Source organism: Oryctolagus cuniculus, chromosome 7, assembly GCF_051225735.1.
Source record: "Oryctolagus cuniculus isolate XC-2025 breed Fujian yellow rabbit chromosome 7, ASM5122573v1, whole genome shotgun sequence".
Classification (NCBI taxonomy): domain Eukaryota; kingdom Metazoa; phylum Chordata; class Mammalia; order Lagomorpha; family Leporidae; genus Oryctolagus; species Oryctolagus cuniculus.
The window spans coordinates 118674427-118958947 of NC_142873.1; the positions used below are offsets into that span (position 1 = coordinate 118674427).

Below are 284521 nucleotides of genomic sequence, written 5' to 3' on the forward strand. Positions count from 1 at the left end.
AATTGGGTCTGCCGCAGAGGGCCTGGGGTGTGGTGGACGAGCTCTCTGCTGACCCTCAGAGCTCCAGGAAGCCGCTCAATGATTCAAGCCAAAGGGCGATATGGCTGTGCTGTGTTTTGAAATCATCACTGTGGTTCCAGTGGAGAACTGGGGACAAGACAGGCATGGACATGTGCAAAGCAATTAGGAGAGTTTAAGAAAGAGATGATGGGGGGCTGGCATTGTGATGCAGTGGGATAAGCTGCCACCTGTGACATCAGCATCCCGTGTGGGCACTGGTTCAAGACCTAGCTGCTCCACTTCTGATTCAGCTCCCTGCTAACATGCAGCAGAAGATGGCCCAAGTGTTTGGACCCCTGTACTCATAGGGGAGACCTGGAAGAATCTGCAGACTCCTGGCCCAGGCCTGGCATTGCAGCCATTTGGGGAGTGAATCAGAGGGTGAAAGACCTCTCTCTTTCTTTCTCTCAACTCCACCTTTCAAAAAATAAAATTAAATTCTGAGAAAACAGAGAGAGACTTAGCAGATAGCAGTGGAAAAAGAGAGATGTGCTCAGATTAAAGAGAAACTTGGATGAAATAAAAGGACTTGGAGTTAGGGGAGACTAGGGAGAAGGTGTGAAAATGAAGCTTAGACTTCTGGGTAGATGATGGAGTTTTGCACTGTAGAAAGGACAGTATTGACATGGGACATCATGAGTTTGGTTTTAAATAAGTAGAGTTTGAGATGTCTTTTAGACATTCCAATGTTTATGTTTGTATACAGGAATCTGCGTCTCAGAAGAGAAGGTTGGGCTAAAGAAATCCATTTGCTTTTGTTGTATAGATGATCACTGAAGCCATGGTGGGAATGAGGTCCCTTGGAGAGAGAGGATGCAGGAAGAGAAGGAAGATAAAGGCTTTAGGAACCACATTTAAGGATCATATCAAGGAGTTGCCGTAGTTAGGGTTCTACAGACTCAGAATCAATAGGATACAATGTAGATATATGAAAGGAGATTTAGTAGGACAATTGTTTCCTATGATTGTGGCAGGTGAGAAGTTGTACAACAGGTCATCTGCAGGCTAGGGTGCCTATACTGTGGCTCAGTTTAAGTCTGAAGGCCTCCAAACCAAGAAGGTCAAAGACAAAACCCTCAAGCTGAGGCCAAAAACCTGAGCAGCCAGTGAGGGAGCTACTGCTGTAGGTCCTGGAGCCCAAAGGACAGCAAGCCTGGAGTCCTGGCATCCAAGGCAGGAGTCTGGCATGTCCCAGCTTGCAGTGAGAAAAATTACCCATCTGTACTTACTCTCCCTGGCCCCCCAGCCGATTGATGATGCCTGCCCATGCTGAAGGTGGGTCTTCCCACCAGGCTCTCTCAGATTCGAATGCTAATCTCGTTTGCAAATACTGCCATGGACACACCCAAAATAATGCTTTTCCAGGCTTCTAGGTATCCCTTAATGCAGTCAAGTTGACACCTAAAATTAACCATCATAGGAGGGTGCAGCAAGCAGTCATGAGTAGCCAAGGGAGGAGAAAAACCAGGAGAATGTGTGGCACTAATGCCAAAGGCAGCAAATGTTTTGAGAAGGAGCATGTGTCTATTGTATCAAATATTGGGAAGAACTGAGTGTCGCAAGCACCTGCTGTAAGGCAGCTTGATGGGGCTTAAGGGCAACCAGTCAGAGTACGGGGAAGACAGGAACACAAGGACACAAGACTGTCTTTTACAATGAAAGACTTCACTGCTCACATACCAGGGGTTTTATCACATTGTTATCAATAGGCTCATTAAGGTCAGTACACTTATCAGTATCAATGTACTTATCACTGTCAGTATACCTAACTATTATAACAATACTTAACTACTAGCACTTGACTCAACTACTAGCACTTAACACTATTCCATTAACAGCAATACTAAAGAATACTGGAACTAAATCTTAACACTAATACCATTAATATCAATATCAATACTACTACTTGAGCTTATCATTATTCCACAGATCACAGTATACAGTGTTAAAGTAACTTTGAGGGCTATCCATTTATAATAATATATGTACAACAAGGTAACTAACATTTTTAGTCATACGGTCAAAGCATATTCATATAACACATGGCTAATGTTACTTATAAAGGCTGCGTTCTCAAGGTTCATACCGCAGTCACGAAAAAAAAAAAAGTGTTTAAGGTCCGGAGCTCAATGTCTCAGCAGAGACAGATCTCGGATCCCTTACAGGCAGGGAGTTATGGGATGGCTGTCACTCTGGACAGTGGGTTTGGAGTTCCCAGGCGGAAGGCAAGGCGAGGAGTTGGAGAGGTCCCCTGTTGAGAGGCCTGGTCCGGCTCTGTGATCTGTCGGGTCTGGCAGCAGGCTGATAAAATGTCCAGGCGAAGCAGTGAGGTGGCAGCTCCACTGGCGTTTGATCCCGTAGTCGCCTTGTGCTGCTTAGCAAGGAGGCAAGCGAGCTGGCTCTTCAGCTCCAAGTGCAAGGAGATCCAGAGGTTCACATGCACTGGGTCCTTGATCTGTTGTCTGCTTGTGCCGTTACCTGTTCCTCACAAAGCAACAGGCTGCCTCTTCGGCTCCGAATGTGTAGAGATCCAGAGGTTCACACGCACCGGGCCATGATCCTCGAGAGGATGGAGAGCAGTGGAAAAGGCTCTCCTTTCATCCTTGTCACTCTGAAGGGGGAGTCTCCAGGAGTGATCTGGGTGTCACCAATCAGTTGTGCTCCTTCTCAGAGTTTCCCAAGGTGCCACCAACCCAATGTCTGGGACAGGGTATCTGCAGCTCATTCTCAGGGTGCGTCCAATCACCGTGCAAGTAGGAAGGTAACTCGAGGTTGTCGTCCAAGCACACACGTTATCAGACTGCCCAGGGATGTCTGTTCAGTCTGATGAGGAGCATCTTTTTGGCAAGTGCTGAGCTTGACATAAGTGATGTCATCAGTCTCTGGCCTGACATGAATGACTCCATTTTTCTTTAGTTTCACTTTGTGGATAGCAGTAGTTTTTGCTCTAGGCTTCTCTGTGGAGTTCCACAGTTCACCTCCTTCTGCTGGTCAGGAAAGTGGTGATCTGTGACTCTATTTTTTGAACTCCTGTGGGATTCCCCACACTGAGCAAGCTGAGGGTTGAAAAGCTGCCAGTTGCAGCTGGTGCTGCAGCTCACTAGGCTAATCCTCCATCTGCAGCACCTGCACCCCAGGTTCTAGTCCCGGTTGGGGCGCCGGTTCTGTCCCGGTTGCTCCTGTTCCAGTCCAGCTCTCTGCTGTGGCCCGGGAAGGCAGTGGAGGATGGCCCAAGTGCTTGGGCCCTGTACCCGCATGGGAGACCAGGAGAAGCACCTGGCTCCTGGCTTCAGATCAGCGCAGCACCAGCTGTAGCGGCCATTTGAGGGGCGAACCAACAGAAGGAAGACCTTTCTCTCTGTCTCTCTCTCACTATCTAACTCTGCCTGTCAAAAAAAGAAAAGAAAAGCTGCTAGTTGCTCTAACAACATGGAATACATTGTGAACCTCAGTGAGAATCATTGCATTCACATAATGGAAGTGTAAACCAGGATGCATGAAGTGAGCCAGGAGATGAAGAATAGTCAACTAGGGGGTGAGGAAATCTTAGATAATTTTTCTGAGAAGTTTTACTATGCAGGAAAAGAGGGAAGATATGAGTATTGGGGGTTCCAGGGAGAATTCTTTAGGATCCACAAGACTGAACATCCTTTAAAAAAGGTTGGCTATTTTCTATAAAATTGATCTGAAAATTATTAACAGGCAAATTTAACACCATCATTCTGAAAGGACATAATTTTTTATATAAGTATTTGATTATTTAATCCAAGTAATAAGGGCAAGCATTGTGACACAGCAGGCTAAAACCACCACTTGAGATGCCTGCATCCCATAGCAGAATGTCAGGTCAAGTCCAGCTACTCAGCTTCCAATTCAGCTCCCTGCTAATGTGCCTAGGAAGGCAGCAGAAGATGCCCAAGTACTTGGGTTCCTGCCACCCACATGGGAGACCAGGATGAAGTTTTGGTCTCCTGACTTCAGTCTGGCCCATCCCCATCTGTTGCAGCCATTTGGCAAGTAAACCGGTTACACGGAAGATCTCTCTCTCTCTCTCTCTCTCTCTCTCTCTCTCATTCACCTTAAAGTCTTGGGTTGGCTCCTTCTGACCTCTTTTGTTTCCTAATTTTAAAACACAATCGAAAGGCCTCCATTTTTCTTCAGTTAATAATGTAAGGAAGATTGCATTGACAGGGTTAAATTCCCAGGACCCTCAGTTCCTCAAGGATCGACTAAAGGGTTGCTATCATCTCTGATGAAAGTGTCTTCGACTTGATGGCATTTGTGGTGAGACACAGAGTTTTTACGCCTTTTTAAAAAATACTTATTTGAAGGGCAGAGTAACAGAAAGGGACAGACAGTGAGAAAGTGATCTTCCATCTGCTGGTTCAGTTGTCAAGTGGCCACAATGGCAGGGACTGGGACAGGCTGAAGCCAGAACCTTGGAACTCCATCCGGGTCTCCAACATGAGTGGCAGGAGTCCAAGTACTTGCGCCATCTTCCGCTGTCTTCCCAGTAGCATTAACAGGGAGCTGGATTGGAAGTGGAGCAGCCAAGACTTGAACCAGCCGTCCACTACGGGATGCCGACGTTGCAGATGGTGGCTTAACAGAGGCACAATGCTGGCCCCAGTTTTTATATTTTATAATTATTTTTTTAATTCCATTAACCTGTTGAAGTCCCCTATATGTATATGTATACATATTTGTACCTCCAGGTGTATATATACATAGAGAAATATTAGAAAGACCATCAAGAGAATGCTACATTTATGTGTACAACAATATTGGGGCAGTGTGGTAATTTGGTATAATTGGAGCAGGTGGTGGTTTAGAGTAGAAGCAGTCTTTTATACTCATATTTTCTTTTTTAAAGATTTTATTTATTTATTTGAAAGACAAAGTTACAGAGACAGAAGGAGAGACAGAGAGAGAGAGAGAGAGGGAAAGAGGGAGAGATCTTCCTCTTGCTGGTTTACTCCCCCAAATGGCCACAACAACTGGGGTTGGGTCAGGCTGAAGCCAGGAGCCAAGGCCTTCATCTGGGTCTCCCAAGTAGGTGCAGGGACTCAATTACTTGGGTCATCCTCTGCTGCTTTCCCAGGGACATTAGCAGGGAGCTGGATCAGAAGGACTCAAACCAGGGCCAGCGCCAAGGCTCACTTACTTAATCCTCCGCCTGAGGTGCCGGCATCGCATGTGGACGCCGGGTTCTAGTCCCAGTTGCTCCTCTTCCAGTCCAGCTCTTTGTTGTGGCCCGGGCCTGTTTCAAGGTTGCTGGGGTTAGGGATGTGGCTTATTCCTCACACTTTCTGCCCAGTCCATGTTCTCGTGCTTTCCTCTGATTCTGCTGACAATTACCACTTTTTGTCTGCTTCAGACAATCTGGCTCTTGGAAACTCATTTTCCATAAAGAAAATGCTGCGGTCTGGACTTCAAGGGCTACCTTTTTTTTTTTTTTTCAGTCCCACTTCTAATTAATATGGCACTGCACAGCAGCTGACCAGTAGACCTGTTAGGTGTGCTTTATTATTTTGAGACAAGAGGGTCTATTAAGGCTGATGGATTGTGCAACACTACACCTGCCTAGATTACTGAAGTGAGCTGCCTCATAGAAAAAGCAACCACTCACATCTCCCCAAATAATGAAAATAGCACCTGGGTGCATGCACGGGTGGATGGATAAAAAGATGTCTATCCTGGACTTCACCTTGAACAGCAACTCAATGTGTTGTTTGGTGCTTGGAATTCTCTGCAGGCTGCCTTCCACCTGTATCACTACCCTCCCTCACCCTGTTCCCGGTGTGAGCCCTGTTTCTTTAAATCAGCAAGCCTGCTTCTGTGCCTTACTCTGGAACCTAACATGGTGCCAACTCAGGAATTCATCGAAGTCTTCATTCCTTCCCTCTTTCATCACAGAATCATTAGCATGCTTCTGTGTTCCTAGCACTGGAGAAGGAGGGGTTACTCAAGCCAGAGCTGCCCGGGGCAAGGCTGCCTAATCCATCAGTGGACAGTCTAAATTACACTTCCACATCAGCCTCTATCAGAAAAAAAAGGTGATTTAAAAATACCTTTTTGTAGGGGCTGGTGCTGTGGCACAGCGGGTTAAAGCCCTGGTCTGAAGTGCCGGCATCCCATATGGGTAATAGTCCCGGTTGCTCCTCTTCCAGTGCAGCTCTCTGCTGTGGCCCGGGAAGGCAGTGGAGGATGGCCCAAGTGCTTGGGCCCTGCACCCACATGGGAGACCAGGAGGAAGCACCTGGCTCCTGGCTTCGGATGGGCGGAGCTCCAGCTGTAGCGGCCATTTGGGGGGTGAACCAATGGAAGGAAGACCTTTCTCTGTCTCTCTCTCTCACTGTCTAACTCTGCCTGTCAAAAAAATTTTTTAAAAGATTTATTTATTCATTTGAAAGGCAGAGGGTCAGAGAGAGAGATATCTTCCATCCACTGGTTCACTCCTCAAGTGACTGTAACATTGCAAGCTGGGCCAGGCTGAAGCCAGGAGCCAGGAGCTTCATTCTCGTCTCCCACATGGGGGACAGGGGCCCAAGCCCTTGGACCATCGTCTGCTACTTTCCCTGGAGCAGCGGCACAGAGTCAGATGGGAAACAGAGCCACCAGGACTCAAACCAGCACTCTGAGAGAGCAGTGTGTTCAGTAGCTAACCCTCTGCGCCAAAATGCTGGCCCTTCACTTTTGTTTTTGATTTGCATTTCCCTGATGCTCAAGGGTGCTGAGCATGTTTTCTTGGGCTTATTTTCCATCTGCATATCCTTTTCGGTGAAATGTCTGTACATGTCTTTGGCTCATTTCCTGCCTGGAATGCCTGTTTGTACTATTGAATTTTGAGGGATCTTTCTGTATTCTAGCTATGAGCCCTTTTGCAGGATATGAAACTCACAAACATTTTCTCTCAATGTTTAGTTTATCTTTTCATCTCTTTTAAAATATTATTTATTTATTTATTTATTTGAGAAGTAGAGTTATAGACAGTGACAGGGAGAGACAGAGAGAACGGTTTACTTCCCAAATGGCCGCAACGGCCAAAGCTGCACCAATCTGAAGCCAGGAGCCAGGAGCCTCCTTCCGGTCTCCCATGTGGGTGCAGGGACCCAAAGACTTGGGCCATCTTGTGCTGCTTTCCAAGGCCACAGCAGAGAGCTGGATTGGAAAGGAACAGCCAGGATTAGAACCAGTGCCCATTTGGGATGCCGGTGCCACAGGCAGAGGATTAACCTACTGTGCCACAGTGCCAGCCCCTATCTTTTCATCTTAAGAGTCTTTCATGGAGCAAAAGTTTTTAATTTTGATTAGGTTCTTTTATCATTTGTTTTTCTCTTTCTTTTTTTTTTTTTTTTTTGAGAGAGCTTTCAATGTCAAGTCGAAGAACCTGTCAATTTATTCTAGGCTTCTAAGATCTGCTTTTTTCTAAGACTTTGTTGTTTTATGTTTACTTTTTTTATTTTTTATTTTTTGGACAGGCAGAGTGGACAGTGAGAGAGAGAGACAGAGAGAAAGTTCTTCCTTTTCCGTTGGTTCAAACTCCAGTGGCCGCTGCGGCCAGCGCACCGCGCTGATCCGAAGCCAGGAGCCAGGTGCTTCTTCCTGGTCTCCCATGCAGGTGCAGGGCCCAAGGACCTAGGCCATCCTCCACTGCACTCCTGGGCCACAGCAGAGAGCTGGACTGGAAGAGGAGCAACCGGGACAGAATCCGGTGCCCCGACCGGGACTAGAACCTGGTGTGCTGGCGCTGCAGGCGGAGGATTAGCCTATTGAGCCACGGCTCCGGCCTTATGTTTACTTTTTAAAAAGATTTATGTATTTACCTATTTGAAAGTCAAAATTATAGAGAGGGAGAGAGACAGAGAGAGGTTGTTTGGGCCATGTGGGGAGTGAATCAGTGGATGGAAACTCTCCCTCCTCTTTCTGTTTCTCTGCATCTCAAATAAATAAATAAATAATTTTTGAAAAATCAGTTGGGCCTATTCATGTGAGTCTATTTCTGAGTTCTTTATTCTGTTCTATTGATGTGTAAGTCTATGTGTCTGCCAGTACCACGCTGTCTTGGTTATTGTAGCTACACGGTAGAATGATTCCTCCCATGTTATTCCTTCCAAATTAGTTTTCACTATTCCAAGTCCTTTGCTCTCCCTTATAATTTTTAAAATAAGCTTTTCTAATCTACCAAATAACTCTTCACTGGAGGTTAACAGCCTGGCTAGGGAATTAATATTCCACTTGGGATGTCCACATCCTATATCAGAGTTCTTGGATTCAAGCCCCAGCTCTGCTCCCTGACCTGGGAGGCAGCAGGGAATGGCTGAAGTACTTGAGTCTCTGCCTCCCACGTGGGAGACCCGGATTGAGCTCCAGGCTCCTGGCTTCAGCCTGGCCCAGCCCTAGCTGTGGTGAGCATTTGGGAGTAAACCAGTGGTGGAAAATCAATCTCTCTCTCTCTCCCTCTCTCTCTCTCTCTTTCCCATCTCTTTTCAAATAAATAAAGAACAAGGAAAATCATTCTTAAATATTGCTGATTTTGACAAGAATTTAATTAAACCTGTAGATCAATTTGGAGAGAATTAGTATATTTACTGCATCAAGTCTTCAATCCATGAACACTGCACTTGAGATTATGGAGAAACAGAATTAAAAGATAAAAATAACAAATGTAAACTTTATCCCTCAACTTGAGCTCCATCAAGTTCAAGACACTTTTGTAAGTGATGACAGCAGCCACTTAGTCCATCTCTAAAGAATGCAGCATCCTGGGAGTTTAGTCATGTCAATGCAGTCTATTTCATATTCATTGAAGAAAAATTAGGACCCTTAAAAGATTTTTTTAAGGTCAGGAAACGAAAAGAAATCCTAAGGAGCCAAATCCAGGCTGTAAGGCAGGTGCCGAATCGTTTCCACTGAAACTCTTGCCAAGGTGCCCCCGTCTGATGAGCGGGGTGAGCAGGAGACGTGATGGTGGGTGACTCCGCGGAAGCTTTCTGTGTGTTCTTCTGCTGATGCTTGCGTCACTTTCTCAAAGCCCTCTTCTAGCAAGCAGACACTGTCATGCTTTGACCCTCCAGAGTCCACCAACAAAACGCCCTGAGCATCCCAGAAAGCCGCTGCCATGACAGTGCTCCTGAACAGTCGCCTTTTGCTATGCCTGGACCCCTCCAACTCTCGCCAGCCGTTGCTTGGACTTCAGGATCACACCGGATCCTCTCCTGTCCCAATTCTCCAAAGAAACACTTCAGGATCCTGATCCCACTTGTTCAAAATCTCCATGGAAAGCCCTGCTCTGGTCCGCAGCTGACCTGGGTGCAAGTGCCTCTGGCAGCCATCAAGTAGAAAGTCGCTCCACTTTAATTTTTCAGCCAGAATTTCGTAAGCTGAGCTTGACTGAGATATCTATGGGGTTGGTCTGATTTGCTAATCATTAGTCTCCTTTAATTAGGACAGCAGCTAAAGGAATTCGTTTCCCTGCAAGTTCATATGAATGATCTGCTGCTGTAGGCTCCATCTTCAAATGAGTGATTGTACACTGCTGATTTCTTTGGGACGCTGTCCCCATAACCATTTTGTAAAGCAGTAAGATGTCAGCGTTACGCCACTCCAGCTTTGCCGTGAATGGCTTGTTTCTCTTGCTTCCATTTTAGAACTGGTGTTGCTCTGGTAAGGGCTGTTTTCACACTGATGTCTTTCTGATCATTTTTCGGGCCTCAAGCTAGAACCTGTTCAGATGTGCTATAACAAGTTAATATGATTTGTTTTGTTACAAAAAAAATGAAATCCATGCATAGTTTTATCATAATGAATTTTTACATGATAATTCTATGTGAGTATATGTATTCATATAAATACAGATCATGTAAATGCATATATATTTATATAAATATACATTATATATTCATATAAAAATTCAGATGTGTATAGAGATTATGGATTGTCCAGAATAGACTGCTCTCATTTATTTTCTATGAGTATGCCAGTTTCATCTTCAGCTCCTTATATAGAGAGCCTGTTTCACGTCTCTTGGTGAAAGTCAGCCTGGAACCCCTGGTGGCTGTGCGGTGGGTGTTTATTAATGACGGAAGTGGTGATGAAGGAGGAAGGTGCTGCTCCAGGAGCACTCTGAAGGGGTAGGAGCTGAGTCAATTACACATCTCCCTGCATTGCCTCGGATAGAAAGCAATCCAGAGAACACATTTTTACTGTGTCGGTTTGAAATGAGAGGAATCTTTTTTTTTCTTTTTATTTTTTTTGACAGGCAGAGTGGACAGTGAGAGAGAGAGAGAGAAAGGTCTTCCTTTTGCCGTTGGTTCACCCTCCAATGGCCGCTGCAGCCGGCATGCTGCAGCTGGCGCACCGCGCTGATCCGAAGCCAGGAGCCAGGCGTTTCCTCCTGGTCTCCCATGCGGGTGCAGGGCCCAAGCACCTGGGCCATCCTCCACTGCACTCCCTGGCCACAGCAGAAAGCTGGCCTGGAAGAGGGGCAACCGGGACAGAATCCGGCGCCCCGACTGGGACTAGAACCTGGTGTGCCAGCGCCGCAAAGCGGAGGATTAGCCTATTGAGCCACGGCGCCGGCCAAGAACTATTTTTTTTTCTTTTGATCTCTGACAGAGACCGGAACGTCGCTATGAAATGCCTACCTTCTTGCCCTGAATGCATGTGCATTTGCACCCTGTCCCCGAAATACTGTTTTCCCGGACTCCACACAGTCATGGGCTGATGAAAGTTTATCGACTGCTTCTCTCGCACAGGCAGAATCGGAGCATTTGCTGATTTCTCTGATGTAAATGCTTCCAAGGCTGCTCTGAAACTCAATTGCTGTGACTCAACGCAGAGATGGGGAGAAATGCACAGCAACCCATATTTTTTTTAATTTTAGTTATTTGATAGGCAGAGTTACAGAGAGAAGTAGAGACACAGAGAGAAGTCTTCTATCCGCTGGTTCACTCCCCAAATGGCCATGATGGCTGGAGCTGGGCTGATCCGAAGCCAGGAGCCAGGAGCTTCCTCTGGGTCTCCCAAGTGGGTGCAGGGACCCAAGGACTTGGGCCATCCTCTGCTGCTTTCCCAGTTGCATTAACAGAGAGCTGGATTGGAAGTGGAGCAGCCGGGGCTCAAACTGGAGCCCATATGGGATGCCAGTGCTGTAGGCTGGGGCTTTAACCAACTGTGCCACATCACTGGCTCCATAGCAATCCAATTTTAATAGCTTTACAGATAAAATGGACATGAACAACCTCATGAGCAGCTATAGTTAGTAGTAAAATATTAGGAAGTCACAAAGTTGGGGTATTGTCTTTTCAGATGCACTTTATTTAATTCATAATATTCAATTTCAATGATGTTTAGCTGCTGGCTTACAAAATCCCTGGAAGTGTAATAGTCGGCCCCCATAAGATGCTATGAGCCAGGTCCAGCAGCCCACTTCAGAGCCGAATAATTGATGCCCAAGCATCCCATATGGGAACTGACTCTGAACTGGGCTTTGGTCAGATGAAGGGAAGGAAGGAAGTTGAATTTGCTAAATAGCTCCAATTACCTCCCTCAGCTCTGCAGAATCACTGGCAGTCACACAAAGTTTCAGTGAAGCAATACTGCAAGTTAGCAGGCTCAGGACCCCTTCCTGACTTTTGTCTTCCTTTATTATAAAGGCTGAAAAAGCCAAGCACTCATTTTCTCAACTTCCCGTGAAGCTGAGTTACCAATGAGATATAAGAAGTGCTGAGGATAGATAGTTGTCTGGAAATACTTTTTACTTTCCTAATAAAAAGACGAGATAGATCTCTTGCCCTTCCTTTCTGTCTCAGATATGAATGAATATGATGTCTGGAGTTGTGGCAGCTATTTTGAAACTATGAGTCAGTATGTATGAGGGAAAGGTCAAGAGAACTGAAAAGCTATTGGCCATGGGTTTAATGTACTCGCACACTAGAATGAAACCAGAAGATTTCAACATCAGACTTCTTACTGGTATTTGAGGAAAAGGGCTCTTATGTATTCACGCTCTTTGCTGAGTTTTCTGTTATTTACAGCTCAAACCATTCCTACCCAACACATACAGGAATTCCACCTGTTCCGGATTCTATTACCCTAAAAGCCGGAAAGAGAAGAAAGGGAAGGCAGCTGAGCAATGTTATATGGTTTGCACACTTTATCTGCTCTAGGGTTCACAACACTACAAGAGATGACATCTATCAAACTGTACAAATTACCATGGTTTAGGGTTGGCACTGTGGCATAGCAGGTAAAACCACGGCCTGCAGTGCCGGCATCCCATATGGATGCTGGTTCGAGTCCCGGCTGCGACACCTCCCATCCAGCTCTCTGCTATAGCCTGGGAAAGCAGTGGAAGATTGCCCAAGTGATTGGGCCCCTGTACCCATGTGACAGACCCAGAATAAGCGACAGGCTCCTGGCTTTGGATTGGCACAGCTCTGGCTACTGAGGCAATGTGGGGAGTGAACCAGTGGATGGAAGACTTTTCTCTCTCTCTGCCTCTGCCTCTCTGTATCTCTGCCTTTCCAATAAATAAGTAAGTCTTTAAAAAAGTGTCATGGTTGGCCGGCGCCGCGGCTCACTAGGCTAATCCTCCGCCTAGCGGCGCCAGCACACCGGGTTCTAGTCCCGGTTGGGGCGCCAGATTCTGTCCCGGTTGCCCCTCTTCCAGGCCAGCTCTCTGCTGTGGCCAGGGAGTGCAGTGGAGGATGGCCCAGGTGCTTGGGCCCTGCACCCCATGGGAGACCAGGAAAAGCACCTGGCTCCTGGCTCCTGCCATCGGATCAGCACGGTGCGCCCGCCGCAGCGTGCTGGCCGCGGCGGCCATTGGAGGGTGAACCAACGGCAAAGGAAGACCTTTCTCTCTGTCTCTCTCTCTCACTGTCCACTCTGCCTGTCAAAAAATTAAAAAAAAAAAAAAGGAAAAAAAGTGTCATGGTTCATCAGACCTTATATTTTTAAGGGAGATGCAACAGCATCACAGCTATATGACCTTGCAGCATTGATTTCAGTGTAAATTTGCAAAGGTCTGAATATCTTTCCTTCCTCAGTAAATCTAAAGTACTTCACAAAGGCATTTCCTCTGGATAAATGAGCCCCAAACTTCATGCTGACACACATAACACCATAGCATCCACCAAGCGATTGAAGACATTTGCCTTGGGAACAATTTTCCTTTTGTCCAAGTTGGGCAGAGTTTCAAGGAGAATAAGGGGTGGGGTGGTGGCAGGCAAAAATCAGAGCGGGGTGGGGGAAGCGGGGAGGTCAGCGGTGCTTCTGCGGTGTGGCTGCTCCTCTCTTAAGCAGTCCAGGCACCGGGATCTCCCAGGGTCTTGGGACTCTCCTAGTCAGAGTCAGGAGGGAAACAGAAGCCAGGGAAATGCACTTCCAGGGCTCGATCAGCATCACCTAGGAGGTTAGAAGTCACTGGCCCTTCATTACCTATGGCAGGTGGTAAGGGGCAGGAGGAGCAGAGTAACAGAAGCCACAGCACAGAAACTGCAATCTTTGAACTAACTCAGCTTCCTGAAACGCATATTCCCAATGGCACTAACTCCTATGAATTTGCACACTTCAGTGTTACTGGTCACGGAGGGGAGGGTGGCTGCTGGAGCGAGTTTCATAAGTTCTTTTCCTTAGCTCAGTATAGAAATAAAAAGCCAGGAAACAATTTACAAGGAAGCAGAAACTTTTACTTGATTGGCAAGCGACAGCAAAGCGTCTGGTCCCAGAGGAGAGCAGGCGGAGTGCCCGAACAGGACACTGACTTTCCGGAAGTGCCCGGGGTTTTTGAGGCATCAGCATCTTTTCATTGTGTCATTCTACGGGGGTGCCCATTGGACGGGGGTTTCACATACTGTATGTTGATTGGCTTGGGGCTCATGGAGATAGCAGAGGGGTCTCTTGGAGACAGCCCCATTCTCCTTAGGGTCCCAGCCCCCTCCTCTGCTAGCTCTAGGTGGAAGAGTGTAACTAACTTGAAGACGTGATTTAAAACCACAAGGTCACACATGCAGCACAAGAAGCCATAGTGGGGGAGATGCCGCAGGTCTGGGGAGAGGCTTTCCAGCCCCAGCTGGCAGCCTGCTTGTGAAGGACATTCTGCCTGTGTCTCAGGGGCCCACAGACCCCCAGCCCCACCGGACGGCCTCATTCAGGTTTGGACAGAATGAAATTAAAACCTCATAAAATAAGAGGTTAATGTGACTGTATGGTTGTTCTACTGATCCTCAGACGTCAGGAAAACCTAATGAAAAGAAGCGGTGGAGAGGTAGGATGATACAGCTCAGGCCTCCGTGCCCACTGTTAGTCCTCACTTCATCAGTCAGTTCTGATTGTACGAAGACAGCTGTGGACAAAGCTCTCTGCTTTAGCGCTATGCTCAACCAACAAACAGGAAATCTTAGAGAGGCTGAGTGGGTGTAAGTGAAACAACCCAGGAGAAAACCCTTCAAAAACTGCAAAGCACTTTGCAAACGTTTTCTTCTTATTATTATTCATGCTGTTGAAAGCGTAATTTTGTCTTTACCACAGACATGACTTCAGGCAAAGTAATTCCTCAGCTCCGCCCTTCCTATAAAGCCAGTGCAGTCGCGGATGGGAGAGATTAACTAGAAAATGATGGTGGGCGCGTTTGGAAATTGAGGGTCACTGCAGTGCTGACTAATAGTAACCGTGCAATTGTGAAGTTATAAATAGCTCTGCATTTGGGCAGAACCCGAGTGCCCTGCTACTCTTCCAATTGCTGCCGTTTTGATGTAATCCATTAGCTCCACTAACCTATAATTAGCACAACACCCTGGGAAATTAATCCAGCCTGGTGACTCAACATGGGGAAACAGAGCAGACTTGTCCATCATGTTAGAAAGAAGCTGTCGCCTGAGGGCTACGTCCTCAGGGTTACAGACCCAACTGAAAACCTCAAACCCTTGTTTTTTAGCTAACTACTCGAGGTCGGTCTTTTTACTTTCAAAGGTTAAGTTTGAATGTTGCTATCAAGGTAAACATAATCCTTATGAGAATTTCCAATTACTTATAGAATAGGAAAGAGAATTGGAAATTGTTGCATTGTGACTGCAATAAGCCATGTAAGAATGTGGCTTTCGAGAAGCTGCTTATCTGATTAAGATAAACTGCCCAAATCTTCTGGTTCAGGCTCTGGGGACAACCTGAGCAGGAGGGCTCTGAGGGGCTGGGCAGGTAGAAGAAGTTTTCTGCTAGAAATTAGAAGAATTCATCTGAGTACATCCTCAGAGTCTGTGGAAAGAGGTATTCAAAAGACAGGAAGCAGAGTCAGAAGTTACCAAAGTCAAGAGCACTTGTAGATTAAAAACGGAGCCAGCTCTCCTGAGAAATGAAAATGAGGGACAGCGGGTTCGAGCCGGCGGTGTGTGCTTGGGGCACTTCTCCCAGGACGAGCTCTGCTTTCTTCAGCTGCCATTTGGTGCCCTGTGAAAGGGAGTCTGCTATGCTGGAGACCAGGAACTGGGTCATCAGAGAAAGAAGCAGGTCCTTCGAACATTCTCCCTTCTGTAAGTTCTTTTCTCTTTCCAAGTCAAATAGCCCTAATATACGTTCCTTGCAAGTGCTTATCAGTTTTAGCTGTTGTTTTTCCCCTCAAGCATATGCACAGAGACAACTGTGGAAGCCTACAGGCCAACTTTCCTAATCAAACCTCAACTCAGCTAAGGCCGGAGGCATCAAGTGGTCCAACTCCGACTTCGGAAACACCTAACACCGCCACTCTCCTCTCAAACATCCACCCTTAACAGCCAGGAGTCCTTCCTTGGCCGTGATCATCAAATCCAATTGCCAAATCCTGAACAATCTTCTTTCTGCAAAGCTCCTTTTCATTCCCACCCCACAGCTATTTATTTGTTCTCATACTCAATGCACTAGGGCCAGTTTAATCTTCTTAAAACACAGCTTCTGTTATGGCTTTCCCTGACTCAGAACATTTAATGGCTGCCTACTGCTTAATGACTCAAGAAAAATCCTTGGTTTGGCTGTCAGATCCTTGGTCTTACCTCCCACATCTCCTCTCCACTTGGCAGTCCAGTATGAATCCTGCGGACTGCAGGATTCATAGCTCATCTACTACAAGGGAAAGGCCCTCCGAAGTGGAGGCAATGGAACAAGCTTGCGTTGCCCAGGAGATAGGCCTGCCTGTTAGCAGTGGGAGTGGGGGTGGGGGGCAGTTCATCACTACCGCTGGAAAATAACTAAAAGCTGATATTGGATTAGGGTCATCACACATCACACATCATCTTCTGAAGTGATGAGCACCACCACATTAGCTGACTTTCCATTGGCAACACACTCTTTACTAAAAATGAGTGGCAGGACTCAACAATCATATTTTTCCCACTCCCTTCACCTTTCTTTCTCCATTATCAATACCAATTATATTTGGAAATACATACTCAAAATTTGCCTCTAAAACTAATTGTTCTCTTTCCCCAACATTATTACTATTTTTAAAGATTTATTTATTTATTTTAAAGGCAGAAATACAGAGAGAAAGAAAGAAAGAGAGAGAGAGAGATCTTCCATCTGCTGGTTCACTCCCCAGATGGCCACAATTGCCTGGGGCCAAAACCAGGAGCCTGGACCTTCCTCCAGGTCTCCAGATGTGGGTACAGGGTCCTAAGCACTTGGGCCATCTTCTGCTGTTTTCCCAGGTGCATTAGCAAGGAGTTGGATGGAAAGTGGAGCAGCCAGGTCTCAACCCAGCACCCACATGAGATGCCTACACTGCAGGCAGAAGCTTAACCTTCTATGCCACAGTACCAGCCCCTATCACTATGTCTTTTTTTTTTTTTTTTTTTTTTGACAGGCAGAGTGGACAGTGAGAGAGAGAGACAGAGAGAAAGGTCTTCCTTTTGCCGTTGGTTCACCCTCCAATGGCCGCCGTGGCCGGCGCGCTGTGGCCGGCGCACCGCGCTGATCCGATGGCAGGAGCCAGGAGCCAGGTGCTTTTCCTGGTCTCCCATGGGGTGCAGGGCCCAAGCACCTGGGCCATCCTCCACTGCACTCCCTGGCCACAGCAGAGGGCTGGCCTGGAAGAGGGGTAACCGGGACAGAATCCGGCGCCCCGACCGGGACTAGAACCTGGTGTGCCGGCGCCGCTAGGCGGAGGATTAGCCTAGTGAGCCGCGGCGCCGGCCTCACTATGTCTTAAAAACAAAATTTTAGTGTGCAGAATTCAGTATCATACATAAAGAATTATACATCATGATGAACTGAAATTTATCTCAGAAATGCAAGGTTGGTTTAATATATGAAAACTAATTAATGTCATACACCACACCAATAGAATTTTTAAAAAATTTTTAAAAATGGGCCAGCGCCGCGGCTCACTAGGCTAATCCTCCGCCTAGCGGCGCCGGCACACCGGGTTCTAGTCCCGGTTGGGGCGCCGGATTCTGTCCCGGTTGCCGCTCTTCCAGGCCAGCTCTCTGCTGTGGCCAGGGAGTGCAGTGGAGGATGGCCCAAGTACTTGGGCCCTGCACCCCATGGGAGACCAGGAGAAGCACCTGGCTCCTGCCATCGGATCAGCGCGGTGCGCCGGCCGCAGCGCGCTGGCCATGGCGGCCATTGGAGGGTGAACCAACGGCAAAGGAAGACCTTTCTCTCTGTCTCTCTCTCTCACTGTCCACTCTGCCTGTCAAAAAATAAAAAAAAATAAAAAAAATTTTTTTAAATGATTTATTTATATTCTTGAAAGGCAGAGTTACAGAGACAGACAGACAGAGGGAGGGAAATCTCCCATCTGCTAGTTCACTCCCCAAATAGCCACAACAGCCAGGGCTTGGCCAGGGGCCGAAATCAGGAGCCTGGAACCCCAACCAGGTCTCCCATGTGGGTGGCAGGAGCCCGAGCATTTGGGCCATCCTCTGCTGCCCTCTCAGGCATATTAGTAGGAAGCTTGACCTGAAGCAGAACAGCTAGGACTTGAACCAGCACTCTGATATGAGATGTACTTTGGAAAACAACTTGATAGTTTCTCAGAAAGTTACTCACTCAACAATTAGATACATACCTAAGTGAAGTGAAAACATATGTCCACACACAAACTTACTTAAATGTTTATGGTGGTGAGATCCCAGTACCCAAAAGGTGGAAACAATTCAAATGTCCTTCAAGAGGGGATAATCCAGCCAATGTAAAATTATTCAGCCATAAGTGCCATGAAGTACTGATATATTCTATAACATGATAAAACTTGGAAAAGTATGCCGAGTGAAAAAGTCGAACTCAAAATATCACATATTGCAAAATTTCATTGATATGAAGCTTCTAGAATAGACAAAGCAGAAAGTAGAGTCATGGTTGTTTAGACCTGGTGGGAAAGGGGAGATAGGAGAGTGAAACCGTACAAGATTTCTTTTTAGGTGATGAAAATACTATAATATGCACAGTGATGATAGCTGCACATATCTGTGCAAATACTAAAATATGTGATATGTGAATTATATCTCAATAAAGCTGTTATCAATATCAATGCCCAATAAGAATATTCAAAGTGTGAACACTTATGTCAATTTTCTGGCTGTTTTTTTTTTTAATATAGACAGTAGGCATGAATTTGCATCCAACAAAATCTGCGGTGTTAAATATCATTTTAGAAACAGGTATCATGATGCAATGTGTTAAACTGTTGCTTATGACACTGGCATCCCAAGTTGGAGTGCTAGTTCAAGTACTGACTTCTTTATCCTTATTTTACATTTTTTTAAAGATTTTATTTATTTATTTGAAAGTTAGAAATACAGAGAGAGAGAGAGAGAGAGATCTTCCATCTGCTGGTTCACTACCTAAATGGCTGGGGCTGGAGCCAGGAGCTTCTTCCGGGTCTCCCACATAGCTACAGGAGCCCAAGAACTTGGGCCATCTTCCACAGCCTTCCTGCGTGCATTTGCAGGGAGCTGGACCAGAAGTAGAGCAGCTGGGACTTGACGCAGTGCCCAAATGAGATGCCAGTGAAGTGAAAACATATGTCCACACACAAACTTACTTAAATGTTTATGGTGGTGAGATCCCAATACCCAAAAGGTGGAAACAATTCAAATGTCCTTCAAGGGGGATAATCCAGCCAATGTAAAATTATTCAGCCATAAGTGCCATGAAGTACTGATATATTCTATAACATGATAAAACTTGGAAAAGTATGTGGAGTAAACGTTTAACATGCTGTGCAACAGCAGTAGCTTCTTCTTTACTTCTGATTCAGCTTCCAGCTAACGCAGTGGGGAGGCAACAGGATGGCCCAAGTGTTTGGGCCTCTGCCACCCATGTGGCAGATAAACATAGAAAAATCACATCTAGACACATCTGAGGAGAAGCACTGCAAACAGAGACCCAAAAGACAAACATTGTATATTGGATAAGAAAACAAAACTCCACTCTTCATCTCAAAGTGGCCGCTAACAGAGAGCAAGAAATGTACCTGTTACATCTTGAAATTCTGTTAAGGCACCTATTAGACTTTATTGCTTATTGGTCCATCTCCCTTGATAGATAATGGGTTCCAAAAGGGCAGAAACTCTGTGTGTCTTGCTCATAAATGCCTCCCTGTTCTTAAGCCTGGCTGAAAATAGACACTCGATAATTAAAAAATTATGAATTAATATCAGAAAACCTTCATATGTGTTGTCTTTATCATAGTCCCTACCTCACTTCTAGACCCCTCTCCTGTTTTTGAAGAAACGTCTAGAAAAGGCTATATGGGAATTTAGTGTAATTTATTTAAGTCCTTTTAACGTTTTCTGGATTTTACTGCAACAAAAATAAACATGTAAAGTATGGAGACTCATACCATCGGCCCCACGCCTGCTTCTAACCCAATTCAACAAGGTTTAAGTGCTCCCTGCTTTCTCACGTGCAGAAAGCAATGTGCTTACACCACGTGCATCCTCAAACGACACTCTGGTTTTCAGTCACTCTAGGACCGGGCTCAGAAATGGCCTTCCTTGTGTTTTGTGGCCTTCTATGGCTCCTCTCTAGTGTTTGTTTTTTTTTTTTTTTTTTTTTTTTTTTTTTAAATCAAACTGTGTGCTCTCTGCTTCCTCTTCACAGCTGGCACAGCTTCCTCTGCGGTGTTCCGTGGCCCTGCCCCTGCTGCTGAGTGTTTTCACGTGTCATCTGGATCCGCTGGCTCACACTCTTCACCTCTTGGGTTTATCTCGAATTTTAGTGACAAACCATTTTTTTCTTTACTTACTTTCTCTCTCTGCAAGTCATTTCTTAACAGGGTCGCTGAGTTAACTCTTGAGACACAGGGCAAGCTGGAATGATCTCACTCTGCCATCCTCAATTTTTGTCTGTTTTGTTCACAGGCCCAGCACTACTGCCAAGGACAGTGCCTGGGCCCTGGTGAACAGTACACATCGGTTGAATAAATCGAACACTTTGGCATGTACTTTATGACGCTTGATCTTCACGTGCTACAGATAAATATTTAAAACTTCATCAGTACCTAAAAGTTGGTAACAGTAAAATTTTATTTCAGTGTGTACATTTAGCTCCAAATTCGACTGTAGACATTCTTCCTTAGCAAAATTTTTTAAAAAATGTTTATTTTCACCAACTTGAAAAGCAGAGAGAGAAATCTTCCATCTGCTGGGGTACATGTCCCTAACTACTTGCAACAGAGAGGGCTAGGCCAAGGCCAGGCCAAAGCAGGGAGCCAAAGAACTGCAGGCTGGTCTTCCATGTGGGTGGCAGGAACTCAAATATGTGAGCCATCCCCTGCTCCTGCTGCCTCCCAGGGTGCATTAGCAGGAAGCTGGATAGGAGGAGGAGCAGCTGGCACTCCACCTGGGCTGTGGGTGTCCTCAGAGCAGCTTAACCACTGTGTCTTGCCTGCTTCCTTAGCAGGGTCTTTTCGTTGTGATTCAGAAATGTAAAGACTCCTTTGTTGTTTTCATTCAGAAATTAAGACTACTTTAGTCCAAGGCCTAGTCTCTCATCTGTAACCTGACCTTTAATAACAAGGAAGACAGTAATTTTCATTTACTTGTAAACAATAGTGATAAAGTCACGCAGGAAATCAAATTGCTGGTGATGACACACATAGGTGGCAACCGCTAGGTAAGGAGTCAGTGTCCCAGGAAACAGATGCTAGCCAAGAAAGTGTCTGGGTACTGTCTATTTTAAGATTTCGGTTATGTAGATCTTAGGGTTGGGATGTTAACAGAAGGTTTTGTTTGTTGTTGTTGCTTTTTTTTTTTAAAGATTTATTTGAGGCCGGCGCCGCAGCTCACTAGGCTAATCCTCCGCCTAGCGGTGCCGGCATACCAGGTTCTAGTCCCAGTCGGGGCGCCGGATTCTGTCCCGGTTGCCCCTCTTCCAGGCCAGCTCTCTGCTGTGGCCAGGGAGTGCAGTGGAGGATGGCCCAGGTGCTTGGGCCCTGCACCCCATGGGAGACCAGGAAAAGCACCTGGCTCCTGGCTCCTGCCATTGGATCAGCGCGGTGCGCCGGCCGCAGCGTGCTGGCCGCGGCGGCCATTGGAGGGTGAACCAACGGCAAAGGAAGACCTTTCTCTCTGTCTCTCTCTCTCACTGTCCACTCTGCCTGTCAAAAATAAATAAATAAATAAATAAAAATAAAAAAAAAGATTTATTTGAAGAGCAAAAACAGAGAGTGATCTTCCATCTGCTGGTTCACTCCCCAAATGGCCACAACAGCCAGGGCTGGGCCAGACCCAAGCCAGGAGCCAAGATCTTCTGTGTCTCCCATACGGTTGGGAGTGGGGGGAGCGGAGGGCATCTTCTGCTACTTTCCCAGGCGCATTAGCAGGGAGCTGGAGTAGTGCAGCCAGGACTTGAACCAGTGCCCATACGGAATGCGGTGCTGCAAACCGCAGCTTAACTCCCCCGCGCCACAGTACAGGCCCCAACAGAAGTAGTTGGTGCGATTAAGGTTCAGGAAGAAACCAAGATGAGGGCATTAGAAACTGAACTCAACTCCTGCCAGGGAAGGAAGGGCAGGCATCTGGATCTTGAGAGGGGGCGGCAGAAGGACCCCAGGACAAGAAGAAGCCGAAGGAAATTGCAGCTGGAACTCGCAAGCGCTTAGAGGGTGGCCTGGAGGGGACTAAGATAAGGCCCCAGAGGGCCAGCGCTAAATGGAAAGCAAAGCAGGCCTTCTAAGGCAGAGCGGGGGTGCTGGATCTCAGGGGGAAGCCCCAGTGCGGGATCCTGAGCTCCGAACGTCCCCGTGAGTGTGGCTGAAGAAGGGCAACGCAGCGTGCGAGTGGGAGGTTTTCCTACACAGCACTGCGATTCAGATTTCAGCTTGGAAAAAATTGTATTTTCGACTCTCAGGGGATTCCAGCCTCAGCGTTTCGCAGAGCCCAGATAGGCTTGGCTGGCGGCAGGTGGTCCGCCAACGTCGCAAGGAAAATGCAGTCAGGACTGGGAATTCGTTTCAAACGCCGTGAGGGTGACTTCAGGGAGGGCCGGAGCGCCTCGTGGGTTACGTGGGAGTGAATGTGCACTCCGGGGGTCGCTGCGCCGGGTTTGGGCGTCGGTGTCTGTGGGCGGCTTCGGGCAGCGCTGCGGGTGGATCCCGCGGGCTGCCGTGCGCTTCAGCCGGGCTGGAGCGGATGACAGTCGCGGCGCAGGGGACTCCCTCTAGGATGGGGGGCGGGGGTGCGTCTCGGGCCGCGCCAGCCAGGCAGGGGGAGTCCCGAGGGGGCTCCGACGCAGTTCGGCTGCGAGCGCTGGGGCCTCAGCGGCGTTCAGCACTGACAGCGGCTCCGCGCCAGCCCCTCCCGTCCCGGGGGAACCTGTTGCCGGAGAAATGGGAGGGCGGAGGCGGCGGCGGCGGCGGCGGCGGCGGCGGCAGCAGCGACGGACCCTCCCTCGCCTCTGCCCCGGCAGCCCTTTCACCCTAACACGCTCGCGGCGCGGCCCCGCCTTCCGCTCCTTTAGTGAAGGGGAAAAAAAAAAAAAAGTCAAAACAACAAAACAGCCGCCGCCTTGCCTAAAGACTGGAGCCCGGTCGCGGCTCGTGCCGCTTCCGGGAGCGGAGGCGCGGCCCCGCGGCCCGGAGAGGAGGAGGAGGAGGCCAACATGGCGGCGCGCAGGGCTGGGCCGCGCCGCCGCCGTGCCTGAGCGCCCCACCGCCCCGGCTCAGCTCGCGGCGCCCACGCCCGCACCCAACCTGGCCCGGCGGCTGCGGAGCTCACGGGGCAGGAGCGCAGGGGCCCGCCCAGGCGCGGAGACCGCGCGGAGGTAGCGCCGCGCCGCCCGCCAGGCCCTAGAGCCGCAGCGTCGCCGCTCGCCGGCCGGCACGGCCCGGAGGCCCGAGCCATGGAATCGGAGGAGGAGCAGCACATGACCACGCTGCTGTGCATGGGCTTCTCGGACCCCGCCACCATCCGCAAGGCCCTGCGCCTGGCCAAGAACGACATCAACGAGGCCGTGGCGCTGCTCACCAACGAGCGGCCGGGCCTCGACTACGGCGGCTACGAGCCGATGGACAGCGGCGGCGGCCCCAGCCCCGGCGGGGGCCCCCGGGGCGACGGCGGCGGGGACGGCGGCGGCGGCGGCCCCTCCCGCGGCGGGAGCACCGGCGGCGGGGGCGGTTTCGACCCCCCGCCCGCCTACCACGAGGTGGTGGACGCGGAGGTGAGGAGGGGCAACCCCTGACCCCCGCGGGCGAGGCTGCCGGGCTGCAGTGGGTGGAGAGGGGACACACCCCACTGAGCTAGCGGGCGCCGGAATGGGGGTGGAGGGCTCTCGTCGGGGACCGAGGTCACTGGCCCGGGGTCACGTGGGGGAGAGGGCCCCGTAGGGCAGAAATCCGAATGGGAGTTAGGGCCGCGGGACGGGGTGGGAAGGGTTTCCTAGGACTCGGGCTGAGCCCGCGGACGGAGCGGGTTGGAGGTCGGGGATGGGGAGGAGGGTCCAGGGCTAGCCTCGGAGGTAGGGGGCGGCAGGCACGGTAGTCTGGAGCCACTAGTGGGGAGCACGCAGATATGTGGGGTCAGAAATGGCGAACTGGTGGACTGGGTTGCAGATTTCATGGCACCGGGTTTCAGTGGAGGCTTGCGGGAGGCACCAGGTTCGGGGTCGGAGAAAAAGTGGGATGGACCAGCTAGAGTCGTGGCTTTGCTAGGGTCGTGGGATTGCTGGTGGTGGTGGGAATCGGGTGTGGGTTCTAGCCGAGGGTCAGAACGAGGGGACACTGGGCAGGGTCTGAATGGAGGAGGGACTGGTAGGGGCCCGGAATGAAGGTGGAGGAGGGGGCTCAGCTGCTGTAGGTGTGGGGAGGACGGGTCTTGAGGAAGGTCAGGTATCCAGGCCGTGGGGATTGGACGTGGGGAGGGTGGGGCTGAGAGATCTGTGCGGTGATGGGGGCTGGAATTGGGGAATGGAGTTGGGAGCCAGCCTGGGTGTTGGGGGGGCATTGGTCAGATAATTAGGTCAGAAATGAGGGAAAACTCGACTGGAGAGTGGTACTGGAGCCACGGGGGAGGGTGACAGGCACGGGGTGGGAGATACGTGGGCGCGAAGGAGAAGGCCCTCCAGGCTGCTGGCTTTGGCCAGACATCTCAAGTCTAAGTGGACAAGACGAGGCCTCTCTGGTTGGGGATGTGTGCAAGGGACATGGTGAGAAGATGACAGAGTTTGACTACAGTGGGGGAAAAAGTTGAACTGGGAGCAACGGTGCTGTAAGCAATTACTTTGCAGGAAAATGGCAGCCGGGAGAGGACTTTTGGTCAGATTCATTGATTAGTGTGTCTCAGGGTTCAGCACTGCACAGGTTTTAAATCAACTGGTCTGTTTTTAGACAGAGACAGGAATTTGGACAATTCTTCATGAAGCTGAGCCTTCTGAGAGAGCTTTTCCCGAGTAAGGTGAAATCCTTTTTGCAGCAGTTACTGGGCTGAAGTAGCTTGGGAAAGAAGGTCGCACTTCCAAAAAGAAAAGCAAAATAGATGTCTTGCACAAGATTTCTCTGGTTTCCAGACTTTCACACGCTTGCTAGCTCGCCCACTGCCTCAGCTGCGCCATTGATGCAGGCATGGGAGTGAAGATTTGTTATTACTCCTTGTTAGGGAATTAAAAAGGATTCCCATATAATCAAGGAACTGTGCTTGAACGCGTGTTGGGGAATGAGCTGCTGCTTGCCCGTCCCTGTCACTTCTCGCCCTGGGCCTTCTAGTTTGAATCAAGGAAGAAAACCACTGCTTGTTCTGAAGGTGTTGGTGTAACTCTTCCAGCTCAGTCTGTCTTCGTTATGTGAGAAATATTTTTTTTTTTTGTCACACCTTTTAATTTCCTGTGATGGAAAAATCCTACTATAACGCTTGGTGGTACATCAACATTCATTTACTGCAGATACATTAAGCACAAATAATTGAGAGTTTTCGTTTCACATGGGTTGCCGGCTGAGGAGTTAAATAGGTTTTCTACAAAACCCTGTCTTGTAAATAGTGCGTTCAGGCTGTGGATTTGGCCCAGGGGAGCTGAGGAGGGCTGCTGGCTGAGGCCGCTTTGCAGATGAACTGTGCTGGTGTTAAGTGCAGGCCCCCGCTTGGCCGCGCACAGGAGCCTGGCGATAACGTCAGCTCGACGTCTGCCTCCGTGCTTTAGGAAGTCTTCATGCGTGCCACCTGTGCGGCTTGCCGGCCCTCCTTGCTGTCCACAGTGGGAAACTGAAGCTTTTGATCGAGGGACATCGTTAAAGGGCCTGATGTTGCGCATGTGCCGGATGTTAGGTCTTGTGTTAGCACTTTGAACATTTCATTTACCCCTCAGTGGGATGGTTAGTCACATCACTATTTTAGGGAGACACTTAGTGGCAGAAGCTGCGTTTGAACACAGTTCTGACTTCAAAGCCAGTGTGCTTTCCACTCTGCTGGACTCCTTTTCAGAGGTGAATTCATTCAGATGCAATAAAGATGGTAAAGAAAATGAAAAGGAGGAAGAGACACATCTTGAGGCCCTTGTCAAGGTCTCAGAATGGTGTGGTGAGCACTGACTCAAGGCGTTGGGAGGAATTAAAAGGAACAAGATTTGCTAAAGCAGAAGAGTTTAGAAATCAACAGCTCAGTGCCCTTGTTTTACAAATGCAGCCTTTCAGGCCCCGAGGGGAAGTGACTTGTCCCCAGAGCCAGTTCAGAGCAGAGGTGGAGCTGGCACTCCACGGTTCTTTCTCCCCACCGAGGAAAACAGATCATAATGGGCTAAAAGGAAGGAAGAGTGACAGATTGGGCGCACAGTGTCAGCGCTTGTGTGATTTACCCTTTTTATTTCTAATAACTGAGTGTTTGAAGTCGTATGAATTTCTGCTTGGTGTATACAAGATTTCAGTTTCAGTGTCCCCCGAAAAGTGTGTGGGAATACACAGAATAAAATCTAATTGATTGAAAAAGAGAAAATGATCACATTTATTTTATTTGTGGTTTGGGGACAGCAGTGATTCTGTCGCTCAGTAAACACCGCATGCTTCCGGGTGCCAGGGACAGGCAGGACAATGGTGCACAGAACATGCCGTTTACATTCTAGTCCATCCTAGCCCAGGGCTCTCATTTTACACGACCTAACTTCCCAAGGTCGTGTAACTGGTTAGAGAAATCAGTTGAGTAATTTGGGGCCCTGCTATAATTAGGATTTGGCTTGAAAATTCAAATTTGCAAACTAAAAGCAGTTAACTTTTGGTTGAGTAGAAACAAGGAGAACACAGATAGAAAAGACCCAGATATCTAGCAAAACACAGCTGCACAGAAGGCCACTTTTTAAGTACTGCTTTGTAGAAAACTTGTGTGGTTTTTGCTAGTCTTGCTGGATATAGCTGTAGGAGGAGTGTGGTGCTTGATCTCTGTCTGGAATGGACTTTGAAAGGCTCTCCAAATGTAATTTTGCATAGTATTACTTCAAAGCCATTCCTCGGCAGAAAAGAGTGTGTTCTATTATGAAAGAGTGTGAGGCCTCACAGCTGCTGTAAATAACCTGTGGTGGTTAATGCCCCAGCCTCCCCAGTGTTCCCACGTGGCTAACCTCCACGTGCTGACCCCTGGTTCTGCACTTCTTAGAGTGTGAGAAGCTTCCGTGATTGTGGTCCTGTGCGGGAGGTCAGTGGAACTTGAACTAGGTATCCTGGGCGTCTCACAAGGCTTAGCAACCATGAAACGCACCTCATCCACTACTGAGTCAACTTTTGTCTTTGGAAAATGCTAAAAGGAGTTTTCTGCAAGGAGAGTCAAATTCACTGAGCAAGTACCTTTCTCAGCTGTCTGGTTGTTAATGTTTCAGGAGTGACATTAGTCCTGTGATCTGACAACAGTGAACATCCTTGTTTTGTTCCTGTTTGATGTGGGCAGCTCTTCCGGAGGCTTTTTGTCAGGAATGTGTGCAAAATTTCGTTGCTTTTTTTGCCTTTTAAGTTATCCTGCTGTATTATATCTAAATCACATAAAAGTAACATTAATTTGTAGTTCTTACCCCATTTCTGCCTTTTCTTCCCTTTAATAGTAAGTACTAGTTAAAAAAGAATGAGAGTTAAAATACCACAGATGTGTATATTAAAGCTTAAAGTTAGTGTTCTTTCCTAATATATTCCTAAACACATAAATATATAAAATTGAACATTTCCAAATATCCTCATAATTTGAAGCTTGTGCAGTTCTGATTTCTGTTTAAACTTTAAAAAGAGAAACCATTAATTGCTAGTAATACGTATATGTGACCTGTAGTTTGTGACTCCTCTGATTTGGCACATCAGACACAAAAAGTTTCATGAGGGTTTTAGTGTAAAAAATGAGATGATTCCCCAAATCAGTTGAAGGAAAATGAAATTAAAATAGGGAATGTGCAAGAAGAAGCAGCATAGCCTTGTTTCAACAATGAGAATTTCCTAATGAGCAGTGTATGTGTCTCCTTGTGGGAATATGTCTGTGAGTTCATCTAACGGTTGGGTCCTCATCTCGTAATTGCCTCGCCATGTGCTTTTAGAATGAATGTAATTTGGCGTGAAGGAAGTACCTTTCATGTGTCTCTGTGTGGGTCTGCTGTAATCACTGTAGATTGTGACAGCTTTGTACAGCATCATAATATTGTTAACTTGAAGTTTGAAACCAGTTTCAATATTGGGAAGTCAATATTGTAATGTTTTAACAATTTGAGGAAGTTTCAACTTTAATAAAAAAGCACATCAGGGTATTTACATATTTTTATTTTTGCCCAAATATCATATAACGTTTATTTGAATCTGATTCTGAAAGTAAGAAATGCTTTTAATAAGGAAACATTAAGAACTATGTAGTAGAATCTTTGAAATCTGGAGTTTAGTTTTCTGGGAAATTTTTCATATGTGGAACACCAGAGAGAAGTAAAAAGTAAACACATAATAGAAGATTGACCCGTTTCAGAACACGCCTGTGAATTTAAAGCTCACGCAGTTCACACAGTTCAAGTACATTTTCATATCTGGTTTCCTATCAGAGTAGAAAGGTTTAGTCCAAACCTGAGGTGATGGAGGCCAAGTCCATTTGACAGTTCTGAAAAGTGACAGGAGCGGCTCCGAGGAAATGGAGGGGGCAGAACACCCCGAGAGCAGCCCCAGGACAGCGGGCCGGCCGGTGTGCGCGGGGTGCCTGCACAGCCCCTACGGAACTGAATTTTGAAGGCTGCCCGGCCAGAAGGGTTCAGTGTGCTCTGCTTAGAAGGCTCAGGAGTGCATGCTACATCTTAGCAAGGTTTCAGTTTTTTTAAAAGAGAGTTCAGACACCTGAGACTTCACCTGGGACGATATTTCGGTCTGAGGGTGCTGGATCACTGAGGTCTAGGGCTTTTGGGTAAGAACCAGCACATGGAAGATTTTTCTCTCTGTCACTCTGCCTTTCAAATAAATAAATAAAACTTTTTTTAAAGTTGTGCTTCACTTTCAAAAGAGCGCATGTAGTTTTCTTCTCGCCTTTCCTCCAGACTTTTAGTTTCTAAGTTTACGCTTCTCGTTAAATTCTCATAGGAATTTTTATTTAGTATTGTCACATTTTCTGGTCACAGTTGATAGATAAACTTTCTGTTAATCTCATACTGGTAGTAGGTGACTTTTTAATTGTTGATCATATCTCTGGGGAGTTTTTGGCAAAATATTTTTATAACCATGGTGTTTATAGGTTTATTTTTCTGTCCACTATTGAGAAACTTGGTTCCTACCATTGGTGAATTACATTTTTATTTTTGTGTGTGTGTGTGGGTGGGGTGTGCACGTGCACGCGCATAAGGGAAGTGAAATCTACTTGTTTTAGAGATGGTTACCTCAAGCTGAGTAATGGAATGTGTAACTATAGATTTGATGTGTTTTTATTTGTTCTGAAGAAAAGAATTAACCCAAGTTGAAATTTTATTCTGGTGATTTCTCTAGAAATTAAAATGCTTCAGCCATGATGCCAGGGTATATGGAATCTTTCTAGGTCTGAGTTGAAGATCTGATTGTCCTCTTACAGATAAGCAGCTCTTAGGTGTTAACTAAGTCTACCCACTTCTAAAGATAAGCTGCTTTGTTGTAGTACACAGTGGCTTTCCTGTAGTATCCAGCCAGCTATTTGTACTGTGACATTTGATTGACATTATTTAATGTGCTTTCACTTAAGTATAAAACAGTGATCTAATAAACAGCATATTTACATGTTTTTAGAGATTTATTTGTTTGAAAGGCAGAGTGATGGAGATCTTCATCTGCTGGTTTAATTCCTAAGTAGCTGCACCAGTGAGGCTAGGCCAGGCTGAAGCCAGAAGCCAAGAGACTATCCAGATCTCCCATCATCTGCCACTTCCTAAGCACACTAACAAAAAGCTGGATTGGAGTTGGAGCAGCCGGGACATGAACCTGTACTTTGATGTGGGATGCAGGCGTCCTGAGCGGCAGCTGAACCTGCTACTGCCACCATACTCACCCCAGCACTTACATGTTTTTTATCAGCAAGTTTTCAGAATGGTTTCTGAAGTTAACGTCTTTCTCAGAAAGACTTGAACAGAATTCTGTTGCCAACATTTTTCCATTTCTGCTTAATATGCTTTTTGATACCAGCTTTTCATAAACACTTCAATATTTCTTTTGCTTTTATTTTCTTCCCATTTCTCACTTCTGCATTGTCAATTTCGGTTTAAAATTGAATTGCTTTCTGAAATGTTTTGTTAGCAGTTTAAAATGTAGTTTAGATCCTAGAAAGTAGGGAGGCATTCCTTACTGAATGACAGCAGCATCTATGGTCTTAGTTTTTATTCTAGACTCCTTGCTCTTTTCTCATGTTGAATATCCTGCCGTTTCTGTCGCTAACTATCTTTCTTGCCTTGCTCCCCATCCCCACTGTGACTGCTCTGGTTCTGTTCTCGGCCCTTTTCTTGCTCCTTCTCTGTGCCACTCACTCTGGCACCAGACTGAGCTCTCTAAAATCTTAATCATGCGATAACCTTGCTCAGAATGTCTGATGGTTTCTCATCTCCTGTAGGCGCAGTGGAAGCTTTTTCTTGGAGGTCTGCACACTTACCCCGCTGGCCTTACCTCTTGCCCCCCCCCCCCCCCCCTCTCCTGTGCTCTCCCTTGCAGCTTAGGTGCCTCTTCTTCTCCACTCTCAGGACTCCCTGCTGGGTCTCCTCTGCCTGCCAAGCACTAATGCATTGTTCAAGGTGAACCCAAATGGCGCTTCTTGTGCTTGTCTCACACCACTGCATCTTCCAGCGGCATTTTATACCTGCACGTGCGCATCTGAAGCAGCAGTGGCGTTTCGGTTAAAAATGATCTGCTAACATATGGGTGTCTGTCTTCCCATTAGATTGATTAGATTCCTTTTGTCTCTGTGTCCTCAGTACTCCAGGACTCACAATAATATTTTGGTCTTGACCTGGCAGCTAAAATGCCACGTTGGGATGCCTTCATTCCATATTAGTTAAAGTGCCTCAGTTAGATTCCTGGCCCTGCTCCTGATTCTGATTATACACACACACACACACACACATTCATACATACATACATACATATATATATATATATAGGTATATGTTTTTTGACTGGGTAGAGAAAGATGACTTAAATGAATGGAAAGAAAATTGAGATGAAATGGAAGGTGGAACGGTATTTAAAGAGTGTTAAACTGGGGATTTTGGAGACTGTGTTTCGTTGCTTGCCAGCCATGTTATTAGACAAGTCAGTTTGCCTTTCGGAGCATCTGTTTTCTCTGATATAAAATAGACATCTTAGACGGGATCTGTGGTTCATTGTTTTCATTCATCGACTTCTTGGAGAAGATAAGATCTGAGGCCTCTCACACATGTAACCATAAACATAATGCTGAAGCTAAGCTGATACTGCATTCTTACTTTTCTGAACTTAACACATACAGACTTGATTCAAATAACTAACACCAAATTGGTGTCTGTCCATTAACAGGATAGTAATTTTGAAAGACTAAAAAGTATTACATGTTCTTAGAAGAATTTTGCATAGTCTCCAAAAGTATTTGAAAACTTTGCCACTGAGGAAAATTGAATTTCAAAAAGGCTGAATTTGCTTTTAATCTAACAAATACAGAAAAGAGCTTCATAGTACAGCACTGGGGGCTAGAACTCAAGTTTTATTAGCTCGTCGCTGCTGACTGTGAGGAAACGTCAGAAGGTGCTGTTCTGCGGGACTTTCACTTTTGAGTCCCAGTAGAATCGGTAGGACAGCTTCTGCCAGGTCGCCCTACCTGCCTTTCACTCCTTTTCTGCACCCGCTCCCACCACTCCTCACCCCCACCATTATTCTCACCATGGGGCCTGTGACCTGTTTTTAGAACATTGGTAAATGTGACCCCAGGGTGTTTTTGATTGGCCTTCAGTTTACCTAACAACTCTTGGAGACTGTATTTTGAAAACAGCTGTCTTTAGAGCTTTCTCTGGACAAGAGGGAGGGAATACAAATGTATACCTGAGTAGCATAGCCTCCCCTCACCGCCTGTTCCCCAGTGGCCTGCGGCAGCACGCAGGCACAACCTTATCTGTCAATGACCACAAGGACATTCCTCGCTTGACTGGTCATTTGTGTACTTACATGAAATCTCTCGTGTCTGCACATTTTTAAGAGGGTGGACTGCTAATTCTGTTATTTTTTTAATGGAAAATAATTAACATTCTCAGAATTAAAACTCTAGATTTATATTAAATAATAGTTTAGATCAAATCCAGCAGTTGGGGCATATCAGGTTAAGCTGCTTTGGGATGCCAGCATCCAATACTGGAGTGCTGGTTTGAGTTCCAGCTGCTCTACTTATGATCCTGCTCCCTGCTAATGTGCCTGGGAAAGCAACAGATGATAGGCATACTTGGGCCCCTACCACCCATGTGGGAGACCCAGATGGAACACTTGGCTTCTGTCTTTGGCCTGTCCTGGCTGTTGTGGCCATTTGAGGAGTGAACCAGCAGATGGAAGATTTCTTTCTGTCTCCCTTTCTCTTTCTGTTTTGCCTTTCAAATAAATGAGTCTTTAAAAAAAAATTCCAAAGTAAATACAGGTACCATCCTGAAAATGTCAGGGGAACAAAATAGTTTATAAATAGCCCATTTAAGAAACAAAAATTGCTTTAATTTGTTTTGTGTTTTGTTTGTTTATTTGAAAGGTAGAGTTACATACAGAGGAGGAGAGACAGAGGTCTTCCTCCCACTGGTTCACTCCCCAAATGGCCACAACAGCTGGGGCTGGGACAGGCCAAAGCCAGGAGCTTCTTCTGAGTCTCCCATGTGGGTGCAAGGGCCCAAGCACTTGGACCATCTGCTGCTGCTTTCCCAGGCTTATTAGCAGGGAGCTGGATTGGAAGTGTAGCCAAGACTCGAACTGGAGCCCATATGGGATGCTGGCACCACAGCCGGTAGCTTGGTCTGCTATGCCACTGCACCAACCCCTTGATAGATTTTTATTTAGAACTTACTGTATGCTAGGCTTTGAGCAAGGTGTTGGAGTAAATATAGTGATGAACAAATTGGACATAATCCATTCTCAGCTTCATAACTGGTGGATTTCTTTTGCCCTGTGTCTAAAAAAATATAATATTCTGTTTCCGAAGCCCAGGGCTTTTAAGAATTGTGGTGGGTTACGTGTGAAAAGGCTTCTATCAGAAGCATGTGGACAGCCCCTCTAGAGTTTTTGGTGATGTATTTTGGTCTGCAGTGATGTCCACTGCCAGGAAATCAAGTGATTCATTTTTTTCCCAATGATATTTCTTTAGTACTATGGATTGTACTTTTTTTTTTTTGGACAGGCAGAGTTAGAGAGAGAAAGGTCCTCCTTCCATTGGTCCACCCCCCAAATGACTGCTATGGCCGGTGCACCACGCTGATTCAAAGCTAGGAGCCAGGTGCTTCCTCCTGGTCTCCCATGCGGGTGTAGGACCCAAGCACTTGGGCCATCCTCCACTGCTATCCCAGGCCACAGCAGAGAGCTGGACTGGAAGAGGGGCAACCGGGACAGAATCCGGCGCCCATATGGGATGCTGGCATCGCAGGTGGAGGATTAGCCAAGTGAGCCACGACGCCAGCCCAGAATTTTTATTTATTTGCTTGCTAGATGTTTAATATTTGTAGGTTGATGATTCTCTCAACCATTATCTCTTTAAAGAATGGTACCAGTATTTTAATGACATGTCATTACATTTTGTCCTAAAAACATGGATGTGTAAGTTTTTCCCAGAAAAAAAGAAATTAACTCAGGAACTGGTTTGATTTTAAGAATAAAAATCTCTTATGATTGTTGATAATACACAAAATTGTTTTAAATCTAGAAGAATGTTGGGAATTTTAGAGAGACCTGATAATGTAAACAGTAGTGACTCTATAAATGAAAACCTGTTTGGAATTAGTAACATTAGGACTTGGTTTGTTATTTGTGTTTTGGTTCTTGTGGTCAGTTTTGTGCTGGAGTTGACTGTTCTAAAATAGTGCTTGGAAAATGTGAGATGTACTTTGATTTGTGAGAGTTACTTCTGAAGGCTGCTTCATTTTGAAACGTTTTGGTGAGTTAAAGAAACAACAGAGCATCCGCATTTCACTAAAGTAACTAACATGTTTCTGCATGGATGGATTTTTCCCAGTAAATGTCGCATTTCTGTAATCTCATTGATGACATTTGCTAGCCAGATACCTATAATTTTCACCATAAAACAGTCGTTTCCTGATAAATGTACACCATTCTGACGTCTGTAAAGAGTAACAAGCAAGTCCTGCTTGCTTTCCATCACTGTTAGATCTGTGTGGTACAGGTGCAGCACACACCAGCGATGCCAAGCATCTGTTAAAGATGGTCAAAGATCGGAAACAATGCGCAGTTACCTTGGATTCACCCAGGTAGTTTATGGTAATTGTAATATCGAGAAAAATATCAAGAGTACTTAGCAAGGTGCACTTTATAAAATAGAAAAATTATCCATAGACCTGAGTATATTTCCTGCTTTCCCTCTGCTTATCTCAGTAAGCAGAACTTAAAGTTGTAACTTTGCAGATTAATCAGAGCCGGAAGGGGTGGATCTTGGGGTGTTGAGTCTCGTTAGCTGGGCCTGAGAACTTCGGCTCTTGGCAGGCTGGCAAAGTCAGGAAGGGAATCCAGCTCTCTGCCTGGCAGGACTTGTTTTTTGTTTCCCGTACTGCCTTTCTGACATGAGGAAGTCTTTGACTGTAGGCCATCTATAGATCCTTCCTCATAAACTTTCTGTGTTTAATCATCACCATTTCCTTTGTTAGATATAGTTTGGGTTAGGAGGACAAAATTACCACTTAATCTTTCCTCCTAAAGGTATTTATTCTGTAATTTATCTCACTTTCACCTTCAGCATTTATTATTTTCATTTTATTTAAAAGGGAGAAAGAGAGATCTTTACTCTGCTTGTTCCCCCCCAAATGTCTACCACAGCCAGAGCTGGGCCAGGCCAGAGCCAGGAGCCTGGAAACAGTCGGGGTCTCCCACCCAAGTACCCAAGCCCCGACCTGCTGCCTCCCAGGAAGCTGGATCAGAAATCCATTAGTTGGACTCCCAGTTTGGGATGTGGGTCCCCTCCGGGAGGACCTCACTGCTGCAGTGGTCAGGATTTCTTGACTTGAGCAGTCACTGGGAAGTTTTATGAAGGTGGTGAGGGTTGAGGAGAAGGCTGGCAGTTGTATCACTTGTGGAGGTGTGGGTCAGTCTGCCAGCTTAGTACCCTTGTTGGCCTGACCCCCGCCTGAGGCAGTCCACAGTTGCACATGGGTATTCAGTACTGAAAAATGAGCCTTAAGAGGCAGAGGCAAATCTCTTGAAACAGTATACCGCCTACTCTGATAATTGTCTGTTTCCGGTATGGATTCTTTAATTCCTTAAATTCTTTAATTCCCTTTTGTTCTCCGTGTATTAAAAACACTGATGATCACAAACGCTAACTGGGATATGTTACATACTTGGATAATTTGAAATTAAGTGTTTTGAAAAATGCTTTGGAAAGATGTTGATCTACTAAAAACACTAGCACTTGCCTTGGAATATATATTTTAATTAATTCGGAAATAAAATGTAGTATATATTGTATTGATCTTAGAGGATGCTTTGAAAACCAGCCTTAAAATATGCTGGGCGTATTTATGACTCCTTGCCAATAGACATGCTTTTTCTTGTACTAGTATGCCCTTCTCTCCCTCCCTCCCTCCCTTTCTCTTTCCATGTTGGACCGTAAAAGTTAATCCATAGGACCAACTGTGTGGCCTCAACTTGCTCCTTGCACTGGGTTTTTTTCTACCAAGTAGATTTAACACAGACTTGGAATCCACAGAGATTAGGGACATCCTCGTTATTTCAGTCCACTATTTCAGTGGCTGCCACACTGCATGTACTGTTAATCATTTTTCCTTGTGGCTTTCTGTCACAGCTTAATAACCTTCCCTCTTTATTTTTTAATTATATGTTTATTTTTATTTTATTTGAAAGAGAAAACTTTCTATCCTCTGATACACTCCCCAGATGCCCATAACAGCTAGGGCTGGAACACAGGCCAAAGGTAGGAGCCCTGCTTCCCAGGGTGCACTTTAAGCAAGAAGCTGGAATTAGGAACAGAGCCAAGACTTGAACCTGCCACTCCACTCTGCCTTTCAAATAAATAAATAAATCTTTTTTTTTTTTTTTTAAAGCTAATCTTGCCTAAAATATCCTAAACTGTAGGTTGAAGGTAACAAAATTTTTGTAGTCTTTTAGCAGATGTTCACCTTGTTTTGCAGTTTGTGGAAAGGGAGTTTTTTTCAAATTGTTACACTGTCGTAGGATACAATTTTGGACGTAACACATTGAATTTGAACTTTGGTATTTGGTGCCACTCCTTTTACTTTATGTTTCTTCTTTAGCTCACTTGAGAGGAAAGATCACAACGGGATACTAAAAGAAACAAGCCCTCTGTTAGCGTTCAGTAGGACTAATGGCCAGTCTGTTTCTTTAGCTTTATGAGGTGGCACAGTTGAACTCTGCTTGAGTAAGGAGAGGATTGCTTGTAGATTGTCATTTCTAGAGAAGAAGGAGAAAGTATACTGCAGGGTCATTAAAACAGGAAACTGATGTCTCCTGTTGTTTGCAGAATGTCGTGTTTGTTTCATTTGCTTTGTAATACTGATGAATGATGTTACTGTTCATCCAAGTGAGTTTATTTTGAAGTGAAGCTATTAAGACAGCATCTCCCCCAAGAAAGGCTAATGGAGAGAAAGACAGGGTAGCGTGGGAACCGGTTCCATTTGTTCAGCACTGATAGACTCTGTTGAATGTCTGACTCTACTGTGGCCTCTGAGCTGAGAAACAGCCTCTGCTCTCACGGAGCTCCTGGCCTGCTGCATTGGTTCCGAGGGGTGGGCCGACACGGCCTGGGCTGGAGCAGGATCACCGGATTGCTTCCTCAGAGTAGCTCGTCTGCATAAGGACTCCCTTCTCCCAGGAGATCCTGACGGTGGGAGTGACAAGCCAGTGTGCTTGATAAAGTGTCAGAAAATGGTCAGTTACAAATCCCAAGTGGGTATAATTTGATCTGTCTACTAGATGTGTTTTTCCCAAGCCGAACAATTCCCGACCTACAGAAAAGTTGAAAGAGTCACGTGATGTGCCCTTGCTGCCCTTCGCCTTGCTTCCACGTCTGCAAACCTTCTGTCACGTTGCTTTTTTCTCCTCTGACTCTTATGACACACACACACTTTTTTTTCCTGAACCTTTTGAAAATAAGATGCAAACATCGTGACTCTTGACTCCTGAATACTTCAGTGTGTGTCTCCTGAGGATAAAGCTGGAATGCCATTACCTCACCCCAGGTACTGACATTTTTGAAAAGTAACTCAATTCTTACTGCATTTTTGAAAGACTTTATAATTGAATCATTTTAAATACACAAGAAATGTTATTACCTTAATAGGTAATAAAAGGAAAACTGAACAAACATGTTAACTTCTTTCCTTACATGCTTTGTTCCCCTTAGTAAGACTGCATTTATGTATGTTTATTTTGAAAATTGTTCTAGAATTTTAGCATTTTTAGATCCAGAAGGGATCATAGATCTTTGAATAAGCACTTTGATTTTGTAGATGAAACTGAGGAGTAGAAAGATCAGGTCTTCTCTGAGAGTGGTGACAAGGGATTCTTTTTCCCTCCAGGGGACATTCAGCAGTGTCTAGAGATCTTTCTGGTTGTTACAACTAGAGCTGCTGGCACCTGGTGAGTGGAGGCCAGAGACATTGCTAACATCCTGCAATGCGCAGGGCAGTGCTCTGTGGAGGGTGCTCTACAGAATGTCGTAGAGTGAGGTTACCTAGCTCTGGTCTACAGTCACACTGCTAATGTGGTAGACTTGACGTGCCTCTTGGCTCTCAGTTCTGTGTTCTTTCCACACACCAAAAATGCAGTGCCTTGCTTGCTTTTTCCTTTATTTCTTCACCTTGGGCCTTTTTGTTAAGCCCAACAAATTATTTCATGGCTGTAAGGGTTAAGGCGAATTAGAACATGTTACTTGAGGCAGGCGCTGTGGCGTAATGTATACAGCTGCTGCCTGTGCTGCTGCCAACCCACATGGGTGCTGGTTCGAGTCCCAGCTACTCCACTTCTGATCTAACTCTCTGCTATGGCCTGGGAAGGCAGTAGAAGATGGCCCAAGTGTTTGTGTACCTGCACCCACGTGGGAGACCTAGAAGAAGCTCCAGGCTCCTGGCTTCAGATCAGCCCACCTGTGGCTGTTGCAGCCGTCTGGGGAGTGGACCAGCAGATGGAGGACCTCAATCTCTGCCTTTGCCTCTCTGTAATTCTGCCTTTCAAATAAATACATAACTTTAAAAAAAAAAGAACATAATACTTTACTCCCATAAGTAAAAAAAAATGTGCAGAATAACTTTTTGAGTGCAGTTTAGGAAACCATAATAGTATGTTGTTTTTGTTGACATGAGGTTTGCATTTACAGAGCATTTTCACACAAAATTCTTCGTAGTTATAAGCAAAGCAAATGGTAGTCTCCTTTCACAAGGGAGGAAATGAAGGTTCACGAAAAATAACATCCCATCTGATTGTGGTTAGGTAGGCATTAGTCAGAATTACTTAGAAGACAGATTTCAGTAGAACTTTTATCTGCAGTCAGGCTCTTCTGTATATAAAGATAATTGAAAATGAATCTTGATGTGAATGGAATGGGAGAGGGAGCGGGAGATGGGAGGGAAATTATGGGGGGGGGAAGCCATTGTAATCCATTAACTGTACTTTGAAAATTTATATTTACTAAATAAAAAATAAATAAAAAAAAGTATTCTGCACATGTGGTAACTTAACATGTTTCAGTGGAGGTGCTGGGATGTTGCTGAGGATATTGGACAAGCAATACCTGTTTAGACGTTGGAAGTACAATGGAGGACGGGGTACAGCTCCTCTCATTGAGTAACGCAATCTAATTGGTGAGCCAGTACTGCAAGTAGATAAAGTTTACTTCAACTGAGTATCATTTGCTATGGAGAGAGCAAAAGGACTTTAAATATACTCTAGTCCTGTATGGCTCCACATAGAATGCTGTGTGCCTTGGGTCCCTTCCCCAGCCGGCTCTTGCATTTAATAAGTACTTATCAGGTGTTTAACTAAATGTGCTTGCTCACTCTGTATCACAGTGTTGTGTTGTGATGATGTACCAAGTGTTGTGATGATGTACCAAGCAAACATTCTGTCCTGATGGAGCTGATGTTCTAGTGAGGAGAGACAGAAGCAAGATAAGTGCAGTGTGGAATGTCAGGCTTAGCATGGGAAAAATGAAGTGGGAAAGGGGAGAAAGCAGCTGCACTAGGGGCAGTGGTGGGTGAGTGTGACAGGGGCTGCTTTCTCAATAGATGATACTGAGCTGGTCCAGTTTGGGCAAAGACCTGGAGAAGATGAGGGAGCAGAGTGCATGGGTAACTGGGAGAACAGTGTTCTAAGTCAGAGGTCCGCAGACTTTCTGCAAAGGACCATACAATGAGTACTTCAGGCTTAGCAGGCTATATGGTTTCAGTTATAGGTACTCAATTCTGTTACAGTGTGAAAGTAGCCATCGACTAAACATAGTTGAGCAGGGCTGAGTGCCAGTTAAACTTTACTTACAGAAACAGGCAGTGCAATGCACGTTACCAACTGCTGCCTTAAATAGAGGGACTGCCTCACGCGAGGACAGGGAGGAGCAGGGTGGCGTGTTTGAGATGCAGTAAGGAGGCCAGTCTGGTTAGAACTTGAGAAGGAGAGGTCAGCTCCTCACCACAGCCTTGGAAGCAACAGTCATGGTCACTCGTTAATAGAATGAAGGAGAAGGCACTGAGTCTTTCAAACAAGGAAATAACTTGATCTGGTGAGAGAGATCACAAGTTGTTTGTGGACATGTTAATTTAAGATGCCTATTAGCTACCCAACATGGGAGACCTGGATTGAGTTCCAGGCTCCCAGCTTTGGTTCAGTCCACCCCTGGTTACTGATGGCATTTGCATAGTGAACTAGAGATGGAAACTCTTTGTTGTTCAAATCAATAAGTTTTTAAAAATTAAAAAAAAGCAAGGAGGTAGAATTAGGCTACATGCTTGGAGTCTAAAGAAGAGATCTATACTGGAGCTAAAATGTAAGAGTCATTAGCTTCAAGATGATGTTTAATACCATTAGACCACTCATTATCAGCAGGGGCAATATTCCAAAGAGGGCAAAAATTAGCTCTTGGAGAGAGTGAAAAAATTTTATATCTGACCTTATGTGATGGGTTTCAGTCAAATAATAGGTTCACTTAAGATATTGTATATAATTACTCTCAGACTGTGTCTGTGAGGCAGCTTCAGAGACAGTGGGAAAAATAGTGTAAGATTTCCATAAGCTTTAAAAATTTTTATTTATTTGTTTTCACTTTGTTTGGAAAGAAGTGAGGCAGACAGAGATCTTCTGTCTGTTGCCTCTGAAGCTAGGAGCCAGGCACTTATTCCAGATCTTCCATTTAGGTGGCAGGGATCCAATTATTGAGCTATCACCTACTGCCTCCCAGGGTATGCATTAGTGGCATCTCAATAACACCAAATACTCACCCATCTTATTTTTTTTTTTTAAGATTTGTTTATTTGAAAGGTGGGGTTACACAGAGAAGCAGAGACAGAGAGATCTTCCATCCACTGGTTCACATCCCAGATGGCTGCAACAGCCGGGCCTGGGCCAAGCTAAAGCCAGGAGCCAGGAGCTTCATCTGCATCTCCCACATGGATGCAGGAACCCGGGCACTTGGTCCGTCTTCCACTGCTTTTCTCAGGCCATTCAGCAGGGACCTGGATTGAAAGTGGAGCAACTTGGGGCCAGCACTGTGGCGTAGTAGGTTAAGCCTCTACCTACGGTGCTGGCATCCCATATCAGAGCTGGTCCTTTTCTGATCCAGCTTTCTGCTTATGGCCTAGCAAAGCAGTGGATGATGGTCCAAGTGCTTGGGCCCCTCCACCTGCATAGGAGACCTGGAAGAAGCTCCTGACTCCTGATCGGCCCAGCTGTGTCCATTGTGGCCATTTGGGAAGTGAACCAGAGGATAGAAGATCTTTCTCCTGGTCGCTCCCTCTCTCTGTCTGTCATTCTGTTTCTCAAATAAATAAATATATTTTTAAAAATGGAGCAGCTGGGACATGAAATGGCTCCATATAGGATGCCAGTGTTGTGGCCGGTGTCTACCTGCTAGGCCATAATGCTGGGCTCCATCTACAAACTTTCTGAAGCCCCCTGTGTCAGGTGTACATGAAACAAAAATGAGTTTCATGTTTAGACTTGGGTTTCCTCACCAAGATATTTCATATGCAGACGTTTCAAAATCTGACAAATGAGAAATCCAAAACTATTCTGGTCCCAAGCATTTTACAAATCGATACTCAATCTATATTTAATTTCATTGGGGATAAAGGGGAAAAATCTACAAAAGGCCCTGGGAGGAATGATAATGAAAACAAGGTTGAAAAACAGTGCATTAGAATCAAATCAGTGAGATCACCAAGGGAGCGAGTATAGATCAAGGGGAGGGAGAGGGCTAGCTCAAAGGTACTGCGGTGTTTATAGCCAGGTGAGGAGGAGGAGGAACCAGCACAGCGGACTGAAGAGTGGCTGGTGGGGTGAGAGGGACCAGGTGAGGGAGTGTTCCGCTGTGTAGAAGTTTGCTGAAGGGTCTGCTACGGTGAGGACTGGGAATTAACGTGTACAAGCGTATGAGGCAGGGAAGAAGTCAGGCACCTATGCAGGTCTTAGTTTCAATATCACTTCATTTAGTAGGTCATCTTGGGCCTGACTGGGGTGTGTCTCTCCTTATCTAAACTGAGGTAAAAGGAGCTAGCATAAAATTTACCATCTTAACCGTTTCTAAGTGTGCAGTCCAGTAGTGTTCAGTGTCTTCACATTGTTACGAAACACTTCTCTAGACATGCTTCATCCTGCAAATCTGAACTCCATCCCCATCAAGCAGCTCTCCCTTTCCATCCCCCAGCCCTGGTGCCCACGGTTCTACTTTCTGTGAATTTGACTGCTGTGGATACCTCATGTAAATGGAATCATGACTATGCCTGAATTGTGAAATTTTTGCCCCAAAAGAAACATAAATTTTAATTCTGTTTTTTTCACAAACTTTTTGTCATGACTGGCTTATTTCATTTAGCATAGTGTTGTTCATGTGGTAGCATGTGACAGAATTTTCTTCCTCTTTAAGCTGAGTGAGTTTTCTCCTTATGTAAAATTTCATAGTGCTCTGTTACAATATGCTGCTGACAAGTAATTGTATTTTCTTATTATCTTCTTTGCAGATAAACAGGGCATTTCCAGGCTTCAAGGGCAGATTGTATTTGTCTTACTGATCAATATATTCACAACCTTTGGAAAACTACAGGCTGAAAATTCTATTTAAAAATAGAATACCAAACCTTGTGTATTAGCCAGCTGTTAATTACTTGAAGATACCAGACGGGAACCACTTTGAAGGGAAGAAGGCCTCCTTCAGCCTACAGTTAGAAGGGTCACAGGCCAAGATGGGCAGTCCCATGTGTCTGGTTTTTGGTGGAGGCTGGCTGTGGTGGAGCCCGGACAGAGGGACGGTCACCTGGTGAGCCAGAAGGCAGACACACTCTTTCTGTGCTCTCTTCGTGGCTTCTCCTTATAAACCCTCATGATGCCATCAAGGGGGTTCCACCCTGGGGCCAGAGCCGATCCAGTCACTTCCCAAAAGCCCCACCTTCACACAGCAGAACTGGAGTACGGTGCAGCTAGAGAGGAAGGGGTTGGGAAGTTGCAGGTGGTGGTTGGTCTGTGGGAGTGGTGGGATGGTGGGGAGCCCTGGTGCCGACACAGAAGTTGGCCTTTGTTCTCTGGGCACCTGCACCAGCTGGGAGCTAGTGGATGGGTCTGGGCAAGGGAGTGGTGGGATTGGGTTCCTCCCTCCCTCCTCTCTCTCTCTCTCTCTCTCCCTCTCCCTCTCCCTCTCCCTCTCCCTCTCCCTCTCGCTCTCTTTCTCTTTCTCTCTCTCGTTCGTTCGTTCGTTCTCTCTTTTGTTCTTTCTCTTTCTCTCTCTCTCTTTCGTTCGTTCGTTCTTTCTCTCTCTCTTCCTTTCTTCTTTCTTCCTTCCTCCCTTCCTCCCTTCCCTCCCTCCCCTCCCTCTCCAGAGTTTTGGCCAGGTCTGGGAGTGATATAGGACAGTAGAACAGAGAGTTGGCAGTGTAAGAGTGTTGCAGCAATCCGGGTGATACGCGAGGACCTCAACTAGAGCAGTGTAAGGCCAGGAGAGATTGTTGAGAAAAAGGTCTCAGGTGAACTTACTGTGATGTGGTGGCCACTGGCTGGGAAGGTGACAGAAAGCTTCACAGGTTAAGAATATTAGAGAAGAGATGAGTTTGAGGCAGAACATTGAGTCCTCTGTGCATATGGTAAGTTTGAAGTGCCTTTAGGGTGCCCAGGTTCTGGGCTGTAGCAGAAATGCAGATGCTCAGCTGAAGCCTGCCGCTGGGGCTGGGCTGTGTTGTGCCCCTGTTTGCTGTAGCTGGCCTCTGTGTGGGTTAGCTGCTGTGTATGTTAACCCTACAGACCAGGCACTGGTCCCTATTTTTCACTGAGGAAAACTAAGGCGCGTGTAGATTAAGATGCTTATTCAAGCTCACACAACTAGCAAGTGGTGGTAACAGAATCAATATTTGTATCTGTTGTATAGGAATACAGTCAGAGGTAGCTTAACAGCGGCACGTGTTGTTCCCAGGCCTGCATTGTTGGTGATTTTGTCATTGTGTGGACACCAAAGAGTGCACTTAGACAAACCTAGATGGTGTATGTAGACATAAGATGTATGAGGCTGCTACTGGTATAACACGGAATGCTGTTTCATAGTAAACTATTTTATTTATTTGAGAGGCAGGCAGAGACATGCAGACAGGCAGCTCCCATCAGCTGCTTTGCTCTACAGATGGTTGAAGTCCACAATGGTTGGAGTTGAGCTGTGGCCAAATCCAGGAGCCAGAAACTCAATCCGTGTGGATGACCTGCAGTGGGTTCTGGACTCCTGGCTTTGGCCTCAGCGTTGGGCCATTGTAGGTATTTGGAGGATAGGCCAGCAGATAAAAAGCTCTGTCTTTCTCCTGTGTCTCTTTCTCTCAAATAATAACTACTTAAATTTTTATTAATTAATTATTTATTTGAAAGGCAGAGCAACAGAGACAGACGGACAGAAGGAGATCTTCCATCTGTTGATTTACTCCCCAAATCATTGCTACAGCCAGATCTGGGGCAAGCCAAAGACAGGAACTCCATCCTGGTCTCCCACATGGATTTCAGGGGCCCAGGTACTTGGGCCATCATCTGTCTTCCCAGGAGTATTAGCAGGGGACTGGATTGGAAGGAGAGAAGCCAGTACTTGAACTGGTACTCCCATATGGGATGCCAGTATCACAAGTGGCAGCTTAACCCACTGTGCCACAATGCCAGCCCCAAATAAATAACTTTTTTTTTTTAAAATAAAGATTGAGGCGCCACCTTAGCTCAATAGGCTAATCCTCTGCCTGCGGCGCCGGCACACCGGGTTCTAGTCCTGGTCGGGGCACCGGATTCTGTCCCAGTTGCCCCTCTTCCATTCCAGCTCTCTGCTGTGGCCCGGGAGTGCAGTGGAGGATGGCCCAAGTACTTGGGCCCTGCACCCCATGGAGACCAGGAGAAGCACCTGGCTCCACCTGGCCAGCGCGGTGCACTGGCCGCAGCAGCCATTGCGGGGTGAACCAACAGAAAAGGAAGACCTTTCTCTCTCTCTCTCACACTGTCCACTCTGCCTGTCAAAAAAAAATAATAATAAAATAAAGATTGATTTATTTGAAAGGCAGAGTTACAGAAAAAGAGAGAGATCGAGATCGAGATCGAGATCTTCCATCTGCTGGTTCACTCCTCCCTGCCAAATGGCCACAACACCCAGAGCTGGTCCAGATGGAAGCCAGGAACCAGAAGCTTCTTCTAGGTTCTTCACACGGGGACCTAAGGACTTGGGCCGTCTTTCCAAGGTACATTAGCAGGCAGTGGGATTGGAAATGGAGCAGCTGGGAATCGAACCAGCACCCATATGGGATGCTGTTGTCACAGGCTGCAGCTTAACCCATTAGGCCACAACGCTAGCCCCATAAATAACTTTTTTAAAAGAAAGCAATGCGAGTGTCTTGGGAAAAAGAAAATTTAAAAACTTTCTATTAATTTATTTGAGAGTCAGAGAGCATACCCTGCCATCCACTGGTTCTCCCGTGGAGGTGGGAGAACCAGTTATTTGAACCATCACTGCTGCCTCCCAGGATCTGCATGACTGGGAAGCTGATCTGAAGTGAATTTGTTATCAAACCCAGGCACTCCTGATGTGGGATGCAGGCATCTTAATTGCTCCAGCATCTTAATTGCTAGGCCAAGCATCATCCCCAAGAAAAAAGAAATTTTAATTGGTAATCCTCTTACCTTTCCAAATCTTGGTTCTGGATATATTATATAAATTCTGTCTGCTTTGGTTTTTGTAAGAACTTTTTTGCCTCTATTCTGGAGTGGTGCTTCTTGAGGGCATGCTAGTCTACCAGCTTTAGGAGGGATTGGAAAACCCTGAATGTGTGTCATCTGGAGCTTGAGACTTGAAGAAACCTTGGCTTAGAGAACTTTATTCCATGATGAGTAAATGGGATGATTGTTGGTGCTGGACAAGAAAGCATAAGAAATGTGACTATAGGGGAGTGACTTGTCTAATTTGAGCCTCTGCTCATCTGAAAAATGGTACCTCCTGGGTTTTGGGGAAGAATTAAATTATTACGCATGTACACAGTTCCCTAGTGACTGGCACAATCCCAGGTACGTATTTGCTAGGTGCTTAGTAGGTGTGTTTATCCTCTTTTTGCCACTCACTCATGTTCTCTCATCTGAACTTACCTAAATCTCCTTTATCATCTCTCTCCCACTTCTGCCCTCTGTAACTGCAGTTTACTGGGGACACCCTAAGGAAATAAGAACTGGACAGTGATCTACATTTTTATTCCTGGATTAATGATCTGTAAGTCCCAAACCTTAAATCTAAGTGGAAGAATAGATCCTATATGTAAGATAGCACCTTTAAATCCCAAGACAGGGGCATTTAGCCTGATGGTTAAGATGTCCATGTCCCAGATCAAAGTGTCTGTTCATGGCTCCAGCTTCCTGCTGATGCAGACCTGGGGAGGCAGTGGTGATGGCCTGAGTGATGGTGTTCTTGCCACTCACATGGGAGACCTGAGTTTCTGTTCCCTGCTTCAGCTGCCAGCCCACGGCATTTACAGGTGTTGGAGAGGGAACCGGGATTAGGAATGCTGTCAGGGCATCCTGTCCCTCTTTCTCTCTTCTCTCCTCCCCTCCCCCACAGATAAGTACAATTAGAAAAAAATTATTAGACAATCTCTTATGAAAATCTTTTTTTCTGTATATTCTACATATGTGAATAACTAGGAAGTTTAATGCAGGGGACCACAAGAAATGTCAGCTTTTGTAGAATAGTTAGGTTACTATTTACTGCTTATAACGTGGAAGGAAAATATGTTCTAGGAAAATAATTTGCAGACACAGACTTGAGACACTATAAGGATACTTCAAAAAGCTCATGAGAAAATAGAATTGAAAGGATGTGAATTTATTTTAGTGCAAGAAATATTTGAAATCCTTGCATAGTTTTTTAATAATATGCATTTTCTACATATTATGGAAAATTTATCTCAAAATAAACTCATACCTTTAATAACATTTTTCTTTGAGTCTTTCCCCTGTAGTAGCAACTTGCAGACTGCCTAGACTGCCTACATTGACTTCTCCATCTCTTAAACACAATTTTGGGAATTACTTTCTTGAGTCTATCAGAGCAGATATAAGATCTGCATATAATTACCCCTGAATTGCTTTTAAAATATTTTTAAAACAAGACTGAATCATAAGATTTAATGAAAGTTTGTATGAATTGCTTGAAACTTGAAATCAAATATTCATGTTTTCATGTGTTTCCTGAAACACTTGATATATATGGTCCTAATTGTAACTGACTTTAGGTAATATACAGTATTTTAAATCTTCATGGAAAAATCAATTTGCCATCTTAATTTTTCTAATTATTAATCAGAAATTTAAAGGTTCTTCTGAGTGCATTGTTGGTTAATAGGACACTGCAATAATTGAACTAAGCCTTAAACTAAACTTGAAGCAACGTTGAAAGTCTCTTATCCATTAGGCTAATAATTTCCTTTATCTATATTTGTTGAGTCAGTGGGCAGAAAGGAGCTTATCACTGAACCAGCAGGCAATAGGCACCTCCCTTAGAGGTTTTGCTGCTTTCAACAAAGGCTTACATTTATTAATAATGTGTCCTTGTCAAGTGGGAGAGCGGTTGGGTTTGCTCTCTTTTTTAAAACTCAGCAAAGATAGTTGCCTGAATAAGTACTAAACTCTGTTATTAATTTAAAAGGTGGAATGATGGTGTTTTAGAGCTTACTTGCATGGGTTAGGTGAATACTTTTTTGTGTACTTAGCCTCCTGTCAAGATGTTGCCTGTGTTTAGGTTGGTTCATTTGTATTTTCCAAACAATCAAATTTCTGGATATAGGTAGTGACAAATATATGAACATAATTCATTATAATTTACAATATAAAAGGCTTCACACAGAAAAATAGTTTTCCCTAAATGATCTTTATGTTAAAACTAAAGATCTTTGCTGAACTCTTGGATTCACAGAGACAACATTTATCAATTCTGTGGAAGACTTGCATTCCAACAATTAAAAGTACTATCTTAGCCTTCAGAGTAAGTAAATATCAAGCCTTACTCTGAACAGTTTGTGAACAGATGAAGTTACAATCATAACTATTTTAATTTCTAGTGTTTTTGTGACACTATCAAGTTTTCCTTTGTAGTTATAGCACAGAAAGATTATATGTTTAAGCCAGAGCCTCAAGTATTGAAGATTAATTATGAGTGTCTATCTCATAGTGTTGTTTTGATAATCTTAAACTAGCCAATTCAAAAATCATAATTTAACACATCAGGTCACTTGTGTGTTATTCTTGGATAACTGAATAAAGTTTGGTGTTATTAGTCATTGTTCAGGTTAAAGTGATATTTAAGAACTGTGACCAAGGTGCCAATGTTGTGGTATAACAGGTGAAGCCAGGCTGATGCTGGCATCCCATGTTGGGGTATCAGTTTGAGTCCCAGCTGTGCTGCTTCAACCCCAGCTCTGTGCTAATGCCTTTGAGAAAGCAGAGGAAGATGGCCCAAGTACTTGGAACCCTGCCACCCATAGGGAGACCAAGATGGGCTTCCTAGCTCATGGCTTTGGCCTGACCCAAACTTTGCTCTGTGTCCATTTGGGGAGTGAATTAGTAGATAGAAGATTGCTCTGTCTCTCCTTTTTCTCACACTCTGCCTTTCAAATGTGTGTGTCTTTAAAATACATACATACATAAAAGAATTTTCTTCTTAGTGCCAAAGTTATACATCTCTAACAAATGTTGACTTTACAGAAATGCTGTAAAATATTTCAAAAATATTAAACATTTTTCTACTTTAAATGAAATTGACAGAGTATCATAATAAAGGATGGTAAAGACATTACCTCCAGTAGTCAAAAAGGCTAAAAATATGGAGGTTTTATTATTTAATATACTTGAAAAACACAGTAGTGCTAGTTTTGAAACAATCTGTACTTTTTGCCTAGAATTTCCTTAGTCTTCTTGACCCTTGTCTGCGTGGTTGTTCTCACTGTGTATGTACAAGGACACTCAGGCTGGCTCCTCCCCCTCTCCACTTGCATACTGTCCTGTTCTTTAAACAAGATTTATATCTATCTTACAGACTTTATCACCAACTCTAAACACCTTGTCTATAACATAGCCGGCTTTTAAGTATGTTTCTAATCCTTTTGGGATCCCTTATCATTAATGGGTACTTCATATCATTTGGATTTGACCTCCAATGAGAAAATAGCATATTCCATTCCAGAGCTCTCATTAAAAGCCCAATGCATTCTATCTGTCAGGAGCGATTTTACAACAGGACAGTTGTGAGCTGCTTTGCATGTGTTGCTCAACATGTAATTCTTGCCAAGGACAGGCTCAGCTCAAAGTGATGACTCAAGATATAAAACTAACCTAAGTAGGGGCTTATGTCACTATTTCCCCCTTGTGATTCCCTCTTTCTTTGTAAAGTTGGCAGCCACTTCCTCAGCATGGAGCGTTGCTCTAGCCCTGGCGTGTAGCACATCTGTTCCCTCCTTTCTTTTCCTATTTCCTTGTATTGTTTTTGACTTTTTGTTCCCTCCTTTTTAAAGACAAGAATGTTAAGTATTTAGGAAGCAGCATGGTTGTTTTTCACCTGTTAAGTTCTAGATAGTTTATTTGTATGTGTGTATATTTTTAGTTGAAAGGCAGAGCAACATAGAGACTTTTATCACTAGTTTACTCCCCAGATGCTTTTAATAGCTGGGGGTGAGCTAGGCCAAAGCTAGGAGCCCAGGACTCTACCTAGGTCTCCCACTTGGGTAGCAGGGGCCCAAATACTGGAGCCATCACTTGCTGCCTCCCAGGGTGCACAGTAGCAGCATCAGAGGTGGAACAGGGAACCAAACCCAGGCATTCTGATATGGGATGTTGGCATCCGAAACAACCTCTTAACCACTACACCAAATACCCACCCACTAAATAAAGTATTTTTTTAAATGATGTTTTAAAACTGTCTAAGGGGAGCTGGCATTGTGGTGTAGTGGGTTAAGCCACTACTTGGAACACTGGCATCCCATGTGAACACTGGTTTGAATCCTGGCTGCTCCACTTCCCATCCAGCTCCATGCTGATGCACCTGGGAAAGCAGCAGAAAATGGCCCAAGTGCTTGGGGCCCTTGCCATCTCTGAGGGAGACCTGGCAAGAGTTCCAGGCTCCTGGCCCAGCACAGGCTGTTGCAGCCATTTGGAGAGTGAACCAGAGGATGGAAGATTGATCTCTGTCTCTCTCTGTATCTCTGCCTTTCAAATAAATATAAACAAACAATAGAGAAATCTTAAGAAACTGTATAATGGCCATACACATTATGTATTTATTATAGATAATTAGGTACAACTCTATTTTGAAATCTTTTTAGAATTATGTTTTGAAATTTTTAAAAAGCATTTATTCTCACTTTGTTTGAAGGGCAGAGAGAAAAGGGCAGAGACAGAGATCTTGCATCTGCTGGTTCACTGCCCAATGCCTGCAGTAGTGGGGCCCGGGTCAGGCTGAAAGTAGGATCCTAGAAGTCAGTAATCTGAGTCTCCCACGTGGGCAGCAAGGACCCAGTTACTAAAGCCATTTCTTGCTGCCTACCAGGGTAGGCATTAACAGGGAACTGGAATTAGAAGCAGAGCTGGGACTTAATCCCAGGCCCTCTATGATATGGGGTGCAAGTATCCCATGTGGCATCTTAGCCACTGTGTCAAATGGCCACCCCTGAAATTCTTAGACATATTTATATACTCACTTTTTAAAATAATAATAATCATTGAATTCATTTTTGTTAAATAACTTTAAAAACTAGCTTTATTGAGATTTAATTCACATACCATAAAGTTTACCCAGATAAAGTGTACATTCACAGAATTGAGTCACCATCACCACTGTTTAATTTTATAATATTTTCATCACCCCAGAAAGAAACCTTTTATCCACTAACAGTATTTACTCTCCTACTTATCCTTCCCTCTGGCAACCACAGATCTGCTTTCTGTGTCCTTAGATTTGCCTATTCTGGGGTCCCAGCACTGTGGCATAGTGGGTAAAGCCACCATCTGTAGTGCCAGCATCTCATATGGGTACTAGTTCGAGACCTAGCCACTCCACTTCTGATCCAGCCCTCTGCTATGGCTTGGGACAGCAGTGGAAAATGGCCCAAGTCCTTGGGCCCCTGCACACACGTGGGAGACCCGGAGGAAGCTCCTGGCTTCGAATTGGCTTAGCTCTGGATTGGTGCATCTCCAGCCATTGTGGCCAGCTGGGGAGTGAACCAGCAGATGGAAGATCTCTCTCTCTCTCGATCTCTCTCTCTCTCTGCCTCTGCCTTTCAAATAAATAAACAAATCTTTTTAAAAAAATAAAGATTGACCTATTCTGATCATTTCATGTAAACAGCAAGATACAATATCTGGACTTTTATGTTTGATTTCTTTTACTTAGCATATGTTTTTGAGTTTTGTTCATATTGTAGCATCAGTGTTTGGTTCATTTTTAGTGCTAAAAAATAGTGCATTATATGGATATAACACTTTTTGTCTATCTGTTCATCAGTTTTGATGGGTATTTGGATTGTTTCCACCTTTTGGCTGTTACCAACAGTGCTTCTTGGAAAACTTGTGTGTGAGTTTTTGTGAACATACATTCTCATTTCTTGTAGACACAGCTTTGGAGTAGAAGTGCTGTGCCCTGTGGTACTGTGGTTAACCTTGAGGACCTGCCAAACTGTTTTGCAAAGTGGCTCCTCCATTTTTATAATCCCACTAGTACTGTATGCAGGTTTTTATTTCTCCATAACCTAGCCAATATTTGCTGTTGTCTGTATTTTACTCGTCCTAGTACCTGTGAAATGGTATGTTGTAGGGCTTTATTATTGTTAGCATTTTCATTTTATTTCAAAGAGAGACAGAGATGGAGTTAGATCTTGCAACTGCTCCTTCACTTTTCAAATGCCTGCAACAACCAGGACTTGGGCAAGCCAAAGCCCAGAACTTAGTTTGGATCTGCCACATGGATGACAGGTACCTGAGTACTTGGACTGTCACCTGCTGCCTACCAGGTAGTGCATTAGCAGGAAACTAGATTGGAAGCAGAGTGCCAGGACTGGAACTTGAAGTAGGACCAGCACTCTGATGTGGAATGTGGGCTCCAAAGGGAGACTTTAAACACTGAACCAAACACCTGTCCCCTCATGTTGTGGTTTTGATTTGCATTTTCCTAATAGCTAATGACACGTGGCATCTTTTCATGAACCACTTGTAAATCTTCTATAGAGAAACATCTGGGTTATTTGTATTTGTGCTTTTTTTTTTTTAAGATTTATTTTATTTATTTGAAAGGCAGAGTTACAGAGAGAGGTAGAGACAGAGAGAGAGGTCTGCTATCCTCTGGTTCACTCCCCAAATGACCACAATGACTGGGGCTAGGCCAGGCTGAAGCCAGGAGCCAGGGGCCCAAGGAGTTGGGCCATCCACCACTGTTTTCCCAGGCTCATTAGCAGGGAGCTGGATCAGAAGTGGAGCAGCTAAGACTCAAACTGGCACCTGTATGTGATGGTGAGCTGCAGGCCAGGGCTTTTACCCAGCCCTAGTTGTTGAGTTTTAAGAGTTCTTTCATATTTTAGACACAAGTTCTGAATGAGATTCATAGTTTGCAAATATTTTCCCCCATTCTGTATATTTTCTTGTCACTTAATGATTTTTTTGATGCATAGAAGTTTTAATTTTTTTAAAAAAAGATTTGTTTATTTGAAAGAATTAGAGAAAGATAGAGATCTTCTATCCACTGATTCACTCCCCAGATGGCTGCAACGGCCAGAGCTGGACCAGGCCTAAGCCAGGAGTCAGAAGCTTTTTCTGGGTCTCCCCCAATGGATAGCAGAGGCCCAAGCACTCAGGCCATCTTCCACTGCTTTTTCCAGGCCATTAGCAGGGAGCTGGACTGGAAGTGGAACAGCCAGATCTCAAACTGGCACTCCTATGAGATGCCGGCATTGCAGACGGCAGCCTTACTGCTGTGCCACAGCACTGGGCCCAGAAGCTTTAAATTTTGATGTTCACTTTATCTGCCTGCTCTTTTTTAAAAAAGATTTATTTATTTAATATTTAATAGAGTTATAGAGAGGGAGAAGGGGAGGAAAGTGTGGCAGGGGAGGGGGATTTAGAAGGGGAGAGATCGAACTTCCATCTGCTGGTTCAATCCCAAATGGACACAATGGCTATGATTGTACCAGGCTGGAGCCAGAAGCCTGAAACTCCATCCAGGTCTCCCAAATAGATGGCAGGGGCCCAGGTATTTGGGCCAACTTCTGCTGCTTTCCCAGGAGCATTAGCAGGAAGCAGGATTTGAAGTGGAGCATCTGGGGCTTGAACTGACACTCTTACTATCTGCTGGCATTGCTGGCAGTGGTTTAACCCACGATGCCACTATGCCAGCCCCTATCTGCTTTTTCTTTAGTCACTTGTGCTTTTCTAAGAAACAATTATCCAATCCAAGTGCATGAAAATCTTGTGTTGCATTTTTGTATCTGATATGAAGTAGGGTTCCTTGTCTCAGTTGTTTGTTGAAAAGACCATCTCTCTCAATGGAATTGCTTTTCCATCTTTGTTAAAGATTAATTTAGTCAATTGTTATCTTTCCTGAAAATTGGTTGACCATAAATTCGTTTGTAGAATCACAGTTCTTTTCCGTGGATTGTGTATTTATCCTAATGCTAGTGCCAGGTTGCTCTGGAGTATGTTGTGAAACTGGGAAATCTGAGTCCTTGAGCTTTGCTCTTTTTTTTTTTCCACACCATTATTATTTTAATTACTCAGGGTTCCTTGTGTTTTCATGTGAGTTTTGGGATCAGATTATCAACTTTTGCAAAGAAGCCAACTGGAATTTGGACAGTGATTGCATTGAATCTGCAGACCATTGTGGGGAGTATTGCCCTCTTAGTAGCATGAAGTCCAACCCATGTACATGAAATGTCCTTCCATTTTTAAAGTCTTCATTTAATTTTCTTTCAATGATGTTTTATAGTTTTCGCTGTGTAAGTCTTATATTTGCTATACTTTTTATTCTTTCTTGATATTAAGTGAAATTTTCTTAGTTTTATTTTAGGATTGTACCTTGTTAATGTATAAAAGTGTGATTCAATTTTGTATATTAGTGGGCCGGCACTGTGGCTCACTTGGTTAATCCTCCACCTGCGGAAGATGGCCCAAGTGCCTGGGCCCCTGCACCCACATGGGAGACCAGGAGGAAGCTCCTGGCTCCTGGCTTCGGATCGGTGTAGCTCCGGCCATAGCGGCCATTTTGGGGGTGAACCAATGGAAGGAAGACCTTTCTCTCTGTCTCTCTCTCTCTCTCTCACTATCTAATTATATCTGTCAAATAAATAAAAGAAAAAAAATTGTATGTTAGTATTGCATCCTACAACTTAGCTGAACTCAGTAGTTCTAGTAGTTATTTTTAGTGGATTCCTTAGAATTTTCTAAATGCAAGATAATGTCATCAGAAAATAGGAATGGTTTTATTTCACCCTTTATAATACAAATGCTTTTAATTTCTTATTTTGTCTAACTGCCTCACCACTCCAGTGTTTAATGGAATTTAATGTTGAATGGAAGCTGTGAAAACAGACGCTCTTGTCCTTGTCTCTGATTCTAGAGGACAACATTCAGTGTTTCTTGATAAAGTGCTTGTTAGCTGTAGGTGTTTTTGTAGATGTCTTTTGTTGAGTTGGGGAAGTTCTCTTTTATTTATTTGAGAGTTTTTTTTAAAAAAGAAAAATTATTATATTATACAGTTTTTTCCACATCCATTAAGATGATCCTTTTTTGCACTTTATTCTGTAATATGGTATCTAAAAATTGTTTGATTTCTGTATGTTAAAAATAATCTTGCGTTCCTGGGACAAATCCCTTTTGATCATGGTCTAAAATCGTTTTAGTATGTATCGATTCTGTTTGTTAGTTTATTATTGAAGATTTTTATGTCAATATCCATAGGAATATCAGTCTGTAGTTTCTGTCAGTTTTATGTCTTTTTACATTATTTTAAATTTTGTAGAATATACTTAATGTAAAATTCACCATTCTGCCCAGTCTTAAGTGTACAGTTCTGTGACATTAAGTACTTTCACATTGTCCTGCTGCTATCACCACCATCCATCCCCAAAATATGTTCATCTTCCCAAGTTGAAGCTGCGTACCCATTAGACGAGATCGGGCGCATTCAGAGTGGTATGGCCGTAGACCCGTATACCCACTAAACACTAACTCCCCATTGCTCCTTCCTCACAGGCCTTCCCAACGTTATTTTGTCTATGGGCTTGACTACTCTGTGTACCTCACTAAGTGGAGTCATAAAATACTTGCTTTTGTGATTGGCCTGTTTAGGTTCATCCGTGTTTGTAGAAATATCAGAATTCTCTTTTTTTTAAGGCTGAATAAATAATTCATTGTATGTGTATAACACATTTTCTTTTTATCCGTTCATCCACCAGTGGACATTTGGGTGGTTGTTTCTACCTTTTGACTGTTGTGGATAATGCTGTGGTATTTGTTGTTTTTTTTTTTTTTTCCACTATCATACTATTAATTCACTTTGGCAGCACAGTTTTACATGTTCAAAGCAATATACAGAGGTCACAAACTCTCCACATCCTTGCCAACAGTTATTTTCTGTATTTTGTTAATAACCACCCTAATATCTGTAGATGCCCAGTCTCTCCCTTTTAAAAAAATGATTTATTTTTAAATTTATTTGAAAGAATGTTACAGAGAGAGGGGAAGGGAGGTTTTCCAACCACTGGTCACTCCCCAGATGGCCACAATGGCTGGAACTGAGCCAATCAGAAGCCAGGAGCTTCCTCTGGGTTTCCCATGTGGGTGAGGAGGCCCAAGTTCTTCGGCCATCTTCTGCTGCTTTCCCTAAGGTGCATTAGCAGGAAGCTGAATCAGAAGTGGAGCAGCTAGGGCTCAAACAGGCACCCAGCACTGCAGGCTGAGGCTTTAACCTGCTGTGCCACAGCGCTGACCCCTCTGTCTGGTTTTCAATATCAGTGTAATATTGGCCACATAAAATAAGTTGGGAGGGGCAGGTGCTGTGGTGTAGTGGGTAAAGCCACTGTCTGTGGTGCCAGCATCCCATATGAGTGCCAATTCGAGACCTGGCTGCTCCACTTCTGTGGCCTGGGAAAGCAGTAGAAGATGGCCCAAGTCCTTGGGCCCCTGCACCCACATGGGAGACCCGGAGGAGTCTCCTGGCTTCGGATTGGCCCAGCTCCAGCGGTTGTGGCCATTTGAGGAGTAAACCAGCAGATGGAAGATCTCTCTCTCTGCCTCTGCCTCTCTGTAACTCCACCTTTCAAAAATAAATAAATAAATATTCAAACGAAATAAGTTGGGAAAGGTTCCCTCCTCTCTCTCTGTCTCTCTCTCTCTCTCATCTCATGTTAAGAATGTGAAGGATTGATGAGCATTCTTAAATGTTTGGTAAAATTCACCAGTGATGGTGTCTGGTCCTGGGCTTTTCTCTGTGAAAAGTTTTTAATTACAGATCATCCTCTTCACTTGGTGCAGGTCTTCAGATTTTGTTTTCTTTTGTTAGTTTTGATGACATCTTTTTCTAGGCGTTCGTGCATTTTATCTAGGTTATCTAATGTGCTGCTGTACAGTTGATAGTATTCCTCATAATCCATTCTTTATTTTGGCAAGGTCAGTAGTCATGTAGTCTTACATTCATGATTATTAAATTATGTTTGAGTCATCTTTTTTATTGGTCATTCAAGCTAAAGATTTGTCCATTTTGTTGATATTTTCTTTTTTTAAAGATTTATTTATTTATAAATCATTTTTTTCTTTTAAAGACTTATTTATTTATTTGAAAGGATGCATTACAGAGAGAGAGGAGGAGAAATAGAGAGAGATCTTCCATCCACTGGTTCACTCCCCAGTGGCTGCAATGGCCAGGGCTGGGCCAGGCTAAAGCCAGGAGCCACGAGCTTCATCCTAGTATCACATGTGAGTGCAAGGGCCCAAGCATTTGAGCCATCCTCCACTGCTTTCCCAGGCACATTAGGGAGCTGGATCAGAAGTGGAGAAACTTAAGGGGCCAGCACTGTGGCATAGTGGGCTAAGCCTCTGCCTGTGGTTGACAGTATCCCATATGGTGCCAGTTCCAGGCCCAACTCCTCCTCCTCCAATCCAGCTCTCTCTGATGGTCTGGGAAAGCAGTAGAAGATGGCCCAAATCCTTGGCCTCCTGCACCCATGTGAAAGACCCAGAAGAAGCTCCTGGCTCCTGGCTTTGGATCAGTGTAGCTCCGGCCATTGCGGCCAATTGGGGAGTGAACCAGTGGATAGAAGACCTCTCTCTCTCTCTCTCTCTCTACCTCTCCTCTTTCTGTGTAACTCTTTCAGATAAATAAATTCTTAAAAAAAAAAAAAAAAAAAAAGAAATGAAGCTTGGACTTGAACCAGTGTCCATATGAGATGCTGGTGCTGCAGATGGGGGCTTAGCCCCCTATGCCACAGTGCTGGCCCTGTTTGATCTTTTCAAAGAACCAACTTTTAGTTTTGTTTATTCTCTCTATTAAGAGAATTGTTCTGATTTCCTTTCTTCTACTTGCTTTGAGTGTAGTTTGCTCTTCTTTTTCTGTTTCCTAAGGTGGGCGTTTAGGTTGAGATCTTTCTTCTTTTTAAATATCCATATAGGCATTAACAGTTTAAAATTTCCCTCAACTCAGTGCTTTTGTTATATCTATAATTTAATTTTAATTTTAAGTCTTTTTTTAAAAGATTTTTATTTGTTTTTTATTTATTTATTTATTTATTTATTTATTTATTTATTTTGACAGGCAGAGTGGACAGTGAGAGAGAGAAAGGTCTTCCTTTGCCGTTGGTTCACCCTCCAATGGCCGGCGCGGCTGGTGCTTTGCGGCTGGCGCACCGCGCTGATCCAATGGCAGGAGCCAGGTACTTATCCTGGTCTCCCATGGGATGCAGGGCCCAAGCACTTGGGCCATCCTCCACTGCACTCCCGGGCCACAGCAGAGAGCTGGCCTGGAAGAGGGGCAACCGGGACAGAATCCGGTGCCCCGACCAGGACTAGAACCTGGTATGCCGGCGCCGCAAGGCGGAGGATTAACCTAGTGAGCCACGGCACTGGCCATTTATTTATTTGAAAGTCAGAGTTACACAGAGAGAGGAGAGGCAGAGACAGAGAGAGAGAGGTCCTCCATCCGGTGGTTCATTCCCCAATTGGCCACAACGGCCGGAGCTGTGCCAGTCCAAAGCCAGGAGCCAGGAGCCTCCTCCAAGTCTCCCACATGGGTGCAGGGGCCCAAGGACTTGGGCCATCTTCTACTGCTTTCCCAGGACACACAGCAGAGAGCTGGAATGGAAGTGGAGCATCTGGGACCCAAACTGCTGTCCATATGGGTTGCTGGTGCTTCAGGCCAGGGCGTTAACCCACTGTGCCACAGCGCTGACCCCCTTAAGTCATTTCTAATCTCCCTCGTGATTTATTCTTTGACCCATTGGTGACTTATGAATGTGTTGTTTTTCCCATAAATTTGAAATTTCCTTCCACTGTTTTATTCCATTGTAGTGAGAACCTACTTTGTATGATTTTGCTCCTTTCAAATTAGTTGAGGCTTTTTTAACACCTGGTATGTGCTGTATCCTGGAGAGCATTCCTTTGTTATTAAGAACCTGTATTCTGTACTGGTGGAGTGTCTATAAATGTATTTTAAGTGTACTGGCTTACCTAGTAGTATCAAGTCTTTTACTTCCTTATTGCTCTATTGCCACCATCTGTTTATTATTAAAAGTGAGATATTGAATTCAACTATTACTGTGTTTATTTCTATCTTCAGTTCTGTCAGTGCTCCCTCTATGTTGGATCTGTGTTGTTTGCATTTATGTTTATAATTTTGTGTCTTCCTAATGGATTAGCCCTTTATCACCTTCCTTGAATATAGTATCACTTGAATATAGCCTTCCTTGAATTAAGTAACAACTTTTAACTCAAGTTGTTGTTTTTTTCCTGATATTAGTATAACCACTTCAACTCTCTATTGGTTGCTGTTTTTATGGTATATCATTTTCAGTCTTTTTATCTTCCTATTGTATTGACCTTTTTATCATTATGAAATGTCTTTCAGTCTCAGTAATGTATTTCTTGTCCTTTTTTTTTTTTTTTTTTTTTTTTTTTTGACAGGCAGAGTGGATAGTGAGAGAGACAGAGAGAAAGGTCTTCCTTTTGCCATTGGTTCACCCTCCAGTGGCCACCACGGCTGGCACGCTGCGGCTGGCGCACCACGCTGTTCCGAAGGCAGGAGCCAGGTGCTTCTCCTGGTCTCCCATGTGGGTGCAGGGCCCAAGCACTTGGGCCATCCTCCACTGCACTCCCTGGCCACAGCAGAGAGCTGGACTGGAAGAGGGGCAACAGGGAAAGAATCCGGTGCCCCGACTGGGACTAGAACCCAGTGCGCCGGCCCTGCTAGGTGGAGGATTAGCCTATTGAGCCTCGGAGCCGGCCCTTTCTTGTCTTAATGTTTGTTTTGTCTGATGCTAATCAAGCCGCTCCAGTACCTGTTTACATTGCTTTTTTTCCTACCACTTTATGTCTTTGACTCTAAAGTGTGTCTGTTGTAGACAGCATATAGTTGAATTGCATTTTCTCAACCCATTTTGCCGGCCCCTTCCTTCTGCTTAGCATGTTTAGTCTATTTACATTTAATGTAATTACTGGTAAGACAGGATTTACATGTACCATTGTGCTGTTTTTTTCCTTTATATGTCTTATGCCTTTTGATCCTCTGATCTTTCATTATTGCTATATCTTATATTAAATATGTGAGATCTTCAAAAACGTTCAGGAAAATGCATGCTTTGAAAATTATATGCATGAGTTTTAAGAATTTTTGCACCAAAATAAACTTGTTTCAATTCTGTTTTTCCACAAACTTTTAAATGTACCCTCATACATATTTTCTAGTGTAGCATTTAATTCCCTTGTTCTTTAACTGTGTGTCTTTTTAAGTTTTCTTAGAGGTTGACTAAAGGATAAAGGTAATAACATCTTAATTTACAGAGAAATTTCAAATGGCATCTTTTCATGAACCACTTGTAGATGTTTTTTTAAAAATATTTATTTTATTTATTTGAAAGAGTTAAAGGGAGGTAGAGACAGAGAGAAAGAGAGGTCTTCTATACACTGGTTCACTCCCCAAATGGCCGCAACAGCTGGACCTGGGCCAATCCAAAGCTAGGAGCTTCTTCTGGGTCTTCCACGTGGGTGCAGGGGCCCAAGCTCTTGGGCCATCCTCTACTGCTTTCCCAGGCCATAGCAGAGAGCTGGATCAGAAGAGGAGCAGCCAGGACATGAGCCAGCACCAAAGGAGGAGGCATAGCCCACTATGCCACATCGCTGGCCCCTTTTTACTTTCTTAATGATTATTTTGATGCATAAACATTTTAAATTTCGATACTTTATCTGCTCACTTTTTTAACATTTATTTGACAGTCATAGAAAAAGAGGGAGGCAGTCATATACATATATGTCTGTATATCTCTATCTATCTATCTATATACAGAGAGAGAGAGAGAGAGAGAATGAGAATCTTCTCTCTGCTGGTTCAATCTCCAGATCACTGCAGTGGATCTTGTTGGACCAGACTGAAGCCAGGAGCCTGAAACTCCCACCCAGATCTCCCACAGTAGGTGACAGGGGCCTAAGCACTTGAGCCATCTTCTGCTTTCCCAGGAGCACTAGCAGGGCCCTGGATTAGAAGTAGGGACTTGACCAATATTCTGCCATGGATGTGGGTGTTAGAAGTAGCAGCTTAACCCCCTGAGCTACAACAGTGGTCCCCTCTTCCCCTTCAGCCCTATCTCCAAATATAATCACGTTGGGAGTTAGCGTTGGGAATTAGGACTTAACACGTGAATTTGAGGGGAGGTTCAAAACTCAGTGTATAACAAATCATCTGATGATAATAAAGATCATTTTTTGCCCTTTCCCTAAGGAAACTCTTAGTTTTTATAGCTGCTAGATGCATTTGCTGATTTCATATGTAATTTGATCTATTAACACCATTAAAATGATAGTTAATGATAGTTATTCTGTAGGATGTACAACCACTTCAGAGTCAGCCAAATGAAGTTTTTGTTTTTATAAAAGCTTAATTCTGTTTTGAACCTAGGTTAATGTATTTAAGTGTAGCAGATGTGCAGTTTTAAGACTATTCTAAATTTTTTGCTCTTCAAGTCCCCTCAGATTCCTTTAAGTAAAATTGGCTTATTTACGTATTTATTATTTATAGCACTTAGGAATTAAATGTGTTTCTGAAAAGAGTTGTACTTTAAAAACTGAATTTTCCCCATACATTGTGATTCCAAGCCTATTTAATTTCACTGCCCCCAACATCAACCCCCCAGTTTACATTATCTTCTACACCTTACTGTTTCCTGATTTTTGTCTTATTTTATTCTGGTTTAGCCTGAAAAAATAATACATTAAATTCCTTTGATATGGGCTTGAAATTAGCTTTCTTCTGTTGCTTTTATCATTGATGCTTTTTATGACTGTATTGTGGTCTTGTTGAGTCAAAGATGACTTTTTCCAGTGCAATGGTTTTATTTTGTGGTGATGGAGTTATAAAGTGACTTATAAACAGAAATGTCGTCAGGGTGTCCCCTAGCGAGGCTTGGTCCAGGTTCTTGTCTCCACACTAGAAGGAATTCAAGAAAGAGAACTAGGTCAAGGTGAACAAGAAGCAAGATGTATGTAAAGCAGACATACCCACTCAGGGTTAATAGTGGGCCACCTCAAAGAGAGAAAGCCACAGTTAGCAGGGTTGGGCTGTCCTTTTATACACTTTGGAGGTATGGGGTAGCATCTGGAAGAGCATACGGTACAGAAACATTGTTCTGGCCTTTTGGGAAAATGGTCTGATACAGGGAACATTGTACCTGTCAAGAAACTGAATCTCAGAGAAACTACTTGGAAGGCAGAAAGCTGGAGAGGGAAAGGGAGAGCCTGGACCCTTCAAGGCTTCTAGAATATTTTGAGATGATTTGGGGGTGATCTTCGAAACAAAAGAAGGCCATTGAGGTATTTTAGGTTAATTTTATAAAGATCAGTGTGGAGAGCAAATATGTGTGGGTTTAGAGGAGACCAGTTAGGAAGCTGGTGAGATAGCTTGGGCTGGGAGGTAGCTGTGGAGATGGACAGACAGAGACTGGAAAGAAGTTTCGGAGGTCTGATCACCAGTCTTGGGAGTGGCAATAGGAGAACAAAGCATTAAGGATGATTCCCTGGCTTCTGGCTGTGCTGCCTAATGGATGTGGAGCCACTGAGATGGAGAACATGAGAAGTGGATGGGGACGAAGGGGAGGAGCATCACAGGTGTGCTGTGGGGCACAGCTCAGCGGGGAGGTGCAGCCAAACATAGATGGAAGGGGATGGAGCGTGGAGTCTGGATAAGCTCACTCAGGGAGACAGCCCAGCACTGAGGTCTAGGATGGCTGGGAGGGGAGGGTCTCCCAGAAGAGGAGTCAGGCTACAAAGAGCCACACCCATGGGACAGAGAATCTGATGTCTCAAGAGGAGGGAAATCCAGAGGGTCAGATGCTCCTGACAGGCAAACTAGGGACTAAAGCATGGCCGCTGGTGATGATGACAAGCTCAGTGGTGACCTGAGTATCGGTCCCTCTGGAGGCGGCAGGGCCTCTGGAATGCAGGTTGCGGTGGTATCAGGAGGAGTCAGAGACAAGGAGATGAGGACAGGACACAGAGGTAGCTCTTTGAAGAAATGTGTCCCTCAGTGAACAGAAAGGGTGAGGATGGATGGTTGGAGATGAACGGTGGATGTTCAGCAGTGAGAAATTGAGAATTCATTAAGGAAGGTAGATCAGAGGTCATTCACAGGGAGGAAGGAGGGAGGCCAGGATGATAAAAGTTGAGCCTATTTGAGATAGTCTTGAATGAAAAATGTGATTTTGAGAAAGATGTAATCTGCACTATTAATAGCTACCGTGGATCTGTTAAATTCTACCGTAAATGTGTTAAATTCCAGATTTTTACAGTAGTCACTAATTTACTTACTTGCTTTTTACCTTATTCCCTTTTTGTCAGAAGAATGATGAAAATGGAAACTGCTCAGGGGAAGGAATTGAATTCCCTACAACAAATTTGTATGAACTGGAAAGCCGTGTTCTGACTGATCACTGGTCCATCCCCTACAAGCGGGAAGAATCGCTAGGCAAATGCCTGTTGGCTTCCACCTACCTGGCAAGACTCGGTAAGCTGACCTCGGGACACCGGAGGAGGGCTTTTTCATGGGAGGCCCGGGTTTGCCCTTAGCTCTTGTCATTGCCTGTCTGTGTGAACTTGGGCAGTCATTTGTTCTCCTAGTCTTTGTTTCTCCCCTGTGGAATAAAAACTTTGAACTAAATCTTCTAGCTCTAGTAGGGTGGAAGATTATTTAAAACAAAATTGAATAGATTTATGAAAATTGAAATGAATTTTCACAGAAGCTTGGAGTACTTTAAAGATCAATTTATGGGGCCAGTGCTGTGGCGCAGTGGGTTAAGCCGTTGCCCACAATGCCGGCATCCCATATGGCCGCTGGTTCAAGTCCTGGCTGCTCTACTTCCAATCCAGCTCCCTGCTAGTGTGCCTGGGAAGGCAGTAGAAGATGGCCCAAGTGCCTGGGCCCTTGCACATTCATGGGAGACCATAAAGAAGCTCCTGGCTGCTGGCTTCATATTGGTCCAGCTCTGGCCATTGTGGCCATTTGGGGAGTGAACCAGTAGATGGAAGATCTCTCTGTCTGTCCCTCCCTCTCTCCCTCTCTCTCCCTGTAACTCTGCTTTTCAATAAATAAAATAAATCTTAAAAAAATCAATTTAGCAGTATTTTTTAGGAGAAGAAAGTAATGTTTCTCATACATTCTTTGCTGACCAAGTACCCAACTCCGGTGTATGTGCTTTGCAAATACTAAGCTAATGCTGATAAAATACCACTAGTCGGGAAGAATCAGTGTCAATATAAGGAGGCTTCTCTGCTAGAATTCTATGTATGAATGAGAAAATAATTTATTTCTCATTGAATTCAGTTATAACATGGATAGGGCCACAGTTTGGGGGAATTTTTTTATTATGATGATTGGGTGTAGTTTACTCCCATGATTAAATAGGCAGTATTTTGACTAGGGTTGTACTTAATCCTCTTGGGCTTTTATTGTGCATTGATGACCAGCTTCTCAGCAGCAGTGTGATTGAGCACCTCTTGGGGTCTGAGTGCATTGCAAGGTGGTGGGACTGTAAAACGAAAATGTGTCCTACAGTGTTCTCCACCATAAACAGAGTGTGTTACTGAGTTTAAGAAACGCGTTTCTTACAAAGTGTAAACTTACAGTAGATTCATTGGTGCACTTAGCAAGTACTCAGTACTTACTGTGTGGTTTGTGCCCGGCACAGTTCTGTATATTTTATTGTACAGATGTATCAGTTTGTCTTAGGAAAGAGGAGAGGCATTTATTGACAGTGTTTGTGTTTTGGGGGCTGTTAAGGCACACAGTGCTGGCTGGTCAATAGCTGCTGCTGTTTTATTCGCTATTTAATCTGACGTGGAAACCACACTCACCCATTTCAGTGCTGATAAGTGGCTGAACGCTGTGTGTCTTAACCTGTTCCTTCGTTAGAATGTGTATGTTCTGCCTTCAATAATTCCTCAAGTATCAAGGTTTCTGTAATAAGTAGTCCCATATACATAAATTTGGAATGATAAATGTCTTTTTTGCAAACTTCTGAAAAATCTAAATAAGGCATATCCTTTCATTTATTTTGCTAAGGTCTTTGTGAATCTGATGAAAATTGCAAACGATTTATGGACAGGTGTATGCCTGAAGCATTTAAAAAGGTAAGAAAAATGTACAGATCTGATTTTTTTTTTAGTGGGGGTGAAGATAGACAAGCTTTATGTTTTAGTTTTTTTTTAATATAAAGTAGGTTTATGAATCTTGTTCAAGCAAGGAGTCTTTTAATATGAAAAAAGGTAGCTCTGAATTTGGTGTTTATTAGTGACTTACCTCTTTTACATGTAATTGCACTTGTCATTGGTTGAACATATGTTTTACTATTGTTAAACAGTTTAAGACTTAATTACTCTAGGAAAGTGCACATCTTCGTGAACTAAGGATTGTGGCACTTGAAAGACAGTATTCATCAGAACTGACCCACTTCCTGTTTAGTGTTTTGCTGACACAGACGCATGTGCTTTAAACAACTGCAAGTTGGACTGGATTAGATGTTCTTCCTGACAGGGGGACATGCACAGGGCAGCATCTGAGCCAGAGCCAGACTGAAATGTCTGCTCCTGTTCTGGTCACATCTCTCTTAGAAAGCAGTTTTTTTTTTTTTTTTAAAAAACAGCAGGAGCAGGCGACCCCAGGAACCGTGTTTGTAAAACAGGCCTGGCACAGCATGCTTGCCTTTTCAGAACATGAATCGTAAGCACAGGGACTGAGTCAGTTGTAGACACTGCTGTTTTCCTCAGCATTTAACCAAGTGTCTGGCTCATAGGCTCATAGAAAGAGCTCGGTAAATGAATGAGCTCGTTGAATGGAAGAGTGAGCCTTCTGTAGTCTTATACTTCTGGATTTTGACATCCATTTTTGTCCCATATGCAAGTAAGCTCCTAGCACTACAGATGGGTAAGGTTTGTATTTATCTTCAAACCCAGTGAAACAAACTGTCTGTTTGCAAATGATGATTCCCATCTGCATTTGGTAGCTAGAAACTCTTTTTGACTCAAGGCTTTAAAAAAAAATAAAAATTAATTTCAGAAACAAAAGTAGCTTTGTCTTTGAAAACATGGAGAAATCTTTTTAGGTTGTTACTTGGGTAGAGATTATATGAATATAGAATCGAGATTTATCTTCATTTTAGATGTATTTATCTTACAATTTGTAGTTTAAAATAATTTTGGATTTTTATAAACTCTTCTAAGAATTATAGTAGCTTTTTAGAAGTAATGGAGTTTTTATAATGTTACCATATTTATGGATAAATTTATAGAGAAGGAAATGCAAGTTTGAAGTCATGGAAGAGAGCTAACTTGTCTAAGGAAAGGGTCTTTAGGTAGAAGATCTCAAGATACGGAAAGCTCCAAATCAAGTCAGGTTACCAGCAGATTGCATTTCGGGGGCTTAATACTCCACCTTTGTACAGAGGTGCCTCAGAGAACTGTTCCTTGTTAATAAGCCCTGGGCTCGTGGTACAGTACATGGCCAAATGACTGGTGGTTTTTTCTGTGAAACTGCAAGCACAGAGGTACCCTGCATTCTGTTAATTCTGACATTGTGAACCTAGAGCTATCTGGGTTCTCTTCCCCATCAGTTAGGCATCTCTCTCTTAAGAAGCCACAAGAATTAGGGAATTAGGTGAGCCTCAGGTTTGAGTGCCACAAGACTCGGTAGGACTTGTTACAATTGATAGTAATTGTTTCCTGCTAGGGTGGCCATCCCTCTCCCCTCTTCCTTAGGCTTTTCTTCCAAGCTGCCTCAAACACTGCTAGAAGTAAGGGTCTACATACGTGGCTGCATGTAAGTGCACAGAGGAGCAGCCTGAGTTCTTTGCTAGTATATTCAGGCAGGGAAAACCATCTAGGTTTGGCCGTAGTGCAGGGTTTACATCTAAACCCTGTGTGCATATCTTCCTCACCCCTTCCAGATGGTAGACAGAACTGCCTTTTTTCAGTAAAAAATGAACAAATGAACAAATGACATGATGCCTGAGGGAGTGGTGTTTGATCCATGAACATTTGCACTTATTATATGAAACTTCTTAAATGTTAGTCTTGGCTCCTTTTTGCTTTATTATTTAACTTTTAAGAATAGGAGGAATAGTCGGGCAAAAAAAAATCTTAAAAAAACAGTAACTCATTGGTTTATATAAAAATAGCCTTAGGATTTTTACTCATTTGAGCAAGTAATACAGCTAATTGGTCTGTAGAGAATCTGAAACGGAGGCTGTTCCCTGCAGCTGGCGGGTTCTTTGAGACTGCTCACTTTAAGGGATTCTCAGTGTGGCCAGTATGACCTTGTTAGCACGCAGTGGCTTCCCTCTGAATGCAGTCTTACAAAAAGGTAAAACCAGCACACCGATTACAGTGAAGCCTTTGGATGTCTCAGTTCGTGTTCTGGCAGTTATTCCTGCATCAAAAGACTGAGCACTGGGGGAATCCAGTTTGTCTCCTTTCTAACTAAGAAGCTTCCTATTTTAAATAAGATACACCATGTTTTTTTTTTTTTTTAATATTTGATGTTTATGTTTAAGAAACAGCAGCTAAGAAAACAGTATTAGCAATGTCTTCTCACTTAGAACTATTTTAGATTCACTTAAACATTTAAAAAATTAAATATTACTTTTGCACATATGAAAAGGAAAATATAAGCAAACTAAATGGACAAGGTAGCCTAGAACTTTTCCACATCCAAGTCGTGCTATTGTCTGGTCAACAGATGAAGTTGTGGTGCTATTTCTGAGATGTTAAAAATTGTAAAAGAAAATGTATGTTGGAGTCCATGAAATGTGGGGGTGTCCTCCAAAAAGTTCATAGGAAATGTGTATTATGAAAGAGCTGTGCATGGGTTTTAATGTTTTGAACCAAAATGGGCATTTTTTTCACAAACTTTTTAAAATACTCATATATTATACCCATTGATAGTCCACCATCAGGGTATATTAATGCCTTACCATTTAAGAAATGCTTTCGTGTTTGTTGCATCTTTTGATCCTCGTAAGATCTGTGTGTAATGGACAGGAAGTGTGCCTCTGTAGAGATGAGAGAACTGAGCCTCAGGGAACTCAGTGGATCCAGTGCCACACAGCTAGGCAGCAGTAGTACAGGAATTGATCTCGAGTTTACTCTCTCTACCATGTGGCCCCCTCTAGTAGTGATGGAAAAACAGAGGAGCAAATACAAGTTTACTTTGAAACAAATGGCTTATATGCAGTGGAGCTAAAATGTCAAAGCAAACCTCTATGCAGACTTCAAAATAAATGAACACGTGGAAGGACTACAGCTGTGGGTCTTTTAAAGCAAGTTGTCTGCATCAAAACAAGTTTTTTGGTTATAATCTTCTGATTATTTGAGATTGACCTGGTAATTTGTAGATCTTGTTTTTTTAATTTAGATTCTAGATTACTTTTTATGTTTTTGTAGCTCCTGACCTCAAGTGCTGTTCACAAGTGGGGGACTGAAATTCATGAAGGAATCTACAACATGCTGATGCTATTAATAGAACTGGTTGCAGAGAGAATAAAGCAAGATCCAATTCCCATTGGTCTCTTGGGTGTACTTACAATGGTATAGTATATCAAAATGAGCTACTTTGTGTTTTGATTTTGTTTAAAATACTTAACTATTCTGTGACTCGTAATTGAGAGAGCATCATTTTATCATAAAAGGTAGTAACTTACCTGTTCGTTAGAATCCCTGTTTTTTATCTGAAAAAGAGAGCAGTGGTCTTGTGTTTTCAGTTGAAAGAAGAACTTGTGTCACTTAATGGGCTTTCCACCTGCCAATTAATAGCTTTCCCTTGTCCCTTCTTGATTATTCACATCTAAAATACTTCCCCAGAGTACTCACATGGTCTGGTTTCTGACCTTTTTTCCCTCCTAACTTACGTCTTCACTGCGTCTGTCGCCCAGCTCTGCCTGAGGCAGCCCTAGCACATATGGGACGTTGGCAAAGCCTTGCCTTGAGCCAGAGCTGTCGTGCTGTTGGCTCCTCCTCTCCCTTCACAGTGAGCATTGAACAGGACAGGAGAGCCTCACATCTGTCCTTTGCTCTCTGAATTAGCTACCGCCTGTGCTTTGTAGATACTCCTGAAAGAGTCCCTTAATGAAAAGTCCAAGGCTATATTTTTATCTTCTTTTCTAATGCTAAAACGCGTTGCTATAGAAATAATGTTTCTCTGTTCTCTTTGAATCTAGGCTTTCAATCCTGATAATGAATACCATTTTAAAAACAGAATGAAAGTGTCTCAGAGGAATTGGGCAGAAGTGTTTGGAGAGGGAAATATGTTTGCTGTTTCACCTGTATCTACTTTCCAAAAGGTAAACAATTTTGTTTCATCTTTTTATAGAGCACTGTGTTGAAAAAGATTTTTTGTGCTCTAAAATGATAGCTTATGTGAGAAAACAAGATAATCTGTGAAAAATGACAAATATTTCATAAGCCTCATAAAATTGTTTATCATTTTCCACATATTATGTACTTTTCCCATAGTTGTTAGCTAATATCATGTAGAATTTTATAGATTTTTTTTAAAGATTTATTTTGTTCATTTGAAAGGCAGAGTTACAGAGAGAGAAAGAGAGAGGGGGATAGAGAGAGCACTTCCATCCACAAGTTCAGTCGCCAAATGGCCACAACAGCCAGGGCTAAGCCAGGCCAAATCCAGAAACCAGGAGCCTCCTCTAGGTCTTCCATGTGGGTGCAGGAACCCAAGGATTTGGGGGCCAACCTCTGCTGCTTTTCAGGTGGACAAGCAGGGAACTGGATCGAAAGTGAAGCAGTCAGGACTCAAACCAGTGCCAGCATTTCAGGCAGCAGCTCAGCCCGCTGTGCCCCCGATACCAGCCCCTGATTTTTACAGATTTGAAATGATGTTGTGTGATATGACTTCAGTGTGTTATACATTGGATTAGCAGAACCCTAATTTAATTGATGTCCCAGTTTCTTACAGATATTTGACAGATAAGAGCATTTGAAATAACTACTTGTACATAGGAAAAAAATCTAGTAGTCAATCTCAGATATGTAATTTTTTTAAGTTCCATAAGCATTAATACTTTTGCTCTTTCAAATCAGAACCAATATATATATTTTTTTATATTCAGAGGTCTACAGTTTGCCAATTAACAATGCACACATAAAGAGTCTGTAATCTGAACAGTCCTTTAGTTCAAACATTGTCTTTTTTTTTTTTTTTTTTTGACAGGCAGAATAGATAGTGAGAGAGAGAGACAGAGAGAAAGGTCTTCCTTTGCCGTTGGTTCACCCTCCAATGGCCGCCACGGCTGGCGCGCTGCAGCCGGCGCACTGCACTAATCTGAAGCCAGGAGCCAGGTGCTTCTCCTGGTCTCCCATGGGGTGCAGGGCCCAAGCACCTGGGCCATCCTCCACTGCCTTCCCGGGCCACAGCAGAGAGCTGGCCTGGAAGAGGGGCAACCGGGACAGAATCCGGCACCCCGACTGGGACTAGAACCCAGTGTGCTGGTGCCACTAGGTGGAGGATTAGCCTATTGAGCCGCGGCGCCGGCCCAAACATTGGTTTTTGAGAAACAGTTGAAACAAGTCAGATTTTATTGATAGAAAACATTTGCATTACTTTAATAGCAGATTTTGTTTGACAATTTTTTTTTTTTTTTGACAGGCAGAGTGGACAGTGAGAGAGAGAAGGACAGAGAGAAAGGTCTTCCTTTGCCGTTGGTTCACCCTCCAATGGCCGCCGCGGCCAGCGCGCTGCGGCCGGCGCACCGCGCTGATCCAATGGCAGGAGCCAGGAGCCAGGTGCTTTTTCCTGGTCTCCCATGGGGTGCAGGGCCCAAGCACCTGGGCCATCCTCCACTGTACTCCCTGGCCACAGCAGAGAGCTGGCCTGGAAGAGGGGCAACCGGGACAGAATCCGGCGCCCTGACCAGGACTAGAACCCGGTGTGCTGGCGCCGCAAGGCGGAGGATTAGCCTAGTGAGCCGCGGCGCCGGCCTGACAATTATTTTTTGATTATATTTCATGGACCTGGCAATATTCTAGGTTTTAGATATCTAAATAGACTGTGTAGAGTTATCAGGCATAGTTTCTACCTTATTGTACAGTAACATAATAATAGGTACAGTTACAATAGTATGTGTTACACATAGAATTCAGGAGCAGAGGGGTGGAGCTGTTGCTACCCTGGTGGGTCAGGATACTCTAATAAGGCAGTAAGAGTTGAGCAGAGAGGATAGTAAGTGTGTGCTTTGGAATTTAATCCTTACAGCAGCTCTATCGCTAGGGACAGTTTTTACATCCATTTCCTAAATGAGGAACTGAGACAAGCAGAGGTCAAGCTCTTGGCCAAGACCACATACCTCTTGCTATAGAAAGAACCCAAGGGCCAGTGCTGTGGTGTAGTGGGCTAAGCCTCTGCCTGCAGCGCTGGAATTTCATATGGACGCTGGTTCAAGTCCTGGCTGCTGCTCTTCCAATCCAGCTTTCTACTATGGCCTGAGAAAACCGTGCACCTACGTGGGAGACCCAGAAGAAGTTCCTGGCTCCTGGCTTCGGATCCTCCCAGCTCTGGCCATTGCGGCCATCTGGAGAGTGAACCAGTGGGTGGAAGACTTCTCTCTATCTCTCCCTCTCTCTGTAACTCTACCTCTCAAATAAATAAAATTAAAAAATCTTTAAAAAAAAAAGAAAGAACCCATGCAGTCCCGCTGTAGGGTTTGCATTCTTTCACCATATACAGTACTGCCTCCCAAAATGTTAAAAAATCACCCCTGCAGTTTGTTTTGAGAGTTGAATGGCAAATGTGTATGAAGACACTGAACACGGGCTTCACTGTAGTGAGCACAGAGCACGTGATCATTGGTCTCCCCAGTTGACACATGCAGCAACTGAGGCCCAGAAAGCATCCCTCTCTGTATCTCCTCTGGTTTCCACAGAGGCATTCTCTCCCCTTCCAAGGCCCCAGGGTCCTCTCTGCCTCTTGCATTGTCAGGCATTTTTCTCCTAAGGTTTTCTTTTCCCTCTTGGTGTCCCCGGTGTTTTGGGGCACTCACCGTTGGATCATCCCCATTGTTCACGGTGTGCTCTGCTGTTTCCTACCGTTAAGTACTCTGCCTTTAATACCTCTCCCTAGTAGCAGCCTGGTCCTCTGCCCCCCTCTCAGCCACAGCTCATGGGAAACTCCATGCCCTCTCCTCTAAGTTAGTTAGTGGCTGTCGCTCCCCCTCTTCGCGGAGGAACGACACAGGACCCGAGGGGGAACGACACAGGACCCTGCGCTGTTCTTTTGTCTGCTCGGCCCTCCCCGGGTTTGCTGCTGGTTCTTCCCGGGTTGGCTACCATCCCTTCCACCTCCGTGGAAGGGCGGTGCCCCCTGCCACTTTCCCCACTTCCGCGGGGGAGCGGCACACCGCCGGCCGGCTCTCTCGGGGGCCGCTCAGATGTTCCTCAGGTGTTCCCCTTAGATGTTCCTGGTGCATGTTGTCTCTCTCCTCCTTTATAGTCCTCTTCACCAATCCCAACTCTGCTACCCACACGCCGAGTACGCTGCTCTCCTCCAATCAGGAGCAGGAGCAGCTCCTGCAGGTCATTACTCAAGTTGGCGAGAGGCAGCTGTGTAAAAGTTGTTTACTCCCTTCTCCCAGCGCCATATTGTGGGAGAGCAGATGCATAGAATAAGTCTTAATTCCAGTAACTTAGTCTAGTCCGAGTTGCTCCTCACAAGTGGCTACCTTAAATTTTGAACTCGTTGACTAAATAAAACTTAGATTTCCTTATCCTTCTGTGAGCCGTACACACTCTGAGGGTGTTTCATGTAATCTCTCACTCCTGATTCGTTCTCTCTCTCTATTGTGTGTGCTGAAGTTGATCATGCATCCTGCAAAGTGTCCTGTGGTGACTTTTTTTCTGATGGCTGAACTTAGCTTTATCTCACATTCCTTGAAGAATATCTTCAGTAGGTGTTATATCTAGATTAATATGTGTTTTCTGACACAGTGTTTCCTGGCTTTAGTTACTGCTGCTGGGAAGTCGCCTTGTTCTCTGTAAAGAGTTGTTCTTTCCTCCATGGCTGTGTTTTGAGGTCTCTTTCTCTGATGCGTTCAGCTTGACTGTCATGTAGTTAACTGGGATATTCTTTTTATTCATTTGGCTTCAGATTCATTTGGCTTCTGAATCTAAGGAATCAATTTGGGAAATTTCTCAACTATTGTTTTTTAAAATACTGCCTCTTTTCCGGCCGGCGCCGCGGCTCACTAGGCTAATCCTCCGCCTAGCGGCGCCGGCACACCGGGTTCTAGTCCCGGTCGGGGCGCCGGATTCTGTCCCGGTTGCCCCTCTTCCAGGCCAGCTCTCTGCTGTGGCCAAGGAGTGCAGTGGAGGATGGCCCAAGTGCTTGGGCCCTGCACCCCATGGGAGACCAGGAAAAGCACCTGGATCCTGGCTCCTGCCATCGGATCAGCGCGGTGCGCCGGCCGCAGCGCGCTGGCCGCGGTGGCCATTGGAGGGTGAACCAACGGCAAAGGAAGACCTTTCTCTCTGTCCTTCTCTCTCTCACTGTCCACTCTGGCTGTCAAAAAAAAAAAAAAAATACTGCCTCTTTTCCATGAGTCTCTTTTCTGGTACTGTGGATATCTGTTAGACTGTCTCATATGCTCCATGCCTTTTGTGTTTTCTGTGTTTGTCTTGTGCTGTATTTGTACATTTTCTTCCAGATCTGCAGTCCAGTTTGCTAATCTTTTTCTGTTTGTATCAGATTTGCTGTTTTAACTTATTCATAGAAGTCTTTAATTTTAAGTACTCATTAATATAAATTTATTTGGTTCTTTTTTGACTGTTTAGTCTTTTTTTTTAAAGATTTATTTATTTATTTGAAAGACTAGAAAAGAGAGAGATCTTCTATCTGCTGGTTCACTTCCCAAATGGCCACATGGTCAGAGCTAGGCCAGGAGCTTCTTCTACATCTCCCATGTGGGTGTAGGGGCCCAAGTGCATGGGCTGTCTTCCACTGCTTTCCCAGGATCATTAGCAGAGAGTTGGATGAGAAGTGGAGCAGCTGGAACTTGAACTGGTACTCTGATATAAGATACCAGTACTATAGGCAGTGGCTTAACCCACTGTGCCACTGCCCCAGCCCTTGTTTAGTCCATTTTTATTTAAAAAAATTTTTTTTATTTATTTGAGAGGCAAAGAGAGAGATAGATAAAGAGCCCCAATCCACTGGTTGATTCCCCAAATGCCTGTGATAGCTGGGCTTGGGCCAAAGCTGGGAGCTGGAAATTCACCCCAGGTTTCTCAGAGGAGTGGCAGGAGCCCAATTCCTGGAGCCTCCAAGCTTGTGCATTAGCAGGAAGGAGAGTCAGGAGCTGGAGCCAGATAGTCAGACTCAGGAACTCCAGTGTGGGATATGGGTGAAGCTGCTGGGCTAAATGCCTGCCCCCATGTGTGTTCTTACACCATGTTCTCATTCTTTAGTTTGCTTATTGCTACCTTTATCTTCTGTGTCTGATCCTGCTGGGCATTACTAACCATGTGTGTGAAAGTATTTTTATGTTGGATCTTCAGTGACTCCATGTTTCTTAGAATTTAGGGAGCTTATTTTTATTTTTTTGAAAGACAGGGAAAAAGAATGTCCATTTACTAGTTCACTCCCCAAGTGCACACGAAACTGAGTTCAAAGCCAGGAGCCATGAACTCAATCACTTGAGCCATCACTGCTGCCACCTAGAGTCTGCACTAGTAGGGAGCTGGAGTCGGGTGCCTGAGCCAGTTACCAAACACAGGCACTCCAGGATGGGATATGGGCCTCTGAACCAGCATCTCAGTGGCTGAGTCAGATGTCCACTAGTGATACTTTTTGAGGCTTGAATTCAAAGTTGTTTCCTGCAAAAAGGATTATTTTTACTTTTTCCAGCTGCCTGAAAGTCCTATAATCTAGGACCACTTTGGAATAAATTTTTAGCTTAATGTTTTTCAGACCATAATGTCACTGTGAATTTGAGCCACAAAGCCTTATGAGGGGAAATTGGGTTATAAATTCTTAGAAAAACGTGTTCTCCCCACATCCAGTACCGAAGTCAAAATAGATAGGCTTCCTTGTTTTCCTTTTCTGCAGGTAAATGTATTTTAGTTTGCCCTCCACTAATGATGTTGTTCTGTAGCTTCCAACCTCAGATGACAAGCACTTGTGATTCTCCCTGCTACCACTTGGGCTGTGTCCCATTTCTTACAAAGATGCACACACAGGCCACAGGGTTCTGCAGATGCCCGTGGGCTGAAAGCTGGCATCCGTGTCTGTGGACTTCACAGGACTCCTGCTTCCTCATTGTTTTAAACATCTGAGATTTTTGTTGTCAACTCAGCTGTATATGTTAAAGGATTATTTTTTTAATGTTCTTATCCAGTGGTATCAGTTATTTTCAGCTGGAGTGCTATTCAGGGAAACCAGACCGAAGCCCCCTTGATTTTTTAGGGCATTCCATTCTGCCTTCTTCACTCTCCACCGAAACCACTCTCATTAAGGCACCAACCCCTCCCTGTGTCCAAGTCAGAAGGAAATGTCTCTTGACCCGGCCAGCAGCATTGGCCACGGTTGCTGCCTCCTGCAAACTGTTTGTTCCTTTGCGTCTAGGACGCTGCAGCCTCTTGTTTGCTGTCTGTCTGCAAGTTCTCTGTCAGCCCCTTCACTCCACCAGCTTTCATCCAGGGCTGCACTTTCTCTAAGAAATCCCCTCCATTTTCCTGGATTCAACGTCAGCTTCATGCCGAGTCCCACCAACACCCCCCTTTATATTTCTGGCCCAGACTTCTTTTCTGAGCACCGCAGATCTGAAGAGCAACCCTCACTCTCGGTTGTCATTGAGTTCTGAGACTTAGTGTGCTGGAAGAGGAGCTTGTTTTCGCTTCCCCAGCCTTCATTCTTAGCAGATAACATCCCAGAGGCCTGGGTGCTCAGGCTGCAGACATAGGATCCAGCCACCATTTGTCCCTCCTTCTCATTCCCCAAATCCAAGCCATAAGTCAGTCCTTTGGTTTCATCTCAGGTGTGTCTCCTGTTGACTTCTGTCTTTCTTCTGTTGCCATCCAGCTTCACACCACCCTGTCCTCTCATCATTGCACCGTTTTCCAAGTGGTTGTCTCACGCTTCCACGCTCCCATTCTCCATGGAACTGCAAGCGCGATCTGAAAACATAAAACACTTTTTTTTTTTGCTTCAGACATTCCTGTTACTTGTCTTCTAACGACAGGCTACAGTGTCTGCATGTTCCAGCCTGTCCCCCTCTCTACAGTCCCCCATGCCATTCTCCCCTGGCACTGTGTCCCAGCCAGGAGAGCTTCCTTGAATTTTTCAAATGCAGTATTCTCGTTGTGCCTTTCCCAAACAGGTCCTTTAGCCTTTGCTGCCTGTCTGGGCTGTTCTTTCTTTAAATGTTTGTTTATTCATTTTTATTTAAATATTTATTTATTCAGTTTTGTTTATTTGAAAGACAGGGATTTTCCATCTGCTGATTCACTCCCCAAATGCCTACAATGGCCCGGGCTGGGCCAGGCTGAAGCCAGGAGCCAGGAACTCCAGATGGGCCTCCCTCCAGGATAACAGGGGCCCAAGTACTTGAGCCATCACTTGTTTGCTTTCCCAGGTACTTTAGCAGGGAGGCGGAGGTGGAACTTGATCCCAGGCACACCCAGACAGGTTAGGGGCATCCCAGGCAGCAGCTTAACCTGCTCCACAATACCCACCTCTGGGCTGTTCCTCAGTGACTCAGGCTGTCTTATTCTTAGGTTCCAGGTTAGAGATGATCTCTTCAGAGAGGTTTTCCTGGCCGCCACCTGCCTTCTGTTCTTCCTTTGAGGACCTTTTGTTTTCTCTTTGGTGGGACTTAGCACAGTTTGCGTTTATCTTATATATGTGGTGGTTCACTTGGTGTCTTTGGCACTGCTAGAATGCGAGTTCCTTGAAAGCAGGTGCCACATCTCTCCTTAGTCACCGTCCTGTATCCAGCCCCTAGGACAGGGACTACTCAGGAAAGGGAAGAAGAAAGAATGAGCTGAAGGGCACTAATTAGTGATGCACCTGGTACTAAGACTGCACTCTCTTGGTTCCTGATTTACTGCTCATTAGGTGAATAATTAATTCTCAATTTATAAAATATAACTTTATTAGAAAATGTAATTCAAATTGTCCTATACTTTGGAAAGCTGAAACAGCTCATCGCAGGTACCCAGAAGTACACGAATGCTCCACATCGAGGACATTCCTTCAAAGTACACGTCACAGCTGCCTGTAATTGCATATGGCAATGTCAGATATTCATGTTAAGAAACACTAGGGAAAACCTTTCGAAGTATTTTTCAAATTTTACTGTTTTTTCTCTTGCTTCTCATTCAGGATGTAAGGAGGGGCTAATAAGAAAGCTGGCCTACTGCAGTCTCAATCTCTGTTTTCTTTTCTCACAGGAGCCACACGGATGGGTTGTGGATTTGGTCAATAAGGTATACAACTTTGTTGTTACGGCCATGTAGTGTATTTTCTGTTTTCTAAGGAAATTTCCCAGCACTTGATATTTTAAGTCAATGGTAGTTACAGAGAATAGTCAGATTTTTTTTTCCTTGCAAAAGGGCACTAACAGTGGCCAGTTTTCCCCTGGAACCTAAATTTTTGTTGTTCCTTCCTTTTTTGTGTGAACAGTTTATTAGTGGAGATGATCATCGGCATTTGGAGTTAGCCCATGTCCTGCAGTATACCACAGGAGTGCTAGAATGATCTTTGTGGTTATTGTCTCCAGACTGATATTGTGGAACAAAGTGATAAAGTTAGGAGGGTAGCCCTCGATCTTGCTTACATAATTAAAATGCAGCATTTTAAAATCGATCTGTGCCTTTTTCTTCTCAGTTTGGGGAATTAGGAGGATTTGCAGCAATCCAAGCCAAGCTCCATTCAGAAGACATAGAACTTGGGGTAAGTTAAATCACGCACATGCCCAGTGTGGAAGCACACTTTCATTGGGTTGGTACACAACCAAGGCACTTGGGCTGCACACATTAAGCTTACTGTTAAATTAATCTTACAGGAGCAGACTCTATGGCTCTGTAGCCAAGGAAAAGTTTACTGCTAATCATAACCAAATTTGCATGTAGGATATTTGGGGTTTTGAGCCCTCTATTTTCCCTTTGCCCATGATAATTCTCCCTTAATCTATGGTGGTTCCATGAAGTGATCTTACTATTAAATACATACTTGGGGCATAGTGGGTAAAGCCACTGCTTGTGAAGTTGGCATGCCATATGGGCACTAGTTCGAGTCCTGGCTGCTTCACTCCAATCCAGCTCCCTGCTAATGGCCTGGAAAAAACAACGGAAAATGCCAAGTATCTGGGCCCCTGCCACCCATGTGGGAGACCCAGATGAAGCTCCTGGCTTCCAGCTCCAGCCTGGCCCAGCCCCAGCTGTTGTAGTCATCTGAGGAATGAACCAGAAGATGGAAGGTCAATCTGTCTCTCTCTCTCCCTCCCTCCCTCTCCTTCTCTCCATGTAACTTTGTCTTTCAAATAAAATAAATCTTTAAAAAAAGGATATTATGTGTGGCAGGTATATGATACATAATAAATTTATTGATTCAGTTCAGAATTTATTTCAGGGCCCAATGCTGAGCCAGGCTGGAGCCAGGAACTCCATCTGGGTCTCCCACATGGGTTCCAAATACTTGGGCCATCCTCCACTTCTTTTTCCAGGCACAGTAAGAGGGAGCTGGGTCAGAAGTAGAACTAGGGCCGGCCCAGTGGCGCAGTGGGTTAAAGCCCTGGCCTGAAATGCCGGCATCCCATATGGGCGCTGGTTTGTGTCCTGGCTGCGCCTCTTCTGATCCAGCCTTCTGGTATGGCCTGGGAAAGCAGTAGAAGATGGCCCAAGTCCTTGGACCCCTGCACCCGCATGGGAGACTCAGAAGAAGCTCCTGACTCCTGGCTTCAGATCAGCTCAGCTCCGGCCATTGCGGCCGTCTGGGGAGTAAACCAGTGAATAGAAGACCTCTCTCTCTGTCTGTCTGTCTCTACCTCTCTCTGTGACTCTGTCTTTCAAATAAATAAAATAAATCTTTAAAAAAAAAAAAAAAAAAAAAAGGAGAACTGCAGGACTCAAGCCAGCTCTCTGATATGGTGTGGGATGGGGATGCTGAAGAAGTTGCAAGCCATAGCTTAACCATCATGCAACAGTGCCAGCCTCTAATTTCTTTCTTTTTTTTTAGCACTAGAACACTTGTTAATTCCCTACAGAGTCAGCATTTGCCACATAAAGAAAGGAGAGAGGGAAGGAAGGAGAGAAAGAAAGAAAAGGCAACTGTGTTGTTCTGCACTTTGATGTGGAATTATATTGTTTAGGCTGAATTGAGAAGGAAATTCCAAAGGTTGAGACTAATCATTTTCTTAGATGTTTGTTTATTTATGTATTCATTTATTTATTTTCATCTATTTGAGAGGCAGAGCAACACATGCAGATATCTTCCATCTGCTAATTCACTCCCAGATGTCCATAACAGCCAGGGCTGGGCTAAGCCTGGAACTCTGTCCAGATCTTCCATGTGATTGTCAAGTATTTGAGCCATCACCTGATGTCTCTCATGTGTGCACATTAGCAGGGAGCTGGATCAGAAGCAGGGTAGCTGGAACCAACACTTTGATATGGGATGTGAACATCCCAAGCAGTGCCGTAACCTGCTGCAACTACAACACCCAACCCGAGACTCTAATCTTAGCAAGCAGGTATAATTAAAATTTTATGAGTGCCTGATTTCTGACCAGTTAAGAAGGAGGCTGTGTCCCAGAATAAATTTAGGCCATTTAATAAGACTAAGTGCGAGTCACGTGTTTTTGAATTTGAAAAATACTAGAGGGAAGTCCCACTTCACAGTCCTACCAGTTGAAAGTATCTGTACGAAGTAAGAAATGGAAGTTGCCTGTCCTTCTGCCACCCCCTCACGCATGTGTGGCTTCTCAGTAATGGTTACCCACTGAGCATGTAGCCTTTCTGAGGACTTTCTAAATCATTTGCCTAAGTCTCTGTGTGTTTTCCCCCTCACCTATCTACCTCTCCGCCCCCCCATACTGAATCATACTCAAACCTATACCTCGTGGTGTGTTTTGTTAACATTATACCATAGACGTCTCTTTCACATTAGTGCTCTCAAATATTTTTTAATGCCTCCAACATGTTTCATTCCCTCCACACTCTTCCTCTTCCCTTCCCTTCCCTTTATTTGAAAGGCAGGAAATAGGGAGGGAGAGACCGAAAGAGATCTTCTATCCACTGGTTCACTCCCCAGATGGCCACAACAGCTGTGGCCTGGCCAGGCGGAAACCAGGAGCCTGGAGTTCTATCCAGGTCTCCCACCTGGGTAGCAGGGGCCGTTACTTGAACCATCATCAGCTAGTTTCCCATGCAAATTAGTAGGGAGCTGGATCAGCAGCAGAGCAGCTGGAACTTGAACTGGTACTCCTATGTGAGATGCCAGCATCACAGGTAGTGGCCTAATCTGCTGTGCCACATTGTCGGCCCCTCCAGCATATTTCTTTAAGGGGCATACCATGAGCGGTATTATTAATGGGCATTGGGTTAATTGTAAGTTTTTCCTGCTACAAGAACTTAGTGTTCCTTAACTGTGTTATAAAGACTATATTTAAAAATTATAATTCACAGTGCTCTTATCTTTTTCCAAAAAGCTTGTACCAGTCTGTGTTCCCAAATTGTTATAAATATCTTCAATCTTGAATTTTTCCAGGGTGATGGACTAAGCAGTGGTATCATTTAATGTGTGATTTTTTTTTAAAGATTTATTTATGATTTGAAAGTCAGAGTTACAGAAAGGCAGAGAGAAAGAGAGGTCTTCCATCTGCTGGTTCACTCCTCAGATGACCACAATGGCTGGAGTTGCACCAATCTGAAGCCAGGAGCCAGGAGCTTCTTCCTGGTTTCCCATGTGGGTGCGGGGGTCCAAGGACTTGGGCTATCTTCTACTGCTTTCCCAGGCCATAGCAGAGAGCTGGATTGGAAGTGGAGCAGCCAGAACTCGAACCAGCGCCCATATGGGATGCCAGTCAACATGCTGCTACACCACAGCACTGGCCCCCTGTGTAATATTTTGATTTCAGTCAACTTGAACATTTTGCCATGATTCTTGCTGTTTACATTTCTCCTGTGAACTGGCTAGTTATTTAGATCTCTTTTGGGTTATTGGTTAATTTTTAGTATGATTAATTTTATATTCTTATGAATATACCTACTTTGTGTGTTTGTAAATTTTTTCAAGCATTTTGCTTATCTCCATTTTTATGTATAGCATCTTTTGCATAGAGAAGTTTCAAAATTTTATGTAGTCACGTTTTTCCTTTATGCCTTGAAAAGATTTTTTTTAAGATTTATTTATTTATTTGAAAGGCCGAGTTACAGAGAGAGAGATCTTCCAATCCACTGGTTTACTCCCCAGATGGCCACAGTGGCCAGGGCTGAGCCAGGGAATGCCTCTGGATCTCCCATGTGGTTGGCAGGGACCCAAAGACTTGGGCCATCTTCAGCTGCTTTTCGCAGGCCATTAGCAGAGAGCTAGATGGGAAGTGGAGCACTCAGGACTCAAACCTGTGCTCACAGGGGAAACTTTGCAGGTGGAATGGCTTTACCCACTATACTACAATGCCCGACCCCTTTAAAAAGTTTTTTAAACTTGCTTTTTAAGTTGCTTGGAAAATATTTTCCCACCTGAAGAGTATTGCACTGTAGTTAGGTAGATAGATAGGTAGGTATGTAGATAATTACTATGATAGTTTATTTTTTAAACTTAGCTGTTTCATTAATTTGGGACTTGCTTTTATATATTGTGGAAGGCAGGAATCCACTTCTATTGTCTTCCAAATGGGTAACCAGTTAGGTATCTGAATAGGTAATCTCTGTTGAAGAACCCCCTTGTCCGTACTATTTGTGTTTGCTGGCTTTACCATGGATCAGAGTCCCATTGTGTATGTGGATGCACTCTGGACTTCTATTCCTGCTGCTCATCCATTTATTCTTTGGTCCATTTCTATACTATGGTAGTGCCAGTAATGCCTAGTGTCATTCTTTTCTAAAATATTATGATTCTCATGATTTTGCTTTTCTGGATATAGTCAACATGTCAGATTCTCTTCTGAGATCATGTTGGATTTGTGCTCAATTTATAGGTCCTTCTGAGCAGAATTAACATTTTTACAACATTGGGCTTTTCATTTGGGAAATAGTGTCTCCCCACTTATGGGGACATTCATTTATATATTTCAGGAAAGTTTTTGGATTTTCATCAGACAGCCCTTTGTTTTTGATAAAGACATGTTTTACTGTCACCCCAGCTTTCTTTCCTTTTCAAAAAATTATCTTTGTATGAACCTTTAGAATGATTTCATCCAGTCCTCCAAAGTTTTATTGACATTTTCTGATTTACATTGTATTCAATTTTTTTTTTTTTTTTTTGGACAGGCAGAGTGGACAGTGAGAGAGAGAGAGAGAGAGACAGAGAGAAAGGTCTTCCTTTTGCCGTTGGTTCACCCTCCAGTGGTTGCCGCGGCCGGTGCATTGCGCTGATCCGAAGCCAGGAGCCAGGTGCTTCTCCTGGTCTCCCATGCGGGTGCAGAGCCCAAGGACTTGGGCCACCCTCCACTGCACTCCTGAGCCACAGCAGAGAGCTGGCCTGAAAGAGGGGCAACCGGGACAGAATCCGGCGCCCCAACTGGGACTAGAACCTGGTGTGCTGGCACCGCAGGTGGAGGATTAGCCGATTGAGCCGCGGCGCCGGCCTTACATTGTATTAAATTTCTGTAATAATTCAGATTGACATCTTCCTGTGACTTCCTCTATTCCAGAGTTAGTCTTTTTTTTAAAAAAAAAAAAAAAAAAGATTTATTTTATTTATTTGAAAGACAGAGTTACATAGGGAGAAAGAGATGTTCCATCCACTGGTTCACTCCCCAAGTGGCTGCAGCAGCTAGGACTGGGCTAGACTGAAACCAGGAGCCAGGAGCTTCTTCTGGATCTCCAACGTGGGAGGCAGGGTCCCAAGCACTTGAGCCATCTTCCATTGCTTTTCTCAGGCCATTAGCAGGGAGCTGGATCAGAAGTGGAGCCACTGGGACACAAACCAGTGGCCAGGTGGAATGCTGGTGTCACAGGTGGCAGCTTTATTGGCTGTGCCACAGTGCTGGCCTCTAGTCATTGATTCTTGACTTGATCAAATCACTCTGACTCTTTCTGGTACGTGAAAAAAAACTTGTTTAATTTTGAAAGGAGAAGGCCCTCTCCCATTGATTTCTAACCTGCGGTGTCTTTTTCCAGGCCGTCTCAGCCCTGGTGCAGCCCTTAGGAGTGTGCGCAGAGTACCTGAATCCCTCTGTGGTGCAGGTAGGATTGGCCATTGCACAGTTCTTTAGACACTGATCCGAGACATGCGGACTCTGAAGGGTTTCTTCCTGTCAGGTTGTTCACAATTGTCCATAATTCAAAGTAACAACTTTTTTTCAGAATAGCTGTCCATTTAGCAAGAAAGATTATCAGAAAATAAAAAAAAAGCACTAAATAATTTCAAGTATGAGTAGAGGAGATATCGTAACATTGGAGAAGGTTGTTACCTTTTCAACTTATCAAATATAATTCCAAGTTGGTTCTGACTTCCTGTCTGTACAGTAAGTAGCAGCTATCACGGGATGTTGAAGGGTTCAGTTCCGTTTTGTATTAAATTAGATCAGGACTGAGCAGTCTGGGAGGCTCACTCAGTGGCTGAGTCGCCCACTTCTGAGTAACACTTAGCAGCACATCCTGTCTGACTGCTGCCCCACAGAATTCTAAGTTAGAAAGCCATAGAACAGTCCAAGGTAAGAGCATTCCATTTTCTAAGCTAAAGGGATTTTATGTTTCCTTGTTTCCATTTTAGTTAATAGGTTTTGCTGAACAAAATGTCATATTGAAATACCTCCATTTATTGTCTTTATAAATAAGTCTGAAACCTGTAACGTTGGCAGAGATATTTTTAAAATACCACAAATGGTTTGGAAAATGTGGTGTCCTTTAAGAGTAGAGTTTTGGATGCACTATTCCTTCTCCGTTCTGGAGAGTATGTTGTGTGCGTCATCCGTAGGCCTCACTCACACCAGCCAGCCAGAACAGCTCAGAAGATCGCATATTTTGCAGAGTTCATACTTACATTCACTTTTTAAAAATCAAATGCAAAATATTTTCTGTGTTATAAAACTAATACTCATGCTTAATGTTGTAAAAGTCCATGTGTCTTAAGTTGCTCTTCAAAATTACTCTCCTAAGGTAGAAAATGATAGGGACTATGCTCATATTAGTGTAAAAAAAGCTGAGGCACAGAATGAGTTAAAGGTGTACTTGGTATGGTGTTAGCTGGTTAATGGTGGCTCTGAGACTGAATGTACATCTTAGCACACTCTCCTCTGTGAATTGTAAAAGAAGAAATGTCTCCTATGTGCTCTGGGGCACACTCTTTCCGCAGCCCATGCTAGACCCAGTCATTCTAACCACGATCCAGGATGTGCGGAGTGTGGAGGAGAAGGACCTCAAGGACAAGGTAAATGCTGTGTCCAGCCCAGTGAGCTGGTGCAGGGAGCGCTCAGGAACAGAGCCAGGGTGTGGCAGGGCTCTTTGGCGTTGGGTTACATACAATCACATCTAATGCACTTGACATTTCCTAACCACAAAATGCCGTTTCTGGAGCGCCAGTGGCTGGTGCTACCTCAGTCCCTAGAATGAATGCAGTGATCGATTCTCAGTGATCGAGACCATTCAGAGTTTCACTCACGTGATTCTGATGGTGTTACAATCGTTGTGGAATAGAAGGAGCTTTAAAATATTGTGATATTAGAAGTTTATCCAAATTGTTGAAAGCAATTTGGACGTTAAAATTTAATGTCCTTGAATTTCTCACGGGACCGTTCCCTTTCCCTTGCTACTTACCTAGGAACTAAATGTTGTTTAGAAACAAAGTGTACTCAGTTGGGCCACTTAGGGATCAGATACCACCACCCTGTTGTCATCCTGTTTTCTGTGTGTTTTATAAAAATTGAGATCAAAAATATTTTTACAGTTTGTCTTTTGTTTTGTTTTTATTAAATAAAAGAGATTGGTTAGCATCCCTGAGCTCTTGTCTGCCATTAAGTTACTCTGCATGCGCTTCCAACCGGACCTGGTGACGGCCGTGGATGAGCTGCGGCTGGACATCCTGCTGCGCATGCTGAAGTCGCCACACTTCAGTGCTAAGATGAATTCCCTCAAGGAGGTTAGTTCTGCATCAGGCTCTGGGAGACCTGGACACTCCAAGTTCTGCTCAGACTTGTGCTTATGAAAATGTTGGGAAATAATTTCTTTTAATGATAAAATGAGAGTGATTATGTATGAAATGTTGTTTATAATTGTATGTTAGTAGAACCATCTTATATGTATTCCTTTTCAAATTTCATTTGCTGAAATATTTTAACTCCTTAGCATTTTTGTGAAATTTCATAGAATGTAATCCTTCAAAATTTGAGATTTACATTTTACCCTAAGGGTACAGTTTATTATTTATTTATTTCAGATAAATTTATTTATTTCAGATAAATAAATAAATGGGTTTATTTAAACCAAATCTTCTAAGTGGGATTAGGACAAAGACAAAATGACTCAGCTGTGTTGATCTAAGCAAAATGGCAGAAATGATTGTAGCGCCCTAAAGTTTTATCAAACCCATGCAAGCATCGCAATTGGTTTTGGTGAATGAAAAGTGAAGCCAGTATAGTTCAGACATAATTATGGTTATTTTTCCTTAAGTTTTGTATTAGTTAGGAATTGGCTATTGCCCAGGAGTGAAGGATCAAATAGCCAGATCATGAAAGGACAGGGAGTCTGATGTGCAACTGGAGCAACGAGAACCTGAGACTTGACTGTGGGCAGACCTCTGCGCGAGTCTTGTCCCCGCTTCTCCAAGCACATTGGCCTCATTCCCTCTCTGTCTGCAGTGTGGCATCTTCTTTCCAGTAGAGTTTGTGGCCATGGATAGCTCTCAAGTTTCTCATCTTGTAGTTCCGTTATTAGTGAAGGACTGACACTTTTCTTTGTGGTCCCGAGTATGAAATGTGGAGGAAGTATGGGGCAGGTCTTAGCCTAGCACTTAAGGTACCTGCATCCCACATCCGAGTGCTGGGTTCAATTCCCTGCTCTGCCTCCTGACTCCAGCTTCCCACCAGTACAGAACTTGGAGGCAGTGGTGATGGCTCAGTGATTGGGTTTCTGCCTCCTACGAGGGAGACTGGGATTTCATTCCCCGCTCCTAGCTGCAGCCCCAGCCCAGCCCTGGCCTTTGCAGGTGTCTTTGGGCGGTGAACCAATGGATGAGGAAGCTTTCTCTTGCTCATGTTCTCTCCCTCTCCCTCACCCTTCCCCCCTACCCCCACCCCCATACCCCCTCTCTGTCTTCATCTCTGTTTCTGTCTCTCAAACTAAAGTTTTTTGGAAGGAAATTCCCTGAGTGGAGTTTGGGTCTGGGTTAGCTGCTGTCCCTGAGCCCATGGCCAGTGCTCCAGGGAGTGTGAGCTGTAATACCCACACCCTGTTCTTGTTAAAGAGACATCACAAGTAGTAGTCTGTTAACTGTTAATAACTGGCCTTCAGTACGTTTTGACTAATCATCAGACCACATTGTAAACACTAAAAATAACAGGCTGTATATGTAGATTTTAATTATGTATATTATGTTCAGTGATAATAATCCTGTCTTTTTAGGTAACCAAACTAATAGAAGATAGTACTTTATCCAAATCTGTGAAGAATGCTATAGATACAGACAGATTATTAGATTGGCTCGTTGAAAACTCAGTTCTGTCAATTGCACTGGAAGGTAGGTTGCTTTCAAAACTTGAAAATTACTTCACACATGATTTAAATAACACTTTTATGTAAAAAAAAAAAAAGGTACAAAACTGTTGCTTTGACTGTAGTAGTAACCATGTAGCACATCTCTGTTACCTTAGCTTACTAGGATTGTGTTTAGGGGTCAGTGCTCACTGCCTCTGGCGGCTTCTCTGCTTGCTTCCACCAGGCAACATAGACCAAGCCCAATACTGTGATCGTATAAAGGGAATCATTGAACTCTTGGGCAGCAAATTGTCTTTAGATGAACTCACTAAAATTTGGAAGATACAGGTAAGTTGATCAGAATTATCTTTGCCTTTTCCTGACATTTTTGGACTACGGGAAAGGAAGGAAGATGCTGAGTAAGCACAGAAATGCAACATCTGTCTTGCTTTAACCATGTAGCTAAGCCTAATCCAGTTTACAATTTTTGGTTTTTATCAAGATTGCATATATAAAAAGGATTCCAGTACTCACCAGAAGTTTCTAACTGCTGAGATAGTCTAGTCTTCCAACTTCCTAGATTAAAATACAGCACGTCTTCCCAAAGATTATTCAGCAGTAAGTGGCAGAGCTAAGAGGAATGTTAGTCCAGTGTTGTTCTTGTTACGTGATTTGTTCCTGTCTTCCATTCTGTCTCCCACTGAGGATGGTGGTGCCGCCTCCCACGCCTGCAGGCATCTCTCCCGCCGGCCCTCTGAACAGGTGTGGCAGGACGCAGCCCTCCCTTCTGTTGCTTTTCCCTTCTCTTTGGTCACAGCCCACTCGATTGGTTTTTGTCTTTCTTTTCTGACATTCCTTCTTAAGTTGCCTTTATTAACTTAGTCTCTTCGACTTTGCTTTTATATACTAGTGTTTTTTCCAGTTGTAGTCCTTAGTCCCTTTCTTGTTCTAAAAGCTTCTATTGTAGTCAGTTTCATCCACTTCTGTGACTGACTATAATTGTGTTCTGCTGACTCTCTATATTTTATCTCTTAATACAGACCTCTTCTCGGAGCCCCAGTGCAAAATAACTAAAAATTTCTTTCTTCCTTCCTCCCTTCCTTCCTTCCTTTGTCCCTTCCTTCCTTCCTTCTTTTCTGAGACTTACTTATTTGAGAGTCAGAACTACAGAGAGATACAGAAATGCTCTGTCCAGTGGTTCACTCACCAGATGGCCTCAATGGCCAGCACTGGGCCAGGCTGGAGCCAGGAGCTTCCTCCTAGTCTCCCACGTGGGTGGCAGAGGCCCAAACATTTAGGCCATCTTCCTCTGCTTTTCCCAGGCCATCAGCCAGGAGATGGATCAGAAGTAGAACAGCCGGGACACAAGTTGGCACCCATATGGGATGCCAGTGTCACAGGAGGCAGCTCTACCCACTACTCCACAACACTGACCCCAAAGAATTTCACTAGAACACCTTTACGTGTGGATCTTGTTGGCATCTCAAATTCATTAGGTCCAGACCTAGTGCCCAATTCTGTTTCTGTATGGTGGTGTCCTTCATCTAGGTACTACTCCAGATAAAAGGCTGGAGCTCACCTGGACTATATCCAGTTAGTCACTTAATCAGAGGCTGTTCAGGAAACGATACCATGCTCAGTATTTACAATGGGGAATGGACTGTAGGTGATTATTTATAAAGGTGTTGCTGAGATTTAAGAGCCAAAACAGAGAAGAGGAACAAAAAGGAAGCAGGGGTGTAAAGTCCAAGCAAAGGAAACTGCTTTTGAAAGTGCTTTCACTGTGTGTGCTGGGACAGAGACGTGCTTCCAAAATCCTTCGCTACTTCAGCCAGCACAGACATCCACCTTCTACACTAAACCAGAAACACTTCTTACTTCCTCCTGCCTTCTTGTCTCCCAGCACTGCATCTCATTGGCAGAATGTAGTAGTAAGATGGCAGGCAGAGGAGTTTGGGAAATGTAATTGCAGACTCTCAGCCCAGCATTACAGAGCAGAGGAGGGGAAGTTAGGTGCAGGAGTGAAAGAAAACAGCCCTGGGTCCCATAGATTTTGCCTCTCATGCCTTGGCCTTGGTGGACTTCCCTTGTGTAATTTTACTTGTGAGTATGAGTTTGGAATCCATGTAAGTTTGAACATTGAAAGACTATGATGCATATTGATTGCACAAGGATACTAAAAAAGTTGGTGGAAGAATGGTATTAAAAGGTGTTAATTTTGGTGCAGAATATTTTAGATCTCTGTTTCCATGAACTTTTCAAAGACTCTGCATATACCTGCAGCATTCAGCCAGCAGTTCTATGTGCACAATAGAGACTAAGAAAATTCTTAAGGAACTGAATCCAAAAATGCCCCCCTGGCTTTGAGGTTGCTCATATTAGGACCAGTGAGGCATGACAGTGCCGTGATTGAAGTTATAAAGTGATTTTCAGCCATAAAGTTGACAGTAGTCTGCAGCTCTGAAACAGGCTTTCTGCCCGTGGGATGATAAATATTAATTGAAGTCACAAAATATGAGTAAAATTAAAAATGAGGCAGGTAATACTCTGAGGCCTTTGAGTTCATTTATAAGATTTCAGTCGGTCTGAATTTTTTAGCAAGTTGAAAATATTTTGTTCTCTTCTTGAAGTGAATACATCAGATTAAGAGCTTGATTTTCATTTTTTTTTTTTTTTACAATGCCCTTTTAAAGATTTAATGCCAGCAAGAGTTTAAATAAAGTCCGCCGATAACCGTTAATGATGGCTCCAGGTAGTCTTGCCAGTGTTACCGTACAAGTAATGCTGATTAGACTGGAGTCGATTTATCTTTGTTATATCTTTGCTTTTGCTTCTATAAATTGACAGGGAGAAGACTTAGTTTTGCTAAGTCCCAAGACTTAACCTTTTTCCCCTGTCTGCTTTTGTAGTCTGGACAATCGTCTACCGTAATTGAGAACATTCATACAATCATTGCTGCGGCAGCTGTGAAGTTTAATTCCGATCAGCTTAATCATTTATTTGTTCTTATTCAAAAGGTATGCATTCAACTTTGTTTACTTTTTTTTTTTTTGAAGATTTATTTATTACTTATTTGAAAGGCAGAGTTAGGCCGGCGCTGCGGCTCACTAGGCTAATCCTCTGCCTTGCGGCGCTGGCACACCAGGTTCTAGTCCCGGTCGGGGCACCAGATTCTGTCCCGGTTGCCCCTCTTCCAGGCCAGGCCAGCTCTCTGCTGTGGCCAGGGAGTGCAGTGGAGGATGGCCCAGGTGCTTGGGCCCTGCACCCCATGGGAGACCAGGAGAAGTACCTGGCTCCTGCCATTGGATCAGCGCGGTGCACCGGCCGCGGCGGCCATTGGAGGGTGAACCAACGGCACAAGGAAGACCTTTCTCTCTGTCTCTCTCTCTCACTGTCCACTCTGTCAAAAAAAAAAAAAAAAAAAAAAAAAAAAAGGCAGAGTTACGGAGAGGCAGAGGCAGAGAGAAAGGGAGAGGGAGAGAGAGGTCTTCCATCTGCTGGTTTATCCCCTAAATGGCTGCAACAGCTGGAGCTGGCAGCTTCTTCCAGGCTTCCCTCATGGGTGCAGGGGCCCAAGCACTTGGGCCGTCTTCTGCTACTTTCCCAGGCCATAGCAGAGGCTGGATTGGAAGTGCCCATATGGGATACCGGCACTGCAGGCAGTGGCTTTACCCACTACACCACAGCGCTGGCCCCCAAACTTGCCTGTTTTAAAATTTCCCTAGACGAAGATCTCTTGAAATCCCCACCTCTGAAGTAGCATTATTTAAATGTAGTTATCTTGATCAAGATTTTGTAGCTCGAGTTGAAAGTTTGTGCTTATTTTGCCAATTTGATTGTGAAGCAATTCCTGTGTCCTGTCTTTTCCGTCCTGCAGAGCTGGGAGACAGAGAGCGACAGGGTAAGGCAGAAGCTGTTGAGCCTGATTGGACGAATAGGCCGGGAAGCTCGCTTTGAGACCACTTCTGGAAAGGCAGGAGCATCAAATGGATTTTTCTAGCTACAGATGTTTAAAGCGGTTTAATTTGCATTTAGGCTGGCTCATCACATGTGGTATTATTGTAGGTGTTAGATGTGCTCTGGGAACTGGCTCATCTTCCCACCCTGCCCAGTAGCCTTATTCAGCAAGCCCTGGAGGAGCACCTGACAATCCTGAGCGATGCATACGCAGTGAAAGAAGCAATCAAGCGGAGCTACATCATTAAGTGCATAGAAGATATTAAACGGGTTGGTTTTATCTTTGGTCTGATTTTGTTGTCAGAGAAATAGTATTTCCTAGTGATTAGAACCAAGCAATTTTCCCACCTTTAAAGTAAGTTACACTAAGGTGTCCCAACTGGGAGCTGTGACCGTAGAGTCTAAGATGGGTGAAGTGTAGGTGTTGCTGTTACCATGCCACTTACGTTTCTCTCACAATGAATTTTCAGCCTGGAGAATGGTCAGGTTTGGAAAAAAACAAGAAGGATGGATTCAAGGTAAGAATTTGCAGATGGAACCAACTAAAAGGTATACCCATTCAGTAATTCTTTTTAGTAAACTGTATCACAGTTCTAAAATAGTAGCGTGTGTTTCAGTGTTCCTTAAAGTGGTGTTCATGTACCAACTTGGTGTGTAAATATTCACAACAATACATATTATTTAAAGCTTGGATAGTTACTGACTCTGAAAAGGAAAAAAATCCAGGGTCACATTCAAAATGGATCCTCATTATGTAATTTCCCTACATTTTCAACTTAGTTTTTCTTTTTAGGAATCAAACTTAAAGTATACACAGCTTGAGTAAGTTCAGTGGATTCTAAATAATTATCATGCCATTGTTCTGTGCTGGGGAGAAATGGAGGAACATCCATAGGGCGAGAGAGAAGGAGGGGAGAAGGAGATTCGGTGTTGGTGCTTGGTAGTTTTTCAGGGGCTTGGTTCAGATGAGTGCCTAACATGGTTCCTTGGGCAGACTATCACTAAGTCAGTGTCAGTGCTGGCGTCTGGGCTGTGACCTGAGGAGGCGGGACTGGGAGGGCCTGGCTCTGTAGAAGCCTTGGCCTTCAGGGTTCTGAACTCAGGGTTCCTGTGGACTCGGGAGCTCCTCGGGGTGGTGCTGGCAGATTCAGCAGGCATGACTGTAGCTCTGCTGTTGCTGCAGGCCTTTGGGGAGGATCGCAATGCGCAGCCCAGTGGAACGGGCTGCCGTGGCTGCAGCAGCCATTGCCATGGGGGCCTGCAGGGTAGCGCAGACCAAATGTATAGTCCAGTGTGGGAGGGACTTCATTTTACTATTGACACAGAAAAGTTTTCCGTGAAAACTTAGTAGTGGCTTAGTAATTTGATTGGCAAAACATATTCCTTGGCTTTAATTGGTAGGTATTTCTTTAAAGGATCTTGAATACTGTGAAGTGATTTTCATTTGTAAATTCAGAGACCCTGGCTCAATTAAGAGGCTTTGGTGGCTCAGTGGGCTTTTGTTCTCTTAAGTTGTGTTTGGCTGTGAGGTCCAGTTGGGGGCATTGAAGAACTCTGCCTTTCTTGTTTCTGACGCTGGAGTTTGGTGAAGGGAATTTGCTGCAAACGCTCTAGTTTTCGGGCTTGTAAAAGGCATTCACAGACTGGAGCTGGTAATGCCCAGGCTATGAGGAACTTGTCCCTCAGTTCACCAGGACTGCTGTCTTCCTACCTGGATGCAATTCGAATTTTTCCAGTTTTCTCAGCTCAGTGACTCAGTTAAGTGGCAACCTCTGTCCTTATGAGTGAAATTCACCCTAAGTTATCAGCGAAGTTTCGCTCCTTCAGTGGTAAAGAAAGAAGAAAAGGGTATCTCTAGGAGAATGGTCTTTTCTTCACAGCAACACATACATTGCCATTTAGATTGAAAAGGTCAAAGCGAAAGAGAAAAGTCAAACTGGCTTCTGAAAGCAGAAGTTTCCTCCTGACCATTGTTCTTCCTTATAGTCAGTTTCGTCACTGCGTCTCTGTTGCTTCTCTTCGTAGTCACTTCATTCACATCTGTTGTTTTATAACACAACTCAGAAAGTAACAGGAGAACCTTTGGAGTCATTTGGTGAGACTTGAAAGGAATATTCTTCCCCACTGCTCCCAGTAAGGAAATTCTGGTGTACCATTATTTCACTCTACACGATGCCTTGCTCTGTTACGCGGCACTGTCAGCTTACGAGTGCTTTGGATACTCTCTGGAAGTACACGTTGCTGAAGGGGGGCAGTGGGAAGATGAAAGCCCCCTGGACGTGGCTCCAGGCAGGGCCGACTTACTCACTGCCACTAAAGGTGTTTTTCTATGCTATGCCCTTTCCTGCCAGGCAGCAAGGTGGGCTGACTGGGGATTATGTCTCCCTGCCAGGCTACACAGAAACTAAGCAAAGGGTAAGACAAGATCACCCACTCTTACTCCCCTCCCACCCTCAGCTGCCTCTCTTCCCCCAGCTGACCTCCCTCCCCTGCTTTGACACTCTTACAGTTCCCAAGCTCCACTGTTGTGTTCAGAGACTCTGACTTGATTTCTTACCTTTATTTCTGTAGATTTGCCAGGGTACCCTTAGTTCCCTTGGGTCCTGTTTCCTTTGCTTCCTTTATATCTCCTGCTGTCCACCCCAGCCCTTTCCCTCGTATTTCACGGTTTTTCCCCTCAGTTAAAAAGTTTAAATGTCCTCACTCTGCCCCCCCCAGAAAAATACTAAACCAAACCAAACCAAACCAAAAAAATAAAAAAATAAAAATCACTGCTACTCAATTAATAGTGTGTTTGCACAGTCCTTAAAGTATTGTTTTCAGGCCTCCTAGCATAGTGCTTGGCAGGCTTTCAGTAAATGTTGCCTCCCTTCCTCTTACTTCCTGCCCTTCGCCCTGTTGAACACTAAAAGCCTCATATATGTGGAATATCCCTTGTTTGAAATGCTTGGAACCAGAAGTGTTTTAGATTTTGGAGATTTTTGGATTTTGGAATATATACATCGATTTTTCTGGCTGAGCACCCCAGTCCAAAAATCTGAAATGCAAAGTACTCTAAAATCTGAAACCTTTTGAGCATCATGTTGACAGTCAAGAAGTTTCATATTTTGGAACATTTCAGATATTGGATTTTCAGATTAGGGGAGTTTGACCCATATATACAGTTGTACCTGCCAAAATGTGTAACAGAAAGTAAAAAGTAGCAAGATCTCTTCAGCATGAATGTCTTACAGTGATGTGGTTAGCACTAGGAGGAACACTTTAAAATTATTTCCTACACACAACATTTTTTTGCTTTGGTTCTTGAAAAACAAGGCAGATGAGGAAATAGAGATGTTCAGCTTGAGAAAACTCAAAAATTAAGAATGTGAAAGCTTTCTTCAGATACTTAGGAACTGTTATACCGAAGTTTGAGTCCGTTTTTTACCTCTCCTAAGAAGTTATGCAGAGACATATTTCAGTATGAGAAAGCAGTGAACTTTCCAGAACAGTCTGAAAACAGGATGCACTGCCCCCAAGGCGGCGAGTTCCTTGTCACCAGGGACACCAAGAGACTTACGAAGTCACTTAGTAGCAGATGAGTAAGGAGAAATGAGTAGAGGTTTGCTAGCTAAGCCGTGGACCTCCAGGGTTTCATCTAACAACAGAATGATTGGGCATCTTGTTAACCCTGCTTAGGAAACCTCAACTCCATGACATCATCAAGTATGTTCCTTTTAATTGTTCATCAGTCTTTGCCCTTTTTGTGATTGGAAAATTTAATTTAAAATTCTCTTTTAACTTGGCAACTTAATGTAATAAGTAAAATAGGATAAATAGTATCTTAACCTGTTTGCTAAGCATTAGAAAGACTATATCAGAAATAATCCTTAAATTCCAATTTTATATGCTTTTAATTCTATTGTATAGTGAGTTACCTTCAAAGGACAATTTTAGTGTTAAATAAAACACTCTAACCATACTTGACTTAATTGGTCATAAGGATGGTTTTTAATATATCTGCTTATTGCTAAAGGGTTCATATTAATATCCTAAGTCTTTGTAATCCTTTTGGAAGATACCAGTTTTAATCATTGTCATTTTGAAACTTTTATATTTTGCCAGAAATATTCTGTGTAGTCTCACACGTAGTTGACCTTTGGTATATACCTTATTTCTGTGATTCTCAGATGCCATGATTGCACCCTGCATCACAGATTTAACAGGTTTGCAGAGAACACTGTACATTTACTTTACCAACCCTGTGTTTAGATTCACAGTCAAGAGGTGGAGTGTGCACCCCCTTTCGGCTGAGTTAGATGCAGCTTCCCTGTGGCACCCTGTTCTTCATGATCCGTGGCAGTGCTTAGGGCCTCTCGCTAATGTTCACGGTGGCCTGTATAATTTTGAGACATGTTGCAGACTATGGGGTTTTGTGTAAAACTGAGGCTACTCTTTCCTTAACCAAGTAGAGTAACTATAGTTGAGGTGCAGCCTAGTGCAGAGAGACCTTAATTGCTGAGTGATGCAGCCCTTCACAGGGCATGAGTCTCACACGGCTTCTCCCGACTTAAAAATGCCCTAGTCTGAAACCATTGACAACTTCACTTTTAATTGCTTTGATGGACATGATAGGCTAGTGATTACTGCATTAAGTATGATCTTTTGGATAATATTTAACAAATTAGTGATCCAAATTTAAGTTGAAAAAAATCTGTGTTTGGTGTAATAACTAACATGACAGGTAGATGAGCAGATCCCCTTTGTAGAAGGCTAAGTCTTTACATGCTTTTCTAAGGACAGCTGTATCGAAACTTAACCTCTGCCTAGTGGCTGATATGTTTCTTTTGACATAATTGTAAAAAGAGTCAGTTTCAGAAACATTAAAAAAATCATAAAACCTGTATCTTGGAATCCGGAAATACAGCATTTGCTGATTGATTGACAAGGAAACAGTATTGTTTTGGCAGTAGCTTACGTATTCAGTAGTAAGAAATTTTATGGTAAAAGACATCAGAAGTCTTTTTTTCCTCCCCACAGGGATCTTTGTCCTATGCAGACTCACTAAGACAAAAACTTCAAACAAAAACCTTAAACAAAAACCTCAGCCTTTAAAAAGGCTAAAGACTTAAGCTTTTATTCAGTTTTTTGGTCAGAGATTTAGTAATTGACCAATTAATATTTCTTAATCTGGCATTCTTACCAAATTTTATAATGAACTTCCGTAGTTCAAAAGATGCTAATTATTAAAAAGCAGTTTCCTTGTTAAGGAAGGAGTATTACATGAACCTGACTTTTCAGATTTGTACCATGAAGATCTGGATTGTCGTGTACCACTTTCAGAAATAATATGTTTGAAAGTGTTTTGAAAAATGTAAAGGATGGTATAAGTGTAAAGTGTCTGTAATAATGAATTAAAAATAGAGTTAACCTTTTATGAAATTGTTTTGACTAGGAAATACAAATATCATGAAAATAATCTTAATATTTACTGTCAGTATCTTGATCATATCATTGGTATCTTAATCTTATGAATATGGAAAGCTATATTCTACTTCCATTTTACTTACCAGTCAGATCAGTATGATCCAAGTTAAGCTTTTGCCGTGACTTTATTTTATTGTGTCAACATGTCTTAGCAGCCTGTGCTACTTAATCTGTCCTCTGAAGTTGCTAATTCCCTGTTGTCTGTTTTTTGGCTGATGTACCCCTGTACATTTACTGTCACTTCACATCCACTCCTGTTTGCAGTTCTTGGCCTTAGGAAATTGCATGCAGAATAAGAAGTTGAAGACTGAATTTTGAATGCATGGAGATAAGCTATAAATGAGCACTATGATGAAGAAAATAATAGAATGTGGACAATAAAATCTAATTGAAAATTTCTTATAGCTAATAAATGATTCTGCCGTTTATTTCTTAATATAATTAATTTAACTTCTTTTTAACTCTAGTCATCTCAGCTTAATAATCCCCAGTTTGTATGGGTGGTACCAGCTTTGCGTCAACTCCATGAAATCACCCGCTCATTCATAAAACAAACCTATCAAAAGCAAGACAAGGTGAGACAATAGCTGGTTAATAAATTCATGCAGTTACTTGTGTAACCTCTTTAAATAACAAAACATGGGTGAAGTTACTGAGTTTATAGTTGCTGTCTTTAATCTTTATGGTTATTAGTATAATTCATTTATATCATGTCATAATCCTGAGTTTGAACATTCTGTTGTCATTTCTGTGAACTTTTTGTTATATCCCTAACCCAAATTCTTAAGCCAAATTTGTTAAAATAATTAGGCCAATTTTTGAAAGTTTGGATGATATTTTAGAGATTTGTTTGAAAAGATTCAAGAGAGTGGGCTGGCGCCGCGGCTCAATAGGCTAATCCTCCGCCTGTGGCGCCGGCACACCGGGTTCTAGCCCTGGTCGGGGCACCGGATTCTGTCCCGGTTGCCCCCCTTCCAGGCCAGCTCTCTGCTGTTTCCCGGGAGTGCAGTGGAGGATGGCCCAAGTGCTTGGGCCCTGCACCCCATGGGAGACCAGGAGAAGCACCTGGCTCCTGGCTTCGGATCACCGCGGTGCGCCGGCCGCAGCGTGCCGGCCGCAGCGGCCTTTGGAGGGTGAACCAACGGCAAAGGAAGACCTTTCTCTCTGTCTCTCTCTCTCACTGTCCACTCTGCCTGTCAAAAAAATAAAAAAGATTCAAGAGAGTGTTTCATATGGCAAAAAGATTAGTTTACTTAAGGAACTAGAGCTTTCTCAGAGTAATAGACTTGGGAAGAAAGATAAGAAAGGTATATAAGAACAATTTGTTATAAAGACCTTTTTAAAAGAAGGAATCTCCCTTAGATGCAAACAATTTGTTAATAAGAGTATTAGTTCCCTAGTAAATCTTCCTACCAGATTGATTCTATTTACCTCTGCGTGTAGGAAACAGTACTGAAATCTTTATAGTTGTTCACCTGGGATTACGCCTTGAAACAGAAGCTTGTATTGAACCAACAAAATAATTACACATTCTCATATGACTTTTCTTTTTCTTGCTTTTTTCCAAGAGCATTATTCAAGATTTGAAGAAAAATTTTGAAATAGTGAAATTGGTAACGGGAAGTTTGCTAGCTTGTCACCGACTCGCAGCTGCTGTGGCCGGGCCTGGGGGCTTAACTGGCTCAACGCTGGTGGATGGCCGGTACACTTACCGGGAGGTATCAGCCATTGTCTTTTTGTTTCATGAGTTAGAGCATTCATTTGACTTTTCATACTTGGACCTTAAAAGTAATCCGTCATGCTGTGTGGAGTTCTAAAGAGGTTGTGTGAAGCAGCTTTGTGGTGAGAGAACAGCTTTGGGTCTTGATTATAGTCATTTCTAATTAAAGTTCAGGAAAAAATGACATTTGTGAGTTGCTCTTTCAGTGAATCACCTAAGAATTGTATATGATGCATTTGGGGGGTGAACCAATGGAAGGAAGACCTTTTTCTCTCTCTGTCTCTCTCACTGTCTAACTCTGCCTGTCAAAAAAAAAAAAAAAAGTATATGATGAAGTGAAAAACATCTTTGTCTTTGATCTGAAATAATAGTTGTCAATTCTGTGGATAATAGTTTTCATTTTTCAAACAGATTGATTTCAAGTATTGTTTTAAAAAAAAACTAGAAAAAAATCTTACCAGTTGTGAGTTTATGGTGCTTTACTTTGAGACTGCTGAAATTATATTTCATTGACATCTAAAGTCAACTGAATTCGTAGTATTCTTGGGATGGAATCTATTACAGATTTTTCACTTTTATTTTACTCTAAGTTAAAGTTTTGTTTTAATTGTTTTGTTTTGCTGTTAAGCTTTTAAGTGTGAATTTCTAGGGTTAACTAATGAGCACTGTTTCTTTTTGCAGTATTTAGAGGCACATCTAAAATTTCTGGCATTTTTCTTGCAAGAAGCTACTCTTTATCTTGGTTGGAATCGTGCCAAGGAAATCTGGGAGTGTCTTGTGACCGGCCAGGATGTCTGTGAATTAGATAGAGAGGTAGGATGGTATTGTGAATAAATGACAGAAATATTTAAATATTTTCCTTTTTTTCTATCTTTTTTTTAATGTATCTCACACCTTCAATTCTAAATGCTTTTCAGTTTATATATAAGGATAGATGGAATAGGCTAGGAACAGTAAATGCTGAAAAAATATTTTATATAGTGTAAACCCATTATATAAACAAGTATATAAATTCTTTGGTCATTTTAATAACATTCTAGATGAAGTACCAAATTCAACCAAGTGAGTACAGAAAAAGAAGTGTAGGTGTATATTTTAGTTTTATTCTTTTCTATAAGGCTAATTTTAAGTCAGCTATCATGATGTAGCACTTTAGAAACACTAAAAAAAGAATCAGTACTTGGATGTATTTTAAACTATGTTTAAGCAGCCAAAAACAGATTAAACCAGGAACGGAACTGCTTTGATATTCTGTTAACAGTAAATCTTGATTTCCTCATCTCATTGTACAGAACCATATTTGCTTCTCTGTACGATTGTTGAAAGGACTGAGTTTTTGACAAGTGCCTGGCACAGAGCAAGGCTTACTCAGTGTTGATGGGAAAACCCAAACATAAAATTAAATGAAAAGCGTGAGGCTATTTTTAATTATCTAGGAGAGGACCCTTATAGTTTCAGAGTTCCAGGTGTTTCAGTTTGGAGTGGTATTTTGGCAGTGTAAATTTTGGAAGTATTAAAAATAATTTAATATACTGCTCTACCAGTTTGGAATGCATATTTGCCTGCCGAGGCTTTTGGCTGTGGGCTGATGGCTGTCTTGATCCTCAGGTGTGTTTTGAGTGGTTCACCAAGGGGCAGCATGATCTTGAGAGTGATGTTCAGCAGCAGCTCTTCAAGGAGAAAATTCTGAAGTTGGAGTCATATGAAATCACCATGAATGGTATGACAATCAGCTTCCTAAGAAATTTTGTTCTTTCCGTTTCTTGTAATCTTACTGCTCAGAAGCAACAACACAGTTTGGACTACTCTTCTGGAATTTTCTTTGTACATATTTAGGTATATATAGACAAACAGAGGTAAATTCCTTTTTTTTTTTTTTTTAATTTATTTATTTACTTGAGAGGCAGAATTAACAGACAGAAAGGGAGAGACAGAGAGAGAGAGAGAGAGGTCTCCCATCTGCAAGTTTGCTCTGCAAATGGCTGCAGTGGCCAAAGCTGGGCCAATCTAAAGTTTCTTCTGGATCTTCCACATGGGTACAGGGGCTCAAGCACTTGGGCCATCTTTTACTGCTTTTCCAAACCATTAGCAAGGAGCTGGATCAGAAGTGGAGCAGCCAGGACTTGAATTGGTGTCCATATGGGATGCCAGCGCCGTAGGCAGATGCTTAACCTACTGCACCACAGCACTGGCCCCAGTAAATTCCTTTTTACATAATGGTTTCTTTTAATTAATTTTTAAATTATATGGCCTGATAGCTAAAAGAGCCAAATTGCCTTTTTAAAATTCTGTCTTAGAAAAGAATTCAGTAAGGTAAAAATGTATCACAATGTAGAAATCATTCTTTTAGGTGTTTCTTTTAATTGAATTTTTTATTGAGATGTAATTCACGTGCCATACATTTCACTTTTTTAAAGTGTGCAATCTTTGGCTTTTAGCATATTCACAGAGTTGTGCAATCTTCACTATTTTCTAATCTCAAAACATTTCTGTCACCCCAGTAAGTAACCCTTTACTCTTTAGCAGTCGTTTTCTCTTAGCTCTGGTCTATTTTTTGCGTTTGTGGATGAGCTTAATCTGGACAGTTGGTATAAGGGAAATCATACAGTATCTGATCTTTTAGATCTGGCCTCTTTCATTGTGTGCTAAAGCATGTTTTCAAGGTTCACCCATGTTGTACCATGTATCAGTTCTTCATTCCAGTTTATGGTTATTATGCTGTATGGGTTTTTCATGTGTTGTTTATCTCTTCACCAACTGAGGAACATTTGGGTTTTTACCACCTTACTGTAAATGCTGCTGTAAAGATCCATGAACAAGTTTTTGTATAAATTTTCATGTATAGGCTTGTCATCTTGGGGAGATATAAATCATCTGTGAGGAACTGTCAAATGTTTTTTTGCAAAGCAGTGGCACCATGTTGTAATCTCACCAGCAATCTATAAGGATTCCAGTTTCTCCACATTCTTGCCAATACTTATTTCCACCTTTTTCTTTTTTCAAGTTTAGACATTCTAGTGGGTCTGAAGTTAATTGCATTTCTCTGACAACTAATGATATGGAACATCTATTCATATGTGCTTATTGACCATTTGTATTCTGTGGACAAATTTCTGTTCGAATCTTTTGGCCATTTTTAAGTTGGGTTATTCATCTCTTTATTGCTGAATTGTAAGCATCCTTTCTATATTCTGAACACCAGCTCCTTGTGAGATACATGATTTGTAGGTATTTTCTCTCATTCTATGGATTGTCTTTTTTTTCTTGATAGTATTTTTATGAAGCACAAAGTTTTACATTTTGGAAGTGTGCATTTGGCCTAGTGGTTGAGACACTGGCTGGGACACTGATGTCTCCTATTGGAGTCCCTGGGTTCACTGTCTAGCTCCCGCTTCTGGCTTCAGCTTCGGACTGCAGATTCATGCTGGTGCAACCCTGGGAGGCAGTGGTGGTGCCTCAAGTGACTGGTATCCTGCCACCCACATCAGAGACCCTGATGGAATTTCCAGCTCCTGGCTTTTCACCCAGTCCTGGCCAGTGTAAGCATTGAGGAGTCAGCCAGTGGGTGAGAGTCCTGCCTCTCTCTCTTACAAACAAACAAACAAACAAATATTTTCAAGTTTTAAATTTTGGTTAAGTTCAATTTTCTTTAATTAAGTTATATTTTCTTTTGTTGCTGATGCCTTTATACTTGCATCCAAGAAACCCACTGCCAAGAACTCTGTGGTTTTAGTTCTTGATTCACTCAGAATCTTTTCATTACTTATCTGCGTTACTTTGAGTGCACGAATTTATGTGGAATTCTATAATTTCAGGTTTTAACTTATTTAAGACTTTTTTTGAAAACGTGAATCTCTGTGATCATCGTTTAAAAAGACAAGGAGCTCAGTTGGTAAGTACATGCATTAGCTTCTCATTACTGTAACAGAATACCTGAGGCAGGTTAACTCTGTAAAGAAAAAAGGCTTATTTAGGCTTACAATTCTGGAGGTTCATAGTCTTACTGTCAGATGGCCCCAATGGTTCCATCTCTAGTGAGAGCATTCTACCTGGTACAGGACATCATCTGACAAGAGACAAATAGTGCACGCCTCTGTCTCTTCAATCTACAGTTTCTCTTTCTTTTTATAAACCCACTCTATAAACCCATCGGGGTTCCACTCTATCACCTGGTTTAACCTTAATCACTTCCCAGAGGCTCTGCCTCTGAACACCATCATTGGATTAATTTTGTTCCCCTTAGTACCCTTAGGACTTTAGAGTTTAAACTGGCTGCATGAGTTTAAACACCAAATCATCTTTAAACCATTATTCTCAAAACTAGATAATTTGAATAATCTCATACAGCTTATTTAGTATTTAGCAAAGCATGTTATAATTGAGAGAAAGCATGGAATTTTTTAAAGAACACGATGCCCTGACTGCTGACTGCTGTGCTGGTAACAGAGCTCTCTCAGACTGAAATGGAGGCTTCCTTTCCTGTACTGCCACGTCCCACCAACTGCTTGCAGAACTCAACTCACTTCTCAAATCTCTCTCCATTTCTTGCTGATGTGAGGGCAGCCAGTGCCCCCCTGTGGCTTGGTGATTGCCAAGTAGGGGCAGTTCCTGTAAGCTTCGATGGCCTCAGATCCAGCAGTTCGTGTGCACCTGCAAAAGTAACAAAATCTGCAATTCTGCAGTCACAATGGTACATATTTGGGGAGAAAAATTTATGAATAGACAGTAAAATAATAAGTCTATAAAATACAGATAGCTTATGGGTATATTTACCTACACCCTTAAAAAAGAAAGACAAAAACTACTAGCTCTTTTTCTAAGTCCTTTCATTCAGGACCTGACTTCCTGGAATAATAAGTTTTTATAAGATTTTGTAAGCCTGAGTCCTGCACTTCTAACTGAGCTTTGGGAAAACCAGGTTGAGCCCTAAGATTTAGTCACCACTTCTAGCTTGATGCCATGTCCTTTTCAAGAAAATCTTACAAAGGTGGTGCTCCTCTACTGTTGTGCTGTTTCTGTTTTAGTAGCCAGTCTGCATGGATGACCAGCATGGGGTTAGGGATAGCAAGAAAAACTCCCTACACCTATCCAAGGTTGCCCAGTGCTTTCAGTTCCGTATCAGTACAATTGTATTTTGATGTACTACTAGGTTTTTATTTTTTTTTTAAAGATTTATTTATTTATTTGAAAGTCAGAGTCACACAGAGGGAAAGGAGAGGCAGAGAGAGAGAGAGAGTTCTGCCATCTGCTGGTTCACTCCCCAGTTGGCCGCATTCGCTGGAGCTGTGCTGATCTGAAGCTAGGGGCTTCTTCCCAGTCTTCACATGTGGGTGCAGGGGCCCATCTTCTGGGCCATCTTCTGCTGCTTTCCCAGGCCATAGCAGAGAGCTGGATTGGAAGTGGAGCAGCCAAGACTCAAACCGATGCCCATGTGGGATGCCAGCCCTGCAGGCGGCAGCTTTACTCAGTATACCACAGCACCGGCCCCAGAACTGGGTTTTTATAGCTTTTACTGATACTGAACTGAAGAGGTGTGAACTGCAGATATAATAGAGGATAGTTGTCTATAATTTTATGATCCTGCTGACCTATGTAATTTGTATATAATTTATTTCTTTTGAACAGTATGTAGAAAAACTGGAATTGATAGGAATGGATTTCATTTGGAAGATAGCCATGGAATCACCTGATGAAGAAATTGCTAATGAAGCCATTCAGTTAATCATAAGCTATAGTTACATTAATCTCAATCCGAGGTTGAAGAAGGTGGGTATCTAAGTAAAGACATCACTTCTGTATCAAAGGCATACATTTTTTTTAAGTTGTGAACCTGTACCATTCTCCAATGTTTTGTTCTAAATAATGATTAAAGGTAAATGCCATGGACTGATTTTAATTTGCATATACCTCTTACTTTCAGGATTCAGTATCTTTACATAAGAAATTTATTGCTGATTGCTATACAAGATTAGAAGTAAGTAGCAAATTTTATTTAACCATCTTTAGAATAAGTGCTTTGTATTTTTCCTTTTAAATGTTTACATTTTTAGATAACATATAATTTTGATGTCCGAGGTTGAATTCTGTTGAATTTTCTGCAGTGTACCCCATTGTGGCATAGGGAATAGATGCCAGGATGCCCTCAATCAGTTTTTTTAAGAGGACACCTTATAGGAAATCTTTCCTTCTTCCTCCCACCCCCTCTTCTCCTCTCCTTCTCCACCGCATCTGCCCCTTGAGGGTATAGGAACTGTTTGCAGAGGACAGGTCTATACAGTCCATATTTGTAGTGGAACTCCTTTTTCTTTCCATTTTGTACGTGCATTTTCTGCTTTTCCTGCCCTTCTCCAAGTTTTTACCATAATTGCTATTAAAGGCCATGGCCAAATGTTCAGTAGTAAGTGGCATTGGCTGTCCTGTCCCTCGGCAGCCTGCTGTGTAATGTCATCTCCAGCATGCCTCCAGTGCCATGTCACATTCACTTCACTTGAAATCTGTGTTTGTTTAGGTTTTATATCTAATAAAGAATATTCCAAAAGCGTAAAATGCTGCTGCCCCTAAATATCAGTATATAAACTTTATGGTGATAAGTATATGCTAGAATCTATGTGGTATTTCTCAAATCATGACTTCCATCAAAAATGTCATCCTAAAAACATGCACATATTCAAGCACCTCTGTATGAGGCACCGTGTAAGTATTAACATGTGTAGAGCGGTAGTTCTCAGCTGGGGCTCATTTGCCTCCCAGGGCCCATCTGGTACCTTCACAGTTAGAAACGTCTACCAGCCTTGGTGGATCGAGGCCACAGATCCTGCTAAACATCCTGCAAGGCACTGGAGGCTCTCCACAGCAGTTACGCAGCCCAGATGTCAGAGTCCAGGGGAGAGACCCTGATAGAGATGGTTATTCTGTTTCTAGGCAGCAAGCTCAGCACTTGGCGGCCCCACTCTAACACATGCTGTGACTAGAGCCACAAAAATGCTTACGGCAACTGCCATGCCAACTGTAGCAACGTCCGTTCAGTCTCCATATAGGTAAGTGATTACAGAAACAAAGCAAATATACAACATGTGCATATCTATCAGTTCAAGGAAATAATTGGTATCTTTTCCCTTTGGAGATCTCTTGATTCATGATTTCCTCCTTTTAAATCAATACCTTTAGGAGCAGTCGTATCATGGAAAATTGTACGTTCCTCAGTATGTATCCCCAAGTCTGGGTCTCTTCTGAAGTCCTGTAGGTCCTCTCCAGAACCATGAAAGTGTGCCCTCCCTACTCTCTTACCTCATGGACAGGTTCTTGTTACTGCATTTATTTGATTCATTTTACTTTTATTCTGTGTAGCCAGAGGAACTAGTTCTCTAGGATAGAATGAAAGTATATTTGTGCTCTGAAGAATAATTTTGAATGTTTCCTTTTTTAGAACTTTTCTCCTTGAATAGTCAAATCCAAGGCACTGCTAGGGTAAAGAAAATGAAGTGAAAGGGGAGGGCTGGTCAAATTATGCATTATAATATAGTAAGTTAAAATATTATTTACCAAACTTACTTTTCCAAATAATTTTGGTGAGAGCATTAGGCCCAAATGTTTGTGTTAAAACCGTGGACTGCCATCTCACTCACGTTGCTGTTTGAGTTTTCACATGCTCCCAGTGAAATCTGAGTTTAGCAGTGCTGAGGTTCTTTCATAGTTAGGACATTAGGTTGCAGTAACTACAGGGCTTGGTGGAATTTGATGAGCCAGTCACTGCAGGGAAGCAGTCCCTAGTTTCTGATGCCCAGGAAGTCTTGCTGGGGTGTCATGTAATCTTTCTCTTCTCCTGGGATTACAGTCCCATTTACTTTATTCACAGTGGGGGATATTTTCTTTTCAAAGCCTCCTCTAAAAAGGGAGTTAAGGCAGTATCCTTGTCCATATCCCCCCCCCCCCTTTTTTTTTATTTTATTTAAAGGACAGAGAGAGAAAAAGATCTTCTGTCCTCTGGTTCACTCCCCAATGCCCACAACAGCCAAGACTGGGCCAGGATGAAGTCAAGGACCTAGTATTCAGTTCAGGTCTCACATGTGAGAGGCAGGGACCCAGTTGCTTGAGCCATTACCTGCTACCTCCTGGAGTCCGCAGGAGCAGAGCTAAGAATGAAACCCATGCACTCTGCATAAGTGGCATCCTAACTGCTGCTCCAAAATTCTACCCCTTACTTTATTTTAGGTGAGTTGAGTACTGTATAGCTATGCTTTATTAACATACAGGAAGTCAATAAAACTCAGCCTGTGCAGACTTAATCTTTAAATGCCAGAAGTGATTATAGGTTCGACTTGAGATAAGAATATTGTCATGACTTTCTTATCCCAACATTCTTGGAAGTATATTCCATATAGACTTACATTAAGACTGTAGATTAAGAATGCCTAATGACATGTTGGTAAAATAAATCCATCTCTGTGACTCAGTCCCTTAACTGTGTGTTTATCAGAAAAGTCAGAACAGAAGTGCATTATAAGCTGTTGAACTGGGGTCTCCTGGCTGCTACTTCTTTAGATGAGTGTGCTTTTTGTGTTTTCCTTCTTTAATATGTGATCTTTTTATTCCAAATTATTTAATATTTGGGTGAATACCGTGAAAAACCATATAGTTTTCTAAAACTTTTTATTACAAACTCTAAGTAGAGATTATTAGAGTGTATAACTTTTTTTTAAGAGTCCTTAGCTTTCATCTGAATATTTTTTAAGACTTTTTTATTTGAAAGAGTTACATAGAAGAAAAGACAGAGAGATTTACATCTGCTGGTTTACTCCCTAAATGGCCACAATGGCCAAGGCTGGGCCAGGCCAAAGCCTGGAGCTTCATCTGGATAGCAAGGACCTGGATCAGAAGTGGAGCAGCTGGGACTCAAACAGCGCCCATACGGGATGTCAGCACTGCGGGTGGCTTAACCTGCTACCCCATAGTGCTGGCCCCTTAAATGTATAATTTCAAAGTGAATTTGAACCAGAACATTGTAGTTGACTCTTTTCCCTAGTTTTTTTTTTATTATTATTCTTTGCTTGTTTGTTTTTTTGAAGACTTCTTTACTTATTTTAAAGGCAGAGTGACAGGGAGAAACAGATATTCCCTCCACTGGTTTACTTCTCAAATGGCTGCAACAGCCAGGGCTGGGCTAGGCCAAAGCCAAAAGCTCCATCTTGGTCTCCCACCTGGGATGCAGGGGCCCAAGTACATAGGCCATCTTCTGCTTTGCAGGCACATTTACAGGAAGAAAAGCAAACAAACTGAAACTGGCACTCCCATAATAAGATGCCAGCATGACGGGTGGCAGCTTAACTTGACCTTTTGCTTAGTTTCAGAATAACTTGTCAGTATCCATAATTGTTCCAGCTCATGAGGAAGGGGTGTTATTTTCTCATTTGTACAGTGTTTTTGTAGTACTGATTTTATTCATTGTCGTGGTATAATTAAAACAATTCACTCACAGCATTTAGGTATTTCCTAAAGCTTTTTCTTTTGAATTTCAAGTTCTTATGCATAGGCTGGAAAAGGAATAATTTAGAACTCTGTTAAAATTTTATTTTATTTATTTGAAAGGCAAAATGACAGAGAGAGAATCTTCTACTCACTGGTTCACTCCCCAAATGGCCACAACAGCTAGGGGTGGGCCAGGCTGAAGCCAGGAGCCCAGAACTCCATCTAGGTCTCTCATGTGGATAGCAGAGGCCCAAGTACTTGGGCCTCTTTGACTGCCTTCCCAGGCACGTTCACACGGGACGGGGTCAGAAACAGAGCAGCTGGGACTCAAAGCAGCAATCTTAGATGGGATGCCTGCCTAACAAGCAGAGGCTTTTAACCCATTGTGCCACAGGCTGGCCACTCAACTATTGTTTTTCCAGTGAAATTTCCAGTGTTGTGAATCAGCATAACCAGCCCGTGATTAGAAAATGACAGTACTTCTTTTCAGTTTTAGAAATATACATATTTGAAAGTCCTTGACTTTGTAGAGTAACACATTTTTAGATTCAGGGCACTTGGATTTTTGTTTCTTAGTATTAATACGTGCAGCTCTCTTTAATAAAGTATGTACCTGTGGCTGTGTAACAAGCTGCTGAGTGTTGGGTCCTGTTATTTCCAGTGATAAGGAAGATTCCGTAAGTCTTCCATCAAAAGAGACCTCAGATCTAATTTTCAAGCAGCAACTTTGAATTGTGGTACGCTTACTGGTTTGTATTTGTGTTCTAATTTTTAGATAGTTCAGAACTTTGTCAGCTTTTTTGTTTACAGTATTTTTAACGTTTTAGTGATGAGTCAAAACTTACCAGCTGTTCATTTGTGGTGGGTTGACCTTAAGAATAGCTATATAAAAAGGAAAAAGAAGAAAGGGAAGGAACCAGGGTGAGGGCAGGCTTGTCCTTCCTTACTCCGTCTGTGCTACCGCTGTGAGCTGGTTGAGCCACCTCCCCACTGTGTGAAAGGAGAGTTTGATCTTTGCAGATTTTACCCTCTGGCCACTGAGTGCTGACTGGAGTTGTGGTCTTGGTGAAACAGAGAATAGAGTTCATATCAACAATTGGTTTCAAATATACTTAAAAACATTTTTTTAACCCATAGATCCACTAAACTTGTAATAATTGAGAGATTGCTGCTTCTGGCAGAACGCTATGTGATCACTATAGAGGTAAGCCTCTCCTTGTCCAGGCGCTTCGTGCATCATGTTACCAGACTAAATGCTGGGGTTGGATTTTGTCATGTTTCACACTGGCACTACCCATCTGACATATTTGACTTTATCACATCTTTTTCAAGGACTTTTACTCTGTCCCACGAACTATTCTACCTCATGGTGCCTCGTTTCATGGACATCTTTTAACTCTTAATGTTACCTATGAGTCTACCAAAGATACCTTCACTGTAGAGGTAGGTGTACATTAAGCTCTACAGCTGTCTTATTTTCTCTTGTTATTTGCATAAGAACAGTGTTGACTGAGATCGCTGTCTGGTAACACAATGATAAAGGCCTGAAATGAAAGGAATTGATGGGACTGCAAGCAGATATGTGAAAAGTGCAAGGGTGCAATACAGGGTCTGCTGATGGTTAAGTGCTATAAAGGACAACTAAGAAGACAGGATAAGTTGGTAGAGGGTGATGGGTGTGCCCGGAATATTGTGGATGAAGATGGATAGGGAGAATCTGTCTGAGGTGGTGACATGTAAGCAAAGACTTGAATACAAGTGACAGAGTAAATGATGTTTGCTTAGAAGGACATTTCAAGCTAAGGAAGCAGCAGGGCTGCGCACAAGCTGGTGGCTGGTGTGAGGAATGCCTGTGAGAAAGGGAAGGAGGGGATGGTACTGCTGTGGAGAAAGGAATTGAGATTTTGTTCCATGCATTATCGCGGTTCTTAATTACAGCCAGAGGCAAGCCTCTCAAGATTAGGGATTCGTATCTGGTTCTCTGCTGAGTTTCCAACTTCTACATCAGTACGCTCGGTGGATCAGTAAATGCTCGCTAGCAGTTGTTTAAATGAATGCATGAATGAATTCTCCCACTACTGTGTGTAACTCTGCTTTACAGGCTCACAGTAACGAAACCATAGGGAGTGTCCGGTGGAAGATTGCCAAGCAGTTGTGCTCTCCTGTGGATAATATACAGATATTTACAAATGATAGCCTGGTAGGTTCAGATCCACAGCTTTTAGCACTTCAGCCTGACGCAGGTACTTTCTTCTTCCTTTCCCTCTCGATAATTAAGAAACCACTTTTTGCAGCTGACGGTGAATAAAGACCAGAAGTTGCTCCACCAGCTGGGCTTTTCTGATGAGCAGGTCCTGACGGTGAAGACCTCGGGCAGCGGCACGCCCTCCGGGAGCTCAGCAGATTCCTCCTCCAGCTCCAGCAGCAGCAGCAGTGGCGTTTTCAGTTCATCATACGCCATGGAGCAGGTACTGTACTGAGTGATACATTTCTCTCTCTTTTTTTTTTTTTTTAAGATTTATTTATTTGTTTGGAAGTCAGAGTTACACACAGAGAGAAGGAGAGGCAGAAAGAGAGAGAGGTCTTCCATCTGCTGGTTCACTCCCCAATTGGCCACAATGGCCAGAGCTACACCAATCCAAAGCCAGGAGCCAGGAGCTTCTTCCAGGTCTCCCATGCAGATGGAGGGACCCGAGGACTTGGGCCGCCTTGTACTGCTTTCCCAGGCCATAGCAGAGAGCTGGATCGGAAGTGGAGCATCCAGGACTCGAACCGGCAGCGCTCATATGGGATGCTGCCACTGCAGGCAGCAGCTTAACCCGCTATGCCACAGTGGTGACCCCAAGTGATACATTTCAATGCAAATAAAAGGAGTTGACAATATATTTTTGCTGGCAGCCCATGTAAATATAGATGATAATGTCCTTGGGTCTCAGATAGGATCTAGGTCTTCAGAACTGTGTAATTGGAGAATGCCAGGATCCACTGGTGGTGGGAGTGCGGGGAGGGGCGATGGATTTCTCCACCTTTAGAACCACAGAACCTTCCAAATCACTAATTTTGCCTGGCTGTTCACTGTCCCTCATACAACTCTTCATTGAATCAGTCATTTCCTTTAGCATTCAAACATGTTACATTATCTCTGCCGTCTTTAAAAAGTACTTCCTGGTTGTACCTTCAGTTACTGTGCCACGCTCTCCTTCCCAAATCAGAGCTCCATGAAAGAATTGTCCTACTTGACTTCTCTCGGAAAGAGTCGACTCTTCTCAGCTTGTTCTGGCACTCTTAACTCTCCATACTCATTTTCCTTTTTTTAAAAAAAAATATATTTTATTTATTTTAAGTCAAAATGACAGAGATGTTTCAGCTGCTGGTTCAACTTCTCAGATGGCCATAACAGCCGGGCTTGGACAGGCCAATGCCAGGAACCTGGGCTCCATTCAGCTCTCCCACATCTGTGGCAGATGCCCAAGTACTTAGGCCATCATCCACTGCTTTCCCAGGTGCGCTAGCATGGAGTTGGATTGAAACAAAGAGCAGCCAGGACTTGAACTGGAACTCCAATCTGGAATGCTGGTGTTGTAAGCAGCGGCTTCATGGACCATGCTACAACACCGCTCCAGTCCCTCCTCCTTTGAAATATTCTTCGTTTGGCTTTCCAGCCTCGCCTGTCTTTCCCCTGACCTTCTGCCTGTCCCTTGCTTGTTCTTCGACTCCCTGCTCTCCATACAGAGCAGTTCTCTGGCCCAGTCCTTGAACCTGTCTTCCATCTACATTCATTCCCTTAATGAGCATATGCAGTCTCAGAGCTTTACATGTGGAATATATGTTGATAATGCCCAATTTTGTCTTTCTTCTGAAGTCCAGGTAAACAAGTCTATCTCCCTACTCAACATCTTCTGCTGGGTACCCCAATCCTGTTATATCCAGAGTTGAGCTCTGATATCCTGTCTTACCATGTCACTCCCGCCCCAAACCGCTTCAGCCCATAGTCTTGCTCTCCCTCAGATAGTAGCATCTCCACAGTTCTAAATTGCCCGTCCCCAGACCCTGGCTTCTCTTCTTTCCCTCACACACATGCCAGTCTGCAAATCCTTGACTGCCTTTAAAATGCATCCTGAACCTGGCTGCTTGCATGGCTTTACCAGTCTGGGCCACTTTCTTCCTCGCCTGGAAGGAGGCACGGTAGTGCCTTCATGTGTCTCACAGCTTCTGCCCTTAGACCAGTTCTGTGCTTGCTTTACAGGGCACCCTGTGGGCACTCCTCAGCTTCTTCCACTGGGTCCCATATCACTCAGAGTAAGAGCCACAGTCTTAACCAGGACTTCATGTCCTACCTCTGCTCGCAGAACCCTCTGACCCTCTTCCCACTCATAGCACTGTAGCTACACTGGCCTCCTTCTGGTCCTCAGCACCTTAGGGCCTGTGCACCTGCTCTTCTGTGAGCCTTTTTGACAGTCTTTTTTTGTCTTGTTGATTTATCTCCCTCTAAAACGTAGATGCCAGGAGAGCTGGCGTTTGTCGGTTTTGTTCACTGCTAAAGCAGTGCCTACCGTGTGATACATTCTCTCTGTTTGTTTTGTACCTTTTCTGTGTGGGGGCTGAGCTGGGCTCCAGAGCGCAAAGCTGAGCAAGCCTGTTGTGCCAGGCTGCTGTTGTGGTACAGCACGTTAAGCTGCTGCTTGCGATGCTGCCATCCCATCTCGAAGTGCTGGTTTGAGTACCTGATACTCTGCACTTCTGATCCAGCTTCATGCTTATGCATCCTGGGAAGCAGCAAACGATGGCCCAGATCCTTAGGGTCCTGCCACCCACAGGGGAGATCCACATGGGGTTCCTGGCTCCCTGTTTCAGCCTGGCCCAGACCCTGGCTGTTGTGGCCATTACAGGAGTGAAGTAGGGGATGAAAGATACTCCCTTTCTCTCTCTCTCTCTCTCTTCCTCTCTTCCTCACTGGCTCTCCATCTCTCCATCACTGTGTTTTAGAGAAATCAAAAAAAAGAATACTTTTTGCTCTTTGGCTTTTGCAGTCTAGAGAGCAAGTAATAGAAAGTAAAGATTTGAAAAGCCATATAGGGCTTTTTTAAATGTTTATTAAATGTATTCCTTTAATTTAATCCCAAATATAAGATGTTTGTGTGACTGTGTCTTTCTAACCTTGCTGTAAATACTAAAGAACTCTTCAGGTTCAGTAAAGTTTGTGGAAAAATGAAATTAAAATAAAAGTTTATTTGGCCCCCGAAAATTTTGGAATCCATGCAGTTTTTTTCCTAATATGTATTCTCTACAGACTTCATGAAGATCCCTGTTTATAACAAGAATTTAAGGAAGAAATCCCACTCGAAGTGTCAACGTTTACAACAAAACAATATACCTAGCATCTTCAAATGTCACATTTTTAAACTGTTTCATATTTATCCCAAATTAAAGTATTTCCACATGTACATGCATTCTATAATGACATCTAGTTTCCTTTCTCCTATTAACCAATTTAGAACTTTAATCACCTGTGAATTTCTTCTTTGTAGTTTATCAGTTTTGTCTTTTCTGACCTTCATGAAAAGCAAAGTAACTTACCTTTTCTCAGATTATATATTTTTTATGGCTTTGTATGAATGTGTGAATTAACACACGCACACGCACACACACACGCGCGCGCGCACGCGCTGCCTTAGTTTTGCTTTCCTGCAGACTGGCAGTGATTAACCTGGTGTGCCTGCTGTCCCTTGTATTGCCTACCCAAACCTTTTGTGTTAAAATCTCTGCAGCTGCTTTGCCCCTTGGCCAGCAGGTGGCGAGGAGAAGGGAGAGCCGGTGACGCTGGATGGATGGTCATGGTCTCTGGCTCTGGTGGATCCCCACATGGCGGTCTTCAGTGCAGATGAGCACTGCCCGCTCCAGCTTGCTCGTGGCCCTAGTGTTGGTCAGCGTGGTTAGAGTAGGAGAACGTTCTTTTGCAAATGGTGCTCCTGTTGTGCTCTTCCCCCAGGAGAAGTCTCTCCCTGGTGTCGTGATGGCTCTCGTGTGTAACGTCTTTGACATGCTTTACCAGCTTGCCAACCTAGAAGAGCCAAGGTATGTACAGATGCTTGGGAGGCTTGAGAGAGAGTTACTTGCTAAGGTCAGGAAACCAGAGAACTAATTACTTGAAAAGTATTGTACTTGACATTTTATCCTGAATGACTTTGTTACTGAAACTGTGGCTTATGTGAAAAAAAATTTGTATTTGAAAAATTTTAGGATAACTCTACGAGTACGAAAGCTTCTGCTGTTGATACCCACTGACCCAGCCATTCAGGAAGCCCTTGATCAGCTCGATTCTTTAGGAAGAAAGGTAAGAGTAACGTGAATAGTTATTTAACTATCATGGAGATTTCATACCGTGATTCAGTGAAAGAGCAGCCTGCATTCACATGAAACCAAAGGATACTCCTCTTCCAACACTTCTTCTTTTCAAAGACGCCTTTGCTGCAAGTGGAAATGAGAGTCTCAAGTTGACTTTGAAATATTCAGATAGTCAAGAATGACAGCAGATTGAGAGCTGGACGAGCCTTAGATACCCTCCCGGGTCATGGGTTAGGAAACAATGAGATAAAGTCACTTGTCCAGGATCCTACTCTAGTTCTGACTTAGTTGAGATGTTTTTCTTCTGTCATGATACTTCTCTGAGTAATTGTTGTGTGTCTGAGCTGCTTATATAAATGGATTATCGTTTAATTTTTTTACAGTTGATATTTACAATTCATTTTAATTTTTAGAATGCTATTTCAAGATTTTTATATATGTACAAATTGTCTTTGTCTATATTATTTAATTATGTATCAAATATGTTTAGAACAAAGTTGTTAGAATAAGTTTTGTATTTTATATCTTAGTGGATGAAATGCACATCAGCTTGGTCATTTATGGCTGATGTATTAATTGGAGGGAGACCGGAACTAATACTAGCTAAAAAAAATTTTTTTGAGACTGTGATACTTCAACAATCTTACAATTTCATTACTAATATTCACAAGTATGAGTTTTAAAATGAAAATTTAAATAAACTTGCCAGTGTTGCTTAGAATGAATTCTCGGAAGTTTCATGTATATTTGAATATTGTTGAACACTTAGAATTGTTGTGATGAGGTTTGATGTCTTAATAGAGTGTGGGTTTATGAAGTTAATTTTTTGAAAGTTAGATTGGTACAGCTTATATACAGAGGAAAAGGAACATTTTTATTAAGAGGAAAAGAATATTCGCATTAATACTAAGATCTGTTTCTTCTAAATTTATGCTTATAAGACATGTGTTTGTTTTCCTTCTTTAAACTTAGAAAACACTGCTGTCTGAATCAAGTTCTCAGTCTTCCAAGTCTCCGTCCCTCTCTTCAAAGCAGCAGCATCAGCCAAGTGCCAGCTCCATTTTAGAAAGTCTGTTTCGATCTTTTGCCCCAGGAATGTCCACCTTCAGAGTGCTCTACAACTTAGAAGTAAGAAACCTGACTTTTTTTATTTCATTTTGACAGATCCATTGTGGTTTGTAGATTCATGCTTTCGGATATCAGAAATAGATTAATAGGTTTTGTTGTTTTGGATTGCTGTTACAAAATTAGTTTTAAAAAATAGAAGTTGAAACTAACAGTTTTGCCTTTGAAAAGGCTTTTTTTCCATCTACTTTTGTCTGTTTGTTGTTACACTTGGAAAAGAACACCTTAGTGTCACACAGGTTTCATTGCCTTCCTCTGAAAGTCAGGTCTGTGTAATATGAATTATTAATCCTCAGCCTCCTTGACTAAATGCATCTTCAGTTGTTAAAAAGCTCTTGTAGCTTGTGACCATTAATGAAACTTTATGAAGAATTCATCAGCAGGCATGTTACTATTCAAGGTCAAAAAAAAACTGCTGGATGTGTTAGAGCGAAAGATTATTATGATGGCTGTCTTAGTTCATTTGGACTGCTGTAATGAATTAGCATAGCCTGGTTGACTTAAGCGGCCAGCACTCGCGGCCCTCAGTGCTGAAGCCTGGGGAGTGCCTGATGAGCGTCTGGTGATGTGCCACGTCCTGCGTCATACACAGCTGTCTTCTCTTGCACCTCACTTGGCTGGCGGAGACAGTGGAGCTCTCTGGGGTCTCGCTTTTTTATTTTTCAAGGATTTATTTTATTTATTTGAAAGGCAGATATACAGAGAGAGGGAGAGATCTCTCTGCTGGTTCACTCCCCAAATGACCACAATGGCCAGTGCTGGGCCAGACCTAAGCCAGGAGCAAGGAACTTCTGGTTCTTCCACGTGGGTGCAGGGACCCAAGCGCTTGGCCATCTTCTGCTGCTTTCCCAGCCGCCATTAGCAGGGAGCTGGATCGGCAGTGGAGCAGCCATATGGGATGCCAGTGCCACGGGTGGCAGCCTTACTTGCTCTCTGGGTTGTCTTACAAGGGCATAGGTTCATTCGTGAGTGTTCCTTCTCTTAGTGCCTTCACTGTGGGCAGTAGGATTTCACACTGTCGCACTTAGCTGCCTCCCCAAAACCTGCTTTGAAACTAGCAGATGTAGTTCAGTAGACATTGACCAGTTGTTTACTGTGTATGAGTCATTGTGATAGTTAAGCATTCAGAGTTGGGAGAAATAGGATATCTCCTCCAGGATCTTACAGTAAGACATATAGGGGGCTGTATATGCTAAGTCTAGACAGCCCATCACAAACCCAGGGCAGTGTAAAAGGCAATCAAATAAAACCAGTCCTACTCTTGGAAAGTGACGAATGAGTCCTTGTGCCACTTCAGATCTATAAGAAATAAAGCCTTGGCTGATTCTGATTTGTTCTAGGAAGTAATATCCAGGCAGTTATTTCTCAAAGAATGCATTTCCAAGCCTACACAACAAGAATTATCATGCCTTGTACCTTGAGTAGATATCCTACATCTTGATTATCATGTATGTTACATAGGTTTTGAGTCATAACAAAGATTATAATTGGTAAGAGGGTGCCAGTGTTTCTCCAAAGTCTTACTTCATCTGGTGATCTTATTTGGAGAATATAGTTGCATTCATTAGTTTTTATGCTCCACTTGGCTTGCATGTTCAACGTGTGATAACACTTCATATTTGCCTTAAAGTACTGTCTTGAAAAAAGAAAATTCAGAAGGAAAAAATACTTAGTAAATATTTTAAAACAAAGCATGTCCCCATTTAATGTAGACACTTAAAAATATATCAGAGTTTCAGAACACAAGATTATCTAGAAATTTTGGCCCATTTAAGCTTACAAAATGTTCATCTTGCAACAGCTGCCAAATTTATCACTTGCTTTTGAATGATTACCTTAAAAATATAAGATAGAATTCTTAACATCCACATTTGAGAGCATCTAGGAAAGCAGAATTGTCCAATGATGATCCTGGCTCATCATCAAATACTTACCATTGCATTATCCAGTATAATTTTAGGACTTCTGAGTGTGAATTCCTTTGATAAGTTGTGTTTTGCTTTAAATACACATAATATTTGGAAAACCTAAGCCTTCCAAAAGCAGCTATTATAGCTGTCATCCGAAAGGTTAATTTCCCTGTATTTTGCTCCTTGACTTAGGCTTGCCTGCTAGAAAACTTCAGAATGGATATTGCAAGCACCTGTCCCCTAAGGAAGCTGTCTGCACTAGCTGTTGGCCCCCCCACCATGGAGGGCAAGCAGGTAGATGCAGAGCTGGGTGTGCTCAGGCAGGGTTAGAGGGGCACACACAGGCTCCTTCCCCACCGCTGGCCTCCCCTGAGGCTGGTGAGCTTGCTTCCCAAGGAGCAACCTAGCAAGGAAGCGTCTCGACCAGAAACCCACTGAGTGGGCTCACAACACCCATGGCCTCCTAGAAGCAGACATTTTAGAATAGAAGATCTTGAACTAGATCAAATGTAAATCTGAGGCAATAGGAGATTTTTAAATATGTAAATTGTGACAACTAAATAAATCAGCTGTTGGCTGAGCATTTATTTTTGCTGGTGCTTGTTCTAAGTGCCGTAGGTCTGCCTTACTTAGTCCAAGTAGACCTCTGGTAGGAGTGATTGTTACCCTGACTTAACTGATGAGAACACTGAGGCAAAAGGGACAACCATGTGACCAGGACCTCTCAGCGAGTGGGTGATAAAACCGGAGTGACATAGATTCGTCATCTTGTACTAGCTCTAGTGGGATTACTCGAGGGACATGATCCTCCACCCACCAGAGCACTCGGTGACACCCGAAGGACCTGGATAGCGGAGAGACACACATCTGGGTTGGAATTCTGACCATATGACCTTGAGGTCACATAACCTCTTGGACCTCAGTCCCTCACCTATAAAGTTAATTGCGATGTCTAGTATGTTGTGGATGCTCAGTAAGTCGAAGTCAGTCATTATTAGGGAGCTCACCTAGCATGTTTAGTATTGGGGCACTTTTATAAAGCTTGGGTTTACATACTTATTGTTGGAACTTACCCAGCATATCACTTAAAATCATCTATTTTTATGTAAACCTCTATGCCTGAGACTTTCACATTTGCCATTTTCATAAAAACCACATAGTAGTTTTCCTTGGAACACAATGATTATGGATGGTATTGTGACACAGAGGGCACACACCTGGAATGCTGGCGTCTCATGTGAGTGCCTGGTTGAGTCCTGGCTGCTCCACTTCTCATCCAGCTCCCTGCTAATGCAATTGGGAAAGCAATGGAAGATGACACAAATCCTTGGGCCCCTGCCACCCAGGTGGGAGACCCCAGATGGAGTTCCAGGCTCCTGGCCATCTGGGAAGCAAACCAATGGTTGGAAGATCTCTTTCTCCCTCGCTTTCAAATAAATAAATAAATCTTTAAATGGGGGGAAAAAGCAAAAAAATGTTTCTTCATAACCAAATAGAATGTGGAAAATGTGACCAATTTAAGTGTGAACTGGCAGTTTCTGGACTCAGTATGCACCATGTAAAGAGATTCTGACTTGAGTTGTCAGCATCTTACTTAGTGAAGTATAATTTCTGCTGAAAGCGTGGAAATGATTAATTGTGCTTGTCTGTTTCCTAGGTTTTAAGCTCCAAACTCATGCCAACAGCGGATGATGACATGGCGAGAAGTTGTGCAAAATCCTTCTGTGAAAACTTCCTCAAAGCAGGAGGCTTGAGGTTAGAGTTTGAATGCAGTGTTATTCAAGGTGCAGGCAATGGTTTATAGGTATTTTAGTTCTTTTCTCCTGTAAGAAATGGGGAGGTTGACAAGCTGTCGTGTGAAGCATTGTGCGAGCCCCAACAGGAAGGAAGCAGTGATGTTCCTGTCCTCTAGATCAGTGGGATTCATTTTGTGAGTGTCGGTTATTTGAACAGTGTACAGAAGCACATCTCTTTCTCCTCTGCTAGTGGGGGAGGTTGTCAAGAAGAACCGAGGTGGGAGTATTAAAACAGAGCCACGTCAAAGTCCTGGTGGGAGGGGAGCCAGAGCACCATGGAGCGTTGATGATGTTTATATGGCGTGAGTTAAGCTGAGAACTGAGACCTGAGCAAAGATTGTCCCGGTGAGTAAGAGCAGAAGAGAAAGGGCACTGTGAGCCAAGGTGCAGGGCGGCCTGGGTGAAAACCTGACACTGTGGCTCCTATCTGCCCGGGAGGCCCAAGAAGAGATTGAGAGAGAACTCTGCCTCATAACGTTGAGGACCTGGATGTTATCTTGCAGTCCGTGGGAAAACAGGTCCCCCTCTAAGCCAGCAGCCACCTAAAACAATCACCCTGGCAGCAGTGGAGAAGGTGAGTGGAAACGAGGCAGGGATGACAGCTAAGTGCTCTGGTGGTGCTCCCCAGAAGAGAGACAGGGCAGGAGTAGAGTGGCATCTGTAAGATGTAAGCTGGTCTTCGTGACTAGTTAGGTATAAGATAGGGACATTTATTAAGTAGCCTATAAAATAGCTTAAGAGAATGGGTGAGTGGTCAGGCTTACACACACACACACACACACACACACACATATAGACATATGTATATTCTTTTTTTTAAAAAAAATTATTTATTGTAAAGAGTTACAAAGAGAGGTAGAACCAGAGAGATAGGTCTTCCATCCGCTAGTTCACTCCCCAAATGACCACAATGGCCAGAGCTGAGCTGATCCAAAGCCAGGAGCCAGGAGCTTCTTCTGGGTCTCCCACACCGGTACAGGGGCCCAAGGACTTGCGCTTTCCCAGGCCATAGCAGAGAGCCAGATTGGAAGTGAAACAGCCAGGACTCAAACCGGCACCCATATGGGATGCTGGTGCTGCAGGCTGGGGTTTTAACCCACTGCGCCACAGTGCCAGCCCCCATATATATATATTCTTAATAGACACATAAGCATACATATTTATGGATTACAGTATGATATTTCAATACATATACCCTAATGTGTAATGATCAGATTATAGTGATTAGTGTATCCGTCATCTCAGACTCGTATCATGTCTTTGTACTGGGAACATTCAGAATGAATGGTGAGTCTATAGGCAGTTTGGAAAGTAAACATTTGGAGGATAGAGGCCACAGAAGCAGGAAAAGCAAATTCGATTATATCCCTTTGAGTCATGTGCAGTGGGTGGCTGGGATGTGGGGCTCAAGGGAAGGATGGAGGATGGGATGGAGATTTGGGAGTGGCGTTGCTGTGTTAAGCCAGCAGGCACGCCCCAGCTGGCAGGGATGAGAACCAAGTGGAAGGAAGGAAGGAGGACAATGAGTAGAAAGCTCTGCTTTCAGGTCTGTGAGAGACAGGAGGTAACGGTCCATCAAAGGGAAGAATACCTGCAGGAGAAGTTTGCTTTTCTGTTTTCAGAGTGTTTTCTTATTTGTTTTCTTTTGTTTGTTTTTGTTTTTGTTTGAAAGAGAGACAAAGATCTTCCATTTGCTAGTTCAGTTTCCAAGTGTGTGGAACAGTTGGGCGCAGGCCAGGCTGAAGCTGGGAGCCTGGAACTCAATCCAGGTCTGCCACGAGGGTGGCAGGGACCCAACTACTTGAATTATTATCTGCTGCCTCCCAGAGTGTGTGTTAGCAGGAAGTAGAGCCCGGAGCAGAGCCCAGACTTGAACCCTGGCCCTCCCAGATAGCATGTGGGAGTGCTGAGTGGTTTCCTAACTGCTGTGCTAAATGCCCAACCCTGCTTTTCTGTTTTGATTTTAGTTTGTAGAAGACCTGTTCTGTTTATTGGCTAACTTAAATGGGCCACTGATGGAGAAAAGAATAAAGATCAAAGAACAAGGGGAATTTGGCAGAGCTCAGTTCTACTGTTGAGAGATTTGCTCTAGGAAGAAGCAGCATGCTATTTCTCTGGGCAGGGAAGCAGTGGGGATGAACTTGAAGCTGGAGTGAAGGAAGGATAGTTGCAGACTTTCCTGTCTGGAGGTCTGGTGGGGAAGGGAAGCTGGGTAAGGACCCTGAGGAGATAGAGGAAAGGAGAAACAGGAAAGGCAGGGTTAAATAAGTTCCCAAACTGTCAGGGAAGGCCTGGTGCCCATATGTAGTTTTATTCTTTGCTTCACACCGTAGACGTATTCCTGGGAAAGACTGATTTTAAGTTCCTGAGCTATTGACAGGGCTATGATAATAAAGGTATTTTATTTTGGCTCATTTGTTTATGTCAGTTAATTCCCCACCAGCCATTGTTTTAAGCACTGGAAGCAGAACAGTAAGTACGTTAGATCAAAATCCAAATCCTCATCAAGCTTACAGTCTGGAGGGGGAAACAGATAATAAGCAAGTAAAAGAATAGGTCAGATGATGATTAGAGCTGTGAAGAAAAATAAAGCAGGAAGCAGGGATGGAAAGGGTTGTGGGTTTCAGTAGGGTGATCAAGAAGAGCTCCAGTGATGTGTGGTATCTTCCAAAGACCTGAAGGAGATGTGAGAGCGAGCCTCATGGAGATACTGGGCAGGGGCAGGGCAGCAGCCAGTGTGCACCCTGCTAGTGAACGCCCCTGGTATCCGTGGAGTCCAGAGGGCAGTGTGGTTGGGGCCCAGTGCTTGAGCTGTGGAGGTCCCAGAGGTTGGGTTGTGTAGGATCTTGCAGGCTGCTGTGAAGACCCTGCTCTTTTCTGTGCAGGAACTAAGAAGCCACTGAAGGAGTTTGCACAGAGGATCAATGTGGTCTGCCGTAGGTTTTAAGAGGGTCACTCCTGTTGATCATTTGAGAATAGGCTTGGAGGGTGGAGGCCAAGGGCAGAAACAGGAAGAATAGTTAGGAAGCTTTTGCAATACCAGAGGGTGTAGTGGATGTGGGAAACAGCATGATTAAATTATGGCTATGTTTCTGAATTGAGAGTTCTGCTGGTATCAAGATAGCCAAGTTCAATGTGAACCCAAACCAGTTAGTAAGATGGTTTTATCTGAACACTGAGGGTTATAGGTATCATAGGAAATCATTGTTAAAGAAATGTGCAGAGTCTGTTTATATGTAAGAATCTTTTTTATTTTTTAAGTTTTCATCCATTTGAAAGGCAATGAGAGACAGGAAGAGAAAGAGATCTTCCATCTGCTCATTTATTACCCAATAGCCACAACGTCTAGGGCTGGCAAGGCCGAAGGCAGGAGCCTAAAACTCCATTCAGGTCTCCCACGTGAGGGCAGAGACCCAAATATTTGGGCCATGTTCTGCTGCTTTCTCAGGCACATTAGCAGGGAGCTGGATTGGCAGCAGAGCAGCTGAGACTCAAACCAGTGCTCCCCTATAGGGTATGGTATGCCAGTGTCAGCATAGACAGCATCTCACCTGGTGTGCCACAGTGCTGACTTCATGTATGACAATCCTTAAGAAACTGGTAACATTTATGAGCAATTGTGTTACTTGCAGAAAACATCTACCAAAAAAATAGAAGTTTTGAGGGCCAGCATTGTGTCTGTTGTGTCACAGTGGTTTAAGCTGCCACGTGAGATGCTCACATCCCACATAAGAGTGCTGGTTTGAGTCCAGGCTACTCCAGGCTCTGATCAAACTTCCTGCTAATGCATTCTGGGAGGTAGCAAATGATGGCCCAAGTGCTTGGGCCCCTGCCTCCCACATTTGAGACCTGGGTGGAGATCAAGGCTTGTGCCTTTGGCATGGCCCATCCCTGACTGTTGTGGGCATTTAGAAAGTGAACCAGCAGATGGAAGATTAATCTCTGTCAGCCTCTCTCTGTCTCCCTCTCTCACTATGCCTTTCAAGGAAATAAAAATAAATTTTTAAATTTTAAAAATAGAAGTCTAATATCCTGCCTTTTCACTTTTCTTGGAAGTTTGGTTGTCAATGTCATGCAGAGGGACTCCATTCCATCAGAAGTAGACTATGAAACAAGACAGGGCGTTTATTCCATCTGTCTGCAGCTTGCAAGGTATGTTGATGCATGGTGTTGGTCTCACAAGGCAATACCTGAGTTTATTTTCCTTCCCAAATCATATTATTCTAAATGTTGTAAAGTGAAGTAATCTGTACAAGTCTGGCTTTTTTTTCTTTTAAGATTTTTGTTGGTTGGACAAACAATGCCCACGATGCTAGATGAAGACCTCGCTAAAGACGGCATCGAAGCACTTTCTTCCCGCCCGTTCCGCAATGTCAGCCGGCAGACCAGCAGACAGATGTCCTTGTGCGGCACCCCAGAGAAATCATCCTACCGACAGCTGTCAGTGTCCGACAGGTCTTCCATCAGGGTGGAGGAAATCATCCCCGCTGCTCGAGTGGCAATACAGGTGAGTGCCCGTGCTTCCAGAAACTGGGAAGCACCTCTTATTTGGAAGACCCTATTTGGGGGAAAGGAGCTATAAAAATATAAAAATGATTAAGATGTGAATAACCTGTGGCTATCATGGAAGATTTTAGATTGGAAGCAGCATTTGCAGTAGACATTGGCAGCTAAATAGGGATTCGAGACCTAGAGATAAGTATTTAGGATTGGAGAGAGATTTATTCGTGCAAAGGGGAGGGCATGGGCAAAGTTATCAGAGTTTGGGGCTGACATTGTGTCACAGAGGGTTAAACCCCTACTTTCAACAACAGCATCCCATACCAACATGCTGGTTTGATTCCCTGCTGCTCCACTTCCAGTCCAGCTACCTGCTGATGTGCCTGGGAAGGCAACAGAAGATGGCCCAAGTGTTTTGGCCCCTGCATCCACATGGGAGACCTGGATGGAGTTCCTGGCTCCAGCCTAGCCCAAACCTGACTGTTGCAGCCACTTGAGGAGTGAAACAGCAGATGGAGGATTTCTCTGCCTCTCCTTCTGTCTGTGTTACTCTGCCTTTCAAATCAATAAATATTAAAAAAACAAAAACAGAATATGGGAAGGGGAAAGAGTGAAAACAGGACTGGTGATGGGTAACTTGAAGGCAGAGCACCAAGAGCAGAGTCTGTAAAAGAAAACAGAGCAGTATGGCGGCATGGAAAAGGCTGGCCTGGATGGTGTAGGAGGGAAAGTCTCCCAGAGCAGAGCAGGAAGAAGGTTATAGAAGTCATGGGATGTGTTCTGTTCTCCTGACACTCTCTCCGTGCTTCATTAGACAATGGAAGTGAGCGACTTCACCTCCACTGTGGCTTGTTTCATGAGACTGTCATGGGCTGCGGCTGCTGGGCGGCTTGACCTCGTCGGGAGTAGCCAGCCAATTAAAGAAAGTAATTCTCTGTTTCCTGCTGGAATTCGAAACAGACTCAGCAGCTCAGGTACCAATTTAAAATAGGACAGTAATTAGAACACTGGGTAAGAGGTTGCCATCAGAGTCGCGGTGGTTTGTCAGCGTCACAAAAGGCAAAGCACATTTTCTTTTGAGCTGAGTGAAAATTCTTCAAGCCATACGCCTAGTATTTGTGCACATTGCTTCATTTATTGTGTAAATCATACATCATTTAAGAAAACACCCGTTCCTAAATACATAAAGTGGGGAAAAGTGAATCAAATCCATTTTAGCTGAACCAAGTATAAAGGTGTCAGGAGGCCAATAATTGTGACTGCAGTGCAAATCCATCCAGAATTGTGACCTGGGAGACAGTCCTTTCCTTGGTGTTTTGAAAAATTTGACATACACACAGCAAAATGCAGGAATGCTAAGTGTCCTGGATTTTTACGTGTACAACCATATCTAGACCAAGTTGCAAAATTTATGCTATCCCAGGAAGCCCCCTCGTGCCCCTGAAATTGCACTCTTCTTTTTTGTCAGCCGGCATTAACTTTGGCTTGTGAACACGTTTTGGGGTACTTGCAAATGTGCGTTGAGGGCAAAGCTGTCAGGGTGTTTTGAATGCAGTGATTCAGTCTCGTTTCTCAGACCACAGTGCTTTCTTGAAATCCTGCATGGGATGATGGAGACACCAGGGGTCGGGTTAGGCAGTGTCTTACAGGCTACTGTAAAGACTCTGCCTTTTTCTGCACGGGAAGTCGGAAGCCACTGAAGGATTCTGTGCGGAGCGGTACTGTGGCCTGGATTATATCCAGTTGATCTTTTGAGAACAGACTTGGGTGGCGGGTTCTGGACTGTATTTACAGGACGTTAGATTACACACTGTTCCTGCAGGGCCCTCAGCAGACATCTCCTTGCCCTTTTTCAGGCAGCAATTGCAGCTCTGGGAGTGAAGGGGAGCCTGCAGCCCTGCATGCTGGCATCTGCGTGCGGCAGCAGTCCGTGTCCACCAAAGATGCGCTGATTGCTGGCGAAGCCCTGTCCCTGCTGGTTACGTGCCTGCAGCTCCGGAGCCAGCAGCTGGGTATGCAGGAGGCTCGCGGCGGGGAGGGGGGTCCCGTGGGGCCAGGCCAAGTTCCTTCTGGGAATTATTTATAGTTCTTATGGGTAAGGTCCTGTTAATAGAAAAGCAGAAGGGTTGGCATGTGGAGTAGGTGGGACGGGTGCCGGTATTCATGTTTTCTTCTGGAGGAGCATTGACTGAGCACTTGGATAGACAGTTGCCCTGCAGGTGATACGGGCACTGTCTAGTCGCAGAGTTAAAACAACCCAAAAGCAATTCATCTTCGTGGCTGGCTTCGACAAGCTGGGGCTGTTCTCATCATTCTTCAGCATTGCAGCAAACCCAGGCTCTGTCCCTGATGATCTCTTCTCTGTCTACTTCATTCCCCTGGTGCTCTCATCCAGGGTCACAGCCCTGAATGCTATCTGGATGCTGACAGCACCTCTGTGTGGGTGTGGCCTGGACCCCTCCTCTGACCTGTCCACCTCGATACCATACAGATATCCCAGGTTTACCTTCTGCAGAGTGGAGCCCCTGATCTTGCCCATAGTACCCAAGAGATTTCCCAAGTTAGTTATTTTGGCCAAAACCCATAGCATCCTTGATTCTTTTTTTTCACACCCTGCTTCTAGCCCGTCAGCCCATTCTTCCTCAAACTGCACGTGGCCTGCAGCTCTCAGGACCCCCTTCATGTTAACATCCCTTTAAGTTCTGCCGTGTTTCTTACTTGGATTGCAGCCACACTGTCCTACTCATCTCCCTGCTTCTACCCATGCAGCGCATTATTTACACGGTAACCACAGTGAGCCTCCTAAACTAGAAGTCCTCTTTCCAAACCTTCTGGTGGCTCCTCAGTTCACTCAGAGTAAAAGCCAATACTTTTATTAAGGTCCGTACATCCTACCTCCTCGACACATATGCCTTGCCCTTCTCCCCCTCCCTCGCTCGCTCTGTGTCAGCCACCCGAGCCTCCTTTCTCAGGGCCCTGGTGTTGACTGTTCCATCTTTCTGGCATGTCCTTTCCCCTCTTTCCAAATGGTTCTCTCTCCCTCATCTCCTGTAAGTCTTCGTTTACATGTCATCTTAGTGAGATGTTCCCTGACCACTTAAAAAAAAAAAAATACAGCCCTTCCTTTGCCCCAGCAGTATCCAAACCCCTTTACCTTATTATTTCTTTTAATAATATGCAATGTAACTTACTTTCATAGATTTTTGTCATCACCCTCTCCTCCACTAGATTGCAAGCTGCGTGAGGTCAGAGCCTTTTGTCCGTTTGTGCCCTGCTGACTCTCCAGCCCCTAAGCACTGCCTGGTGTGTAGGACAGAGTTTTCACAACCCCACTTTGGGAAATTGTGCCCACATGTGGGAGCTGACCTCTAAGCTGTTACTGCTGATTTCAGATGCCCTCTATGTAGAAATGGTGATTGTTATGCATTGAGTGTAACACCCCACCCAATCACATAAATCAGATGTAAAGATAATCGAGATAAACAGAGAGAGGAAATAAGACATTTGTGGGACTTTCAAATAGTCTCTAAGATTATTTCCTGTGAGCAAGAATGCTTTTGAAGGTTTGTGCATGGGAAGGGCAGGTTGTTGCAAGATGGCTTTTGAACATCTCATGCTCTGAATTGGGTTTGGCTTGGAAATAGTTTCAGAGCAAGAGGACGGAAGTGTCAGTTCTCTCCAAGCTTTTCTCTTTTATTATTTGTAAGTTTATTTTAGGGTACATATTGCCTTTTATAAGTGTTTCTGGTTTATTAAGGGAATACATGTTTATTCTGTTGCTGGTATGTGCAGGGCATTGTGGGAACAAAGCTAAGACCAGATGTGGGTCCTGCTCTTGAGCACCTGAGAATTGAGTCAATGAGCAGACATGGAAGCAGATGTGGAAGGTCCTGAATTCTGATCCACATAAAAGAGATGAATTTCTGTTTAAGTTGAGCTTAAGAAATTACTCACAATTCTTAAAATGCGTTACCTAACTTAGTTCTTTTTTATCCCCATTCTCCTAATTTCTACTATTCAGCATCTTTCTATACCTTGCCCTGTGTTGCTGATTTTATCATCGATATTTTGCTGGGATCACCAAGTGCTGAAGTAAGGATTTTTTTTCATTACTCATGAAACCCCTTTTGTCATATTCTATTTGGGGCTATCCTGGGTACGGGTGACATTGTGGCGAGTACAGGAGAAATGACATTTAGTCCTGCCAGGGACTCACAAAGACCACACTGAAAGACAAGGGAGCATTCTGCCACCCCTTCCATATCCCACCAAAAGTTAGGAGGCCAGAGTTAGGATTCGTGTGTGTTTGTAACAGATCTAATGTTATGGCTAGTGTGCAGCAACTGCAGCTCGCAAAGGCAGCTGGTGTTAAGTGTCAACATACTGGGAAAATTCAGGAAGAACAACTTCAAACCATAAACTTCCTTTAGATTTGAAAACTCTAACTTTGTGATGTGACCTTGAAAAGTAACTTTTCAAGAGGTTTTTCTTGTTTTCATTTACATTAGCTTATTAAGGAGAATAATTTAAGAAATCAGCTTACAAACCACACTTATTTTTAATTAGCTCTAGTTTATTCAATGGAAATGTTACCATTAAAACATGAAGCACTTGTGCCTTGCAGTATGGTCCAGTGCCCTGGGTAAGTAGTGTGGTCTTGGGAGGAGAATCACTTTGGAGCAGTCTCAGTGCAGGCTGGTATCTGTCATTTCAGATTCGCCGGGTTGCCTGTGATCAGCTGTACACTCTGAGCCAGACGGACACTTCTGTTCACCCAGACGTGCAGAAGCCAAATCAGTTTCTCCTGGGTGTCATTCTCACAGCTCAGCTGCCTCTCTGGTCCCCAACCAGTATAATGAGAGGCGTCAACCAGAGGTGCGTCATGATGATGAAAAACTCACAGTAAACAAAGAGTAAATACTGTGTGTTCTGCTCCCCTAAAGTCCTCAGTACCTAATTGAGGTAATGTAGTTTCTCCTTCCTTCCTTCTGACATCTCCTTGAAAGTGGGGTTTGTGTTTTTCTCTCCATTCGGAACAGGAGATTTGAGGAAACACTACCAGGCTTTCTTCTCCATCATCCCCAGTTTTACTGAGCCAGGTCCCTGTGCAGAGGTCACACTGCTTCTGTCCCCCTGTGTGTCACTTTCTTGGCCCCGATGCTTTATAGCTCCATTCCAAGAGGTCGCTGGGGTGTCCTCCCAGCATGCTTTCTTGGCTTCAGACATGCCTGAACTCCTGGTCCAGGCTCATTGCGTGACTCAGGCAAGTCCCTTCTGCCTGCCACACCTTGTCTCTGCAGGCTCATCTGCATGCCACGTGTTCTTAAACCTAGGCCCAGGGGAGGAGGTGCGGGTTGCACATCAGCCTCAAGCTACGTGGCTTTCTCCAGCTCAGCCTCACAGACAGCCCCTGCCATGGGGCCGATAGGTGCCGTGGAGATCTATGTTTATGATTTTAAAAAAAAAAAAAAAGATTTACTTTATTTATTTGTAAGACAGAGTTACAGAGAGAGGTAGAGACAGAAAGGTCTTCCATCCTCTGGTTCACAACCCAGATGGCCGCAATGGCCAGAGCTGCACTGATCCGAAGCCAGGAGCCAGGAGCTTCTTCTGTGTCTCGCACGTGGGTGCAGGGGTCCAAGGACTTGGACCATCTTCTACTGCTTTCTCAGGCCATAGCAGAGAGCTGGATCAGAAGTGGAGCAGCCAGGACTAGAATCAGCACCCATATGGGATGCCTTGCTTCAGGCCAGGGCTTTAACCTGCTGTGCCACAGTACTGGCCCCCTGAGTGTATGCTTTTTAAGTCAGAGTCCTAGAGGAGGGACTCTAACATATAAGTGTCCAAGCCTGGACTCAGTTTTTTTCTGTGACAAAACATACAAAACAAAAGTTTTACTATTTCAACGATTTTTAAGGGTTCAAGTCAGGGGCATTAAGTACATATACATTGTTATGCAACCAACACCACCGTCCATATCCGGAACTTTTTCGTTATCTCAGAATGAACTTTGTACTCACTGAACAGTAGGTGCCCCGTCCTCCCTCCTTCTAGTCCGGAGCAGCCAGCATTCTACTGTTGTCTTCATGAATTTGACTAGGTACTTCATATAGGTGCACTCTTGTGTATGTTTTCCCTTGTATGTCTGTTTTATTTCTTAGCATAATGTCCTCAAGGTTTACCTGAGTTGTAGCATGTATCAAAATGTCTTCCTTTTAAAGGCTGAATAATGTCTATGTGAAGACCGTATTTTCTTATACATTCATCTACACTTGGATGTTTGGGTTGTTTCCATGTTTTAGCCATGGTGAATAATGCTGCGACCCCTTTTCAGTCCTGTAGGCTGTCTTCTTGAGGCCCAGGCTGCTAGGCCTAGGCCATCTGGTAACTCTGAGGACCCACCTGTGTTTCCCAGTGGCCATCCCATTGTACTTTCCTACCAGCTGTGTAGATGTGCTGGGACTCCTCCCCATCCCAGCAAGCTCTTGGATTGCTGTTTGTTGTTTTATTGTTGGTAGTAGTGGTCCTAGTAAGTGCAGAATGTATCTCTTTGTGGTTTTGATTTGCATTTCCCTGCTGATAAGTGATGTTGAGCATCTCATTATGTGCACCTGTTCTTTGGAGAAGTATCTATTTAAGGCCTTTGCCCATTTTACATTGGATTACTTTGTTGAGTTTTTTTTTTAATGTGTCCTAGATCTTAATCCCTTATTAGATACATGATGAGCAGATATTTCCTACCTTGTTACACAAGTTTTTTGCTTTTGGTAAAGTACAGGGTATTCCAGTTTTACTTTTTTCATCAGTGCTTTTGGTGTCACATCCAAAACATATGCCGAATCCTGAGTCATAAAGCTTTTCCCCCTCTGTTTTCTTCTAAAGATCTTACAGTTCTAGCTCATTTATTTGGGAATTTGATCTAGTTTAATTGAAGTTTTGTATATGGTGTTAGGTAAGAGTCCAGCTTTATCCTTTTCCAGGTGATACCTAGTTTTCCCAGCACCATTTTTTGAAAAGATTGTCCTTTCCTCATTGAAAAGTTTTAGCATGCTTGCTGAAAATTGCCTGATTGTATATACAAAGATTAATTTTGAGTTCTTTATTTCGATTGCTTCTGTTCTTTCCGTGTCCTGTTGGCCTGGACACCTGTCTTCACGCTAGTCCACACTCGTGATCACAGTGGCATCTCAGTGACTGCAGCCAGGAGGCATAAGTCCTCCGACTCTGTTCTTCAAGATTGTTGTGACTGTTTAGGTCCCTTTGCAGTCCCTTGTGAATTTTGGGATGGGTTTTTCTCTTTCTACAAATGTCACTGAGATTTTGATAAGGGATTTATTAACTCTGTGCATGAGTTTGGGTAGTATTAACACCTAAACAAGATTTAGCTGGCGCCGCGGCTCACTAGGCTAATCCTCCGCCTAGCGGCGCCGGCACACCGGGTTCTAGTCCCGGTTGGGGCGCCGGATTCTGTCCCGGTTGCCCCTCTTCCAGGCCAGCTCTCTGCTGTGGCCAGGGAGTGCAGTGGAGGATGGCCCAGGTGCTTGGGCCCTGCACCCCATGGGAGACCAGGAAAAGCACCTGGCTCCTGGCTCCTGCCATCGGATCAGCGCGGTGCGCCGGCCGCAGCGCGCGGGCCGCGGCGGCCATTGGAGGGTGAACCAGCGGCAAAGGAAGACCTTTCTCTCTGTCTCTCTCTCTCACTGTCCACTCTGCCTGTCAAAAAAAAAAAAAAAAATTTAAAAAAAAAATTTTAAAAAGATTTAGTCTCCCAAATATGAACTCAGGCTATCTTTCCATTTGTTTATGTCATCTTTAATTTCTTTCAGCAGTGTTTATGTTTATAGTTTTTGCTGTGTAAGTATTTCATTTTCTTAGTTAAGTTGATTTGTAAGCCTTTTGTTCTTTTTTGATGCTATTATAAATGGTATTGTTTTCTTGATTTCTTTTTCAGACTATTTGTTACTATTGTTAAGAAATGCAACTGAATTTTTTTTGTTTTTTTTGTTTTTGTTTTTTTTTTTTTTTTTTTTTTTTTGAGAGAGAGAGAGAGAGATAGATACACCTGGCGAATTTGGGTGTATGTGTTGGGGGGCAGCCAGGATGCTGGAGCTCTCTTGTCTGCTTGAACAGCTTCCCATTAGGGACTGAAACTGAGAACTGGGTCTCCCACATGAGTGGTAGGAACCCAGTTACCAATTAGCATTGCCTCCCAGGGTCCCCATCAGTATTAAACTGTAGTCAAGAGTCAGAACTGAACTCATGCACTTGAATGTGGGATGTGGGTGCCTGAACTACTAGACTAAATGCCTGCCCCACAACTGATTTTTGAGTGTTAGTTTTGTGTCCTGCAACTTTTCCGAATATGTTTATTAGTTCTGACAGGTTTATGTGTGTGTATGATCTTTAGGATTTTCTACATATAAAATGATGTTATCTGGGGCCAGTGCTGTGGCTTAGCAGATAAAGCCACCACCTGCAGTGTTGGCATCCATATTTGAGTACTGGCTTCTCCACTTCCAATCCAGCTCTCTGCTATGGTCTGGGAGCACAGTGGAGGATGGCTGAAGTCCTTGGGCCCCTACACCTGCATGTGACACCCAGAAGAACCTCTTGGCTCCTGGCTTTGGATTGGCCCAGCTCCAGCTGTTGCAGCCATTTAGGAAGTGAACCGGTGAATGGAAGATTCTCTCTCTCTCTGCCTCTGTCTCTGTCTCTGCAACTCTGCCTTTCAAATAAATAAATAAATCTTTTTTTAAAAAGATCATGTTAGAAGCAAACAATTTCATCTATTCCTTTCCAATTTGAATGCCTTTATTTCTTTTTCTTGAGGAATTGCTCCAGCTGGAATTTTTGACATTATATTGACTAGGAGTGTAAAAGCAGCCACCTTGTTCCTCTTTCCAGTTTGAGTGTTTTTCTCATGAAAGAGTGTTAAGTTTTATCAAATGCTTTATCTACATCAAGCGAGGTGATTGTGTGTTTTTTCCTTCTTCTGTTAATGTGTTATTACATTGCTTTTCATGTGGGCTCATCCTTGCATTCTAGGAATGGATCCCCCTTGTTCATGGTCTATGCTTTAAATGTTCTGTTGTGTTTTGCTAGTATTTTGTTGAGGATTTTTGCATCAGCATTTTTAAGGGATGTTAGTCTGTTAGCTTTCCTGCAGTGTTTTTGTCTAGCTTTGGTGACATGGTAATGCAGGCCTCATACAAGGAGTTAAGAAGTGTTACTTGCTCTTCAGTTTTTCTAAAAGAATTTGAGGGTTGTCATTAACTCTTCATTACATGCTTGGTGGAGTTCACCAGGAAGCCATCTGATCCAGGGCGTTGCTTTGTTGAGTGGTTTTTATTACTGATCTATCTCCCTCCTAGTCATAGGTCTACTCAGCATTTTTTTATTTCTTCCTGCTTTCGTCTTGGCAGGTTTTGCTTTTTGAGGAATTTGTTTCATCTGGATTATTCAGTTTGTTGCTGTCTTAGAAACCTTTTTATTTCTGTAGTAATGTCCATGCTTCCTTTTTTTTTCTTAATCTACTCTGACGTTTGTCAGTTTTGTTGATCTTTTTCAAGAACGAACTTTTGGTTTCACAAATTTTTGTGTTGTTTTTCTACTCTTTATTTTACTTATTTCCTCTCTAATCTTTATTATTTCCTTGCTTCTGCTAGCTTGGGATTTAGTGTGTCTTTTTCCTAGTTTCTTAAGGTGAGAAATTAGATGGTTGATTTGATGTCTTCCTTGGTTTTGAATGTATCCAATAACTTTTGGTATGTTGCATTTTTATTTTTATTTATGTCAAGATATTACTGATTTCCTTTGTGATTTCCTTGAACCATCCTTGACTTTTTTAGTAACTATTTTCTAGATGTATAATCTACAGAATTTCCTTAATAAATGTTTTTTGTAAGTCTTCATTACAGGATTAATTGTGTATGTCAGTATTTGTTATGTACTCATGCTTTTTTTTTTACACTTGATCTTAGCCAAAAGGCTGAGAAGCAGTCTTTCGGTTTTTTGTTTGTTTGTTTGTTTTTAAAGATTTATTTATTTACTTGAAAGGTAGAGTTACAGAGAAGAAAAGGCAGAGAGAAAGAGAGAGAGGTCTTTCATCTACTGGTTTACTACCCAGATGGCCGCAACGGACGGAGCTGGGCCAGGAGCTTGCTCCGGGTCTCCCACGTAGGTACAGGGGCCCACAGACTTCTGCCATCTTCTATTGCTTTTCCAGGCCATAGCAGAGATCTGTATTGGAAGTAGAGCAGCTGGGACTTAAGCCGGCACCCACATGGGATCCCTGCACTGCAGGCAGCGGCTTTACCTGCAACGCCACAGCACTGGCCCATCTCATGCTCTTTCTAATATTTCTATATAGAAGATCCCTGCCCACATATCTAAGTCTCAAGACAATAGTATTTTGAAGCATTTAATTTTCAAAGAAAATGGTCTGGCTTTTGGTTTCTGAGCTAAGATCTTTGTGGATGATTTACAAGTGTTTAAAAGGTAGTGGCTGCTGTTCTTCTGATCCAGCTCCCTGCTAATGTGCCTGGGAAAGCAGCAGAAGATAGCCCAAGGTACTTGGGCACCTATACCCACATGAGAGACCTGGGAGAAGCTCCTGGCTCCTATCTTCAGCCTGGCCCAGCTCCAGCCATTGTGGCCATTTGGGGAGTAAACCAGCAAATGGAAGATCCTTCTTGCTGTGTAACTAACTTTCAAATCAATCAATAAATCTTTTTTAAAAAGTAACTGAAACTTTTGTTATTAGTCTGCCATCAAGATTTAAACTGAATGAGGTGTTAACTATGTATTCTAAATTCCAGAGAATGGTTTTCCCCCAGTAGACATGCACATTAAAAGCCATAGGAGGCCGGCGCCGCAGCTCAATAGGCTAATCCTCCACCTGCAGCACCGGCACACCGGGTTCTAGTCCCGGTCGGGTCGCCAGGTTCTGTCCCGGTGGCCCCTCTTCCAGGCCAGCTCTCTGCTGTGGCCTGGGAGTACAGTGGAGGATGGCCCAAGTCCTTGGGCCCTGCACCCGCATGGGAGACCAGGGGAAGCACCTGGCTCCTGGCTTCAGATCAGCGCAGTGCGCTGGCCGCGGTGGCCATTGGAGGGTGAACCAACGGCAAAGGAAGATCTTTCTCTCTGTTTCTCTCTCTCTCACTGTCCACTCTGCCTGTCAAAAAAAAAATTTTTTTTAAAGCCATGGGAATTTCTTTATTTGCCCTTGTACATTTTTTTACTTTAGAATTCTAATGTTTCCTAGCTAAAATATTACTAAACAGGTGGTTCTTTTATCTGAAAGACCACTGGTTCCGAATTTTAATGTTTAAGCCACTTTTAAGAAGATAAAGCTGTTGGGCATCCTTGTAGAGAGGGTCAGTTTATTTAACATAACTGAATTTTAAGAATTTTGATGTGATATTAGATTGCCCTAAGCTTGGGAAAGAAGCAGAAAGTCTAAGATGAAATTTTAAACATGTACCATCAAAGAATCTCTTTAAAATACATTGAATATAGAGCTGTTTAATTTCACATGAAATTGAATCTTTGTGTATTTGTGTAATTTCAAAAATTATGTCTAGTTCCCATGTGTGGTATGTTTGCCCTTAATAGTAATGATGATAACAGCACTTACCATGAGCCCACTGAGTGCCACACAGAGTGATAAATTCTTTACATATGTTTGTCATTTAATCTTCAGAATAGCCAAATGAGTTTGACAGTTTCATCTCCATCTTTTTTAACCATAATTCTTGGTTCATTATATATTCTCATCATTAGTCCATGTGTGGGCCTTTTATTTATGTTGTGTATATGCATGTGTTTTTATTTTAGAAATTAGAAAACTGGGCCGGCACCGTGGCTCACTTGGTTAATCCTCCACCTGTGGCGCCAGCATCCCATATGGGCTCCGGGTTCTAGTCCCGGTTGCTCCTCTTCTAGTCCAGCTCTCTACTGTGGCCCGGGTGGGCAGTGGAGGATGGCCCAAGTGCTTGGGCCCTGCACCCGCATGGGAGACCAGGAGGAAGCACCTGGCTCCTGGCTTCAGATTGGCACAGTGCCGGCCATAGCAGTCATTTGGGGAGTGAACCAACGAAAGGAAGACCTTTCTCTCTGTCTCTCTCTCTCTCTCTCTCACTGTCTATAACTCTACCTGTCAAATTAAAAAAAAAAAAAAGATTAGAAAACTAAGAGATGAAAGTGAAGTAAGTTGTCCGTGGACACCCAGCTATAAGGAGTGGAGCCAGGATTAGAACCAATGTCTGTTTCTAAAACCTGTATTGAAAACTATTATAATTGCAGAAAAAGCTTCCTTGATGATTCTACATAAAACAACTTTCCTGTCTCTTTGTCCTCTTACTCTGCTACATATTTCTTTGTAGTACTTGTCACCACTTGGCATGTACGTCTATTTGTTATTTGCTGTCTGTCTCCCTTTTTCTTTTGTTCACCGTTTTCCTGAAATAGTTGCAGGTATTTAATAGGCACTTAGTAAGTGTTGGTTGCTATTTGAATGAATGAATATGATCAGTGCATTATGTATGTGATCTGTTCATGTTACTTAAAAATGTGATAGATTTAGTAGGTTTCCCTCTATCTTTATACTGTTACTCCTATCTGTTTTACTAAAATTACTGATGTAATTTGTGCTGAAATACAGAATTTAAATTAATATAAAGTAGTTTTATCTTACGCTTAGGAAGAGTGTCAATTGTGTAACTGGAATCTATCTGTTTTTTAGATTATTATCTCAGTGTATGGAGTATTTTGATTTAAGGTGCCAGTTATTAGATGATCTGACAAGTAAGTAAACCCCTAACTTTGATTAGGGAGGGTGGGAGAAAGCCAGATGGGCATTTGTAATTTGACTTAAATATCTCAATTGTAAATGAGGTTATAATTATTGCTTTAAATTGCATTTTAGGAGAAGGTATGGCTCTGCAGTTAAGTCACTACTTGGGATACTTGCATCTGATATGGGAGTGCCTGACTCAGGTTCTAGCTACTCTCTATTCTAGCCCAGCTTCCTGCTAATGTACGCCCTGGGGACAGCAGGTGATAGATAGCTCAAGTACTTGGATCCTGCCACCCACATGGGAGACCCAGATTGAATTCTGGGCTCCTGGCTTCAGCCTGACCCACCCCTGGCTGTTGGGGACATTTAGGAGGTGAACCAGCTAATGAAAGCTCTCTCTCCTTTTGTTCCTCTTCTCTCCACCCACTCCCTCCCCTCCCCTTTTTTTGGCCTTTCAAATAAAGAAAAACTGAAAAATATTTGTTAAGTTGAATTTTGTTTTCTTGAAAATTATCACATATAAATTTGTGTAGCATTGAGCTCTTATTCTGTTACATACTCAACTACTTATGTGTTGAGGATTTGTTGTTTTGTCTTTGTCTTTTAAAAAAATTTATTTCTTTTTATTTGAAAGTCAGAGAGACAGACATAAGACAGTCAAAGATTTCCCATCTGCTGGTTCACTCCCCAAAAGCCTGCAGCAGCCAGAACTGGGTCAGGCCAGACCCGTGAGTCCAGAACTGAATTCACTGCTCCCCCTCGGCAGTGCAGACCCAAGTACTTGAGCCATTGTCTGATGCCTCCATTAGCAAGAAGCTGGATGCAGAAATGTGCTAGGATTCAAACCTAGACACTCTGATATGGAATGCCAACAACACCAACCACTTGCCCTGATTTGTTGATTTTTAAAAAGTGTCAAAGGCTCATATTTAATTACAGAACTGTTAGTAAGGGTCTTTCTCTCCAGTATAATCTATTCTGGCAATTTTAAAGGTTGATCATTGAAAGAAAGGGAGTCTCTATTGAGGCATGTTGGTAGTGATAGTGATAGTTAATTATACGGTTGTAGTGTCACTGTTAGAAATTCTGTTGTTGGTGTGTTAAGATTTTTATCATCTGCACTTACCCTTAAATCATACAAAAGTATCTTGGAATGCTCAGTGTAAATTTTAGCTGTTCACCTCAAGGGTTTGTTTATTCTCACAATCTAGCTTAACATTAGGTTTTTCAGCCAGGCTTCAGTGATGGCTGGGTGGCAGCCATCAAGGTTTTATTCTAGTGTGCTTTTTGAGGACTGGAATCAAGAATTGCTAAACATATACAACTTTGGAACAAATGAATGTTTATTAGGGTAGACTCTCTGTCTTGGTGTCCGATAATTGAGGGATCCAGAATTTCTTATAGGATCTTTGGGGTTAGAGGATTTAATTCTAGGGAATTTGTCTTGAAACTCATAATATTTGCCAATTTGATAATATTTTCCAGAAGCCTGCACTAAGGTAGTTAGCACCATTGTATAAAAACAGAAATGGGTCACACAGTAAGCAGTAGAGACAGAGTTTCTGGGTGCAGCCAATCCAGCTCACTGTGGCCCTGACGTATGCGCCTTTACTTCACGAGGAGCCCCTGCTGGCTTCTCTTTGTAGTGCAGTGGGAGTAGATCGTAGTCACTTCCTCTGCTCTCTAATCCCTACTTCCAATATGGAATTTTGCTTTAATCCTTGTTGAAAGGGGAAAATGAGATACTTAATGCAAAAGGACCCGGAGTTTGGCTCCTTGTATAGAAACCTGGACTCCGGCTGCTGTGTTGCTGCCCTTTTTCTCCTTTGCAGAGCTCCTCCCTCCCTTGGCTTAGGTAATACTTGCTTCCTTCTCCAGAAAGCTCTGCTCCCTGGGACGGCTGCGTCACTCGGCGCTTGTGCAGAGTGAGGAGTGTCCTGTGTCTTCTGTGCACAGGGGAGCGAGCAGCTTTGTTGCTTTATGCATGAAGGTGTCTCCAGAGCCTCCGTGAAAGACCAGAGAGCTGGAGTCTCCTGTTGGTTCATGACGGGTTTTCTAGATGCATAATGGATGGGAATAATCAGAAGTTAACTTTAGCTCACGACTGTGACTCTGTGACATCAGGTCCTTCTTTCTTTGTAAAGAATATGGTGTTTTCCCTTTCAGCTTCAGAAATGGAGCAGCTAAGAATCAGCCCAGCTACCATGCTTGAAGATGAGATTACTTGGCTGGATAACTTCGAGCCTAATCGCACAGCTGAGTGTGAGACCAGTGAAGCAGACAACATCTTACTGGCAGGACATTTACGGCTCATTAAGACCCTTCTTTCACTCTGTGGGGCAGAAAAGGAAATGCTTGGTAATTATTGCTCCGTCTTACCGTGTGGCAGCAAACCTCAGTTCTCAGTCATTGCCACAGTGTTGTGTGTAATTGGAAAAATAATATAGGTGCTAAATGTTCCATGGAAAATTGACCCTTCAGGCGGTAGAAAATAGTCTGGAGTTTTAATGGATAATCAACTTAAGGTGTATCTCACCTGTATCATTTAACTGCATAGGGAATGTTGTGGTGTTCCAGATGGTTGAATAGCATGAATTCTTAATACCAAGTAACAGTTACAATTCGAAGTAGGTGTTTCTCTTTTTACTGTTATGTACTTTGTAGTATCTAATTTACTGTATGTCTTACTGCTGTTAAGGGTGACTTTCACCTGGGAAGATTGCCCCCAGCCGCTGCCACCATCCCCCTTGACAGGGTCCAGAGGAGATTCTCCTGGAGTACACATGTAATTTACAGAAATATCAGCTATTCAGAAAACAATTCAAAAATTAAATATCACTTTTGTAATACAAACTCTGCTGTACAAAATCTTGGCTACCAGGGAATACATGGAAAAGAGTGATTCTCAACCCAGGAGAGGCAGGCATATCATTTTTTCCTGAAAAAAGCAGGGTTTCCAGACTCTCAAAAACCCTTGTGTGGGCTTGCCTGTGCCCAGAGTACAAATTAATCATTTATTCAGACGGTTCTGCCTCGTGGTATTCTTGGCACTTGTTTCTAAAATGAAGCTTGACCCCTTTCACTGTGTCCTAGGCTCGTGAAGGCAGGCACCCTCATGGATCTGTGCTTATATCCTGTCCCCTGGCCCCTCCACCACACAGAGCCCTGCCACGTAGTCAGCGCTGAAAAATTAATCATAAACTTGAGCCAAATGCTCTGCTGTTGGGCGGCAGGGGGTGCCTTTGCCTGTGTGGTAGGAAAGTGAAGACAGGATCCCTGAATTAAAATGTATGATCACCCTCAACGTGAATTTATGCTCTGTTCCAGGTTCATCACTCATTAAGCCATTATTAGATGACTTCCTTTTCCGAGCTTCTAGAATTATTTTAAATAGTCATTCTCCAGCCGGCAGTGCCGCCATCAGTCAACAGGACTTTCATCCAAAGTATGGAAAATGCACGTTGTGTTCAGTTTTGGTAAAAATTCTCATTCGAAACTTTAGTCCAAAAAGATTTTCTTAACTTGGAGTTTGCCTTCCATGTTGTGAGTCTGTGTATCTGATGAGGGATTATATGCTGTGAGGGAAAACGCACGTGAGTGGGCTTAGGACGAAGCCTACCCGGAGCACAGAAAGCACCAAGCAGGGGTGCTGGTGCCGCTGCCGTCATCCAGACGGGAGGGTGTGTAGTCAGCGGCTGACATGTTCCGGGAGGGACAAAGGCTGTGACATCCTGTGTCCAAAATGAAAGGAAAGTCTTGGGGGTTTGCACTTGTGGTTGAACCTTCTGAGTCTTGACCACATTCTGATAACTGCAACTACTAGTGATTTATGACAGTCAAAACTTCAGAACAAATTTTGTGTTAATTTTTATGGGTAGAAATTGGAAAGATCCCTTTGTAATGTTAGCCGTGAGTGATGTTTATTTATACCCTTGGAGATAGGAGCAGGAGGCAACTGCAAACTACCATCCCATTTGCTTTCAGTCTCACTTTGTTCTTTTCTCATGAAAAGCAGAATTAATTGAGTAATCCTGAAGAAACTGAGAGTTTGGTATTTACACTGAAAAAAATCCTGTACAATTTCAGTGGTTATTGAAATGGGTGAGGCTAAGCAATATTTTGTGGAATCTTAAGAATTACCTTTTCATGCATAAATATTTCTCTACCTAGAGATTTCTTGTTAGCAGAATCTGCTCTCGTTTAATGAGCCCTTCCTTAGAACTTTCAGGACATCCCTCCGTCCCCAGTCTTGCCCCAATCTTCGGGGTAGGCAGTTGTATGCCAGGTCCGTGGGAGACTTTCATTAAAGCAACAGAAATACACGAGTATTTTGATTTTTCAGCAAACATAAAGTAAATTTTATTTTTATTAAAATTAATACCTCCATCTATAGGAAGTATTTTTGTTTTATTTTTAATCATCTGTGGTACCTTGAATAGAAAAAAAAAGGGCTCTGTTTCATTCTTTTCTGAGGTTCTGAATGACATTCATTTATCCTAGTGACTTAACCTTTTCTTGCCAAAACCTTAAAGCCAGAAAGAGACTTAAAGTATTCAGAACTCTCTTTGGCAGTAACACCACTCTTACGTCACAGTAGCAAAAACATCCTTAATGTTTAGCCTGTGTATCTGGTACTTCCCCATTCATTTCCTTCCTGAGCTTTGCAACATTAAGTCCCAGCAAGAAGCAAAGACACCATCTCCATGGTCGTTGTCAGCAGTGCTTGGCGTGGTGTCGCTCCAAGAGTCCCCTGGCCCCTCGGAACGCCTGCTGCACTCCTACGTGCTCCTCTCAGGGTTGGATGTCCTCTTTTCTGTGTAGCCTTCCTAACCTGTACCCCCCTTGGTGATACAAGGTTGGCTTAGGTTACAGTGAGAAATTGCTGTCCACCCTGAAGTGATTTCAACTGAAAGGGGGGCAGTAAAGGAAGCCTTTGGTTTCCTGCACAGTGCGTGCTAATTATCTTTTATGTCACTTTAAACAAATTGATTGGCAAAGTACATGCTTCTGTTTCCATCTTATTCAGCAAAGAGGGAAATTGATTGTGTCCTTGAAGAATTTTGATCTTCAGGAACATAAAATATACATGCGTGTCTTCTGAATTGCATAGCTTTCTTTTTCTGCCAAGTAGATTTTCAGATTTTAGGGTAATAGCCACAAAAATCTTTTGCCTACCTACTTTAATTGAAAGATAGTTATTTCCAGGCAGTGTTTATTATAAAGTTTCAGACTCTTTCCCTTCCATTCTTGCTACTGTATTTCTTAGGTAAGAATGCTGTGCAACAAGCCATGAAAGAATTCTTCGACTTTGTCATTGGGCCATATTTATCCTCCCTGCTCTTCCGACTTCAAGATTGCTAGACTGGCTAGACTTGACTTAGCAGTGTTTGAGGAATTGCAGCTTTTACACTTGTGTTTCAAATGTTGACTGAATTAGTGAGGTATTGAAGTTGATTATTCATTGCTGAAATAGACCTGTATCTGTTGTCCTTAGGTGTAGTACAGTGAATAGCCGATTGGCAGCCTATGAAGTCCTTGTAATGTTGGCTGATAGTTCACCTTCAAATCTTCAAATTATTACGAAAGAACTACTGTCTATGCATCATCAACCTGACCCTGCCCTTACCAAAGAGTTTGATGTAAGTTTTCTAGAATTTGATGCACGTAATATTTTTAGAATGACCTCTTAAACATGTAGTTTTAAGACTGTGTTAATGGTTTCCTAACCACAAAAAATGTATTTTTTTTGCTTACAATGTTCAGGTATTCAAATCAACTATAAACTACAGCATCACACCAACATACCAGAGTACACTGCAAGACGTACATACCCTTTTAGTTAAAGAGGAAGAACATTTTGGTTTTTTTCTTTTTTTCCCTTTTTTTTTTTAAGATTTATTTATTTGCAGGAGTTACAGAAAAAGAGAAAGAGGGAGAGATAGAGAGATCTTCCATCTGCTATTCACTTCCCAGATGGCCACAATGGCCAGAACTGAGGCAGGCTGGAGCCAGAAGCTTCTTCCAGGTCTCCCATGTGGATGCAAGGGCCCATGTACTCGGGCCATCTTCCTCTGCTTTCCCACACACATAAGCAGGGAGCTGGATTGTAAGTGGAGCAACCAGGTCTCGAACTGGTGTCCATATGGGATCCTGGCACCACAGGCAGCAGCTTTGCTCACAGTGCCACAGCACCAGCCCCAGGAGGAGTATTTTCAAGGTGTTTAATAGTTATCTTCAATGAAAAGTAGCATCACAACCTATGTTTGAGTCACTTTATGCTAAGCATAGTGCAGGTACTAGAGATAGAGTCAAGTAAACATTTTCTGTGTCATAGCACAATTTTTGTTCAGTTAGATTCTACAAAAACTTAATTGAGTTTACTGTGCACACAAGGGGGGTTAGGTTTCTGGAGCTCAAAAATGAAAATATGATCCCAGCCCCCAAGAAGATTGGTGCATACTAGAAGAGACCCATAAGCAGATCCTTTCAGTGCAACGTAAGATAAAATGTATCCTGAATGTTCTACCAACACAGAAGCACTTCCCCACCAGCTGCTGGTGTCGTAGGAGGCTTCTTAAAGAAGATGAACCCTGAAACTTAGTGTTAAAGACAGGTGAGCCAGTTGAAGCCAGGTGAGAAGGTCATTCCATTCCAGCAGTGAGAACAACATGAACCAACCAATGGGGCCATACACAGCTCAGTGTCTGCAAGAGGGAACTAAATTGAGGGTGCACAGGAATCCCAGACCAGGAGGGAGAGAACATTTTAAAAGCTGCCTTTGCATTCTCTGCTAACATCCTGGAAAGTCAGACTTACCCTATATGTACCTGACCTGTATATTATGAAATATATAAGTTAAACAGGAAAAGAGGTAGGAGAAGATGTCCTCGGTAAAGGAAATAAAAACTTTAAAAACTTAGAAATGTGAGAGCACATAAACTGGGAACTGTTTTGATAGCAAAACACTTGGTTTATACTGCTTTAGTCTGTAATACTTTAGCTTTGTATTCCCCTATTTCATAATCAGATTAAAATGAATATTTTTGTGTTTTTCTAATAAATCAGGGGCTATACCAGCCTAATGAATAAAATATTTCTCAGAGAAATACTTTTTTACCACTACTGGGAACCAATTTTTCTTATTGTGTGATACCCTCTTTTTTTTTTTTAATCTGTACTTTGGACTGTACAAATAAATCCGAGTTGATAGATCCTGGCAAGGCTCCTGCTGTGAGTGTCAATGGAAAGTGTGTAATATTTAGTGACTACAGGTTCTTGGTGGCTGGTTGGTGTTAGGTGACTGCAGGCACTTGATGTGTGTGGGGAACGCGATGCTGGTCATACATGAGAGCCAAGCTCCTGTTGCAGCATTTCAAAGTGTCTGGTTACAGCACCCTTTCTGCTTGGAGAAGTGCCATCCAGGGTGCCTTTTCTGAATTGTTTCTACCTAGAAAAGCACTGTACTAGGTTTTCATTATTTCAAAACCTCTGTAAGTGAAATGGTAGTAGAGTGCTTACCTGTGTAACTGCATGCTTGTTAAGAGAATGTTACCTTCTTTAAAAAGAAAGGAATGAATATGAACCTTCCTTGACCTTCCACACTGGTTAGGCGTCTTCATGGTGAACACTTCCCAGACCCTTGCTCCTTTTTTCAGCATCCTACCTCAGGTTGTAAGTGTATGTGTGTGTCCTTGAGTCATGCTTGTGTACCCTTCCAGGCAGTAAGATCCTTGAGATCAGAGACTGTGTATGTTTCTGCTCTCTGACATATCCTAGGTGCAGTGCCTGGCACGTGGTAGGCCCTTCCTTAATTTTTGTTAAATGATAACCAAATGACTGAGTGCATGACTACATAAATGGATAAACGCACACACACTTGTCGATGCCAGGTACTTTATGAACAGAATAGAAACATCGAGGTAGTACTGTTTTATTTGGCGTCTGCAGGAGTGCCTTTATAAACCTGGGTTTTGTAACGTGAGTTTTGCAGTGCTGGATGGGTGAGTCTGAGAGTCCGTCTTTCTCTCAGACACCTCACATAGCCGTGGTGGAAATGTGCCTGCAGCAGGTGCTCATCTCTTCCTGCACTGTTTCTGTTGCTCTCCCCCCAGTACCTTCCCCCAGTGGACAGCAGGTCCAGCTCAGGCTTCGTGGGGCTAAGGAACGGCGGCGCGACTTGTTACATGAATGCGGTCTTCCAGCAGCTGTACATGCAGCCCGGGCTCCCCGAGGTGACTTCCTTCCTCTGTCCTGTGGGGTTTCCTATAAGTAGACATCACTGGGATTCTTTCTCCGTAGCCTCTGAAACCTGTGTAGACATAGTGTTGATAAACACACATTTCTGTAAATCTGTGGTTGTAATATGCTGCCTGTATGATGGATGGACTTAGCTTCATGTGAGTTTTGAACTCCAGATTCATATTTGAACTCCAAATTCTATTCAGTAGAAGTAACATTTAAGAACTGTATCATCTCTCTGTTACTACAGAAATACAGTAGTAGCTGGCTTATGATCAGCAGGCAGTGGTTCTGAGAGTAGTCCATGTGTATCAATTACAGTTACTTCTCATAGAGATCCTGGTGTTACAGCTCCCAGTCTTTCATACTCAAACGGAGGTTCAAAGGGATGATTTGTTTCTAATTATATCAGCTAGGAAGTATTGCAGCTAAAAAGAGGCAGAGCTATACCCATATCCAGACACAGATAGCATTCTAAAATAGCAGTGTGGGTGCTCATATGTACACATGTCAAGGTTCCTTGTGAAGCAGTTACATAATTCTGACTTACTCTGTTTTTCATTTTAGTCCTTGCTTTCAGTGGATGATGACACGGACAATCCCGATGATAGTGTATTTTACCAAGTGCAGTCTCTCTTTGGGCATTTGATGGAAAGCAAGCTGCAGTATTATGTACCTGAGAACTTTTGGAAGGTAACTCTTTTTAGATGTCAAGCTATTAAATATTTGGAGTTTAGCTACTTTCTTTCCATTGTGATAGTAATTTCTTGTCTTTACTAAATATCTTTTTTTAAAAAAAGATTTTATTTATTTATTTGAGAGGTAGAGTAACAGACAGAGGGAGAGAGACAAATAGAGAGGTCTTCCATAGGCTGGGTCACTCCCCAGCCAGCCGCAACGGCTGGAGCTGGGCCGATCTGAAGCCAGGAGCCAGGAGCTTCGTCTGGTCTCCCACGTAGGCCATCTTCTACTGCTTTTCCAGACTATAGCAGAGAGCTGGATTGGAAGTGAAGCAGCCGGAACTGGAAGTGGTGCCCGTATGGGATGCCGGCGCCACAGGCAGAGAATTAACCTGCACCACGGTGCCAGCCCCATTTCTTGTCTTTATTAGCTCTGGACTAATCCTGATGCCAGGAACCTGAATTGGATATACCATTCTTAAAATTGGTGCTTGGTTTTAGATGATTACAGTATTGAAAATAGTCATTCATAACTCCTAAGAATTTGCAAATCTTAAATTACTTTGAATATTCCTCATTCTTTAGTTCTTTGAAATATTTGTTTAGGGGCCGGCGCCGTGGCTCACTTGGTTAATCCTCCACTTGCGGCGCTGGCATCCCATATGGGCGCTGGTTCTAGTCCTGCTGCCCCTCTTCCGATCCAGCTCTCTGCTGTGGCCCGGGAGGGCAGTGGAGGATGGCCCAAGTGCTTGGGCCCCAGCACTTGTGTGGGAGACCAGGAAGAATCTCCTGGATCCTGGCTTCAGATTGGCGTTGCTCCGGCCATTGCAGCCATAGGGGAGTGAACCAACAGAAGAAGACTTTTCTCTCTGTCTCTCCCTCTCACTGTCTGTAACTCAATCTCTCAAATAAATAAATAAAATCTTTTTTTTTAAAAAGAAATATTTGTTTAAATAATTTTTTGAGGGGTGGATGTTGTGGCATAGCAGGTTAAGCCATTGCTTGGGATGCCCACATCCTTTGTTGGAGTGCCTGGATCGAGTCCTGGCTACTCTGTTTCTGACCCCGCTTCCTGCTAGTGCATCCTAGGAGACGGTGGATGATGGCTCAAGTGCTTGGGCTCCTGCCACCCACATAGGAAACCTGCATAGAGTTCCAGGCTCCAGACTTTGGCCTGGTCCAGCCTTGGCTATTGTTTTCTCTCCTCCCACCTTATCCTGTCCCCTTCCCCTCCCTCCTTCTCTCCCTATGTGTGTGTCTATACCTTTTGAGTAGATTAAAATAAATAAACATTTTAAAAAGCCAATAAATAATTGCTCTGAACCTGTGCCAGTCATTTTATGACTGTGTTTCACAGAATGGAAGATTCCCTTGCGTTTTCCCCTATTGGTTGATTAGTGTCAGTGAGCGAAGCTGTTGCACGGTCTTAGATCTCACCACATACCCACCTCTGGGTTCAAAGACTTGCTGTGATTACAAGGGCCAGGGGGATGCCTTGGTGGCTAAATGGTCTCGTCCTGCTTCAGTGAAAGCATCCACATCCTGTTAACGAACTTGGTTTAGAAATATTTCAGGGCTCTTTCATCTATTTTATATTCTTTTTCTACTATATTCAGAAATTTCTACTTTTCCTTTAAAATCTATTTAATTCTTGTTACATAGATTTTCAAGATGTGGAACAAAGAACTTTATGTGAGAGAACAGCAGGATGCATATGAATTCTTTACTAGTCTCATCGATCAGATGGACGAGTATCTGAAGGTAAAGAAAATTACTTTCCCTCTGACTCCCTCAAACTCTTATTACAGTATGAGAACAGTCTCTCAGGATTTAGGATCACTATGAAACTAACCACACAGAAATTGATCATCTTTAACATCACTATGAGAATTATTTCTTCTGGGTTTAAACATTAAAACATGCACAGATTCCTAGAATTACATAATTCTTCTGAATTCATCTAACACGATGAGGTATGTAATTTTTAATCCATACTACAAAATAATAGCCAGTTGTGCTTGCATGTTGCTGCCATGCCTTCCTGTATTCCCCAGTCAGGCGACGGCCCCAGGAACTTAGACAGTTCCCTGGCAGAGAGGACAAAGGGACAGGATGAGAACGTGATTTCACTGCCGTTTAAACGGAGCTTTCTCCCTGCACCCAGACAGACCTTCTGAATGGTGTTGACTTCCGGACAGCAAACAGCGGAAGTGGCCTTTGGGCAATAGACACAATTTGCTTATTTCCTTTTTTGCCATAACTTGTAAGTTTGTAGCATTTATCCTAAGAACAAAGAAGAGATTGTAGGGAGTTTCTGCTCACTGGGCAGCTGTGGCACAGAGAGCAGATCAGTGTCCTTGTGTCAGCGCCTCTGCCTGTGTGCATTTCTGTGACAGTGGTCTAATAATGGGATGTTAATTAGTTTCCATTGGTTCCAGCGTCACTTCTTTTCATTTTGATGATGAAATTGAAATCTCTGTTATAACTGAAGTTTTAGGGACATCACTTAGAACTTTAACTTTTTATTCCAACAGAAAATGGGGAGAGACCAAATTTTTAAGAATACTTTTCAGGGCATCTATTCTGATCAGAAGATTTGTAAAGACTGTCCTCACAGGTTAGTGGTGATATCGCTGACATATCAGTGGTCATCGTTTTTAAATGATCTTTCTCATATGCTGTGAATCTGTGGAATGACTTACAGATACCTCTCTCATCTATAAATGTCTAATTTATTCAGTTTCTTTGGTTCCCATTTCAAAATTTTTGTGTGTGGCCTTAACGTACTTGTTGAAATCTGTAAGTTTAAGCAGTTCTAAGTTGTCGGCAATTTGGGGTCCTTGTGTGTGTTTTCTGAAAGACTGAGGGAAGGTCGTGTGACGTCCACTAGGGGTGAGGGTGGTCTTGTGTTCATGCTCTGGGAGAGTTTCAGGTTCCATTGCTGACTGGGCTTCCTGCCGTCTCCTCCTCAGGTACGAGCGTGAGGAGGCGTTCATGGCCCTCAATCTCGGGGTGACTTCCTGTCAGAGCCTGGAGATTTCCCTGGACCAGTTCGTCAGAGGAGAAGTCCTGGAAGGCAGCAACGCGTACTACTGCGAGAAGTGCAAAGAGAAGGTGCCGTGTCTCCCTTGTACAGCAAGGTTACCTTGTTCACAAGCCGTCTGTTGTTCACAAAGTTAGCGTTCGCTCCTGTGGTAACTTCCACTGGATTATGTCCTTACTCGTTTTCACATGGGTGGGAGCGACCTTAGTGTTGATTCCATGGCTGTTTTCTTCTCTCCCTGGAGATAATTGGTTTTTACTTTTCTTTAGAGAATAACAGTGAAAAGGACCTGCATCAAGTCTTTACCTAGTGTCTTGGTGATTCACTTAATGAGATTTGGATTTGACTGGGAGAGTGGACGCTCCATTAAATATGATGAACAAATAAGGGTAACTGGATTTTTTTTAAGTTTTATTTTTCTGAAATTTCTCTCTAACCAGTAATACCTCACTCCCTTCTTCACTTTTTCTTCCTTTGGTTTTCACATTTCATCTTCCATGTGAGAGGTGGGTCTCAGTATCATGAGAAGCCCCCAGCTCCTGGTCTTAAGTATGTGCTCCAGCAAGATGGGCAGATCTGTGAACAGGAACCCTGGTTTCTAGATGGCATCCCTAAGACTCAGCCCAGACTCAGCCTTTCTGAGGTCTTGGGCCTGAATCAGAGAGCTGGGTAGTACTAACTTAAATTAGGAAACCACATCCTCTTGCCTGTAACTGACGGAGTTGTGGCCTGCTGATCAACGTCAGTGTGGTCTTCTGTCTTTACGTAGTTTCCCTGGATGCTGAACATGGAGCCTTACACAGTTTCGGGAATGGCTCGCCTGGATTCATCTTCTGAAGTTGGTGAAAATGGGCGAAGTGTGGATCAGGGAGGGGGAGGATCCCCAAGAAAAAAAGTTGCCCTTACAGAAAACTACGAGCTGGTGGGTGTCATCGTACACAGTGGGCAGGCACACGCAGGCCACTACTATTCCTTCATTAAAGACAGGCGGTAAGTGCCCAGTCCCTTGATCAACATGTGTCATCCCTTCCCTACTCTATCACCTGTGTTTAACTGCAGTGCAAGCAAGCAGGCACTCTGTGTCGTTTTGATAAGTAAGGCCCCTTTAACTATTCTTACCCCTTCAATTTGAAAAGTTGTTTTAGAAATTGAAATAACTTGGCCGGCACTGCGGCTCACTTGGCTAATCCTCCACCTGCGGCGCCGGCAATCCGGGTTCTAGTCCCTATTGGGGTGCCGGATTCTGTCCCAGTTGCTCTTCTTCTAGTCCAGCTCTCTGCTGTGGCCTGGGAAGGCAGTGGAGGATGGCCCAGGTCCTTGGGCCCTGCACCCGCATGGGAGATCAGGAGGAGGCACCTGGCTCCTGGCTTCGGATCGGCGCCGGCCGCCGTAGCAGCCACGGAAAAAGGAAGACCTTTCTCTCTGTCTCTCTCTCTCTCTCTCTCACTGTCTAACTCTGCCTGTTAAAAGAAATTGAAATAACTTGCTGCATTTGTCTTGGGTCTTTTCAGATGGTAGTTGCCTGCTTTATCTGTAGACAGCATGCAGGGAGACATGCAGAGGATGTTTGTTTTAACCTTATTGTGTCTGATCTCTGGGCTCTAGGGGGTGTGGAAAAGGAAAGTGGTATAAATTTAATGACACAGTGATAGAAGAATTTGACCTAAATGATGAGACCCTGGAGTATGAATGCTTTGGAGGAGAATATAGACCAAAAGTTTATGATCAAAGTAAGTATTTATAATGTAGGCTTTTCATTATTCTAATTTTTAAAATTTTTTAATTTGTAGTTTTTGCTCATAGTAGAAGTACTATTGTTTTTACTAAAGTACAACAGATTTCAGGGCAGGCGTTGTGGCACAGTAAGTTAAGCCACCTCCATTCCATATCAAAGTGCCTGGCTCAAATCCCAGATACTCCCCTCTTCCCATCCAGCTTCCTACTGATGCACCTGATGGCCCAGGTGGTTGAGTTCCTGCCACCCACCTGGAAGTCCTGGCTGAAGATCCTGGCTCTTGGCTTCTGCCTGCCCCAGCCCATGGTGTTGCGGGCATTTGAGGAGTGAATTATCCACCTGTTTTGCTCCCCAAAGGCCTGTAATGCCCATCATGGAGGCTGGGCTGGAGCTGGGAACTCAACGCTGGCAGGACCCAATTATTTGAGCCGTCAACCAGTGCCTCTCCAGCTCTAATAAGCAGGAAGCTGGAGTCAGGCATCCTACCCAGGCACTGCAATATGAGACTGCACATCTGCAGGCCAGTGCCTGACCTGTCACCTATACTTTCAAAAACATATTTATGGGTCTGGCGCTGTGGCACAGTAGGTTAATCCTTTGCCTGCAGTGCTGGCCTCCCATATGGGCGCCGGTTCTAGTACCAGCTGCTCCTCTTCTGATCCAGCTCTCTGCTGTGGCCTGGGATAGCAGTAGGAGGTGGCTCAAGTCCTTGGGCCCCTGCACCCACATGGGAGACCCAGAAGAAGCTCCTGGCTCCTGGCTTTGGATCAGCACAGCTCTTGCCGTTGGCAGCCATTTGGGTAGTGAAGCAGTAGATGGAAGACCTTTCTGTCTCTCCCTCTCTCTGTAACTCTACCTCTTAAATAAATAGAATCTTAAAAAAAAAATTATTATGCAGTGTGGCAAAGCAGACTTTCCCTGTACAACCCATACCTTCAGAAAAAAAAAAGTACAAGGAAAAGTCTGTCACAAAACCTCATTAGCGGTGGCTGTTTCAAAAAAGAAAAAATCTGCAGAGACCTTAGCCATTGCTGATGGCCAGCTTTGAAACATTCTGGGGGCATTTCTAAGTGTGTAGCTGTGGCAGGTTCACTGTATTCGACTTTTACACTATGCTGTTGTGGTCATGCATCTAGTGATGGTAACCTTTAAGGGGTGAACAGGGTGTCATTGCCAGAGCTGACCTGTATTTGGCCGTCTTTGCAGAAATTTAACTGAGGGCAATTACAAGCCCAACCTGTGCCACAGAACATGTTTTTAAATGTTACTCGCTTTTTACTTAAGTCATGTTCTTTCCTTTCTTCATTACCATACACCTCCCTCTACTCCCTGCCTCCCCTGCTTCAGTCTTAGGAACCGAAGTGTCCTGCTACTTTTCTAAACAGTTCTCAAATACTGCATATACTCTGCGTGTAAGGAATGTAGTCAGTACTAACTCGCTGCATGGATGGGCCTTTGTTTTAGATTGTCAAGACAAGACCTTTTATTCATAAGAATTTTCTTACTGTCTTGTTATAAAGCAAATCCCTATACTGATGTCCGTCGAAGATACTGGAATGCCTATATGCTCTTCTACCAAAGGGTATCTGATCAGAACTCCCCGGTGTTGCCAAAGAAAAGTCGAGTCAGCGTTGTGCGGCAGGAAGCTGAGGATCTCTCTCTGTAAGTTCCTCTTCTGTTTCATTTACTGTGTGATTTTGATACAAGATGTGGTGACCTTCGAAAATACACTGTTGGGGATTTCAAGTTAAGCAGCTAAGCTAGAGTGAAATTCTAAAAATGAATTCTAGAGAGAAAGAAGGAAATTAGCAGACGGTCACTGGGGCTCCCTGGTGCTGTTTCCCTGGCAAGAAGTTCTGTTGCATTTAGAAGCAGTCATATGAAGTAGTCCTTGCCGTCAAAAATGGAGGGATGGTTTTTATGTCAGTAGCACTTCTTGAATATACTTTGTGTCCACAGTACAGTACTGTGCCAGCCCTGTCAGAAAGTCAGCCCTTTGATCCGTGTGGTCAGGAGAGAACGCTGTGTGAGTGTGGCAAGCTTAAATAGCCACTTCTACCAGGTGACTTTCTGATTGTGTCTCAGGTCAGCCCCGTCCTCACCAGAAATCTCACCTCAGTCGTCTCCTCGACCCCATCGACCTAACAATGACCGGCTGTCTATTTTAACCAAGCTGGTTAAAAAAGGCGAGAAGAAAGGACTGTTTGTGGAGAAAATGCCTGTTCGAATATACCAGGTAAGAAACATGGGAGAAAAGCTGAACAGGTATCAAAATTCATCTCCCAGGCCCAGGAGCGCCGCCGCCGGCCTGCTTGTGCGCTCCTTGCTCTGTCACTCCCACTTCACATTCCCAGTCTTGTCCCATGATTCGTTTACACCAGGTGATGGAGGTGGCTGTGGGCTGGTGCTACAGAGTAGTAAGAACCAAAATGAGAAAACACCCTCAGGATGGGCCAGCACTGTCAGTGCTACTGTGAGATAGTGGGGTGTCACTGAGGGGAACAGTGCACAGTAGAGTGACCCGTCCTAAAATCCAGAAGGAAAAGCAAGAAGGCTCATAATGTGGGTAAGCCTCATACGACAGTGGTGACTGTTATTTATTGACTGTACACTGTACTGTGTGCTTTCAACAAATCTCAAACTCTTTATTATTTTTTTTTAAATTTATTTGAAAGAGAGGTAGAGACAGAGACAAAGGTCTTCCATTCATTGGTTCACTCCTCAAATGGCTGCAATGGCTGGAGCTGAACCAATCCAAAGCCAGGAGTCCAAAGCCAGGAACCAGGAGCTGCTTCTGGGTCTCCCATGTGGGTGCAGGAGCCCAAGGATTTGGGCCATTTTCCACTGCTTTCTAAGGCACATTAGCAGAGAGCTGCATTGGAAATGGGGCAGCCAAGGCCCCAACCATGCCATATGGCCTGGCAGCACTGCGGGCCAGGGCTTTAACCTGCTATGATGCGGTGCTGGCCCCAGCAAATCTCTAATTCTTAAGAGTCTAATTCTTAAATATCAGGTTTTATTCCCATTTTTCAGATAGAGAAACTGAGTCCCAGAAAAAGAGGAAAGACCTACCAGTGTCACAGAGCTAGGATTTAAATTCAGAGCTGCCTGACTACCCAGTCTAGATTTTAAATACTAAGTAAACCAGAGTGAAGGAGGCAGCAGGGAAGCATGCTCTGTTTGTCCTTTCCTTCCCAGAATATCAGCCTAGAATTCACCTGCCCTCATATGGTGACTGTTCTTCACCTTTTTACAGCATCTTACATTGGAAAGGAGATTTTTTTTTCTAACTCCTTTTTTAAAACTTCAGATCTTAAGAGAATTATAAATGACAGTTCACTATTTACCTCTAGAAAAATCCTTTCTGTATTGAATATTTACTGTTTCTTGAAAATAATCACTGATTTCCTTTTGTAGATGGTGAGAGATGAAAACCTCAAGTTTATGAAGAACAGGGATGTGTACAGTAGTGATTATTTCAGCTTTGTCTTATCTCTAGCTTCATTGAATGCTGTAAGTAGCTGGTTGGATTGTACTAAAGAAATAAGAAGCAATTGTAGTTCAGTGTCTTTGAGCTGAAGCCTTGGGTGACTCTCCTCATTCTTAATATGCAGGTTACATTGTTTAAAATCCCACAAACTGTTACTTCCTGGGTGATTCCGAGATGCGGGCAGTGTTCAGCTTGTCTCATGGTCACCCTGAGTGTGTGAGGGCTCCCGCTTACCAGCTTTTCTGAGTGCACGAGAGGCTGAGTGGCTGTGAGTTCACGTCAGTGGCTCCTGGGCTTCCTGGAGATGAGCGTGTCCTAGTTTAGTCAGATAGTACCACACTCGAGATTGACCTGAAGTACTTCTAAGGAGAAGAACTTCAAGTACCGTAATCACACTTCGCCCACAAGGGAATAAAATGTTCTCAGTCTCTTGCTTATTTAATGTCCTGTCGTGTACATGACCTATTTTGAGAGAACTTCATGAAAGAGATGAAGTGGATGTCTTAATCTTTTTATAAGTTTAAATGGGACATTTTCTCTAATGAACTGGATGAATTTTTCGTATAAACGTTTAACTTTTTTTCCTGCATACTACTTTTCATTTTGTGACACTGTGCAGTCATCTATAAAATTTCTGTGAAAAATATCCTCTTTTTTCTCCTTCTCTCTTAGACTAAATTAAAGCATCCATATTATCCTTGGATGGCAAAAGTGAGCTTACAACTTGCCATTCAGTTCCTTTTTCAAACTTACCTACGGACAAAGAAAAAACTCAGGTAAGAAGTGGTACTTTGATGCTCTGTTGACAGAAAGCACTGGTCAGTTCTCTTGAAGCTGAATTTGTATATTCAACCTTTCAAATATTATGGAGGTAACTACCTAATAGATGCTTAGGCTGTGTTCTCTAGCTTTAAGGAATCTCTAGTCCAATGGAAAGGATAGTTGAAACAGAAGTAATGGTGGTACAAGGCACAAACTCTGTACCTCTTCTGGAATTGGGAAAAACCAGATACAGAGATTAGATAGGCTCTAAAGCATTGATGTTTTCAGGATCTTAAAAGGCAAAAATAGGGGGACACAGATTGTTGTAGGCAGATGGGAAGAGCCTGAGTGAGAGCCAAGAGTTGCCTAAGGAACTGTAAATGCCCAGCTGTGTCGTGTTCATTCTTGGAAAGCACTCATGGGAGCCGAGGCAGAGTGGTTGAGTTTGGAACTCATGGAGTAGCACCCTGAGTGCCACACAGACTGGGCTTTGTTAGTGGGACATCATAGAAGGTTTGAAGAGGGAAGTGCATTCAGAGCGATGCACTGAGAACTCGGCGTTGACTGCTTCTTCCTCATTGTTGTTTTTATCTCCAGCAACTGGTAAGTGCCTGGCACATGACAGGTTCTGCGCAGAAGTTCTGTGACTGAATGGGAGGATGAAGAGAGCTGAGCAGTGGTTTGTGGAGTATACCTAGAATAAGGCGGGACACTGGGGCAGGGAGACCTGTTAGTAAGACAATGAAGTGCTTGGTTTTTGTCTTTCTCACTGACATTAGTGAGTCTGTTTCCAAGTATAGAGAGGTTTTTGGACAGATGTTTGTATTCAAACTGTTAAGAAAACAAATATATTGCCAAATTCATTTTTATGTGTGATAATCACAGCTATACTAAGTGATCTCAGTATTTATTACTTAATGAAAAATGAAGAAATAATACATTCCTTTCTTTTAACGCATGCCATAGGATTAACTTAAGAAATTTAGTTGGTTACTTTTACTGTGAAATTTCCTCGTGCTGTTTCCATTGTAGACATAGGAAGACAAAGTATTGGTGCAAGGCAATGGGTAGTGCAGTTGTGATAACCTTTATCCTGTACAAATATTTTTCTGCCATGGAGTAAGGATGTTAATGGTTGTAGATACCAAGTATAAAAACCTTGATGTAAGCTGTTGTGAAAGTAGGCATTTTGTAAATGTAAATTAATTGAGCAAAACAAAATGCTATGGGTCAGATCTTTTTTCCAGTTGGAATTGTTTGATAAGATGCAGAAGATACAAATAAAGTCTGACTTAAGCTTCTTCACAAGTTTTTGTCAGGACAGGGGAGGAAGAGTTGCACCATGGGTAACCAAAGAATACAAAGCCTCGCTTCTGGGGGTGTATCAAGCCGTGTTAGTAGCTCCTTCAGTATCTGCTCTATCTCTCCACACCACCCACTGCAGACATACACACACACGCACATAGCTGCGGAGATCAGAGTAACTCTATAGGGTTATTTGTTGGGGCCTAACATTTCTGTCTTTGCTTTTTCTTAAGGGCTGACACTGAAGAATGGATTGCTACTATTGAAGCATTGCTTTCAAAAAGTTTTGATGCTTGTCAGTGGCTAGTTGAATATTTTATTAGTTCTGAAGGGCGTGAATTGATAAAGTAAGTTTTACAATCTTTTAATTAAAAGAAGTTCATGACTGTCACTCAGAGCTGAAGTTTCTCATAAACATTTTTATTTCAACTTGAAATTGTTTTTCTGATTGGAATCCCAGACGAGTGCTGGCTTGCAGCTGCGGCTGCTCCACTGCCAGTCCAGCTCCCTGCTTTGCACCTGGGAAAGCAGCGGAGAGTGGCCCAGGTGCTTGGGCCCCTGCCACCCATACAGGAGACCCGGAAGAGGCTCTCAGCTTCAGTCTGACCTAGATCTAGCCTGTTGCAGCCACTTAAGGAGTGAACCATTAGATGGAAGATTTCTCTCCCTCTCTCTGTGTAACTCTGCCTTTCAAATAAATAAGTAAATCTTTTAAAAAAAAATTTTTTTAATTCTCCAAAACCTAAAATTTTTTGGCCACCCACCTGACACTCCGAGTGTTTCTGATTTCAGGTTTTCAGATGAGGGGTGCTCAGCTGGTAAAGTCTGTGCAAGAGCCTGAAATCAGAAATGCGTTGGCCCCAATCATCTTTCAGGAGCGACCCATTCTGTGTGTGTCTGCAGCTTGAAACCTTCGGAGGTTCCTTTGCCCAGCCACCCCCTTTTCCATATGCTGTTGATTTGGGGAGCTGACAGGCTATTTCCCTATGTAACATCGCATATTCTGGATCTATGTACTTTCTCTTGGTGCCTTCCCATGGGACATGATGGGAAATGTACAGCACTCCCTTGGGGGCACTCTTTCCAGAAGAGCCAGGCCTGAGTCAGACCTCCGGAACGGAGCATTACAGGAACACTTGCGATCTTCTAAACTTCTTCATAGTTACCACTTAGAACCTTAGTGGATTTTCAGGAGAGTCTGCCCGTCTGATTGCGTTTGCAGCTACATGGAATGAGCAGGCCTGGAGACTTCAGAAAGCTCCACTGGCCCGGGATACTTGAGCTGACATCTTTGAGTAATTATATTTCTCGAGGAACCTATATTGGGAAGGTTGAGATTACAGAAATCAATCCCTTTTTTTATATGATGTTTCTGTTTTAGAATTTTCTTGTTGGAGTGCAGTGTGAGAGAAGTACGAGTTGCTGTGGCCACAATTCTGGAAAAAACCCTAGACAGTGCCTTGTTTTATCAGGATAAGGTTGGTCTCATTTTTAAAATGTTAATAATGCATTCAGATTTCACCAAATGTTTTGAATTATACATAATCAGAATAGCTAGGATTGGAGTCTGGAAGTTTTGCCACCTCTCAACTTCTGTGAACTGACTTTCTAATATGTGCCAGGAAAGAAAGCATTCTGTCCCTTTCTCCCTATATTCCAGAAGTCAGGGTGGGCTGGAATCTAGGTCTGCTTTGGCCCACTTCAAGATTTTCTCACTAGAACACACCCCTTGTAGAATCCTCTCTCAAGAAATTGTATTAGATATCTCTGAACCGAGACTAGCCTGAGTCTCAAAACCCTAATCTAAAACAAAAGCATTTCGAGCCACATCTGGCTTTTTGTCTCTTCACTCATAAGCTGTTGTCCTGATCTAAACCTGTAGTTAGCAACCAGGGGCTCTTTATCCAGGGGCATTGCACAGCAGAGTTTCTTCCTAAGTCTCCATTATTCCCTAATCTGTGTCTTGTTCTTCTGAATTTCTTCTTCCTAACCCTGTCTCCTGGCTCACAATTCCACGTATACATGTGCTAAAACCAGACGATGGTGTTTATTATGTCCTCAGTCCCCTAAGATTTACAATAAGTCATTGCAAATCTGATTGATCAATCTGTTGTTAAGTCCGAGAAAATATAGCAGTTACTTCCCAAGTTTGCTGTTTCAAACAGCTGATACTACATGGAAAACTTTGAAAAATGTTTTTAGAACAAATTGGTTCCTTAGAAACATTGTCAAGAGGCCAAACTAAATCCGAGTTCTAGGAATTGCTGTCACATTCAGTTGTTGGCTTTGGTGTGCAACCTTGAGTGAGTCCTTTGAAGAAGGTGTTGATCAGAACAGTGCCCGGTCTCCAAACAGTTCGCTCATCAGCTGCCTGACCCAGGGTGCACTATTAGGCCAGACAAGCCCAGGAGCATTGCTCAATCCTGGATGAACAAAGAGGTCAAATATGCCCTTTAGGAAGATCCTGGAAGAGGACTGTCTCTGAATTCCAGGAATTAGGGAGTGGTTTTTGATCAGCTTAAGTTGCGTCATTTTCAGACCTGAAGGCAGCATATCTAAAATAGGTGATTGCAAGCTGCTTAGGCCAGTTTGAATGTCATCACTCCAAGATAGCCCTGTGCAGGTTTTCTGAGAGGCATCTCCCTCTCCTCCTTCCTCCCTGCCCCAAACTGAACATAGATAAAGGCAGAATTCCTGGGCCACAGCAGGTCGTCCCTGCCGCACCCATCCACTGCAGGCCACTAAGACTGGGGGACCTGATCTTCATTCTCACATTGCAGATGGATTTCTGGGGACTTGTCCAAAAACAGCTGGGGTGGGAGGGAAAGAAGGAGCAATGTCCTAACCCAGATGGTTTCTAAACAAATAAAATGTTTTTCAAAGCTTTCCATGAGGCGTCAGCGGGCTTCCAAGTAAGTTGCCAGTCAAGTCGGTATCACCGTTGTCATCTGTCAGGCTGTCGCTCTGCACCACTCCCTCGGCTTGGTTTCCAGCCCCTACGCCTGTGTCTGTGTTTTTATTCTTTGCATCTGTGATTATGTGAAGAGGTAGCACAGTGGAGGGGGATTCAGGAGTGCAGCTCCCCTGAACACCTGGCCTATTTTAAGAGACAGAGAGAATCTGGGTCTGGAGGAAATGTGACCAGTAGACATTAGGCCCATGTCCTGGACTCTGATGAGCAGGAAAAGAAACCAGACTTTCCTTTCCGTTATTGCTTCAATACCAATCTTTCCCTGAAGGCAAAACTGATAACTCTGTTTTTGCTCCCCAAAGCATAAGTAATCCATCTTAATCTGAGACTGAATTGTATGGGACTTTTTTTGTTCTTATGGTGGTTTACTTCAGATTAATACTGTAGCAATGTCTGTCTTACATTGTTTTTCTGTATGTAATTTTCATCTCTCCCTGAACCAGTTGAAAAGCCTTCATCAGCTGCTGGAGGTACTGCTCGCTCTGTTGGATAAAGATGTCCCGGAAAACTGTAAAAACTGTGCTCAGTACTTCTTCCTTTTCAACAGTTTTGTACAAAAGGTAAATTACCATGTTTCTGGTATCTTTTCCTGACAACAGCAGTTCTATAAAAAAAATTTTATCCACAGAAAAATTTTAGACAAGGTCAAGTGAATTCTGTGATTTACGTGATTTTGTGAGTGTTCTTAAAAGTCATATTTGTGGATTGTACAACTGCTACTTGTAAAAGCTCGGAGAAGAGATAGGTTCAGTTACCCATGGATCGTAGAATCTGCATTAGACCCCTGTGTATTTAGTAGCCATTGCAAAGCTCGATGAAGCCTGAGAATTTTCTCAATGAGATTTTAGTTACAGTACTTTCTGTATGGAAGTTACAGCATTTTAAAATGTATTGACTCCTTCAGTTACATTTATGTCATTTAGCTCTTTTAAAACACGTTTTTCTCTGGACGGGAGTATAATTCTTATTCTCCATCTCTCGTGACAGCAAGGTATTCGGGCGGGAGATCTCCTCCTGAGGCACTCAGCTCTGCGACACATGATCAGCTTCCTCCTCGGGGCCAGCCGGCAGAACAACCAGGTAACGACCAAGGCTGCTTCCCGGCGGCCGGTCTGTAGAGCCTACTGCCTGCAGCGCCAGTCCCCGTGTGAGTGCCAGGGCAGGGCAGGCGGGCTCCGTCTCGGGGGCTCCGAAAGCCTGCAAGGCACGTGCTGTTGGGGTCCTTTCCCTCCTCTCTGGGGCTGTGAGCAAGGCTGTTTGGTTGGCGGCTGGCATGTCAAGTCACATGCTAACCACATGGCCAGAGGGGAGTAGTGGACTGGCAGATGGAAGATCTCTGTTTCTCTTTCTCTCTCTGTCACTCTGCCTTTCAAATAGTTTTACTTCCATTCTCAGGCAAGAAATTAAAGCCCAGAGATGCTAAGTAACTTGTTCCAAGTCACAAAATAAGGAAGACATGGGTAAAGCAGCGATTTCAAAGCCAGAGCTTTTCCCCTGTGTCTAATTGTGTAGGCGGAGTGGTCCTTTCTCGGGTAAGGGAGACAGACTTGCTGCTTGGGCCTCACTCAGCACCCGGTCGTGTCTCCCTGCTGCTCTTCCTCAAGTACTGATGCCATCGCAGGCTCTGGGTATTGATAGTGTGTGGAGACTTTATGCTGGCCCTTTTTCCGTGAAACCTCTTTCATAGCAAGGGCACCACTGACACCGGTAATTGATTAAATTCACCATAATTCACCTGCACATAGAAATTATACTTGGCATTTATGGAGCAGTTTCACTTTGGAAAACATTTTTACTTTTAATATTTCATTTGGTCCTCAACCACAAAGTAGGCAGAACAGGTAACATTATGTCTGCTATTACACAAAGAGGTCAGATGCTATTGTGATAAAGAACATAGCAGTGCATACAACACAGTGAGTGGCAAAGGCAGAGCCAGGTACCCTGCTCGCCACCCTCAAGGGCTTTGCCCATTGTACTGAGGTTCTTAAGCACTCGGGGACCTGAACCAAATCCTGGAATGGATTGGTTTTAGAATGTGAGCTGATATGTATGGGGGAGTCCCCTTTAGCTAACTTAAAACCTGTGACTGTTTTGCACTTTGACCTTTCCTGCTGTCAGCGCTGAAAAGTAACTGTGGCCCAGAAAGTCATGAGCCAGCAGATCCTCCCTTCTTTTTCATGTTTTTTCACCTAAAACACGAACGTCTGCTTCATCTCCCCTGGTGACAGATCCGTCGGTGGAGTTCAGCACAGGCCCGAGAATTCGGGAATCTTCACAACACAGTGGCGCTACTTGTTTTGCATTCGGATGTCTCTTCCCAAAGGAACGTTGGTGAGCTTTCATGTCTATGACGCACCCGAGGGGAAGGCTCTGGTTGGCAGCTGGATGGGTATTGCTTGTTTCTCATTTGGCTATTTGATATTTGAGGAACGCTGAAAATTTGTGTTTTAACTCGTGTTGAACTTCACCTTAGTTTTACCAGTTTGTCATGGAGAAAGTGAGTCAGTCACTTACCTGGGAAGCGGGAAGATACCTGAATATTTTTAGGAGCCACTGTAGGATTAACGACTGATTCAGAGTTCATTCATAGCGTGATTTGAGTAACAGAGAGCAGGAGCAATAGCCGGGTGTGAGGTGGAGTCTCACTGTGTGAACTTGACTGCGCCACCTCACCTTGCTGATCCTGAGTACGAGATGGAAATGTTAAAGACCATATTTCCCCAGGGGTCACAAGAATCAGTGAGATGAATGTGTAAGTGCTCTGTGCAGAGGGGATCTGTATGTAACGTGTGTCACTGTAGCATGTTTGGGTATCAGAGCTGGTAGGAAGTTGGTAGCATTCCTCGTTTTGTCACTGAGAACCAACAGTACAGTTGGCATTGACACAGCAAGCACCAGGGTGTCCTGGGTGACGCACCAGCATCCTCACCCACGTGTGTGCTGCATGTTCGTGCCGCTCCTGGGCCCAGCATGACCGAAACAGCAGCAGGAATAACCATGATGAAGCACAGCCCCTGGAGTGGGTTCAGTGTTCTCTGTGTGCCACCGTGCTGTGTTGAATTTACACAGCAACCAGTGTAGTGGTCCCTACTGTGGGTGAGGAACCAGGATGTAGCCGGCCTGGTGACTGCTCAGGGCCCACAGCTAGTAAGAGGCACAGCAGCCAGGGTGAGAAAGCAAGCCGCTGGCCCCCAAGGCAGGGAACCACATAAAAACCCAGAGTGCATTCTAACGGGAGAGCTGCTTGTGGACCCTCTAAAGAGACACTCGGGGGACCCTGGGCTAGCTATGACATAAAGTCCCTGCCTACACTCAGTTCTTCTTTTTCCCCTCCCCTCAATTTTTAGTTATTTCTTTGTTTGAAAGAGAGAGACAGAGATCCCGATCTACTGGTTCACTCCCCAAATGCCTTCGACAGCCGGGGCCGGGCCAGGTGAAGCCAGGAGCCAGGAATTCAATCCAGGTCTCCCACGTGGGCAGCAGGGGCCCAACTACTTGATCCGTTACCTGCTGCCTGCCTCCCAGGGTGCACATTAAAGCACATAAATCAGGAGCGGAGCTGGGACTCAGAGCCAGGCTTTCCCAGATGGGATGTGCACAGATATGTCCCAACTGGTGCCATAACCACTGTGCCAAATGCCTCCCTGCCCCCCTACCCCCGAGGCTTCCTCAACCCCGCTCATTTGTCTAAGTCGTAAATTCATACAGTTCTGTGAAAACAGCCTTCCATTGTGCAGCCTCATTTTCCTGGAAGATAAGGCAGCCCTTCCTGGCGGTTAAATTCTGCTCAACCTGGTAAGATTGGCCATTATTTGAGGACAGTTGTTTGAGGACCAAGTGTCTTGTCAGCTGCAGCTGTGGGCGTGTTTTCATCTTGTCTTGAGCGGGAGTCACTAGGATCCCACAGCTCCAGCCTAGGCATACATCAAAGCGAACAGGGCCAGGTTTCCTTGTGTCTGGCCTTGCCTCAGACCAAGGGGTTGGTTGCATGTGTGAATCTGTAGAGTCACCCACCTCATGGATGTCTGTGGCATGGAGTAGCACCAAGTGACACAGCTTTTGTTCCTGGGTCTCTCCTAAAGCTCCTGGCGTATTTAAACAGCGGCCTCCAATTAGCATCGCTCCCTCAAGCCCTCTGCTGCCCCTCCACGAGGAGGTAGAAGCCTTGTTGTTCTTGTCTGAAGGGAAACCTTACCTGTTAGAGGTAAGTACTTATTCTAAAGCCATTGTCTGCTATAGTTAGTTTCTCCTATTTGAGAAAAAATGCCTTTTGTTACTAGTTACATTTTGCAGGTTACTCTGCTGAAGAGGTTATTGATAAATGAAGAACTACTTTTTTCAGATTAATCTGTCTTCCTATGTATGTCAAAAAGTCACTCATAGCAGAGAGTATCAGTCCTCTGATGAGGAGCTGGGCCTGCAGGCCCGCCTGGCCCCAGCAGGAGGCAGCATAGCACTTCTCGGTCACACTGCTCAGCTCATTATCTGTCAGGGGTTTGTTCCCACCACCGGGCTGTCCCTCGTCCTGGAATGCCGCAGCTCTGACTACACAGGTTCTTCAGGCCCTGGAGTGTGGGAACCCGTTGCCCACAGCCTGTGGTCGTGGCACATGCTGAGTGGCCCTTCCGAGCCGCCACTTCCTCCCAGAGCTCCATTTTTACGGAGCTAATTTTCTGTTCTCTCTCCCATAACCTGATCTGCATATACCTGGATCTATGAACAGCGTGTCATGCTGGGTTTGTATTTTTTAATTATATCAGCAAGCTCTGCTTTGTGTCTTTTTTTCCTTAAGCCCTTAAGCTTAGCACTATTTTTTAGACGTATCAGTGATTGCTCTGATCACTGAGGAGGCATTTGCCTCTGAAAACCTGACGAAAGTAATGCTATCCCCCAAAAATGCACATTTGCATAAAATTGTGTGACGTTTCAGACAGGCATAGCACCTTGAAGGCTGACCGTAGACTCCAGTGGTGAAGACAGCCTGCCTCAGGGCCCTGGCAGCAGAGCGCCCACTCCCGCAGCCTGCAGAGGGGCCTGCACCAGCCCGTGCCACGAAGAGTGGGCAGCTGGGTGATCTCTTAAGCTGCAAAAAACAAGAGGTCACTGCCTGGACCCCGAGCCCTGGCCGCCTTCCTGTGTCCAGAAAAGAGGGGCTATTGCCCCCTCCTACCCAGTGCCCTCCCTTCCTCTCCCTCCTGTGGAGTCTCCCATCAGCCATCTGGTCCTCCTCTTAAGGCCAGTTGACGAGGGCCCCTTACAGTTTCCCATGTCAGGTCACTGATGTGAAATGCTCCTGGCCCTGCCCCCTTCTTTGAGCCCTACCACCACCCCTCCACTGCAGAAGGAAACCAGTTGCTGGTTTTTCCCCTCAGTCCTTTTCCAAATAGGTTCTGTCTACCCTACTCCCCAATCCCTGAACTATAAGTCAGTGCTTAAACTCCAAACCCTGAGTGGTCCCGTCTCTTTCCTGGGCCTACTGGCACCTGAGCTGGGAGGGCATGGCCCCATCTGGGTTTTTATAAATGTCTTCCTCAAGTTCAAACCTCCAGCTTATGAACCAGCTGTGTCTTTATTTTTTTAACTTGGTAAGCCAATACTGGGCTTCATGGTTAGGGAACGTCTATAATGTGAAACAACTTCTGTTGACATTTTCTCCCATTGTTGTGAATAACCCCAGAGTCATACTTTTTTTTTTTCCTAATTACTAAAACCATTCTCTTCCACCTGGTTTTACTGTAACCTTTGGAAAAAAGAATAGATGTCATCCCTTTAAAAAAAAAAAAAAAAGACAAAGCAAGCCTGCTTTGAGGTAGTGTTGCTGACTGTGTGTGTGAGTGGAGTGCGGTGTCTTCCTCCTGTGTCTCCCCCCAGGTCATGTTCGCCCTGCGAGAGCTGCCGGGCTCGCTGCTGGCGCTCATCGAGATGGTGGTGTACTGCTGCTTCTGCAACGAGCGCTTCTCCTTCACCGTGCTGCACTTCATCAAGGTGGGCGCACGCGCACGCTGCGCAGAGGCCCCGTGCTCCCGGGCGGCAGTCTGAGCTGCTTGCCTTCACTGTCTGTCCTAGTCAGGAAAACAGTGCAGGCTCATTTTCAACTGAAACAGAACTCAGAGCCCCCTATTCAGTGCTAATCACTGTGAACATTGTCTTGCTGTATCTGTTATTTAACCTGTTATTTCCTTTTATTTTCTATGCATGTGTTTTAGCATAATGGGGATTTCATTGTCTATGATTTTTGTCTTTGTTTCCATTTGACATCATAAGTATTTTCTCATATCATTAAGGTAATCTCTAGGTATATTTTCAAAGTACCCAGAGTATTTGTTTTATAAACTTTGTTTTCTTCATGTAGTGCATCTTAGCACATTTTTCTATTTCATAAGGTAATTTTTTGTATATTTCACTCAAAGCATATACCCCAGGACATTCTCATTTGCTTTTTCTTAGCTACACCAGCATATTCTGGAAAGCCCAGTACAATACCTACCTGTGAAAATGTGGGTCTCTTTAGTGACTTAAATTTTTCCCTTTGCTTTCTTCCTCTCTCCTTCTTTGTAATTTCATGGTAAAGTATCATGGAGTGTAGGAGCTGAAAGTACCTTAGAGGTTGTTTATTTCAGTCCTTAGAGCTGGCATTTAGGGAGACTGAGGCCCAAGGAGGAGAGGTGCTCACCCAAGGTCAGCCAGATGGTGGTAGAACTTGAGCTTGGATCTGGTGTTGTTGATTTTCTCCCCCGTGTGTTTCCAGTAAAAAGTTACTGGAATTTTAATGCTTTTTAAAAATATTTCAGAATCAGCTAGAAACAGCTCCACCCCACGAGCTAAAGAATATGTTCCAGCTACTTCATGAGATACTGGTAAGTCATAAATCTGATGCACTTGTATTTATTGGTTAGCATGTATTTATAAATAAAAAGTTAGATTTCCTGTATTATTTTTCTGTACACTTTGTCTGCATTTATTGAGTTCTTTTCACATCAGTGATATACTTTGTGCATTATTGATTTAGAGGTGAGCAGTCATAAAACTCACCTCCCAAGAGCTCAAAGTTTGGAGAAGCAGTCAAATAAGTGTAGCAGCAGTTAGCGTGTGAGCACAAAGGAGTACTGGGTGCTGGCTCACCCCTGCTGAGGCCTTACGCCAGATACAGCACCGGGCTGAGCACCAGGGTGAGCTTGTTCAAACCTTGTGACAGACTCCAGAGATAAACTGCTGGCCTTGGAGCTCCTCGGATCTTAGCTGTGTACTTGACACATGTGCTCCATTTTTAAGAGCCATGAAACTGAAATAGAATTGGTTGCAGGATGCTTTCCAGTTTCAGAAATGTGAAAAGCAGAAGAAAGATAAGTTATGATCAGTAAGATAACAGTATTATGGGAGAAGTGAGATTGAGATGTGGGAGTAGGAACCAAGTAGAGCTTTCAGGAAACCCAGGCCAAATCGCAAGTGGCTTCGGGTACCAATGCTAAGCACGTGGACTTTTCCTTCGGCCAGAGTTGCACACTAGGGCCGGGGCCCAAGTTCCTCCTGTATGCTTCTTTATTTGTGTGGTTTTGTTTGTTTGTTTGACCCAAACTGTATTTTTTTTTACATTTCGGATTCCATCCTATCTTGCAAAATGGGTGATCTCATTCCCTCACACGGCGGTCGCCTAGAATGGCAACTGCATGGCCCGTGGATGAGGCCTGTGCTCTCCAGTTTCCTTTTTGTCTGAGATTTAACCCACTTGGCTCATTTTGGTCATCTTCCCAGGCTCTGTAGGTGTGAAGTCTACAACCCCCATTGTCAGCTCTGGGACTTCATAGAAGGGTTCAAAGCAGGAGAGAGGCATGATCCAATTAGGTCTCTGAAAGAGTTGTTTTGGCAAATGAACTAAAGGAGAAAGCGAGGGGCCAGCCCTGTGCTGCAGCAGGTTAAGCCACTGCCTGCAATGCCAGCTTCCCACATGAGCACCAGTTCGAATCCTGGCTGCTCCACTTCTGATCCAGCTCCCTGCTAATGCACCTGGAAAAGCAGCAGAAGATGGCCCAAGTACTTGGACTCCTGGCTTTGGCCTGTCTCAGCCCTGGCTTTTACGGCCATTTGGGGAGTGAACCAGCAGATGGAAGATATCTGTCTGTCTGTCTGTCTGTCTCTCTCAATCTGTGTGTGTGTGTGTGTCTCTAACTCTGCCCTTCAAATAAATAAATAAACAAGGAAGAAGCAGAGTTGGGAATTGGAAGACCATATATAGGAGACTATCAATAATCTGAGTGTGAAACAACAAGGCTTCCAACAGGGAAGAGGCAGAGGGTGGAAGGGACAAGGGCAGATTAAGAAGAGTTTTAGAGCATCAATAGAATTTGGTGACTGGTTATAAGCCAATGAGAGAAACTAGCCCTAGGGCCCTGGAAAGAGCAGGAGGGACTGTGGTACAGAAGAAGCATTTATTAAAACAGTTTTGAGAAAATACATCTTACAATTATTAGGAGCCCGTCTTTCTGGCCCTTTGCCTTCCTTTGGTCCTAGTGCTTTTAGAAGCTTGGCAGATTATCACTTCCCAAGGGGTAGATCGTGTGTTGTTCATCTGATCAACTACAGACCCATATAGTTTACTGCATTGTGCCCAGTTCAGTGCCGAGAACCAGAAATGAAGCAACCAATGGGACCCAGATCCAGCCTGGTCTAACATGGTACATGTTAGAACCTGTGCAGTAGCAAAATGTAGACATGCTTTGCTAAATAAGTTAGAGATGAAGGGCTTGGGTCCTGAAGTACATGCCTCCATAACCCACAGAGCACTGCCAGAAGGGTTGCGAGGAAGGTGTATGTAGGAAATGGGTGGATCTTTAAAGATTAACAGCTTTTCATCTTGGTTTAAAATTTAAGATAGGTTTCAGAGATAGGGCAGTCGGTGCGGTATTTGTTTGTATTGGGTTTTGTTCCATTAGAAACTAAATCTCTTGTCTAGAATTGTAAAGAAGGCACCAGTGGCTGAAACCCAAGTTCTTCCATTTACCAACCTTTGCTTCTTTCCGTCCCTCCTTTCACAGGTCATTGAAGATCCCATACAAGTAGAGCGAGTCAAGTTTGTGTTTGAGACAGAAAATGGATTACTAGGCAAGTATGCCTGGCCTTCTGGGCGAGGGTCCAGTCACTGCCCCCCAGCTTAGATCCGTGAGCAGCACTGGAGAGTGGTTGGGCTGTTACGTTCCCTCATTCTGATCAGGAGAATTAAAATCCCAGGATCTCATTCCTGCCTTCAGTCAGTCAGGGGCCGCCTGGGTCCTGTGACCGAGGCAGGTGAGATTCAGGGGTGCTGTGAGATTCTTCAGCAGGTCGAAGGCCACTTTCTAAGGCAGGGAATCTTTCCTTCCAGTCCACAGCTACTGGGGAGGGAGACAGACCTCACACTCAGGACGTGGTCGTTCCACCTGGGGTGGGACTGTGCCCAGAGTCCAACATCCACTATAGGATTTTGTCAGAGCTGTCTTTTCAGAAGCTAAATTGACCTCCCTAAGCCTTTAGAAAAAGTTGAGTTTGAAAACAGTCTGACCCAGCTCCCACAGCCCCCACTTCTCCGGAGTCATCGCAGGATCAGGAGGGGGCCTGGGCTGCTGGCATTGCAGAGAGGAAATGTACGGCAGAAGGTGCTGCGGCCACACCTTCCAGGCCACGCTTCGGGTTGGTGCCTCTATCAGAGCAGCTCCAGGCTCTGAAAACTCTCAGCTCATCAGCGGCAGGGACTGAGTGTCGAGTGTCTGCAAATCCCTACAATGCAAGATGTATGTGTTGAATTGAACCAACAACATAAGTTTCCATTTATCCAAAAAAAAAAAAAAAGAAGTGTTGTAAACATCTTCCCTCACTAGCATGGTGTGTGGAGGAGGTCTGGCTTCTGTATGGGTGAATAATCAGCATAAATGTAGGTTCCTTTTCATTTCTCCTAAAAGCCAACCTCGACTACCTCACATGCTCTTCAGACATATTTAAAGTAGTGTTTTCCCCCTTAGAATTTGGCGGGTTCATTTGAGTGAGGCACTGCCATGCCTTTAGTTAAGTGACAGCTTACCTGTCTGCACATGAGAATGTCATTTTCCCGACGGGAGAGCCCGCTGCCGCCCAGGCCCACCTGCCTCTCGGCCTCTGCTGTGAGCCTGTCCTCTTCTCTCCCTCAGCTTTGATGCACCACAGTAATCACGTGGACAGCAGTCGCTGCTACCAGTGCGTCAAGTTTCTCGTAACTCTTGCTCAAAAGTAAGTACGGACTGAAAATGCAGGCAAGTAATGGTGCTTTAACTACAAGGAAAATATGACCAGGGGAAGTGGGCGGGGGTGGGGGCGGAGGACGACAAACTGCTTTGTTTGGGTGCCTAGAAAACCTAACTCAGGGTGTGCTTATACGAAAGGCACAGTGACCTATCGGGATGGGCTCAGAAGAAGGTAAGGAGAGACCAGGAAAACAGTAGTCAGAGTTGCAGAGTGACAGAGAGACAGAAGGAGCTCTTAGGCCAGGAACTCCATCCCGGTCTCCCACGTGGGTGGCGGGGGTCCCGGTACTTAGGCCATCATCTCCTCCTTTCCAGGCACATCAATGGGAGCCACAATGCTGACCCCAAGTTCCTGAATTTGAGGTCTCTGATTAATGTAGCCCAAGCACCAACTCTTTCAGCCTCTAGGTCCCTGACTTCACTATAACCTCTCAAGACACAGAGCCATTTCACCTGTAGCTGTCGGGCGTTCGTGGCTGCAAGCACTGTGCCGACAAATACTCTGTATTATCTTACTTAATCTTTGTAACAGCCTCATGAGGTCAGATAGTTGGAGTGCTTACAGATCACATGTGGCTTATGTGAGGGCCTTAGCATTGTAGCCCTAACACTTGCACACAGGCTGATTAAAAGTGAAGATTCTTTTCTTTAATTATGGTAGAACAGACATAAAATTTGCCATTTTTACTTGGTTTCGTATGTGCAGCTCAGTGGATTAAGTGCGCACACGCTGTGCAACTCGTCCCCACCATCCGAATTTAACATAATTTAACAGAACATAGAAAAGCAGAATTTAACAGCAGTAACCAATAATAAGCAGAGGGGAGTATGGAGCAGTAAGGAACCGTAGCGGATAGTCACGTGAGTGTGCTCACCCTTCTGGTGATGTGGGAGGACGTGAGGCGAGTGGTGCTGGCCTTGGGACGTGGCCTGAGGCTGCTCCTGCCCATCCGTCTCTAGGACACTTCTCTTCCAGAACTGCAGCTCTGTGCCCCAACTCCCCAGCTGCCCCTTCCTGCAGCCCTTGGTGTGACCGTGAGTGCTGCAGGTACTCAGAGAAGTAGGTCCTGCAGATGAGCATTTGTCTTTTTGTTAACTGACTGACTTCACTTAGCGTGATGTCTTCACGGTCCATCCATGCTGCAGCATCTGCCAGAATTTCCTTCCATTTTTTAAGGCTGAACAATAAGAGGGATCCCCCCAAAAATTCATAGAAAATGCATATTATGAGAAAACTGCAAGGGTTTCAAAATGTTCAGCACCAAAATAATCTCACCATGTAATTCCATTTTTCCATGAATTTTTTGAAATCTTATTTTACTGTATGTATATAGCACATTTTGTTTATCCAGTTTTTCAGTCGATGGACCCTTGGAAAAGTAAAGGTCTTAACACTAGAAGGAACCCTCGCAGATTGCCACGTGGCTGCTTCCTGTGTGACAGCCCAGAGTGGCTGAGCACACCACATTGCCTTCGCTGAGCCTCACACCTCGGCATCGTTACTGCTGGATTTATTTTGCTCCAGATTTTCACTGATTCTTGGGGACGGGAATCACCTTCCTTGGACTTAGACCAGAGTAAGAAAGTTAATCGGGCCGGCGCCGCGGCTCACTAGGCTAATCCTCCGCCTTGCGGCGCCGGCACACTGGGTTCTAGTCCCGGTCGGGGCGCCGGATTCTGTCCCGGTTGCCCCTCTTCCAGGCCAGCTCTCTGCTGTGGCCAGGGAGTGCAGTGGAGGATGGCCCAAGTGCTGCGCCAGCCGCAGCGCGCTGGCCGCGGCGGCCATTGGAGGGTGAACCAACGGCAAAGGAAGACCTTTCTCTCTGTCTTTCTCTCTCACTGTCCACTCTGCCTGTCAAAAAAAAAAAAAAAAAAAAAAAAAAGGAAAGTGAATCGGTTAGACTTAATCTGCTGCACTTGAGCTTCCTAAACAGACATAAATAGAGCCCAGTCACAAGAATGCATGCACACCCATTATGCAGATGTCACAGTACTGTGGCCACCAGTGGATTCGCTGGCTGGGCTTGATGTGGGCAGCATGCTAGCTCAGGTGTTTGCCTCTGACTGGGATTTGTGAGCAGTGCCAAGGCCACTGGTGTAGCCGATGTCAGCAAATGGCGCAGCCCCGATTCCGGTGTCCCTGCCTGCACTCCTGCATTCGTCAGTCACCGTTCACATGCACATTCACGGCCATACAGCGCCTAGCACTAACTCCAAGTATGGAGAATAGCTTGTAGATGGGAAGACGTGGAAAGGGGTGATCTCCAGGATCATGCTTTAAAACTGTCTCCCCCATCCTCTCATTTTTGCTTCTTCAAATCACAAAAATCAGAGACGAATTTGTTTCTATCAAGAGGTCCTTTACTGAGTGTACAGTGTGTTGTGGATTTGGGTTTTCTTTTTCTGTTTTGCATTCTAGTAGCACCTAGTGGCTGAAAGTTAGCGAGATGGCAAACTTCTCACTACACACTTGCTTCTTCCTGCCTCTTGTGGGTGAGGCATGTGAATGTATTACCAATAAAGAAAAATGAAAGTAGCATTTGTGTTTGAAAATCAAAGGTCCTGTAGGTTAAACAAGTGATTTACCAGGAAAGCATGTGGCTAATAAGAACACCCTCAATCACCAGGTGTCCTGCTGCTAAGGAATACTTCAAGGAGAACTCCCACCACTGGAGCTGGGCTGTACAGTGGCTACAGAAGAAGGTAACTGAATTTTGTTCAGTTGTGTTAGGTTCTGGTTACAACATGAGAATCAGTAATAGCACATCTCATCAGGAAAAATCTCTTGAACTTAATTTATAGACAGATCTCTCAGACCTCAGAAGTTTCTTTAGCCTAGTCAGTGCTGACTTCTATGCATTAAATCTGTACCCTGGGGCTGTCACTGTGGTGCTGAGCCTCCACGTGGAGCACTGGCATCCCATGATGCGTGGGATCCACGGTTTGAGTCCCAGCTGCTCCAGTCCAACTTCCTGCTGCTACACTGGGAAGGAAGTGAAAGTTGGCCAAAGCATTTGGGCCCCACCGCCATTGGAGACCAGGAATCTTTTTTAAAAAGTTTGTGCCATAACAGTTGTCCCCCTTTACCTTTTGAGGATACATTCAGAAACCCTCAGCAGATGCCTAAGACCATAGCTCCTAAAGACCCCTGCAGACACGGCGTTTTTCCCATGCATACACACCTGTGCTAAACTTTAATTTCTGTCTTAGGCACAGTAAGAATTTAACAGCAGTAACTAATAATAAGCAGAGGGGAGTATGGAGCCGTAAGGAACCGTAGCGGATAGTCTCATGAACGTGCTCACCCTTCTGGTGATGGTGGGGGGAAGTGAGGCGAGTGGTGCCCGCGCCGTGGCCTGAGGCTGCTCCTGCCCTTCCGAAAGCAGGGCAGGGGGAGGGTCGTCCTCTCCAGGGACGTCATCACAGTGCTCACAGGGCATGCGGTTTAACATTCGCCAATTGCTCATTTCTGGAACCTTAGTGTTTTCAGTGTGCAGGTAAGAAACCACAGGAAGCAGAACCGCAGGCAAGGGGTCTGCTGTGCAGGTGTCCTGTAGGTGAAAACGGAGGGAGAACCAGGGGAAGCAGAGAGCGGAGTGGAGTCTTCCCTGGAGGCCGAGGCAGGGAAGGACTGGGGAGACCGCATCTTGGACTCTGGTGTCTGCCGACAGAACCTGCAGGCTAACGGGGCTTCTTTGTTTCACCATCCTGGGTGGCCTGTTTGGCCTCCCCTCTCAGATGTCGGAACATTATTGGACACCACAGAGCAATGTCTCTAACGAAACGTCAACTGGAAAAATCTTTCAGCGAACCATCTCAGCTCAGGTGAGCGCTGTGTGTGTTCGTGTGCTGGGAAGTCCCTGCCCAAGGGAACTGCGGCCTCTGGGCAGAGAAGTGTGTGGCCACGGTGAGAGCAGGGACGGGCAGCTGCTGCGTTTTCTGCGGAGACAGCTGATGCTCACACAGGCGCATGTGCACGAGGTGCTGTCCTAGAAGGAGAGCGCGGGCGGACAGAGGGTAGGGTTGCTCCTGGGCTGCCATGAAAGCCTCGCCAGAGTCCCGGTCCCTGACGTTTTCTCCCTGTGTCTGTGTTGCCTGCAGGACACGCTAGCGTATGCCACAGCTTTGTTGAATGAGAAAGAGCAGTCGGGCAGCAGTAACGGGTCGGAGAGCAGTCCTGCCAATGAGAACGGAGAGAGGCATTTACAGCAGGTACAGCTGGGGGGCACGGTTGTGGGGGACAGGGCCGTGCCTGCTTCTGCACTAAGAGGCTCTGCCTCTGGTGACTGCAGCTGAGAGCGTGCCCACAGTGGCCACAGAGCTGGGCCGCGCTGTGGTCCAGAGGCTTTCGTGTGGCAGCTCAGACCCAGTTGGAAGCAGTCCCAGTGAAGCCACACCACAGCCGCTCGCCTGCAACTGGGTCACTTCCTCCTCCTGGCTTACTACGAGCCCCTCCTCTCCCGCCACCGGCCTTTCGGAACGTGGCTCCCTGCACGGGAAGTATACCTGCTTGCGGGGAGTCCGAGTACTTCTAAGCCTCTATTCAGGCAAGGGGAGGTGGTGGGCATTTGGCGCAGCAGCTAGGACGCCTCCTGGGAAGCCTGCATCACATATTGGGGCACCTGGGTTTGAGTCCTGGCTCTGCCTCTGATCCAGCTTCCTGTTGGTGTGTACTTTGGGAGGCAGTGGGTAATGACTCAAGTGAGGGTCCATTTTGGTTGCTATGACAAACTCCCTGAGGCAGGCTCCTTGACCAGGAGGAAGCTTGTTGTCTCCCAGTGCTGAAGACTGAGCACGCGCCGGAGCCTGCGTCTGCTGGTCACCATGAGTGCAGCGGGTGCAGAGAGAGCACCTGGGGAGCCAGCAGGCAGGAAAAGTCCCGGGCAGCTGCCACGTTCGTTCCTGACGGCGTGTGTGGGACTGCCAGGAGCGCCGGGACCAGGCCGCGCTCCTCCTCTGAAAGATCAGACCTCCCTCTCGATCACACACCGTGGGGCCCGCGCCTGGCCGGGGAGCTCTGGGGACACCCTGGGTCATACCCCACTCCCACACCTTCCCTGGCCCCTTCACTGTCCTTGGCACACGTAGGGCCCAGCAGATGAATGCTGCCGGAGCTTTCTCTTGGGTCCTCGTGACAAGCATGTGAGGGGGCCGTACCCCAATTTTGTAGTTGGGAGCTGGGTGTTGGGTGTGACGTGACGTAACTCCAAGGTCCCTTGGAGCAGTTTAGCTCATCACCTGCTTTGCCTTCACAGAAAATAAAAGCTGTCAGACGAGAGCTGCAGTGGCAGGTTCCCACGCTCAGAGCCCACTGTGCGTGTGCCTGCACTACCCCCGTGTGGGGAGAAGTTCGCCCCTGCTCCCCAAAAGCTACCCGCCTCAGTCCCCTCCCTCCTGACACAACTGCATGTTCTCTTCTTTCTCTTTTCTTTTCCTACATCTCTCGCCGTGACATTGAACTCTCGCCACCCTCGCGGCCAGGCCCTTTCCAGCAGTGGTTGAGTGTGCTCTCCTCTCCCCATGTCTTCTGCCCACAGCCAGCCTGTTCCGGGGTTATCTGAACCCTCCATCTGCAGCCTCTCAGTGCCCGGTCACTCTTTGGCCTCTTCCTGCCTGGCCCCTCCCTTCTCCCAGCAGTGGCGTGACCAGTGGCCTGTGTTTCCTGTCCTCATCTTCGTGGACTGATTCGGCCCCTGCATGCCTCTCCCCACATTTCCTCAATGTCCATTAGTCAAGTAACGCTTTGTTCCTCCTCCTGCCGGCCCCTCCCATGCAGCCTCCATGTCACTCCTGGTCCTCTCCAGCCCCATGGCACTTGGGAGGTCTTGAGACTGTTGTTAAGTGCACGTGGTGACAGAGGCAGCATTTAGATCTGGGAATGACCCAGGGCCCCTCCAGCAGGTACAGGGCCTGGCACAGAGTAGGCAACGGTGGTAGTCAGCCCATCCCTCTGCCTTATTGCGTGGCTCACCTGGAATTCTGGCCAGAGCCCGTGTAGCACTGTGGCTTCAGGCAAGACGTCACTGGGGTGTATCAGTGACTAAATGAGACCAGAGAATTGAAAGGTGAAATAGGTTATGTGTTACTATCCTTTAATAAGCCTTGATGGAGTTGCTAGGTGAAGACGCGCTTAAATTACAGAACCCAAATAAATGAGGCCACGTAGAAAACTCTGTTCTCCAACTCTCGCAGGGTTCAGAGTCTCCCATGATGATTGGCGAGTTAAGAAGTGACCTTGACGACGTGGACCCTTAGGGGGCGTGCCCGGCGGCTGTGGATGCTCAGCACCTTTAGAGACATTTGGCAGAGCCTGGCGAGTGGACGGGAGGGCTGCGTGACGGAGCAGCGAGCACTTTACCAGCGAGCGGGTGTTCCACGGGCGCTGTCTGGCGGTGGGAGGACGCCGGCCTGCGGATCCTCTGTCCCAGGGCACAGTCCACACCTGCATCAACACTTCTGTGACGATTTTAGGAAATAAAGTTGGTGGCAGACTTTTGTTACATGAACATAAGAGTGAGGGGTAAAGCCGTTGCTTTCTCTCTGATGCTACAAAAGAAATCCCTTTGGTTTTTATATTTTAAGGGAAAAAAGCAGGCTGCCTTTTGCTATGTGGGGGCAAATTTTTAATCTTGTGGTGACATTGAGTAGGAATATCCCGTTTAAAGTGATGTAAAGCGATGGGCTCGAGTTCCCTCCCGTGGTAAAATGCTAGTTGCAGAATGCAGGTTACACAGACCTCTGTATTTAATATGTCTCCCTGGGGTGTAGAGCTTCCGAAGGGTCTGGAAAAGTCCTGGCCAAAGCTTGGATCTTGATCAAATGTTGCCAGGACCAAAAATCGGGGAATTAATTAAGCTCTTTAAGGTATTTTTCTGATATAAAAGATTGCAAAGAGCAATAAAAAAAGAAAAAGCAAACCATGCCGTGTCCCCCAGAAGCACAGGGTGCACCCTGATGTCGGGCATAAAGGTCTGAGGTGTTCCCTAACAGACTTGACAGCAGCAAAGTACAAAGCACTTTAAGGTTTGACTTCATACAGTTACCTTTAATGCTTGGAGACATATTGAATAAACTGTAGTCTTAAATCATGTGATCTGCAATCATTGGCTTTTGCTTAAAACCTAATTACTGAACCCCTGGAGAGCAGTTGTATGCGAAGTGAAGTGTTTGCATTGGAAGACACCGCTGGTGAGTTCTGCAGTAATTTTAATGCAGAGAAGGAATTTGAGACATTGATTCTCCTCAATAGGACTACTAACAAGGAAACGACAGGTCTGGCTTAATATTTCTTTTCCTAGAAATAACTAGAAAACCATTGGACAGCCATCCATTTAGTTGTACTTCCCAAGTATAGCATCATTTACTTATTTCCAGTTAGATACCAGCTCCGGGGGTGGGGGGGAGGTTTACACCAACACACTTCATATATTTTGTACATTTTGTATTTTGAAATGCTCACATTCTCAGCCCTGTTTTGCCTTTAGTTGAGTGTTCTGCCTTACTTTCAGCTCACCATGTGCAGAACCGGGGGCCTTAGGAAGTGCCAGGTTGCCCCTATCGGTTAGACCTGCCAGGTCAAAGAGGCGCGGCCGGCCCCAAAGTGCCTTTTTGGTTGCTTTTGTGTTCTGCATGGACACGTGGCAGGGCAGACGGCACGGCTTGGCAGTGCCGTGCACTCCACAACCCAGCCACCCGGTCATCTCACCATTCAGCTTCCCAGGGCCCCCGCGGGCGGTGCCGGCTATGTGCCGCCCGTGGAAAAGAGGAGGGCAGCGTGGAAGAGCAGAGCCGGGACCGGTGGGGGCGCCTGGCAGGCCTGATGCTGTTGTGGCCATCGTGCAGGTTCTAGAATCGACCAAGAGCACGCAGACATGGTGTGCTGCGGCGACCCTCCCCGCCCTCCTGCCCGCACCCGTCCTCACAGAAGGGCCGTGAGGGCCGTGACACTGAAAAGCCGGCAATGATAGGTGTTGGGGCGTCATCGCTGGCAGCTGCACTCAGGAGCCCAAATTCAGGAGTGAAACGGTCACTCCTAAGTCCCCTTATTTCCTATGGAAACGACGCCTTCCGCCCCGCCTCCGCCGTCCTCGCCGGCCCCCGCGGTCAGCGCCGCACGCACGTGCTTTGCTTCACCTTGCCTGTGTCGTCGCTGCAACGCGCATCGCTTCAGCTTGCAGCTCACCACCTGGTTTCCGAGAGCTGCAGCCAGCCATGCTACTGATGCCGCCTTCTTCACGTCCCACGAAGCGGCACCTAGGGACAGGCTCACCTTGGAAGAGTTGTCATTTTTACTGCCAATTTTTTGGATGAAGATGTTTTTATAAATTTTCAAAATGGTCTGCAAATCGAGCAGGAATTGCACAAGTGACTCAATGCGTTGTGTCGGCAAGAAGCTCCCTAGTGAAGCCGGCCTTCGGCTGGCCCGTGCTGCCCGGCAGAGGCGTCCCCCGCCGCGGGCCTCTCCCAGAGGACTCCCGCGGTCGCTGAGAGCGAGAAAACACGTGAGGGTTGACCCTGGCCTGCCCGCCCCCCACCTCCCTGCTAACCTCAAGGTGTGTGCAGTTACCTTTCGAGCTTGGAACAAGCAGACTGGAATTGTCCTCTGCTACCTCTTGTGTACAAAATCTTGTTTATAAAATTTCAAAAGGAAGTAGGTAAACTAGGGAAGAACCGGAATTCTAAATTTGATTTGTGCGTGGCAGAGTTCTTAGCTTCTCAGAGTATAAAATAAATTTTTCAAAAACGTGTTGGTGTCTCCCTGGCATTTTTCTGTATACATCAGAATGGGGCCACGGGGTGGAGGTTCCGTGGGCCGCTGGCTGGCCTGGTGCTAAATGGCACTAGGGTTCCTTTTCTAGTCTGCTGATGGATGGTGGGAGTGGGCGTCCGAACTGGCTGGGGCGGCGGAGGGAGGCTATGGGGAAGCGTTCATTTTGTACCTAGGACAGGCACAGGAGAAGCCCCACAAATCTGCTGGTGCTCAGAATACTTCCAGGTTCTCAGCAAGTGCTCGGTTTGCTCCAGCATTCGGCAGACCCCGCAGGAGCATTCTGTAAGCAAGGCCGCAGCCCGCCAGTGAGGCCCAGGTGAGAGCCATGACAAAGTTGTTTTTATTTTTAAAATGCTACAAAGCCAAGAATAAATATCTTCACGTTGCAAAAGCGAAACCGGTCCAGAAAAGCTTCTTGCTAAGAAAGCGACAGAGAGCAGAACACAAAGATGTTTGGTCGGGTGGGGCGGGGCTGGGATGACCACAGCAGTGCCCAGGGGCCTCCACGTGAGGCCCAGCTCCGCTACTGCGCAGCTGCCTGGCGCCTGTGCCCCCCAGGCTCCCTGCTCCCCTTAAAAACGGGATGCCTCGTGCGGTGCAGAGCGTGGCTCAGAGCCGGCCCTCCGAAGGGCGGGCCTGCACGGCTGCACTGCCTGGAGGCGTGAACTTTATCTGGGGATGAAGTTTTTATCTGGCGGGGTGGTCAGGGCGGTCGGGGGAGGTGCACGCACCCCGTGGCCCTGCCCCGCCAGCTGACAAGTCAGCTCACTGCCCGCTGATCCTCAGGTTAGCAGAACAGAGCGAGGACGGCTGGAGTCGCCATGGCAGTGGCCCACGCCTCACCCCTATCACGGGGCTGGATCTCACCCGGGCCCCACCCCAGAGCCCGAAGAGGCTTTTGCGAAATGAGCAGGCGAGGAGGCTCTATCAGCACGGTTCCCGCGCACCTGCCTCTCCCAGCCCCACCCGCAGGAAGAGGACTGCTCTCAGGGAGACTTCGCCTGGCGCAATAAACGTGGTTCTGCCCCAGCTGCGGGCGCGCTGGGAGTGGCCAGCAGGAGCCGAGCCGGCGCAGGGGTTTTCCCAAGGGGGCGCCAGACTCCTGCCCGTGGTGGGCAGGGCCTGCGGTGGGAGGGGCTCCGCACCGCGCCCTCCGGGGCTGGGGCTGTCACCGGAGGTCCTGCTAGGCCCCGGAGGGCCTGATCCGGCAGCAGATGGCCACGGCCCCGGTGGGCTCCTCACTGGTGCCACCTGCTGTTCCGGCGTCACGGCTCTTCACCACGCACGTGTTGTCCACAGCGTAGGCTCCCAGCACGAGGGAGGCCCCGGGGAGGGCGTTGCAGCCCGTCAGGGTCCAGCCCTCCTCACAGGCCACGCTGACCTGCAGGAGCCCGGGAGAGGAAGGCAGTTGGTGTCCAGCGCGCTAGGGGCCCCGTGCCACCTGGGATCCCTTCTCCCTCCTGACAGCCCCACCAGGCCTGGACTGTGCACAGCTCTGGCTGCCCGGCACCCTGGCCGGCTCTCCCACACCCATAGCTGAGCACACAAAGGCCACAGCCGGATCACTAAGGCGACACCACCAGTGTCTCCCCTGCCCCCCCCCCCAAAAAAAAAACTAACACCTCTCACAGCCTTCCTCATCCCACTAATTCAACTCCATCTTGCTGGGGTTCAGCAGGACCTGAGCCCCACCCCACCCCGTGGCTCCTCGCTCAGATCCCAGCCCCCATGGGGACCCTCACTGCCCCGGCTGGTCTCCCTGCCTCTGCCCCTGTTCCTGTGTCTCTTCTCAGCACTGCACATGCGACAGCTGAAGCTGCCCACAGCCACGCCCTGACGCATGCTGTACGTGCTGGCACAACCTCGGACACAGAAAAACTGCACAGGACAGACACGTCGCACCCCACCCACCCACCCTTGTGCCACCCTCCCCTGCACGCCTCTTACTTGCTCTGCAGGGCCCGGGATCCCGTGCTTCTCTTTGACCTTGCACACAAGGCCTGGGGCATGGCAGCAGGATGCGTGGATGCTGGCCTCCCTGTGACCTACGCACTGGGCATGCTGACCTTGTGGCCTTGGTGCTGGCTGCCTGTGGGTGCCAAGGCTCTCAGCCTCCCAGTGAGAGCTGCAGCCTGGGGCAGAGGAGAGCCGGCTCAGGCACAAAGATGCTGGGCGAGTCCCTTGTCCTCCCCCCGTGGGCCCTATCTCTCTGGGGTCTGTGGCAAGATCTGGGAAACCCAGAAGCAAGATGGAAAAGAGATGTTGGCCTGAGTGACAGGACCCTGGGTTCTCCACTCCACTATGCTGTGGACCTGCTGTGTGGCATTCAGAGAACCACTCAAGTGCCGTTTCTCAGGGGAGATCTCATTTCTACCCAGATACAGGGAGCAATGGAGCAGGGGCTCTGAGGCCTGGGGTGCTGACAGCCCCTCAGGCCCCTCCCCACCGGGCCACCAGGCAGAAGTTCAGGGCCAGGGCTCGGAGTAGTGGTGGGGAGCTGGGGAGCTTCTGTTTGTGACTCTGGCACCCCATATGAGCGCCGGTTTGAGTCCCACCTCCTCAGCTTCCAATCCAGCTCCCTGCTGATGCACTTGGGAAGGCAGCAGAGGATAGCCCGAGTGCTTGGGCCCCTGCCACCCATGCCGGAGGCCAGGATGGCCTTCCTGGCCCAGCATCAGCTGTTGCCAACCTTTGGGGAGTGAACCAGGGATGGAAGCTTCTCTCTCTCCCTCTTTTTCTCTCTAGTTCTGCCTCTCAAATAAATAGATAGATTGGTAAGCAAATCTTCAAAAAGAAAAAGATGGAATTCAGAGTGAGCCTGGTGGGGTGGGAGGTCTGTCTGGGTCCCTGGGGACTCCCTGGCCTGGCTCTGAAACCTTAGCCTGTGGCTGCTCAGTGGCACTGAGCCTGAGCGTCCTATGAGTCTTGTGGAAAGAGTGACTGCACCTGCTCCCAGTGAGGCTGTGCAGACAGCCAAGGGAGCATGCATGAAGCTCCAGCAAGTGCTGGTGTGCAGCAAGGAGTCACCAGGATCTCAGCGAGCCCAGTGCCCCGCGTGCCAGCTGCACACCCTGAGGAAGCCACTCAGCATGTCTAGGCTGCAGGATGGGGCTCAGGTGTGCATCACAGAGCGTCCACAGCTTGCTGACCAGTGCTCTCAAGCTTACCTGCAGGGCAGGCACAAAGGGGCGGTGATGGGGGCCCGAGCCCATGGGCAGCATGGCAGCAGCACGTGGGGCCTTTCTGGCCTCTCCCTGCCACATGGGCACCAGCACCTGCCTGGGCTCGTCTCTTCACTGGAAATGCACCCTGCACTCCAGCCTGCCCTTCCTAGAGCGAGCCCTCACCCCTCACCCTCCTGGCCCCAACCTTCAATGGCTCCCGAGGACACGCTCACAGAGAACCAACTGCTGAGCCAGGCAGCTCCCCCCGTGGACTCTCACTCATAGGACGCCAGGCTCAGTGCCGCTCTGCACTCCACGCAGGCAGCACGGCTCAGCCCCCACAGAGAGGCCCATCCATAGTTACCTGGACCCGAGGATGGATTGTAAAGTAATGGTGATGATAATGGGAACTAGAATTTATACCAGGTAGGTGCTTAGCACCCATCCATGAAACAGGCACAGAGATGTTACGTGACTTGCTCAGGCCACACAGCTGTTGCAAGGCAGCATGGATTCGAGCTGAGCCTGTTCCACTCTGAGACCTGCCCCTCCGCCCTGCCCTGACTGGCACTAAGCACCCAGCATGCCCCAAAGGTACCCATCTCAGCACACCCAGCAAGACAGTAACCCCCCTCATTCCTTTTTGAGCAGAGAGAAGTCAAGTCACCTGCCCAAGGTCACACAGCATGGATGCAGCAGAACCAGGGCTGCAGTGGGCTCCAGGATCTGACCAGTGACATTCCTGAGGACCAAGCCTGAGGCAGTTGGGAACCCCTCCCCCACCTCAGGGCAGGGCCCAGCCTCTACCTGTGAGGACATGGCCTGGCTGGTGGCAATGGAGCTCCCCGCCAGCCCTGGCTGGTGGGGCCGTGTGGACACTGCAGTTGGCCTGGGGCAGCAGGCAGCACCTGGCAATGGCGTAGACACCCTCACCCCCAAACGCGTTGTGGGCCAGGCATACCCGCCTGCCCCCTTGGACCTGAGAGAGAGACAGACACAGGGACCTCCTCCAGCTGGGCCGAGTCCCCAAACCCTTGTCGGTCCCACTCCCAGCCCCCCCGAGGACAGGGAGCTCCTTCCTGCCCTGGCAGGGGCTTGGCAATGGAACCACAGGGAAACCTGAGAGAGCAGAGCGGGGACCAGCCTGTCCTTCCCCACCGCACCCCCAGCCCGGCTCCAGCCAGCACTCACACACCCAGTCTCTCCGCTGCAAGTGCCTGCCCCCACCCTCCCACCTGCATCCGGGCACCTGCACCATCCACACCAGTGCCCCCTCTTGGCTGGCTTCAGCTCCAAGCACCCCAGACAGTATGAATGGAAAGCGCGCTTGGCCCCAGTCCCCAGCCTCCCAGGAAGCCCCTCCTGGGCCGCCCCTGCTCTGGCCCAGCCCTGCAGGCTTGGGACAGAGAGCAGGGACGGAAGTGCTGAGGATGGAGGGGCTCTCCAGGGCCAACCCCCGTCCCCTGAGCTGAGAACTGACAGCACCCTACACACACACACACACACACACAGCAACAATCCCCCTGCCCACAGGAACACACTCAAGGCTCAAGGCTGCAGTTACCTTGATGCGCTCGCCCCGCCGCTTCCCGCTCCTGGAGAAACTGGAGCAGCCCAACAACTCCTCATCGGGGGCGCAGCGGGCCGTGGCCGTGGCCATGCACATGGGCCCCGAGTGCGCCGACCACACGGTCCTGCAGAAAAGCTGCCCGCCTGAGGCGAGGCCCCCAGTGAGGAGGGGTGGCCTGAGCTGGGACACTCCAGAAGTGTCTTCAGTTTGTGGTGGGGAGACAGGGCCTTCAAGAGCGTCATCTGCAACATCTCCTCACCACAGTCCACACCCCAGCCCGGTGGACCGGGTTTAAGGTACAGGAGCAGAGATGGCGGGGGCCGCAGACCCTCCATACCCCCGGCCTGGACTCGGTCCTCCCTGCCCTGCCATCCTGCTCACCTGCTGTGCCGGTGCTGGGGGGCAGGGCAACCACCAGGTTGGGGGTCAGGACCCGCTGGTCCTCCGGGAAGCAGGTCTCATTGATGACATCCTTGTCAGAGAAGTGGATCAGCCTGTGCCTTAGCTCGGCTGGGGAGAGCCCAGGCGTGGAGGCCAGCATCATGGCTGCAATGCCTGTGATGGGGCAGGCGGTCAGAGGTGGGGGGCCGCCTTCCCAACCAGGGGATTCCTGCTGGCACACACACGCACGGACACATGCCCAGCACATGGGTGCGCACACAGACACACCAAGCTGCTATCCCCATGCAGGTAAGCCAGCCACACCCCATGCATGTGAAAACCAGGTGGTAGGACATCGGGCTCTCACACCTGTGGGCCTTGGCAGCTGCTGTCTTGTGTGCCAGGGGAACGCCTTCCATCCACCAGCTCAAACCCCTCCCCTCCACGAAAGCATCCCTGACCCTCAGGCTGCCAGGTGCTCCCCTGGGCTCCCTCTAGCCCGGCCCCACCTACTTGGTGTTCCCACCCTCCGCCTCCCCCAACAGACTGTGTGTTTGTGCCCAGGCCCAGCATAGAGCCTGGGGCAGTCCCTGCCTGCCGGAGGGGCTGGTAGAAGCACAGCAGACAAGGCCATGTGGGGGGAGGGGGGGCTCACCGGCCACGTGGGCGGCAGCCTGCGATGTCCCACTCTGCAACATAAAGCAGGGGTCGCAGTCACTGGCGGCACCAACGATTTTCTCCCCTGGGGCGAAGAGGTCCACACAGCGGCCATAGTTGGTCCCCAAGGTCTCCAGGGCCAGTGGCTGGTCCTGGGCATTGGTAGCCCCAACAGTGATGACCTGAGAAGGTGAGGATGCAGGGGTATCGAGAGGAGTTGTGGGAGGGGCTGCAGGCACAGACTGGGACCTTGCCAGCGACACCGACTGACTCCTAGAAACCTGCTGGGGTCCCACCCAAATGGCCCAAATGAGGGACGTGCAAGTCCCTGGGCAAACTCTGTGCTCCCTGCTCTACCTGAGTGCCTCCTGCACTAGCCTGGAGCCATTCCTCTGTTCTGGTGGAGCAGAGCAGGCAAGGCTGGACCAAGTGCTGGGTTTTGTTTTGCTTTTTTGCAGTTTTAAATTTGGCAGCCAGGGGATCCAGAGAAGGCCCAGGTTATCACCGCCAGGTTCCCATCTGCACCCCCCACTGCCCCCCACCTGACTCTGAACCCCTCGAGCTGGTCAGAACGGCCTCAGCCCCAGCAGGCCGTCGGCTCCTCTGAGCCAGGCACACAGCAGCCCCCTGGTGCCCCCGGGTGACTGGCTCTGACTTGCATCTGCTCCTGAGCTCCTGAGCCATAGGGGACAGCTGCCTGCTGGGGGTGGGACTGAAGGTGCTGCCCTTCCCAGGAGTTGGGATCGTCCGGAGTCATGCCCTCCCCTCCCCGGGCTGCTGCAGGGGAGCCAGGCCTGCACGGCCTCTGGGAAGGGGACCCATCTTCTCCTCCATTCTGCGGGCCAGGGGCAGCATGCCAGCACCCACCTCGGGAGCAGAGGCTGGGGAGTAGAGGCAGGCATCTTCCCGGAAGTTGCCGGCAGCAGCGACCAACACTATGCCTGTCCTGACCAAGCGCTGGCAGGCGGCATTGAGGACCCGGCTATAGCCACCGGCCAGGGGCAGCAGCACCACCAGCGGCACCGTGGGCTGGGCCAGGTGGTTCTTCTGAATAAACTCCAGGCCTGAGAGGACAGAGCCAAAGTGAGACCCTGGAAAGATCCACCCTTCCAGGCCCGTCCCACAGGGGTGATTCCAGGGCAGCTCCATGCCCTGTGTCTGCTCAAGCACTTGTCTGCAGGCTGCCAGGAAGGTGTGTTTCGGATATGACTGACATTTCAATCAGGAGATGCAACAGCAGATGGCCCTCTGTGATGGGGGATGGCTCATCACCCAGCTGGAGGCCTCATGAGAAAAGACCGGGGTCCCCAGTAAGAGGGGGTGCAGCTGCTGGCTCGCGACACCTGCTATACTTCCTAGCCACCGCATCTCGGGAGCCAGTTCCTTCCAGCTCTTCTGAGCACACACATCCTGCAGGGCCCAATGGCCTGGGACCCCCTGACTGACACCCATGAGAAGCACATGGACAGCACCCACTCCAGCCCTTCCGGCTGTGGGTGCTCTCCAGGGGTTGAGTATATGAGCTCACAGCTACCTCACAGCCACCCTATTACCAGCCCTCTCCAGGAATCCGGGGTCCTATGGGGGCAGAGGGGCCTCAGAGGGATGACCAGGGCCTCCTTGACCCACCCCCAGGACCTGGCTCACACGCCCCTCCCCTACACCTTGGAGTCCTAGACCCACACACACTGGGGCCCTGTCCTGGCCACCCACACACCAGCTGCGACCTTTGGGACAATTGCTGCTCAAGGTTTAGTCTGCATGTCCTGCAGTGGGGCCTCCCCAGCCCCCTGCCCTGAGGGTCAGCTTCCTGTGACCTCGGTGGCACTTTGCCCCTCTTTCTTAGGACCTGAGCTTGCAGGCCAGGGTCTGCCTTGGGTGGCCAGGAGGGATGGATGCGTCTAAGCCCTGGCCCCACCAGCGAGCCCTGGTCCACCGTTGAGCCCTGGCCCAGGGGCCTGGAGACCTGGAGCCTAACAGCAGCTCTGGTGCTGCTGCGCCAGGGGACCTGGGGATGATAGCTGGTCCCCTCATGCTCTTGCTCCTGCTCTGTCAAAATGGGGGGGGTGGCCTGGCCATCCCCTCAGAACATTCTGGATCCTGGTCTCTGGGACATGTCCAAGGCGGTGGAATCCCACAGCTGGCTCAGAGTGGAGGTGGCTGTGCAGATGGGAGAGCAGCCAGACAGGTACAGCTGCGGCCACGGCACACCTGCTGTGTGCGGGTCCCTGCGCTCGGACCATCATCTGCTTCCACAATGCAAGGAGCAGCAACTGTTCGCAGAGCCCCTGTGCACCAGGTAACGTACCAGGGGCCGCGAAACAAGGCCAGGGCTGCAAGAGGGGGCTCCTTCTTCCCTGGGGAAAGCCTCTTGAGAAATGGCAGCCTCCTCACCACACGCTGACCTGTGGGCCTGGCCTGCCTGGGCGTAGGAGAGCCAGTGAAGGCAGGGTCAGGCACAGGGGCCAGCTGACGGGACAAGAGGTGACTGATCTTTGCCTTTAAAGTGGCAGCAGAACCTGTGGTCCCGAGGCAGAGCTCATGTAGCACAAGGCAGCCTCCCAGGCCTCCTCCACCTTCCAAACAGGCCTGCGGGCTGTCTCTGCCCATGCAGGGGCCGCCGTCTTACACAGGGCCTGGGGTTCAGGGGGAGGGCTAGCCACTGCCCACAGCCGGCACTTGTACCAGTGAGGTCAATGACATGTGACTACACGAAGTCACCTGCCTCTCTGCGCTGGTTGTGTCAACTGCTTCCTAGGAATGGCAAGGCCTGCCCAGGGTGTGGGGTGCAAAGCCCCATGCTCCAGGTCTTGCCACAGGAGGAAACTGGCAAATGAGCACTCACTCCTGGCTCTCTGCCCACGACTCTCAGCCAGACCTCCCCAGGGCTCCTCTAGGTGGACCAGGTGGAGGAAGCTGCAGACGTCTGGAAGAAGCCCTCGGCCTGGCTGGGGCACCTGCAGGCGCCAACAAGTTACGCAAGCCAGTGAGGTCCCCGGCTTTAGAGGCGTGCAAGCAGAAGAGAGAGAAGTGGCGTGGGTCACCTCAAGCTGCCCTGAAATCTAGGACAGCACCACGCAAGCCCTAACCACGTAAAGGGATTTGAAAATGGGAGCCCTATGGAGCTATGAAGAGACCAAGGAGCCGGCCTCTTGGGCTCCAGTTCTCCACCTGCACCGCGAACCCTGGGGGCCTGCCCGGCCAGGAGATGCTGCTGGTTCTCGCTGTGCTGGGGCCACCCGCCCAGCAGGCGCAGGTGCAGAGAGCCCCACTCACCCATGAGAATGCTGCTCACCGCTCCCCTCCCTTGGCAGTTGAGCACGCGCAGACTGCGCAGGCTGGTGCCCTTGGCCACGCCAGCATCCCGGCCACTGACCACCCCTGCCAGGTGAGTGCCATGGCTGTCACACTTGCTCTCCTGCAAAGTGACACAGAGCCGTGTGAGAAAGCCCACCCACGCACCAGACATCAGCAGGGGGCTGGAGGGACTGACATCCCCGCCCCACAGTGGAAGGCAGGGAAGGAAGAATGAGGGCTGGGAAGGCCAAGTTGGCGGTGCAGCCACGATGCCAGCACTCAGGGCAGTGGGCCCCACCCACCTCCAGGATGGTGACAGGAACAGGGCTCACCTGTCTATGGAAGTCTATTCCATCCTCTTCAGGCACGTTCTCGAAGTCGGTGACCGTGACCTTGCCCTTGATTTCCCGGTGGCCACTCCGGATGCTTGTGTCTAAGAGATACACCTCTACGAGGCCACTTCCATCTGCCCTCATGGACACTTGTGCAAGAGGAGAGAATGACCCTGTAGTCAACGCTGTGGCAGCGACGTAAAACACTTACTACATCCCAAGCACTGTGGTAAGCACCTTCAATGCTTCCCCACATCCCCCACATGTGCTACGATGTCTTTATGTTATAGACCAGGAAGGGGAGGCACAGAGAGGGCAGGCAACGGTGCAAGGCCACACAGCTGGCAAACGACAGAGCCCGAATGTGAATCAAATCATCTGGCTCCATCATATTTATAATAGCACAAAATAAGAACATTCAAAAATCATGTTATGGTCTAAGATGACCCAAGCCCTCATTCCTGGCCTCCCACAGCTCAGCAAGCCCAAGAGGGAGACAGATAAGGTTTGAAAAAAGTAGAAGAATAATGACTGCCCAGCAGTGGGAGCTGGCCAGCTCGTCCCACAGAGAGGAAACAGGCGTGGAGGGGAGCCTGGGGGTCTGGGCCACTCCAAGGATTTGTGGGAGGTGAGGAAGGACTCGCGTGCCCCGTGGGCCAACAGAAGGCAGCAATTGGGCTTCGGGAGTAGGGATGGGACAGACAAGGGCCCCCGGTGGGGAGGAGGGGCAGGCCAGGGCTGAGCAAGTGCCCTCAGCATGGGTGGTAGGGGGCAGGGCACAGCCGGGGGTCTTACTGGACGGGCGGTGCTCATCCGCCTGGTACCGCACAGGGAAAATCCGCTCCAGGTTCCATGGAAGCTTCTGGGCAAAGACGGAGGAGTCCTCCTCAATGTACTTGACGTGGGGCAACTTCAGGGCCTGCAGACACCAGAGACCAAGAGACTGCACTGGGCCAGCGGCCACCACAGCCACAGCCACGCCCTACCCGCCCAAGTGCAGCCCAGCCGCCTGGCAGGCTCCCTCCAGGTGCCCAAGTGAGGCAGCGGCTGGGGTCTCGTCACTCCTCCATCAGACTGGGAAGCTCAGCACTCCCACAATTCAGCCATGGAGCCGGGACCGTCCTTTTAGGAAGGATTCTGGATTTCACAGCTCATGCTAGGAGCCACTGCCCGGCTCTGAGCAGTCTGGACAGGGATCGAGACGCAGCACCCAGGGCTGTGAACCAATGGATGGTAGATCTATCTGTATGTGTGTGTGTGTGTGTGTGTGTGTGTTACTTTCTGTCACTCAGCCTAAAACTCAGGATTGGAACTCCACAGCCAGGTCTCACTGAAAGCACTGTTTGCCCCCAGATCCACTCCCTGCTTGTCTGCCCTGCTCAGCACCCAGGAGGCTGACCCTACAGACTGCAGCTCCAGGACCGCCCCCCGCCCCGCCCCAGCTGTGCTCAGCCAGTGGGAGGCAGCAGCAAGAGTGTGGGGGGCCAGAGTGTGGCTGCAGCACTCCCCCTCCCCCACTCTGGGACAGAGATCCAGCAGCGGCTGCAGCCTCCAGTGACCCGGGCCCCTCCTCCACCCTGCCAGTCCCCACTTGGCAGAGGGAAAGCTACCCCCTCCCCATGCCCTTCCACATAGAGGTGCAAACAGCTTCCCACAACCAGTCTCTGGGTGCCTCAGTACCCCGGGGCCGCTAACCTACCCATGCCTCCGTCATTTCTGTACTGAGCATCTGCCTAGAACCTTCACGCCTCTAGGACAGGCATTTAGCCCAGAGGATAAGGCGACACTTGGCACACCTACATTACATAAGAGGGGGCCCGGGATCAGTCCCAGCTCTGCTCCCTACGAATACACACCCTGGGAGGCGGCAGCTGATGTCTCAGTAGCTGGCTCTCTGCCACCCAGGTGGGAGATCTGGATGGGGTTCTGGACTCCTGGCTTCAGCCTGACCCAGCCCCAGCTATTGTGGACATTTAAGGAGTGAACCAGCAGATGGGAAAATTCTCTCTCTCTTTCTCTCTCTGTCTGCCTTTCAAATACATACATACATAAATAAAATGTTTACTTCTTCATGGTTTTACTTGGCCCTTAAACAGCGACCTTTGTTGTTATACCTGGCTCACAGACAAGGGGCTGGGGGCCCAGGAGGTGGAGGAATGTGCCCAAGCTTAGACAAAGTGATGAGCAGCAGCTCCAGGACTTGCACCCGGGCTGGGGTGCAGCCGGAGCCTCTCTCTCCTTGGCCAATGTCTGCAGCTTCCTCGCCTCTGTGAAGCTGCCCTGGCCAGTGGGCATAGGCTTTCCATTGGGCAGTGGGTGGGCACCGTGGCCCTTCGAGACTTGGCACACTGACTAGATCATGGGCAGCAGTGCCATGGAGGTAGGAGAGCTGCCAGTCATATGCTGTGTGACTTCAGGCAAGATCTGTCCCGCTCTGGGCATCAGTGTCTTCAGGAGGCTGAGAAGCCCCCAGCCCAGTAGAGAATCAGTGTGAAAGTGATCATCAAGTTAAAGGGCAGGGAGGGAGTAGGTGGGGAGGTGGGGGCACAGGCAGGAAAGTCTCTTTTTAAGATTTGCATTTGGGCCGGCGCCGCGGCTCACTAGGCTAATCCTCCGCCTTGCGGCACCGGCACACCGGGTTCTAGTCCCGGTCGGGGCGCCGGATTCTGTCCTGGTTGCCCCTCTTCCAGGCCAGCTCTCTGCTGTGGCCAGGGAGTGCAGTGGAGGATGGCCCAAGTGCTTGGGCCCTGCACCCCATGGGAGACCAAGAGAAGCACCTGGCTCCTGCCATCGGATCAGCCCGGTGCGCCGGCCACAGCGTGCCAGCCGCAGCGGCCATTGGAGGGTGAACCAACGGCAAAGGAAGACCTTTCTCTCTGTCTCTCTCTCTCACTGTCCACTCTGCCTGTCAAAAAATAAAAAAAAAAAAAGATTTGCATTTGGCACACCCTGGGAGGCAGCAGGTTGATGGCTCGAGTACTTGGGTCCCTGCCACCCACGTGGACATCTGCATTGAGCTCCTCATCGCTGGCTTTTGCTTGGTCCACCCTGGCTGTGGGGGGCCTCTGGGGAATGAACCAGCAGATGGGACATCTCTCCCTATGTGTCTCTGTCTCTGTTTCTCTGACTTTTGAATAAATGAAACATGTGCATGGAAAGCATTAGGGCCTGGGTAAGGAGAAGCGAGGCCAGAAGTCACCCAGGTCCCTTTCTGCCCGTCCAGCAAGGCTGTGACACTCGGAACAAACTGGAGGGAGGAGGCCCTCCCACCCCAGCCTAAGGGAGGAAGGCCACCATGGAGAGCATCCGCTGCACAGGAATTCGGGGCCCTTGAGTCACCACTTTCATGAAATGACTCAGAGGCCTGGAGTGTCCCCGGGCCTTGTACCTACAGGTTCCCACAGGGAGCAGGTGCACCAGCACGAGGACAGCTGGCAGGCAGACACTGCATCTGACCCAGCTGCCTGTGTGATCCACTCTGAGCCCCAGCCTCTTCTTTCAAGTGAAAATGGACTCACCATGGCAGGGGTGGGCATGACCAGACTCAAAGGACCCTCCACACAGAGGCGGTAGTCACCGCTCTGGGCGCTGTCTCCCGATTGGGGTGCCGGGCGCACTAAGGACAGCTGCCCGCAGCCCAGGCAGGAGCGAGCGGCCATGCCAAGGAGGGCGGCTCACCAGGTCCAGCAGGTCGCTGCTCATCTTCACCAGGAAGCCGGAGAAGAGGTCATGGAAGAGGTGCAGGACCTTGGTGAAGTAGCCACAGCGGGCAGCCCGGGCCTGCAGGCGGCGGGCGGTGCGCTCTGTCTGCTCACGGCTGCACTCCTCCTTCAGCACCACCACGTAGGTGCCCTGCAGCCTCCAGAAATCCTGTCCCAGGCGAGGAAGAGGAACACGATGACACCGAAAGCCCCACGCACTCCGGGTGCCCCTTGTCCTACTCACGACAAATCGGAATGACGCAGCATAGTAAACCACAAGGAGCAGGCACCAAAAAGGGCCCAGAAATAAACACAGCGTCACCTGCAGGCCGACCCTTAGTTTAACGGAGTTCACCAGCAGTCAGACAAACATGGCACCGAGAGCTACATGCAACAAAGGGTTCTCCTCTGTGCCTGCACCTAGCTCCCCAGGGGCCCTGCCAGGTCCTGGTCACCCCTGGAGGCTCTGTCTAAATGCCATCCCTGCCCAGAGGCCTTCTTGCAATCAGGAGAGGCCACTCCCTCCCCACTCAGTGCCCCCAGGACTCCTCCCCCAAGGAAGTCCAGAGGGCTTTCAAGCCAGAAAAATGTGCACCTGATTCTCAACTTCACTCTTCACTGGCTGAGTGGCCATAAGCAGGTCACTCAACCTCTCTGAGCTCAGCTCTCTCATCTGTGTTATGGGGACCACAGCCACAGCACAGGCTTGCTGGCAAGGCCAAGAGAGCAGGTTGTGGAAGGCACCCAGCAGGACAGTCCACATGGGCAGGCAGTGAGCTAAGACCACACTTCCCCAGCAGGCCACCGTCTGCAGGAGATGTGCTGGGTCTTAGCTCTGTCTGCTCCAACTGCTCTCAGGCAAACACATTTGCTCTAGAACCTTCCACAAATGGGCTTTTCACGCAGGCATTAAGATGCAACTCGGGATGCCCACATCCCAAGTCAGAGTGCCTGGGTTTGAGCCCTGGCTCTGCTCCTGATCTTAGCCTCTGGCTACTGTGCACCTGGGGAGGTATCAGGTGAGGACTCAAGCACATAAGTTCCCGCCACCCGGGTGGGAGACTCAATGGAGCTCCAGGCTCCCGGCTTCAGCCTGGCCCACCTGGGCTGTTAAAGGCATCTGCGCAGTAAACTGGCAGATGGAAGACCTCTGTCTCCCTTTCACATAAAGTGAAAATTAATTCATTTGTTTTTAAGATTTATTTGTTTATTTGAAAGTCAGAGTTACAGAGAGAGAGGGAGAGAGAGGGAAAGAAAAGTTCCATCCACTGGCTCACACCCCAGAAAGCTGAAACAGCCAGGGATGGGCCAAGCTGGAGCCAAAAGCCAGGACCTTCATCCAGGTCTCCCACGTGGGTGGCAGGAGCCCAAACACTCGGGCCATGTCCCACTGTTTTTCCCTTTAGCAGAGAGCTGGATGGGAAGTGGAGCAGCTTGGACATGGGATGCTGGCGCCACAGGTGGCAGCTTTACCCTATATGCCACAATGCCCAGCCCAAATTTAATTAAGTTATTCAACAAAAAGCCTTACACAGTAAAATCCAAATGCCATCTTCCTCCTTGGTCCCCTGTTAGCCTGCCTGTGCAGCCTCATCTACACACAGGGTAGGATAGAGGACACAACCCTTTATCCGAAGCCACAGGGCCATATGCGTTTTGAAATTCAGAATGTGTTGGGATTTTGGAAATGCAGTAATGAGCATGTGCAGAAGAGTCTGCGCTGCATCCCACAATCCACAGCAAGTGCATGCCTGAGCATATTCACACACGTGGAATATGGAACCCTGTGTCGGGCAGCTCAGAGTCCATCTCTGGCTAAGTTACAAAAACCCTATGGCTTCCAGGGGATGTCACATTTCGGGGGGGGGGACAGAGGCCTGGAGATCCGCACCCCCTGCTCCCACCTCTGCCGTCCCCTGCTCTGTGCTGGTGTTCCTTCCTCCTGCCACCTTCATGGGTCGAACTCCTGTTTAGGCTTCAAAGGCCACCAAAATAATTACCCCGTGCTCAGTGAAAGCTGACTGAACTGCGAGGCTTGTCCTGCAGTGGAAGCAGGACTCTCTGGGGAAGCTGATTCTAACACGCCTCCTCTCTCTGGGCCTCCGTGTCCTGCGACTATAACACAGAGCATTCTAAAATTTTTCTTGATGGCCAATGTCATTGCCATTCTAAATTCAATTCATTCATTCATTGAAGGAATGAAGTCTAGGAGGTCTCTGTGCTAGTCTCCCACCCGCCTTGGCTCAGGGATCTGTGCAGCCCCTTACTGCCCTCTCAGGGTGGGGTGCTCGTTGCTTGCACAGCAGTTATTTTAGGGCCGTGCAGACTTGCAATGCCCCTTCTTATCCCGGCCAGAACCCCACCAATTCCCTCAATAACGCAAAGGCGCAGGAAACCAGGAAGAAGGTGCTTTGAGGCGAGCGAGCGAGGACCTGACACCCTGCAGCCCAGTATATCAGGGAGAGGCGGGACACAAGCTGACAGTGGCAGGATCTTCCCCTCTGCCCCAGGGCCTGCCCTTTGCACCAGAGAGGGTGTCGCTGGGGTGCCACCTGGCAGCTAGGGACTTAACTACCTCCTGCAAGTGACCACCCCTGGTCACTCACGCTGTCAAATTAAAACTTCCCCTCCACTCTCCTCACCCCGCCCCATCCACTGCCACCCCCGGGGAAGGACAGCCCCCTCCCTTCTAGCCGACAGTGCAGGCTAAGTGACTTGCCAAGCCCCACAGGAGTCAACCCCAGATGTGACTCCACCCCGGGACAGGGGATACCAACGGAGCCTGGGGCTTATAACTGCAGGGCACCAGAGGCTGGTACCAGGCAGAAGCTGCCCAGAGCAGGTGGAGAGGGCTGCGGGCTCGGGAATCCCGGCTACCACGAGCCAAGCACCCCCAGCCCCTGCCCTGTCCTAACCCTGACGCCCAAACACTCCAACGGGGCCATGAGAGAAACTGTGCCCCTTCCCCTTGCGTTCGTTCTTTCTTCAGCTGAGTAAGACCCGGGTACGAGGTCCCTGGCATGAAGAAATTGCCACCTGCCCCACTGTCTGCCGTGTCTCCTCCCACCGCACCCCTACATAGGGCAACCACGCCCTCTCTCCAGGACTCCCTCCGCAACCACGGTCGGCTGGCCGCGTTGTCCCACGAGCGTTCCAGGCGCCGCCTCTGCCACGCGTGTGCAATCCCGGCCGAGGATCGCCGCGAGCTCTCTGCTCGCCGGACCTCCGCCCGTCGGGCCTCCCATCCCGCGAACCTTGCTACGCACACAGCTGTGCGCCCCAGCGATTCCCCAGACAGCCACCTTCCCCGTCACCGGCTCTTCGGTCACCGCCGCCTGTGCCTGTAGTCCCCAACAGTGCACCAGGCCCGTGGCCGGTGAGAACAGGGCCCCTGGAGACCTCCATTGCAGCCCCTCTTACGTGGGGGGAAACTGAGACTGGAGGAAAAAGCGGCATCCACCTGCATTCGCGCCGCGGGCTCCTCCCCGCCTCGCACCCTGGCGCCCGCACCTTGGCGCAGCGGTGGAAGGTAGCGGAGGCCACGTGCTGCGCCGTGTTCGCCGGGTCATCCTCCTCGGATGGGAAGGAGAACGCCAGCTCCTCGTAGTCGCCGTCCTCGTCCTCCCGGGCACGGGCACCTGCAGGACCCAGGAGCAGCAGCAGCAGCAGCATCGGGGCCAGCGGCCACCACGGCCGCCCAGAGCCGCCGTTGCCCATCGGGGTGACAGGAGGGGTCTGCGCCCTGCCGCCCAGACCCAGAGGATGCTCGCGGTCCACGGAGACCGCACCCAGTGTGTGGCGGTGCGAAGACCGTGCACGCGCGGGAGCTCCGACTCGGGGCTCGGGGCTGCGTTCTGCGCGCCGCAGAAAAGGGGCAGCCTGGGCCAAGACTCCTCCGGGCTGGTACACCGAGGTGGGCGGCTCCGCCCCGTCGCGGGGAACCGTGTCGGGTGTGGGTGATCCACGCCCGGGGGCCGGAGATCACACCACCCGAGCCCCATTGGACGATCCGATCCGATTAAACATTAACGGAGCCCCCCCCACCCAACTGGAGGATCAGGTTTCGGCATCGCCCTCCCCAGAGCGCCTCAGATGACGCCCGGAGGGAGGGGGAAAGGGTCCCAAATCCTAATTGGGCTGGAAGGCCGCCGGTGGGCGGCAGGCACCTCCTCTACAAGTCTCACCCTGCGCCCTGCGAGCTGTGCCAGGCTCCCTTCCCCGGCGCCCACCTCGACAGCGTTTCCGGGTCTGCCTTCCACCTCCCTGGCCTCTTGCTCCAACGATGTTTAGCCACCTCCTCCAGCCGGCCTCCTCCCTGCCCCTGGTGACCCTTCCTAATCAATGTAGCTGCAGGCTGTGCCCAATTCTGTCTCCAGCTTCACCTGGCATCTTTCTCAATCTAGCCTGGAGCGCATCCAGGCCTCTGCCCCCTTCTGCTCCCTGCGCTTGGACCTCACCAACTGGCTGTTCTTGAAGACACTGCTTGCTTCTCATTTCCAGCCTGCAACACATTTCAAGGGACCAAGACTCCCCCAAAACTCAGTTTGATCATGTAAAGCTATCATACAGGTACACTCAACATCCCACGGTCAGCTCCAGCTCAGGGTTCCAAATGATGGTGAAGATTCCTTTGACACACTGTGTCCAAGAGCTGAGCAGGGCAAGCGCCCAGGGACCACCTACTGTGTGCCATGCCCGAGAAGGCAGAGACCTTTGGGTGCAAAGAGGTTGGCTCTGCCCAGGAGGGCTGCACCGAGAAGCACAATGAAGGTTTGTGGGTCCCACTTTGCAGACACACCGCTCCTTCTGAGAATAGCCCCAGCTCAGGTCAGAGGTGTTGCTATAGGAACCCCTAAAACAGGGTCAGCTCAGTTGTTGCTCAGGAAACCAGGCACTGACATCAGGCTGATGGGGCCAGGCAGGTATATATTGCAATGTGCAGTCATCACTCAATCCCCGACTCCCCAAGGTCACGGCAGTGAATCCTACAGAGCTGGGACTGAGCAGCTCACGGCTGGGCCTCAGCCTGCAAATGTGAACTGGTCTGTGATAGGGGCTAGCACATTGCCTGTGGGATGGCAGAGGTGGGCTCCTGTCTGTCTGGGTCTAATGGTACACGGGGTGTTAATTTCTTTGATCAGGGCTTGAAGTTCCTGGAAAAAAAGGTCTCAGTTAACGGCTGACAGCAGGATGTGAGCTGCAGAGGTGATAAGGGAATTCCTGGGATTGGAGCCCTGCCTGTGAGTCCTCGCAAGGGCGCAGAACAGAGACCGTGTTAGCTGTAGGGACGAAGGTGCCATTCCATGGTGCTACTCCCCACGTGAATGAAGCTTGACAGAGGAGCTGCGGGGCTAAGCAAGAGATACCAGCACCCAACAAAATCCACATCAAAGGCTCCTGGGGCGGGGGCTGGGCTGCAGGTGCGAAGTGACTCTGAATCTGGAGCCTAGACTGCCAAGGGGGCGCCCTTTTCACCCAGGCGGGCCACTGTCCAAAGACGGTGCCCCCCAGGGGCGCAGGGACAGAAGCCTCCGCGAGCGAGGCAGAGCCGCCCCTTTTTGTTCCGGTTTCCTTATCCAATGCGGTCCCTGGCGCGGGAGAGGAGCGCATTAATCATTTAATCAAGGGGGCAGCCGTGGCTGTCCTTGGGCTTCCCAAACGGAAGTGTACTGGCAATGCGCTTTGGGCAGCATCCTGGCCCAAGGCTTTGTCCTGCCGCGGGGAGAGAGGGGACCATGCTTCCCTGAGGCTCCCCTGTCTGCCCAGGCACAAAGTCCCCAGGGAGCTGCTGCCCAGGGTGCAGTGAGTGCGTTTGGATTGGGGGCGGGTGAGGCAGCCCCCTCCTCCACAGGTGCCCAGGCTCTGTGACAGATGGAAGCAGAGGGGCAGTCACTTCTCATCACACACCCTCCACTGCACTCTGCGGGGCCGCCACCTGGCAGGGTTTCATCCTTCGGTGATTACTCCCTGACCCGTAAGTCGCCCGAAGCTGCTGTGTCACCTCCTCCCTCTTCTCAGATGGTCCCCCGCACCCGGCCACTGACAACCAGGCTGCTTCCCACGGAGCTATGGACAGTCAAGTTCAACACGGAACGTTCATCTTCACCCCACCGTAACCCACTGCCGTGTGCTGAATAGTTACCCCAAAAGATATGTCACAACACAGCTTCTGATACCTGTGCATGTGAGCTTATTTGGAATAAAGTTTGTGCAGATGTAATAAAGCTATGGACCTCATGACAAGGTCATCCAGGGTTGAGGGTGGGCGCTAATGCGATGACTGGCGTCCGAAGAGAAAGGGGAGGGAATGAGCAGAGACACAGGCCCTGGCAAGAAAGCCAGGAGCCACCAGACGCTCGGAAATAGGACATATCTCTCCAGAGAACTCACTTTATTCTTTTTTAAAAATTTGTTTCATTTATTTAAAAAGCATAGTGACACAGAGAGGGGGAGAGACACAGTGGGGGGGGGGTGTCTTCCATCTGCTGGCTCATTCCCCGAGATGACCTCAATGGCCAGGGCTGGGTCAAGCCGAAGCCAGGAGCCAAGAGCGTCTTCCGGGTTTTCCACGTGGATGCAGGGGCCCAAGCACTTGAGCCATCTTCCACTGCTTTCCCAGGCCATAGCAGGGAGCTGGATCAGAAGTGGAGCATCCAGGACTTGAACCTACACCCATATGGGATGCCGGCATTGCAAGTGGCAGCTTTACCTGCTACGCCACAGTGCCTGCCCCAATAAATATTTATTTGTTTGTTTGTTTTAAAGACACATGCATTCCACATCACAGTAGCTGGGTTCAATACTCAACTCCGGTTCTTGACAGCAGGTGATCCATCAAGTTCTTGACCTGCATGGAGTTCACAGCTCCTGGCTTCAGCCTGGCCCAGATCCAGCCCTTGTGGGAATCTGGGGAGTGATCCAGAGGATGGGAGCTCTCATTCTCATCTGTGTCTGTGCTGCTCAAAACAAAACAAAACTCCAAGAGCAGCCCTGTTAGGCAGGAAGCTGGAAATCAGCCTGTGGGTGTGAGAGGGGCCCCAGAGCCCACGGACTGGAGTGGAGCCGCCTCCGGAAGCTTCGGGAGGCACCTTGGGGGCAGCCCGGCGTTCCACACTGCAAAGCCCTGCCCACACCCCCACACCCTACAGGTGGGCCCAGCCTTCCCCCAGAAAGGCCTGCGAGGACAGTGCTGGTGCCGGGGGGCTGCCCAGTCTGAGGACGTAGGGAGGAAGTTCACCTGCCTCACACCCAGCAAGCCCAGGAGAAGAGGGAGGAGGGAGGAGAAAAGACGGAAAGGTGTGGACCCCACTCCCTTACAAGCCCCGGTCTGAACAGAGACTGCACTGTGCTCTCAGCGTCTCCCGAGATGCCCACCTGGTCTTTCCAGCGCACTGCTCTCGGCCCTTGGCCCTTTGCTGAGATGCCGCCTGGTCCACCACCAAGTGGCATAACCCTGCCCACCCCAGTCTGAATGGCCGGGCACTCTGAGATTCCATCCGCTCTGACATATGCCCTGGCCGATTCGACCCTGATACTTTGTTTCCCACTCCTCTCTGTCTCATCCCTGCATTCTTTCTTTCTTTCTTTTTTTTTTTGACAGGCAGAGTGGACAGTGAGAGAGAGAGGTCTTCCTTTGCCGTTGGTTCACCCTCCAATGGCCGCCGCGGCCGGCGCACCGTGCTGATCCGAAGCCAGGAGCCAGGTGCTTCTCTTGATCTCCCATGGGGTGCAGGGCCCAAGCACTTGGGCCATCCTCCACTGCACTCCCTGGCCACAGCAGAGAGCTGGACTGGAAGAGGGGCAACCAGGACAGATTCCGGCGCCCCGACCGGGACTAGAACCCGGTGTGCCGGCGCCGCAAGGTGGAGGATTAGCCTAGTGAGCCCCGGCGCTGGCTTGCATTCTTTCTTGCATGAGGACAGGAGCCTCTTCCACTCACCCCTGCTAATGGCCCTATCCAGGCCTCTTGGCACAGGGGACTGTGTCTGTTTCACAAATTCCTAGCAGTGGACATTTTGACGGAAAAGGGGTCCCATGAACACTTTATAGTGACACTATCCCACCAGCAAGCTTGGGGAACTGTCAGAGTGGGCAAGGCTCTGCTCCCGTCACAGCCTCCAGCGCTCAGGGGCTGCAAAAGGCAAGGGTTAAATATTTCTCTCCCACACCAGGTGTCCCCAGAGGGCTTTGCACCACAAAGTCCTTGTCCTTTTCCTCAAAAGGGCTGATAAGTAACCATGTGGGAAATTGCCAGAGGCCAAACCAGGGCACCACCTGCGCCTCCACCCAGAAGTGACCCCACTGGCTCCCTTCAAGACCTTGAGCAAGTCCAAGTTCAAAGGTGGGCACCCAGGAGGAAAGTGGCAAGCATGGCAAATATCAGCAGATTGCAAAACTCACCTGCCACCTGTTGTGTGTGCTGCAGAGCTGGTCTCCAGCTTGTTGATTGGCTTTTGACTTTAAGATAATTTTTCAATAAAAAATTTTAATTTTTATAGTCAAATTTATCACTGTTTTGTTTCATGACTTCTGGATTCTGTGCTGTGCTTGGAAGGCCTCTCTCTTACCAAATCACACAGAAATTGTCCTTTTTAAAAGATTCATTTATTGGGGCCGGCGCTGTGGCGCAGAGGGTTAAAGCCCTGAAGCACCGGCATCCCATATGGGTTTCGGTTCAAGTCCTAGCTGCTCCACTTCCCATCCAGCTCTCTGCTGTGGCCTGGGAGGGCAATGGAGGATGGCCCAAGTGCTTGGGCCCCTGTACCCACGTAGGAGACCCAGAAGAAGCTCCTGGCTCCTGGCTTTGGATCGGTGCAGCCCTGGCCATTGCAGCCAACTGGGGAGTGAACCAGCGGATGGAAGACCTCTCTCTCTCTCTTCTCCCTCCCTCCCTCTCTCTCTACCTCTCCTTCTTTCTCTGTGTAACTCTTTCAAGAAATAAATAAATCTAAAAAAAAAGAAGTCCAGATGTTGTGTGGCGGGGTTGGAGGGGCTCCATCTGTTCCCGTGGGTCAGAGCCCCAGGGGTCTCTGGCCAGCACTGCCCAGTGCCGTCTCCTGCTTCTCAGCAGGGTGAGGGTTCCCTCTGAAGCCCACAGAGTCCCTGTGCTCTCCCAGCCTCTGGCTTCCACGGAGTGTCCTGGTTGAGAGAGAACAGCCGGGAGGGCACACAGCTCCCCGCAGAGGAGCAGGGGACCGGCAGCTGCCTAGTCCCAGGTTCTAGGAGCTGTCCTGGTATTTGGGGCACCGTGGGGGACAGTCATTAGCAAGGATGCGTTGTATGTCTTAAAGTAGCCTGAAGAGGGGACTTAGAGGTGCTCATCACAAAGGAATGTGTGTCTGAGGGGCTGGATGGGCTCCCGCCTCAGATCTGAGCGCTGCACCTGCTGCACAGCACAGCCTACCCCAGAGACACGACAGTTCTTGGGTGTCCTGGAGAGGTTTTCACATTTCCCTGGTGAGCCTCTCCTCTCCAGCTCAGTACATTAAAACGGTTTTTTTTTTTTTTTTTTTTTTTTTTTTTTTTTTTTTTGACAGGCAGAGTGGACAGTGAGAGAGAGAGACAGAGAGACAGAGAGAAAGGTCTTCCTTTTGCCGTTGGTTCACCCTCCAATGGCTGCCGCGGCCGGCGCGCTGAGGCCGGCGCACCGCGCTGATCTGATGGCAGGAGCCAGGAGCCAGGTGCTTTTTCCTGGTCTCCCATGGGGTGCAGGGTGCAGGGTCCAAGCACCTGGGCCATCCTCCACTGCACTCCCTGGCCACAGCAGAGGGCTGGCCTGGAAGAGGGGCAACCGGGACAGAATCCGGCGCCCTGACCGGGACTAGAACCCGGTGTGCCAGCGCCGCTAGGCGGAGGATTAGCCTAGTGAGCCGCGGCGCCGGCCTACATTAAAACATTTTAAGAGGATTTTAGAATTTTTTTTTTTATTTTAAAGGCAGAGGGGAGAGAGACAGAAAGACAGAGAGATCTCCCATCCACTGGCTCACATCCCAAACGCCCACGATTGCTGGGACTGGGCCAGGCCAAAGTCAGGAGCTGGAAACTCAGTCCGGGTCTCCCAGGTGGGTGGCGAGGACCCAAGACCTTGAGCCATTTCCTGCTGCTTCCCTGGGTGTGCGTTAGCAGGAAGCTGGGCTCAGGAATGGAGCCCAGACTCCAGCACTCTGATGAGGGAGGCGGGCATCTCAAACAGCACCTAAGGATGGCACCAATGCCCACCGCTCAAGGCTGTGGCTCTGAGAGGGTCTGAGATCAGGAGAGAAGCGCCAGTTTGCTGGTTTTTCCTGGAGCGAGGCCCCAGAGATGCTCGTGGGCTGCTGGGCATTGCCGGAGGGAGCAGGGTCTTTATTGGGGCGCGGGGCGGGGGGTGTGGTTTCCAGTGCACACCTGGGCCCCGCATTCACAGGAAGATGAGGAGGAGGGCGGGCAGGCTGGCAGGTGGAGGTGGCAGCGGGAACCACTGACGCTCTCTGCTGAGTATATTTTCTCCCTGGGGCGGGAAGCAACGCACGGCTGTAGCAGGGTCGGGGAGGGCCCTGGAGGCGGAAGGAGAAAGGAGCGGTAGTCTGGCCAAGCCGCGTGGTGCGGCGCGGTGCGGTGCGGTGCGGTGCGGTGCGGTGCGGTGCGGTGCCGGCTGGGGCATGCAGAGGTGAGCCGCACGGGGAGGTGCATGGGAGTGAAGGGGAGAGACTAACGGGGGTTTGGGAGGCTGCAGTGGGCGGGGCAGTGACCAGAGAAGGGGGTGCGTGCAGGCCAGGCCGGTGGGGTTGGCGGGGGCCCAGAAAGGGGCTGTCTGTGCAGGCAGGGTCCTCACCGCGAGAGAAAGGGACCGGGAGCTGGAAGCCGAGTCTCCAGGCAGCACAGGCGCAGCCTGGCTGTAATCTGAGCACAGGGGTCCTGGACCAGGTGGCTGGGGAGCGGGAGGGCTCCTGGGGAGGCCCTGGGAAGGGGAAAGCAAGGGGTGCGTGGGGGTAGGCGTGGGAGATACTGCAGAGGCTGCGGAGGACCGAAGCGGGGTGGGGGGCGGTGATGGCCAGGATTCCCAGGCACAGTGAAAGTGAAAGGGAGGGAGGAGCACACAGGGAGGGGAGCACAGGCCAAGAGAGCCAGCTCTCCTGGGAAGTCTCCGGCGGCTCAGGAGCAGGCCTGTGCCCCGCTGGGCCAGCAGAGGGCGCCCAGGGCCCAGCGTGAGCGCCCACCGGGAAGCAGGTGAGAGCACAGGTGTTTGTGAAAATGACTGCAGGAGGCCAGTAGCACAGAGGGGACAGGCTAGGGGCCGTGGGACCACAGTTGCATGGGCACTGGATCCAGGCAGGCTTCCCGGAAGTGGCAATTTAGGATTTGTAGTCCAGCTGTAGGGAGCAGGTGGGACATTGGGACCCAAGGATGATTTTTTAATATTTTACACACACACACGCACATGCACACGCATACGAGCACACGTGCACACACACACGGGAACTCCTCCAGGCCAGCCATGATGCAGGATCCACCACCTGCTCCTCCCCACCCCCTCTTTCCAGGCAGCCCCGATGGATGCCTCCCAGCTGCCACACTCTCCCTCTGGGTCTCTCTCCCCTTCTCACCCGGGCTTGCTCTTCCCCTCTCCTGCCAACCTCTGGGCACATTCAGCTCTCCTCCGCCCTAACAAAGGTTTCATTAAAGCAGCAGCCAGGACGCCGGCTCCCTGTGACTCGGCTCGGGCTGCAGGAACTGGGCGAGAGCAGCCAGCAGCACAGGCAGAGGCCCCTTCCAACACACAGAGTAAAGCTGATCAAACCCAAAGCAGCCAGCTGTTCATGTGGGAGTGGCGCTCAGGGCTCTGGGGGACTGGAGAGGGAAGGGGGCGCCATGTGAGTTGGGGAGGAGTGGGCGAGGAGCCCGACTATTCTGTAGGGTGGCCGGGAGGGTCCCGCTCTGCAGCTCTGCCTTGGCCCGGACTACCTTTGCCCCCAGCCCAGCCCCTGTCATGTCCTGCTTGTGTGGCCAGGGACAACCCCAGACGCGCGCTCAGGCCAGAGCTGTGGGGAGGGTGGCGGTGCCAGCCTGTGGGGGTACAGAGTTCTCTGAGTGGCCCAGGATTTCTGGGAGTGGGGCCCGGGGTCTGCACGCCACAAGCCCCCCAGGAGATTCTGAGGCAGCCCCGAGTGTGGCACCCTCAGATCTCCTCCTGGGAAACACACCCCTGCTTTGTGAGGGCCACTGTGCAGACCCCAGGGGGCCATGCCTGGTGCGTGCTGGCCCTTCCTCCTGGCCGCCCTGCCCCGTATTCTCTGCCACCTAGCTCGTTCCAGGGCCCAGCTCCGAGGTCCCCTCCTCCTCGGGCCATCACTCCCTGCACGTCCCCAGTGCCCCCTCCTCCTCCTTGCCCTCTCTCTCCCTGCCGCGGGAGAGCCCTTTAGTCTCCTTGGGGTCGGTCTGCAGAGAGTGGTCTCAGAGCCCCTGCACATTTAGGAAACCCTCTCCGATGGGCATGGGAGGGCCCGGCCCAGGGCACTGGCCAGCCGGGGTCCCCTGCTGTGGGGGGTTTGCGGGGGCATTGGCATTGCCTATGATTGGGAGGGAAGGAAAGAAGAGAGGGGAGGGGGTAGGAGGGGGCCTTGTGGAGTCAGGGCGGAGACCTTGGCAGCAGGTGGGACAGGACCCCTGCCGGTCCCAGCACAAAGCTCCACCACTAAAGGCCCCCATGTGACACTGGTGACAGCCTGCCATCTCCAAGCCTCTGTGCACCCATCAGGAAAATGGTGACAGGGACCTGACCTCAGGGAGGGGATGTGAGGCAAGAAGAGATGACAGACGTGACCATACCTCATGTCTCAACGCACAGAACATGGGCACTCGTGACGCGAGAGAAGCCTGGCCGGCCAGGGCGTGGCAGGCTGATCAGATGGCAGCCCCACCCCTCTGCAGGCACTGACCTTGTCACCAGACTGCCGATTCGGAACCCAAGGACCCAAGGGCGTGCTCCCAACCGCATCAGGTGCTCCCGGAGGGCAGGCGCGTGCTCCCAGGTGCCAGCAGTCCCAGCCCCCAGGGCAAGCGGGCCAGGACCAGGAAGAATGTGCCCTGGGCAGCTGTGGGGGCTGCTGGCCATCACCCCGGGCAAAGCCTTCCCACCACCTCCTGGTCCAGTGCCCGCGGTGCAGGAGAGTCAGTCCTGTGAGCACAGGAGGGGCCCGGAGCTGCAAACGCAGTGTAATTGCAGCCACCCTTGCCCTCCCCCAGGCCTGGTGTCAGCCTTGGGGGGCAGAGCTGCTGTGGGGCGGGGACTGAAGCCGGGGACCCCACAGGAAGCAAGGGGCAAGGTCTGGATTCCCCACCCCAGGGGCCGGATCTCCCTGGCAAGAGGGAAGGAGGCATTGACTGGCACCTCATTCATAAGTTTCAAAGCAGGAAATCTTTTTAAAGATTTATTTTATTTATTTAAAAGTCAGAGAGAGAGAGAGAGAATCTTCCATCTGGTGGGTCACTCTCCAAATGGCTACAATAGCCAGAGCTGGGCCAGACTAAACCCAGGAGCTTTTTCCGAGTCTCCCGCATGAGTGCAGGGGCCCAAGCACTTGGGCCATCTTCCACCTCTTTCCCAGGCACGTTAGCAGGGAGCTGGATCAGAAGTGGAGCAGCTGGGACTCTAACTGGTGACACAGGCAGCAGCCTTCCTGCTATGCCACAACGCCTGCCCCAAGGAATGTTTTTTTAATTTGCAAGACAGAATTTCCATCCACCAGTGCACTCCCAGGTGCCCACAATGGCCCAGACTGGGATAGGCTGAAGCCAGGGGCCGGGGACTCAATCTAGGTCTCTTATGTGGGTGGCAGGGACCCAATGCTGGAGCCGTCACTGTGTCCTCCCAGGGATGCCCAAGCAGGAAGCTGGAGTGAGGAGCTGGAGGGGCATGTGAAGCCCAGGTCCTCCGAGTGGGCATCCCAAGCAGCGTCTTGACCACTGGCACCGTGAGAAAACCGAGGTCCAGCACCTGACCTGAGAGCGTTGGGATTCGGGGGGCGAAGGACGTAGAGGCGCGAGGGAGGGAGGAAAGGAAGAGATCAGAAAACCCCTGTGGGGCTTCCAGCTCCTTCTGGCTGCCCCAGCCTACCCTATCTAAGAGAAAAGGGGAGAAGGAGAGGGGCGCAGAGCGGACGCTACCCCAAACCCATCCCTGATGGTGCAGCCCCGCCCCAGAGAAATCACACACACACACACACACACACACGCCGCCCTGCACTTGCGAGGACCGGTCTCTGACCCAGCAGCTAGCAGCCCGCTCCTCTTAAAGAGTGCCCTGTGGCCAAGAGTGCAGGCACTAACAAGGGGTGCTGGGGCTGTCCCCAGGGCCTCCTGTCCTGGAGGCCTGACCTTGCTGTGTGGAAACCAGGAGAGCCCAGGGCCCTGCCCTCAGAAGACAGTGAAAGTGGTTCTGACCAGTTAGTTCCCACAAGAGCGAGTTCTTGGGGAAACAGCGAGACCACTCCCTCCTGGGTCTCTGGCATCTCACCTCAAGATCCCGCCCCCTCCTGCACCACCACCGCTGTCCACCAGGGGGCCCTCTCCAGGGGCCCAGTGGATGGGGCTGCCTGGCCTGGGACTACCTGCCTCCAAAACTGTGACCCAAATAAGCCTCTCCTTCCTTTCTTTCTGTCTTGTCTTTTTACTTCTTTTCTTTTTAAAAAATGTTTTTTTTAAAGATTGATATGAAAGGCAGATCTAGAGAGAGAGACAGAGAGAGAGAGACAGAGACAGAAAGAGGTCTTCCATCCATGGATTCACTCCCTAAATGGCTGCAACAACCAGGTCTAGACCAGGCTGAAGCCAGGAACCTGGAACTCCATCCGGGTCTCCCACGTGGGTGCAGGGGCCTAAGGACTTGGTCCATCCTTCACTGCTTTCCCAGGTGCATTAGCAGGGATCTGGATGAGAAGTGGAGTAGCCGGGACTTGAACCCATGCCCACGGGGGATGCTGCATTCGCAAGCAGCAGCTTAACCCACGGCACAACAGTGGCACGCACTCACTCTGTCCTTCCTCCTCTCTTGCCTGCCTTCCTCTCTCTCCCTCTTTCCCTCTATTCTCTCTCTCCCTCCCCCTCCCTCACTCCTTTCTTTCACAAGTGCACAGTGGCTAGGACCAGCCCTGCGGGTGTAGACGCAGTGGCTGCTGCAGGGCAAACACTGGCTCTGTCCTCACAGCTGTTCCCAGTGCATTTCGGGAGCAGAATCAGCAACACACACCCACACCCCCCCACACACACACACCCACACCCACACACCCCGCTGGCATCTTTTCTCCTTCCCTTCCTGCTGGAATTTTCTTCTGTCCTTCCCCAGGGTCACTTCCACAGAGACGATCGGGTTCGCTGTGACAGATGTCAGAGGCTTCCTGTACACCTGTCTTTACAGCCAGCACAGGTGCAGCCCCACCTGCAGACCTCATGGCTGCGCCATCTCGCTGGAGCTTCCTTGGCTGAGCCGCTGGGGCTGCCGATGGCCGGCCTGGCAGAGCGGCCCGGGCCTGGGTGCCCAGTCTCAGCCAAGCATGGACGTGTGCTGGCGGGAGCCAAGGCCCAGCTGGGCTTTGGGTTTCAGCTGTTCCTGGGGCCCTGCCGTCTGCCCTGCCTCCCCCAAGAGGCTGGAATCTCACAGCTTTAGAGGGAACTTTTAGAGGTCAAGTCCGCCTCCAGCAGAGCCAGCTCTCCACGGGAGGGAATGCGCACTCCCTAGGCAGGTGGCAGTGAGCTACCACCTGGAGCCCCACTATTCTGATTTTTAAAGAATAGAATTGGCATCGTTGTTTATTCTCTGAAAGCCAAATGTTATATTTCTGATCATTATTGGCATGCTTTTTATAAAACATTCATAAAATAAAAAATATGAAATAGAATCCCACCCCCAGATGACCCCTTGCCTTACCTCTGTGTTCATACTCCCACACAGAGCTACATATGAGATGCGTCTCTGTACCTGTTGGATTGCCTCAGCTGCAAGCCTAGTAGCTTAAGCACCTTCGGGGAATCTCTCTCACATAGCTAGAACACTTAGGCTGGCTGGCCCTGGCTGACTGGCGTAGCAGTTCTAGGCCCAGCATCTCTGGGAGTCTCTTGGAATCTCCCTCAGCGCCAGCCACGTCATCTGTATTTAAAGCCAACAAAGGCAATTACTTCTGTATTGTTTTAGGGAAAGTAAAAACTTTCCCAGACGAACTTCCAGTAGGTTTCTCTTTAGATCTCATCAGCCTGAACTGGGTCTCTAGGCCATCTCCAGCAGCCGAGAATAAGAGTCACGATTGGTCTGTGGACCGAGAGTGGGCACGTGGATCCTCCTCAACAAACTCGAGGAGAGGGGATTAGGTCCGCTGCGGCAGGCGTGGCCTTTTATACCCCGCGCTCGTCTCTTTCTTACATGTGATCAGTGTCGTCGCATGCCAGGAAACACACTCAGTCAGTCACTTCGCAGCGGTTTCTGGGAGCACTGTGTGCTCAGCACCTTCCCGGGGCACTGAGCACGTGGCAGTGCACGTAGGAGAGCGCCGGCTTTCACGGGGCTGCAGAGGGGACCCCGCCTCGCGCAAGCCGATCCGCTGCTGGCCGTTCCCACTCTGTGCGCGTGGTAACCCTGCTGGTCCACGTGACGGCCTCGTGCCGCCAGTGTCCGTTAGTCCCTTGGGACGACTGAGCACTGTGGCTCTTCACGCACTGCTGGGGCCCTGCCTGAGGCGTCCCTCCGCGCTCTGATCAGGGTGCAGCCAGCGCTGTGGGTGAACCACGGGTGTGGCAGGTCTTTCCCGGGCTGGACCGCCTTTTCTTCCCTGCGGGAGTTGTCCATCTCTCTCCCCGCCCAGCCTCCAACCGGCAGACGCAGACGCGGCGGTGCCCATTCCCAGTGTCACAAAGCCCTCCTTCTGTCCTCATGTTCCTGCCCACCAAGCCCTGGGTCCCACGTACTCCAGGGCCACACCCACAGCCCCTCCCAGTCTGGACCCATGTCCCCTCCAGCCACACGCTGCCTACCCTAAGCTCTCTTCACGTCCACCCCACATCAGTCCCGAGACGTGGTGGGGTGACGTAGGGCTCCCCGTCTTGGCCTGGGCTGCTCTCCCTCACTGTGCTTCCCTGGGGGGCCCTGCAGGGCAGAGCTCCATGTGAACTGCGTCCTGAGACCCCTGGCTGTCTCCAGGGTGTCCACACCCCTGCTGTTTCCCTCTGCTCAGCACTGACCTTGCTGATCATCGCTCTGTGGTCATTGACCGCTCTGTGGTCATCCCACAGGAGTGGGGCTCTCTCTGTCCCCAGCCCAGGGAGTGGCACCAAGCGGGTAATTATAGTATTTGAGGCTAGAATAAACGAATGAATGAAGAAACAAAAAAGTGAATGAATGACATCGGACCCTCCTGCCCACAGGCTGCTGACCCCGCATCCGAAGACTTCCACCACTGCCCACCAGCCCCCCAGCCCCGGGCTGTCGGGAGGGAGGTTGGGGGAGCAGCCTGAGCAAAAGCAGAGGCCAAAGGTCGGGTTTCTGGTGGCACTGGGGGGAGGGGCAGTCGGGCCGGGTCAGGAAAGGCCTGGGATGTCAGGCAAGGAATCAGACTGACCTGGTGGGCAACAGGGAGTCACGGGAGGCGGGGGAGCAGGGCAGTGACTCCCGCCATGCTAACACAGGGCGCGGTGCAGGTGGGTGCTCAGCGGGCCCTCGCTGCCTGGTCTGCAGGTGAGCGCCTCTCTCCTGTTTCTGGGAGGGTCATAAAGGCGGGGCCTGCAGGGCAGTTCCCGCCAGGACTGTGGGACCTGCAGCCTCGCCGCCTCTCTGCCAGGTTGCCCTTGTCTGAAAGCACGGGACAACGATTTGGTTTCTCTGAGCCTTTACTCCTCAGCTGTAAAATGGGACCAATCCTGCAGGTTGTGAGGCTAGCATGGGTGAGAGGAGCGCACCGCAGAGCAGGTGCACCCTCCAGCCTTTCCTAAAGGTTTGCTTCATTTATTTGAAAGGCAGAGTGATAGGTAGACACACGTGTGCACACACACACACACACAATCACACAGATCTTCCATTCACTGGTTCACTTCCCAAACACCCAAGGATGGGCCAGGCTGAAGCCAGGAGGCTGGAGCTCCATCCGGGTCTCCCACGTGGATGACAGGGCCCCAGCACTCGGCCAGCTTCTCCTGCTTTCCCAGGTGCATCGACAGGGAGCTGGATCAGGAGCAGCGCATGCTCACCTGGACTCTGATGTGGGCTGCCAGCATGACGAGCCGCGCCTTAGCCCACTGCATCACAGCGCAGCCCCATCGTGGAGGCTGATTCAGCGCATGGGGCAGGGGGTGCAGCCGGAGCCCAGGCTCAGAGGCTCTGCGTTTGAATCCCAGCCCTGCACCCATGATGGCCCTCTCTCAGGGCCAGCAGGAGGACTGAATTCCGGGAGGTCGCCCAGGTGGAGCACCTGCCATTGGTAGACACTCCGTTACTGCGCTCGCTGCGTAGTCTGCCCAGGTACAGCAAACTTGCTCCTCCTGCATGCTCCTGGGACCCTGGCCCTCTTGCTCTGCATAGCACCTCCTCCTCCTTTCCTGCAGGCGGCGCTGTCCGCTGAGCTGCCCCTCAGCCCCTGGCCCTCAGTAGCCACTCTTAGCCTTCACACTCAGCTTCTCCCTGCTCACTGCCCGTCTTACTTATCAGCAGGGCAGAGTTGACCCCCTGTGCATAGAGAAAATTTCCTCCTAAGGAAGGAGACAGACATCATTTGTGCACCTGCCATATGCCAGAGGCGTTATGCCTGCTAGCTCTTTGCAACAGCCCAAGACACTTGCCATACATAAATGTGCACATTGATGCTCAGAGAGGGGCAGTGACTTGTCCAAGGTCACACAGCACAGCGTTGAGAGCGGCTGAGTGCAAATCCGAGTCTTTCTGACTCTGGGGTCTGGGATTTTGAACAATCCTTCGCCAGGTGAGGTCAGCAGGTTCTTCCCCAGGGCTGTTTGAAGGATGAGATAGGGTCACAGGCCTGGGGACACCTGGCAAGCAGCGCCAAGGATGGGGGTAAGGGTGGAACTTTGTCCACCTGTGTAGAGGAAAGGACAGAAGCCCAGGGAGAGCTGTCTGGGGCCCAGGTCACTGCGAACAGCCGGCAGAGCCCCAGCCCCTGGCCCAGGCTCACTGTCTTCCCTACTCAGGCCCTCCGAGGTAAGGGCGGGGGCCATGCCTGCAGGGCCTGCACCTCCCTCTGAGCTGCCAGCAGGGCGAATGGCAGCAGGTGTTTCTGCCCGACACGCAAGCCGGCATCCCCGGTTGCCATCTCCAGATGGCTCCTCAGCCCCTCACAGCTCTGCCCACCCCTGGGGGCCCTCCTGAGCACCCAGCTCTCCCCACCCCAGTTGCTCAGCCAATCAGGGAGTCCCAGAGGTGCTGGTGTTTTCAGGTGAGCCTGGATGGCAACAAGGCCAAGGGCGTGATCCCAGGAGCTGTCGTCCGTGGGTGACTTCATCACGGAGCTCCAGACGACCCGAGCTGAAAAAACGCAGGTCACCTGTCCCGGGTGCTCAGGCTTCCCCGGAACTGCAGGCCCTCACTGCCAACAAAGCCCACGGCGTGTTCCACGACCACCCGCACCCCCACCCCCGCAGCCCCCAGCAGGCTCCAGGGGGGATGGCTGGGCAGGAAAGACCTGAGCAGGAGACATGAGGACCCCATGGGAGTCACTGCGGAGCACGGGCAAATCACGGGTATGGTCCACAGCACAGAAAGGACCAGACACCCCGCCTGCTGGCCAGAGGGTGGCCGCGGCTTCTGTGCCAATGATGGCCTAGGACCCAGCTTCCTTGCGGAGAGGCCGATGAAGACGCCTGGCCACAGCATCCAACCCACAGCCAAGCCCAGGCTGAGCTGCTCAGTGGACGCCCCCAGCACCCTGTCTCAGAGACAGCCGTGGTCCCCCTTCGCTGCAGCAAGCACAAAACCCACTTCGGTGACTGTGGGTGTGCCCCTGGAGGTCTTCCCCCCACCTATGCCCGTGGGAACCGCACCTTGCCTCTGCGCATGAGGGAACAGGTCCACGGAGGCACCCACTGGACCGACCTCAGCCAGCAGGGAGGATGTAGAACTTATTGTCCAAATGGACAACATCTGTGAGGGATAGGGTGTGTTACAGGTAAGCAGAGGGGGCGACAGGTGTGCAGCTCCCCAGTGGGCAGAACAGGGGGCGCTGTCTCCTTGCTCTGCCCCCGGCCACCCAGGGCCAGGTGAGCTTCCCTGTTAGGCGTCCTAGCCGCTGCAGCAGCAGCCCCGGGGCACGAGGCCGTGGCTGGGATCCAGCACCACATGGCTGCCCACACAGTCACGCCTGAGCCCCCTTTGCCTTTGGGCTGCCCAGCCAGCCAGGTGAGGCTCCCCAAGGGAGGCCAGGCGATTTTACAGAAAAGAATCTGCAGATGGAGGAAGGTGACACCTTTAGATGTTGAAACTGTTTTTTTTTTCCCCGGCCACAGGTGCTGGCTCTGCTCTGATGCGGGTCACAGGTGGCCCTGCCTTGACCAGCAGAGCAGGGAAACAGGCCACCCCTCCTCTCATCCATGACCAGGGCTGTCAGCAGTGACAACACCTGTGCCGCCTCCACTCGCCTAGAGGTTGTGCCTGCTGGTGCCCCTGGCTACCCAGGTAGACACAGCTGTGAAGCAGTGTGGGGGGTGCATTCCAGAGAGGGGTCCTCCTGGCAGGTCTCTCTCTCTTGGTCAGGACCCCCACCACCACCCGGAGTCCCACCCAGGCGAAGGTCTCCACTGCCCGGTCTTCCGCAGCTGCTGCCATCTGGTGGCCGTGTCCAGAAGGGTGGTGCGCAGAGGGACCGCGCGGGTCCGGGACTCCTGGCGCCCTCGCTGCGGAGGCGGAGGCGGCTGAGCGCAGAGCTCCGGCTGGTCGCGATGGTGCTGTGGCTGCTCCCCAGCTGCACCCTCACCGGGAGGACCCGTCTTCTGCTGCTCTGCTCTCACCTCGCCTTCTTCCGTGCACTTGGCTTCCTGACTTACAAAGAGCCCGCCCGGCCTCGGGACTGTGCGCTGTCGTCATAGGGAGGGGAGAACCCGCTGGGCCCTCCAAGGCTCTTTCCCTGCGGGGATGGCAGCCGAGCGTCGGGCGCATCGCAGAAGCTCCTGAAAATGCCACCTGGTCCCAACAGAAGCGAGCCGGGGAGCTTGACTTCACCCAGGCTGGCAAGCCCAGGAAATGCCCGCTACAGGTGCGGGTGGGCTGCTCTGGGCCAATAGGAAGTTGGAAGGTGGGAGAAGCCAAAGCCTGGGGGAGGGCGGAGGGAGACCCAGCCTGCAGGTGGCTGCACCCCCCCCCCCCAACTCTGGCTGGCTGCAGGGCAGGCACCTTGTTCCAGGAGACAGTGTCATCAGGAAAAGCTTTCAGAGGGTCCTGTCTGCAGGGTCGCCCCTTTGGCAAAGGAGCTCCCCTTTGGCAAACAGACAAGGAGGCCCAGCTGTCCCAACAGAGACCAGGTCTGGGAGGCCGGGGCTGGGGGAGGGGCTGCCCAGGGATGAAGGGGGGGCAGTCAGCAGGGGTCAGTCACAGCAGGTGCATGGGAGCCACAGAAGGGCCTGGGCGGGGGGGAGGCGTGATTTGTCTGGGTGGGGACAGTTTGGGGTGTCTTCCAGGTTATGACTCCACAGGAATGGGAAGCATGAGGGGCCCCACCAGGGATGGGGCACTCAGGGAGAGCACCAAGGAGGGGTCCTGGCCGGGGGCCAGCTTTAGGGGGAAGCAGAAAAGGTTTTTGAGGGCCCCAGTGGCTGCAAATATTCTCAGCAAAGCATATTTTACCTTCAAAGTTTTGCCAAAGAAAACCAAACAGGGAAAGAGCCATGGCCCCTGACAGCACCCAGCCCCTCCCCATGCGTAGCGCCACAGGCTCTCAAAGTACATGCTGTCCCCTGTCTCTTTTGAATCTCCAGCCAACCCCATTTTGCAGGTTGGCAAGCTGAGGCCCTGTGAGGTGGCCCGGGTCTCCACAGTGGGGCCAGGCTGGAGACCAGGGAGCAGCACCGCCTCAGCCCTGCGCATCGGGCTCAAAGCCCAGTTCCTTGTCTGGGAGGGGGTCCCCAGGGCTGTCGGGCAGTCCGTAGTACAAGTCCTCCTCTTCCTCCTCGGGCTCTTCAGCGCCTGCGTCCGAAGCCGCCTTCGCGTCCTCCCTCGTCCTCAGGCCGCGCGGCCAGTGGTTGGACAGGGCTGCCTCCTGCTGCTGCCCCTCTAGGGGCGCGTCCTCCGACGTGGGCACCTCATCAATCAGGGCGAAGTCGTGGAAGCGGTCGGGCGGGCTCCTGCAGGCCCAGGGCTCCCCTGGTGGAGGCGGAGGCTCCTCCCCGTTGGCTGGAGATGGCCTGGGGCTGCTGCCCTCGCTGGAGCCCACTTCTAGGTCATCTTGGAAGGAGGCCAAGGGTGCAGGGCCCTGGGGACAGGCCGGGGGGCTGCAGGGGGCAAAGACAGCGAGGACGAGGGTAGCTCTGAGCCAGACTGCCTGGGTCCAGCTCCCAGCTGCTGGCTGCAAGGCCTGGGGTGGGACAGTTCACCTCTCTCGCCTCAGTTTGCTTCCCTGTAAAGTGGGGGAGTAACAGCACTCACTTCTCTGCTTGTTTCTGAGTTACAGCAAATAATCCGTGCAGAGCTCTCTGCACAATGCCTGGCACCGAGGAGGTACTCAAGAAACTGGGCTCTTGCTATGTTGTTTCCCACCGGGTCACTCCTGCCCGCCTCCAACCATTGGATCTCCTCCTCGGGCCTCTCACAGCCCCAGGCACACTGGGGTCTCCTCTGGGTCCCTTGTCCGCCTCCCGCATCACACGGGGAGCTCCTGGAGGGTGGAGGTCAGCCAAGGCCTGGAACGGGGTAGGGGCCAGCGATGTTGAAGGAATGAATAAACGGACGACCCGGGAGCTCAGTTCACAAGAAAATGAGGCCAAGGATGCCCGGGGCCACAGAGCAGGTGAGCAGCAGAGGCAGGATGTGAACTTGTGAACGCAGGGCCTCTGGCTGCTCCCAGCAAGGAGCATAGCCCTGCATAGCCCTGGTGCTCACAACAACCCTAGGTGACAGCAATGAGTATCCCAACACCGGGAAACTGAGGCTGGGAGGGGAGAAACTTGTCAGGTTACACAGCAAAGCAGCCGGTGTTGGAACCCAGGTCCATCTGACCCCGAAGTCCATACCCATTCTACGGCTGCACCTGCTGCCCCAGGGGCTCCGCACCCTCCACCGCCCTCCCCTTCCTCCCAGTAGGCCCCACTCCCCCCACCTCCGTGGCCTCTCAACCGTCTCCTGCTTTATGCAGGAGCCGGGCAGCAGGCCTGCCGCCCCCGGCACTCACCCAGGCCTGCTCTGGCTTGGGGTCCTTCCTCCCTCCTTCTCGTCCGAGCCTCGGTGGACGACCACGGCGGCCTCCACCCAGGACTGAGCGTCTCGGGGGCCCAGGCCTCCTCTGTCGTCACTGCTTGCAGGCTTCAGCTGAGCCGGCTCGGAGGCCAGCAGAGGCCGGGGGTCCTCGCTATAGCTCATGACCTTCATCTGGATGCGGCTGAAGTCAGGCAGGCTCTGGTCGTAGGCGGCTTCCTCCCACAGCCTGACGTAGGGGGCCTGGGGGCTGGGGAGGAGGCACAGACACAGTGGGAGAGACCACCGGCTGGGGGCTGTGGGCCCTCACCCTACAGGCACCAGTGTTCGCCCTGGCCCTGTCTGCTCTGGGTGCGTGCTCTCCCCAAGACTCAAGAAAGCCTTGAGGGCTTTGCTGTACCCATTTCATGGACGAGGAGGCCAAGGCCCCCCTAAGTGAGTAAGTGAAGGGCAGAGCTTGGGCCTGACCCCAAGTCTGGCTGTGTGGTCAGTGTTTCTGTGGTGTCCCCCGAATCAGCACAGAGGTGCGGTGTGGGTGAAGACAGCTCGAATCCATGCCCGATTCCTAAGAGTACCTTCTCAGGGAGAGGGAGGCAGGGCCAGGAGCTGGGCCGGGGGGAGGAGACGCGGCCACCCCTCTCTCCGCCCCCTCCCTCCCGCGGGGGAGACCACCCAGCCCGCGGGGGGCGGCCGCCTACCTCTTCATCTCCACTGCAAGCCCATTGTCCAGCAGGCCCAGGGCTTTCGGGGACATGATGCCTTGGAAGTCGGAGTCGGCGGGGACAAAGGTGATCTGTAGGGCAGAGGGAGGCAGCCTGTGTGCAGTGGGCCTGGGAAGGGCCTGCTGCCCCTGCAAGCCTGGGTGCTGCTCCCCTGGGGTGCTAGCGACCCCCTCCACACAGCTGGGCCTCGCTCTTCCACGGGGGAGGGGTCTGCTCAGGGCTGCCCAGCACCAGGGGGTGGGCGCATCTCGGGGCTCCTGCTCAGGCTCTGCCTCCTTCTTCTTCACTCAGCCAGCATGTATTGAGCACCTGCTGGGTGCACTGGTGGGCAGCAGCAAGTGGAAGACACAGACTCCTCCCCTTGAGCTCACATCTTGTCATTTCCCGGTACCTAGCACCTGCCTGCATTCATGGAGAACGAGTGGGAGGCAGGCCACTCTCAAGGGCTTCTTGGCCCAGGGGCTGCAGTGGGAACAGAGAAGTGCATGGCGGCTGCTGCGCCCACCAGTCCCTGTCCCAGGATCTGGGTGGACCCACCCGTGCAGCACCAAGGACTGGGCAGGGGGTGGTGGAGGGGGAGGCAGTGAGAGCAGGCAGAAGGAGCCCTGCCCTTGGGGCCTGGGGTACAGGGTGAGGCCCCTTTCTCGGCCAGGTCCTCACCGTGGGCCCCGGCAGCTCGGCCCTCCTCCCGGAGCCCCTCCGGCTCTCTGTGGGATGGGGCCAGCTGCCAAGAGGCACTTGCACAGCTGTATTCAGAGCAGCGCTAGCCACAGTAGCCGACAGGTGCGAGCAGCCCCCACGTCCAGCGCATGCTGCTGTCTCCACCCCATGGAGGACCATGAGCCCAGCAAGGAGGGGCCGCTCCCACACCCGTGACACGGATGGACCTTGAGGACATTATGCTGAGCGAAACAGGCCAGCCACAAAAAGACAAACAGCTGTATAGCTCCACTCTACAAGGGCCCTATAGGAGAGACAGTGGAATTGGAGGAGGGGGTGGGGAACGGGGCATGGGGCAGAGTTCAAGTTTCACAAGGTGAAGAGTCCTGGAGATTGGTGGCACAGTCACGTGAACGTGTATAGTCCCACTGAACATTTAATGTGGTTAAGACAGGCCACCACCTGTGGTGCCGGCATCCCATGTAGGCGCCAGTTCAAGTCCCGGCTGCTCCACTTCCAATCCAGCTCCCTGCTATTGGCCTGGGAAAAGCAGCAAAGGATAACTCAAGTGCTTGGGCCCTTGCACCCATGTGGGAGACCTGGAGGAAGCTCCTGGCTCCGGGCTTCGACCTGGCTTAGTCCTGGCCATTGCAGCCATCTGGAGAGTGAATTAGTAGATGGAAGATTCTTTCTCTTTAACTCTGACTCTCAAATAAATAAATAAAACTTAAAAAAAAAGACAGTAAATTTAAGCACATTTTACTATAGTTTTTAAAGCGGGCCAGTTAAGCCTGTCTCCTGGGTTGCTGTAGGATCCCAGGGGCAGCCCCAGCCCGGCGCTGATCCCTGCTAACTGCTCCGTAAGTCAGGACTCATGGCCTCTGAAGATCAAGTCACCTGGCTTCTCTGAGTCCTGCTCTCCTCAACTCCACGTTTGTTTCGCGGATGAGAGCCCACTGTTCCCTGATGAGAACCCACTGTTCCGTCCCTGGTCCATAAACGGCGCCCGCGCTGCCCCTGCCTGTGACGGCATCAAGAGGCTACGCATCTGCTCCAGGGAGCTCCATCCCAACGGGTGGAGCCAAGATGGGGACCTGGGCACCTTCCACCCCATCAGCATGCCCTGATGCCTGCTGGCTCTGTGCTTCTAGAAGATACCTTTCTCTTTGCCTCATTACCTCCTGGCCCAGTCACTCTCACCATCATCACCATCCCCATCCCTATCATCACCATCATCCCCGTCATCACCATCACCACCACCTCCGTTAGCATCCTCACCATCACCATCACCATCACCATCACCATCACCATCATCCTCACCATCACCATCACCCTCCTCACCATCACCATCACCACCTCATCATCACCATCACCCTCCTCACCATCACCATCACCACCTCATCATCACCATCACCACCTCATCATCACCATCACCCTCCTCACCATCACCATCACCACCTCATCATCACCATCACCCTCCTCACCATCACCATCCTCACCATCACCATCACACTCCGCACCCTCACCATCACCCTCCTCACCCTCACCATCACCATCACCATCACCGTCACCATCACCACCTCACCATCACCATCACATCACCATCACCCTCCTCACCCTCACCATCACCATCACCACCTCACCTTCACCATCACATCACCATCACTTACACCCTCCTCACCATCACCATCACCACCTCACCATCAGCATCACCCTCCTCACCCTCACCATCACCATCACCCTCCTCACCCTCACCATCACCATCACACTCCTCACCATCATCATCTGTGGGCAGCCAGTCGCCCTTTTTGTTTACGTGTAAACATATGGATGGAGACATCTTGGCACAGACAAAAGGCTAAGGAGGTTCCAGGAAGAGGCAGGAAGAACCTTATCTCACTGTTACACTTCTTACAAGAGACCTATGTAGATAATCAATCAGGCTTGAAACCTGCATTTATCCCTTAAGTGTTTTATTGTACCCTTGTAGTCAATGATTGATAACATTTTATGATCTGTCAAGGAGAAGAACCTTGTTGGGAACTCTTTGTAACCCCAAAAAGTCTTTTACATATGTAAATCTTTTGTGTGCCTTCTTGTATACAACTGGTCATGTTTAAATACTGCTGGGTTTGTTGAATAAACCAGCCTTGATCAGGATTTGTCTTGGCTCCATTCTTTGCGTCCTTGTCCCCATTCCCACTCTGTTTCAGGAAACCCGGTTCTTTGTGCTGCAGGCCGTCACAACCATCACCATCCTCACCATCACCATCACCGTCACCCTCCTCACCATCACCATCCTCACCATCACCATCCTCACCATCACCATCCTCACCATCACCATCACCATTACCCTCCTCACCATCACCATCACCCTCCTCATCATCACCCTCTTCACCATCACCACCACCATCACCATCCTCACCATCACCATCACCATTACCCTCCTCACCATCACCATCACCATCACCCTTCTCCTCCTCATCATCGTCATTATCATCACTAGGAATCAAAACACAGAAACCCCTGAGCCTGAGCCTAAAAAGCTCAGCCTTCGTCCAGAAGCAGTGGAGGAGATCACTTCTCGGCCTTTTGGCTAAGATCAAGTGCAGAAGCAGTGGGGAGCCCTGGCAGAGTTCCTGGCAGGAGACTACACAGTCTGCGCTCACGCAGAGCACGAGTGGTTCCCAGAGGCAGGGAGGCTCACACAGAGGATGGAGCCTGTAGCTGCCAGCCAGGTCCTGGTCCTGGGCCCCAGCAGAGTGACGGGCTCTTTGTGGGCAGACTGAAGCTGGTCGGGGCGTGGCCCTGCTCTCCCGACACTCCTGCCTCTTCTCCCAGCTTCCCTGCCCATCTCAGCCAGGGGCTCAGCACCCCCAACCACTCCCCTCAGGAGGGTCCCTGCCGTGGTCCTGAGCCCCAGCTGACCACCAGATCGGTACGGCTCTGCTTGGGAAGCCAGCGAGAGCACCTAGAGGGGTGCGCGGGTGCTGTCTCCAGCCTCCACCGGCACCCAGTGTGTGAAGACCTAGAAGTGCCCTGGTTCCGGCAGCCCTCACTCTGCCTCTGCCTTAGCCCCCGAGCAGCCCCTCCCACCTGTGCCAGAAAGGAGCCTCACGGGCACAGCCCGCCCATGAGCTAGTCACTCAGTCAGCAGAGCGGGCACGCACTCTCCTGTCCCATCAGCCCAGCATCCCAGGCCCCGGAGCTGAGCCCCTCACTCCACCTTGTCCTGGGCCACGTCGTCCCACCTGCCTTATCCCTGTGCCACGTGGCTTGGGCCACGCTGTTCCTCTGCCTGGCAGTCTTTCCCCATCTTCTCTGTCAGGCAAACTCCTATTTAACCTGCAAAGCCCAGCTCACCTCTGGAAAGCCTCCTTGCTCCCCCAGCAGACTCCCAGCTCCCCCAGAGCAGGCACAGCTGCACCTCCCCCATGTCCTGACGGCTGGCTCTATTCCTGTTTGTTTCTGTTTCTTCCAGTCCAGAAAATTCCCATTCCTGAAGCCTTCCCTGGTCAGGCATTGAGAGCAGGGGGTGGGGTCGGCTACCATGGCCCAGCCCAAGGACCATGCCATGGCTTACCATGCCCTCTCTCCCTCCCTGGTTGCAGTGGACCTGTGCCGGCTCTCACAGCCAGGGTCCTTGTAACACACCGGCGTGCAGCTCCCCGCCCCGGGCACCGCCAACACCAGTCCTGAGAACGGAGCCTCTGCATCCGTTCCCTGCCAGGCGTCATGCCAGCCTCCTTCTGCTGTCCCGCCTGAATCCTGGCAGGGGGAGGGGGAGAGGGAGGGGTCCCTTGGCCAAGGTCACAGGAATGAGCTGTGAGGGAGGGGGCAGGGCTTGAAATGTGTGCTGTTCTCTGCACCCCCAACCCCACGCTGCGTCCCCAGCACAGGAGCGCGTGAAGCTGTCAACAGTTACTCATTAATACCCAGCAATAGGCCTGCTCTGCCCTGGGCCGGCCTCACCCCAACAGCCACCGCGCTCAGGGCCACCACACCAGAGCCCCCGCTGGTCCAGGAGGCTGGCAGGAGGTGCTTCCCTCCCCACCCGCCAGCCCCTCGCCCTCCCCCAGGGAACAGGGATGGCATGGGCAACGTGGCAGTGGTGATGCCGGTGGCGCAGGCCCCAGGACCTCTTCCCGAGGTGACCTCTGCTGAGGGCATCGCACACACAGAGGCGAGTTGACTGTAAACTGCTCAGTAAATGACTGAAACCAGCCCAGGCCGCCCCAGCACCGGGCTCGCCCACGGAGGGGGCGGGGCTGGGGAGAAAGAGCCTGGGCCAGGGCGGGAGCCTCCTTCCTCCTCCCTGAGCCCCTGAGCACAGCTGCCCAGGCGGGAGGAGAGGAGGGCCCTGGGGTGCCGGGTGACCTGTCTAGAGCCCTGGAGGGGGGGAAATGGGGCTCACAGAGCGAAGAGGCGTGGGTAGGGACTCCCAGGCAGTTTCGAGACAGAGGCCAAGCTGGATGCATGTTTCTCTCCCGTCTCCACCTGCCTCTGGGCACCTGTGTGAGCTCGGAAGCGCCTCCCAAAATCTCAGCTCCCAACTGTCCATCCCAGGCTATCAGGAGGTGGACTACGGTCACCACAGCAGCCCTCCACCCAGCTGTCACACGCTGTAGTGTGCCCAGATTCCTCCATCCCATCGCTTCTCGGAGCCCCACGAGAACCCCGAGGCCATGCACAAAGACAGGCTTAGGTCCCATTTCACAGGTGACAAAACTGAACCTCAGAAAAACAAGTCACACAGAGAACTGAGATTAGAATCCGGGACTCCCAAACCAATGCTCTCCCCACCCCAGGTTACCCACGAGGCTAGGAACGCAGTCAGACTCGGGAAGATAAAGCTATGGAACCTCACCTCCGAGAGCCTTGGGCTTCTGTACTGTGAAATGGGACTACAGAAGGGGCCATGAACCCAGGAGTGCCCGGTGGGTGGTAGGCACATGGGAATTCTGCTGCAAGCACACGGGCCATGGCTGTGCCTCAGTGTCTGGTTCAGGGCTTCTTAATCGGAGCCCATGATCAACTACACTGTGTGCTGGCTGGATGGATGAGGGGATGGATGGGTGGACGGGTGGACAGGTGGACGGGTGAATGGATGGACGGGTAGATGGCTGGTTGGGTGGCTGGGTGGATGATGGTGGATGGATGGGTTGAGATGGATGGGTGGCTGGTTGGCTGAGTGGATGGCTGGGTGCATGATAGCTGGACAAAGGGGCAATCAGAAGAGCAGAGAAAAGAACACAGGGAGTGAAATGGGAAGCATGAGACTACTGGAGGCTGAAGGCTGATAGGGGAGCCGAGGCCTAGCCACCAGCCCTCTGGTCCCTGTTCCCAGAAGCCAGAGCCCCAGGCCCAGCCCAGCTGACCTGGCCCCACCCAGCCCCGCCGCCGCCTACCTTCGGGTAGCACTGGCACATGCTCCAGACGACGCCCCCAATCACCATGACGCCGCCCATGGCGTAGAAGGTGCCGTAGACCTGGGGCCGATCGTGGCTCAGGAGGAAGGTGCCAAGGGAGAGCAGGAAAAGCCCCAGCACGATGAAGCCGATGCGGAAGGTCTTCTCGTCTGCCATGGCTGCCCGGCCAGGGCCTGGCCTGTGCACGCCCGCAGAGGGGACCCGGACAATGCCGTGCAGACGCCGTGCAGGTGCAGACACCGTGCAGGGAGAGGCGCCTCTCTGAACCACTGCCGACCAAGGCTTCCAGTCCCAGGGAGCCCAGGGAGCTCAGGGTGCCTTCGGGCCCTGCTGCAGTGCCGGACCCCCAAGCTCAAGAGGGCCAGAGGAGGCACGGGTCTGTGGCCCTGGGCACCATCCACCGCTCTCCCTCCTCACCTTGGGCCCCGCTCGCCTGGAGTGTGTGTGTGTGAATATGCGTGAGCCAGGACACAGGGGAGGGGCGGGGGAGGTCACTGGGGCTGGGCCCCAGCCAAGGCTTTGACATCACCTCATTTGCCTAGAGTGGAGCTGAACTGGCTGAGTGGCTGGCCCCACACCTTCCAGCTGCACACAGGTCTGCAGCTGGGAGCTGGGAGCCGGGAGCCCGCGGGCTGGCATTTTGGAATCCTGACCAACTCAGCTTTTCAAGGGCATGTGGCCCCCGGGGCTGCAGGAATGGTGACCCCTAGTTACGGAGCGGTGGCCGTGAGCACAGCACACATGCAAACACAGTGACGTGCTGGAGGGAGCCCCGTGGGGCAGGTGCCGCGCTCCCTACTCTGCAGGTGAGGACACTGAGGCACAGAGGGGCCACTCGCCCAAGTCACACGAGGAGAGACGCCAGCACAGCGGGGACTGGGTCGTGGGGGCAGCGGCCAGCCCTGGTGGGAGACTGCTCTGCTGGAGCCAGAGGGTTAACCGCAGGGGTTTGACCCCAAGGGGAACTGTCCACGCCGGGGCCTGGCTCCTCCACCAGGGGGCGCCACGTGCACTAGACTAGGTGGCCTGCCTGTGTCTCCTCGGCTTCCTCCTCGGGAAAGTAATGCTCATAAAAATCCAAGATGCCCCAGAATCTGAAAGGCTTTGAGGGCTGATCTGATATCACAGTAGAACATTCCACAGCATGAAATTGTGGCTCATGTGCAAAGTTACTGAAGATGCCCTGTAGCATCACTTGCCGGCGATGTGTACAAGATGGATATGAAACAGAAGAATTGTATGCTTAGACTGGGCTCCCATCCCCAAGATGTCTCAGTATGTATATGGCAAGTATCTCCAGGTCCTCCCCCTGCCTCCCCAAACCCCCAATCCTAAATATTTCTGGTCCCAACCTTTTTTGTTTTAAGACTTATGTATTTATTTGAAAGGCAGAGTTACAGAGAAAGAGGAAGAGATGGAGAGAAAGAGATCTCCCATTTGCTGGTTCACTCCCCAAATGGCCACATCAGCTGGTGCTGGGCCAGGCTGAGCCAGGAGCCAGGAACTCCATCTTGGAGTCCTGCATGGGTCCCAGGGGCCCAAGCACTTGGGCCATCTTCTGCTGCTTTCCCAAGCACATCAGTAGGGAGCTGGATCACAAGTGGGGCAGCTGGGACTCGAACCATTGCCCATATGGGAGGCCTGCATGGCGGGCAGTGGCCCAACCCGCTGAGCCACCGAGCAGGCCCAGGCATTCTGGATAAGGGTCATTCAGCCTTCAGCACCTCTGAGAACGGCAGCTGTCCCCCGGGGCCTGGCTTCCCCGCTTCCTCTTCCTCCCCCACACTCTGGGCACTGCCCAGACCTGCTTGCCATGAGCTTCCCCCTGCCCCCAAAACACAGGCTGTGACAAATTATCGTCCCCGGGAGTGTGAGCGAGTGACAGCCATCTCCTCAGTTTCCCCCAGCCTAGCCAGGATGCCTTAATCCTGGGGACATTCTACCAGCCGATTCCAGACCCAGGGACGGGCCGACGGGAGCCGGCAGATGGCTGTATAGGAAGCCAGGGAAGTGCGGGGCACCCCATCGCCGGGTGTCCCGCACACTGGCTGGAGTGCAGGGTGAAGCTGTTGCTGTGAGAGGCAAGGCTCTCCGTGGCTCCCTGACCCGTCACCCTGGGCTGTCCTGTTTGCTCCCCGGCCTGCTCCCACCTGCTCAGCCGCCCCCCACCCAGGCCTACAGACCCGGTCTCCCGCGCTCACGCCCACCAGCCCAGCCTAGGGCGACTGCAGCACGTCCAGGTCCCCCGTTCTTGGGTTTTGTCACCTGCGGATGGGGGTGGGCGTGGTGCAGGGAAGAGACGCGGTGGAACGCGTGTAACCTGTGCTGAGTCGCGGCGCCCGTCTCCAGGGCACCACTTCTCTTCTGTAGAGGCTGCTGCCCCTCTCAGAAACGGACACCGAGGCCCAGAGGGCACTCGGCCTACCCCGCCCAGCGCCTTCTTGCGCCCACTGGCGGCCGTCAGCAAGCACTGGGCAGCCCTGCTGCCCCGCACCCCCCACTTCACCGAGCCCAGGGACCCGCAAGCCGTGGTGCAGGGCATCCCGAAACTGAATCGGTGGCTGGGCGGGAACGCGGTGTAGACGGCTCCGGGCTCCAGCCATTCCTGAGAGGCTCGCGGTCACCCACCTTCTTTGCCTCTTTTCTGGTCCTTTCTCCTCTTAAACGAGAGGAACAGTGGGTGCTCAGCGAAAAGGGTCTGCCCTCCCCCAGGGGGTGACGAGGACGACACCAGACAGCGTGGGGACCCTGCGCTGGACACGTGGTCGGCAGGCGGTGCCCGCTCCCTTGGTCTGCCCCTGCCTCTGCCTTTGACCTTCCTCACCCGCCCAGTCCCCGAGGGGTGCGAAGTGGGGGAGCTGTCCATCGTCTTCCAGCAGAGGGCGCACTAGCCACTGTTTTCTTCCTGGCTGAAGGAATTCGGGTTGCTGGGGCAGGAACTAACCCCACAAGACCCGGAGACACAACAAGGCGGGGAAACACCCATTTGACAGATGCAGAATCTGAGGCCGGCAAAGCCAAGGTGAGCGACCCAAGGCAGAACCTGTACATAACAGAGCTAGAACTCTAACCAGGTGCCCAGCCCCCTCTGGGCGACCCCTTACCTTGGAGACACAGGTGTAAGACGTTCTGATAAGCATCCCACTCCAAGAACTGCTGCCCTGGAGCCTGCCTTCTGGGAACCATATGGAAAGGCAGAGACTGTGAGGCCCAGCATGAGGGATAGCCTGGGGTAGGGGGTGAGGCAACTGGAATTCTGACATGGCAGGGGAGGTGTTCCAGCAAAGGGACCAGCATGTGCAAAGCACTGAGGCAAGTTCCCATGGACACGCAGCTGCAGACAATGCTGGATGCCAGACACAGGCTGCTCTTCAGGCCTGCAGCCCCAAGTCAACACCACCCTCCCGTGAGTTCCCAGACTGCCCACCGTGCTCATCTCCCTCTCACCCCCACCTCCTGTGGGCTCCATCTCCTAGACGGAAGGATGCCCTCACCGTTGTCACCCTGGTCTGAGCCCCTGTCATCTTTCTCTAGCTGACCTCCGCTTCCATCCTTGCCCCAGGAAGTCACCTCAGGGTCTTTGCACCTGCTCTCTGGCTGCCCCGAGTGCTCTTCCTCCAGATGTCTGCGTGGCCCCCTCCCTCCAGGCTCACACACCCCCTTCACACGGAGGACCTGCGCTTGCTCTGAGCATCCAGAACCCCGACCCGGAAGGGCTGCCTGTCCCCTTTCCAATCCATCTTTCACCACAGTACTCAGCCCCACCATGACACCACGCACGCTGCTCATTCATGCCGTCTCAGATTTATCTGTCTCCTGCCATGGGAGCCCAAGTGCCCAGGGGCTGGGCCCTCTGCGCTCACTGCTGGATTCCCAGGGGTGAGAACAGGGCGGGCTCTGGATGCTGTTTGTAAGCAGGGAGGGGCTGAGGAGGGAGTACATGGAGGAAGGAGAGGGAGGCTGGGGCGGAGCCACGGGAAACCTCCTGGGGTTGTGCAAGGGGACTGGCCACGTGTCGGATGCCAACAGGGAACCTGTGCAGACCGCGACACCGGGGGGACGGTGCTGGCATCTCACATGGGCACCGGATCGAGTCCCGGCTGCCCCACTTCCAATCCAGCTCTCTGCTGTGGCCTGGGAAAGCAGTAAAAGATGGCCCAAGTCCTTGGGCCCCTGCACCCACGTGGGAGACCTGGAAGAAGCTCCTGGCTCCTGGCTTTGGATCAGCACAGCTCCGGCCGTTGCGGCCAGTTGGGGAGTAAACCAGTAGATGGAAGATCTCGCTCTCTGTCTCGCCCTCTCACAGTCTGTAACTCTGCTTCTCAAATAAATAAATAAATATTAAAATAAAAAAGTCACTCAAGCGCTGGGTGAACCAAACGCCGTGCGTCCACAGGGGAATTTTCCAGAAGGCCCGGGAGAACTCGCCCCTTGCAGGTGACTTCCACTGGTTCTGGCTGCCGTGGAGCGCCGCGGCAGCAGCTATGTCAAGGGCGTAGAGGGCTGCTGGCTCCAGCAGAGCCTCTGGCAAATTCTTGCCAAGTGGCGTCACAGCTGAGCAGGGGCTCAAGAGGCAGCGAGCGAGAAGGCACGGGGTTTGCTGCCCAGAGCGTGTCTCACCGCAGCTGGCACGCGTCAGCCTTACAGGGTGAAGGCCCAGCCCAAAGGATCTCATTTCCACAGCCACCACGGTGGCTCCCAGTCAGCCGGGGTCCAGGATTGGGCCCCTGGGTGTCGGGCAGCACCTGGCTCAGGACGGCTGTGTCGTAAGAAAGAGCTCAAAGGGCAGGTTTCGGGTGCTGCCTGGGACGCCCGCATCCCACGTCCGAGTGCCCGACTCCAGTCCCTGCCGCACTGCTGCCCATCCAGCTCCCTGCTGTGGCCTGGGAAGGCAGTGGAGGATGGCCAAGTGCCTGGGCCCCTGCACCCACGTGGGGGACCCTGATGGAGTTCCAGGTTCCTGATTTTGGCCTGGTCTAGCCTAGTCCTGGATGTTGGGAACATTTGGAGAGTGAACCATCAGAGGGAAGCACTCTCTCTCTCTCTGCCTTTCAAGTAAATAAGGTGGTTTTTTTTTGTTTTGTTTTTTGTTTTTTGGTTTTTTTTTTTTTTTTTTTTGACAGGCAGAGTGGACAGTGAGAGAGAGAGATGAGAGAAAGGTCTTCCTTTGCCATTGGTTCACCCTCCAATGGCCACCGCGGCCGGCGCACTGCGGCCGGCGCACCGCGCTGATCCGATGGCAGGAGCCAGGTACTTGTCCTGGTCTCCCATGGGGTGAAGGGCCCAAGCACTTGGGCCATCCTCCATTGCACTCCCTGGCCACAGCAGAGAGCTGGCCTGGAAGAGGGGCAACCAAGACAGAATCCGGTGCCCTGACCAGGACTAGAACCTGATGTGCCGGCACCGCAAGGCGGAGGATTAGCCTAGTGAGCTGCGGTGCCGGCTTTTTTGTTGTTGTTGTTGTTAAGATTTATTTTATTTATTTGAAAGGCAGAGGGGCCGGCACCGTGGCTCACTTTGTTAATCCTCTGCCTGCAGCACCAGCATCCCATATGAGCGCTGGATTCTAGTCCCGGCTGCTCCTCTTCTGGTCCAGCTCTCTGCTGTGGCCCAGGAGTGCAGTGGAGGATGGCCCAGGTGATTGGGCGCCTGCACCCGCATGGGAGACCAGGAGGAAGCACCTGGCTTCTGGCTTCAGATCGGTGCAGCACTGGCCGTGGTGGCCATTTGGGGGGTGAACCAACGGAAGGAGGACCTTTCTCTCTGTCTCTCTCTCTCACTGTCTAACTCTACCTGTCAAATAAGGAAGGAAGGAAGGAAGGAAGGAAGGAAGGAAGGAAGGAAGGAAGGAAGGAAAGAAAGAAAGAAAGAAAGAAAGAAAGAAAGAAAGAAAGAAAGAAAGAAAGAAAGAAAGAAAGAAAGAGAGGCCAGGCTGAAGCCAAGAACCGGGAGTTTCTTCCAGGTCTCCTATGTGGGTGCGGGGGGGGGGCCTATTTACTTGGGCCATCTTTCACCGCTTTCCCCAGGCCATTAGCAAGGAGCTGGAGCAAAAGTGGAGCAGCCAGGACTTGAACCAGCACCCATATGGGATGCCAGCACTGCAAGTGGCAGCTTTACCCACTATGCCACAATGCCGGCCCCCACGGTTATTTTTAAGAAAGCAGATCCCACGTTATGACATGGTGGGTTAAGCCACCGCCAGCAACGCTGGCATCCAATATGAGCACCAGTTAGAGCCCCTTCTGCTCTGCTTCTGATGTCACTCCCTGCTAATGTGCCTGGGAAGGCAGCAGGTGATGGTCCGAGTGCCTGGGCTCCTGCCACTCACTGGGAGACTGGATGAAGCTCCTTGTTCCTGGCTTCAACCTGGCCCAAGCCTGGCCATTGCAGCCATTTAAAGAGTGAACCAGTGGATGGACGGTTTCTTCATCTCTCTGTCTCTCTGCCTCTCAAATAAATAAGTCTTTAAAAAAAAGCTGAAAATGGCATTGCTGTTATCAAACATAGCCATATTAATCATGATTAAAATAGCAATGTGTGTTCCTACAGGACTCATAGCAAACACGCGTCACAGCACAGCTCATATGGGAAAGCTGAGTCAGACTTGATCTTTGCCATCAGAGAAAGAGCAGATGAGCAGTCATCAGCAGCTGGGGGAGCAGCCAGGGAGATTTATGACTGGGAGGGGCCCGGGAAAGCGTGAGAGAGGCCCCGTGCTCCCAGGGTTGGGTTCCCAGGGTCCCTGACACCCAAGGCCCTGCTGGCTGGCACTGGATGGCAGGTGAAGGGATGCGCCAGCCTTGCCAGGAGGAACAAAAGACACCAGGAAGCCAAGCGGTGCCTGCTGCAGGCTGAAGAGTGGCAGACCTGGCCCTCATGCAGCCCCTCAGCCAGGCGCCCTGGCAATGGGCACGGGGACCCACCCGCTCACTCACAGCGAGAACAGGGCGGCTCAGAGGGTACAGAGGCTCACCCAGCTGGAGACTGGCTCTGTGGCCTTGGCTGGGCCTCCAGGGTGCTGGTGACCTTGAGCCAGTGACTGTTCTCCTGGGGGCTGCCAGCTAGGACACAGATGAGTTGACCTGGAAAGGAAGGTGGGAAAGGTCCCCGGTCTTCCCGTCACACCTGCAACTTATTAACTTACTGCCCGCAGGGAAATTCTTCACTTTGGGGACAGGAGGCTTCACCATTAATCCTTTGGGAATCAGAGCTGGTGGGTTCACCCTAAGAAGGCCAAAGCAGGACTCCAACTCCAGATCCAGACCTCAGTTTGCCCTGGGGTCATAGCAGGGAGTGGCAGGGGCAGCAATGACGGGCCAGGGGTGAGAGGAAGGGAGAGAGGCACAGGAGGGGATCTGGGTTTTGGTGAGCTGGTAGGGAGGGGGCTAGCAAAGCACCACTGGTGGGTAAGGGGCCAGCCCTGGGGAGCAGTTTCTGGAGGCAGAGGAGAGACAAGTGCCCGGGACCCTGGGAGACAGGCCGCAGCTGAGCGCAAGGCGGGAGCCCACCCACACCAGCCCTCTCCCCAGCGCAGAAGTGGAGGTGAGGGGTCAGCGCACCACGCGCTGGGAACCCTATGGCATTCTGGGCCTGGGCCTGAGGACTGCTGTCCCCTGGTCTCGAACAGGCTCACTCTGGCTGCTAAGCTGGGAGACCAGGACGGGGTGTGGAGGTTCGAACATACACCCCTCCCATTCCCCACTCTGGGACGAGCCCGGCCTGCGACCAGGCTAGGCCTGAAGGAAAACACTGGCTCTGACTTCGTGCTCTGTTACTTGGCCTCTCTGAGGCTGTGTCCCTGCCTGTTAAGCGGGGACGCCATCACATGTAGTGGAGAGGCTCTTTAATTTTTATTTTTAATTAACTCATTAGAGAGGCAGAGAGAGAAAGAGAGATCTCACATCCATTGGTTCATTCTTCTACGAGAGCCGGGCTAGCCCAAACCCAAGCCAGGAGCCCAGAACTCAGCCCAGGTTCTCCCTCATGGGTGGCAGCCATCACCTGCTGCCCACCAGGGAACACATTAGCAGAAAGGGAGAACTGAGGGCAGAGCTGGGACTTGAACCCAGACACTCTGATAGGGGACGCAATCATCCCATGGAGTATCTAACGCCTGTGCCCACACTTGCCCCAGAATTTTTTTTCTAAAGTCTTATTTGCCTATTTGAAAGGCAGAGCAACACAGAGAGAGGGAGAGACACAGAGATTTTCTGTTCACTGGGTCATTCTCCAAATGTTCACAATAGCAGGGGCCGGGCTAGGCTGACGCCAGGAGCCAGAATTCCATCAGGGTCTCCCATGGGCCTCCCACATGGGTGGCAGGAGCCCCAGTACTTGAGCCACCGTCTGTTGCATGTGAGCAGGTGCAAGTGAGCAGGCAGCTGGCTCAGAAGTGGAGGTGGGGGTGGCGCTGTGGCTTAGCATGTAAAGCTGTCGCTTGCGATACCTGCATCCCATACAAGTGTCAGTTCAATTCCAAGCTGCTCTGCTTCCAATCCAGCTCCCTGCTAATGACCTGGGAGAAGCAACAAAAGATGGCTCAAGTGCTTGGACCCCTGCCACTCATGGGGGAGACAGAGAAGAAGCTCCTGGCTCCTGGCTTTGTTTGGCCTGGCCCAGCCCTGACCATTGCAGCCATCTGGTGAGTGAACCAGCAGATGGAATCTCTCTCTCTCTCTCTCTCTCTCTCTCTCTCTCTCCCCCTCTATCTATTCTCTCACTCTTATTCCCAATTCCCATTTTGCCTATGAGGATGCTGAGGCAGAGATGGAGAAAGTCACTTGTCATGGCCACTCAGATGGTACCTGGTAGAGCTCATGCACAGGTGGTCTGGATTCAGGGTTCACGTTCATCTGGTTATAAACTTGAGCTGACCTTGGGCTGGCTCTGCCTTTCCTTCTCATCCACACAAAATCTAGGGGTAGCCAGCACTAACTGCCAGCCACATGAGCGTGCCAGCGTGGACGTTCTGAATGCCTGCAGCCTTGCTGACATCACAGGTGGCAGAAGAACCGCCCAGCTGGGCACAGAAACCCACAGGATCATGAGACATCTTAAAATAGGCTTTATTTTAAGCCAGCAGTTTGGGGGTGGCTTGCTCCATAGCAATAGATAAGTGAAACAGCTCTCAGCAGCAAACACTGCAGACCAGGCTCTGTGTGCAGTTTTTTCTCCGTTTCAGGGCCGGCTAAGAGCCTGTGCCTGCAGCACCTGGAACAGGGCTTGTCTCTCCTGAATGGTGTCAAGGTCAAGGACGACGCTCTCGTAGCTGGGAGGGGGCAGGGCCGGCGGGGTCCCAAGCAGGGCATCTCTCGGGGCACTGTGCTTCAGGTCTGCCTGCATGGGGTACACAGGTGGGGTCGGCAGCCCCTCAGCCAGTGGTTGGTGCATGGCTTCCAAATAAGTGGGGATGGTGACTCCCTCTGGGGTCCTGGGAACACAGAACAAGGGCTGTTAGCAAGGGCTCGTGCAGACACCTACTGTGTGCCAGAGAACAGGAGGAGGCTGGGGCGGGGGAGGCTTCCCACCCTGGCCTTCCTGCCTGGGCGGCTTCCGAGTATCCCGTATGTATGACTGATGCATGGCAAGAGCCAGCCCCTGTAGGCCCCTGCAGACCTCAGCCCTCCCGCCTCTCCCTCCGTGCCCCACATGTGCCCACTACACTCCTCAAGCCTCCTCCATTGTCTCCGCAGGGACAGCCCTCCCCGTGCCCCTCCCCCATCCTGCTGCTCCTTGGAGACTGTTCTCCTTACCACTCCCCCCCACCCCATGTGCACAAGCGCGCACGCACACGCACCCCTCCCACTCCCCACTCTGGGCTCCCACATGCTCTCCTCTGCCGCCACCTGGCCCTGCTTGGTTGTTCCAAGGACAGGGAGTGACTCTGAGTGTCTACAGGCTGCGTAACATACAGACAGACAGACAAAAAGACCCTGGCTTACTGAAATCTCCTTGACCAGATTACAGCTGTGGTGCTCAGAGCACCCGCAGGCTTCCAGCCCTGGTATGGGAAGTCGGCCATGGGACTACCTGCGCTTGCCTCCAGAGCCGCGCTCCCGGCCTCCTTGGCAGGGAAGGGCAGGACCAAGAACAGGGCTCCCGGATGCTGGTAAGCTGGGTCCCATTGCTGTGTGACCTGGGCCCTGTTCACACCTCTGAGCCCCTTTCTCCTCATCTGTAAAATGGGGATCATCATCCCCATGTCACAGATTCAGGGCGGGGAGACACTTTGGGAAAAGCTTCGGCAGCATTCAGAAAGAGGTGAGCCGCCCAGAGCCCCCAGCCCCTGCCCTGCTCACCTGCTGGCCACGCCCCTGCCCCTCCCCAGCTCTTCGAGGCCTGGGGACAGGAGCTGGGCTCTGGGTCTGCCTGGGGCCACCCAGCAGGCGACAGCTGGCACAGCCAGGCACAGGTGCCCGGTGAGCTCAGCCGGAGCAGGAAGTTTGCTTAGAGGGCAGGTGTGGAGCGGCCCTCGGGCCACCCACTGTTGCCTTGGTGGCCAGCAGGGCCTACCCAGCCCTAAGTCTCCAAGGCCCTGGCCTAAAACACCAGGAACCGCACACTCCTGGGAGGAGGGCTCTGTTCACGGCGTATTCTGGGTACATAGTGGGTTAGTGGCGGGGGGGGGTGTCCTGCCAGGACAGTCTCCACGCACAGGCAGCTGCACCTGGGCTGGCGCTCACCCACGCTGGGGCCTGGCACTGGCCTCGCTGTCCCTCAGCCAAGTGAGGCAAACACAGTGGGGGAAGCAGAGGAACATGTGTTCAGCCCACAGCTGGGCCCTGTAATCTCACTTCCTACTCCTGAGCATCCCGGTGGGGGAGGAGGCAGCAGCTCCCACGTGTTTCACAGATGCGTGGATAAAGCACGGGCTTTGCTGTGATGGCGAGGCTCACGCTGACTCCACCCATCACACCTCTTTCCTAAGCTAAAACCTCACCCTGCCTCAGTTTCTTCATCTGTAAAATTGGGCCTCGTCCTTGTATGAATCTCACTAGCCGGTGAGGGTCAAGTCAGGGAGTGTGCCGGGGAGCACGCTGTACGCTGTAACACCCGGCCCTGGCGGAGAAGCGGAAGTGTGCACAACCCTGACAGCAGACACACTTCCCACCGATCCGTCTCCGGAGCCCACCAGCATCACAGGCAAAGGGCTGTCCCCACTGGGACTGTCAGAGGGGGCTCTGACATGGCTCAGGAAACCTGAGCTGCCAGTACAAGGACACAGAAAAAGGAGCGGAGACTGAACTTGGTCTTGCCTGCTGTCCCCACTGAAGGTGGGGCCGTGGGGCGGGGCTGCCAGTCAGGGTGCGGGCTCCCCAGGGTCAGGGGCACTATATGCGGCCCACGACTGTCTTGTCAGATCTCTGAGCAGGCCCCGTGCCCAGCACACGTTCCATCAGTAGTTAAGGCCACAGAGAAGGAGTAGATGATTACACGGGGATGGGGAGTCCCAGGAGGGGGCGGGTCCTGCACCAGCCATCAGCCAGGGGGCCTCTGGCTGTGACCTGACGGCCAGGTACCCGGGGCAAAGGCAGCCCAGGAGCCTCCCTGCGGGCCTGCTGGGGGCTGCGTGGGCGGCTGGGCTGAGCAGACACCATGTCGGGGACGGGAACAAGGGTGGGCAGCTCGCATGGGCTGCTGCCTTGACACCCAGCCACCCTGGTTTCAGAGCCCAACACTGGGGTCCCAGGGCCTAAAGCAGGCCCCTAAGTGGGCTTCCTGCTGGACGAGGTGGCCCAGGTCCTGCTGCGTCAACAGGGCGTGTGTGCGGATGCCACCTGCCCCATGCATGCAGACCAGGCACCAGGCCAGAGCGTCTTGGGCCTGGCCTGCTTCCTGCTGGCTGCTGCCTGGGAGCCAGTCTTCTCCCAGGAGGAAGGAAGGCGCCAGCCCTGGCCTCCAACAGTCAGCTCGCACCGCATCGGACCCAGATGCCATCCTTGCTGGTCCTGGGACAGCCCAGGCCGCCAGTGCGAATGCTCCTGCACCTTTAACTGGAGGTAGGTTTTCCTTGCAACAAAGACTGGCTCCTGGAGGTCACAGGTTGGAGGTCAGAGGTCGGAGGTCAGGCTCAGCACCTCGTGCCTCAGCCCAGGGCTTAGGCAGCGGTGGAAGAAGGCGCTGCAGCCAGCAGGGCCCGCACTCTCCAGCCTGTGAGCTGCACCTTCCTCTCTGCCACCGGCAACAGTGACTCGCTGCCAAGGGAGGCGGGCAGGAGGGGACCACAGAGGCCCCTCCCTGGGAGGCAGAGCGCAGCAAAGGCGCGGGCGATGCCTGTGCTGTTACCAGGCACAAGCCAGCTCTGGGCTGGGCTGATGCTCTCGTTACAGCTCCAGTACAGTCTGACATCCCAGCCGAGTTGTTTCGCAGCGTGTATTTCTCACAGACTTTGTGGAGCTCCCTGGTATCCACACAGAACATATCAGATACACACTACATTTGTGGTGTTTAAATGTCCCGGGAGAGGATTAAGAAAAAACGGCCAAGAAGACTGAGTGGAGGCGGTAATGAGAAAAGATTGAGAAGTGCTGGCATAATGCACTCTCCCACCCTCTCACCCTCCACCCCAGCCCACCCCCCGGCCTTTGCCCCAGGCTCTTTTGCCCCCTGTCTGCTTGAGAAGTCCCGTGCCATGCACCTGCTGTGTGCCCAGCCACAGGCTAAGCTCTGCACACCACAAGCTGATCCCATCCTCCCACAGACGCTAAGCGTGGGCACCCGTGTCCAGGTGCTGCCTGTGACACACAGCAGTTGGATGACCTTGGCCAAGCTACCTGACATCTCGGTGCCTGGCTGTTCTCCTCTACATATGGGATTAACGACAATCAGCACCTAGCGCAGGGGGCTGCTGTAGGACTCGGTGAGTGTCTTACAATAGCGCCTGGTGCTGGCTGGAACACTACAAGTCCTTGCCATTAGCCTCATTCCTATTCTATTTCAGATGAGGAAGTGGAGATTCCCAGAGCTGGTCAGGGATAGACAGGGACCCAGTGGGCGTGACCCCTGTGCCAGGGCCCTCCACTCCTCTGCCACTCTGCTCCACAAAAGGCTGAGGCCAGTTGCCACCTCCCCATGGAAGCCCTTCTGGCTTTCTCCATGACTCCACAGGACCATGTCCGCCCCTCGCTCACGGCTCTAACTACTCTGGTTTGTCATCTGTCTCGGTCGTGGAAGGCCTGATGCCAGGTTGTGTGACTGGGCCCCCCAGCCCCCTGCTGACCTGCAGCTCTTCTTGTCCAATGCCTCCACGGTACAGTAGTCCAGGTCTCTGGGGCAAGGGTGCGGGTCCCACTGGGGCGGCCCCTGCATGCTGGCCTTGAGGGACCAGAGCAGGCCACAGAGCAGCAGCAGGCCCCCAACGCTGCAGCAGAGGAAGCTGACCGGCCTGAGCAGGGGGCCGGGGGCGGCAGGGGCGGGGTGCTCGGTGGGCAAGGCCTGCTGGGTGGGCAGGGCACCTGCCTCTCCTTCACTCCACCAGGCGAAGCACAGTGTCCCGGTCACCAGAATCACCAAGCCGCCAGCTGTCATGCAACAGCGGGTGGTGGAGGCCAGGCGGCGGCCATTGCACATCTGGACAGGGCAAAGGAGAGAGAAGAGCAAGTGGGCCGCTGCTCGGGTCCTGGGGAGCCCAGGTACAATTTCCCCGTGAGCGAGGGCACTGTGAGACCCTGGAGAGATCGTGGGATGCAGATGAAGACTTGGCAGTGCCCTCTGGGAGCCACAAACAACACGTGTCGGGTTCCTGGCACCACGCCCGGGGCCTGGTCAGAGCGGCCAGGTGTGGCCCTGCTCATTCTGGGACTCTGCAGGCGCCAGGAGCTTTGTCACCTGCTGGGTACCAGAGGCTGGGGGCCAGGAGAGGGAGCACTTGACAGGCGGGCCACCCAGGCCCACGGGGGCGCCACGCTGCCCTCCCCATCTGACAGGAAAAGATTTGAAAACCCGGAACAAGGGGGAAAGAGCACGCTGAAAAGTCTGAGGGTGAACTTCACGACGTGGGACAAAACGTCATGCGCAGCACAGAGATGCTCACCGTGGCCTTGTCTAGGAGGCCATGATGTGGAAAGAGCCAGAATGTCCAAGTATAAAGAAATGGAAAGGTGGGGCCAGCGCTGTGGTGTAGCCGATAAAGCCGCTGCCTGCAACACTAGCATCCCACAGGGTGCCGCTTCGTGTCCCGGCTGCTCACTGCACTTCTGATCCGGCTCCCTCCTATTGGCCTGGGAAAAGCAACCAAAGACAGCCCCAGTGCTTGCGCCCCTGCACCCATGTGGAAGACCTGGATGTAGCTTCTGGCTCCTGGTTTTGGCCTGGTCTACTGCTGGACAGTGAAGCAGCAGATGGAAGATCTCTCTCTCTCTCTCTCTCTCTCTCTCTCCACCTTACTCTGTAACTCCACCTTTCAAAATAAATAAATCTTTTTTAAAAAAAGTGAATGTGGGCCGGTGCCGCGGCTCAAGAGGCTAATCCTCCACCTTGCGGCACCGGCACACCGGGTTCTAGTCCCGGTCGGGGCGCCAGATTCTGTCCCGGTTGCCCCTCTTCCAGGCCAGCTCTCTGCTGCGGCCTGGGAGGGCAGTGGAGGATGGCCCAAGTGCTTGGGCCCTGCACCCCATGGGAGACCAGGAGAAGCACCTGGCTCCTGGCTTCGGATCAGCGCGGTGCGCCAGCCGCAGCGGCCATTGGGGGGTGAACCAATGGTAAAGGAAGACCTTTCTCTCTGTCTCTCTCTCTCTCTCTCACTGTCCACTCTGTCTGTCAAAAAAAAGAAAAGAAAAAAGTGAATGTGGCAAAATGTTCAAAAAGCAAAGCGGGAAGTAACCCACAGCGTGACTTCTGGGTGGAATGATTAACATTAATCCATTTAAAACACATCCAAGAAACTCAGCACAAGCGTTTGGCAACCGGGAGGAAGCACACGTGATGCCGTGCTATCTTCAAGCTATTGGAAGGAAGCCTGGCCCTGGCCCACACAGACTGCTGAGGCCGAAGCCTGGGAGCAGGCTGTCCCCAAGGCCACCCTGTAGGCTGTGCACTGTCCCCACACTTCCCTCGGCCTGCTGGCTTCCACGGGCTCCTCCCAGGACAGCCCAGTCCTCACCGGAGAAAGCTTCTCTGAGGACACATGAAAATGCCCAAGGGCCCTTCCCCTGTCTCCCTCCCTAGCCCCTGACGCCACTGGAAGCAAAGAGAGAGGCCACTTGTCAGTGCCTAGGATTCCCCGCCTGTGAATTCCTGCCTCCGGTGTGCAGCTCATGCAGGGAGAAAAAAAAGCCGGCTACACCTGCACCCTGCCCCGTCAGACAGTGCAGGAAGGCTGGAGAAGGCAGTAGGTGCAAAATGCACCAGCAAACCAGCCAGAGGGCACCCTCACCTGTGTGCTAGGGGCCCGGGGAAGGCCTGCTGCACGCTCAGCACCTGCCCGAGTTCCCCGCGGTCAGGGCCGGGAAGACGCTCATTTTACCAAAGAGGAGACACAGTCCCAAGAGGCAAGGGAGCCGCCCAAGTTCAGAGACAGGGACTCCCGCCTGCACCAGGGGACTGGGAGGCGTTTTACTCTGCCTGAAAGTGGCCGCGGCTCCTTGTGGGGAAAGGAAGGAACCACAGACGAGAATATAATGCAACACAGAAGTCACCACACGTGCTGCCGCCCCGAGAGGAGCACTGGCCCTGCGGGGACGCATCCTGTCCACTGCTCCTTTGGCCTGCACACAGAGGGTGTGCTGGGCAAGAAGCTTGCTGGGCATCACGCCCTGTATTTTGCAGCTGCCCCATGGCTTACTCCACACAACCCAGGACAACCCCTGGGGCAACAGCTTGTCCCAGGTCAGTGCTGGACTTAGAAACAGGTCTAAGCCGATGCCAGTCTCTCTGTGTGTGCACAGCCAAGCCTCTCCCTATGCGGTGGGGACCACACTGAGCAGAGATGTGTGCACGTAGACATCTTTCGCATGGGCAGCCCTCACGCTCACCACGTACTGCCCTCCTTTCTGGCCTCGAGGTCCCCAGGCCTCAGACAGGCCTGCACAGCGGCCCACAGGGTGTTCCCACCTGGGTCACCTGTGTGTGCATTGCCCTCCCTCCCTAGGGACCCCCTCCCCCACTGCAGGCAGGGTAGCCTGCCATCCTGGGTGCTGTCAACATCGCCTGTTCCACTGTGCCGCGGTGGCTTGCTTTGTTACAGATCAGGCTGGGACCCGCTACCAGCAGGAGGTTCTGGCCCCCGCCCCCTGTCCAAGAGGGGGTCTTCAGGCAGTAGCTCAGCTCTCAGGACCATGCACCTCCAGATCTGGACCCTGATCGGGGAGGAAGGAAGGGCTCCCTGCCCTGGGAATGGCATAGCCCCAGTCCAGCGGGAGTGGAGGAGACAGGCAAGAAGTTCCACCAATCTCAGGAAAGTCCCACCTCCAATCCGGGCACTCACTCAGGACCTGCCAGGTTGCCTTTGCCTCCACTGCCCTCCCACCCATCTCCTTCAGCCACCCCCCACCCCCCGCTGCCTTTCCCCAAACTCCTACCTGGGAGCCCTCTGCTCCAATCCAGGGCCCTCACTGGATGCCTTGTTCCAGATCCACCCCTTCCCAGAAGTCCTTCTGCTGGGAGCCCCACCCCTCCAGCCAGGGCAGCGGGGTCAGATCTCTCCGTCACCCCTCTGACCAGGGTTATTCTGTCAGCTCTGGTACCCTGGGCAGCCTATTCCACCTGTCTGAGCTCAAATCTTCAGAGGAGATGCCAGCTATAGATGAGGCAGCGTGACACCGAGCTGGGCAGAGGCGGGGCTCTGCTCCCACACTGGGCACGCCATCTAGCTCCTGCAGCCTCAGTGCTCTGCTCTGTGAAGTGGGCACAGCACCACCAGCTTGCCTGAGAAGATTAAAATACATGGAGGGGCCAGCACTATGGCACAGTAGGTTCTGCCTGTGGTACTGGCATCCCATATGGGTGCCAGTTCGAGTCCTGGCTGCTCCACTTCCAATCCAGCTCTTTGCCATGGCCTGAGAAAGCCTTGGAAGATGGCCCAAGTCCTTGGGCCCCTGCACTCATGTGGGAACCCCAGAAGAAGCTCCTGGCTCCTGGCTTCAGATCAGCCAATTGGGGAGTGAACAAGCAAATGGAAAATCTCTCTCTCTCTCTGAATTTCCTTCTCTCTGTGTAACTCTTTCAAATAAAATAAATAAATCTTAAAAAAAAAAATACATGGAAACCACTTATTCTCCTAGCGTTAGGCTTTTTCTTTGCACAGCAGCACTTAGTACCCGTCGGCACCCTCCATCTTACCGCACCTGCCCACCGGGCACCAGGGCCAGCCTGCAGGGACGTCAGGGCTAGGAAGCCCCGCCGAGCCCCCATCTCGACTCCAGGTGACCAAGAAGGGCACTTGGGTGCCAGTTTCCATGAAGATCGAAACTCTGAGTGAGAACTGGGCTGACCCAGCCCTTTCTAACCACCAGGGAAACCGAGGCCACCCCGCAAGTTAGAGCCCAGGCGGATGCTGCCCGCAAGCCACTGCGGCCAAGCTTAAGGGACGGGCGCTAGAAGCCGCCGAGATGTCGCAAGCCAGGGCGAGAAGGACGCTTACCCCGTGCCGGGGCGCGTGGAGACGGTGGGCGGGCGGCGGTCCCGTCGGGGGCTGGGGGGGTCTCCCGCTGCCCATGGGGCGCTGAGCCCGGCTACGCCCTCTGCTCGCAAGGCGCCCGCCGCAAGTCGGGAGCGCTATCCGCCCCCTCTCTCCTCCCAGACGCGTCCCTATGGCTCGCGGGTCCGGCGACTCCCGGTGGCCTGTGGCCGTGGCTTGGGCGGCTCCAGGTGCCCAGTCGCCAGCCACTCCCGCTCCGCCCGAACTTAAAGTGACAGCGCGACTGGGCCTGGCTGGAGAGGCGGGGCGGCGGGGCCATCCCCGGAACTGCTGGAAATGTCAGTCCTTGGGGCGGCGGTGGAGGGCGGGGGGGGGGGGGGGTGGCGGCAAGGCGGCCTCCTCCTCCCATTCTACAGACAGGGAAACTGAGGCCCGAAGCGGCAAGTCTCCCGCCTACAGCGCGGATGTAACCTTGAGGGCCTTTTTCTTCTCACCGTGGTCAGTCGGAGAGCAAAGTCCCCAGCCAGCGTGACGGAGCGTAAGGCGTTCTTGGCGAAGAAGACCCGCATCCAGGCCCTCCCAGGTCGCTGTCTAACTGCAGAGGTCTGACCTGCTCCTCCAGACTCGCCCCCGTCCCACAGGGGAGGACGGGGGTCGCCAGCTCGCACCTGCGCATGTGAAGGGAGTCAGTTCTAGGATCTGTTAGGATCTGGGTTTTGCTACTGCATTTTTCTGCTGCTCCAATCAATCAGGTGGAGTCAGAGTGCCTCCAGCCATGCCAAGGCTTCCCCCTGGAGCTGTGGTGGCCACCTCCTCCTCCAGCCCAGCGACATGGACGGCGGAAGGTCAGAGCGTCCGTGTGGGAGCAGAAGCTCAGAGCCGCAGGGCAGGTCAGACGCAGGGCCCAGGCCCCCTGTTCCCAGACTCCCGGGCCTGAGGATGCCTTCCAGCCCGGAGCCCTGGAGTGCTCCGAGCACCAGTGCTTCCTCTGGGACAGTGTTTCAGCTGTCACCTCGTCTCCCCATCCCTGGGTGTGCTGTCTGTGTGCACAGAGACAGGCTCAGGGAGGGGCAGTGGCCTGGGCAAGCCCATGGGGCTCAGAAGCAGCTGAGCCTAGCTGGGGACCCGGCAGGCCTCCTTCAACCTTGCCTATTCCAGAGGTGGGCAGCATCCGGAACCAGAGGCCACTGGCAGCCCTGTGGGTCAGGGGAGAAGACAGTGGGCAGCTAAGGCCATGGATCGTTCAGCCCCACTCATTGCTGCAAGGCATAAGTTCATCATTGGTTAAAAGAGACCCTCCCAGGGCCCAGCCAAGGAGCTGAGCTCCTGCCTCGCAGCATGAGGGTGATTTGATTGGGTCCCTGGCTCCCAACTTCATCCCAGCCCAGCTCCAGGCATTTGGGGAGTGATGCAGCAGATGGGAGTGCTTTGTCTGTGTGTGTGTGTGTGTGTCCCACCCCCACCCCAGGCTGAGGTCCCGGCCTGGGCAGGATGAAGTTGCTGGGATACACCCAAGCATGGCTGAAACTGGAGCCTCCTGGCCCAGGCTGGAAACTAGGGCCACAGAATTGGCCAGGTGGTGATTTCTGTCCTGTCAGCTACTCCCAGGCCAGAAGAGGAAGTCAGGCCACGGGCCATGTGCTTCTCCCTCTCTTTTTATTTCTTTTTAAAGATTTATTTATTTATTTGAAAGGCAGATTTACAGAGAGGCAGAAGCAGAGAGAGAGAGAGAGAGAGAGAGAGAGTCGTCTTCCATCCATTGGTTCACTCCCCAAATGGCTGCAATGGCCAGAGCTGCGCCTATCCGAAGCCAGGAGCTAAGAGCTTCTTCTGGGTCTCCCATGTGGGTGGGACTTGGGCCATCTTCTACTGCTTTCCCAGGCCACAGCAGAGAGCTGAATCAGAAGTGGAGCAGCTGGGACTTGAACCGGCGCCATATGGGATGCCGGCATTGCAGGCAGCATCTTTACCCGCTACACCACAATGCTGGCCCCCACATTCTTCTCTTGAAGCTGTGATCTCGTTGTCTATAAGATGGAAACAATAGTAGCTTCTCACCAGGGTTGTCTGTTAGATCTTATCCCCTGGGGAGCCAGCCTGGCTCTGCTGTCACGTGACATGGTGGCTCCATTTGGGAATCTTCCCTGGTCCATGGTGACCCCAACCCCACCCCGGGAGCAGGGAGCAGGCGTGATGCAGCTCACACCTGGATCCAGCCAGACCCGGCCCACCTGGGACCAGAGCGGCTGGTTGGGGCTAATGGGGATCTAGGGATCTGGCCCATTCCTCTGGCTCCATCTTCTTCCTCCCCCTCCCAGGTAAACTGGTCCAGCCTCCAGGTCTGCGTGACACTCAGGCATGGTGGTGAGCTCGCAGGCTGGGATGCACCTGCAGACCCTCGCTGAACAAGCAACTGGGCCACTCAGAGAAGAAAACTGGTCACCAGCTTCTGCCTCAAGGGGGCAGGCAGGGAAGGGGCTGTCGCTGGTACCCACTCATTGCAGGTCAAGTCCTGGAGGTTTGGAGAGAAGGGTGTTGCCCACGGTTCTCAGCTCGGAAGCAGGGAAGTGGGGAGAAGAGGTGTTGGATCCACCTGCGTCTGGATCTTCCAGAGCTTGTGCACTTTTCCATTTTTACCACATTGCCCCTTCCCCAGTTACAGCGTGGGCTGCTGCTACCACCTCCCCCGGCCTGTCCGTCCCCAGAGCCACCTGCCTGTCACGCACACCAGCTTGCGCTTCCTGACCAGTGTGTCACCTGCCTAAAGCTCTCGCTGGCTCCCCATCGCCCTCAGAATACCCACCTCAGCTCCTGAGCACCCTGGCTTTGTGAGCAGGTCCTGGGCACGCCCAAGCTTTGTTTCCTGTGCTCCCCACTGTGCCACTCTGGAGCTCGCTGTCTGCTGTGTCCCGGGTACAGCGCCCGCCCCCGCACCGGCTTCGCCTGGTAAGCTCACGCACTTCCTCGAAAACTCAGCTCACAGGTCACCTTCTCTGTGGGACCTCTCTGTGTCCCAGGGCAGCGTGATGTGGTCCCTCTTCATGACAGGTGGAAGAATGGCCTCCAGTGAAATGCTCCCGAAAAGCAGCCAGCCTGGGAGAAGGAATGAAACATCAGCCCTGGAACCAGAGGGCCCCAGGGGTGCTGTGAGGGTTAAGTGAACTATCATACAGTGTTGGACTCAGAGAGCAGCTGTCCCTGCTGGTGCCGTTCTTCTGTAAGCAGGAGACGACCTGTGGTCTTGGAAAAGCCTCCTCCCCACCTCCTGTCTCCAGGACAAGGGTCCGGTGTCCTTTTCCAGGGACTTCAGACTCAACCGGCCACGTGTGTATCTGACAAACATTGGCTCATGCATGGCACACCGGTTTTTCATCTAACACAAGCTACCATAAACATCTTTCTATTTTTCACTGCACTCTCATTAACTGCCTCTGTGTCTGGCTCCCCTACTGAATGCCTCTCAGAGGCAGACACGGACATCTTGTGCCCTGTCCCTGTGCCCCTTGCCATCTCTCAGCAGCACACAGTACGCCCACCGTGACTTTATGTTGCGAGCAGCATGGGACATGCAATGGGGGCTCTCTGTGCCCTGTCTCCGCAGGGAGGGAACAGGCTCAGTGTCTCCTGGCAGTGCAGCCTGGTCTGGTCAAGTCAGGAGCGACAGTGTCTTTAAAGTCTCAGGGTCGGCGCTGAGGTATAGCAGGTAAAGCCACTGCCTGCAGCACCAGCATCCCTTATGGGCACTGGTTCATGTCCATGCTGCTCCACTTCTGATCCAGCTCCCTGCTAATGCACGGGAAAGCAGTGGAAGATGGCCCGAGTGCTTGGAGCCCATGAGGAAGACCCAGATGAAGCTCCTAGCTCCTGGCTTCAGCCTGGCCCAGTACTGGCCATTGCAACCATCTGGGGAGTGAACCCGTGAAAGGAAGATCTGTGTGTGTGTGTGTGTGTGTGTGTGTGTGTGTGTAACTCTGACTTTCAAAATAAATACATAAAGCTTTTTTGGTGTTATTCCTTAACACCAAAAAAAATAACAAGATTCAGAGGTCCACTTCATAAAAGAGGTGGCTTAGGCCACTGCGATCAACCTCATCCTCCCAAGTGACTTTGGCAATGTGTGGAGACAGTTTGGGTTGCTATTGGCATCTAGTCGTAACAGCTCCTCCAAGAAAGAATTACCCAGCCCCAGGTGTCAAGTGCAGAGGTAGAGAAAGTCTGTATCTCATTCAGGATCCGGAGAGGGGCTGGTTCAAAGACGGTGCCCTGCAGAGAGACTCTGGGGCTGCTCCCAAAGGCGGAGCAGGAGCCAGCGGGCAGGAGCCTGGCCACACTCCCAGCCAGCGGCAGCAGGAGCCCTTTTGTCAGCTTTTGATACAGTAGTTCTGTGTTGGGGCTGGCATTAGAGCACAGTGGGGTAATCTGCCTCTTGCAGTGGCAGCATTCCATACCAGAATGCACTTAGAGTCCCGGCTGCTCCACTTCTGATCCAGCTCCCTGCTAATGAGCCTGATAAGGCAGCGGAAGATGACCCAAGTGCCTGAGCACCTGCCATTCACCCATGTGGGAGACCAAATGGAATTCCTGCTCCTGACCTTGTCCTGTTGCAGCCATTTAGGGAGTGAACCGGTGGATGGAAGATCTCTCTCTCTCTCTCTCTCTCTCTCTCTCTTCCCCCTCCCCCTCTCTCCCTCTCTCCCTCTCTCCCTTTCTCCATTACTCTGCCTTTAAAATAAATAAAATATATCTTAAAAAAGAGTTCTATTAGCATATCTTCGGGGAAAAGTCCTGGTGTGGGGGATAGGTAGAGAAAAGCTTTGAAAGCTGCCTTGATGTACAGGCCCAGAAAAGGAAAGTGAGTGACCCGGAGATGCACAGCAAACCTGAAACACAGCAGGGACTCAGACACAGAGCCCTGCTGTCCGAAGTCCTTTGTCCTTCGCCCAGCCCCTTAGCTACTGCGAAGAACCCTGACATCTTGAGCTAGGAGGCAGGCACCCAGGGGTGCCAGCAGCTATGGCCCACAGACCAAATCTGGCCCTCTGCCAAGTTTTTTTATGATCTGCCACCTGAAAATGGGCTTTACTTGTTTTAATGGTTGAAAAAATCCAAAGAAGACTTAGTGACACATGGAAATTTTATGCAACTGAAATTTTAGCATCTGTAACATTTTATTGGGATACAGCCACCCTCATTCTTACATATTAGTTTGTGCTACAATGTCAGAATTCAGTGGAGTGACAGAAACCATGTGTCCCCCTAAGCTCAAAACTATTTACTGCCCGCACCTTTACAGGAAATGCCAGCCCCTGCTCTAGACTGCGAGTCAGTCCCATCACCTATGTACTGTGCAATCTGGGCAGGTGACTGTGCCTCTCTGGGCCTCTTTACTGTGAAATAGGGGCAACGTTTCTCCCTAGAGAAAAGGGTAACTTGTTAGTTTTCTGTTGTTGCCTAACACATTCCCCCCCCACCCCCGCCTCAGCAGTTTAAAATAGCCTCTATTTACTATCCCACAGCTGCAGAGGTCTGAAGTCCTGGTGGGTTTAACAGGGTCCTCTGCTGGGGAGAGGAGGGTATTACCAGGGCTGTGGCTAGAGGCTCTGGGGTGGATCTGCTTCCAGGCTCACTCAGGGCCTTGGCACTGGAGGGCCCGTGTCCTCCTGGCCTTGCCAGTTGTCGGCCCGGGGGACACTCTCTGCGCCCTGGGCTGTCCTACCCAACTCGGCAATGGAAAGCCTCCCTCCAGTCAAACTTGCCTCTCCCTCAGGCCTCTGAAAAGGGCAGGCGACTGGCACCGCGGTGAAGACACCACTGGGACACTGCCTCCTGTATCAGAGTCCTGGCTCTGCTCTCTGTTCCAGCTTCCTACTGATGGGCACGCTGGAAGGCGGCAGGGGATGCTCAAATACTTCGGTCGCTGCCACCGACGTGGGACACCCGGTTGAGTTCCCAGCTCCCGGCTTTGGCTCGGAACAAGGCTGATGCAGGCATTGTGGGAAGCGAATCGGCAGGTAGAAGGGTTTTCTCCCTTAACAGCTTTTACTGAGAGACAATTTGTGGACCAGAAGACACCCATTTAAATCCACAGTGCGGTGGCTTTTAGCACATCCACGCAGCTGTCCGTCCAGCACCATCGTCTGTATCAGAACGCTCTATCACCCCCGGAAACTGCCAAACCCTAGTTCCGTCACTAACCTGCTTCCTGTCTCTGCGGATTTTCCTATTCTGGACATTTCTTATAAACGGAAATGTGAGAGATGGGGTTTTTTTGTGCCTGATTTATTTACTTGGCCTGTGATGTTTCAGCCTTATCAGGACAGCATTGCTTGTTACTGCTGAGCAATATTCCCCTGTATGGATATACAGGAGCCCCTTCTTTTTTTATTTTTATTTATTTGACAGGTAGAGTTATAGACAGTGAGAGAGAGACAGAGAGAAAGGTCTTCCTTCCGTTGGTTCACCTCCCAAATGGCCACCACAGCCGGTGCTGCGCTGATCCAAAGCCAGGAGCCAGGTGCTTCTCCTGGTCTCCCATGTGGTGCAGGGCCCAAGCACTTGGGCCATCCTCCACTGCCTTCCCGGGCCACAGCAGAGAGCTGAACTGGAAGAGGAGCAACTGGGACTAGAACTCAGTGCCCATATGGGATGCCGGCGCCGCAGGCAGAGGATTAACCAAGTGAGCCACAGTGCTGGCCCTGGGAGCCCCTTCTTACCTGTGGGGGACAGTGCGAGACCCTCAGTGGATGCCAGAGGCCATGGACAACACTGAATCCTACATATACCTTGATTTCTCCTATAGGTACATGCCTATGACAAAGTATAACTTGCAAATCAGGACAGTAAGAGATTAACAATAATACTACTGATAAAATTGGATAAGTGTAACAATATTCTGAGAAAATTGTCAACATCACTCATCTTGTGCTTTGGGGCCATTATTACATAAGCAAGTGTTATTTGAACATAGCACTGCAGTACCATGACAGTCATTCTGATAACCAAGACAGCTACTGAGTGACTACTGGGCAGGTAGCATATACGGTGTGGATGCACTGGACAAAGGCCTGGTTAAAATCCCGGTCGGCACAGGGCCAGAAGGAGTAGGATGGTACAAGATTTCATCACAACACTTATCATAAATAGCATGCAATTTAAATTTATGGATTTGCTTCTCAAATCTTCCTTTAAGGTTTTCTAAGCACTGTTAGCTGAGGGCAACCAAAACCACAGGAGCTAACCCGCAGATATCGGGGAAGCATTGTCCCACATTTTGCTTACCTACTCAAGCACTGACACATATTTGAGTTGTTCCGGCTTCTTGACTGTTCTGAGTGCTAGTGCGTGGAACATTCCTGAACAAATTGTTGGGTGAACACGTGTTTCCCTTTTCCTTGGGGGAACCCACAAGTGTGCTCACTAGACCACAGGGTTAATGCCGTGTGTAACCAAGAGTTAGGAAGGAATTTTTATTTGCACTTGGGGATTGAGGGAACTCAGGCTGAGAGGAGTCAGAAGGTGCAAGATCACAGGACAGAGCAGGCGGGGCCGGCGTGCTGGTGCAGTAGCGGCAGTGACCACCTGTGACAGAGCGCCAGTTCAAGTCCCAGCTGTTCCACTTCAGATCTAGCTTCCTGCTAATGCACCTCAGAAGGCAGTAGATGGTGGCCCAAGGGCCCTCCAAAACACATCCGAGATTGGGATGGAGTTCCTGGCTCCTAGCTTCAATGTGACCCCCCCCCCAAGCCTGGCTGTTTCAGCCATTTGGGGAGTAAACCAGTGAATGGGCACTTGCTCTCGCGCGCTCTCTCTCTCTCTCTCTCTCTCATTCTGCATTTCAAATAAATAAATCTTAGGGGGAAAAATGAACAGAGCATGGGCCAGCTATGGACCCCAGTTTGAGTCCTGGTTGCTCCACTTCCAATCCAGCTCCCTGCTAATGTGCCTGGAAAAGCAGCAGAAGATGGCCCCTGCACCCACTCAGGAGACCCAGAAGAAGTCTCTGGATCGGCCCAACTCCGTTGCAGCCATTTGGGGAATGAACCAACAGGTGGAAGACCTCTCTCTCTCTCCATCTCTCCTTCTCTCTGTGTATAACTCTCTCATCTTTAAAAAATAAATAAACAGGGCAGGTTTCAACTCAGTTCCATCCAGCACCAAAGCTCAGTACCCTCCCACTCAGGATATATATGAAAAAGTAAAATGATGCAGAGTCCTCTTAAGTATATTCTCTTCAAATGTTAAGTTCTTGAGAACAAGTATCTTTGTCTGTTTTGTCCAAAAAGTTCCAGCACCTAGGAGAGGCTTGGTGCATAGTAGGGTGCCATAAATACTTGGCAAACAAACAGGAGAAGGAGCCCCTGCACAGACCGGGAGGTGGGAGCATGAAAGGCTAGGAGGTGCCCCAAGGTCCCCAGGGGTCCCAAGTGGGGTCACTTGGGGCCAAGATGACTCTTGAGCCCCTGGGAGCTGCCCCCTACCACCCAGCAGGTGGAGTGCCCTTGCCGGGCGCCCATCACCCCTGTGGCCCTGCTGATTCCTGGAAGAAAAGGACCCACGGACTCAAGGCCATGGCTTCCTTGGGAGATGCTTCCTGCCCTGTGAGTCAGCCCAGCTATTCTGGGGCCTCCGTGCTGGCGAGGCCCAGGGTATCCAGCAGCCCTGGAGCTTGGGAAGCCACAAGCACTGGGAGGAGGAAGGCTTGGGAGCCAGGACAAAGGCTGGGGGCCCAGGGTCTGTGGGGGTGGGGCAGGTGGCGGCCCCAACTCCAGGGGGGCCCCGGGGCACTCAGGTCCTGTTTACAGACGCTCTAGAAAGACAGAGTGGGCCCAGCGGCCAGTGTTGAGGCCCAGTGCTGATGTGAGTGGGCAGAAAGTGGGCTGGATGAGAGGCCCTGGGTTTGGTCCTGACCGTGAGGTGGCCTTGGCCAAGTCATGCTCACTCCCAGCCTCAGAAATTGGTCAGAAATCGAGGGTCCTTCTGAGCTCTCTTTCTTCCTCCTCTTCTCACTCAGACTAACCCATAAGTCCCCACCCAAATCTCACAGAAATCCTGGACTGTATTTGGTTATTGAGTCAGTTCTTTTCAAAAAAGAAAGAAAAATGTGCTTATTTGTTTGAAAGTCAGAGTTACAAAGAGAGAGGAAGAGAGACAGAGAGAGATCTTTCATCTGCTGGTTCATTCCCCCAGATGGCTGCAATGGCCAAGACTGGCTCAGGCCAAAGCCAGGAAGGAGCCAGGAGTCCAGAGCCTCCTCCAGGTCTCCCATGAGGGTGTCAGGAGCCCAAATACTTGGGCCATCCTGCACTGCTTTTCTCAGGCCATTAGCAGGGAGCTGAGTTGGAAGTGGAGCAGCCAGGACTCGAATCGGCGCCCATATGAGATGCTGGGGCCACAGTCGGCAGCTTTACCCACTATGCCACGGTGCTAGCTCCAAGTCAGTGTTTCTTTATCGATGTCTGGAAGCTCTTCAGGAATAACCTCCTGTCTCTTCCAAGACTTCTGAAATCTTTTCCTGCCTCAGTTCCTGCCCCCTGTGCCAATCCACCACCCTGCCCCAGCCTCACTCATCCAACAACCGATAACCCATGAGGTCTTTGCACTTGGCCCATTCAAACTAAGTCATCCTTTTCCCCCTAAGCCACCCTGTCCCTGTGCACCTCAGCCAGCCCGGGACATGGGAGGTAGCACCGCCAGGTCTGATAGAAAAGCAACTCCTTGCTGTGCTTTCTGGGCCTGATTTCTCAGCAGCTAAATGACAGCTCAGGCATGATGGCGTCTACGGCTGCCAATAGGCATGGATGCTCTGTTGTTACTCCCGACCCTGCCATTAGCCTGCAAGTGCCCCTGGCCAAGTCCTCCCGCCGAGGCCTCCGTCTCCCCATCAGTCATTCAGAGGGTTAGATAGGAGCAGGTAGGTGGCTGGCAGAGAGGAGCTGAGGTCTCAGAGCTCCAGTAGCTGGCACAGCAGGGCAGGCCGCAGTGTGACGGCTCTGGCCACCTGCTGTAGGGTAGCTCCGGCTGGCCTGGCCTGTGTGACAGCCCAGCCTGTGCCATTCAACCCTGCTTTCTGTGCACTTCCCAAACCTGCCTCCCGCATTCCAGCAAGCCCTCCACCTTCCAAATAGCAGACACAGCTGGAAATACCCAAACAGGCTGCAGGCTCTGTATAGGATGACCTTTACGTCATTATAATATGATCATAACAAAATGACCGTGGCCAAAACATAAAATTGCCAAACACTCCTCCCTCTTCAACTATTCAATCAAGCCCCACCCCAGGCACCCCCTATGTCTGCTGAGTGTATAAAAGGATGGCCTGGAGGCCAGCATTGCTACAGAGGGGGTTAAATCTCCACCTGCAATGCCAGCATCTCCTGTGGGCACAAGTTCAAGTCCTGGCTGCTCCACTTCCAATCCAGCTCCTTGATAGTACTCCTGGAAAAGTAGCAGAAGATGGCCCAAGCTCTTGGGCCCCTGCACCCATATGCGAGACCCACAGGAAGCTCCTGGCTCCTGGCTTTGGCCTGACCCAGCCTCAGATGTTGCTACCGTTTGAAGAGTGAACCAGTGGCTGGAAGATCTCTCTCTTTTTCTGCCTCTCCTTCTCTCTAACTCTACCTTTCAGGTAAATAAATGAATCTTTAGGAAAAAAAGAGAGATTTAAATTTAAAAAATCCTGAAGCTTGTTTCTCTGTTATTCTCTTTCTCACTCTCGCTCTCTCTAGCTTACCTCTACTTCATTTCCTTTAAATAAAGCCTGCTTTGCTGTATGCCTTTATGCCTCCCCCTTCAGCTCTTTCATGCATGGAGGGAAGAGCCTGGGACACTCCCAGCCGGGGTCCCTCTGCCCACAACCGATGGCACTGAGATCTGAGCAGGCGCAGTGCTGGTTTACTCCCCAATTGGCTGCAATGTCCTGAGCTGCACTGATCTGAAGCCAGGAGCCAGGAGCTTCTTCCAGGCCTCACACGTGGGTGTAGGGGACCAAGGACTTGGGCCATCTTCTACTGCTTTCCCAGGCCATAGCAGAGAGCTGGATCTGGAAGTGGAGCAGCCAGGACTTGAACCGGCATCCACATAAGATGCTGGCACTGCAGGCGGCAGCTTGACCCGCTAAACCACAGCGCCGCCGCATGCTCCCTGCATTTTTACAAATGATGCATTGGCCGGTGCTGTGACCACGTGCACTTGCAGTCACGGTCAGCCTGCCTGGCACAGGCCTGGTAGAGCGCTCTGCCCATGATCATGCCCCTCCCCTGACACGCCGTCTCTTCACCACGCCCTTTATCCCTTCTGCACGGTCACTTAGGCTCGACCACGGTCTTTGCTGGCTTTTAAATATTTCCATAACTGCACGAAGAGGCTTCCAGCCCTAACACCCGACACATGTGAGTGACGGAAGGACGGGATGTGACCCCCGGAGCAAGGGCTGAGGCAGGTCTGCGGCAGCTGGGGTGCAGCTGCCCGTGCCCCTGCTCCTTTGTGGGCACACCTGCCCCTTGTTAGGCAGCTGTCCCACCCGGGCAGTGAGTCTCTGTCACGCTTTCGCAAGTCATCATAATAACAAGGGTTCAGACGCCCAGGGATGCGTGAATTCTATTGGCTCTCGGTCTTTCCCACAACTGCCCTTACTCCTGCTGCGGAAATAGAGAAACTGAGGCTCAGGGTTGAGCTGACCAGAATGGAAACCATCCTGTCCAGCGCTGGGCCACTGTCCTGTCCACCCCTCCGCACGGCCCCAGGCACCGCGGCCTCTGTTTCTGTTTCCCGTAGCGAGGTGGGGGTGACCTTCAATCTCCCTTGGGCTTAGTCTTCCACCCCCATGAATCCCGCGCCCCCCACCCTCCCCTTTCTCTTACAAGCATAGGTGATCACCACCTGCATAGCCGCGTGCCACTGTGCCCTTAAACAACAGGTGTGGGAAGGGGATACACAGCCAAGTAAACCCCAGCTTTCTTTTCTCCACTGCCTGCCAAGAGTGGCAGGGAGGCTGGCACCGCGGCTCAATAGGCTAATCCTCCGCCTTGCGGCGCCGGCACACTGGGTTCTAGTCCCGGTCGGGGCGCCGGATTCTTCCCCGGTTGCCCCTCTTCCAGGCCAGCTCTCTGCTGTGGCCAGGGAGTGCAGTGGAGGATGGCCCAAGTGCTTGGGCCCTGCACCCCATGGGAGACCAGGATAAGTACCTGGCTGCTGCCTTCGGATCAGCGCGGTGCGCCGGCCGCAGCGCGCCAGCCGTGGTGGCCACTGGAGGGTAAACCAACGGCAAAAAGGAAGACCTTTCTCTCTGTGTCGCTCCCCCTCTTCGTGGAGGAACGACACAGGACCCTGCGCTGTTCTTTCGTCTGCTCGGCCCTCCCCGGGTTTGCTGCTGGTTCTTCCCGGGTTGGCTGCTGGTCCTTCCACCTCCGTGGAAGGGCGGTTCCCCCTGCCACATTCCCCACTTCCGCAGGGGAGCGGCACACCGCCGGCCGGCTCTCTCGGGGGCTGCACAGGTGTTCCCCTTAGATGTTCCCCGTAGATGTTCCTCGTGAATGCCGTCTCTCTCCTCCTTTATAGTCTTCCTCCGCCAATCCTAACTCGGCTGCCCACACGCCAAGTACGCTGCTCTCCAATCAGGAGCAAGTCCTACAGTTTATTGGTTGAACTGGAGGCAGCTGTGTAGAAGCTGTTTTCTTCTCTCCCAGCGCCATATTGTGGGAGAGCAGATGCATAGAATAAGTCTTAATTCCAGTAACTCAGTCTAGTCCGAATTGCTCCCCACACTCTGTCTCTCTGTCTCTCTCACTATCCACTCTGCCGGTCAAAAAAAAAAAAAAAAAAAGAGGCAGGGACCCCTGGAGAAAAAATAATTGTACGGCCCATCCCCCCACCACCCCACCCCATCCCACCCCAGCCCTCTGGCCTCCAGATGGCCCCCTCCCCCCTGCTGGACTGAGCGGAGCCGGCCTCCCTCACTGCGGTGGGTGACTCTGCTTGCTATTTCTAAGCCGATACCTTTCTGCAGCCTAGAACCTTCTCTAAACCTCATGCCCACTGCCTTGGATTTCCAACACCACATGCCCATAAACAGTGCTGTTGGGGTTCTAGCACCCACCCGTCCCTCCCTAACCTAATCAGTAACTGCTGTGCTTTGGGGAGATTTCAGATCCTCCCCCGCCCCCATACCCAGGCAGACCTCTCAGCCTCATGTCCCCATGAGAGCCCGGCAACTGCTCCCCCGCGCCAGCGAGTGTCTCCTCTAAACTGCACGCAGGCCGTTCCATCCTCCTCTGCTTAAGAGCCCCTAATTTGTCAGAAACTCAGCTTGATTATAAGTTAGGCAAGAACAAATTTAGGGGTTATTGCTGTGGGGTAGAAGGTTAAGCCACGGCCTGCAGTGCCGGCATCCCATATGGGCGCCAGTTCAAGTCCCAGCTGCTTCACTTCCAATCCAGCTCTCTGCCATGGCCTGGGAAAGCAGTGGCAGATGGCCCAAGTCCTTGGGCCTCTGCCCCTACATGGGAGAAACGGAGGACTCTCCTGGCTCCTGGCTTCAAATCAGCGTAGCTCCAGCCGTTGTGGCCATTTGGGGGGGTGAACCAATGGATGGAAGACATCTCTTTGTCTCTCTTTCTGCCTCTCTTTTCTCTGTCTGTAACTCTACCTCTCAAATAAATAAATGAATCTTTAAAAAAAAAAAAAAAAGGTGGTTAGGCCACAGGGCACCATCCAAATGATGGATTAAGGCTGTTATCTTGGGCGTGGGCGCCTTCCCCAGGGAGTGGCTTTGTCATAAAAGCAAATCCAGCTGCCTCAGCTCTCCTTTTCTTTTTTAAGATGCATTTATTTATTTGAAAGGCAGTGATGGGGGCGGGGGCAGAGAGAGAGAGAGAGAGAGAGGTATTCCATCCACTCGTTCACTCTGCAAATGGCTGCAATGACCAGGGCTGGGTCAGGCCAGAGCCAGGAGCCAGGAACTCCATCTGGTCTCCCACGTGGGTGGCAGGGGCGCACACCCACAGCTCTCTTCTCATTCTCTGTGCTGCCTTGTGGGTGATGACGTAGCAAGAAAGCCTTTGCCAGGGGCAGGCACCTAGATACCAGGATTCTCGGTTTCCAGAACTGTGATCCAAATGAAGCTCTTTGCTTCATCGACTCCTTGGTCTGTGGGATAGCTACAGGAAATGTCGTAACAACAGGAAAGAGAAGACCAGGGCGCCCCTAGAGAGGAGGGGAACAGAGCCAGACAGGTGTGGTGTCGGCATCCTGAGACCTTCTAAAGCTCCAGCTCTGGCCCTCAAGTTCAGAGCTCCTGCCTGGGGTCTCTGCTCCCTGGCCCCTGGCCCCTGGCCCCTGGTCTCCAGGCCTGCCGATTACAGGGACAAGTTGCTCCACGGTCTTGCGTGTGGCTCCCTGTCCCATCCCACCCATTGAGTTCACACTACAGACTCAGTTCATGGATGGACTCCCCACAGAAGCACTCCTGTCTCGCTCTGCCCAAGCCGAGTCTCAGATCCAGAGAGCCTCTGATACTCCCAAGCACCAGTACATAGAATTCCTAGTAAGGCCTGAGAATTTTCTGGAAGCTTTCCAGGTAGTAACAGAAGCATAAAATATTGACATTTATGAAAAGCAATTCTTGGCCATCTCCCAGTAGATATCATTGTGGACTGAGTACAAAGGGCCTAACCCAGCCCATCACCTATTTTTGTACAGTGTGTGAATTAAGAATAGGTTTGGTTTTTTGTTACAGGTAAAATCTCAGAGAACCCTTCCTAAGTTTTCACATGTTTGAGTGGTTGGGGGGAAAAGGGAAATAGTAATGACATTTTAAAAATATATTTATTCGGGGCGCCGGATTCTGTCCTGGTTGCCCCTCTTCCAGGCCAGCTCTCTGCTGGGGCCAGGGAATGCAGTGGAGGATGGCCCAAGTGCTTGGGCCCTGCACCCCATGGGAGACCAGGATAAGTACCTGGCTCCTGCCATTGGATCAGCGTAGTGCGCCAGCCGCAGAGGCCATTGGAGGGTGAACCAATGGCAAAGGAAGACCTTTCTCTTTGTCTCTCTCACTGTCCACTCTGCCTGTCAATATATATATATATATATATATGTGTGTGTGTGTGTGTGTGTGTGTGTGTATTTGGAAGTCAGAGCCAAAGAGAGAGAGGCTTTCCATCCACCAGTTCACTCCACAGGTGGTTACAACAGCTGGGGCTAGACCATGCTGAAGCCAGGAGCCAGGAGCCTCATCCAGGTCTCCCATGTGGATGTAGGGTCTGAAGCAATTGGGCCATCTTCTGCTGCTTTTCTCAGGCCATTAGCAGGGAGCTGGATCGGAAGTAGAGCACTCAGCCCTTGAACCAGCGCGTATATAGGATGTGAGCATCACACACAAAGCCTCCACCCACCACGCCACAACACCAGCCCCAGAATGACATTTTACAACAAATGAAAATTACATGAAATCCCAAAGCTAGTGTCTGTAGATAGTTTTGCTTTGCTTTGCTTTAATTTATTTGAAAGGCAGATTTACAGTGAGAGGAGAGAATCTTCCATCTGCTGGTTCACCCCTCAGATGGCCATAGCAGCAGGGGCTGGGCCAAGCCAGGAGCCTGGAACTTCTTCCAGGCCCTCCACGTGGGTGCAGGAGCCCAAGCACTTGGGCCATCTTTCTGCTGCTTTCCCAGGCACATCAGCAGAGAGTTGGATTCTAAGTGGAGCAGCCAGGACTTGAACCAGTGCCCATATAGAATGCCGGCATCACAGGTGGAGGCTTAACCCACTATGCCACAATGCTGGCCCCTGTAGATAGTTTTATTGGACACAAGCACATTGGTTTATTTGCATACTGTCTGTGCTGCTTTCACACTGCCAGAATTGAGGCGCTACCATAGAGGCCACACGGCCCACAAAGTCTGAAATCTTTACCATGTGGACTTTTCTAGAAAAGATCGGCTGACTTCCAGTCTACTATGGTATTTCATAGAAAGTAAGATGCCATCGACTGCATGACAGAAAAGGGGATTATGCTGCTGGCGGACCATGCTGGACTTCTGTTGCTACACCAGAACCCCACAGACGAGCTCCTCATGAAGGAAGGAGGTCTACTCCGGCTTAGGTTTTGGAGGTTCTCAGTCCAAGATTGGGTGGACCCCATGGTCCTTCCATCTGTGAGGCTGGCAATGGTGGAGTGTGTGTACGATTGACCACATGGCGAGCCAGGAAGCAGAGAGAGCCACTGGTCCAGGCTTAGGCTCCCTTCCAAGGGCATGTCCCAGTGACCCAAGGATTCACCAGGCCCACCCCTGGGCCGCATAGTTAGATTAAGTTCTCACACTCTTAGTACCATCAATTTGTGACTTCAGGATTTTTTTTGAAAACTTTTATTTAATAAATATAAATTTCAAAAGTACAACTTTTGGATTATAGCAGTTCCCCCTCATAACCACCCTCCCACCCACAAACCACCCCATCTCTTACTCCTCTCCCATCTCCATTCTTCATTGAGATTCTTTTTTTTTTTTTTTTTTTTTTGACAGGCAGAGTGGACAGTGAGAGAGAGAGAGAGAGAGAGAAAGGTCTTCCTTTTTCGTTGGTTCACCCCTCAATGGCCGCTGCGGCCGGCACACCGTGCTGATCCGATGGCAGGAGCCAGGTGCTTCTCCTGGTCTCCCAGGCGGGTGCAGAGCCCAAGCACTTGGGCCATCCTCCACTGCACTCCCTGGCCACAGCAGAGAGCTGGACTGGAAGAGGAGCAACCGGGACAGAATCCAGTACCCCGACCGGGACTAGAACCAGAGGTGCCGGCACGGCAGGCGGAGGATTAGCCTATTAAGCCGCGGCGCTGGCCCAAGATTCATTTTTAATTATCTTTATATACAGAAGATCAACTCTACGCTAAGATTTCAACAGTTTGTACCCACACATACACACAAAGTATAAGGTACTGTTTGAAGCTTAGTTTTAGCATTAATTCACATAGTACAACACATTAAGGACAGAGATGCTACATGGGGGGGAGCAAGTACAAGTGACTCCTCCTGTGCTTTAACAACTGACTCTCTTATTTATGACATCAGTACCCACCCGAGGCTCTTGTCATGGACTGCCAAGGCTATGGAAGCCTCTTGACTTTGAGATGTAATCATCTGCAGGAGTCAGAAGCCATGACCTGTTGAAACCAGAACACAGACCATAATCCGAATCCCACTGTTCAAATTGAAGAGGGGAATGCCTGCCTCTTTGGAATTATTTAAATAAATTATGCTCGGTTACCTGACATGTCCCAGACAATATGTTAATTATTTTATATTTGTTTTCCTAACTGATAATTCCTAGGTATCCGTTACCTCAATGGCACTTTTTTCCAAGAGAGGAAACAGGCTCAGCGAGGTGAGGCAGCACACTCACAACAACACAGCTCCAAGCCTGACCGTCTCCGCTGCACCAGGCTGCTCTCCCTGTCTAGGCCCCAGAGTGCCACAGGTGTCAGCCATGACACTGCCCCAACAGCTCTGCGGTCCCACCTTCTACCACTGTCAGCGTCCACACCGGCTCCCTGCTAACCTCGCATCGCCTCCTTTCCAGGCTGGGGAGCCTTGCAGTTCCTTCTACACCTCCACCACGACAGTGCCGGGCGAGGGCGCGTGGGTGGGGCAGACACAGGGGCTTGCACCCCGTGGACCTGGGTAGAATCCTAGTTGTGCCTACAAGTCGGGTTACCTGAAACAGGACACTCAACTTTTTCTAGTGAGGCCTCCGTTGGCTCATAGCTCTTTCCAGGCCAGCCTGTGAATGTTCCGAATCTTTCCATCCTGCTTTTCCTTTAATCATACATTCCACCTTGAAGTCATTTCTCTCTGCATCTTAGCATATGCAGTTAAAAGTAGGCACACAGGGGGCCGGCGTTGTGGCATAGCAGGTTAGGCCACCACCTGTACCGCCTGCATCCCATATGGGTGCCAGCTCATATCCCGGCTGCTCCACTTCCATTCCAGCTCCCGGCTCATGTGCCTGGGAGAACAGTGGAAGACGGCCCAAGTGCTTGGGCCTCTGCACCCACATGGGAGACCCAAATGGAGTTCCTCAATCCTGGCTTCGCCCTGTGCAGCCCTGGCTGGTGCAGCCATTTGGAGAGTGAACCAGCAGATAGAAGCTCAGTCTCTCTCTCTCTCCCTTTCTCTTTGTGACTCTGCCTTTCAAATAAATAAAATAAATCTTAAAAAAAAGTAGCCACACAACACTTTGCTTAAGAATGTCTTGTGGGGTTAACCACTGCCTGTGATGCCAGCATTCCATATAGCACCTCCCCTTCCTGGCTGCTCCACTTCCACAGATGGCATTATCTCGGTAACAGAATAAGTAGAAAAGCCTACATGATTATTGTGACAGATGTAGACAAGACATTTGATAAAATTTAATAGCAATTCATGATTTAAAAATAATTTAGAAAACTAGAATGGAAGAAAACTTACTTAATCTTGTAAAAAGTACCCAGTTTAAAAATAAAAGTACATGGGGCTGGTGCTGTGGCATAGCAGGTAAAGCTGCTGCCTGCAGTGCCAGCCTCCCATATGGGCGCCGGTTCGAGTCCCAGCTGCTCCAGTTCTGATCCAGCTTCTTGCTATGGCCTGGGAAAGCAGCAGAAAATGGCCCAAGTCCTTGGGCCCCTGCACCCTCGTGGGAGACCAAGAAGCTCCTGGCTCCTGGCTTTGGATGGGTGTAGCTCTGGCCATTGCAGCCAACTGGGGGGTGAACCAGCGGATGGAAGACCTCTCTCTCTCTCTCTCTCTCTGCCTCTCCTTCTCTCTCTGTGTAACTCTAACTTTCAAATAAATACATAAATCTTTAAAAATAAATAAATAAATAAAAGTACAGTAAAGATTGCATTTAATCATGAAATACTGTAAGTTTCTCCCTGAGATCAAATATAACAGAATATCTGCTATTATTGATTATATTTTTCAAAGATTTATTTATTTACTTGAAAGGCAGAGTTACAGAGAGAGAGAAAGAATGAGACACAGAGAGAGAGATATCTCTCATCCACTGGTTCACTCCCCAGATGGCTGCAACAGGCCAGGGCTAGGTCAGACTGAAGCCAGGAGCCAGGAGCCTCATCCTGGTCTCCCACACAGGTGCAGGGGCCCAAGGACTTGGGCCATCTTCTGCTACTCTCCCAGCCCATAGCAGGGAGCTGGATCAGAAATGGAGCAACCAGGACTCGAACTGGCGCCCATATGTGATTCCAGCACTGCAGGCGGGGGCTTCACCTGTTTATCCAGAGAATTCCCTTGCACTCTTCAAGACCCAACTCAGATGCGCCCTTTTGTGCAGACCCTCTCCCCATTTCCCTGGCGGAGTCAGGCATCCTCCGAGCTCCCCCAGGATGAGCCCCTCAGCTCAGGCAAAGTGGAGTCAGGGGTCCTGCACAGGGGTGACTTGGGTGAGCAGACGTAGTCTCTACCCAGACCCCACCCTCGCCTCAGCAAGCCTCCACACTGCCTCTTGTGCCTGCCTGGTTTCTTGGAGGCAGAGGGTGGGGCAGGGGTCTGAGCTGCTGGAGGGAGGCGTGGTCACATGACAAGGAAAGACCCTGGGTCCTCGAGTGGCTGTGAGCGGGAAGTCGCCATCGTGGTGGTGTTGAGAGCTGGGGCCGTTTGTTGGAGCACTGTCACTGTGGCTGTCCCGACTCCCAGACCACACAGGTTAGGGTGGAAAGTGGGCGGAGACAGCTGAGGGTCTTGGGGGCTGGGACAGGCGGACAGGGAGGTCAGAAGAGAAGCCCAGCCAGGTCACTGCTCACTGCCCCGCGATGACTTCGGACTCCTGGTCGGTCAGAGGGGATTGGAGGCCCTGCTCTGAGTGGCAACGCAGAGCTTCAGCAACTGCTCACAGATAGCGCCTCAGGCATCCAGCATCCGGGCCAGCACCGTGGCATGGTAGATTAAGCCTCTGCCTGCAGTGCCGCCATCCCATATGAGCGCCAGTTCACGTTCCGGCTGCTCCACTTCTGATCCAGCTCTCTGCTATGGCCTGGGAAAGCAGTGGAAGATGCCCCAAGTGCTTGGGCCCCTGCACCTACGTGGGAGACCAGGAAGAAGCTCCAGGCTCCTGGCTTCGGATTGGCCCAGTCCGGCCATTGCAGCCATTCAGAGAGTGAACCAGCGGATGGAAGACCTCTCTTTCTCTCTCTCTCTCTCTCTCTCTCTCTCTGTCTCTCCGTCTTCTGTCTGTAACTCTACCCTTCAAATAAATAAATAAATCTTAAAAAAAAAAAAAAAAGGTATCCAGCAGCTTCGTAAGTACCTGTGGCCCTCACCTCCCAGCAAGTCTCCCTGACCAGGGACAAAGCTGGGCAGGTAGAGACAGATCCCATGACAGGTACTGCTGCAAGTACCTTACAAAATAAACTCATTTCATTCCTACAGCAACCCATTTCACAGATGCAGAGACCGAGTCACAGTAAAGACAAGTCACTTGACCAGGTATCCACAGCCAGCAAGTGGCAGAGCTAGGATTTGAACCCAGCACCCCGCCTCCAGGGCCCATGCTTATAACCACGAGGTTGTGCTTCTGAGTGGGTTCAGCCTGTTTATACGGAGAGGGCTGTGGACAGCTGGCATCTGAGAAGAGCTGCCCAGCCAAGGCGACTGCTGGCTTCTGGCTGAGCAGCAATCCAGGAGAAGCTGGGCCCAGTCACTGTCTCTTTCCTGAGATGAGAAAGCCAGCCAGACCTCGTGTGCAGAGGGAACGCTCCCTGGGAACCTGATCCAAGGGGGAGGGCATCACGTGGTCCTCCGTTCAGGAGGCCCTGAGTCACCGCATGGACAATGACTCCCATCGTGGTCTTGCGAGGTCCAGCCCTGCAGGAAACCACGTCACTTCCAGAAGCCATCTGACTCTGCTTCCTCGTGGGAGCGCAGACAGGAGCCTCCACCAGTGGGAGCAGCCGCCCTACTGCCAAGGTGTCCACAGGGACCGCGCAGGTGTCGGAAGGAGTCGAGTTCTACCTGCAAAAGCTGAAGTCACTGCCAGAGGGCTGCTGGTCAGGTGCTCAGGGTCCAGCTAGGCTGGGAGACCTAAAGGACCGGTGCTCAAGGGAGACCCCTGCAGGCTGTGGACTCGGAGGGCAGCCCTGCCTCAGCAGCCATTGCAGGGCCAGGTAGGGAGTAGGCTAAGGCTGCTGGAATCCAGCTGAGAGGTGAGCACAGAGCAGGGATGGGGAGGCACCCACAGAAGAGGAAAGCACAACAATGCCTCTCTTGGGACTCACTTCCCCAAGAACCCTATGCAAGAGGAGTGGGTACTCTCCCCATTTTCCATGGAGGAAAACTGAGGTTCCAGTGGTCACACAAGTGGTCAGAGAGCCGCATTGTTGCCCCGCTGGTGGCCCCCTGGCACTTCCCCGGCTGGGGGCAGTCACAACACAGGCAGAAGAGGAAGCGCCACAGCCCTCCATCTGGATCAGGCGCTGCTTGTTTGTTGAGCCACACTTCAAGAATCTCGAATTACATCAGAGGGGTGCACAGGACAACTACATGGGACCTGTGAGCGCCACCTGGTGGTGAGTTCCGCCATCACATGTCTCCTGGTGGTGTCAGCAGCTAACAGGTTCCCGGGCCACATGAACCACAGGACTGTGTGTGGCTCCAGTGACTGCACAGGTTGCATTCCCAGGGCCGCTGCTCTCAGTCCCTCTCCCTGCAGTGACCCAGAGCTGGGGCGCCAAGCACTGCCCCGCGCCCTCAGGTACGGTGGCTGGGTTGCCCACTTGCCGGCTCCTGCTGTGCTGTATAATCTCCAACTGAGTTGAACGCGGTGAAGAAATGCACCTGGGCCTTACATCTGTTCCTATGGGGGCTCTGCGGGAAAGGCTTCTCCCGGAAGTGACTTTTGAGCTGGGTTCTGCAGAGTGATGAGCAAAGTTCACGAGAACAGTATGTGCAAAGGCCCGGGAATGGGATGGAGTCGGATCCGTTAGGTACACTGGAGGACATCAGTGTGGCTAGAGCCTGGAGGAAGAGGAGAAAGGCACCAGCAGAGCTGGAAAGGGGTTGGGTGGGAGGGGGACCACTTAGGGCTTTCAGGCCAGGTCAGTGTGGGAGCGAGGCCTTTAGCCGGAGGGGTGGCCTCAGAGACTTTATTTTAAAAGAGTAGTCAGATGGGGCCAGTGCGTGACATAGCAGGTTAAGCCACCACCTGCAATGCCGGCATCTCTTGTGGGTGCTGATTCGAGTCCTGGCTGTTCTGCTTCCAATCCAGCTCCATGCGCCTGGGGAAGCTTTGGAAGATGGTTCAAGTGCTTGGGCCTCTGCACCCGTGTTGGAGGTCTAGAAGAAGCTCCTGGCTCCTGACTTTGGCCTGACCCAGTCCTGGCTGTTGTAGCCATTGGGGAGTGAACCAGAGGATGAAAGATTCTCTCTCTCTTTCTGTCTGTCTCCATCTCTGTAACTCTCCCTTTCAATTAAATAAAAATAAATCTTTTAAAAATTTAAAAGCAAATAAATAAAAACAAAAGAGCACTTGGTGCCACCTGGAGAGTGAGTGGGGACGGACACAAGTGGCTGTGGGGAGAGCTTGAGGAGGTACGAGGAGGCCATCTCAGGACGCCACGAGAGATGGGGTTTGTGCTCAGGGAGGTGTCTGGAGAGGTCAACCAACCCTCCATGTCCGCAGGGGCAAAGCTGGCAGTGATGGGTACAGGGAGGGAAGGAGAGAGGGTGATAATGGCACAGCTTAGACTGCTGGCTCCCCCAACCCAACAGACAACAGGGCCGCTTTCTGGGCAGGGGGCCACTGGAGCAGGTCTGATGGGGCTGGAGGTGGCCAGCATGTGCAGCTGTAGTCAGGCTGAGTTTGAAGGACCAGAGGGAGATCCGCACGGAAATGAGGGGAGTGAGGTGCTAGGAGGTTTTGCTACTCACTAGCTTATGTGAGTTTATGTAAATTATAGAACCTCTTGGTGGTCTTTTTTTAAATCTATTTTTTATATATTTTGAAAGGTAGAGAAAGAGAGATAGAAGGAGAGAGAGAGAGAGAGATCAATCTTCCATCTGCTGGTTTACTCTCCAGATGCCCATAAGACCTGAGGGTTGAAGCAGGCTGAAGCCAGGAGCCAGGAACACAACCCAGGTCTCCTGTGTGGCCACAGGGACTCAGCTACTTGGACCAGCACCTGCTGCCTCCCAGTGCAAAATGGTCCCAGAGCTGGGACTCGAACCAGGCACTCTGAAACGGGAGGCTGGCATCCCAGGCAGTGTCCTGAATGCTGAGTGGAAGAACCAGCCTGATGGAAGGAACCTCCTGGAATCCCTGTTTCCTAAGCTGTCAAACAGGGAGAACAAAGACTAATACTGGGCCGGCGCCGTGGCTCAATAGGCTAATCCTCCACCTTGCAGCGCCGGCACACCGGGTTCTAGTCCCGGTCGGGGCGCCGGATTCTGTCCCGGTTGCCCCTCTTCCAGGCCAGCTCTCTGCTATGGCCAGGGAGTGCAGTGGAGGATGGCCCAGGTGCTTGGGCCTTGCACCCCATGGGAGACCAGGAAAAGCACCTGGATCCTGGCTCCTGCCATCAGATCAGCGCGGTGCGCCGGCTGCAGCGGCGGCCATTGGAGGGTGAACCAACGGCAAAGGAAGACCTTTCTCTCTCTGTCTCTCTCTCTCACTGTCCACTCTGCCTATCAAAAAAAAAAAAAAAAAAAAAAAGACTAATACTGAGCCATCCTGAGGAAGGCGTGACAAGGCGTGACAAGGCGTGACAATGGAAGTTCTGAATATGACAGACGCCAAGACACAGTCAGTACCAAATGCCCAAGCTAGAGGGCAAACCCTGGGACGCAGGCTTTCAAAGAGCTCGCTGAGCTGGTTTCTTAACTCACTCAGAGGTCAAGGCCTCAGTCAGAACACTTAAAACAGCAAGGCCCCAACCTAGCAGAAAGCAGAGGCCTGGCCAGGGCCCTGGGGCTCCCTGGTGAGCCCCGTGTTAACTCTGTATTTGCTGGGTCATGGGGAGATCCAGGATGTTGGGGGCTCTGGGAGGAGGGGCTGGGGTAAGCAGCAGTGAACTAGCGGGTGCAGGAATAGCTCAGTGTTGAACAAGCAGCAAGGCCACGCGCAGCACGGTGCCATATCTGCGTCCTTGGAACCCAGGAAGAGGCCAAGGTCTCATCCCCAGGATTGCGTGAGCAAACATAGCACGTCCCAGGGGTGAGGACCCTTTGTTCTGCCAAGGGCCGTTTATAACACCACTCACAGGCCAAACAAAATGACCAGCCTGAAAGTCAGCTGGCGATAGATCTGAGGCCCACGTGCAGTCGCCTTGACCGGGAAAGACCAGATGATGTCACAGCCTCAGCCAGCGCATGGCCTCGCCTGGACAGAGATAGGAGGAAGGGAAAGAGACTCGGAGCTCAGGGGACCTGCGGGAGTGGAGCGAGGGCCCGGCCCACAGGCAGCGAGGAAGGAGCCGGGCCTCAGCGCTCCCCGGCGCAGGACCTGAATTTGGCCCACAGCCTCACGACCAGCCTGGGCTGGGCTGGGATCTTTAACTGCTGCTTGCAGAGGAGGAAACTGAGGCCCAGAGCCGGGAGGGGCTTTGCCCAAGATCGCACAGACCTGAGAGTCCAGCCCTCCTCCATCTAAACCCAAACCCAGGGCTTCCCTCCCCGCTGCTGCCTGGGTCTCACCTCATCCCTGTTGCCTAAACACTGCCCGCCTCCCACCCGGTGTCCCTGAGAGGTGACACAGGACAGGCCGCAGGGTCAGGCTGCCTGGGTTTGAAGCCCAGCTCTGCCAGTGACTGAGCAACTGCATCATTCAAGGCTCTGGGCCTCAGTCTCCTCACCTGTAATGTGGGTGCAGCCGTAACAGCCAGCACCTAGCGTGAGCTCACTGGGTGCTCGGCCCTCGAAGCTCACGACTTCCGGTGCACACAAGGGCTCTGGTGAGGACTGAGAAAGAGAGAATTCACGCAAAGCCTGTGGAGCAGTGCCTGGGACATAATAAACACGCAACTAACGTGAGCCTTAGTGGTGGTGGTGGGGGGCATCTGGTCAAACATCCTCGTGTGAGTTTTCAGGCCTGACCACAAGCCATTCCCAAGGCTTCACTCCACAGGCCCTGGGGGCAGTGCCGTGCGCAGCTGGTGCCATGTGTCTGGGGTCGGGGTGGAGGTGGGGGATGTGGCCAAGGCCTCTCCCCAGCCCATTCTCTTCTGCAGCCTGCGTTCCAGTTCCAAGGCCCCAGCCCGGAGTCTCCTGATCAGGAGACAGAGGCCTGAGGGACAGGGTTCTCCACGCTGCCCCACCCCATGGAGGGGCTCAGCAGGGGTTCCCGTCCATCCCCCACCTGGGCTCATTCATCTGACTCAGCGCCAGGGCTGCTGGGGCAGGAGGTGTAGCCCTCTTGCTGCTCTCTCATCACAGCAAAGGATCAAAGCCTTGACCCTGACTTCTTCTGACTTTATCTCAACCCAGCGACTCAGCGCAGCCCTGGATGGTTATCAGTGACTCCCTGCCTTCGTCAGCCTCCCCACAAGCATCAGCGTGACCTTGGTCTGTCCAGTGTTTCACACCAGCCCTCGGCTCATGTTTGCACTTCTCCCTCGGAGGCCTGGCACAGCTTGCAGCCTCCCTGCCTCCGTCTGCTCCCCCAGGGAACCCCCACCCCCAGGGACCTGGGCTGCAGGAACCCAGCCCCTGGCCTCCCCTGCAGCTCTAGCTCTCCCATGTCTTTCAGCCCAGCTCCGGGTATGACCCCTTCCCAGGAACCACCAGGGTCCCCGCATTGGCATCTCCGCATCTCCAGAGCCCTTGCTCCTCCCGCACGGCGCTGCCAGTGGGACAGGGTCTTCCTTGCAACCTGCACCTAGCACAGCTGCTGGCACACCGGAGGTGCTCGGCAACCGTCTGGGAAAAGGAGGGGAAGGGTGGGGAGGGGAGGGGAGGGGAGAAGGGAGAGACAAGAAGGGAAAGAAGGTGGAGAAAAATGAGACTCCTGGGCTTGTCATTCAAGGATCTTTGAACCCGATTCTTCCCAGGCTCCTTTCTTGTCACCCTCCAGCCCAGCTGCACGCCTTGCAGCGCCCGGGGCCCAGTGCACTCCTGTGCATCTCAGACGCTCAGATCCTGTGCATCTCTGGCTCCTGCCTGCAACCCGGAAGCCCCTCGCCCTCCTGCTCCCCCTCTATGTAGTGCACTTCCGTTCACCTCTGCTCACTGACTTCCCCATTCCAAATAGTTCCGTCCCCTCCCTTGCCCTCCACAGGCTCCTCCCCAGCTTCAGTCCCCACCACAGCCCCTGGCCCCACCCGTCCTGTCACCCAGCCTTCTGTCTTGCTGCAGTTTGATTCCACCACATGCATACAAGTTCCTTGAAGGGAGGATTGGCATCTGTTCTCTTCACTGCTGTCTCCCCAGCTCCCAGAACAGCCTTGCAATGAGGAGTTCAATGGTAATCCTTGGCTGAATCAATTCTCCCTGCAAAGCCTGTGTGACCCTCTCCTTGTTGGTAAAGCTCACCCTACTTTACTAATTTGCTCACCAGGGCCCCAAGGAAGTCAGTTCCCGGCCTGTGTCACCCTGCACCTGGTTTCCCAGTTGTATCAGCACTGGATGACAAGGGTGCCTCAGCCCAGGTTCCTTCCATAAAGAACTTAAGGGCACAGAAGGTAAGATGCCAGCGTCGTACATCAGAGTGTCTGGGTCTGACGCCTGTGCCCATCGGGGTGTCTGGGTCCGACGCCTGGCTCCAGCTCCAGCTCCAGCTCCAGCTCCAGCTGCCTGCTGACGCACACCCTGGGAGGCAGCACGGGTAGCTCAAGTACTTGGGAGACCTGGATTGTGTTCCCAGCTCCCAGCTTTGGGCTGGCTGGGCTGATGTGGGCATTTGGGGGCATGAACCGGTGAATGGGAGCTCTCTGTCTCGCAAATAATTAATTAAAAAAAAACTTGAGGCAAAAAATTAAGGGGCACAATTCTAGGCAAGCAGGAGGATGGAGATAGAGAAATGAGGCAGGGAAGAGGGTACAAATGTGAAAGTACTTTAACAAGTTCGAGAGGAAATGGGCATTAAGAACAAAGTTTATTTTGTTGCAAACAGGTTGAAATCCACACCCAGGTTTTCTTTTCTTTCTTAAAGATTTATTTATTTATTTGAGAAGTAGAGTTACAGACAGAGAGGTCTTCCATCTACTGGCTCACTCCCCAAATGGCCTCAATTGCCGGAGCTGAGCCTATCCGAAGCCAGGAGCCAGGAGCTTCCTCTGGGTCTCCCACATGGGTGCAGGGGCTCAAACACTTGGGCCACCTTGTACTGCTATCTCAGGCCATAGCAGAGAGCTGGATTGGAAGAGGAGCAGCCAGAACTAAAACCGGCGCCCATATGGGATACTGGCACTGCAGGTGGAGTATTAACCTCTGTACCACAGGTTTTCATGAGAAGGGTTTTCCCTAAGTGCTTTGTAAATGTCCTCTGGACTTGGCAGGGGCCTGGTTTGTGCCCAGCCCCCAGACTCACGGGGTGAAACCCTCAGCCTCAATGCCATGGTAGTCAGAGACAGGGCCCTCGCAGGATTGGCGCCCTTATAAGAAGGAACACCACAGGTGCACAAGCTCCAGCCCCGTCCCGTCCCCCCGTTGTGTGACTTGGCCTCCCCGGGCAGCTGCTGGGAGTGCCAGAGCCTTGGCAGGAGGGCTGGAGCAGCACTCAGCCCTGCCGGCTGGCCCTGACACAGGGACTCCTCAGTCTGTGACCACCACACCACCAGCAGGCAGCTTTGAGGGCAGGGGTCACTGAGGCCACTCGGGCCAGGAGGCCAGGCAGGGGGCTGAGCCTAACGGCTCTGGGTGGATGGAGAACAAGGCCTGTCCTCCTTCCCAGTGTGTGCTCCGGGGTGCAGGGGTCTCTGTTCACTCCCTTCCTGTCCCTGGTGCTCAAACAGGGCCCACCCCAGGTGGGAGCCTTGAGTGTCAAGGGACTGGGTAGACACCTGTCCCTTTGGGTGCTGCGGCACTGTGTTTCTGTGTAGTTCAGGCTTTCAGAATGAATGTTCCTAAGACCTGGGACCCACTGAAGAGCACACTGGTCACTTCCAAACGCCTGCAACAACCAGGGCTGGGCCAAGCCAAAGCCCAGAGCCAGGAGCTCCTTCCAGGCCTCCCACGTGAGAAGCAGAGGCCCCGGTGGCACTTGGGCCATCTTCCGCTGCTTTCCCAGGTGCACTAGCAGGGAGCTGGCCCTAAAGCGAGCAGCGGGGACTCAAACCAGTGCTTTGATGTGGAATGCAGGCATCCCAGGCAGCGGCTTAGCCCACCGTGTCACGACCAGCCCCCTTATTTGTTTTTGAAGTGAAAAATGAGCATCCTTCTGATCTGGATTGCCTTATGTGCGCACGCAGTATAAAGCTGATAAAGATGGATTTTAGAACTCCCACAGGTGCCCAGCGTCTGAACAGCCTGCCTGCGCTGTGGGAATCCCCAACAGGGGAAACAGAAGGGAGGCTTTGGAGGAAATGGACGGCCCTCCTGCCCTGCCCAGCCACTCACAGGTGGGCACATGGGCTGAGCAGAGCCGGTGAGCGCCTCCTCGGGGGCGTCATCCGAGATGCGCGGTCACTGGAGAGTGCTGAGGACAGGGGTCAGGCCTCCTACTGCCAGGCAGCCGGTGTCCGTGGGGCGATGCAGAGAAGGGTCTGCTTCCCAGGCAGGACTGTGGCTGGGCCTGGCCCCTTTCACTCTCTGTCCAAATCCTGCTGCAGAGCCGGCTCAAGCCCAGGAACTTCCTGATGTCCTTCTGACAGATTCTTTCTCCCCTTGGGTTCGTGAGAACCGGTTTCTGAGCCAGACCTGCCCAGCTGAAGTTAATTCCTCTGTGGAATGGCTGTGACGAAAAGCTCAAAGCAGCTCAAACCAGTTGACAGCAGGTCCCCTCTCCAGGGGAGACAAACAGCAGCCCCAGGCTAGGGCAGGTCCCGCCTCTGGAGCGCCCAGGTGTGGCAGGTGCTGGTGGGTGACCTTCTTTCAGGGTCAGGCGCAAGCTGTGTGTCTGCCTGCTGGAGATCAGATTCCCACCCTCACAGATCGCCAACGGGGCCTTCCCCACTCCCTCCTCCTCTCTGCACCCACCCTGAGGGTCCCCCTCCTCACCCAGCACCTTCACACCTCTGCCTCTGCTCAGGGGGGCTCCCTGGGAGCCATCCCCCCTCTTTGCCTAATGGGACCGCAGGTGGGAAAGGCGTGAGCCACCTCCACCTCCAGAGCTGACTTCCCTCCTCCCACCCCCGCTCCTGCCCCGTGTTCTGTTTCATTGCTTTTTGTGCTGATTGTGCACACCATCGCTTCTGTGTCCTGAGAGATTGTTTCAAAGGTTTATTTACTTATGTACTTGAAAGGCAGAGTGACAGACAAAGAGGGAGAGACAGAGACATTCTAGCTGCTGGTTCACTCCCCCAGATGGCACTGGGCCAGGCGGAAGCCAGGAGCTTCATCTGGGTCTCCCATGCAGGTGCAGGGGCCCAAGCACTTTCCCAGGCACATTAGCAGGGAGCTGGATCGGAAGTGGAACAGCTGGGACTCCAGCCAGTGCCCTGACATGGAATGCTGGAGTCATAGGCCACGACTTGAACCTATCCACCGAGCCACTACGCTGACCCCTCAATAGTTTTATTGAGCTACAAGTTCGCTGCACTTTTGGCAGCTACACAGTAAGCACTTACTGGGCTCCTACTGATGGCCAATAAGGATTGGATGATTGAATACGTGAATGAACTCAGCTAAGTCTTCTCAACTGATAGATGAGGAAGCTAGGGACCAGAGAAAGAAGTCATTCACTTGTTCCAACCGTAGAACAAGTAGGTGGTAGAGCAGGGATTTGAACTCAAGTCTGCCTGCATCCAGAGTCCCGGACATCTTCATTTTCCATTTGCCTTCACTATGAGCATCATCATCAGTGTGGTCACCAACATTGTCCCCACGGCTACACCACCACACCATCATCATAACCACCAGGATCAGCGGCAACACTGCCAACAAGCAGCACCACCAGCCTCAACATCACCACCACCTCGACGGCGGGTTAGCTCTCCCCACCCCCACCTCACCACCACACTGCACCATCACTACCGCCTCCTCTCCTTCCCCAGCGCCATCACAACCACAGCCATCACCGCTGCCATCATCACCGTCAGCACCAGCACGGTCATCACCACCATCGTCGCCACTGCCAACCTCCCCAGCCTCGCCGCCAGCTTCACCACCACCACCTGCTCACTGCTCCCAACACTTGCATTACTGCCACCGCTCCTGTCACCACCACCACTGTCCCCACAGCCATCGTCGTTGCTGCCGGACCTCAAGTTTTATTCGAAGAATTTAGAATGCAAATAGAATGCTCTTCACTTTTAGACTCCTGTTCAGTTGTTAAAGAAATCAGATTTCCCGGTAGTAAGCCCCCCAGACCTGTCCCTGTAACCTTGATGGAGGCCATATATCACTGTACTTTGGAAAAAGTGAGTTTAAAGATATGTTTATTTCAGCAGTAAAAAAAATTGAAATCTATGCATGGGGCAGGCGTTGTGCTGTGGTGGGTGGAGTCACTGTTGGGACACCCACAACCCGCATCAGAGTGTGTGGGATACAGTCCCTCCTCTGCTTCTGATCCAGCTCCCCTGTTCATGAACCCGGGAGGCAGCAGGTGATGCCCCCAGCGCTCGGGTTTCTGCCTTCTACATGGGAAACCCGGGTGAGTTCCATCCTCCTGGCTCTGGCCTGTCCCAACTCTGGCTGTTTCAGCCACGTGGGGAGTAAACCAGCAGATAAAAGATTCTCTCTCTCTCTCTCTCTTTCTCCCCCTCCCTTCCTCTGTGTGTGTGTATGTGTGTGTGTGTGTCATTCTGCCTTCCAAATAAATAAATCTGTTTTGAGACAGTCTGTGCATAGATTTTTCCGAACTGCGTCTTCACGGACTTCTGAGCTACCTTCCTGGTGGGTGTTTCTGCCCCTGATCAGCGAGTGGTCACATGACACAAGGCGTGGACGAGACAGCCTGTGTCTGAGGAGCACTGGGATGGCCAGACCCTCGCACTCAGGAAAAAGTCGCGGTGAGGGCTGCTCCTCCATGGCTTCCAGAGCCCAGGGATCCGGATCCCCATCCCGAGCCTGCTTCTCCATGGCTCCGCGGCTCTGGGTCGGCCCCTCTACAGCTCCTCTGTGAAATCAGAAAAGTGGAAGCCACGGCTGGCTCGGCCATTTGCTCTCATTCCTCTCCCCCAGGGTAAGCAGTAGCGCTTGGTCCTCCCTGAGCTGGTCTTGCCGGGGTCACTGCTTGCAGACATGAAGAAAGAGCTACCAGGATTAGAGGAGGGGGTAGCGGAACTCAGCTGGAAGCTGGAGGCAGGGCAGAGTTGCCAATCAAAGGGGGCTTCCTGGAGAAGGTGGTATTGAACTCACTCTGATGAATAGGCAGGATTTCCACTGGCCAAAGAAAGGGCAGATTTGCCTTCTGATTTGCCTAGACTTGTGCCCCTTAATTTTTTGCCTCGTTTTTTTTTTTTTAATTAAAAAAATTATTTGCGAGACAGAGAGCTCCCATTCACCGGTTCATGCCCCCAAATGCCCACACCAGCCCAGCCAGCCCAAAGCCGGGAGCTGGGAACACAATCCAGGTCTCCCAAGTACTTGAGCTACCCGTGCTGCCTCCCAGGGTGTGCGTCAGCAGGCAGCTGGAGCTGGAGCTGGAGCTGGAGCTGGAGCCAGGCGTCAGAGTCAGACACTCCGATTGGTGCAGGCATCAGACCCAGACACCCCGATGGGCACAGGCGTCAGACCCAGACACTCTGATGTACGACGCTGGCATCTTACCTTCTGTGCCCTTAAGTTCTTTATGGAAGGAACCTGGGCTGAGGCACCCTTGTCATCCAGTGCTGATACAGCTGGGAAACCAGGTGCAGGGTGACACAGGCCGGGAAGACTTTTCTCTTTGTCTCTCCCTCCTCTCAAACAAATAAATAAAACATCTCAAAACAAACAAACAAACAAACAAAAACAAGTAGATGCTCCCTGAAGCTGGCCCAGTGCCCCAAGGGCCCAGCTGCTGCCACAGAAGGCGACACCCCTGCAGCAGAAGCACTGCTGAGCTATGCTCACAGCAAGAGGGAAGCGCACCCAAGTCCTCAGGAGCCCGCGTCTCCTCTCCCCGGCCCAGCTCCTGCGCCTTCTCTCTGTCTGTTGAGCACTGCACGGATCCTAACATGGGCCCCGAGGGCAGAACAGAAGAATGTGGTTTGAGGCAAGTGTTGTGCTACAGTGAGCTGAGCCGCCACCTGCGGAGCCCGCATCCCATCTCAGGACGCCAGTTGGAGTCTCAGTTGCTCTGCTTCCAATGCAACTGCCTACTAATGCATCTGGGAAAGCAGAAGATGATGGCCCAAGTGCTTGAGTCCTCGACACCCATGTGGGAGGCCAGGATGGAGTTCCTGACTCCTGGCTTCAGCCCAACCCTGGCCTTTACAGGCATTTGGGGAGTGAGTCATCAGATGGGAGATTGCCATCTCCACCTCCTCCCCCGACACCCTGCTCCGACCTCACCAAAAGCCTTCCTTTCAAATAAATAAATCAATGAATCTTAATTTTTTTAAAGATTTATTTGACAGGAAGAGTTACAGACAGAGGGAGGGAGAGACCGAGAGTTCTTCCATCCTCTGGTTCAGTCCCCCAAATGTCCACAACAGCGAGAGCTGGGTCTATCCAAAGCCAGAAGCCAGGAGTTTCTTCCAGGTCTCTCACGTGGGTGCAGGAGTCCAAGCACTTGGGCCATCTTCCACTGATTTCCTAGGTGCATAAGCATAAGCAGGGAGTTGGACTGGAAGAGGAGCAGCCAGGCCTCAAACCGGCACCCATATGGGATGCCGGTGCTGCAGGCAGAGGCTTAACCTACTATGCCACAGTGCCAAACCCACAAATCTTTTTTTAAAGACATTTGATTGACAGAGTTATAGAGAGAGGTAGAGACAGAGAGAGAGAGAGATATCTTCCATCTGCTGGTTCACTCCCCAAATGGCTGCAACAGCTATAGCTGGGTAGATCCAAAGCCAGGAGCCAGGAGCTTCTTGCAGGTCTCCCCACACAGGTGCAGGGTCCCAAGGACTTGGCCATCTTCTACTGCCTTCCCAGGCCACAGCAGAAAGCTGCATCAAAGATGGAGCAACTGGGACTCCAACCGGAGCCCATATGGGATGCCGGCAGTGTAGGCGGGGGCTTTACCTGCTGTGCCACAGCGCCGGCCCCAACATGGGCATACTTTAGCTGCCACAAGGTAGAGGGGTCCAATCTACTGGGCAGAATCTCCTCCTAGTCTGGTAGGAAGACACTGAGTGGGCTTTTAGAAAGCGGCACATGGAGGACAATGTGCACCTGACTTCCTGCTGAGCTGCTAGAAGTGACAGAACCTGGATTCATCAGGGGCTACATGCAGGGGCTAAGCAAGGGCAGAAGTAGAGAGGGAGCGTGGGCAGGCCCTGCTGGTCTACCTGCCAGGCACGGCGTCCAGTTGGAAGGACAGCACGCTGCTGGTAGGTGAGCATGCACCAGGACTGGAGGGGGAGGACTGGTTCTTGGGCAGTGTTTAGCTGAGGCCTGCTGCTTCTCAGCTACCCTGACAGGCCGTTTGGCTCTGGGAACTGAAAGGGAGTGCCAGGGGCCAGTGCTGTGGTGTAGTGGGCAAAGCCGCTGCCTGCAGTGCCAGCATCCCATATGGGTGCTGCTTAGAGTCCCAGCTGCTCCACTTTCGATCCAGCTCTCTGCTGTGGCCTGGGAAATAGTAGAAGATGGCTCAAGTCCTTGGGCCCTTGCACCCACGTGGGAGACCTGGAAGAAGCTCCTGGCTCCTGGCTTCAGAGCAGCCCAGCTGCCGTTGCAGCCAACTGGGGAATGAACCAGCGGATGGAAGACTTCTCTCTCTCTCTTTGCCTCTCCTTCTCTCTGTGTGTAACTCTGACTTTCAAATAAAATAAATAAATCTTAAAAAAAGAAAAAGAAAGAAAAAGAGGGTCGGTGTTTGCAAGTGAGAGCAAGAATGCTGTTGAACAGCGACACCTTCTGTTCATGGTGAGTAATTGCAGTAGTGAATGGAGGATTTGCAAGCCCTGGGTGCCCCCGGAGTTCCTGGATAGCTGGGGTGGAGGCAGATCTCTCAGCATAGAGATGTGGGACTTCCTGTTAGCAAGGACAGGTGGAGAATTGGATGGTTAATTTGAAGAACAAGGATGTGACTGTGTACACTGAGTGGGTGAAGTGAGGCATAGCTGGCGCGCGCCCACAGATCTGCTCTGCCCTCTTCTATGGATGTGATGCCTGCTAGGCAGCTCCAGTTGGAATCCTTCGTGAACCTCAGACCTTGCAGGGCCACCCTTCTGCACTCGGTTTTGGACGCCACAGCTGCGCCTCGGACTGAGTATTTGTTTCTCCTACCTCCCCGCTCTCACCCAATTAAGACGATGAAGTCTAACCCACAAAGGGCTGGGATTCCAGGGTGAGATCACTGAGAGGTGATTAGTCATAAGGGTGGGGACTTCATGAATGGGATGATTGTCCATGTAAGACACACGAGAAAGCCCTCTTCCCTCTGCCATGTGGAGAGATGATGCGGGGGGGGCAGCTGAACCTCTTCTTTGTTCTCCTGTAGGTGCTGATCAGAGGTCACTGGGGTCAGCCTTGCTCCCAGGCCGCCCTGGCCAGGGCAGGCTGCCTTGGTGGTCCTTCACCCTCCCTGGAAGATCCCACACACGGTGGCGGTGGTTGGCTGTGTGGCAGCCAGGCCTAGGGCTGCCATTCCCCAAGCCTTCTTGTTTGAGGCTACCTGGCCCTGAGGCTGGGCCAGGGGCGGGTCTTCTTCCAGCTGTTCCCATTTGCCTCCTGACAGTCTTCGGAGCCCACCTCCTCCCTCCGTGGGCTCTAGTTTGGGGCTCTGCTATCTTCTTACGTTACGTTCCGGGACCACAGACAAGATCGCGATGGTCCACCTGCCACAGATTCAGAAGCTGGGGCTGGGAAGGGGGTGGAGACCCAAGACGCCTCTTCCCAGGGGTGCGGGGATTCTATACATGGCCGGTGCTCTCAGACCTTCTTCCCACCAACGGGAGAGGCAGCTTCAGCTAACACCCTCTTTGCCCAGCACATGAGGCTGACTCTGGAGACCCCACGCAACACCCAGAAGGTCATGTCTGCCTGCCAGGCCTCTGCTGCCTCGAAAGGTTAGGGACCCTGCACCTGGGCAGCAAGGGGGCTCACACTGGAGGAGGCATAAGCATTCAGAGAGCAGTGGGCCAAGAAGGGAGCCTGAGCAGCACCAAGGCTGGGGTGGGCGGGCATGGGGGGCTGAGGAGTGGGACTGGAGGAAGGAAGCTGCTGGTCCCAGACCTGGGGGAGGACAGGGTTTCCAGGAGAAGGGAGGAGCCAGGTGGGCAGCAGGAAGACTGACCCACTCTCTCTCTGCCCATCCTAGCCATTGGTGGCCTGAACTCTGGTGGTTAGGACAGGGTCATGGGAGTCGAAGGGTGCTTACTGTGAGCGTAGCAGCCAGCATGGCCACCACACCCAAGGAGCCTGTCTGAGACGGGAGGTGAGAGCTAAGGCCAAAGGCGGGGTGGGCCGGGAGGTGGGATGGAAAGACGAGTTTGTGGTTTCGAGGGCACTTTTGAAGACAGGACGGAAAAGGGATCATTATTCCAAAGGAGGGGGGACAGTGCAGGGGGCGGGGAGATAAACAGGAAGGGTGAGCCGGCCCCTCCTTAGGTTGCCCTGTGGGTGCTCTGGGGACCCACACTTACAGAGACGGGGATCACGAGCTGGCTGGATGCACAGTGTCAGGTCCACCCTGGCCTGATGGGGGTTGAACGTCCCTGTCCAGCCGCCTTATCTGGAGGATATCAGCAGTCCAGATCTACTTCCACAGCACGATTTCTCCACCCTGTCATCTTCTCAGCAGGTTGAACAGCATGACTGCGCTGGCAAAGGAAAGTAGGGTGCGACCCGGGTGAGGGCTCAGATGGAGTCAACCTGTTGGGTAAACACGCAGAGGGACTGGGGGCACAAAGATATCCCGACATTAGCTATGGCGATGGTTGCACAAATTTGTAGATATCCTTAACAAAATCATTGAGCTCTATACTTTGAACAGGGAGCTTTGTGATGCACTGACTCTGTCTCGGTACGGCTGCTTAAGAAAGCAGAAGCACCTGCACTCAACTATGGCTTTGGAGTCCTGCCTCTCCTCACTGTGCAGTCATGCTGTTCAGCCAGTTGGGAAGATGACAGGGTTTAGCAATCCTAGTGTGGCAAGAGATCTTAATTGGATCTTTCATATTGTGCAGGCTCCAACTCTTCCAAGCCGCCTCCACATGCCCCCTCTAATGCCAACCACACGCATCCTAGCACCATGGTCTGTCTTCCAAGACGATTGCTGGGTCAGGTTTTCACTACCGGGGAACAGCGTTCCAGTTCCAGAATGCCTGACTTAGTCACTGTAACACCCTGGTTCAGGCTGTTTTGTTTTTAAAGATTCATTCATTTACTTGAAAGGCAGAGCTACAGAGAAGCAGAAGCAGAGAGAGAGAGAGAGAGAGAGAGAGAGAGTCTTCCATCCTCTGGCTCACTCCCCAGATGGCCACAACGGCTGGAGCTGAGCCAATCCTAAACCAGGAGGCAGGAGCTTCCTCCGGATCTCCTTGGGTGCAGGGGCCCAAGGACTTGGGCCATCTTCCACTGCCTTCCCAGGCCACAGCAGAGAGCCAGATCGGAAGTGGAGCAGCTGGGATTCCAATCGGCACCCATATTGGATGCCAGCACTGCAGGTGGCAGCTCTATGCACTACACCACAGCACCGGCCCCAGGCTGTTTTACAGCACTAGTACAGAGTATCTGAGGCAGGCTGACTTTATAAAGAAAACAAGTTTGTTTAGCTCACAGTTCTGTAGGTTCCAGTGCATGCCACCTGCTGTGGCTCACTCCTGGTGAGAACCACATTGTGAACAGTGTTACAGTGGTGGGAGTGCATGTGGGAGCAGAAGATTGCCTTATCCGACAGCCAGAGAGAAACTGAGCTCCTACAGTCCTTCTAAGGGCACAACTCCCACTGAGCTCAGGGCCTCCCTCTGGACCCACTAGATCCTCACCACCCCTCCTCCCCCACTACCACCACCCTGGAGCCCAAGCTTCCAGCACACACACCCTTGGGAGACAAACCACATTCAAGTCATAGCACAGCCCAGCACCTAGGAGACTGCCTAACACAGGCTGAGTGCCCAAGAGTTTGCTGAGTGAATGGGAGGACAACACAGCTGGAAGACATAAAGATTTATTTTTAATAACAGGAACTTCAAGCACAAGCAAACGGATGCTGACAGAGCCTGGGAGGCAGAGAGCACTTAGCAGGTAAGTGACAGTTCCATCCGACCTGCCTCCCGGGAGCACCTGTGTGTATTGGTTCCAAGCACCTGAGGGAGAGACAGGAGTTCCCAACAAATAAGGGGAATAGGAGCTGTTTCCATGCAGGGCAGAGAGAGGGCATTCACTGGAAAACCTGCTCAACGCAGGGGGTCTCCATCCTTCACCCTGTTTCACGGTCACAGACATCAAATGAAGGGGTACTTACTACCCCCAGGGTACAAATGAGGCAATGTAACTTCAGAGGCAAGATACACCATTAAGGGGAAGACTCAGAATTTAAACCCAGATCTATGTGCTGGCAAAATCTAAGCTCTTTCGGGGCCGGTGCTGTGGCACAGTGGGTTAACGCCCTGGCCTGCAGCGCTGGCATCCCATATGGGTGCTGGTTCTAGTCCGGGCTGTTCCACTTCCCATCCAGCTCTCTGTTATGGCCTGGGAAAGCAGTAGAAGATGGCCCAACTCCTTGGACCCCTGCACCCACATGGGAGACCTGGAAGAAGCTCCCGGCTCCTGGCTCCTGGCTTCAGATCGGCACAGCTCCAGCCGTTGCAGCCATCTGGGGAGTGAACCATCGGATGGAAGACCTCTCTCTCTCTGACTCTCCTCTCTCTGTGTAACTCTGACTTTCAAATAAATAAATAAATCTTTAAAAAAAAATCTAAGCTCTTTCTGTAACACCATTGTAATTCAAGAAAGAAAGTCCAGGCAAGGACTTTCATCAGAGGATGAAGTTGCCTGAGTCTCTTTGGGGTGGCAGGAAAACCTACCTAGCGTGATGAGTGTGGCACGAGCTTTGGGGTCAAATCTGAGTGAAGTCCTGACTAAGAAATTATCAGTTATGTGCCCTTGGGTGCAGCCCTCGCTCACTAAGCCTCAATTTTCTCACCCATATGATGGAGATAATTAAAGCATTCACCTCACAAGGCCGCTACGAGCAGAAAATGGTTTCGTGCTTATGGGGCACTCAGCAAGGTGCCCAGTGCACAGTAAGAACTGTCCCTGCGGCTGTTAGTGAGTGCCTGTGCTCACCAAGGAGGCTGGCTGCCAACACCTGGGGCCGCTCACCTTGAAACAGGTTCCTTTGGGGGTGGGGGATCCAGTTAGCGGGGGCCTCCAGGAGAGGCCTGTGCAATCCCCTCCTAGAAGGAGGGAGCTATATTGGTAGTTCTCAGACTTGGGCAAGTCGGAGTTACCTGAAGGGCTTGTGGAAACTGCGAGGCTTCCAGAATGCTTGCTTCATTCAGCCGGGACGGAGCCTGAGACTCCGTACCTCTCGCTGGCTGCCAGGCGAGGCTGCTGGCCCACGGCCCACACTTTGAGAACCGCTGCTCTAGAGCATACTCGTTTCTAAACGCAGGGACCGTTTGGTTGGTTTGTGACAATGCTTCCAGAAATTGCAGCAAATCAGAAAAATGAGGACACGTAGCGGGTTTGTCATAATGCTAGAAGCATTCAATTGGAAGGCCCGGACTTTTTCCTTCTTTCTTTTCTTTAAGATTTATTTATTTATTTGAAAAGCAGAGTTGGAGAGAGAGAGAGATGGAGAGAGAGATCTGCCACTCACTGGTTCTCTCCCCAAATGACTCCAACTGCTGGGGCTGGGACAAGCCCAAGCCAGGAGCCAGGAGCGTCAGGGGCCCAAGCACTTGGGCCATCTTCCACTGTTCACCCAGGCCATTAGCAGGGAGCTGGAATGGAAGTGGAGCAGTTGAGATACGAACCAGTGCCCGTATGGGATGCCAGCACCAAGGCGGCTTTACCCACTATGCCACAGTGCCGGCCCCTGGTCCCAGCCTAGAGGCTGGTGCTGTGTGACCTTCCTACTTTTTCTGACATTCTCCTTTCTTCTATAGAAAGATGCCCATAGTGGCGGTTCCTTGATGTCTTAATGTTTCTTAATTTCTTTACATGGCAAAATAACAAATTGGAAACCCTGTGATGGCTTCTAATGCTTTTAAAATCTCTTTGGTCCATGAGCTCCTACAAGTCTGGGAAACCCTGCTCCTTAGTGTGGAGGAGTCTGGAGTGAGTGGTTTTTTTAAAGATCACTCTTCCAAGTCAAACTTAGTTCCTCGGGGAATCTTTTAAAAAAGCATTAAACACCTTTCCTGCCTTCCTCTGAACATGTTCAACCTTCTGTGGATGCTTCGAGTGATCATTATATACATTTATTACCATAAAGAACCAGCCCACAGCATGCCCTCCAGGACTGTGTGTCCCTCATTAAACCACCCAGCTGCTTTCATGTTTTATGCTCAGCCATCCTGCTGCCGCTGCGGTTCCCGCTCTCCCCTTTCGCTATCTTCTCCTCTTATGTTAGCTTTTCCTTCCACCCGTGCTCCTGCAGCAGCAGGTCACCAAGCTTATGACATGGGTGCGTTTGTTTTGCATCTCAACTTAACAGTCTGCATTGCCCACACCACTTATCTCTGCAAGGACGAGGGCATTCAGCTTGGTAACTAATCAAAGAGATTTTCCTCCTTCAGTTAGGAAATGGTAATGACAGATAATCATCAAAAACTTAACACATGTCAGAACTCATCTAGAGCGGTTGAGTAACTCACCAAAAGTAAATACATGTAGATGAAGAGTCGAGATTCAAAACAGCCCTCTGTGGCGAAATTGGTGTAGCTAACCTTTAAATTTGGCCTTCAAAAAAAATGTTAACTTCTTTATTTGAAAGGCAGAGTGACAGAGAGAAGGAGAGCGGAGATCTTCCATCCACTGGCTCACTTCCAGAATGCCGAAACAGCCAGGCCTGGGCCAGGCTGAAGCCAGGAGTCAGTGCCATCTTCTGCTGCTTTCCCAGGAGCTGGATCCAAAGCAAAGCAGTTGGGGCTTGAACCACCGCTCCGATGTGGGGTGCTGGTATCGTAAGCTGCTGCTTAACCTGCTGCACCACAATGCTAACCCCTCTACTTGGCTTTGCCAGTGTCCGCAGCAGGCAGCTGTTTGGAGTCTAACCACTAAATAAGTGAGGATATATAGGTATTAGTGCTTGCATGCTATGTTTATTGGCTGGTAGTTTTCTTATAAGAGATGTTCTGACTTGCTTAGAGAAAACCGCAATGATTCTGATGTAGGATTCAAGCTGAGGCCAGCTGATATCAGAATAGGGGGCCTGTGTTGGGCTCTGGGCCCGCAGAGATGGGGAGGCAGCGCTTGCCCTTGAAGAGCTCCTAGCCTATCGGGACCAGCTGTGAGAGAAGCCAGCAGCACTGTGGCATGTGGAGGGAGGGGCAGGAGACTGCTGTTCGTGCTCACATCCTTTTACTCTTCTGTGGCCTGTGGGACTATAGGCTGCGTCCTTTGTTAAAGCTGAGGTCGGTACTGGCTGTGTGTGCCTTGTCCTACCTAAGAGGCCAAGTGTCCAGCACGGGGTCACACCACTCACTGTCTGTGGACCAGCTCCCTGATTTTCATGAGCACTGGTATCTGTAGAGATTTGCATGTTGTATTGAGATTGACAAGGGAGTGTCAAGACTAACATACAACAGGTGCTCCATACTCACTGTTACTGAATCAGAGATGTTCTCTGCCTTTTTAGGTACTTCTACCATATCCAGCCATTTGAGAGGTATTTATCTTATTCTACTTTATACTGTTACATTGTGTGAGATTGTGTGATATTTGAGTGTAAAGCTTTTAGAACTGGGCTTGTATTGGGCTTCTCTGGAGAAACCCAATCAATAGGAGAGACCTAGATGGTCAGGTAAGAGGGCATTCGTTATGGCAATGGCCTCAGGAGCTCATGGAGGCTGGGAATCTCAGGATTTGCCATCTGTAGCTAAGATCCAGGGAAGCCAGGGGCACAGAACCAGGCGAGCTGATGGTGTAACTCGCAGCCTGAGGCCAAAAGTTTGAGACCCTGGGGAGCTGCTGGTACAAGTCCCAGGGCTTGAAGGCCAAAGAATCTGAGCTCTAATGACAGAGGGTAGGAGGAGAAAGGCGTCCCAGCTCCAGGGAAGGGGAGAGGGGCTGAGACATTCGCCTTTCCTTCTGACCAATTGTGCTCTCTGCCAATTGCATGGTGTGGGAGAGCTTCCTTGGTTCACGACTCAAATGCCAGCCTCCTCTGGAAACACACACACAGACAGACCCAGAAACAATGCCTTACCAGCACTCTGCATATCCCTTAGCCCAGTCAGGTTGACACACCTCAAATGAACCCAGTGCCTGACAAACTCTTGAGCAATCTATCCTAGCTTTCAGCATTATTATGACTGCCACTGCTTTTTCTGCTTGCACACCTTACCTGTCAAACTGCTATCCAGGGGACAGAGGTCCTGTTGGATTAGCCTGTATTTCTTCTCCCGACCTGCACCCAGCAGGCTTAGACACATTGCTGTCACACGATGAGTATTTGTGGGACGGGTAATTGACTCTCTTAAAGAATTATGAACATGGCACATGCGCAATGGAGTAGCTAGCAAGCCCTGCGTTTTTCGACGTGTGAGTACGCTGCGCAGCAGAAGACTCAGAAGGGCTTGGGGAACGGCTGAAGAACAAAGGCCAACTTGTGGTTCATGGGAAGGAAGTGAAATCTTAGGTAACCCTTATGCGCGGGGGTATTTGGCTCCGAGAAAGCCCGGTGAGGACAGGGCTCCTGCCGTCCTGGTGTGGATCTCGTGTCTCTCTCGAGTGTGGGTGAAGATGAGTGTGCTGTTACAGCAGGCAGTGACACTCCAAGACGTGGCGATATACTTCACTCCAGAAGAGTGGCGGCTGCTTGCTGACGATCAGAGGACGCTGTATTGTGATGTGATGCTGGAGAACTTGAGGACCCTGATTTCACTGGGGTTTCCAGTTACTAAAACAAAGGTCATCTTTAAGGTCGAGCAAGGGCAAAAGCCACGGAAGGTGAAGAGAGATGATCCATTTTGGAGCCAGATAGGTATAAGGAAAAAGCATACAAGAAAGAAATCTGTGAACATGATGACCATGAGAAAACCTTCCCAGAGGAGGCTCATCCCTTTAGACTAGAAAGAAATTATCCAAAGGGAAACAAAACCTTTGCATGCAGTGACTGTGGGAAGATGTTTGACGATAAGGAATACCTTGTAGCTCATCAAAAAACACATGGTGTAGAGAGAGCGTTTGTGTGCAATGACTGTGGGAAAGCTTTTATGCGGAAAACCCAACTCATGGCCCACCAGCGACTTCACACTGGAGAGAAACCTTACAAGTGCAGTCAGTGCGGGAAAACATTCACTTGGCATTCCTCCTTTAATCAGCATATAAAATCTCACACACTCGAGAACTTGTTTGAGTGTAAGCAGTGTGGGAAAACCTTCAAGTATTGTTCATCCCTTTATAAACATTGTAGAATTCATGCAGGAGAGAAACCATACCGATACCGAAAACGCAGCAAAGCTCATGCTGACTCCTCTGTGTTTCCCATGCGCCAGAGAACTCATTTGGATGAGAAACCCTATGGATGCACTAAATGTGACAAAGCCTTCAACAGGAAGTCCCATCTCTTGCAACATTACTTAACTCATCTAGCAGAGCAGCAGAATACATGTAACATCGTGAGAAGTCCTGCCCAGAGGACACATGTCTTTCTCCCTCCAGGGAGTCATGAGACAGTGGAAGGTGGGATGATGCAAAAGTAGCCTTTTTAGCAGCAAAGAATTCATCACTAGGAAAACACTATCAACTGGACAAACGTGGAAAAGAGCGTTCTGAAATTCATATTCTGTGATACTGATTTTATTGAGAAGATGACAAATTTTTGAGTTATAGTTTTACTATGCATATAAGGCTTAGGAAGTTGTGACAAAATGAATAATGAGGCTTCATGTTGACAATAGTTACATATAGGAGAATGTGTTCTGAGTAATAGTCTTTATACAAATATAGAAATATCTGCATTGCTTAAGAATTTTGTATAACCACAGATTGAAATACATCCTATGTACTTTATACAAAATTATATCTGTCATGGTGATGGTGGCACAATATTATGAGTGTGTAGTTCCAGCAAACTGTACACTTAAAATGGCTGAAAAAGCAAAACCTATGTATATTTTACCACAATAAAAAAATGAAATTTTTCAAAAGTAAAAAAAAAAAAGAATTATGAACATGTACGTGACAGTCACAGCATTTTTAGCATATGTTGTATTTGTCCTGAGTTCTGAAGTGCTTGTTTACTGCTTATCCATTTGAAAGGGAGAGAGAGAGAGATCTTCTGTTTGCTGTTTCACTCTCCAAATCTACCACAGCCAGGGTTGGGCCAGGCTAAGCCAGAAGCTGAGAACTCCTCTGGGTCTCTTCTGTGGGTAGCAGGGAATCCAGCTACTTGGGCCATCACCTGCTGCTTCCTAGGGTGTGTGTTAGCAGGAAGCTGGAATCAGGAACAAGGCCAGGACTTGAACCCAGGCACTCTGATATGGGATGTGGGTGTCCCAAGTGGTGTTTATATATATATACAATTTTATGTATAATTATATATAATTATATATAATTTTATTTATAAATATAATTTTTTATTTATTTGACAGAGTTTCAGTGAGAGGAAGGTCTTCCATCTGCTGGTTCACTCCCCAAATGGTGGCTAGAGCTGGGCCGATCCGAGGCCAGGAGCTAGGAGCTTCTTCCAGGTCTCCCACATGGGCACAGGGACCCAAGGACTTGGGCCATCCTCCACTGCTATCCCAGGCCACAGCAGAGAGCTGGATCAGAAGAGGAGCAGCTGGAACTAGAACTGGCGCCCATATGGGATGCCGGCGCCAAAGGTGGAGGATTAACCTCTAGCACCACAGCACACAGCGCCGGCCCCCCAAGTGGTGTCTTAACTGCAACACCAAATATTCAACATTTCTGTACCTCCCCCACTGGTCCACGACCATTCCCTGGGCGAGGGCTGAGTGTCTCTTACCAAAGGCCCAACTCTGTTGTCTGTAGTCTTTGAAGCTGGATATAAGAAAAGATTTGGGTACAGTTGTCAATGCTGAAGCCTCAAGGCTCTTTGATCAAGGAACACTTGTCAAAGCCCAGGCCGACTGGTATACTCAATTCAGAAAATAGAGATTATTCACTGTGTGCAAACATTTGAAATGCTTTGAAACCCTAGAGCTCAGATTCAAAAGAAGCTTAATAGAGCTTTTCCCAAACTAGACAACATTTTTTAAAAGGTTTGCATGATATTCACAATAACCACAAGGGAACTGGAAAAAGTTCGTGGAAAAATGGAATTAAAAGATGTTTATTTTGGTGCAAAAAATTCTGAAATCCATGTATAGTTTTTTACACTATGCATTTTCCATGAACTTCCTGAAGATCCTTCATGTTTGTATGCCTAAAACTTTTTCAAATTATTAACAATAAAAAAAAAAAACAAAACTTGAGGGGCCAGCATTATGATGGAGCAGGTAAAGCTATAGCCTATGACACTGGCATCTCATATGGGTGTAGGTTTGTGTCCCAGCTTCTCCACTTCCAATCTAGCTCCTGGCTGATGGCCTGGGAAAAGCAGAGGAAAATGGTTCAACTACTTGGGCTTCTGCCACCCGTGGGAGACCCAGATGCACCTCCTGGCTCCTGGCTCCTGGCTCCTGGCTCCTGGCTTGGGCCTGGCTCAGCCCTGGCCATTGCAGCTATCTAGGGAATGAACCAGTGGATGGAAGATCTCTCTCTCTCTCTCTCTCTCTCTCTCCGTGTCTCTCTCTCTCTTTCTCTCTCTGTCTATAACTCTGACTTTCAAATAAATAAATCTTTAAAAAAAACTTGAATCAACCACACAATTCAGAACTGAATTTTCATTTTGTTCTCCCTGTATAAAATATTATAAAATAGTCACATGAAGAAATGATAAGGCAGCCCCAAAATCTAGGAAAAAGGAATTAGAAAAGTGCATCTAGCAGCTTAATTAAAACATTGTTTTTCTAAATTCTTTAATATTTGTGGTATCTTTCAACTTTAAAACATTTGTAATTTGTTGTGACATTTTATTACTCTAAATAAATAATCAAATATATATCTCATAATTTTGTCTCTTTTTTTTCTTAAAAGGGGCTTTCTAAATTTTATAAATCTTAGACTCCACAAAACCTAGAAATATTCTTGTTGCTACTAGCTGATTTTTAAAATAAAATCTGAAACCTAATTAGATCACTCTAATTTTGTATGACTCTCCTTGCTCCAAAATAAAGTCCCGAATCCTGACAGTGGCCTGGCTCCCCCGTCCCACTTGCCGTTACACTCCAGCCAGCAGGATGCCTTTTCACAGTTCCCCCAGGCCCACACCTTCCTTCAGGGAAGCTACTACCCCTGCCTTGACCGATTCTTACCTCCAGTTGCTGTCTGGCAGGTGTATGGTTGCTTTTCAGATATTGGAGTTCACATTAAATCCTGTGCTCTCAGCACATCGGCCACCCTCATCTACACAAGGCCGTGTCAAAATGCAGACTGGGATTCAGTGGGGCTGGGGGCGGCCCCGTGGTGCTGCACTTCTACTAAGCTCCCAGGCTGTGTTAGACCGAATTCTTGGGACTCTAAAAGCCCTGTGTTGAATCCAACCCTGAAGTGATGGTGTGAGGAAGTGGACACCGTGGTAGGCAACAAGGTCACAAGGGAAAGACCTTTATGGATGGAATCAGTGCCCTTATTAAAATAAAATAAAATAAAATAAAATAAAATAAAATAAAATAAAATAAAATAAATCAGAAGCCTGCATTGTGGCATACCAGGTAAAGCCACTGCCTGCAAAGTTGGCATCCCATACAGGTACCAGATGGATTCCCGGCTGCTCCAGCTCCAATCCAGCTCTTTGCTCTCGTGCATGGGAAAGCAGTGGAGGATGGCCCAAGTGCTTGGACCCCTGCACCACATGGGAGACCTGGAAGAAGCTCCTGGCTCCTAGCTTCCACCTGGCCCAGTCCTGGCTGTTATAGCCATCTGGGGAGTGAACCAGCAGATGGAAGCCAGCACTTTGATGTAGAACTTTCCAAAACTGTGCAGAACTGTGAGAAATAGAATCCTATTGTTTCCAGGCCACACAGTGTTGGCTATTCTGTGACAGCAGCTTGAATGGGCTAAGACATTAGGAAGAGGGTGCTGCCCACCCAGAGACACATTTTCAGCAGCCAGACCCTGGGCTTGTGAGGTCCCCCTCTGGCCCACCCAGTGTTTCTCTTCTGTGCCACGTGTGAAGCACCTTCTCTGAGTGCTCATGCATTGTGTCTTCCCCTCAACCAGGGGGCACCTGGAAAAGTTTAGAGGCATTTCTGGTTGTCACAGCTTGGTGGATGGTATGATTTAGACACCGTCAATAAGACACAAGACATCCCGCACAACAAAGAATGATCTGGCCAGATATATCAAGTGTCAAGGTTGGAAAACCCAGCCTTGTACCTGAGGGTAAGCTTTAGAACGTCTTGTCTTCTGTTTTGTTCTCAAAACCCGGCAGAGCACCGGCTTACAGTGGGGAACAGCCACAGAGGTCCTGTGCACTCTCCTCCATTCTCC

At 49.1% G+C, this 284521-nt stretch overlaps 4 protein-coding genes and 1 pseudogene across 14 annotated transcripts; 2 read left to right on the plus strand and 3 right to left on the minus strand.

The window, feature by feature from the left end:
- The first annotated feature begins 23120 nt into the window (after nucleotides 1–23120).
- Nucleotides 23121–176750, plus strand: USP24 (ubiquitin specific peptidase 24). 9 transcript variants are annotated; one of them, XM_051856428.3, is made up of 69 exons: nucleotides 23130–23697; nucleotides 62939–63104; nucleotides 64659–64726; nucleotides 68033–68176; nucleotides 68806–68928; nucleotides 77042–77077; nucleotides 77478–77543; nucleotides 82934–82999; nucleotides 84111–84185; nucleotides 84735–84893; nucleotides 86375–86489; nucleotides 86691–86794; nucleotides 89356–89463; nucleotides 90324–90419; nucleotides 90512–90673; nucleotides 90874–90921; nucleotides 92759–92818; nucleotides 96337–96444; nucleotides 97438–97587; nucleotides 98271–98402; nucleotides 99198–99309; nucleotides 101405–101481; nucleotides 103215–103355; nucleotides 103510–103563; nucleotides 104511–104626; nucleotides 108192–108258; nucleotides 108387–108497; nucleotides 109156–109254; nucleotides 109349–109522; nucleotides 113044–113129; nucleotides 113295–113388; nucleotides 114372–114527; nucleotides 118092–118189; nucleotides 122287–122382; nucleotides 122509–122737; nucleotides 123545–123704; nucleotides 124587–124742; nucleotides 126752–126822; nucleotides 127445–127605; nucleotides 135473–135534; nucleotides 137693–137884; nucleotides 138854–138971; nucleotides 141021–141165; nucleotides 143638–143757; nucleotides 144332–144457; nucleotides 146107–146205; nucleotides 146979–147061; nucleotides 147417–147558; nucleotides 147757–147876; nucleotides 148257–148477; nucleotides 149093–149217; nucleotides 150743–150884; nucleotides 151308–151458; nucleotides 152640–152735; nucleotides 153385–153488; nucleotides 155013–155126; nucleotides 156161–156257; nucleotides 158194–158310; nucleotides 158738–158830; nucleotides 159982–160084; nucleotides 161836–161957; nucleotides 163625–163738; nucleotides 164545–164610; nucleotides 166786–166852; nucleotides 167911–167989; nucleotides 170631–170706; nucleotides 171742–171828; nucleotides 172105–172215; nucleotides 174196–175091. In XM_051856428.3, exons 1-69 carry the CDS (start codon nucleotides 23380–23382, stop codon nucleotides 174256–174258), a joined length of 7917 nt encoding a protein of 2638 aa, XP_051712388.3. In that variant the 5' UTR covers nucleotides 23130–23379; the 3' UTR covers nucleotides 174259–175091. The 9 variants fall into 9 exon arrangements, 7 of the variants coding, with proteins under 7 accessions (XP_089156690.1, XP_051712388.3, XP_051712390.3 ...); XM_089300568.1 differs by having other exon boundaries at nucleotides 23649–23697; nucleotides 92755–92818; nucleotides 174196–176750; XM_089300564.1 differs by lacking the exon at nucleotides 92759–92818 and having other exon boundaries at nucleotides 23121–23697; nucleotides 62942–63104; nucleotides 174196–176750.
- A 1047-nt stretch (nucleotides 176751–177797) lies between these two features.
- Nucleotides 177798–193722, minus strand: PCSK9 (proprotein convertase subtilisin/kexin type 9). The gene is given in 12 exon segments (XM_089300570.1): nucleotides 177798–178154; nucleotides 178721–178905; nucleotides 180745–180916; nucleotides 181502–181650; nucleotides 181889–182062; nucleotides 182544–182727; nucleotides 183413–183609; nucleotides 185822–185963; nucleotides 186175–186308; nucleotides 186970–187093; nucleotides 189853–190044; nucleotides 193386–193722. Coding segments are annotated over 12 exon segments (2073 nt in total). The 5' UTR covers nucleotides 193593–193722; the 3' UTR covers nucleotides 177798–177941.
- Nucleotides 193723–211909: 18187 nt separating this feature from the next.
- Nucleotides 211910–220510, minus strand: BSND (barttin CLCNK type accessory subunit beta). Of its 2 annotated transcripts, none has more exon segments than NM_001082221.1 (4): nucleotides 211910–212327; nucleotides 213224–213496; nucleotides 213945–214039; nucleotides 220037–220213. In NM_001082221.1, coding segments are annotated over 4 exon segments (963 nt in total).
- Nucleotides 220511–229100: 8590 nt separating this feature from the next.
- On the minus strand, nucleotides 229101–237908 carry TMEM61 (transmembrane protein 61). Its single transcript, XM_008265200.5, has 3 exons — nucleotides 237636–237908; nucleotides 233277–233626; nucleotides 229101–229487 (listed from the first exon to the last, which is right to left on the minus strand). Exons 1-3 carry the CDS (start codon nucleotides 237708–237710, stop codon nucleotides 229235–229237), a joined length of 678 nt encoding a protein of 225 aa, XP_008263422.4. The 5' UTR covers nucleotides 237711–237908; the 3' UTR covers nucleotides 229101–229234.
- Nucleotides 237909–279460: 41552 nt separating this feature from the next.
- On the plus strand, nucleotides 279461–281123 carry LOC138850363 (uncharacterized; annotated as a pseudogene). Its single transcript, XR_016210303.1, has 2 exons — nucleotides 279461–279502; nucleotides 279937–281123. The product of XR_016210303.1 is annotated as an uncharacterized LOC138850363 (transcript).
- The last annotated feature ends 3398 nt before the right edge of the window (nucleotides 281124–284521 follow it).

Excerpts from the sequence above, each read along its gene's own strand:
- BSND (XM_089336633.1), bottom strand. The coding sequence starts at position 220,213 with ATGGCAGACGAGAAGACCTTCCGCATCGGCTTCATCGTGCTGGGGCTT. Across the intron at positions 214,040-220,036 it reads TGTGCCAGTGCTACCCGAAG|ATCACCTTTGTCCCCGCCGA; the intron begins GTAGGCGGCGGC and ends TCTGCCCTACAG. Across the intron at positions 213,497-213,944 it reads CTTGCAGTGGAGATGAAGAG|CCCCCAGGCCCCCTACGTCA; the intron begins GTAGGCGGCCGC and ends CCTCCTCCCCAG.
- TMEM61 (XM_008265200.5), bottom strand. The coding sequence starts at position 237,710 with ATGGGCAGCGGGAGACCCCCCCAGCCCCCGACGGGACCGCCGCCCGCC. Across the intron at positions 233,627-237,635 it reads TCCACGCGCCCCGGCACGGG|ATGTGCAATGGCCGCCGCCT; the intron begins GTAAGCGTCCTT and ends TGCCCTGTCCAG. Across the intron at positions 229,488-233,276 it reads TTGGACAAGAAGAGCTGCAG|GACCCCAGAGGGAGTCACCA; the intron begins GTCAGCAGGGGG and ends CTGTGTTCCCAG.
- USP24 (XM_051856428.3), top strand. The coding sequence starts at position 23,380 with ATGGAATCGGAGGAGGAGCAGCACATGACCACGCTGCTGTGCATGGGC. Across the intron at positions 89,464-90,323 it reads TATTTGTTCTTATTCAAAAG|AGCTGGGAGACAGAGAGCGA; the intron begins GTATGCATTCAA and ends TCCGTCCTGCAG. Across the intron at positions 99,310-101,404 it reads ATATGAAATCACCATGAATG|GTTTTAACTTATTTAAGACT; the intron begins GTATGACAATCA and ends CTATAATTTCAG.